The 281092-nt window shown below is 50.5% G+C and overlaps 6 protein-coding genes across 31 annotated transcripts in view; 3 read left to right on the top strand and 3 right to left on the bottom strand.

Moving 5' to 3' along the window:
- CLN6 (CLN6 transmembrane ER protein) overlaps window positions 1-1792 on the bottom strand; it is a 21513-nt gene extending 19721 nt beyond the window's left edge. Inside the window, exon 1 of the mRNA XM_072871096.1 lies at window positions 1789-1792. The gene's annotated coding sequence lies outside the window, so the exon portion shown is untranslated. The remainder of the gene's footprint in view (window positions 1-1788) is intronic.
- Window positions 1-50761, bottom strand: part of ITGA11 (integrin subunit alpha 11) — a 52024-nt gene extending 1263 nt beyond the window's left edge. The window contains exons 1-30 of one of the 3 annotated variants that reach the window (XM_072871091.1): window positions 50584-50761; window positions 42955-43066; window positions 29400-29509; window positions 26954-27045; window positions 26459-26573; window positions 24786-24913; window positions 23936-24084; window positions 23067-23211; window positions 22424-22589; window positions 21282-21352; window positions 20379-20523; window positions 19050-19198; window positions 18616-18756; window positions 17380-17586; window positions 16776-16906; window positions 15916-16082; window positions 14443-14585; window positions 13125-13235; window positions 12807-12892; window positions 11247-11454; window positions 9429-9527; window positions 7934-8010; window positions 7143-7232; window positions 5759-5849; window positions 5505-5618; window positions 4622-4708; window positions 4279-4389; window positions 3767-3862; window positions 3265-3378; window positions 2657-2991 (exon numbers count right to left, since the gene is read on the bottom strand). In XM_072871091.1, coding sequence (XP_072727192.1) covers window positions 2920-2991; window positions 3265-3378; window positions 3767-3862; window positions 4279-4389; window positions 4622-4708; window positions 5505-5618; window positions 5759-5849; window positions 7143-7232; window positions 7934-8010; window positions 9429-9527; window positions 11247-11454; window positions 12807-12892; window positions 13125-13235; window positions 14443-14585; window positions 15916-16082; window positions 16776-16906; window positions 17380-17586; window positions 18616-18756; window positions 19050-19198; window positions 20379-20523; window positions 21282-21352; window positions 22424-22589; window positions 23067-23211; window positions 23936-24084; window positions 24786-24913; window positions 26459-26573; window positions 26954-27045; window positions 29400-29509; window positions 42955-43066; window positions 50584-50635 — 3579 coding nt within the window. In that variant the 5' untranslated portion in view covers window positions 50636-50761 and the 3' untranslated portion in view covers window positions 2657-2919. Of the gene's footprint in view, window positions 1-2656; window positions 2992-3264; window positions 3379-3766; window positions 3863-4278; window positions 4390-4621; window positions 4709-5504; window positions 5619-5758; window positions 5850-7142; window positions 7233-7933; window positions 8011-9428; window positions 9528-11246; window positions 11455-12806; window positions 12893-13124; window positions 13236-14442; window positions 14586-15915; window positions 16083-16775; window positions 16907-17379; window positions 17587-18615; window positions 18757-19049; window positions 19199-20378; window positions 20524-21281; window positions 21353-22423; window positions 22590-23066; window positions 23212-23935; window positions 24085-24785; window positions 24914-26458; window positions 26574-26953; window positions 27046-29399; window positions 29510-42954; window positions 43067-50583 lie in introns of those variants that run through there. The other 2 variants (XM_072871092.1, XM_072871093.1) reach the window with 2 other exon arrangements.
- A 34781-nt stretch (window positions 50762-85542) lies between these two features.
- On the top strand, window positions 85543-125556 carry CORO2B (coronin 2B). Of its 3 annotated transcripts, XM_072869698.1 has the most exons (14): window positions 85548-85753; window positions 87033-87122; window positions 93136-93202; window positions 102358-102558; window positions 115792-115908; window positions 120084-120233; window positions 120629-120793; window positions 121411-121527; window positions 121603-121707; window positions 122056-122152; window positions 122699-122811; window positions 123479-123569; window positions 123682-123821; window positions 124311-125555. In XM_072869698.1, exons 1-14 carry the CDS (start codon window positions 85740-85742, stop codon window positions 124440-124442), a joined length of 1599 nt encoding a protein of 532 aa, XP_072725799.1. In that variant the 5' UTR covers window positions 85548-85739; the 3' UTR covers window positions 124443-125555. The 3 variants fall into 3 exon arrangements, with proteins under 3 accessions (XP_072725801.1, XP_072725800.1, XP_072725799.1); XM_072869699.1 differs by lacking the exon at window positions 115792-115908 and having other exon boundaries at window positions 85544-85753; window positions 124311-125556; XM_072869700.1 differs by lacking the exons at window positions 123479-123569; window positions 123682-123821; window positions 124311-125555 and adding an exon at window positions 122994-123435 and having other exon boundaries at window positions 85543-85753.
- A 7329-nt stretch (window positions 125557-132885) lies between these two features.
- ANP32A (acidic nuclear phosphoprotein 32 family member A) lies at window positions 132886-155887 on the bottom strand. Its single transcript, XM_072869112.1, has 8 exons — window positions 155755-155887; window positions 139541-139690; window positions 139269-139391; window positions 137513-137711; window positions 137212-137310; window positions 135555-135652; window positions 134481-134541; window positions 132886-134268 (listed from the first exon to the last, which is right to left on the bottom strand). The coding sequence occupies exons 1-8, from the start codon at window positions 155806-155808 to the stop codon at window positions 134207-134209; spliced, it is 846 nt and encodes a 281-aa protein (XP_072725213.1). The 5' UTR covers window positions 155809-155887; the 3' UTR covers window positions 132886-134206.
- Window positions 155888-156200: 313 nt separating this feature from the next.
- Window positions 156201-208607, top strand: NOX5 (NADPH oxidase 5). Its single transcript, XM_072869113.1, has 18 exons — window positions 156201-156341; window positions 157537-157666; window positions 157946-158921; window positions 198532-198662; window positions 199196-199346; window positions 200231-200441; window positions 200975-201209; window positions 201619-201772; window positions 202838-203013; window positions 203369-203551; window positions 204289-204421; window positions 204938-205080; window positions 206510-206554; window positions 206858-206982; window positions 207399-207483; window positions 207662-207761; window positions 207918-208084; window positions 208383-208607. The coding sequence occupies exons 4-18, from the start codon at window positions 198543-198545 to the stop codon at window positions 208512-208514; spliced, it is 2160 nt and encodes a 719-aa protein (XP_072725214.1). The 5' UTR covers window positions 156201-156341; window positions 157537-157666; window positions 157946-158921; window positions 198532-198542; the 3' UTR covers window positions 208515-208607.
- Window positions 208608-217001: 8394 nt separating this feature from the next.
- On the top strand, window positions 217002-272652 carry GLCE (glucuronic acid epimerase). Of its 22 annotated transcripts, none has more exons than XM_072870657.1 (6): window positions 217002-217137; window positions 234404-234503; window positions 237868-238080; window positions 261514-262073; window positions 265866-266111; window positions 268761-272652. In XM_072870657.1, exons 3-6 carry the CDS (start codon window positions 237980-237982, stop codon window positions 269783-269785), a joined length of 1932 nt encoding a protein of 643 aa, XP_072726758.1. In that variant the 5' UTR covers window positions 217002-217137; window positions 234404-234503; window positions 237868-237979; the 3' UTR covers window positions 269786-272652. The 22 variants fall into 22 exon arrangements, 12 of the variants coding, with proteins under 12 accessions (XP_072726758.1, XP_072726767.1, XP_072726764.1 ...); XM_072870666.1 differs by lacking the exon at window positions 237868-238080 and adding an exon at window positions 234655-234873; XM_072870658.1 differs by lacking the exon at window positions 217002-217137 and adding an exon at window positions 232895-233120.
- The last annotated feature ends 8440 nt before the right edge of the window (window positions 272653-281092 follow it).

Here is a 281092-nt window from a genome sequence, read left to right as displayed (position 1 = left end):
GCGGGGGAGCGGTGGCCCCGCCGATGCGGCTCTGTGGGGACCCCCCGCCTCGAGCCTCGTCCCCCCATGTCAGTGGTGCCCGTTTGCTCCAGCCCCCCCGCCTGAGCGTGGGTTTGTGAACCAAAGTGCCTGTGCAGAGCGGCTCGACCGCTTTGCCTGCGCTGTTTTGAGTTAAATTGATAAAAGCTGTCGGTGTAAGTAGCATGAACCAAGCTCTCGGTAGCCACAAACCCTCTTGACATTTTAACCCACGAAGTGCTGATGCTTTGATGGTTCAGGTAAGGAGAAGCCCGCAGCTGGGCTCGCGTCCCACGGGGTGGGCGTCCTCCCCGGGCACCCCGAGCCCCTGCGCTGCAGAGGGAAATGGGAATTGTGTTCCTGGAGGGTTTTGTCTGAAAGGGAATGCAAGTGCGGCTTCCCTTGCCGCGAGGGTGCGGGGCGGCTGTCGCACCCCAGCCGTCCGTCCGCGGCGGAGGTACGGCCCCACGGCTTGGTGGGGGACAGGCACCGGGTACTGGGGGGCGACGGCCGCTGCTCTGGGCCCTGGGACATGCTGGGTGGGAGATACGTGTGCATGGACAGTATAGAAATATATATGTATACACACGCACACACATATATATGCCTATATGTATATACAGACATACTTTTTAAAATATACATATATACACACGTGTATATAAAAAAGTGTGCATATGTATACATATATATGTATGTATGTATATACATATATATACACATATACACATATATATATATATATATATATATACGCGCACACACACACACACACACATATCCTAGCTGATGCACAGCGTCCCCTGTAAGCACGGCTTCCCGAAGCTGGAGGCTGGAGATGCTTTTTGCTCTCAAATACACACACACTTATAGATACGTATACGCAGATACACACTCACACACAAACGCGTATATGGAAACACCCCACGCTGGTGCACCATCTTGCCTGTGAGCATGGTTTCCCAAAGCTGGAGGATATATATACACAGAGAGAGAGAGAAAACATTAAAAATATATACACACACGTGCACACATTAAAAATGTATATACACACACGTGTGTATGCCCTTATATGTGGCTCTGGAGCCGGACGGCAGCGGGAGGGCACCCACCACCACCCACGTCCCTGGGGTCACCCCGCTGAAGGATCCTGCCCAGCCCTTGCTGGCCGTCAGCTATTTTCCTTGCAGCCGGTGCTGCAGGTATCTAAAGCCTGGGGAGGGAAGGAGCGACTGGGCAGGGGGAGACAAGCGGCTGCTATTTTCATAGCACCAAGGGCTGAGATGCTTTTGGGCAAAGCCTTGAAAAGCAGTTATCTTTTGTTTTTCCTAGCAATAAAAGGTAGGAAAGACGCCGTCGGTAGTCCGCGTGCATCCTGCCTATGTGCTTTCAACAGCAGTAGGGAAAATGGGTTGAGCATGAAGAGGGAGAAAAAATAAATCTGCAAAATTGGGTCTCTTTGGGGCCGTGGGAGCGCTGGCAGTGCCGGCATTGCCCTGGACTCATGGAGCCCCAGGCACCCACCCTGGTACCTGCACCGGGATTTCGGCTCTCCAGGGTAGCCCTGCACCCCAGCCGGCCCCCCAGGGCAGCCGAGACGCCAACCAGCCAGAAACTCTGACATTAACAACTCCCATTCAAGGTGAGGATGCTAGCAATGAAAAATCAGATTTTCTTTTTGTTTTTTTTCTCCCCCATTTTACAGAATGCGTGGGGCTGATTCTGCAGCACCTCTTCCGCCAGGCTCAGAAAGGCGCTGGGGCTGCACCCCCGGCTGCTCGTCCCCCTGACAGCGTCCCTTTAAAATCAGGCTGCACAAATTTGCATCCCACCATAAATAAGGGGAGGAAAAAGTCTGAGCCCCATCCTCCTCCGCTGCGTCCCAGAGGGGTGCGAGCAGCTCCCGCTCGTGCCCAGCCGAGCCATGGAAGTGGGCTAGCACAGAAGGGGAGTAGAGGCTATTCATTTTTAAAATACTGTATTTTTAATCCTTAAAAAATACTAGGACAGTATTTAACAAACTTCATTACACATCCGGCAGACATATGCTTTCTTTTCATCCATAAAATTAATATTAGCATAAATAATTCTGTTATGCAAAAAGAAAGATTTTTGTCAAACAGCACCGACCATCCGGTTTCGCGTGACACCAAGTATGTACAATTATAATACACGTGGGGACCCTTGCTGGACACAAGCTCTTCGAAACTGCTCAGTTTGTAGAAAACACTTCAAACTGGTTTTTGATTTTTTTTTTTTAATTTTTTGATTTTTTTTTCTCCTTTGCTTAAACAGGTAAGTATTTTTAAAATAAGTATGTACAGCTGGACACTGGAGATTTGCATTAAGGTGCTTTAATTTGCTATCATTTGTATTCAGTGCATTAAGAAGAAGGCAAATTAAAATCTCCACCCAATTGCTCTGGTTAACGAATGCAACGCAGTTTGAGAGCCCTGGCCAGCAAAGCCCGGGGGTTTGCTACAGCTCAGCCACGGGAATGAGCAATCCTCTTTTTTTTTTTTTAAGGATATTATTTTTTTAAAGCTTTTTGCAGCTCCGTAGTTTGCGTCAAGTTACGGGGCACGTTGCTTCGGTGGCCCCTCCGTCCCCGCGCCGCTGCCACCTCATTGCAAACCCAGTTTGAAGCTCCTCTCGCTGTGGCGCGGGGCCATGAGTAGGGGTTGGGGATTTTGGTATGTGTAGGGTTCGGTTTGGTTTTTTTTGTTTGTTTTTTTTTGCTTTTGGACCTGTTTAGGTGATTTCACACAAAGGGGTGTACTCTCGTCTCGATGAAAACCCGAGTTCAGCACCCAAATCCCTCGGCATCGAGGTGAACCTCTGCTCCGGAGCTGGCAAGGGGCTGGGAGGGGTGCGGGGGGAGAGCCGGCGGCCCTGGCAGCGTCACTCCAGCCCCTGGGTGCTCCGCTCCCGCTCCGCCGCTCGCCTGCGGCTCCCGCTTTTAAAAAATCCAAGCTGTAGGGATTAAAGAGAAACAAAAGAAAACCCCACCATTACTTCAGCTGATTGCTGGGGAGAGTCTTTCTTTTAACGGCATATTGCCAGGAGGTTTAGACCCTGAATATAAATAATACGGAAGCGGAAAGAGGTTAGAGGAGCTTTTTGCGATTCCCAGCGGTGCCGAGGGGCTCGTGGGGCTGTGGACACGGATCTGGGGGGTCAGGGGGTCCCTCCATGCGTGGGGGTCTCCACCGAGCGCCCAGCAGGCGTGGATTAAAGGCTGCTCACCTTCCAGAGCGCGAGGACGAGCAGGGCCAGGAGCAGGAGACCTCCTAACGTGCTCCCCAGGATGATCCAGATGGGGATCTGCGACTCCTCCGGCTTGGAGATTTCAAACGTTATCTGCAAGGAAAGAGCATCAAGATACGCTGCTGCTGCTGGGTGCAAGAGCCAGGCGGGCAGGGGATGGGGGGGACGGCACGACGGTGGGGATACTGAGCATCCCCTCCCTTTGGGAGGATGCCGGAGCTGCTGGGGAGGATGCCCACCCACGCACCAGTGATTCGGCTCAGGTTTTCCCTGCTCAAGCCCGTGGTGCCTGGACCAGAGCCGCCCGGCTCCAACCACAGCTGCACCGAGCGGCCCCGGGCTCTGCGGAGCCAGGTGCCCAGCGTGGGTTGCTCCAGCCCTTCTGCCGGCCGCAGGGTTTTTCCCGCTGGGGTCAGAGCAGGGTGTTGCAGCATCCCCAAGGCTGCCGGGTCCGTGCGTGACGTCCTGCCTGGGGGCTCACCTGGCGGCTGGGGTCCTCCTCGCGGAAGATGAAGGGGCTCCCGAAGCGTCGCTGGAGAGCGGCGTTCATGGTGAGCTTCAGTGACTTGAACTTCAGCTGCGCAAAGAGATGCTGGGCATGAGCACCGGCCATGGGAGAGGACCCAGCGCCCCGACCGGGTGCCCCCCGTGGCTTTGCTCCCCAATACGGCTTTGCATCCGTGCCAGGGATGCTGTGTGCTACATCCGTGGGGGAGGGCAATGCAGGTCAAGTAGTGAGTGTGGCTACATTGCAGCAAAAAGGACTGCTCGAGATTAAATTCCCCATGATGAGGTGCTGTGCAGGATGTTGGATGCACACACTGATAGAATAAGTAGGATTTGAAAACAAAAATCACCCCACACATGCCCAGCCTCCCTGGGAGGGAAAGCAATCGCAGGAGAGGAAAAAAACCAAAACAGGTTTTCATGGTGCAAGGGCTGCTTTGGGGGATTTCTCCTCAAAAGCCACGTGCCTGCTTTGGGAGGACTTACTGCTTTCAGAGACTTCATCCACAGATTGCCACGCAAGTGCAAGTTCATCTCCTCGTTGGGGGCTAATTTCACATTGCAGTCGATGGAAACGACGTCGGAGTTGCTGTGGTTCTGCAAGGGGAGAAGTTTGTGGCGTGGGAGCATCGCTGCTGAGACGGGGATAAAAACCGCCTGGGCTTCTCCCCCGGCACACATGGAGGGCAGCAAGATCCAAACCCATGCACCTGTCCTTCCCCGTGGCCACGGGGCATCCCCATCCTGGGGGCTTTCTCTCTGGTTTGGTGGCTGCCTGGGGCGGCAGGGCTCAGCGCGGGGCCAGGATCAGGCCCATGAAGGCACGTACCAGGTGAGGGATGCGGGAGAGGTCCTCCTCGGCGGGCGTCCTCCGGTAGTCGGTGGTGTTTCCCCAGATGTTGCAGGTTGTGTTCTCCTGTGGGAGAAGCCGGTGGGCTCTGAGAATGGGGACGGGGACCACGGCAGCCACCTCCCCGCGTCCTGCCCCGTGCTCAGCACCCATCCTGGTGGAAGCGGGGGGACCCTGGCACCCCCCCGGGCTTTGCCGGTGCTGGCGGCTGAGCTGGAGTCCCTGTGCGATGCAGCTGCCACCGCTGCACCGTGGGGCTGGAGGAGGTCCTGGCCCAAAAGGAGTCCAGCATCCAACTTTAATTAATTCCTGTGTTTTGTACCTCGCTCCCAGCAAAAATCAGCCTAGCAGAGAGCCCATCCAGGATGCCAGCCACGTGCACCGGGGCGTCACAGGTGACATGGGGACTTTGCCAGAGCTGGCAATACAAAACACCCCCATCGAGGCCAAATCTGCCTGTAAATATGCCGTCTCCTCTGCCAGGCTCTTCCCATCACCAGCACGTGAGTCCCGGGATGCTCCGGGGTCTGCTCCCAGCCCTCTCACCACTTTTATGGTTGCTCAAGGCTGCAGACCACCCCAGGCACGGCTAAGGCTTGCAAGACCCTCAAGAATTCAGTGCATACCAGAAGGAGGTCTAGCTCAGAGAAATATTTGGACTAAACCCCTTGGCTGCTACCATTTTCCATGTTTCCAGCCAAGCGAATGCAAAAGGGAGAAGCCCGGGCACAAGCCAAGACCGACCGTGCAGGCGTGAGCACAGGGGGGTTTGCAAAAGGCTGGGGTGACCCGCTGTGGGGTGTCTCCATCCCCACCCCTGGTGCAGAAAGGACCCATACGTGGGGATGAAACCCCCTCCTACCTGGTCCACCACAAATTCGGTCAGGAGCAGGAGGCGGTTGCCTGCCCGGGTGGCCACGGGGACGGTGAGCTTGATGGTCACCCCCTCCACGGGGAAGAAGCCCAGGTTCTGCAGCTGCGAGGGCAGAGGACAGAGATGTGCCTGGGGTGCCGGCGTTCCACGGGATGGGGACGAGCAGGGTGACCGTGGCACATCCCACCTCCGGGACGGTGCTTGGGGGGGGTCCCTCAGCCGGTTTAAAACCCCCTCCTTACCTTGAAGGTGCAATGAAAGGGGGGACCGATGCTGTCGTATCTCTCCAGGGAGCTGTTCGACCTGATTTCGTAGTAATCCAGGCTTGACGTCCTGTCGTGACGAAGGAGGACAAGTCGCGAGGAGAGCTCGGAGCAAACAGAGCACGAAGCAGCCCCATGCCCAGCTGCCCCCAGCACCAGGCTGGGCTGCCCCAGCCCCTCCGCAGGCAGATTCCCCGAGGAGAGGACTTTTGGTCTGTCTGCCCCCATTTTGGATGGAAACCATCGCCTGGCTCCGCCTCGTGCAAAAAAAAAAGATGGGGGATTTTCACACTATTCTGCTTCTGCAGTATTTTCCCTGTCTTTGTAGAATTTTTCTCGCCTTTTTATTACAACAGAGACATCCAAGGCCCTGGTCAGCAGTTTGAATGTCATGTGTAAATCAGGGGAGGGAAATCACATCTCTGTTTCGCAGCTGGAGCGGAGGGGAAGGAGCCAGGAGCATCCAACGGACCCTCGTGGGAGCCTGGCCGGGAGCGCCTGCGATGGGACGCGCACTTGCAGGTATCACGACACGGGGTACGTGGCCCAAAACCCCCCAAACCTCTTTGAAACGATTTCCCCTTTTTTCCCCCAAGGTGCCCAAATTTGAAATTTTTTTTTTGTGCTGTTACTTTTCCGCCAAGTTCTGCCTTCTCCCATAAGGGCGATTCTGATATTTTTTAAATTGAGAATCCCCCCACTCCCCATAAATTGTAAGTGTCAAAGTGGCTTTATTTTCAGTGCCCCACTGCCCCAGTGTAAAAAAATAGGATGACTGAAGGTCTCAAAAATCTGCTAAGAATTACAGCAAGCGGTGCCAGGGAATGTGCTTCTGGGGTCCACGTTTTTTCTTATAATCGGGATAATAAATTATCATCCGTGCCGTAGCTCCCTGCTCTCCTTGGACCGAGGACACTCTCTGCTTTAGTGACTGTTGATGCCCAAATCCTTCCATGCACATCCCTCAGCTGAGCTTCTGGTGAGGCGATTTTAATGGGATGGCTACCAGCCCAGACACTGGCTAGTAACACATGTTATGAACATTATTACCTACAATAAGTACTTTTTCCCCTTAAAAAAAAATTGCCCTCACGCCTATTTAATAACACTTGTGCATTAAACATTATGAAAGCACAGCACCTCGTTGCTCCTTGCTGTTGATTTTTATAAGGGCTCACTGAGCGGGATGCCCCTGATTTTATGGTTCCTTCCGCCCCTTTTCTAAACAAATTCCCCAAATTAAAGCTCAGTTTGCACTGGACTCTGTTTGAACGCAGCTCCCATGGGGCCGGCACTGGTTTTCCCAAGGGCACCCTGCAAGCCGAGTCCCCCCAAAAGCTGTGTCCCCTTCCAAAACACTCACCTGGTGAAGAGCAGGTCGGCTTCGTACTTCAGGTGAAAATTCAGGTGGGCGAAGTTGTCCTCCTTGGTGCTCTCCTCCTCCTCGCTGTCGCTGAAACAGTAGCGGGGCAAGCGGGGGGTGAGGTGGGAGCCGGCTCCGCTCTGATTTTTTTGGGGGACGTCATAAGGAAGCAGGTGGGGAAGGGTTGAACTTTTGCTTTTTGGCCAAAGCGTAAAGAGAAGCAATTTTATTCTGTAACTTTTATTAGCACAAGGCCATAAAAGTAGAGCATTTGGAGAGAGATTTCCCACCCCGCAGCCCTAAAGCAGTGCAGCAGTCCCGGCAGAGCGAATCCTCGGCTGCTCTCTGCCACCACAATTGATGAAAAGGAAGAAAAAAATTTCAGTTGGCTGTCAGAAAACTTTACCTGTGCAGGGCAAGCGAGTAAGGAGAATTTTGCAAAGCTGTTAGGTGATATTTTTCCTGGGAGTATTTGCAGTTGTGAAGGGGGGTAAGAAAGCAGCAGGGGCTGAGACCCTTTCTGCTCAGAGCAGAGCCTGGCAGCAGCTCCGCAGCCTCCACGCATACAGAAAAATGATGGATATCAATATCTAGATAAATAAAAATAGCCTAGTTTGTGAATACAGGGCTGCGCACTCTGTAATAACCCACGGCAATCAGGTTTCCTTGTGGTTGTTCTCCGAGTAAAGCCTCCAGCTTCACCTACGGCTATGGAAGAAGGGAACCTAACGCATGCAGGCAACATCCCACCGACCTCGCAACCACGTTCAAGGGAGAAAGCAACCATTAACCTGTTGGCGATCAAGTAGATCTCCATGCTTTGAAGGAAAATCGACTTGCTGAATTCAAAATCCAGGCGAAAAGCTACCTGCGGAGGTTGGAAACAGATAGGAGAAAACATTAGGGGAAAATAAACCCCAAGTGCTGGCCAGGAGCAGCGCGGGGGCTCTGCGGGTGAGAGCATCCCCCTGATCCCACCAGGAGATGCTGCTGGGCTCGGGCAGAGCCTCGGCTTTCCAGGGAGAGAAGAGGCCACGCCGGGGATTTGCAGGATTTGCTCTCAGCCCTGCACACTGCATTATTTTTTTGCTCTGAGATTGGAGAAGCAAGCAGCCCCCCTTTGGAAAAGAAACCCTCCAGGGGACCTGCAGCGAGAGGCTGCTCACTCCCATCTGCGGCATGGGGTCGGCTGGCGGGGGAAGGCAGCCGGAGAGAGGCCAACAACAATAAAATGTGATAAATGTCACATCTGCAAGAGCTGTGGCAATGACCTCAAACTGTCTGGGACTGCACAGCTGAGTATAATATTAAAGCTCCTGCTGCTCTTGGGCCAAATTTCCATTTCCAGCTTGTCTTTGTTTTGGCAGGACCTGGACTACCTGATGCCACGCAGATGCATTCTCAGCCCCCGTAGGTCATGGGGAGCTGAGGCTGCTGCACTCTCGTGTACAGCCACAGGCATCTAAGAGGGCTTTTTTGGGAGCTTTAAAGCCTAGCGAGGTGCCTGGAGCTCATCCGTCATTATAAAGCTTCTGACAAGGGAAGGCTTCAGACGGATATGGTGGTTGGAAAGATTTTTCTCTTCAGATCCCACTTGTCTCGGCCCGTTTTTCCCACGGGGGTGCAGGACGGGCAGGTGGAATTTCACAAGGTGACTGCGGAGAGCGGCACCGGCAAGTGAGGTCCTGCTCTGCCCGTGGCATCTCCTTGCTTTTCCTTCCCTACCTTAATGCTGCACGTAACGTTTGCGAAGGGTTTTACGGCATATAAAAAAATTATGCTGACTGGACCTGGGCTTACCCCAAGTGCTGGGAACCGCTGTGAGCTGGGTTCAGAGGATGCCACCAGCCCAAGGGGGCTTGGGCAGGCTCGGAGGAGGGTCTGGAGGGACCCTGGGTGTTCAGAGCAAGGAAAACCTCTCAGGCAGGGAAGGGTGCCTCATCCTGGGAGGAAGGAGCTCGGGGAAGTTACCATCAGTGATTTGAAGCCAACATTAAATTGCTCCAAAGGACTGGAGTCCAATTCTTTGACTTGGAGGAGCTGGGCTTGATTTTGGTGCTCTCCTAGCATCAAGGCAGAGTCCTAACCATCCCGGCTCCCCTAATGCGCCTTTCAAACACCAGCAATGGACAGAGAAAAGGAAGAAACCAAATGTTTATCTTTAAAAACCCTGTTCAAAGCCACCCAGCCCGAAGATGGATGGATGTGGCCCCGTGGCCGTGCCAGGGGCAGAGGGCTCCTGCCCCATGGGCGAAGCCTCACATAGGCGGGAGGGAATAGCTTTACCTTGGCCTTGGCTCGGAAAAACGGGTAGCTCACGTTGCACGCTTTCTTGTTGGGGTGCTTGTCTTCAGTCATGCAGTCGATGTTGATGTCCGTGTCATCCTAAAATGGGACGCAAAGTGTCCATGACACCGGGCGCAAGCCCCATGACCTGGCTCTTTATGGAAGCAGCAAACACACCCGCAGGGCTCAAAACAGGCTTTAACTTTTGGTGAAAACAACCAACCAACCAACCCAACCGACCAACCCACCAACCCACCCCGCTTGCTGCAGGCTGGGAATCCTTCCCACGCAGCTGAATTTCTAGGGCTGTTCCTGGAGAGGGGCATTTCTAGCAAGCAGCTTCCAGCTTTCTGATTTAAATCCTCGTTAGAAATTTAACTACAGCGGTGAATGAATGAACCCGGTTATTCTTGGCACTATAATTGGGAGGAAGAATATTTTTTCTGTGATGAGGAGTCACAGGGAAGCATCAAGAGATAACATGAGCTATTATTCTGCATGGCCACCAGCTAAGCAGTAATATTTGATTTCCTCATCTCAACAATTACATTCCTGCTGCTTGGACACCTTCCAGCTTCACCAGCCAGGCTGGGGAAGCTCCTGGCCATCGCAAAGCCCAAGCACAGGCTGGGGTGGGGTGGGACATGGACCCTGCTCTGCCTCCTCTGCTGCCAAGCAGTAGCAACCCTACAAGAGGTTGTAGCCTGGGTATATGCAGGTGTCCATCCCCACCACGAGACGATGAGCTATTCCAGTTTTTGGCCCTGTGTTAGACCTCGCAATGGTCTCAGTTCGAGCTGCTGCCACTGGACAAGTCCTACCCAGGAGCTGAAACATCCCAGCACCAGTCGCAAGGAAAATGCCTTGACAGCTGTCAGCAACGGCCCGGAGCTTCCTCCCACTCCTCTGCTGAGATTATGGTCCTTCTGGGGCCACAGCTACTTTTTATTTGGGTCTCTGTACAGCCTCTGACACAAACATCCATCCCCTCCGGTTGGCAATTTGCTTATTTGTAAGGAGCGGCAGCCAAGAACCCGTTAGCAGTGATGCTTCTATAACCAGCTACAAATATTTCCTGCAACCACTGCTGCATGGTGCTTTCTGTTACCGAGCATCGTAGGGTTTTTTTCCCCCTCACTTCATTTGGAGTAATCTCTCAGAAAATACACTTTTCTTATTTTGCGGGCAACGTGCCCCACAATTTTCCCTTGGCACGGCTTGTAGAAAAACCAACGCAGGCCATGGGATCTGCGGGCGGGTATGAAGTCATTGGGGAGATGAGCGAGGGCTCAGCAGCATCAGCATATTTTCTAAACCTCGCTGGGAAAAGGGAAGAGTTGCACTGAGAGGAGCAAGTGGTGGGGGTGAAGACTGGGGAGGGCACCGGCGGCACAGGGACGGGCTCATCCAGGGGACAGCTGTAGAGAAGTGGCATCGCCCAGCTCAATGCTGAGCTGTGGCCACGTTCCCCTTATCAGCCCATACTTCCAGGAGTTATATCTCAGCTGAAAAAATTCATCCCTGATGGGAACTTGGCCATGTGCAGCAAGTATTTTTAAACTATTGGAGCAGAAAAATAAAGACGGTAATAATTTCGTCTGCAATTGACCTTCTTTCAGGCTCTTAAAATTCAAATATTTTTGTATTTCCAAAATAAAGAGCTGAAAGGGCTGTAAGTGCTTAGAAACTAAGGCCATAAACATGTCTGATTTATGAGGATGGAGACGTTTTTGGGCTCTGGTTTAGGACACAGCTTTCTCATCCGGCTGGGATTAGGAGGACCTCTGGAAAGCCCTGGATCTCCCCTGGCAGCCTCACCTTGGGGATCAAGCTGGCAAACTGAAGGTTTCTGGAGAAGGAAATGTTGAGGACCGTGCTGTAGGCGTTTTCCCCTCGGTTCTCCAGCGTCGCCTCCACGGCCACCCTCCTCCTGCTGCTCTCGATGACGAAGACGGAGGTGTCGAAGGAGAGGGTGAAGGCCGAGCAGTCCGGCGGTGCCCTCCGCAGAGCCCGCCGGCAGAACTCCCTGCGAGAGGAGGGCAGCGGTGAAGGCAAGCGCTGCCCGCAGCACCGCGCCAAGACCTAGCCCCAGGATTTTTATGTGCACGGTGCATAGGGTAGTGCAAGGAAATCCCTGCTCTCCCTCTGTCGGAAAGAGGAATCACAAATTCCTCCCGTGGACCATCATTTTGCTTGTGATTTTTGGCTAACGGTGCCTTGCTTTCTCAAACCCAGTTAGGAGCTCTTAATACAGCTGGGATGTAAGGAAAAAATAGAACCCATACCATTAGCGAAGGGTAAAGCTGGCATTTAGTTTCAGCCTGGCTGAGATCTACCTCCCGGTAAGTTTACCGGCACAAACTCTGCAATGGCAGCGTCTGCTTTTACAGACTTGATGGGTGTTTGGGCATTTATTTTCTTTACGCAAAATAAAAAAGGAAAGGAAAATGTGGGATGGTGCCACCTTCAGAGCCACCTTCTGCCTCTAACGGCGGGGCAGGCAGGGCGCCGGTTGGAAGGAATAGCTCTGTTCCAACAAGTCACCTCAAAAGTGGTTTTCTCAGCAGAAATCACCTCCACATCAGCTGCTCTTGCAGGGCACGAGCTGATGCCCACGGGCACCCTCGGGAAAGCTCCACAGGCTTCAGGAGGAACTGGACTAGAGGTCTGGCACCCTGGTAGACCATGGTGTCTGCCCATGATTATTTGTAGGACTCCAGCCACTAAGATCCATAAATAATCCCCTACGTACAGCTCACTTCAACCTCCCACAGCACAGCCCAGCCAGAACCAGTCCTGCCCTGGATCGCAGCCTCAGGACCAAGAGCTTTACAGGAGACACAGAACAATAAATGCTGAATTATGGGATACAAGTAATCCCCAGGTAGCAGCCCTGGCCATGAGCTTGGTCCAGAGCCCACTGCTGTCAACGGGAGGTGGAGGTTCAGGCTCCTGTGCTCCTAGATAACCTTTAAAAGCTCTTTAAGTGATCAGATATAGCATATAATTATTTCTGCTGCGTGAGTCAAGCCTGTAATTGCCAAGTGGGTAATGCCAGCCTTGCATTTATTCCCCCCTGTTATTTACTGATTTGTCTCCCTGGGGCTCATCACCATGACATCAAACATTAGTTGTTTTATGGATTCCCTTAAAAACCACGGGTTCGTTCCAGGCAGGGAGAAAGCAGATGCTCAGAGACCCGCTGCGAGCGGAGGTGCCGAGAAGCACCTCGGGGTGATGTTGGATGAACCTCGTGGTGGTGCTGGGTGAAGGACCAGCTGCGATGCCCGTATCTATGGAGCATGGCTTGGGGCTGGGTTTTGGAGCCCGTCCGGTTTGTGATACTGGTTGGGAGGATGCTCCGAGCGAGCTACTCACATGGCACTGGGCACATCGCTTCTGGCATCCAGGACCAGATCAGGGACGCAGTGCTCATCCTCATTGCACCCGTTCCAGAAAGGGACCTGAGGGGGACAACAAGAGCAGCTCGGTGATGCTTTGCACCCCAAGTTAAACTCCGAGGAGAAGGGACACGGGCGGTGATCCTAGGCTGCAGTGAATGCGAACACATTGCTATCATGGAAGGGACCAGGGATTACAGCCTCAAGGTAAAGAAGCAAATGTTACATTCAGAGATAAATCTGCTGACCAAGTGTTTGATAAAAGGCACCCTCGGAGGTCGGTGCTGCTACCTACCGAGACCTTGAGCGAGGTGGGCCAGCCGTCGTCCAGCATGGGGCCGTTCTCGGGGTGCTCCAGCTCGTAGTCGATGGAGAACGTCACCGGCTTCACATAGTCAGCTGTGTCCTGCAGCGGGCAGAAAGCATCGTTGAGAAGGACCGGGCTCCTCCTTGCAGAGGGCAGCATCAGAGAGTAGTAAGGCAGACCTACAGGCGTGTGATTATTTTATGAAATAAAAGCTTTGCAATCTGGTAATCTTGCAATAGTAAATGTAATCTTGTAAATGTAAAAATGTAAAATTGTAAATGTAAATCTTGCAAATGTGATCTAGATCTTGCAGCCTACTTGGTGTGTAATCATCCTGTCTCACCAGCTAACCCTTACCTGGGGACAGGGACAACCCGAGCTCAGCTACTCAACATCTGCCTGATGGTGGAGGAAATGCTTCAGCCTGGAGACGCTGGCACCAAAAGATGGGTGCTCTGGGGGGACTGGCCCTGAGCCAGGCTCCCAGGGGGGACAGAGCTGTCCTGCAACCCTTACCTGGGGCTCGTCTGGCCGGTAGCGAGGCTGCACCTTTCCTGCAGCTCTACACGCTCTTCCCATGCGTTGCCCCCGCCGCACTGGGTGCAGTTAGATGCTCTGAAGCGAGATGCTTCTTGGGATAAATCACAAGCTCCATCTCGAGCTCCAGACTCGAATTTCCAGAAGTTCATGGCAGTTCAGGCCGGGGCTTGGGGCCAGGCCAGTCTGGCAGCTCGGCCCTTGCTGGCCTCTGCGATATTCTCATCATTCACTGGGAATGTTTGATTTTGGCCAGGTTTGTGCATCAGCTGTTCCCCGTGAGCAATGCAGAGGGTTTCGCTGGCTCTTGCACCCGGGGAAGGGGACCCTGATGGTCAGGGAGGTGCAGAGGGTGAGAGCACTGGGGATTGGCATGGAGGCATTTGGTTCCCGATGGAAAAAATGAGTTTTCACCAATTTTGGAGCGGGAGGACCAGCTTGACCCAGGCATCAGAAGTGCACACCCTCCCCGAGGGCACGGCTAGCGGCTCATGGAAAGGAGAACAGTGCAATGAAGTCAGCGCTTGGGGACCCAGCAGCTGCCGCGCGCCGGCAGCTCCATCCCTGACCACATCAAACGCAGCGTGAAGAAATCGGGGCTGAGAGACGAAGCTCATTTCCAGCCCCATGAAGCCATCGAGGCTCCTCCGACCACGTCCTGGCGTATCACTGTTTTGCACAAGGTGGAGAGCATCTTTGCTCGGGCAGCTGGCTCTCCCCCAGGGCTGGCAGAGGAGGAGACCCCAGCCTTGTCCTCCTTCGCACTCACCAAGACGTGGAACTGGAGCCTGTCGCAGTGCTCCTGCCCGGCGAGCAGCACCAGCTCCTTCTGCGTGTGCCGCTCTCCGCTCTCGTCCAGGTGAGCCCGTGGAGTGTACCTGCGCTCGTCGATGGTGGCATTGTACCGCAGTGCTGGAAGGAGAGCAGTGCCGTCAGGGCTTCTCCCCGTGGTTACGCTTGTTATATAGCAACACCGGGACAAAAAAATGGGCTTTTGTGCACTCAAACCCCTGTTCCCTGGCTGGGAGGAGCATGGCAGGGAGCACGCTAAGGGAAAATTGGGAAAATCAGGTCTTAGTTATTGTTACTTGTTTCTAAAAGACATTTCTTTTGGGCAAAGCTTCCACTCTCCAGGTCAAATGAGGAACTTTAAAAATGCATTACTACAAGGCACCGAGTAAAACCTGTGCAGGATATATAACCATCTGCCTCGTATATTCACATGCTGGCCTGTACCAGTTCTGGAGCACTCTTCTCTCCTAGACGCTTTACTGGGGATCATTCGCTTCCTGCGGTGCTGCCAAAAAGAAACCGAAGTTCCCCAACCCAGTGCCGAGCAGGGGGGGGGTTTGCACCCACTACACCGATGCGATGCAAAACGTGCAAGAAAGCAAAGAGCAACCGTCAGCCCCCAGCACGCACCATCCGTGGTGGGGATCTTCTGGGTAGCAGTAAGTGTAAAAGTAAATAAATAAAGAAAACTCCACTCAGGTTTTTGTCCTGCAAGCTCCGCAATTATAGCAGGGAGGAGGAAAACACTGGATTGGATAGTACAAACCAAAATTCTTGCTCTAGGGGATGGGAGTTTTTCTTTTGGCTTCACTCGGGACCTGATTTTCCTTTGACAGTGTTTGCTGCCGGGTTGCAAGGAGCCGGGCTGCTATCGCTTCCTCCCGTTCCAGCTGAGTCACGGGCATCCGCCGGGTAGATGCAGGGTCACAGCAACATGCAAGGGTTTAATAGCAGAGCTGGCCAATAACTTCACAGAGATTCCGCGGGATATTAGGGAAACATGCACATATGGTCGGCAGATGTGTCCTGCCGCTGCAGTGGGGAGGATGGATGAGCTCTGCGGGACATGGTCCGGGCACGTCCTCTCCTGTCCCGCTGGCTGGTGGGGTGGTGGTGACATCCCCATCCCCTGTACCACAGCAAGACGAGCTGCAGGAGAGCTTGGCCCCAGGGCGTAGGTGAGAGAAGAGGTTAAACGCGGGTAAGGTTGTATCCCTGGGGTGTTTCTTGGCACTGCTTAATGGCAGAGCCACCGTCCCTGCTACATCAGCCAGGATAGGGACAAATTTGTGGGTAAAAAGGGATGTGGCAGATGGCAACGTGCACTGCTCCAGACATGCCAGGCTCCTGGATGGTTTCCCTTGGCAGAAGCCGGGTGGTTCCTCGGGGCTGGAGACCTAAACAACGCATGAATTGGGGTTTTTGTCGTGCGAGCAGCCGTGCCGCTTACCCACGCTGGCTGTCTGGAAGTGAGCCGAGAGGAAGGTGGCGGTGAAGCAGACGAAGGCCGACATGCACGTGGCATCCTTCCCATTCCGCTTGCAGTCCTTGGTGAAGATGTTGATTTTGGAGGGCTCGAAGCGGATGCTGGCATTGATCTGGACCACGCTGCGGGACCTGCGGGTCGAGCACGGGTCGGGAGACGTGCTGGGGCACAGGATGCTCGCAGACGTCTGCAGCAGCCTCCAAAACTCTCCCACACCTCCCGATTCACCCTTTTCACACCTTTTCACCCATTCTCTCAACATCCAGAAGGTGCTGAGGAAGACCAAAGGCCAGCACGGCATGCTGATCTACTCTCAGCTCATCTGTGTACTATCTGAAGAATAAAATCTCGTGCACGTATTTGCCTCCTGCTTATGCCAGTGAAGTAGCTCAGCACTGAGAGCAGGATTTGGCCCCTTGCGTGCACATAGCACTTTTCAAGGCAGACCCCAGGGTGGCCCATCTCTGCCGGGCACAGCTACCCTCCGTCCTAACAGCTGCAAGGGACTTTCCAAACATGAATCAATAATTGCAAATATTAAATTGTTCTTATTAAATAAGACCAGAGGGAGCCTGGGCAAATCACCACAAATCAATTAGCTGGTTTGAAACTCCTGGGGAACTAATGATGAAACTCAATGCAAAACCAACTCTGACGTCCTTCTAGGGCCCAGTGGCATTGAAATCCCACGGCCCCGCCAGACAGGGGGTCGTTATTGTGGAAAGATGGCTCAGATTGTTGGGAGATCAGTTTTCCCCTGAAAAATGTTAGCATATTGCAATGAGCTTCGGGCAGAGGAGAGTGCCAAATGAGATACAGCTAACCACAGCAGCACGGCGTTCCCCAGAGAGCCGACAGCCAAGTCTACGAGCCCGTCTTCGTTCAGGTCCAGCTGTCCGTGGATGCTGCATCCAAAATACATCAGGCCCGGCGCGAGGTCTGCAGCTGCTATCCGCTGAAAAGCAAAGGGGAGAATCCTGTCTGGTTTCCAGCAGGAGCATCCCTGTCTGCAAAGGAGGGGTCTGCCACGCCGACCTCCACCACGCTACTGAAGATGCCCCTTTCCAAGTGATTGCACCAAAGGTAATTTTTCCAGGGAATGAGAGCAGCTTCTCTTCAGAGACACCATGCAGAAATTTCTGCTGAAATGACTCGGTATATTTACTATTTCTCACAAGTGTGAGAAATATTTTATCTATAGCAATCTGTTGCACCGAGTGCTAAGCGTTGCCCCTAATTTCAAGCATGTTTTCCATACCCTATGCTTGCTTTGTCTTGGACCCCTCACAAAATAAAATATCCAGCAATAATAATTAACAATGCAATACTGCATGTGAATTTATTGTGCTCTATCAGTCCTTAAAATGGGCACAAATGACATTTATTCTGATGAAGGACGAGGACAACCGAAGCATGCGGGAGCCGTACCTGCTTGTACTTCTTCAGGAGGGTCTCTTCGAAGCCAAGGAAGATGTATATCGCTCCTTGGTGCTCGTCCTCCAAAGGTGCCCCGACGACAAGGTCGTTGTAGGAGTCCTGGTTGAGGTCGGGCACGGCAGCGATGCAGGAACCGAAGCGGGAGTTCTGGTAGCTCTGCAGATCGACGAGGGCACCGCTGGAAATGAAGCGGTTCTGCTGGGCCAGCCAAAGAGAAAAGGCAAAAAATGCCCCCCCAAAACGTCAGCAGCAAGCGTGGCAAGAGGAGAAAACCCTCAAAGGCAAGCAAATAAGATGCAGGGATGTGTGAGCAATTTCTCTGAGAAAGGAGGTGAGAACCCTCCTGGGGCTGTGGGACTTTCTGCTCAGCATCTCTTTGGGGATGGATGAGCCCCGTGCCAGCCCCACTCCTGCTTTGCCTTCCTTTTATAACAACCTATGTAAATAATTGCATAAAAAGTTGTGCTTTAGGTATGGGGACTCCCGCTGCTCCGGGCGGGCTCTGCAGCCCTGGATATAGAACACGACCTGCTCACTGCCCTGCACGTCCCCGGAGCCTGATGGATTTGGGTCAGAAACTGCATTTTGAGCCAGATTTGAGGGTGGCAGGAAAGCTGGTCCTGCCCCAGAGTACTGCTGGGCACCAGGGCAAGGGACAGGGGTGGCACATGGGCAAGGGACGGGGGTGGCACATGTCCCGTCTGTGCCCTAAAGTGATGGTGGAGGGACCGATGTTGCTGCTCCCCACAAGCCCATGCCTGGCCCAGCCTCCAGGTGCCCTTGGAAGGAACGGTTTTGAGGGCGGCAAAGTGGATGGAGACTCTTTCTCCAGAGAGACACCCATCTTGCAAAGACCCCACCTCGCCCCCCGTGCATCGCCTCCTCGGGGTGGGAAGCTCGCCTGGCTGGGAGCAGCGAAGCCTCGAGACGAGGCGGCTCTGCTCCAGCCCAGGCTGGACTCCCTTTGCTGGCAGTGAGCAAACCCCCTGAGCTCGTTTATAAACACGGAAAACAGACAAATCCTCCTCGAGTCTCGCAGCAGCCGCAACAGCGAGGCGCTGCCAAGCTCTGTTGCCTTTGGAACGGGCTGTCGTGCCCTGCGATGTTTGATGGAAGCTGGCGGGTGCGTGCAACCCGGAGCCACCCCGGGGAGGTGACACGAGGGGACACGGTTCCCGTGCTAGCGCCCAAACGCCCCTGCCCTCGCCCTGCGGCGCTGCCACGTACCTCCCGCAGGGTGTAGACGTAGACCTTCCCCCTCTCCCTGCCCTCACTGAAGTACATGGGGGCTCCCACCAGCAAAACGTCGGTGACGCCATCGCCGTTGACATCGAGGGAGTTGATCTCGCTGCCGTAGTAGGAGCCGATCTGGAGGAGACAGAGGAGGGGATGGGAGCAACACTGCCGGCGTGCAGGGGCACTGCCACCCTCCCCGTCGGGGACCGCGGGGACATTCCGAGCCCCATCCCCGCTACAGCTGTGTGGTTCAGAGCTGTGGGTGCAGCGACAGCCAGGGGATCCCCAGCTGCCCATGGATGCATTACGCTGCTGAGCCCTTTAAACAAAAAAATCTGTGCAGCATCCTTGGCGGAAAAATCTGTGCAGCATCCTTGGCGGAAAAATCTGTGCAGCATCCTTGGCAGCACGTGCCCTGGCATTACCTGCTCTCCCTTCAGTGCCTGGTGGATGGTGAGGTTTCGGTTGTTGTGCATGCTGAAAATGATGACTTTCCCGGTGTGGTTGAACCTGGGCGCTCCAGCAACGTAAATCCGCTCGTGCTTGGTGGATATGACGGAGGAGACGGTGTAACCTGGAAGCGGGCGGGCGTGGGGTGAGCACGGCTGATCCGCTCCCTGCCTGCTCCCAGCCGCTGCCTGGTGCTCTGCTTCCCATTAGCCCCCAGCCGCTGACACAACTCTGGCCGCCTCACAGATCGGGAAGCTAGAAACCCAGATTTCTTCAACGATAAAGTCACTCAAATAAACCCCAGCGCCTTGACCGTGGGCTTTGAGCCGCCTGCTCAGGTCCTACCTACACCCTGAGCTGCGCAGCTGTGCCAAGAGTTTTGGCACCGTCTAACGCAGCTGGCAAACCCTCTGCAAAATCTTTGTTTCATGGAAGGTCAATCCAATTCCCGGCCTGGTAAGTGTTTTATTTCACGGCTCACATAAAGTTAAACAAACTCTAGCAAGGTGTGCTGGGCGAGCTGGGCTGCTCTGCAGCAGGATGCACCGGCGTTTCCTTAATATTTCTGGTTTTCTTACTGCAGGCAATGGGAAAGACAGAGCCCAGCTGAGCTCCCGCATACTGTCATGCACAGCTGCAGCCGTCCCCACTTCAGGCACTTGCAGCCGAGCCCAGGGACACTCTGCTGTCACCCCAAGAGATGACCCACGTGTCCAGGGGCTGTTCATGTCCCCAGTGGAGGGAAGAGCCCCGACATGCCAGTGAACGACCCCGCAGCATCCCACCCCGCTCCCTGCCGCGGGGCAGCTCAGCCTGGCACGCACATCTCCGGACAGCACATCTCCGCACGCACATCTCCGGACAGAGGCTTCATTTTGCAAACCAGGCTGATATTTTTACTCCGCGGCTTCAATGGCTGCACATGGAATGGATTAACCCAGCAGGTATTTCCTCTCTAGGCATGAAATTTCATCACTGCTTTTTAAACCATTCCAGTAAGCGCCGTAGATGACCCGGGCTGGCCGGTGTCTGAGCTACTTCTGCATTTAAATCACTTTTGTGCTGCACATTGCGGTCGACACTGGACTCTTCCCAGGTGAGGATGCTCACGTACGCTGCATCCCCGAGCAAGGGGCAACACAGGTCTCGTGTTGACGGGAACTCACAAACAGCCGGGCACGATACCGCCTACGCTGGGAGCGCTGACTGCTATTAGTCATTTGAGAAATATGTTGTGCTTCCTATTATTAAGCGTAAAATCATGAATTCAGCCCCGGCAGCGGAGCCTCATTCGGCTTTCTTACCTAAATATGCTCCGTGATTTTTCAGCTCCTCCGGGAACTCCTGGAGATAAGATTCCCGCAGGGGGATGACCTTCCCGCTGCTGGTTTCCTTCAGGACGGCTCCGTTCCAGTCGTAGGCACCCACCGCCCCCAGCAAGATCCCGTCCTGCGGGGGAGCAGGAGTAGTTTGAGGGTATTTCTTGCCAAGTGGAGACAATTCTTCCCCACGCTGCCCATACGGGCAAAGCCGAGTCATGGCGAGATGGACGAGGGGACCCAATGGGCTGGTTTTGTGTGAGAACACATATGGGGGTCCCTCAAAGCCCAGATCCTAGACTATATATTTGTCGGAGTGCAGAAGAGAAAAACAGAAAATGGTCCCTCCCAGAAATCGCACATTTTACAGAAAAGGGGAGAAATCTCACAAATGGAACAGAAAAAAAAAAAAAAAAAAATCAAGCAAACCATTCGCCAAAGCACAGCTGGAAAGATGGAGATTTTTAAACATGCTGGCCTGACATTTCCACCCCATCCGTATCTTTTCAGCGTGCTTCTCCTCCCCAGGAAAAGCCTGAGCAGGAATCCGTGGGTGGAAGGGACTGACCACCCTCTGCATCCCACCACCGCCAAGCGCCTTTCCCCACGGCACATCCCAGCACCTTGAGGTCCTGGCATCGGGAGGAGCTGCTGCAGGCTGGTCCTAAGGAAGGCACTGGTCTCCCAGCAGCTCCCTTCCCCATGGGATAAACCAGCACCAACAGCATTTTCTTCCTTATGTTCACGTTAGCAATTTAACTTCATGATTAATAACTTGCCCAAAATACCCGTCTCCCCACCTGCAGCTGCCGGTGATGGTAAAAACCACCTTTAAAGGGCGCCTGCTTGCACAGGCAGGAGGAAAAAAACCCACATTTACTCTCTTACTTCCACAACATGTGATGAAAATCCAGTCTGGGACATTTCCAGGCCAAAGGAGATTTCATTCTTGTTGGTTCCTTAGAAAAAAAAAAGGAATTTGTATTTAACGAAGAGCTTTGCTTTCCTAGAGGGGCTGAGCGGTGCCTCGGTGGGTCGAGGTGGGATGAGCGTCCACCTCCACCCCACCTGGAGCAGAAGGACCTCAGTTGCCATAAATGTGCTTGTTTCTCCCTAAATCACCACAATTACACAACCTCGTGCTGCTAATAGATACTGCGAGCTCTGCCACAGTGCAGTTGTCTCATTTCCTAGCTGCGAGATCACACAAAAATGTGGATTTAGAGGATTTTGCTTCGTAATTGCAACTGGGTGAAGCTTCTCACCCAGGGAAGCTTTCTTCCACAGGGAAGTGTTGGGCTGGCTGGACCAAGGTAACTGGCAAACTGGTGGGGAGTTTGTGAGCTGGTTTGACCAAAATTTCCCTAAACCCCAAGATGTTTAAATTGCAGTGAAAGCCATCCATCTTCTGTTTCAATTGTCCGCCCCAGGATGTGCTTTTCCTCTGAAATTTAGATAAATTTAGTTTTGGAGACCGACAAACTTGTCACAAGGCGGACAGAAGCGCTGTCATTTAGACCAAAAATATTTCCTGATATTTAATTTCAGCCAATAAACCATAAAACCCCACGTTATTCCCATAACCCCGCAATGCCTGCCACCCCAGGGAGTCCCTGGCAGTCGGCGTGTGGTTTTTTGCTTGCTTATAACCCGTCTGGGTTTGAATGGATTTTGATGGGTGAGAAAGACGCTGACACCCAGATGACCCGCACGCTGAATTTCAAAGGTCTGCTATAAATGACGGAGCCATCACAGCTCTGCAAAGGATGGTTGCAAGAATGAGGGCTCACCTTTTGAGGAGAGGGCATCTGTGCTCCTGACGCTTGAGGGATGCAAACCACTCAAAATAAAGACATTTCTTTATAGATGAAGAGATTCAAAGTGCGATTTTAGGTTCTGTATCTATCAGATATTAGGGAAGCTCCCAGTCTGACCCGTTCAAATTCAGCAAACCGAGGACTGACGGCACATCTGAAGCAACCTGCGGCAGCCTGGCCGGCTGGGATGTGTCGGGGAGGAGCATCACTCACCTTCCAAGCTAAATATCCTTTCCCCCAGCGCATCCACAATGTCTTTGAGTGCTGCTTCGTCTGTGACGTTAAAGAAATGCTTGTCATCTGGGTCGCTCGCTATAAATTTTATCTCGTTCAAAAAGGCTTCGGGATTGATTCCTCTTCTGTTATAATAACCCAATACCTAGGTTTGAAATAGAAATGCAAGACTCAGGGGTTTTCATGCGATGGATAGAGCCAACCCAAAGCACCTGAGGGAGGGGTGTCCGTATAGAAGGAGCCTGAAAGATGCTGAGGCATCTTTGATGTCTTGACAAGAGCCTTGGCATCTGACACCCCATTGCGGGAGCAAACCAGGGAGCGAGGATTTGCTGTAATTCCTCCAGGCAGCCCAGGCTGGGCACCCCTCCTGCAATTTGGGTGCCCAGCACAACGCAGCGTCCTGCTTGTCCCCAGCCACAGCAACTGCTCTGGCAGAGCCGAGCATCCCACCGCCTCCTGCAAAAGCAGGACCAACAACAAGGACCCCTGCAAAGGCACCGGGAGCGGCGAAGGTGGGCTACGCTGCCAGCCCCATTGCAATGGGGTGCACGGGGCACCGCCGAGCTCTGCATGGCTTTTGCAGCCATTCGCTGCCGAAAGGGCCCCCCCCGCCACTCACCGCCACCGCGTATCTGGTGACGTTGTCCTTCTCGCTGTCCTCAATCACCTTCTCCAGGTCTGGGCTGTCGTGCGACTCTCCATCTGTGATTACAATCATTACTCTCTTTGCCCCTTTCCGGCCACCTTTCTGAAACGCTTCCGAGCTGCAATTGAAGAGATGCCCTGGGCTGCTCAGCCTCGCCAGGCGGGTCGTGGCTCCCACCGCCGCGCGCTTGCCGAAACCGCCGCGGCTGCCGAGACGGGTGCCCCATCGCCCGCATCGTAAAGCACCGAGCGGTGTTCGGTGGGCTGCTAGCCTTTGGGGAGGTGCAGTCGGGTGCAGGACTCTCGGGAAATATTTTAGGACTTTAAAAGGGGATTTTTCTACCGATCGAGCTGGCTCCTTGCAGGAGAGGAGCCTTTAATTCAGCAAAATGCCCTAAATCCACAGCAGGAATACTGGTCAGGCTGTGGCACAAATACGCGGGAGCAGGCACTTGTCCCAGCTAAGGGAGGAGATGGAGCTGTGGGTCGGGGCCGTACTGAGCTCCCGGGTCCCTGATGGGTGCCTGCAGAAGAGCTACAGCGCGTGGGGCAGATGTGGGGTTGCGTTTGGGGGCTGAGGGCTCAGCTCTGGGTGCTTTCAGAAAGAGGATACGTTTTCAGAGTCTGCCTCTGCGCCCTCCTTCTGGGCCAGCTGCAGTTTTGCAAAGCATCGTTTGTAAAGCACCAATTAAGGACCAAGCAGTTTTGCAAAAGCATTTTTAGCCTGGCTGTATCCCCTGCTCTCTAAGCAGCGAGGAAAAGTGAAGGGGGAGAGAGGGAAGAAAAACAAACGGTCATTTTAAACTTGTTATCAGGAGGAACAGGAAGGTGAGAGATTTTTACCGAGCAAACTCTATCCCATAGGCAGTCCTGGTTTCTGTACCTCCTCTTTGCTCTATGTGACTGGCAGCCGCTACCACATCTTTTACAGACCTGTAGTCATTTAAATGAAACTCATGGACGACGTCTTCTCCGTACTGAACAACTCCGACCTGGGGATTAAAGGAATATCACAAAGGACGCCAACAACCTGCCGTGTAGCAAGGGCCTGCGACACAACGAGCATGTTTTGCCCATCACACGAAATAACAGTCGCTGTGAGAAATCAATCGCTCTGTCCCGATTTGCTTCAGTTTCCCCTCTATGGGGCCATTGATAATGGTGAGTTTTATTTCTGTTCTCTGCCAGCTCTCACCCACGCGCGGCCACCCCTGCCCTGCTATACAGGTTTGGGGTGATGCAGACATGCTGTGCCCCAGTGCGGACCCACAGCATCTCTAGATGGGACCAAACGGGGGGTTATTTGTGCAAATTCTTGAGGATATCCCTGCACAAATCCCTGCCCAAATCAGCCCGCGATTACTGATAGGAAGAGGGTGGAGAGCTCTTCACAGCGGCAACAAGTACTGCCTCGGCACAGGGCAATACTTCTATATTTCCATATGATTTCATCCTCCCCATGCCCGGTCGGGATGTGGGGTGCTGCTCTCTCCATAGCTCATTTAAGGCCATTAATGTGAGCGTTATTTCCATGGGCTCAGCTTTAAAATCCATACCTCGAAAGTTTATTTTGAAAAAGCACGGTGCCAAATTACAGCACATTGGCAGAAAAGGGACGTTGAAAAGGGCCCTGTGAGCTCGGCCAGGGGACTCTGCACGACGGGGGGGACGCACAAGTTGTGCAGGGGCTTACTTGTATCTGGCCGGGGCCGATATAAAATTTTTTCAAGATGTTTATCAGGAAGTGCTGAACTTCAACCCAGGGATATATGCTGTTTGATCCATCCAGAACTATGATTATGTCCATGTACGTCTGGCATCCTGTGAAAAATACGCAGTGTGTTATTGAAAGACCTTGGCAACGCTTGCAAAGGGGAGATTTATGGCTTCATTCCTCGCAGTCAGGTACTTGCTTTTATGATTTGTTTGAAAAACAAAAATCTTATTTCAATCATTCATAAAGACCTTTGGGCTTCAGCAAGGTAGAGAGAAGCCACAAGCATCCTCTCTGCCGAGAAAAGACTGGATAACTTTCTAAGAATAACACTCAGCGGTATCTTTTCTGATTCAGATTTGGACCTTTATCCGGTCTAATATAGTTGCATACTTCAAAGAGTGGCAAGCTGCAGGCAGGATCCGGCCTCCGTCCCTCCCGCCAAGCAATGCTTTCCCCCTGAGTCACTCCTCAGCCCTGCCTGTACTCGCCATATAACGCACGTCGGGCATTTCCTCCCCTTCCCATTAAATCCTCAGTGACGAGGCAGCCAGAAACCCCGGCGAGGACCCCAGGGCTCAGCCCAGCAGTACAAGCCGTGAAGGATTTAGGCAGTCGACTGGTTTTTAGCAGTGAAAAATTGCTCGGCATCATCTCTCTATCTTGCTTATATTTTATAAGGTTATTTAGAAAAGTTGCAGAAAACCAGAAGATGCTGAATTTTCCAGTGACAGATATTTATCGGTTGCCCTTTTCACCTGCTGTAGGCACTTATGGGTTAGCGCATCCGTGGACGGGAGTCGCACACGGGTCACTCCATCACCGTGGTCCTCGGCTGCGTGCCCCCGTCTCGATCCCCCGCTCACCCCAGGACCCAGGGAGAGGAGCCGACTCCCTGCATCCCACTCGCTAAATGATAACGCTCTGCTCGTTAACCTCCTTCTCTCTAAAAAAACCCAACTACCGTTCGCAGCGAGGGCTGAAAGCATCTCCGGGTCATAAAGAGGGAAGCAACACTTGAGAATTTGGTGGTGGGCTCTGCCTTTACTCTCTCTGCCCCCCAAAGTCCCGTTTTCCCGTGCCCTACTCTATGCCGTGAGAATTAATCGACACCAAACGGGTGATGGAGCTGGGGCATCGCATCCCGTGCCCGACTGGGGCAAGGAGCTTCTGGGAGGCTCGATGGTGCAGGACAGGCTTCTGCAATTTCTTGCCGTCTACAGGAAAGCCAGGAAGCTTGTTTAATCCCTCAAAATAAAATCACGTACCCCAATTTACAAATTGGGGCCAAAATATTTAGCTTTCAGTCAAGGAGCTCTTTGTTTTGTGTGGCCAAGGTCTGAATTCTTTCCCTATTTTGCCTTCCTAGCTGTGCTGATAAAATATTCTGGCTACTTTTATTTGTAGTTTTGGAAGAATAAGGTATTTTTTGTCTTCCCCGGGTGTCAGTTAAAAGGAAAATGTTTACCAGATGTCTGTGTACGTAACCCTCTTTGAATCACTTCCCTGCAACCATTTCCTCTGCTCTCTTGCCTTCGCTTAAACACTGACATCGCTTTGTTTTCTCAATGGGACTGAAGCGATTAGAGAACAGAAATTCCCTCTGACTTCAAAGGCGGGGTTAGAGCTGCAGGGCAGATTGTTTCTCGTACTCTGCAGAGCCGGAGCCACCGTCTTGGAGAACCTGAAGTTGGAGTTGACCCGGGAGCACATGCCCGTGGTGTAGTAGGAGCTCCCGCACTCGTGGGACCAGAGAGGGCTACAGGCCTGGGGGAAAAAAAATCAAGCATCAGGGATGGGTTTAAAATCGCCACTTTTTAGTTGCTGCTTTTCAAGGCTGTCCTTTGCTTTGGCGTCTTTTTCCCCGTGGGAGATGAGGGTGCGTGAGGTTTCTGAGCCCCGCGGTGCACACAGCATATATATAAATACACAGAGAGACGTATTTGCATGCCTTTACACGTATATGTACATGCATCGGGTTTTGCTTACCTTTACACATATGGGTACATGCATCTGGGTTTGCACGCCTTTACACGTATATGCACATGCATCTGGGTTTGCATGCCTCTACACGCGGATGTGCATGCACCTTGCAGCGAGCTGCCTGCGCAGGGAGGCCAGGCTGTGCCGAAGCTCCCGTTCCTCACCAGAAAGCTGTTGTCCTTGGGGTTGGTAGCCAGGCTGAGGCCCAGGCGCATGTTGTCCTTCCGCTCGGAGACATTGGAGAGCGTTACCCGTCCTTCGGAGAGAGGATGCAGTTAAGGACGGCCGCCGGGCAGGGATGCCAACCACCCAGCCCACGTCCCCGTGTTGCTCCTCAGCATCTCTGGAGCAAGAGGGAACCCAGCTGAACGCTGGAGGAGAGCCGTCTCGGCGCGCTTACATTGCAGACTTTGTGCTTTTGCTTTTTTTTGGGAGCAGTTGTCAAGGTAAGAATCGGTTTTTTTCTTAGATGCCACAACCAACAAAGAGAAATGTCTTCTAGGGAAGGAAACCGCGAGTCAGAGCCAGCACCTCTTCCATAGTCAGTCTTCAGGAAGAAACCCCTTGGAGCAGCTCTAGCATCTCATCTTTTATTGTCGGGCCAGCCGAGGCTGATTTATCTTTGTGCATTGCTTTTGTTTCCCATGTCACAGCCCAGAAACCGGGAATGGCCCCCAGGGCAGCCCTGTCTTTTGGTTAACGCTAATATCGTTTAGCTGTGACAACGCTGCCTAACCCAGCCTCTCCTCCACTTCAGGGGGCAATGCAGCTCCCCGCCACCCAGGGCTCCCCCTTTGCTGTTATGCCCAAGAAGCAAACCGAAAAGGAGGAAATGGGGCAATTAATGGTAAAATTTTGGGGTTGGTTTCTTTGCTTGTGGCCTTTAGAAGTTTCTTACTGAGGTTTAAACTGAGGGGAGGCTCAGAAACCGAGATCCACAACCCAGAGCTCGAAGGAGCTCAGCCCGAGGCTGAGCAGCTTCCAACAACCCCTCGCTTCTCCCCGGCGGAGCAGCCGGCTGCAGCCCCGGCTCTCACCCACGCACCCTGAGCTTGCTTCAACCTGCTGCCTGCACGCACGCCGCAGCGACGCCGGAGAAAAAGGGGCTTTAGCCCAGGTTATAAATCCTCCAGGATGCCAGCTGCGGGTGGTGACACCCCGCTGTCCTGCTCTGGTCCCCAGGTATGCTACACCTTGCGACCGCAGCTCTGCGGTGGGGAGCAGGATGCTCCTCGCCCGCTCCGGCACCCGCTGCCCGCTCGGCGTGGGAAGGGCAGGGGCAGAGCCCCGGTCCCACGTCAGCTCGTGCTTCTCTGCGCTATGGTCATCTCTGCTGCGCGCTCGCTGCCAGCCTGGCATCCCCTCAGGGCAGTTCTGCGTCTGGTTTTACTCAAACGGCCTCAGTGGGTTGTGCTAACTAGACAAGTTAATTGGGAAAAAAATAAAATAGGATGTGCTCATGGAACCGACCTTTGAATTCGAAACTCATTTCCAATGGAAAAAAGATTGCTTTTTAGCAAGATTCAAATTTACAAACACAAGAGATTGATTTCCTTGAAGAATCTCGATGTTCTCATAGCAAATAACAAAAAAAAAAAGGAAAAAAGAAAACAATGTTTAAAAAAAATAAAAGATTTGGAGCCCATCAATCAAATATTGCAGATGATCCAAAGTTCCTCCTCTCTTATCAGCTCTGGTAGAAACCCAGGAGAGTTCAGATTCATAACGATGAAAAATAAAGTGAGAACAGCTGCTCCAGCTGCTCCAGCGTTAAAAAATCCCAGACCTTGCCCCCAGACCCCAGCGATGCTCCTCAGGACCATGAGAAAGTCCCCGGCTCGCACGTTCCCTGCTGAGGCAGAGACGTGCCCGTCGGGTGTCCCACTTTGGGCAGCAAAGGGAACTTGTCCCCCCCGTGCCTTGCACTGCCCCGACCCGGGGAGGGCATGTCCCGATGCCGCGATATCGTGCTGCCGGCACAGTCGGTGCTGGACCAGCCCAAGAAACCCTGAGAAAGGGCTTGCTCTCTCCACCCAGGGGATGTCTGCGGGGCTGGAGCATGCTTGGGGTCTCTCCTCCTGCGACGGCAGTGATGGGGCCCGGGGGTGGTGGGGCTGGGTGATAGCTCCCCAAATACCAAAGCCGCAGGGGCAGGCTGGATGCTGGGAGCAAAGCTTGCCTGCGCCCAGGGAACCTGCTGCGGTGGGCACGTCGTCCGAGCATCCCCCAGAGAGGGAATACGGGCACCGCCATGTGCCGTCAGGTATTTGCTTGTGGGACCGTTATCCATTGATAAGTTTATCCTGGCCATTTAATAAACCAGTTTAAGCTATATTAAATAAATAACTTTTTAACTTTATTCCGATTTGCTTGATTTTACCCTAACATTGCTTAAAGCTCAGCACCGGGACTAATCTGAACACCTGAGATAATTCCTTATCTAAAAATCCTCCTAAAACATGAAGTCCTCATGCTTTCGGGGACAATCTGGGCAACACGACAGGGTGCATCTTTACAGAGCACCCTGGGATTTACAGAGCAAAGCAGGGATTAAAAAGCACCATGTTAAAAACGCCCAGCTCCCCTCGCTGCCCCGCGGGTGTGCGGTACCTAGGTTGAGTTTGGTGCAGTTGCTGTGGGTGTCGCTGGTCACCGGGCACTTGTAGACATCTCCCGTCTTCTGCTGGCCGTTGGTTTCATAGGGAGCTCCCACCACCAGCCTGCGGGAAAGAGGGGTCTGTCAGTGCCCAGGGGCTGGGTGGGAGGCATGGGAGCAAACCCACGGCCACCGCCGGAGGGGAACCCCGCCGGGAAAAAGGATTCCCCAGCCCAAGCCCCCGGCTCCTGGCTCAGGAGGTGTCAGGAGAGGGTCCCTTGCTGGGGGGACGTCGGGAGAGGGTCCCTTGGTGGGGGGACGCCGTCGTTCTCCTGACATGACTCGACACAAGGAACAAAAGCATCGTTTTGACTTTCTCTTCCCACGACAGCAGGCAGCAATAAGCGGGGGACGATGACTCATTGTTGCTTGGAAGTAACGGCCATCAGATGCAACAGGGGCGAACGAATGCCCGGCAGCGAGCGAGGTCCGCAAAACCATCTGATGGTGTGGGGAGGAGTGCGGGACCCCCATCACCACCTCAGCTCACGGCTGGCACCGGCACCGAAACCCTCAGCATCCGTCTGAGGTCCCGTGGTGGGCACGGCTGGCCCTGGGGAGTGGGGAACGGAGGCGTCCCTTCTCACCACTGCTTCAGGTAGGGATCTTTTCGTGCCAGGATTGCCTTCAGGGCTCAGATGTGTACCAAGGAGTCCTGCCTAGAGATACCCGAAGGAATAACAGGGAGCTGGCACAGCAGTAACAGCAACTCACACTGGGATCTGCAGGGAATTTTCCCCACTAAAAAGCTGAAAAAGTGAATTTCCAGGAGTTTTGTTCTGACCGGGGGCTGTTCACTTACAAGCAGGTACGTTAGGATCCCTAGCTCAGCGGCGGGTGAGGATGTTGAGCATCTATCTGTTCTTTAAAATAAGAGGAGCTGATAAAAATGCATACATCCACCAAGGGCGCAAGCCACTAGTCAGGATGTATCTGGGACATCGCAAGCATTTTTCTCACTTTTTCTTGTGGACTTGACCAGAATAGCACAAAACAGCAAACCAAAGGAGGAGGAGAGCAAGACCTGAGGAATTTGGCCATTCCTTCCAGGCTAGCTCAAAAATACCCCGAACCACGGGTTATTGGCATCTTCTGCTCCCAGTGTGTTAGCCCCAAAATAAATCTGCTCCATTGCTTTTTTGCTTTCAAAAATCCTATCGGTGGATGCAACCGTCCGAGTCCGGATCGACAGATAAACAGGACCTCTTTTGTTCTGTGCTGCCCTACCCAGCAGCTGGCAAAGCGACCATCCCCAGCACAGATGTTCCCTGTTAGACCAGAAATGGTCATTTTTTTTTTTAAACGCTGCTTCTAAAAAGACACTAAACACTCATTCTTTTTATTCCATCGCTATAAAACGGAATTGCTCACCAAATTAAAAGCACCAAAATCTAAGCAGCGCTTAAGGATTCTCATGGAAATACTTCCTGTCTTACAGCTTCATTGCTAACGAGGAGATTAATTAGGGGAAAATAATAACCATCTGGAACTGTCCTCAATAGCATCCAGAAGCTCAGGGAAATCTGGTACCTTCTCCCTGACCTGTACAAGGAGTTTGCTCATCTCCCTCTGCCTCCGCTGCACTATCGATGCCTGTTTGCTCATGGCCAGAGCGGGAGGGAAGGTGGAAGACGGGAAATATAGTGAAAGAGTGTGGGAGGGAGAGAAAAGGACCTTGAAGATGAAAAGAAATGAAGGCTGAGATGCCTCAGAAGATGATGTTTTCATTTTTTAGTTCTTCATTCCAATAGAGGAGTTTAACATAAACAGGGTTTAACATTAACTCCTCGGAGCAGCTCCACCTCAGTGTGTCCCCCCACCTCGAAGCAGGGAAATCCTAGCTGGGACTTTCCCATTACTTATTATTCCCATATTAATATTCTCACACTACCCATTAATAAATATTCCCGAACACCAGCGGTTATTATGTCGAAGCATCTCTTGCAAACACGAGATGATGACGAGGGCAAACCACCCATTCCCCCAATTCCCCAGCCCTACGTCAGGGCCGCAAGCTCAAAGAAAGCCCAAATATTTACAGGCGCTGCCATGAATGCAAAGGGGTTGTGAAGCTCATGAAAACAGAATTTTTGTCTCCCAAAGACAATGGCATTGTTTTCCCTTTTTGGTTAAATTTAAATGATTAATTAGCTGAAGCTGTCAAATTCTCATGGAAACTTGGCAGCTCGGGCAAAAGGCTTTTCCAGCTGTTTGAAAGGTGCGGGTTGCAGGGATGCTGTAAGTGTTTCCCAAAGTCGGCTGTCAGAGACGCTGCTCTGCTCACCAGCTCACAGCTTGCTTACAAACCTCGTCCTTTACTTTGTGGTTTGTAAACCTGTGCTCTAAGTGGTTTTTTCTTAAAAAAAAAAAAAAAGTCCCATCCCAAGTCACCCAAATCCAACTGGAGCATCCTGCCCCAGCAGGGAGCCATCCCCTGCTCCGTCCCGGCTCTCCCCGTCCCCACGCACCCTTGGGTCACCCCAAATCTCCCCCTTCGTGCTCCCTGGAGGGTTGCAATCCCCCCGCCCCAGCCCTGGCCTGATGCTAAACAAGTAAAGCCCTCTGCAGAGAGCGAAGCTGCAGGCCCTTGCGTCACGGCTTGGCTAATAAATGAAGCTTTAAAAGAAAATAAGAAACAAACAAGCCCGCCCTCGCCTTCCTTTTCATGCGCTCCTTATGGGGAAAACAAAAGCGAAAAAAGGGATTAAATGTGAAAAGCGCAGACTGCTCAGAGCAACATGTCTGAGGACGTATTTTTAACTTTCATCCTGGGGGGGAAAACAAAAAAAAGGAAAAGCAGGCTGTTGCTGGAAATACCGGAGGAGCCTCGGCTCTGCCTGTGCAATGAGGGGAGTGGAAACCCAATTTCTGCTTTGCAAGCAAAGCGCCCGTGCTGGGTGCCGCTTCCCGGTGCCCTGCCCAGCCTGGGGATGGGATGGCTGCGTCCGCGGCTGCTGGGCAAGTCTGACAGCAAACATTAAAATGATCTGCCAAGCTCAATTTGCTTTGTTTTTTGCACTGTTTTAAACGATTTTGTTACACGTGCACGAGCGGCGTGTGCAGCACGACAGGGCAGCGTAAAACCGAAACGCTGCCGTGCTTCAGTGTCTAAAACAATGAGAGTCACAGCTGCTCGGTACTGATTGAATTATTGGGGTATTTTTTTTCCCTTAGTCAAAACATTATCTGGTGAAATTCCCTGTGTCACAGACATTAATTCATGCCAGTTATCTCAGTACTGAACCCAATAAATTACGTTTCGCTGGAGCACATCTCCTGGAAAAACATCCGTCCCTGATTTGAAGGCATCAAGCGACGGAGAAGGCAGCATTTTCCTGGGAAATTTGTCACAGAGTTCAGCGCTTAAAAATTTGTGGCCGTTTGGATGTACCTCCAGGCTCCCGCGCCGAGCCAAAGGGATGTGCCCGTCCCCAGCATCCCCTCCCAGAGGAGCGTGCCACCGCCGTCAAACCTCCTCCGACAGTCCTAGGTCTGGTTCTGCTTCATTTATTTAGTCCCTATTTATCTTCATTTATTATTCTCTATTGCATAAATTTTTAATTTCTGCCTATTGCCCCTAAAGTGCTGTTGGCTTTTACCTGCGTTTTCTCCTGCCAGGGTTGTATTAACCAGCACCTTCGCCTGGACGTAGCTCAGCCCCTCGCCCCCTACGCGTGATGATCCCACACCACAGAGACCCCTCAACCTTTTTGCATCCAGCAAATTCCTGACTTTTTAAGGGAATAACCCCCCCCCCCCGGCACAGCAGACTCCCTGGGTGCATTGCGGAGAGGTTGCAAACCCCATTTTGAACTGTAAGATATTTTGATTAAATGGAAAGAAATCAGGAAAGGAAGGTCTGTCTAGCTGGTGATCTGGGAAAGCAGGGATTAGGGAGGAACGGAGAAGCAACTATGCTTTTCACAGGATTTTTCAATCAATGGGACACTTAATCTCCTGCAAGGCAAATTCACTTGCAGTTAATTTATTCAAGATGGAACTGGATGAAGAAGTGATTAAGGAGGTTCAGGAAAGGGAGAGTTCAGCTGTGGAAAACTTTAAACGGGATCGGGGCTCCTTGGAGGGAGTGTGACAGAGGAATGGACTTTGAAATGTTTTTCTTCACATTGGCAATGGTGGAAAAAAAAACCGAGTGGGAGTCCAGGGAGAGGCAGAAACGGCGGAGGAGTCAAAGAGATGGCGGCACAGGAGGACGTGGGACCTGAAAATGAGTCCTTGGTCTGACAGCAGCTTTCTGCGTGGTCTTTAGAAAATCATTTTATCAATCTGTGGTGGGTTTTTTTTAATATTTAGGTATAAGACAGCTCCACTGAAGAGCGCAGGCAATGAAGGATGGCTCTGCTGATGGAGAGGATCCCATCACCTTGCATGGACAGCAATGGACAGACTGTCTCTCCAGCCAGTTCTGCTCACCAGGAGCAGAGAAAACCCGTGTGTCCGTGACCAAGGGCCACCACAAAAACACGCCTGGGACAAACATCTGCAGCCGAGCGCCGGGCGACCTCCAACACGGTCTCATAGAGGGAGTCTGAGGTGATGGCTATTGTATTATTAAACCCAGATCCATCCCTTAGCACTGCCCAAAGCCCGGGGAGGTGCAGCAGAGATGTCAGAAGAAAATAAGCTGATTTTTTTGGTCTCTCTACGGAGCAGTCCCACGGGGCAGCCAGGGAGGGAGCTTGGGGCATCTGGGAGAGGAGTGCGGGCTGGCAGCGAGAAGAGGCATTGGGTCTGGGAGCACCAACAAGCCGGCCTGACGTGCGCTGGGTTAACAGCGTATTAAATAATATCAACCAGGTACATTCAGCAAGCAGTTTTGAAAAAGTGCGGCGCATAAAGCCAGGAGCGACGCAAACCTTTGCTTTCCCACCCGGCAGCAGCAAGATGTTTCACCCGGCCCAGGAGCCCGAGGCTGGGGCGTGCGGCAGGGGAGGAGGAGGAAGAGGATGGTTACAGCGGGGAAGTATTTGCACCGTCTGTGTCAGGTTTCCATTACCTTTGGCAAGGGACAATGTCCCCCGGCGCTGCCACCCAGGCGAGGATGCTCCTCCCGGCCGTGGCTGTTCCACCCACATCCTTCTCTCCTGCGTGTAACATCATCTCGTCCCGATCCGCTCCTGCTCATCTCCAGCCCTAGCACCGCTTCTGGGCCGGTGTCCTTCCCACAGCTCGCAGGGGCTCTTCTCCAGCACCCAGCCTTGGGCTGACTCATGACCAACGAGCCATTCGGGCTCCTTATGTAGCAGTGGTTGCCAGCCCTTTGCAAGACCGTTTTGCCCATTGAATACCTGGTAAATCACCCCTTGGCAGAAGCATTCCCCGTGGAGGCATTAGAGCCTCTCGCTCACTCCCAGGTCTCCCTGTGCTCCCCATATTACCCCAATTAATAGAGAACCTCCTAACGACAGAGCGGTTGCAGTGCTCCATCCCCGCATTTGGTGACTTTTAGGGGATTTCTCTCCTAAGACGTAGCGCATCCTTGCTTTGAGGTTTGGGTCCCACTGACCCCGCAGTGCCCAGCGCAGGCAACCAGGTCCAGACCTGACCCACGCCGGGACATGAGCTTTGTCCCCTCCTGTCCCCCCCCGCACGGGGAGTGCCTGCGGGAGGCTGCCCATCTGCCACTGACGCGCACAAGCACCCTTGCTTGTTGTTTTTTTAACGGCTGATCGATGTTTTCTCTGCTTCATAACAAACCCTCTCATTGCAAAATGAAACATAAACACGGCTGTGATTTAACCAGCTGTTCTGCGCACCGGGTCGAGCCGGGAATGGATGCTCCTAATTACACAGCCCGTTCCCACAGCGCATCTGCAAACCCCGCAGGACCCGGCGGGCCATCTCCCCCCACGCCGAGTGGCCACGTCACAGGACCAGCCCCGAGGTGACCTGGCACCAGGACACGGAGGCATGCAGGGTCCGAGCCCCGCGCTGCTGCAGCAATTACACAGACATCGCAGTAAGCAAAAATACCGGCGCTCTCCTTAAAATAGCAGATGACGGGCGTGTTGCAAAACATGTCTGAGGAACTCGCAGAATATTGTGGTCAGCAGTAATGATACTTTCTTATTTTTTCTGGTGTAATTTTTTCCCTTTTACTTAGGGATATTGTAATAAAGAGGTGTTTACAGGGGAGGCCCGTCAGTGTTTTTTGGCCCGGCCGAGGGTTTCCACTGCGGCGTTTGAAGTTACTGGTCAATGCTCTCTGCAGGCTGCACGTGTCCACCAGGACTCGTGCGATCTCTGGCTTTCTTCTGGAGGTTTCCAAAGCCAAGCCTGATCTGTGACTCCAGTTCTCACCAGGTGCCTCTTGCTTTCCCCAGTCACCCATTATCACCAGCTAGCGGTGTCTGGGGAGGTTCCCCCACCCATGCATTTCTGTGTTGGAGGCACCGCTGGGTCACCGGCTCCGATATCGCAGCTCCATCCATCTGCCCTTCAGTGCTCTGAGACCAGGGCACCAAGCCCCCAACCCTAAATAACGAAGATGCGATTGCAAAGGCCTTTTTATGGGTGAATAATATGGGATGGGAAGGAACAAGACCCCCTTCCTCATAGAGATCTTTATCAATGAGGCTATAGATATTTTGCAGCACACGTGTAACGTGGTGGCACAGGCAGGACTTGGTGTCCAGCCACTTCCAGCCTCCCCCGGTCTCACCGCGGGAGGGGTGCTGGGGTCTTAGGGCTGCACCTGAATGCTAACGCTATGGTGCAATGAGGATGCTTTAGAAACACCAAGGAGACAATTTTTTCTCTCTGCTTCAAGGGCCTGGCTGCCAAAGCTGGTGCTTGATGGGCTGCTTCTGTTTCTTCCTAAAAATCCTGGTGCACCTCAGAGGGGGAAGCCCACCTGGGTGTCACAGCAAGCAAAGGTAGGTTAGGGAATGCTGCTCTTGCTGCAGCAGTTTGGAAAGCCCTGGGTAAATCCACAGGGTTGGGGCAGGAGAAAATTTCAGGCTCTCGAGGTGAGGAAGGCGAGACGGAGATCCTGGAACGCCCGGGAGCCCAGAAGCTGCGGGGCAGCTGCTCTCCACCCGCCAGATTTGTCGTGTAGCCCAAATCCCCATTTCTGCATGTGCCTCCTGTTGGGTCCCTCGTGGAAAAAAAATACCAAGTGCAGTTTTGCTTTTTTTTCTGGACAGGGTGGCAGACCTTTTCCTTCCTCTTTCAGCCTGCTACCAACCATGAAGAGTGTCAGCTGAGTGCTGCTGGTGCAGACTGGGTTTGTCTGCAAGGGGACGTCCTCCCGTGAGCCCCTCTCTTCTGCAAGTCCTACAGCGAGTAACACGAGACCACATCTATTTTTCCGATTAGACCAAATGCTTTCTAAAAAAAAAAAAAAAAAAAAAAAAAAAGAAAAGGCCTAACTGGCTGATGCAAACCGACCTTTGAATCTGTGACAACCGCACTGCTTTATGCCAAGGAAGACCTTCCCCAGGGATGTCAGATGTCCCGTGTCCTTCAAGGCGCCCTGGGAAGGTGCCAGGCAGGGGCAGACCAACCTGCAGAGCAGCCCCGAAGAGCCCAGCGACGCTAATAACAGAGCCTATGTGATTTTCTGGAAAAAAAGACCCCATGTGTGCCAAAAAGGCGACAATCTCCCTGAACACGGGAGGTGGGGTGGGCTGCTACAGCATCCTGCACCCTGCGGCCAGCCCGTCCCTGCAGCCCCAGCGTGATGGGAGGGAGAGCCGGGAGCAGACATTATCCCCGCGCCGGAGGAATGCTTTGCAGTTATGTACCCTTTCACCAAAATAATCCAAGTGCTCGGGTACCAGCCAAACCACAGGAGAATTACAGCCAAGAAAGCCTCTCGCAGTAGTAGGGAAATAGCAAACCCTTTAACTGTTTTTCCAGATCAGCACAATTATAGCTTTAAATCCACCGAGCAGATTTTTCTCTCTTCTCCCTCCTCCTTTTCCCTTTGGCCGTGCTCAGACTGGAAACGTCATGTCTGTGCCTGGAGCAGCCGCGGGGATGGGGGCTCAGGGCTGCCCCCCCTTGCAAGCACCCCGGGGCTCGAGCTCTTACTGAGGGTGGTGGGGAGCTGTGCCCAGGGGGGGTTCAAGGGGGCCAAACCCTGCACTGAGGCTTCACAGCACCCCTTTGCTGCAAAGCGGGTCGGGACACCACGAGACACGAGCTCGGGAGGCAGGGAGCAGCTAGAGAGCTCTCTAGAGCATCCAGCACTCCAAATCCTAGACCCGCGGCTCTTGAAGCCCATCCGGGACCCACTCCCCAGCCGTGCCACCTTGCCAGCAGCATCAGCGAAGCCCTGGCCTCAGCCAGCTCGGGAATGCTATATTTATTATTTTTACAGCTTCTGAAGGCTAATGGGTGTTTATTCCCAGGGCTTTCCTTCCACAGCCAGTTCTTCTCAAGCTTCATTTTTTGCATAGCTGGAAACTTTCAATCCGCAGACACAAGCTGCCGCGGGGCAGCAGTCCCGGTGCTCGCTGCGTGGAGCATCACGGCTGTTGCCGTCTGCCCCGTGGAGGCACAACCTGCCCCGCGGAGGCACAACCTGCCCCGCGGGCCCCTTTCCCTCTCCTGCTTCTGTACTGGGGTGTCTGGTGGCAATGGAAAGCTGAGGGCAGTGGTTGGCATGACCTCCCATGCACGTGTGGGAGGAGGGAACGGGTCCTTTTGTCCTTCCTTAGGGAGTGACACAGCTCCTGCTCATGGGGCGATGGGCAGGAATCAGGAAAAGCAATTGGGAGAGGGGAGAGGAAAGCCGAAGGGAACTTTTTTCCCATGTTTTACCTGATTTTGGACCTCTAAGAATATTTTCTCCCCAAACTCAAGGAGATTCCAGTTTGTGTTTGCCACAAACATCCATGTGCAGCATGAGGAGAGCACACGTGGGGATGGGAGCTTCCATGTTTGAGGACATACATCCCACGTGCATTTGCGGAAACCCTTTTCAGGTTTGAACACACGCATTTTGCCCAAATAAATCCATCCGCAGCAACAAATGTGCCTGAAGTCATGCAATTCATACCTTAAACACCTCCAAAATGGAATGAACCGAAGTATGACTTGGGACAGAGGAACATCTCCAAGCCAAGTCACCCTTTTGGGTCAACACCACAATCATCTCTGCCCTTACAGTAACTTCCTCTCCTTCTACCAAAGGAGACTGCTGCTGCTGCACAAAGCTACATTGCACGGTAGGATGAGTTTCGGTAGCCTGTTGTCATATTTTCCATTCACATACTCGGAGAAAGCACTTGGGTTGCACCTCCAGCTTAATGAAAAAGGGAGAGAAAGTGTTGAGAGAGAAGTCTGAAAGCCACTCGCTGCTCGGGAAGACAGTGAGCAGAGAAAAGCCGCCCCACAAGTCAATGAGCTTTTCGAGCAGTATGTATCCAAGCTTTTTTTTTTTTCCCCCCTTGGAATTTAATAATCTGCTTTCCTCCCAGATTTTCCACTATCAGGGTTGCAGTTACAGCCCCCATGTGCAAATGATCTGGCTTCTTCCCCAAAAGGTTAGGAAAAGGGAAATAGTCACAACTAAAAATATACCTACAGAATATTATATATAAAGTTTGTGTATACACGTACACCCAAATGTGCCTATACACACACACAGATATATGTATATAAATTTATATATAAATATAAACGCTGCTTTGAAACCCTTCTAAAACCATCCGCGCTAGCCAAAAGCGGCATGAAAAGACTCAGACTGAAGGATAGGTGCCAAAGTCCTCAGATTCCACATTTGGTATTTGGCAGCCGGGTTTCTGCATGTTGTTATAACCATTGCTCCTATAGGAGCCACGCTTCTGAGATAACCGTTTAGTTTCTCTGAGCTCTTCTGCATTTCAGTGGATTTCGTTAAACTCCTCTGGGATGGTATTGAAGGATGCTCGTCTGGCTTCTGCCTTTACCAGCAACTGGGGTTTCATCTTCGCATCTCCATTTCTTCTGCCTCCTGCCAACTCCTGGGGTTGGCCAAGGCTCAGCACAATTATTATCCTGCTCGCTCTGTATGTCCTTGGTTTATACTATAGATGTTTTGTATGTTCAGTCATTTATCCTTTAACCAGAGTGAGTCATGGTGGCTTCATTTTTTAACTGTGTACACATATTTAATAGAAGTTTTATACTACATAATTGCATACTCAAATAGATGCTGTACTTATGTATATACATACACTCATTCTGTGCAGAGAATATCCTTTTTTTTCATGCAAAGGAACCGACAGAAGAGAAAACTACAGCTGTGTCCTGCCTGATGTTGGCAGGAGAGATGCGAGAAGGGCCAAAACGAGCCAGGGCTCGTCTTTGCTCCAGTGCCTTGCTGGGAAAGGAGGCAAAATCCTCCCTTCGCTGGTCCCCAGGGAAGCCACCCCTTGACCACCCCAGCAGTGATGGTGGCAGCTCGAAGGCATGAGAAAAAAGCATAAGAGCCCCCAAACAGCATGGGAATTGCAGTCCTTCTGCCAGGGTGCAGCCAGGATCATGCCTAAAACACCGTCTATAGCTACAACTGTGCTGCAAATATGCAAAAAAAATGGGTGTTTTCCACCAATCTCTGCAGGGCCTCTCCCTCAGAGAGCTCACTTTGGGCAGAAACCTCTGCAGAGCAGCAAAACCAACCCGTGCAAGCACTGAACACCAAATGGCTTAGCTACTGCTGCCATCCCTGCCTGGCAGGGAAATCAAACCCCGAGGGTCGGGCGGAATCGCACAGGATCTCTCATAAATGCCTTGACCAGGACCCCCGCAAGATGGGCCGAGGGGTGGGCCAGGCTCAGCCGCATCCGTACCCTGCATCTCCTGCCCCGGGGTGGGTGAGGAGGGTCCTTCCTCAGGAGCAAGGCTCAGCTGCGCTCCCAGGAGGGTTTCCCACCACCTGCACCCACGGATGTCACTTTGTCATTTGAGGAGCACAGTGGCACACGAGCACCTTGGAGCAAGGCACCTGCGTGCCATTCACATCCAGTTACGCTGCTCTCCTCCAAGGGGAAGCTTCTGACATGTTTAGGATGAAATGAGATATGGAAAAGGGATATTCTCCAGAAGCAGAGAGGAATGCGATGGCAAAGACACTCTGTTCCTGCTCTTTATCTGCTTCAGAGAACCACGATCTCTGAACAGCCTTTCCTAGGCTTAGCCCTGACCTGGCAGACACCTCTGTGGAGCCAGTCTCTTGCAGGGGCCAGTGCAAATACCACCAAATTTTTGGGGTTTTGGATCCCTTACTGATAGAAAATATTTCACAGCAGAGGTCTGTGCAAATGGAGAGCTCGCATGCTCTGAAGCATCAGATCTACCATCCTGGAGAGCCTGGTCTCCATCCTATCATCTAGGAGACATGCCTGGGCTCTGCCCAGGAGCAGGTGAGGGATGGAGACACCAGGCTGGGCTGAGATTCCCTTCGAAATTAAGCGCACGGTGCCACCCAGATGCGCTCCAACATCGCATGGAGGGAGATGAGGATAGAAGACTTCATACCAAGCAGAGCAACATCATCTGGTAACATCAGCCATCCCCACCCAGGTCTCGAGCAAGGGACGTTGCAGGAATTTGCTTTATTTACTGGAACTACTCAACAGCCGTGTTTATGCCGTGCTCCGGTGGCTTTGGCCACGAGCAGTTGTGCTGTCAGGCTGCCCAAAATTCTTTATCCCCCCCAAAAAGCATTTCTTTTGGTAAATATCCCCATTCGCAAGCAAAGAAAGGGTGGAGGGCTGTGTCCCATGCCAGATGTTTCTGGCTCGTTAAGTGTAAGCTGGCCGGTTGGGAAACAGTCCCATAGCACAGGTTCATGGACAACGAGGATGAAAAGGATCCCAAGAGACCACCCGGTCCCTGACACGGCCCCAGGCAGGGCTAGCTCTAGGAGAAAGCTACCCAACTGCTGCCTGCAAACCTGCTCATGGACCACGGGGATGTTCCCCCTGCAAGGATGCTCTGATACCTGGCGTGGTCACGGTTCTGGGGAGACTCAGCCCAGCCGTGAGCAGCCCTGCACTCGGTCTTGAGCTGAAGCAGTGGAAAAGCTCATCACGGCCACGCAGATGTGAGAATCTGAACTTCAGAGGGGATACTGGGTGCCAAAATACCTGCTCGGGACCCCTCTCTGCAATGGGGCAGAGGCAGCTTCATGGGCTGCACCCCAGGCAACCCCCTCCCTTCCCAGCCCATCCCAAAGCGCACGCTTCCAGTGAAAAGCTGAACTTTATCCCACCATTCAAAGCCTTATGAATATTAACTCGGGTCTCTGCTGGACGGTGGAAGGAAACGGTAACCCGGAGAGTGGAAACATCAGCATGGATTTAATTGCAAACGGCCACCCAGGATGCAGCTGGGAGCACCGCAGCCCAGACAGCCCCTGCAGCGCCGATGCAGCACGGGGGCCGCAGCATCAGCATCACGCCATTACCTGGATGCAGGGTACCCTTTGGGAAAAGCACAAAATCCTTGTGGGAAACCAGGGGTCACAGCCAGCGGAAAGGCTCGCTGCAGCATGCCTGGGCAGCTGACCCCAACCTTCCATTAAACAGAAGGGAAACGGCGAGCGGGGAGGTTTCAGGCCACGCCGACGGCAGCTGGGGACACCAAGGTTAAAGCCAAAGCTCCCTGCTCCTCCTTGCAGTGAAATATCAGCTCGGCTTGAGGACACAGGACAGGGTCCAGCCCCACGCCCCCTACCAGCACCAGCAAAGGTCATGCAAAGGCAGCACAGGACTGAATTTTGAATTTCAGGGGTATCCATCTGCATTAATTACATGTTTGCTTGCTGCTGTAAGCCTGGCTGTCATCCACCCATGGGGCAGATCCTTCAGCTCCGCAGTAATTGAGTTGCAGGGAATTTCAGGGCCTTTTGAGCTGCCCTCATCACTGCAGCATCCAGATGTGCTCCTGGAGAGCACCAAGGGTCTCTGCCAACATCTGTGCAGGATTCCCCAGTGGGGATCAGCCCTGGCGAGGAGCAAAACCTGCCATGAAACCCAAAACCCTAGCAAAGCCCATCTGAGTCTCATCTTGCACTCCTGATGGATGCAGGCAGGTCTGAGCACTTCTGCAGACCGCAGCTCTTTGGTGGAAACTATATAAAATGGGATGGCCTTGTCCCAAAACCCAGATGGGTTTCCAGCGAGTGTCGGAGGCCAAGGACCGGGGGGAACCGTGAACTTGCCTGGAGCGAAGCCCCATGCATGGCACCTGCCACCGACAGGCAGCCGGGCAGGAGCCAGAGCATAGCACCCTCCATACACATACACCTATCAAATACAAAATATACTGTTATCCCCCCCAAACTCCTCTTTTTGAAAGGAAGAGGGTTTCTATTCTCTACTTTGCCCAGGTTGGATTGGCACCAGCATCACCAAAAGCAAACCTCAGTTTCCCTCGGAGCCGCAGCACTGCCCACCCCAAACCAGCGGTCGGATGGAGCAGGAGGAGATATTCAGCATTTTGGGTAGGTTGCTTTAGATCCCCTCCTCTTCAGAGCCCAGCGCAAAGCTCACTTACCATTTCTTCCCCCCGATGTCATGCTGCTGCACCGTATAGCCAAAATATGCTTCCTTAGAGCCAGCTATGATTTTAGGCCTCTTGGTGTCAATGTTGAAGGTGTCACTGAACCCTGGGGAGAGAAAAGAAGGATCCCGTCAGCCAAGGTGTTGAGACAGTAGAAGAAAACACTTTTTTGTTGTGGTCAGAGGCTGAACGGGTCACCCCAAGAGGCTGTGCGGTCTCCACGCATGGAGGTATTCAAACTGCAACTGGACACAGCCCTGGACAACCTGCTCCAGGTGACCCTGCTTGAGCAGGGGTTGGACTAGATGACCTCCAGAGATGCCTCCAACCTCAACCATCCTGGGAATGCTGTTCCCCCAAATTGTATAATATGCCCCAGGAGGGTCCTACATGAAACAGGGGTGGTTTTACCCCATCACAGCAGCTCCGTGGCACAGCATTCTCACAGCCAGCCATGACGGAGAGGAGGCTGCAAGCTCCAAAGCACACCAGCCCCACCTCACCTGCAGCTACCCAGCACTCCTCTCTCCAGCACTGAGCCCCCAGGGAGTAGCCAGCCCCAGGGCTACAGCTTTAAGTGGGTTCATTTAGGGTTTAGAGGCCACAGCTGTACAAGCCCTGGGGGGCAGCCCCCTGCCCCAGCCCACCTGCAACGGGGCTTCACCCCAGCAGGCACCAACGTGCTCCTTGGGGCAGCTGAACTGGTGCCCACCACTGCTACCAAAGCAAAAGTGTGTTTCTCCTTTATGATAAATGAAAAAGTATTTTTCCTCTAGGCTGCTGTAAAAGTGAATCAGCTGAAGCCAGGGCTGCCAGGATGGGCATGGGGAGGGGAGAGGAGAGCACCCTCCTCCCCTCCGACGTCTCCTCAAGCCCCCTGTGATGGGTGATGCTGCTCTGCAACACTTTGCTCCTCCAGCTGTGGAGCAGCAGCTGCTCATGGTGGAGATGGCCACCGCCATGTCCCCGCACACCCCAGCAGGGACCACGGGCTGGGGGTACATAGAAAATGTGTGGCCATGCCAGATGTGCCCGGTCTGGAGCCCATCACCCAGCCTGGCTGTCCCGGTGGGCCACCTCCTGCTGTCCCCGAGGGTTTTGCAGCACCAAAGAGCCAAACCTGGGATTCACTTTTCCTGTGCGAGCAAAAGCTGGTGCCACTAGCAGCTTTGCTAGGGAGAGGTGGCTCTGGAAGCGGATGTCCCTGAGGATGGATGCTCAGACCTGGACAGGGTGATTTTTGGGTTTATTCTTCTTCCCAAGGTTGCTCTGGAGGATGCCCCTTCCCGCAGGACAGCGGGAGCAGGATCCCTGGCCACGGCATCCCAGCTCCGAGGAGCCTGGTGCTCACAGCCCACCTGGGTCAACCTTCAAGAGCAATTTACTTGCCAGGGAGCAAATCTTAGGGGATCGGTCTGGCAGCTCGTCCCTCTGCCAGGAGCCGGAGCCAGCGGCAGGGTGTGCAGACAGGGGAGTCAAGTGAGTCTCCCCAGGACTGGGGTGTTTTGGGGCTGCTGGACATGCCCCTTCACCCATCCATGGGTGCAGGACCTGCCCCAAATTGTGCCCACAGCCCCCCTGGGTGCATTTGATGGAGAAATTGGCTGGGGGCAAAGACCACCCCGGGCAGGGCGGACGAGCACTGTCTGTGCCGAGGGGCTCTGGCACTGCGTTGCCTCTATTACTGGTGGCTGCAAAATGCTGCAGCCACTCGTGTCCCGTGTCCCGTGTCCCATGTCCCACAGCCAGCAGGTATCAGCCCACAATATCCTTTTCCAGAGACACGTACACTTTGGCTCAGGCCAGCGTCACGTTCAAACCCTCCACGGGTACAAATGCTGCACGGCTTCTAGAGGGAGGTGTTTTTAATTTACGATATTCTTTTCCCCACAGGTTTGCTTAAGCATAGAGGGGCATGGCCCAGGTCCCAGCAAGGAGCGGCTGCATGGGAGACAGTGCTGCAGGGAAGGATACTGCTAGCCAGGATATCCCAGCTCTTCGTTCGCCGTTGGGCAGAAAGTAGCTGCGGTTGCAAATAAAAGATCCTGGTGTTCCTAGTAAGGACGGCTTTAAAAGCAGCAGAAGGATCACTTTTGGTATTTATTGGGGTATAAAGGGGTTGTCAACAGGAGAGGTTGGGGATGCCGCTTCCCAGGCAGAAAAATTCAGGTTGGAAAGTGTTTTTATAGGTAGGAATGTTAGGGATAAACCTGATTTTTTGCAGTCATAGGAACAAAGCTGCAACCTTGGCTCTGTAAGCAGAGAAGCTCAGCGTCTCGCCAAGGAGAGCTGAGGTAAGGAGCTTTAAAATCCTACAAAAAGAAATTCTAAAAAGCAGGGGGGGGAAAGGAAATGGGGGAGGGGGAATGAGAGCCAGCATATTTTGTGGTAGATTGACCTTATTTAACATTACAAAACAAATTAAAACCTTCTCTGAGTTAACCATTACCCAGTGGAGAAACGGAGGCCAGGACTGGCCTTTGAGAGGAGTGATGGGCAAGGGGAGGGGGGAGGTTTTGGGGAGCTGGGAGCACCCTGGGGTGTCACATTGCTGCCACCAGCAAGCAGGGGTGACACCCTGGACCTGGCTGGAAGAGGAGGGTCTTTTGGGGAGGGGTTTTTGTATTTCAAGCAAGGTTCAATTCCAGATAATGCAGAGACATCTTCATCACTCGGGTGCAGAGCAAATGTCAGAAAGGATGTGATGGGTTTTCTTCTGATTTTTTGCATTCAGCAGAGTTTCTCTGCTTTTGCACTGCAGAGCCCCAGGCAGAGGTTTTGGGGGAGCAGGAACACTGGGACAGGTTGGGGACCCCCATCCCATGGCTCCTTGCTTTAGGACCCCATCGTGCAGCTGTAGCCTCCTGCAAAAGGCAGCCAGGCCGGTCATGAAAAGCAACATAGAACCCCAAATAAATAGCGGGAACGCTTCATTAACGGCAAAGGTCTCTGAATTGGGGGGAGCAGGGAGAAGTGCTGCAAGGGGCTCCGTGCCGCTCACCGTGCCGGAGCCTCCCACTCGCGGCAGGTAGCGGGGACCGGGGAGGCGACGGGGCTGGAAAAGCAAAATGATCTGGAAGAAAGTTTCCAGGCGATGGATGGCAGAGGGGAGGAATTTCAGAAAGCCAACAGATGTGGGTGCATTCGAGGCAGAAAGAAAAAAAAAAAAAAAAAAAAGGATCGGAGAATATTTAAACTGGCTTAAACTAACGGGAGCTTTTTGAGAGGTTGTCAAGGAGATTTAGCAACCCAAAGAACCGAGTCTCATTTTCTTGTCAGGAGTGACATCACTGTCATAAATAAGTGACCAAAAGCCACATGTTTTGCTTGCGATGCAGCCAAGGCAGGAAGCCTCAAATACCTCCTTTCCGAACTGGAGCTTCTGTCGAGTCCAAACTTTTGATTCTTGTCACATCAAATATTGAAAAGAAAAAAAACCCAAAACACATTTGGGAAACAATACTGGGAATAAAAGCCACCTTTTCTGCCAAAAAGAATAAAAAGAAGTCCTCCCTGTAAGGGAAACCTTCAGGAGGGAGATGCTCTCGGGGCCCCAGCACTGTCCTCCTGCCCATACCTCTGCCCGTGCCTCCTGCCTGCATCCTTCGGGCAGGCAACGGGATGCACCGCTGGCAAAGGGACTCTGGCAAGGTGCCGTAACGCAGCCCAGCGGCGCTTGCTGTGATGCCCCAAGGCTGCCTCTGCTGCTGTGAGAGGTTTGGGGCTTTAGCTCGCTGCCTTTGCTCCAAACCTTTACGATTTAAGGAGGTGTGGAGCCGCCGGAAGATTTTCCTTATTTTTATTTTGACTGCGAGGAAAACGCAGTCAGTTTTTTGGACTGCATCGTGCAAACCCAGCCTGTTTCGCTGGCCTCCAGCACTTTCACAGCTCGGGACAGAGTTTCTGGAGAGAGGCCGAGCCAACATGGGGCAGCAACACGGTGGGGAGAAGCATCTCAAAGGCTGCGGCTGAATCCAGCCCATGGGAACCTATGTCCGGACCCGCGTGGGCTCTTCTGCCGAATTCCCCAGGTCGAAGGCAGCTTGCCTGCTGCCGGGCTGCTGCAGGTGCGCAGGAGCAGCATGGGAGGAGATAGGGGATCTGGGGGCACTACAGGTGACCTAGGAAAAGGGTATGAATGGGACACGAGAAGAGCACGTGCCACGCCAGGCTTTCTTGCAGGGACGAGCGAGCTGCTCGCTGGAGGAGCCTGGGAGCACGTGGCGGGGGGAAAGCTCACATCTGCCAAAAACCTGGAGCGTGCCGGGGTCAAGCAGCTTGATCTGGCACTTTGAAACCCGCCTTGCTATTCCCGCTCCTGCTTCCTCTCTCATCGCTCAAGCCCGTACCGGAGAGGTGGCCTCTGCGATGGGGCAGCGGGTCCGTGGACCTCAGCGTCACCGCTGCGACCCCTGCATCCTCAGCATCCCTGGGGATGCCGCTGGCCACCCAGCGCTGGGCTTTCTCCTTTGATCCCATCCCCACCACCACATGGGCTTTGGTGGCATCGGATGCTCCTCTGCAACCCATCTGCCAAACACATTACATTTTCTTTTCTTAGGATTGAAATATTGGGCTTAACTAGAAAATGTTTAAGGTTAATGTAGGGTATTTGGGTAAAAACTAGCAGGCCCGAGAAGGAGCAGGGTGGGCCACCTCTCCCTGTGCTTCCTTTTAGCTTTAATTCCTATCGAGCGCTCTTTGCCGAGTGAGATGCTGAAAGCACGAAATTCCTCTCCAGGTCGCTATCTCAAAGCCAGCGTTTGTCATCAGCTATTAGGAAACAATCCAGGGTTTGGTGGCTGCTGCAGCGGTGGATGGAGAGCCAGGGAATACTGAGGATGAACAGAGGATCAGTCATCGCCAGCTCGTGTGTTGTAACATTCCTGGTTACCCACAAAATCTCTGACAAACAGCCCCAGGGCGTTAGCTACACAAGTACCTTGTGCTTCCATAATTCCAGCTGTCTGGCCCCCCAAAAAGTCAGGGAGGAGCTGTTTGATGGCCATGTTTTGCAGCCCTAAGGAACGTGTCGATTAATCATTTGCGGCACATTCATTAGCGATAACGCAAACGGCATCAGGAATAAACAGCAGCAGGTCTCTGACCGCCCCTTTCCCAGGGAGACGCCAGGGAAGCGATGGGTTGTGGGGGCCACGGCGGGGTTGGCTTCTCAGAGCCCCCTGTACCTCAGGGGGCTTGTTTAACGGACCTTCCCTGGCCAAACCTTGGCCGGTGGATGGACAACTGGTACACAGGGAGGTGGGGTCCCACTCAGCCCCATCGTTGGGGCTGTGCAGCCACCCAAAATTAAGTACCCACCATCAAAGCCCGGACTGGAGCATCCCTTGGGAACCCACCTGGACAATCCCAAACATGCCCCCTGGAGCAAGCACGACGGTTTTACCATTTGGTGACCCCTTAGGGAGGGAAGGAGCTGACTGCCTTCTTTGGAAAACCAAACCAGCGAAGGAAAATGGATGGTCTGACACAAGGGAAGTTATCGCATCTCGGCACATCCTCCCTGGCTCCTTCTGGAAGTCGCGGCTTCCCTGTCAGCGCACAGTATCGGCGAGCAGCCGGGCGATCCGCAGCCACCGAAGGCGTTTATTTCAACAAGCTGTGGCTCAGCACCCCTTGGCCGGGCTCTCCCGCTTTCGGCCCAGACCTGTGCCCTGCTTCCACCCAACCCTCGAGGAAGAGGAGCTGGCCTGATCCGAAGTTTAGGGACACCTTGGGTTGTCCCCAGGACGGGCTGTGCACAGAGGCACGGCACTGTGGGGGGGTCCCTGGCCCTGCAAAGTGCCAGCTGGAAGGGGACAGGCTGCCAGGCACCGGCATCGCCTGCCTCCTCCCTCGGCTCCATTGCTGGTGACAAGTAATAACCAAGCAAGCGCTGGAGATGCCACGGTGCCTCCGGGGACTCCCAGCCCGTGGGACGATGCAAGAGCGGGGACAGAGTTTCCCTGGGGTTTCCCCGGGGCTGCTGGAGAGAGCAGGGAGAGGGGTTCCCCTCGGGCAAAGCATCGCCAGAGCCCAGTTTGCACGAGAGGGCAAGCTCCGGGACAGGCACCGCTGCCTGCTCAGCAATGGGGCCATTCCCAAGGATGCACGTCCAAGCCCAACACCCTCAGCTCAGCCCAGGGCCCTCGGGGGTCCTGCACATCGCACAAACTTGCTTTTAGTCCAGATGGCAAAACGCCAGCGTTAGTCCTCAGCAAAATATATCGACCAGTAGCCACAACGCATCCCATCCTGGTCCGGAGACCACCACAGAGCACCGGAAGAATTAACCCTTCCCACCGGCACAGGGCTCACGTTCGCTGCAGCAGCGCTGCCATCGCCGGCCGCTCCAGGCACAGGCAGAAACCCCCGTGGGCAGAAACCCCCGTGGGCAGGAACACCCCTGTGGAGGATTTCTGTTCAGCCCAAGGCAAAGACACCGACTTGCCACATCCCCTGACTACACTCTGCAATAACCGTCATATGTCTACGAGCAGCATCTCTTTAAGGGGAGTTCACCCCACAGGCTCGGTTGCCCACGTAAGCACGGCCGGGGATGTGCCGTCGTCTCCGTGCCGGCGCAATCAGCCCTGGCAGCTCCACGCAGGCAGCCCCGCGCCCCGCCACGCTCGCTGCCGCCATGCAAGGCACAGACACATGTTCCCTATTAAGCAAAGAAAGGCAGCTCCGCTGCGGCTTGCTTTAAAGGATCAAGCCACAGTGCAATTAGAAAGGGGGAAAAAAAAATAAATAAAAGAAGTAAAAAAACCACCCTGGCGTGTTTTTCCATCAGGATGTTTAGAAATGTTTGCAGTGGCAGAAGCGCTGCAGGCTGGCGGGGAGGCGTGAGCCGGTGGCAGGGTAGCGGGGTAAAGCTCTTTTTCCCCTTTGCAGCACCGAGCGGTCGCAGCCTGGCTGCTCTGAGCCTGGGCTGCGTGCGGGAGGATGCCAGATGTAATTGCAGCAAAAATGACCGCTGCCGGGGAGCCTCCTTCTGCAAGAAGCGAGCCCGAGCACGCCGGCGAGGGGCCAGCAAGAAGCAGAACCCCCCTTCGCACCCCAGCTCCTGGCAGGGCTCGTCCCGCACGCACTGAGCCGTATGGGGGAAGCTGTAGGCTCACCTCCTGAAACAAAACACTTGCCTAAAATCTCTCTTAACTTATTTAACCCCAAGCAATTTTCCTTTGCGCAGCCCCTTCACGTGCAACGGGACAAACCACCTGTGGATCACAAAAGTTAACTCTAGGTAAAAGGGTCTGGCTTTATTTTGGGGCGACTTTTCTTTCCCCCCGCTATCCGATGCTTCAGAACAACACTAACTAATCCTGCTCCAACTGCAGCCCAGCCGAGGAGGGGGGCCGGGAGGACGCTGTGCTGCCCGCCCGCCCTGCTTATTCCTGGGAGCCCATCAAAGCCCTCCATCCCTTTCAACTCCCCTTCGCCCGCCTTGAAGGCGCCCGCCTCGCTCCCTCCCTCCTGCTCCCGGGAAGACTTTTCCAACAGCCTTATTAACCTTGGGCTTCCTCCAGCACCTTTCCTAAATAACCAAAAGTTATTCCCGGTTGCTGTCCCCTTGCCTGGGGAATTGGGGTGGGTGCAGGAGGGGGAGCAAGCGCTTACCGGGCAGGAGGCAGAGGGAGCAGGCGAGGAGCATCCCGCTGGGGAGGTCCATGGGAGCGCCGGCTGCCCTGCTCCCCGGCCCCGAGCATCCGCGGGAGGCAGCCAGCCAGACTGGTAGCCTCGCTCGCAGAACCCTTTCCTTATCCCCAGCCTTTCCCGGCTCCCTGACAGAAGGCGAGCATTGGGAGGGAGTGGGAGGGACGAGCGAAACTTGTAGGAGGTACAGCAGGAGAGGACGGGAGAGGGGACAGCCTTCACGCGGCCGTGGCACCCTTTAGGGATCAGCTTCCCAGCAGGGCCGTGCTGGCTGGGAACTTCAACCCCATGGCAGCACCCTGGTCTTCTCCCCACGGCACCCTGCCGGGGTCCCCCGGGGTCTCCTTGCCCCGATGGGTGCTTGGAGACAGAAGGTCTGCACGGGGTCACTGATGGCTGTGGGGTGCCACCTCTGCTGGGTGCCACCTCTGCTGGGTGCCACCTCCAGCTGGGTGCCACCTCTGCTCAGGAGCTACCACCGCTCAGCCACCAGCTCTGCTCAGGTGCCACCTCTGCCTGGGGACCACCTCCGCTCAGATGCCACCTAGTCTTGGGTGCCACCTCCAGCTGGGTGCCACCTCTGCTTAGATGCCATCCCCAGGATGGAGGAGAGCAGAGCCGGTGCCCACAGCACCGAGGAGGCTGCTGCGATGCCGCCGGGCACCAGGCGGTGCTGGGGCACCCGGTCGCACCATTTCGTTTCCCCAGCACCTACCCAGGCACGAGCACGTCTCCGCTGGCGCGGGCACCCAGGAGAGTCCGGCTGGGAAGCAAACAGCAAAGGAGCAGGAGAAAAACTGCTGACGAGCGTTTTCTTCCCCTCTGCCAGGGCTGTCCTCGGGCACAATGGGGTGCTCTTGCTGCACACAGCTCTTGGACCAGTATCCCCAGTGTCCCCCCACCGCTGTCATTTAGGGCCCCGTCACCTCTGGGCTATACTAAGCAGCCCGAAACACCCAAAGCACAGCAGCGTCCCCGGGGTGGGATTTTCTCCCTCCATCCTCTTCGTCCCCGGGCTGGGGACACCCTTTGGAGGAGGCACCCAGGAGGCAGCTCCAGCAGCGAGGCTTTGGGGCTGGGACGCAGCCCCGAGCACCCACGAACCAGACCGTGCAGCCCAGCTGGGGCGGCTCCGCTGGGGAGGTAGAACCAGCCACTGCCTCGCTTCCACTTTTTCCAAGCGGAAAAGATAAATCCAGTCTTTGGTTTGTTTTCAGACAGTAGATGTGATCCTGAAGGTCCTTCCCTACCTGCCCTCCAGCCCAAGCCCTGTTTGCCAACAGGAGCATCTTCACGTGCGGTTGCTACCTGCAGCGGTCAAGCTCGGTGGGACTGACCTCGCAGCCAGGAGAAAAGCAGAGCCAGAGCAGTCTGCCTGCTGCAGCCACCGCTGCACTGCCAGCTCTCCTCCCCTTGAAGCAGAAGGGCAAGCAAAGGTCCTTGATGGGGTTTTTGTCCCTCTTCCCACCCAGCCGAGAGCAAAGATCTTTTGAGATGGGTCCAAACGCCAACGTCTCTGTCTACCGAGCGTCTGTCAGACAGTTTGGGGTCTGCTGGAAGGAGATAAGCTCTGCTCGAGACACTCTTGGATGAAACAGAGTGTCTGGGAGATCCAGTTTCTTTTCATTCTCCCCTCTTCCCTCCTGAAAATATACGTTTGGGGTCTGCAGGAGGGAGAGGACACATGTCTGGAACGGAGATCAAAGCAGCAGTAGGATCCAAAACAGCGCAGAGATGCGGATGCTCTTTAGCTTGTTTGCACAGTGCTCCTTCCACCAGCAAAACGCTGCTTGACAGATATTTTCAGTTCTTAACTACGTCTCCCAGCTGGTTTTCCCCTATATAACTCTGGAGGAAAAAGCAGAATTTCAGGGGACAGCAACAGATGAAGGGAATAAAATGCATTTCTGGCTTGGTGAAATTTAAAAAGGAGTTTTTAGGGAATAAAAGGAAATATTAAAAAGCTTGGGCAGGAAGCACAGATGAGATTTAAAACACAGAGTAAGCAGAGCACAGAGGGAGGGATCCCTGAGAAGTGGATGCTCTGAGCAGAAGTCGCAGCCTCGCTGCTCCCGCTCCCAGCCTGGGGCCGCAGACGAGGCATGTGAGGGGAAATCCCTCTCTGGGAACTAAACTGTCCCATGCAGTTGGAAGCCAAGCCAATTTTTCATGGAGAAAAAAAAAAAAAATTACAGAAGGCCTATATAATCACAGAATCGTTTAGGTTGGAAAAGACCTTTAAGATCATCGAGTCCAACCGTAAACCTAACACTGCCAAGCCCACCACTACACCGTGTCCCTGAGCACCTCATCCAAACGGCTTTTAAATACTTCCAGGGATGGCGGAATCTTGACATTTGCATCTTGACATTTGCATCTTGGTTCGGTTTTCAGAGAGGTTGTTTGGAAGCAGATCGCTGGTACCAGCCGGCTTGAAGGGTTATGGAGGAAAGATGGGAAAAATAACAGCAGAGGAAGGATCCTGGGCCTCGTCTTATCTCTCCCTCCCCAAACAGAGCAAGTGGGGTCTCAAGCACAGCATTTCAGAAGTTAAAGAACTCCATGGAAAACTGAGCGGCAGCAGCTGCCTCCTGCCTCGAAATCCCCAGCCTGGAAACCAGCAGAAAGTTGGATTTACAGGGATCCGCTTTTCCACTCCTGCTAAAGGACTGGCCACGAGAGGTTTCTCTGCACCGACCGCAGTTCTTGTGCAGCAAAGCAAAAGGAGAAATCCCAGGAGCTGCTTTGGTTTCATGAGCGATGTCCGTCAGAGCCCTTCTGCTTCGTCTCTCTTTGTTGGTTGTCTGCAAGCAGCTTGCAAATCCCTGGGGGTTTCTCATTAGTCTAAATTGGACCCGATTGGGATAGCAGGGGGACGGGGTCTTACTTGACTGATCTTCTGCAAAACTGGGGTAAACTATACGGTCACTCGCGTGGCTGCATCTCTCTGCAGACCCCTCCTCTGCCAAGTGACCAGCGCTCGCCCTCATCTATAATGCGACCGAGCCTCTTTGCACGAGTGAGAAATGCCAAGAGTTCAAAGAAGAAGAATTATGCTGTGTTAATATTGATGTAATACTTCCAAAATGTAAACAGCTGTGGGTGGAAGTGATGGATGGGAAAACAAAACCCAAGGAAATAATAGTATTTCAGCCCCTTGCAAAAAGTTGTTATGGGGACATCCCATGACATCCAGCAGAAAACTCAGCAGCAGGGCTCCTTAACGTCTAAAAACCCTACTTAAGATAATTTTCCTGTATTCATCATATGATATTAATCCTGTAAAAAGAAAAAAAACTAGGTGCATATGAAGAGCTGCCTTCCCACTTCGTTTTTGGATCCTGCTCCAATTTCAGTGCTGTTTCATCCAGCCCAGGCAGTGCTTTCCAAAAGAGCTCTGCCTGCAGCAGCGCGGAGCCAGGGGCAGCCGAGGAGATCCCCGCACGCTGCCACGGGGCGAAACACAAACTCAGGCAGCTGAAGGAGGGTTATATTTTTATTTTTCACTTTTTTTCCCCATCTCCCAGCTTCTGACTGCGATGAACGCCGCAGCAAGGGGAGCGGTTTCATGCGTGAGCGTCGTGGGGGACGAGGACGGGCTGGCGGCACGGCTTCCTCGTGGGGCTGACATCTCCAATAGAGACCGGTGCTGCTGCAAACAAACAGCCAGTCCCCATGCAGGCGCTTGGAAGGGTGGTAGGAAAAGATTTGCTGCGAGCTCTGCCTGGCTCTCAGCGAGCCGTGGGATGGTTTTCTTTATGTTGGGTTTTGCTGGCGGATGGAGAGGTAAGGGGGTGCTCAGAGCCAGGATGCTGGGCTTTGCAGGTGCTTGCAGGATCCATCCCGCTGCTTAATTGTGCATCCCACTGTGCTGCAAAACCGTCCTGATGAGAGCAGCATCGAGCCCGCAGGGCCCTCCGGCAGCCAGGAATAAATTAGTGGAGAAAGTGAGAAATAAAACAGTTTTCTCCTGAAAACAGAGCAAAGCGAGAGCTTTTGGTGGGGAAGGGCAGCCCTCAAGCTTCCGACCCTGAAAATGTCTGGTTCTGGAAAAAAGTTTCTACTTGTGGCTCAGATGTCAGAAGTTTGTGACCAAAAAAACCTCATATTTTCTCTGCAAGCCTGACGGTTTCCAAGAAAAGTGTCAAGGTGCAAACTAAGGCTTGTGCACACTGGAGATCATCCATGCTCTGCAGCCAAACACCACTGGGCTTAAACCACCCCGTCCCTTCAGCAGAAGCAAAACCTGGGAGCTGAACTCTGCACCTGAGCCCCGGGCAAGATTTTTACCTTCCCAACCATCAGCATTTTCTGCAAATGCCAGCGTGAGCCGGTGAAAAGCAAGGAGAGAGCAGGCAGGGACGGTTTCAACCCAAGCAGCAAGTTCATCTGGCTGCAGATCTGGTCAGGGAATTACACAAGCCATTCCTGAGCCATTCCCAAAGGGAAGATCTCGTGTCTTCTCCAAATGAACATCCTTGGATGGGCTTCTTATAAAATCTAGATAAGGAGAATACTGCACTGACCGTGCCCTTGCAGCTTGCGTGAGGATGACCCCGAGCTGCATGGCTGAACCAGGCAAGCCTTCATGCACTGCTTAAATAGAGAAGCCTACAAGTAACTAACTTTAACTTCCATCCGTGCACCCGAGTCCCAGCTGAAGCTCTCACCCCGACGCCTCCAAACCCTACATGAACCCTACATACACTGCCTGACCTTCCTCCCCTACATTTTGAAGTCATCCCAGCAGTTCACCGTAGGTTTTCCCACGTGTGGTCATTTTTTCCAAACTTCATCCTTTCCCTGCGGCAGATGCCTCCTTGTGCCTGACCTTTTGGAGGGTGTCATGTATTGGATGCTATTGCTTCTGCAGTTTCGGAGGAATTAAGCTAGGATACAAGGAATGTAAACAGAGGCCAGGAATGAAAACAAAATCCCTAATTCGCTAATATAAACGGAGGAAGGGCTGACGGTGTCATGCAGGGATTTAATCGCGAGCTGCTCCGGGGTGATGGTGCTGCAGAGGGTCCAGGATGCGGCCAGTGCTCCCAGGGGTGCTTCTCCCACAGTTTCAGGGGAAGGATGGGTGCAGGTCGGATGCTCAGGTTACACATATCCCCCAGCTCAGGAGCACCAAACGCTGCTCAGGACCTGGGTCTGGGGGTCAGGATTACACCCGCAAGCAGCTCTGGCATGGCAGGAAGGGAAAAGGCAGCACGAAGCCGGACCACCGGCAGCTCCCTGGGGGTCTCGCCATGCTCAGACCCCTGGGTGGGTGCAGCGTGAGCAGATTTGTCACCCCTGGGTGATGGGGAGCAGCTCAAAGCCGTCTGCCGAGGGTGAGCGCGGGCCAGCAGAGCACGTGGTGCAGTCATGCCTGGCCGACACGCAGCCCGCTGAGCTCAGAGCTCTGGAGAGTTGGTTGTCCAAAACAAAAACTGATGTAAACAGAAAGCCAGCCTCTCCCGGAGATTATCGGCTTCATGCAAAGCCAGGAGATGTTTCGTCTCTACAGAGCACAAGACTAGGAAGGGGAGAGCCTCCCCTGCCCTGCCAGCACAGCACCCGGGGGGACTGACCCGGTGGTTTCCCACTTTGGGAAGCTCCAGGGCTATTTCTGTGCCCCAGGGTCTCCCTGTCGCTCACCCTACCCCGAGGGCAAGGGTGATGTCCCAGCTGGGATCACCCCGAGTACAGCCAGGTCCAGGGGAGGGGAGGGAGACCGGAGCCTCGGAAAGGAGGGAAAGATGCTGAGCCAGGAGGGTGTTGCCCATGGGAGCAGGAATATCCCGAGTTAGGCTACAAGACGGATGTTCAACGTCTGCCTCCTTGCCGGAGCAGCCTGGGGTTCCTGCCCTCAGCATCCTGCCCGGGTGCAGGGTCCCTCTGCCTGCGCTCGCCATCCCAGGCAGGCCCAGACTACGGCAGCACTGAGACCCGGAGACCCCCATCCACCCCCTTCTCCAGGGAAACTAAGGAGGAGGCAGCCACGAGCGGCACCCAACTCCAGAAGCAACGTCGGGGAATAAAATATACGGTAACCCAAGAGAAACTCCTCCAGTGGCGTGGTGCCACAGAGACCCATTGGCTTTTTATTTATTTTATTATTTTTTTTAATAAAAGAGGAAAGTAATTTAACCTCCGGAAAGCAGAGACTTGGCACCCCTGCTGTGTTTGGAAGAACTTTGGCCCTTAGCTCCCAGCGCTCAATTAGCATAAGCCGTATTCATTAGCCCTCGCCAAAACGCTGCTCTCCTCTTCTTCCATGCCACCAAGCTCGTGCTGGGGCCAAACGCTTTCGTAGCTGGACCGGGGCTCACAGGGGCTCGGGGGTGCTGGGCTGAGGTAGGCGGCAAAGCCCTGGCCGACGATATTTTTGCAAAAATATATACAAAATTCATTAGCTGAGATGATCCTTACTGGGTGTTTCTTGCCGTCTTGGCAATCGGCGCCCAGCTATAAACATCCCCCTCCGAACAGATGACTTCACACTCTGAAAGCCGCTTTCTGAAGCATGCTAAAACCCCTCTGAAAGGGCTGTCGGAGCCCCAGGACCCGACAGCAAGGGCAGGGAGCTGGGAGAGCCGCAGCCTCGCCGGGGGGGACCGCGGGGCTGCAAGGAAGCTGCTGCTGGGATGGGGTCCCCCCTGTATTTAAGGTCACTCCTCTCCCAGCCCGACCCTGGACCCGAGGCTCCCCAGGTGTCTGGCACTGCCGCGGTGACTTCACGAGTCAAGCAGCTTTCCCAATGCCGTATTTACAGACCACTAACCGTAAGAGAAGCGTTTGCTACCGCGGAACTTCTTTGTTTACTTAGCTAGCATTATTTTTTTCTATTTATTTAGTCTCTCCCTGTTTATTTCTTACTTTGAATGAACAAACATCCACCCCGCCTGGATAATGAGTTATTAGGATGAATCCCCTGGGGCAGAGCTTGAGCTGAGTAACTGCGGTCCGAATTCCCCGCCTGACCCGTGGCACACGCTGTCTAGACGAGTTCCCAGGTACCACAGCTCGGATCCTGCTCACATCTCTTCCACACATACAGCGCACACAAAAAATCTTATGGTTGGGGTTTTTTTCGCCCTCTAAGGAAGGCTCAAGTGCCCAGGGTCGGCCGGATCCCTGTGCATCCCCAGTGCATCATCCCAGAGAGGCCCTGGGAAAGCCCTTGCATCCCAAGCACTTAACCCCCTCCCAAACCAAAAAAAGAAATTAATTACTTCACCAATCAAAACAGATTCTTTCCCCTGGGAAATTTTCCATTGCAGGAAAAAAAAACCCCTCTTACCTAACTATTCTGAACTACCTATTATGAATATTATTTTACCTCCTGCCCCACAGCAGGGCTATTCACAGCTGCAGGGTTCTGCTACCTCCGTTTGCCCGCATGCAGCAATTCTTCCCTCTCTGGAGGCAATCGCTGTGCAATATGAATTCTGGTTGGGTTCGATTTTTTTTTTTTCCAGTTTAATTCTACCAAAGTGACACATGCAGCTAAGCCCTAAATACAAATGGTAAAGCCATTTAAACCTCGGTTTGTTAGAGAAGATGCCAAACTGGCTGTGTGCAGTTGGCAGTCCATAAAAATCGCAACATCAGAGGAGATCTTGATTAATACGCTGCTGAAGCTCCAGGAGGGGAAAATATGCACCAGTAAAAGTAACTCTGGGCACAAAATCTTTTGCGAAGGAGGAAGAAAAAAAGGCTTTGCAAACCTGCTTTCCTACCCGTTGTGTGAAAAGGGGAGGCACATCCAGGAGAAGGGTGCTGCATCCATCGCCCGTGCACCATCCTCTCAAGCCCCCCGCGTTCCCCTGGGGATTAAACAAGGGGTATCGCTTGCACCCACGCAGCTTTGTGCTTCACAGGCCCTGCCAAGGGGGAAATTGTGTTAATGCAGGCAGGGTGGGAGGGAAAAAAAAAAGTAGCTGATGGACTGTGCCCATCTGGGATTGCGTGTCCAGAGAAGGGCAACGGAGCTGGGGAAGGGTCTGGAGCACAAGGGTGATGGGGAGCAGCTGAGGAACTGGGGGTGTTCAGCCTGGAGAAGAGGAGGCTGAGGGGAGACCTTATCCCTCTCTACAACTGCCTGAAAGGAGGGTGTAGGGAGGTGGGGTTGGGCTCTTCTCCCAGGTAACAAGCGATAGAATGAGAGGAAATGGCCTCAAGTTGCACCAGGGGAGGTTTAGACTGGATATTAGGAAAGTTTACTTCACCAAAAGGGTTGTCCAGCACTGGACCAGGCTGCCCAGGGAAGCGGTGGAGTCCCCATCCCTGGAGGTATTTAAAAGCCGTTTGGATGAGGTGCTCAGGGACACGGTGTAGTGGTGGGCTTGGCAGTGTTAGGTTTACGGTTGGACTCGATGATCTTAAAGGTCTTTTCCAACCTAAACGATTCTGTGACTCCAGGTGGGGAGGGTGCCCTGGCAGCATCACCCAGCCAGCTCCTGCAGGGCTTGGTGGTTTTGCTGAACGTGCTTCAGGGTAGGTTAAGGAAAGGGATGTGAATTTTTACACCGAGACCAGAATGTGGGTTTTTTTTTTTCTTAAAGGAAAGCAATGTAACAGCCTCTCTTAGCGTAAGCTTTGAGGGGATTCAAAAATTTCAGGGAAGGGAAATACAAATTTGACCTGAAATCTGGTTAAGGCTCAAAATCATCACAGCACGAGTCCCACCAGCTCCTCCCCGCTGCTTGCCTCCACGCCAGCTTCAAACCCAGAGTGTACTGTTCAAACCAGAATGTACTAAACTTCAAAGTTTAGTACATTCAATTTCCTAAAAACAAACAAAAATGCCCCAATTCCCACCCCCAAATACACTATTTGAAAATTAGCACTGATTGAAATCCCTCAGCTAGCGGCGAGTTTCTTTTGACCCTCCAGACCAGCGGCGTCAAAAGGGTGACCCCAGCCCTCGCATCACTTTTATTGATAATTCTTGCAGGTTAGGAGTTGAATATTTTTGGTCATTTCTCCAGAACAGTCCACTGCAGAAAATAAGCACATTACCCACTCCAAGACGCAATTGGGTTACTATAACAAGCCTCATACTTTCCCAGAACGCTTCCTCCAAGCAGCTCAAATGCCTTTCCAAACCAGAAACACCATCAGGCAGCAAAATCAGATCTCCAGCTCCCCATTCACCTGACTCCAAGGGCACTCGGTGCTGGCATTTTCTAGACAGCCCTCTCTAAAAAAAGGAAGGATGAGCCATTTTTAGGCTTTGGAGACAGAATTAACGCATTCCAGGTGTCTGGAGAGTGCTCCGCTTTGCTGTCTGTGCTCTGCTAAGGCCATTACTGGCCAAGTGCTCCTGCAGAGGATGAGCACCGCGGTCCCCTGCTGTGCCAACACCGATGCCCAGCAGCCGGGAGCATCCCCGTGCCGAGGCTGCAGCCCAGGATATTGCCTCTCCCATAGCATTTGCAGACCAGTGGTCGATCCCGCTGCCCTGCGATTCATCACCTGCATTAACTTCAGCATCCCCTGACGGAGGGTTCACTGCCGGCAGCGCCTGCCCTGCAACGGAGCAAGCAGAGAGAGCTTTGCCTCTTGCGAGAGCATCCCGGTGTGCTTCACCTCCCCGGCGTGCTTCACCTCCCCGGCGTGCGTGCTCCCAAAAGGCAAATTGCTCTACTCTTCCCTCCCCGCCACTAGTGTCACAGAGCAAATACCTTCACACGTGGTCCTTTAGGGCTTTTAAAGTGTCCCCTCTTTGCTTTCCATTTGTGAATCGTGGCTTCGTAGCCCTTCGGTTTGTCAGAAGGACAAAAGCTTTTCTACCACCCTGAGTTTCAAGCATGGAGGGGTGAGTTCAGCTGCATTTAGTGGCCCTTTGGCCATCGTCTCTGAAGCCAATGGACTTTACTGGGATTGGCGTTGAGCCTCCAATTTCCGAAACGCTCTCTTGCACAATGCAAACTCTGCCCATGTATCGAGAATGCGGCTGTTTAACAGCAGTTAGCTTAAATAAAAAGAGACAAGGCTCCCTGGCTGCAGCTCCTGCGAGAGCAGAGGGGACGCATGCTGACCCGGGGCACAACAGCCCGGCCACGGCCACGCTGTGCGGAGCTGCACCCGTTGGGTGTCGGGGACAGCGGAGCAAGGCAGAGAAAAAGAATCGTCCTCAAGGCATCGCCTCTCAATCTGCAGGGCTTTAGATTTGATACTAGAGTTAGTGCAAAGTTTCCTGCTCCTGCCAAAGAATTTGAAAGTTGGATTTTGAAGTAAAGATCAGCCAAAAGAAGGTGCTTTCTTTGTTAATGAAATCTGAGGTTTTGCTCCGAAGCTGAATGCCAGCACATTCTCAGATTTTTTTTTTTTCTGGAAAGAAAAAAAAAAGGTTGAAGACATTATAAAGAAAGCCAGTTCTTCATGGAGAACGCTGACCCTACTTCTCACCGTCCCCTGGCTGCCTGCGCTGGCCCGAGCACTGGCGGCTCTGCCATGCCGCATTGTCTGCGGAGCAGGAAACGCCATCTGAAGGCATCCAACTAAAGGAACCAAGAAAAATGGAAAAAAGGAAAATGTGAAAGCGTTTAAAGCTGCCGCCGTCAGACTGGCTCTCACCAAAACACAGTCTCAACGTCTAAACAAATGCCTCGCGGATTCTGGAGATCCACACGAGAAATATTTCAGGCTAAGGAACTCATTACCTCAATGAGCAGGTGGTTTCTTTTCCTCCCTCCAGTCCATAAAACCAGCCCAGAGATGTCCCAGGGACAAGATTGTTTTGAAACCACATTAGCATCAGAGCTGCTTGCTCTTGCTTCTGCCTGGAAATTCGCTGACGGTTTAACTCCACCGCTTGCTTAAAATCATATAACAGCATTGCTAAGTTTTTTCCTTGCCCTTTGCTTGGATTCTGGCTCCCTCCATGGCTTTTTGGGATGGGGAAGAGTCACCCCTTTGCTCTAGCAGCTGCAGGGAAGAAACCCCCCCGCCACGGGGGTCTGTACTCACGCTCCCTTTTTTCTTGCCTAGTTCAAGCTCCCAAACGACAGTTTTCTCTGGCTTTTCCCACATGTTATTTTATTATTATTATTCTTTTCCAAGTTGTGGCACGTGCAGAAGGCCTGCCTGCAATGGCTAGTGGGGCTTGCAAAGCCCCCGCTGCCTGGTGGACCCTGGAGAGGGGGTCTCTCCACTTGCCCGTTTTGGGGATCACAGCCCTGGGACTGTCCCCAGCCGGTGCTCCCGGGGCTGGGCAGGAGCAGGGCCAGGCAGGAGGGATTAAGTGAGTGTATTCCAGCAAGCGGGGATGAGTCAGTGTCAGAGAAATGCCAGCTCACGGGGAAGGATGCAGCATCAGCAAGAAACCTGCCCTGGCTTGTAACAGGAAAAAGATGTTTCGCTGCCCAAACCAGCCAGAGGCCTGGGACAGATTAGGAACAGAGAAAACTCCCTGCCAGCACGCACCAGGGACGTGCCAGCGGCTGCAGCGGGCTGGCACCCACTCGGGAGGACAGAGCTTAGTTAATCCCCAGGGCTGCCCACCTTCCCGGCAATTTGCCTGTTTTAAACCAAACTCCAGCATCTCCTCTGGCAGCCGGTGCTGGATCTCACCCTCCGCCTGCATCGCTCCACCTCTCCCTGCAGCCAAGACCTCCCGAAGCGGCCGGGTCCTGCTGCTGCGGGTCCTGTGCAAGCCTGTCCCAAAGCAGGGGACACCCCCGACCTGGCCCGGGGTGCAGCAGGGGAGCCTGGCCTCAGAGCAGCCCGGACACCTGGAACGCTGTTTGCCACTGATAAAATCCTATCCTAAAGAGGTGCATGCATCAGGACAAAATAAAAGTAAAGAAAACAGGCCGTCTACTTTGTGTTTTCCGAGTTATGACAAATGAAAAATGATTCCATTCGCAAAAGATATTTATGCCGAATGCAGCGCTTTAATAAACGAGCACCTTCATAAACTAAATAAATCTGTCAGGAAGCAGGTTTTCAGATCTTTCTTTTGGTGGACATATAGATTTTTCTATGCCATCTGCAGGCCATATTTGTGATGGAGTCAAGTATTATGTGTAAAGGCACCTCTTCTGATGTCTGTTGGGATGGAATTAAACCCGGTGTGAAGCACAGCTGAGTGCCACACACCGCTCATCCCATGGGCGTTGACATTGGGGTCTAATATGAAAAATGACTTGGATTTCAGATCAAAAAAAAAAAAAGGATGTTATCTAATTTAACTGCAACTTCAGCAGATCTCCTTTTCCGGAGCCCTCAAAATCCGAAGAATCGGTGCCCACATCCACTTCAGTCCATGCTCCCTGTGCAAAGCAGCACCGACTGCTTACGGCATGTCCCAACTTTCTCTCCCTTCGATTTCAGCTCCTCCTTAGTAAAACACTGCCTTTTTTTTTTTAAGTTCTCAACATCTTTTGGTAGTTAAATTTAAAAAGCTTGAAATCATCTTAGAAACCTGGAGTTTTAATTATTTCCACATCCTTTGCTTTTAAAACCAGCCTGGGCTGATGCATGCCAGGGAAGGCTCTGCGGGAGGGACCCTCGGCTCAGCCACCGAGCTCGGCTGAACGTGAAAATTCACAAGTATCCCCTTTGCTTCCTTTTTAATTAAGCATGTAATAAGGAACGACAACTTTCATCGCCTGCAAGTGCTACCCATATTAAAGCAGACTTTCTCCTTTCTCCTGCTCCTCCATGGCTGCTGCCAGCATTGCAGCACATCTACTCTGCTCCCTCCTACCCTCGAGCTGGCAGAAGCGGTCCCGCTCCTGACTCGAGGAGGCTATATTTAGCACTTTAGAGAAAAAAAAATAAATACAGTTTTGCAAACTGTAACTAGAAGAATATGTCATTTTGTAGATGTTTTTTCCTCCAGGCCAGACTGCTGGGAAAACATGTGTTTCATTAGATGCAGTAAGTCGTGCAGGTGGTCAGGGCGAGGGGAGCCAGCCCCATGGCAAACATACTTGTTTATTGTTTGGGGAAGGGGCGGGCGGGGGGGGGAAGCCTCAAATGATATCATGAAACCTCCGGACACTGCACTCCCCCTGCTTTAGAAGTGAGGGGGGACTTGCAAACCCTTTAAAGGTGCTTTTCCTGCCAGCATCATCAGAATTGTGTCAGGAGCATTACACAGATATTGGCTGGGAGTCAGGGAGCCCGGGTGCAAGCTTAGCCTGACCTCATAAAGGGACACCCGCAGCCCCGAGGGAGCAGGTCCTCGTAGGTCAGCTCTGGATTATAAACACAACAAGAGCTGGTTCCTGCGCCAAAGGCTGAGCAGCCTTCACCCCAATCCCACCCCCATCACGGAGGGAGCCGAGGCAGCGTCCAGCCCTCGGCGTGATCCGGCAAGCCGGGGAGGGCTACAGCCAGGGACCCTTCCTCCGGCAGCCGCCTTTCACTGGGACCAGTCAGGTCCTTGCTGGAGACCGCATTCCCACCAGCTCCAAGCTCAGCAAGACCTCGGGGACGGAGGGTGCCCAGGCAGGGGCTGCGGTGACATTTCACCCTGCTCCAGAGTGATCCCAGCGCAGGACACCCCGACAGCGCCCGGACTGCACGCAAACGGCATGACCTGCGTCCCTCAGATGCTGCTCACACCCAGCAGCCCCGATCCAGACCCAGTCTGGATCTCTCCAGTCCAGAAACCCTGCTATAACCATCACTACGCAACCTCTCGGCTGCAAAATTAACTACTTCGACTTTCTTTCCATACTCCTATCATGTAAAAAAAAAAATCTTGGTTTATGTAGCCAAGTCTCTATTACTCTTAAGTATGATGTATTGTTAATACATTTATGGAAGCAAAGCCATTCCTTTCATTTAGTGTTATAGCCCGTGTTATGCTACCTACTCACACCTGAAAACCATTTAGGGGAGCTCTGAATTATTGTTCTGCTGCTGTGCTCACCTAGGTCTGTTAGAAAAATCAAACCAGAGCGGGTGGATTGGCTTCTCCTCTGCAGCACTTGGCAGCCTGTCCCAGGCCCCCATTTCAGCTGTGGGGATTTATAGAAGAGGAATCTTTTACAGTATTTTTCACTTCACACACATGCACACAGCCCCTTTTCATCACCTTTCAAAACATTAAGTGGGCCCAGACCAAATGTGAATGCCTTTGATCCAGCCCCACAGTTACCCAGGCTGTTTTGCAGCCAGACCCGCCCCCCCCCCCCCCCCCAATCCACCACTGGGCTGGGCAGGAGAAATATAAAGCAAAGCTGGAACACACTAAAAAGAAATTTTGCAGATATTGCTGGCATGTGGGGGTCTGCTCTGGACTCCCCAGCACCAGAAGTGAACCTGCCATAGCCTGGCAGCAGGGTTTTCTTGCGCTCGAGGTGTTTTCCTTCCCCGTGCAGAGCTTTCCTAGCTCAGGGCCGGGGGAACGATATGCGAAGGCGGCAGCGGTCAACGCTTTGGAGAGCCAGCCTTTTCCTAGCCTCCTTGCAAAGGATGGCACAGGATTGAAATTAAAAGCCCGTTTTTCATTCCCGAGAGCTCACTGTGCAGGGCAGGCAGGCTGTGCCCTGCACCTCCTTCCAATTTATTGCACCTCTGGGGAGGATGAAGCTGTTTAAGATTCAGGATTCACATCCCCATGCCAGAACCCTCTAACGAGCTCAGCAGGACACACAGCCTCCTCAACAGCCACAAGGACAACAACCCAGTTATCAGCACAACTGGCCCCGAAGCACTTGGGGAGGCCCCAGATCCCCAAATTCCCATGTTTTGTCATTTCAACTCCCTCCACTCTCTTCCTCTTACATATGTGCACATTCACAGATGGATACGAACAATATCGCTATTAAAATGCCCAAGTTTATTCACAGAAGAGCATGCAATATGTAAAAAATGAGCGTGCTGGCTCCCCTGCTGCCTGCAGGCAGCTCTCCCCTGCCTGCTCGTCTGCACGGGGACGGTGCTGGCTCGCTCTTGCTCACAGGAAGGGAAATCATGGGAAGTCACCCTGTACCAGCAGCTGGGCCGAGGCATTCCGTCCTCCCACCCCAAAGCCTTTCGGAGATGATCCCAGCTAAAGGAGGGGGGATGTCCCACCTCCTGGGTGGGCTCGGTGTCCCCAGCCCTGCATAATGCCCCACCGTGGAGCAAGCATCTGGGCATGGCATGGCACGGCACAGCACGCCTGGTCTGGCGTGTAGCCCCTGCCAAGGCTTGCCACGCTCAGCCCTGGGGTCACAGGCACTTCGGGGGGACACACGCCAGCAAGGGTGGCTCTAGGTTTTTTTGTCCTGCAGGTAGTGTTTAAGCCAAGGAGACAGAGGTATATGCTAATTCAGCGTAAGTCAAGAATAGAGATGAAGGCGTTTCGCTCTACACAGAGAGATTTCCTATTTGAGAGATGAAATGGGTATTTCCAGCGAGCAGCTGAGATGTTGACAGCAGAGGAGTTGCATTGGCCTGGCTTCATCGGAGGGGGGGGGTCAAGAGCTCCCTTTCACCCTGCGCAGAGCCAGCAAGGAGCCTGCAGAGCCTGGGGAAACGCTCAGGGCTCATTTCACTAGCCCAGGGATACATTTACATGGCACATAGAGGAGCAGGCCCAGTCACATAACTTTGTGCCCACACAAGCGGCATCCTCCAGAGCTGAGCCCCCAGAGCGAGAGCTAAGAGCTCACTCCAGCTTCTCCAACACCGCCTACAGCAGGAGGACCATGCAGTGCTGCTCAGAGGAGAAGCCACCTCTGCAGAGCCCACAGGCAGACCCATGCAGATAACCAGCACCGGGGCCAGGCTGGACCTCCAGGACCCCAACAGCAAAGCACTTAGAGCCACCTGGCACCCATGGGTGCTGCAGCACCCGGTAGGGTCCAGCAGGCTTTGCTAAACAGCCACAGGACAAATCCCATGGTCAGTGCATGGCACCTCCCATGCTTGAGCAGCCACAGATCCCAGTACTCACCCCAGGCAGAGGCTGCCTGCACAGGCTCGCTGTCACAGCCACTTGGGTCACCTCTTCCACGTGCACGTGGCAGCAGGTGCCACCAACAGGACAAGGAACACACGGCGGTCCACCATACACCATCCCCAGCCAGGCAAAGGGATGCTGCCTCACAGCATCCTCCATGCAGAGGCACAGATTCAGCCTGGGAAGACACTTGCTCTGGGTGCAAAGCTGGGCAGAAAGACATCGGTGTCTCTCCAGGACAGACACCCATACCAGGAGAGCTGTAGGACACCACAACTCCTTGCAGCACCAACAAAATACTGCCCTTGGTCCAGCTCCAACCATTTTAAGCAAAGGCTGCTAATTAGCACTTGCAGCCTAACGAGCTCATTTATCTTTGAACTCACAGCTGACAGCGTACTCCTCCTACAGCCCCAAAACAGAGCACCAAGGGGCTGGGGTGCTCCCTCAGCAACCCTGGGGACAGGGACGTGGGGGACAGAGGGAGGGGAAGCAGCTCAGGGTGCCTGAGCCGGAGGGGAGGACCCTGCCTGGTGCATCCCCTGGGAGAGGGCAGGATTTGGGGCCCGCTGTGGCTCTGGCAGCTGCGGTGCTGGATCGGACCCAGGTGGCTCCAGCCCAGCCCGGGCTGAGCACGTGGACGGCCAGAGCTCGTGACATGCGCCCATGCTTCAGCAAAGCCGACCAAAACCTCCCTGTCTGAGCTCTCCCACCGGCTCCCTCCTACCAGCGACCACAGCAGAAGGTGATGAAAATAAGCAGGGAAGAAAACTGGTATGAAGCGGCAGCGAGAGACCTTTTCTCAGCAGTATTTGGCCGAGAGGTGCGCTGCGCACGGCTGTGCTTCCAGCGTGAGTCACCCTGCGGAAGCGGGCTCTCCGTCGCCAGCCCCAAACCCACGTTTCCAACAGGACCCTGCTGACATTTGCCAGAAAATTAACCCGAAGCTGCACAAAACGTGTGCAGCATGTGTGGGTGGGCCGGGAGCGCTTCTGGCACCGGCGAAGGGTCAAACAGCCTCTTAAAAACTGCCAGGAGAGGCGAGAGCTGATGCGCTTTCTCCACGTGTTATGCACAAAGGGTTGCCTGCCCTCGCTCCCCGGCTCGGCTGTGGGGCTGCAGGCTGTAGGGCCAAAACTCGCCCCTCCTGGGCAGAAGAAGCCTGCATTTAAATAAGCATTTAGAAAATAAACATAGCTGCTAGCAGCGATGCTCAGAAATTGTTCTTTTTTGGGGGTGTGAAGTATTGCCCAGCCACCGTGCCCAGAGCACTGCAGAAAGCCCACACCTGCCCAGAGCCGGTGCTTGGAAGGCAGAGGCTTCCACGCTTTGTCTGGGTAAACTGAGGCACGGGAGGGTGCAGACGGCCGAGCACCCCAGCAGCCTCCATCCCCGTGAGTCTCGAGGTCAGCGATTACCATGTGTAAAATAAGCTGAGCTCTGGCAGAGCTGGAAATGCACCCCACCGCCCCCGCTCCGTGGTCATGCTTTGTGGCTTTCCCGGGTGGCTCTTTGTTTGCTTTTATTTATTCTGCTCAAAAATATTTGTAAAAAGCTCTAAGAACGTAAATGGCTTTATGGCCACCGCGCCAAGCGCACGGCTCCGGTTGGCGTCGCGGTGCATCGCTGCTGGGGCTCTGCCTGGCGCGTCCTGTGCATCGTGTGCTGTCCTGTCCCATCCGATGCTGTCACAGCCCTGTGTCCCCGCCGGCACGCTGCCGGGGTGCCCGTCCCCTGCGAGGGCTGAGCACCCCATCTGATTAATACACGAGCAGGTAGCCTTGATGCTGCCAGCCCTGGTCTCCCGCGGCTAAAATCAGGGGTGATGGGGGAAAACGCTATGCATTTTGATAAAAATACGTAATTATTTCACGGCTTTGGTGGAAACTGTGGTGGCCTTGTGCACCTTATCCCCCCCCGGTCCTGCACAGCGTCACGCTATTGGGTTTGCACCGCAGCTGGCTCAGCCCCAGCCCAGCACCCTGCTGCGGCACGGCTGCCCGCCACGGCGGCACCGGCACAGGCTTCGGCTGATGTGGGGTGCCTGAGCCGGGTGGGATTCGGGCTGCTCTGGGTCAGCTGCTCCAGGGCTGGCCGGGGTGGGGGGGGCAATGCGGGGAGACCCCCGGGGAGGAAGGGGCGGCACCCCAGCAAGTCATAGAATCATAGAATGGTTGGGTTGGAAGGGACCTTTAGAGGTCATCAAGTCCAACCCCCCTGCAAGAGCAGGGACATCTTCAACCAGATCAGGTCGCTCACAGCCCCGTCCAACCCGACCTGGAATGTTTCCAGGGATGGAGCATCCACAGCTTCTCTGGGCAACCTGTTCCAGTGCCTCCCCACCCTCGTTGTAAAAAATTTCTTTCTTAAATCCAGTCTAAATCTGCCCTCCCTTAGTTTAAAACCATTGCTCCTTGTCCTGTCACAACAGGCCTTCCTAAAAAGTCTGTCCCCGTCTTTCCTATAGCCCCCTTTAAGCACTGGCAGGCTGCTATAAGGTCTCCCTGGAGCCTTCTCTTCTCCAGGCTGAACAACCCCAACTCTCTCAGCCTGTCCTCGTAGCAGAGGTGCTCCAGCCCTCGGATCGTCTTCGTGGCCTCCTCTGGACCCGCTCCCACAGCTCCATGTCCTTCTTGCGCTGAGGACCCCAGCGCTGGGCGCAGCACTGCAGGGGGGGTCTCACCGGAGCACAGTTGAGGGGCAGAATCCCTTCCCTCGCCCTGCTGCCCACGCTGCTCTGCATGCACCCAGGATACGGTTGGCTTCTGGGCTGCGAGCGCGCGTTGCCGGCTCATGTCCAGTTTTTCGTCCATCGGTACCCCCGAGTCCTTTTCCGCAGGGCTGCTCTCCACCACGCTGTCAGTCCCGCTGTGGGGCCGAGCTGGGCGGGCTCGCTTTTGCACAGCCCCCGGGGCAGGGGGGAGCCCGGGCTCCCCGTGCCCGCAGGCTCCGGCCGCCCCGTGGGGCCGGTGCAGGATGCGGCCGCCGTGCGGGGACGCGGCGGGTGCAAAAGGGGAACCGCGGCCGCCGAGGCTGCGGGGTGGTGGGGAACGCTGCGGTGCACCTGGGTTCAGCCCCCCAAAATGCTGCGGTGCTCTCTGGGATCAGGCCCCCACCCCAAATGCTGCAGTGCACCCTAGGCTCAGCCCCCCAAAATGCTGCAGTGCACCCCGGCTCAACCCCCAAAATGCTGTGCTGCATCCTGAGTTCAGCCCCCCAAAATGCTGCGGTGCTCTCTGGGTTCAGCCCCCCAAAATGCTGTGGTGCATCCTGGGCTCAGGCCCCCGAAAATTCTGTGCTGTACCCTGGGTCCAGCCCCCCAAAATGCTGTGGTGCATCCTGGGCTCAGTCCCCCCAAATGCTGTGGTGAGCTCTGGGCTCAGGCCCCCAAAAGTGCCGTGCTGCACCCTAGGCTCAGCCCCCCCCAAAATGCTGTGGTGCACGCTGCCTCAGCCCCCCAAAATGCTGCAGTGTACCCTGGGCTCAGCCCCCCGAAAATGCTGTGCTGCACCCTGGGTTCAGCTTCCCAAAATGCTGCGGTGTGCTCTGGGTTCAGCCCCCCAAAATGCTGTGCTGCACCCTAGGTTCAGCCCCCCAAATGCCGCAGTGCACCTTGGCTCAGCCCCCCCAAAATGCTGCGGTGCATCCTGGGCTCAGGCCCCCAAAAATGCTGTGCTGCACCCTGGGTTCAGCCCCCCCAAAATGCTGCGGTGTGCCCCAGACTCAACCCTTGAAAGACATTGCAGTGCATCTTGGGCTCAGCCCCCCAAAACGCCGCAGTGCCCCTGGCTCAGCCCCCCAAAAGCCTGTGGTGCCCCAGCTTCAGCCCCCAAAATGCTGCAGTGCACCCTGGGGTCAGTCCCTGAGAAGTGCTGCAGTGCCCCAGGCTGGGACCCCAGAAATGCTACGGTGTGCCTTGGATTCACCCCCAAAACGCTGCAACGTGCTTCAGGCTCAGCCCCCTAAAAATACTGCAGTGCCACAGGCTCGGACCCCAAAAATGCGGCAGCGTGCCCAGGCTCAGCACCCAAAATGAAGGGCCGTAGGAAGGCGACGCACAGAAGCCGCTCGGTGAAGTGCTCGGCTCAGGGCGCGTTTCTCAGCACTTCTCCAACTCATCCTGGCAAACCGGGTGGGAATTGCAGGTGGGGGTGGGAGGGGGTGCAGAGGTCGGGGGAGCTGGGGGGAGCGAGGGGCTTCGGTGGGCTCCCGTCAGCTCCCGTCACCGGCCCCTTTCCCACGTATTGCATGGGGTCTTCCAGCTGGGGAGCAGATCCCGTTTCGGGTGACGTGATCATCGTGGGGATCCTTGGCAGGTTGCCCGCGGGGCTTGGCGGGAGCGATTGAGGGGACCCGGTCACTCTGCCCACCCCGATGGTGTCAACCCCACTCCCGCTGCCCCAGGGAGACTTGGGGGTGCTCGTGCTGCGAGGGGAAAAAGAGCAAGTGGGCCAGGCGTTTCAGGTTTCCCTTTAAAATGCATGTTGGAGGCAACTGCCAAACACATTCACCAAACAACAGACGCGAGCTATGGAAAACCCTTCTTAAATTACCCGGGCTGGCTTCCCACAGCCCAGGACTCTTGCCAGGATGCTCTGCCTAAAATGGAGCCCCGTTTCCATGCCCTCCGCGCTGCAAGAGAGCTCCCAAGTCCAGCCACTTTCCGATCTGCCACCATATCCTCCAGGTTTCCAAATTCAACGTATGCTTTTCCCCAGCGGGAGATGCGGCTTAGCGCAGCCTTAAATCTGGACTCCATTTAAATAGAAATCCGTATCAGGCATTTGCCTGTCTGAGCAGTGGAGGTTCAGCCAGGAAAACCCAGACTGATGAGGGTTAGAAAATGAGCTCCCCCTACGCTCCCAGGGGCTCAACTCGGGTCCCCACTTTGCACTTTGACTTTGCACTGCATCCCCCGTCATTTCTGCTGCTCTTCCCCATGTCCACCCAGCACCTCTCTCTACAGGGGACAATATTGAGACTCTCTTGAGATGCACCCACAGCCCGTGGGGCCCGTGGTACCCAGACGCTGCTGGGTTGGGAACATCCCGGGTAGGAGTTAGCTGAGAGACCTCGGTGCGTGGCTTTAACCTGATATTGTCCTTCTGGTCTCTTGTGCTTTAGCTGTCGGCGCTAGAAGCAAGAGAGGAGCTTTGCAAGAGACATGCGGGGGGTTACCATAACACAGCCCACCGCGGGAGCCACAGCTCTGCCTCGGAGCTGGAGGATGCGGGGAGCATGTCAGGAGCGTGTTGGCTTTGGGGGACGGTGACGGAGCAGAGCCACCCATGCAAGGAGGGCTTCTCACCTTGGTCAGACCGGGGGAAAAGCTGGTTTCGGCAGGATTTTTGTAATCGCCTTGAGTTTTCCCACTCATCACTCATTTAAATCTCTCCTGCTTAGGTTTAAGGTTAGAGCTGCCTCTGGGACCCTGCAGGTTCATCTTCCTCCAGCAGAGAGCAATGAAAAAGCCCCAGGAGACCCTGGCTTCTCTTCTGCACCTTCTGATGCTCATCCCTCTGGTTTTCCACCAAGAAACCCTATATGGGCAGAAAGTAAGGAAGCTGGGAAGTCTTTTTGGAAAGAAGGGCTAGGTCCTGGTTTGCATGAGGCACACGGCAGGCCTTTTATTAAAAATGTAGCCAGGGAGTGGAGCTGACAGCAAACCGAGATGCCGAAAGCTCGGCTCACAGCGCTGCTTCTGATCCGTGCCAGTCCTTCAGCGCCTGCCAGGGCAACTCCAGGTGCTCCCGGGCAGCCCAGCCGTGCCGGCTGGAGACCAGGAGCACCAGGAGCACCTCTGTAAATAGGAGAAGAGGAGGAAGGACATTGCTGTGTCTCACGAAGAGGACGGAGGCTTCACACCTCCTTTGGGCAGCAGCTTTTCACCCAAGCTGAGGAGCCAGCAGCCGTTCACAGGTACCTGAATGAGCCGTCTGATTTCAGAGCTCCTCATGGCACGCGTTAGGTTAGGGAGGCTGAGTTAGAAAAGCGGCTTTTACCAAAAGCCCCCTCCTTTCAAAAGGTCAGAAAACTTCCCCAGCACAGGGCCCGGGTGGGCAGCTCCAGGGGAAGCCGACGTCTCCACGGCCAGAGCTGTCAACACAGAGAGCGACGCTGCACGGGAAGAGCTGCAAATCTGTCCTTGAGCTGCGTGTCCGAGAGGTCACTGGAAATATCCTTGCTGGGACACGAGCCACCAAACCCGTGTCATGCCCAGCCCATCAAAAGATGGCGAACACTTTCAAAGGGCTTCTTTTTAAAAATAATTTTTAAGTCCTTTGCACCCCCAGCCCAAACTCCCGGTTTAGCAGCGAGGTCCCGGCCACCTCCTGAAAAGCCCTAGAAGAACTCGCTGACCTCAGGGTGTTTTCCACCCCGGTTAGCCCAGAGCCCCCAGATAACAGCCGTTACTGGTGTGCTGAGATGCAGGGGAAGGAATGCCTGAAACCACATGCACGTGGAGCGTGGGGCACAGTGACGAGCCACCGCAGGAGCCACCAGCTTGGTGACAGCTGCTGCTGCAAGCCGGTGGCTCTGCGGAGCGGGGGAAATGCAGGTGGGGATGGGCAGCCCCCTTGCAAGGCCAGGGAGAGGTGAAACAGGTTCAGAGGTGGAGATCAGCTCTGCGTTTCCAGCGAAAGCTGTCTCCCCGAGGTGTTGGTGCGACGTCCCTGCCGAGGGACAGGTTTTCTGTGCTAGCTGGCACCGGGTGAAGCTGAGTTCAGAGGGCTTCGCGGGCTGCAAAAGCCATCTCAACACCTGAATAACCACAGTTTTCTTTGGGTAGAGAGAAAAAATAAAAGAGCAGCGACTCTTCTACAGGTAACTCACACCTTGATTACTCTGCAATGAACTCAGGCTGTTCCAGACCCACCTCCAGACAGTGACCCCGAGGGAGGACACACAGACACGGGGTTAACTCCAAGCACATCCCTACTTGTGCTGCCATCAGGAGCTCAGCCACGCGTTGAGTTGCTCTCCTGTGGCTGGGGGACTTGAGGTCTTCGCTTGCGGTACGTGACCGTCCTTTCCGTGCTGTGCTGCCCGGCTGCAGGCAGCTTGCCCCTCGCTGCAGCAAGTCCTGGTGCGGGAGACGGCATCACCGCACGGGTGCTTTGCATCACGCTCCCAACGCTCGAGTGCTGCAGCAGCCACCGACCTACACGTATGGAAGGAGCACACCAGGCAGGGTCAAGCTCTGAGCACCCCAAGGGGGATATATATATATATATATATATAAAAAATACGTTACATTTTTCTCTTTATCTCCCCAAAACACAGCAACCCAAAATCTAAACAGTTCTTCACCCCGGCTCTCGTGCTTTGCTCCAGCCTCTGCCGCCGACGGCTGTTTTTCTCTCTGTCATCTTCTGCGAAGCGTTTCCGATCCGTCACATGCTATCAAATTAGCAGCTATGGCAAGAGCCGGCTACAAACAGGCGCTATGTAAACAACAAGCCACAAGAAGGGGCTGGATTTAACTTGCTGGTGTTGAGAGGCTCCCTCGTGCTTGGCTTTTCGTGGGAATAGCTTTTCCCCCTCGTGAGAGGAGGGGTCTCCTCCCAGCCAGCTGGTAGAGGCTGCTGGCACCCTTGCTGGGGAGGTGAGCGAGGAAGGCTGTCCCTCCTCCTTGCTGGAGAAAACAGCAATTTCCCGCTGGGGTGAGAAGATGATGGGTGCCAGGAGAGCAGCCTGGGACCTTCCGCTCCCAGCCGGCGCAGAGGAGCACCAGACCCCGGTGCTGGCCCGGCCGAACCAAGCTGGGCTTCTCCCCCAAACCCACACTTCAACCACAGCTTCCCCCCTGCCAGAGGTCATTGCTACTGGTCCTGGTGGTTGCTCGGGGACTGGGGACCGGTGGCACCGCTTTGAGGTGGGAAACTCAGCTCCCACCCTCCATCTCCTGCGCTGTTAGAAGTGATTTTCCACCAGGAGGAGCTGCCATGTCTCTTTGATTCCCTTCACATCTTGGAGCTCATTGCCTTTTCATTTGTGCACCACATTCAATTCATACTTGAAACGAGTAGAAATAGCTCCAAGTTCCCCTCCTAGTTCCCTGAGCAAAACGGGACCTTATCCAGGACTAATCTGAACCAGATGACTGCAGCTGAGGGGAAGAGCAAGGAGAGTCAGTAATAGAGAGATGTTTGTTCTTGCTAACAGTGTTTTTAAATGGAAACATCTTGCTTTCAAGTAGAAGGGCTTGGGTTTTCAGTGCGGTCCAAGTGCCAGGTTCTACCAAGTATTGTTATTCCAGATGAACTTTCATCAAAGCAGATGAAAGCCCGTCCCTGGACTTCTCTATAAATTAGCTGCTATGAAATCCAAACATTAACCTCTGTATAATTCACAGCTGCAGTAACTCTGGGGATAATCCAGGACAATTTGCCATGCACAGACTGTATGTAGTACCTATGCTATATTTATTTCAATGTAATTTTAGCCAGCACAAACAATGCGTTCAGCCTTGGCCGCCTACTACACCAGTCCAGCGACGGGAGCGTCTCTGAGAACTGTAACTCATTTTTGATGAGGCAAAGAGCCAGCTCAGTGGATCTTTCCTTAAGAATCAAGTATTTGCTAAGGGAGGACCACACGTCCTTCATTTCAGAGGGAATGGCGTTGCTGAGGAAGAGCATGGACCTGGAAGACACGAAGACTTGTTCCACCCGCCTCTGGGGCGGCTCGTGCTCATGGCAGCATCGGGACCACCACCTCCGATGGCACCATTGGGACCACCACGTCCAACGGCAGCATCGGTCACGGTCAGTCCCTCCAGCGCTCCGGTGGTGACAGAGCCCAGCCAGCCCCAAGCACCGAGCCGTCCCGTCTCCCAGCCGGCCGGGCAGACACCCCGTGCAGATTTGGGACCTGACCTGCATCCCCAGAGCAAAGCCAGCATGGGCTTGCAGCAAGCCACTTGGCCAGCTCCATTCATGAATCATCTCATAACCAGGGCTCTCTGGTGACACGATAATTATGTGTTACGGCGTGGCTTCGTTATTATTCTCATATGTCCGCAAGCACAGCCTGGTGCAATAGAGATGGGTCTTTCCAAGAGTTTCATCAAATGAAGGGCTAAACTCATCCGTGGCGTAACCAGGTCAGCCTCGGAGCTTGCCCCAGAGCCGAGCCTGGCTCAGGCAAGCCAAGTAGCGAGGAACGGGTTGTTGAAGTCTCTCCAGACTTACGATTCGGGATGGGTTCGGCAATATTTCTCTCAGGAGCTTTTCTTGAGCAAGGTGATGTATTGCACTGAAGACAGACATGCGTCTGCAGCGTTTACATGTCCCGAATCTCCTGGACGCAGGCACTGTGAGCCACGCTCTTCCCGCAGCCCCTGCCCCACTGCACAGCCAGCCAGGCAGGCTCCAATTATCCTGACGACTTCCTTTAATTGCTCGCATCCACCAAGGCAGCATCTCCTTCCTCCCGCTCAGCAGCGCCAGTAAATTAAACACGCAGATAAATAGAGGGGTGGGATGAGCCGCATGGCAGGAAGGATGGAAACGCAGCCGTGCTTTGCGCGTGGGCTCCAGATGCCGCGAGGCGGGAAGTGGGGGGGCACAGGACCCCCCCCCCCCCAGTCTGGTTTTGGGAGGGCTTTTGTTAATTAGCCCCGCTCAGGCCCTTGAGCATCTCTCTGCCTGGGTTTGCTCTGCTGCAGCAATGGCTATGGACTTTTGCTTGCCCCAAGGGATGTGCACTGCCACATGCTCCCCCCCCGCCGTGTCCCTGGGGTCCCCTGGCGTCCTCCATCCTGTCCCCACGCCATCCATTGCAGCTGGCGTGTGCTCACAGGCTCGCGAGCTTCCCATCCCCATGATATATGCACCAATTTTATCTCGCAGAGCCGAGAGAGGGAGCCCAAGCCACCCCCAGCGGCGCTCCTCGCCCCAGCCCCTGGCACCCACCAAGCTCCTCGCCCGCCATGGCTGCTTGGCGAGGCAGCATGGCACCGCACCGCTCTCGGCATCACCCACGGACACGCCGTGGGTGGGAAATTCCGGCTCCCTCCAGCAAGGGCCCTGCTCGGCAGCTCTTTTGCAGCAGATGTGTCTGCAGGGGGTTGGGGCTGTGCGGCCTGATCCAGCCCTGCAGGAGTAATCCCGTTGGCCATCCTGTAGGCATCGGGGTGGCACATTCCCACGGGCCGTGTGTGCAGCACGGGGAGCGAGCGATGCTCCCATGTGGCCCTGATGCTGATTTCCTCTGCAGACAACTCCAGCTGGAGGAGCCCAGGACAGATCCTGTGCTGTGCCAGCAGGAGATTTTAACCCTTTGCAGGGGCTGAGCATCTCGCTTTCCCTGGGGGCTGCAGCAGGAGAGCGGGTGCTGTCAGTGCAGGTCTGCACAGCCCCGGCACACCCCCCTCCTCGGCCCCCCACTCCAGTCTGGGGCTTGAATGGGGTCCTAACAAACCTTCAAAGCAAAACCCAATTAACAAAGCCCCTGCGATCTATCACTGGCTTAATTTTCATCCAAAACATAATAAAATCCTTTCCAGTCTGCCAAAAGCCGGATGATTTGGGGTTGGAGTTGCTGTGCTATACTGGTGAAACAAGGAGCCCATGCTATTTTCCCAGCCATGGGGCAAAGCTACGGGCCCGTTCGCCCCCGCCAGCTCTCAGCGGTGCCCCGTGCACCTATTAATGCCATTTTCTGCTGGGACTCGTGCAGAGATGCTGCAATGGCGTTGCTGGCGGGCAGCCGCAGCGCAGGCGCTCGGGGCAGGGAATTGCCCCGTGCTCGGCAGAGCCAGCGCTGCTGCGGCTTCCCCATCACTGCCCGATCCCGCCTTCCCACCCCAGCAAGGGCTGAGCCACCCCAGCGTCCCTCCTGCTCCGTGGCAAGGGCTCGGCTGGCAGGGCTGCATTCCCCGGCCCTCCCTGTCCTCCCCACTCCACCCCGAAGAGGGTCCCAGCCCTTTCCCCAACAGGAGCGTTTCTGGGCTCCCCCCCAGCACACCATTTGGGGTTTGGGGGATGCTGGGGTTTACCACCATATGGAGAGGCCGCGTGGCTGCAGCCTCCCTCCATCATCAGGATCAGGCCCCCAGGAGCCACCCAGCAACGCATGCCTTCCCAGCAGCCTTCCCCTTCTCTCCCTACCTTCACCGGCTGTCCCAGTTCGCCGCTCCAAGCAAGTTGTTTCAATCAGCTAATTGGTGCTAATTAATCCCAGTGGCTCCAGACGAGCACAGGAGGTGCAGCGGGCCCCGGGCGCTGCCGCTTCCACGGCACGAGCGACGGCGGCTGGGGCACGGCAGCTCCTCTAAGGCTTCGCAAGAGCCTGGTTTCTCCCCATTCAGCTTATCTGGGCCTCCATGTCCCCTGTCTCGGTCACCTCCCAAGCTCTGTTTAGTTTTAAGCTTCATCTCTGTCTGCATCGAGCCTCCCGCTTCGGTCACCAGCTCCTGGGAAAATGGGGTTTTTTTGGGAAGAGGTCATCGCTGGGTGGTTCGGGAATTAGAGGTGGCTTCTTCTGCTGGCTAATGTCATTAGCTCTACATTAATTGCATTAACCTTTCTCGCAGTTTCCAGTCCAGCCCACAGCACATGGTTTATCTTTAAAAACAGAGCTGGTTTTTAAAGATGAAGAATTTTTAAAGAATATCAGAGGACAGACATCTTTTACAACTCTCGGTATTCACTTGTTATCAGATCTGCTGATATTTTATGGGAAGGCTCGGCACTAGAATAAAACTCAGTAATCTTTCATCAGACTCTTGAATAATCTCCTTACAAAAAGGAAATCCTTTGTTTACTGGCAGAGTGCTTTTCTTTAAGGAGAACTGGAAATGCATTTGGTATTGGCCTCAGGTAGTTTTAATTCAGCAACAAGAAAATAAGTTGGTGCAACATCGAATCTAATGGCTGGATAATTCTGCGCCTGGGCTGTATCCTGCTGGTTTCATTCCCATGTAACCAGGAAACAACGAGCTAAAATGCTATGTTTTCTAAGTGTTGCTTCTCTCATCTCCAGTGACGGGGAACTATAAAAATGTGAGAAAATGCTTGTGTTTTGTGGCGGGTGCAAGGGTGCAAGGCCAGGTGATGCTGGCCACGGCTAGCAGGGATGTTTCACGGCCTCCTGGTACACTGCACCCCTGAATTTATTTTGAGTCGGTGCCGTCAGGAGGTCGGTTTGCTCGGTGGTGAGAAGAGGAAGCGCGATAAAATGACACAGATTTTATTCCTGTGCCAGTGACCTCATAGCAGCTGTTTGGGCCCCGGGCTGTGGAGGTACCCGGGCACCCAGCCGCACGGTGGGACACCGGAGCCCTGAGTAACCCTCTGCATCTGAGTGTCACCTCCAGTCTGGGCCACCCTTCATTCGCCTAGAAAATGGGAATGACAGCGCTGGGACAAAGCAGTGGTCTGTGGTGTTGTCACTTGTCACTGTTTATAATAGGGGGGGAAAAAAAAATCGCCTTGTATGCAAAGGGAAACGAGCACATGGATGGATGCTTATGGATGCTATAGGACCCTACTACGATGCCCAGGCAGGAAGGTGCGAACCCTGCAGCACATCCCCAGCTCCTGCTGCAGAAAACCGATGATAAAATACGTGACTCGGTTGCAATCGCCCTGCGGAAGCTGGCGACGCAGCCCGTCGCCTGGTCAGCGCCCAGAAACCCGCCTTTATTCTTCTTGCTTTGGAGAAAGGAGACCTATCGCACTCCCAGTGTATACACACTGGTCTTACTGGTCACCACTGGACCTCGCTGACCTCCCGGGCGGCCGCCATCCCCTTGCGCATCACCGCGGGGGGGGGGGTTGCAGGTGCCTGCCCGGCTCCCGCCCCCGGGAAGGGGAACCCGGGGTGGCAAAGAGTTAAAAAATGGTTTTTTCTTCCCCCCCCGCCTTGGCTGGCCGCCCTGCCTGCCCTGCCTGCCCTGCCTGCCCCGGCCCCCTCCCGCGCGGGAGGCGGCTGCTCCGTCACGGCGGCGCGGGCTGACATCACCGCCGCCGCCGCGCCAGCACCGCCGCTTCGGCTGCTCGCCCGGCCGGGCTGCGGGCTGCGGGCTGCGGGCTGCGGGCTGCGGGCTCCCCGCTCTGCTGCAGCCGCTGGAGCCGGCTCCTCTGCAGGGAAAACGCAGCGCAGCCTCCCCCCTTCCCTCCTCCCCCCCCGCCCCGGCGGCCTTTTTCCCTCTATTTTTTTCTCCCTCACCCCCCCGCTTTTTTTCTCCCTCCGCTCCGCGCATCTCCCGCTCCCCCCCGCCGCCCGCGGAGCTCTCTCCCCCCTCCGCCACTTCCCGCATGACTGTCACCGAGGTAAGGACCTGCCGCGCCGGCCCCGCGACCTGCCACCCCCGCCCGCTGCCCGCAAGGTGCCGCGCTGGGGGGCGGAGCGGTGTCCCCGGGTTGCTGTTTTTATTTATTTTATTCTATTTTATTTTTTCCCCTCGCGTCTCCCGGTTGCTCGGCCCCTCCAGCTCGCAGCCGTGCTGCATTTTTAACCCTTGGAGCAGCCGGCCGGGAGGGCCGGGGGGGGGCTGATGGGGGGCCGACCCCTCCATAAGCCGCTTTCCGCGGCCGCTCGGCAGATGCTGCCCAGAGCTCTACAGGTGGCTGCCGGCTTGTCGCGGGGGGGGGCGGGAGACCTCGGGAATGGGGCTGGGGGGGATTAAGGGACGGACGGGGGGGCTGCGGGGTGGAAGGGGCTCGGCAGCGGCTGAGCAAACCCACCCCGAGCAGAGCTGCTGGGTGTGGGAGGTGATGCGGAGCCGCTCCGGTCCCCCAAATCTGCCCTCTAACCGGCTGCTGGCTCAGCCTGAGAGCTCTGCTCTCCCGAATTGCTGCCGGTGCTGCAGAGGGGAAGGTTTTGCTCTCTGGGGACCGTTTCCCCATTTCTCCCCGTCCCCACGATCCCTCGTAACAGGGAGCCCAGGTCGTCACCTCCAGCTCGCCCCATCCCGCAGCGGGTCGGGGTTGTGCCAGGGTGAATCTGCCACCGGGGTGGTCCAGAGCACGCAGCGTCCTGCTGAATTAGTGCATGATATGGCAGCGTCCGGAGGAAAGGGGCCACCTCCGGACTGCGGGAGCCGTGGGACTTTGGGAGGGGAGCGGTCCAAGGTGGACCCGCTTGGCCCAAGCCCTCCCGCTTGCTCTGCGGCCCCGACACAAGGATGTGGTTGTGCCGATGAATCTAATGGTTCATAGACTCGAGGGGAAACAGCAGCCCCCCTGCCTCGGGAAGCCCCCCGAGCGAAGGGCTGCCTGGCCCCACGGTGGGCAGGGTCTGGCCATAGCTGGAAGGGTCTCAGCAGGCTGCGATCGCCATCCTGGGGACGGGACTGATGGGGTCCCTGCGGGTGTTTGGTGCCACACCGCTGATCCGGGCTGTGGCACGGCTCACAGGGCCATAGAGCAGACTTGCTGGGGCATGGCGCTGAATTAAGTAGCTTGGTGCGTGCAGAGTGGAAGCAAACGGGACCGAAGCTGTCGTGGTCCTTCTCCGAGCCCTGAGGTGGGACGTGTCCGGGGAGGGAAGCGGTAGCTGTGCTCTGTTTGCTGCCTTTCACCCCAAATATTGCTGGCCTCCCCGGCGGCAGGGGACACGCGGCAGGGGCACACGTGTTGGCATGAGCGTGCTGGGGACGTCCAACGAGCCTGAAGATGCTCCAGGGCCGACACTGGTGTGTGCCCAGGCTCCTCAGTGAAGAGGCTGCTGGGGAGGAATCGCTCTCTCCCGTCTTTGTCCTTAGCAAATAACTTGCATTTTGCCTGCTTGGCTTTTGCTGGGTGGTCACCAGCGTTTGCAGTTGTTGTTGGGTATTTCCGAGCGCCTTGTGCTGCGTCGTGCCTTCCCGCAGCCCCTGCCAGCTCGACAAACCCACCAGCATCTGTGTTGACGAAAAAGTGTGTTTCCAGCTCTTCTGGGTGCTGAGAGAGGGCTTGATGGACGGACCTGAAAGTTCAATCGGGTTGAAAGAACTACAAACTTACTGACAGCAAGTGTCACAGTTTTAAGCCAGGCTGACTAATTTGTGGTGCTCGTTAACAGGTTTTTTTTCCGAGTGCAAATTGATTTATTCAGAGCTATGTTGAGAAAAGGCCGCAGGGCTGTAAGGAAAGCACCTTCAGTAGGACGGGAAAGGACTCTGCTGTTAATTTTTGGGGAATGGAGGTGTAAACTGGGAAGATCTATACCCTGTGCACAGGGTAGGCTTTTGCTCAAGCAGTGTAAAGCTCTAAGACACCCTATAGATATTATTTCCTGCAATATGGACTATCCTGATGCAAGCTCAAGCAAGCCCAAGAGCAGGCTCCTGACCTGCCACGGCATCAGCGCCGGGGTCTTTCCAGGCGAGTTGGGACACGGACCCCAGCACCGAGGTGGAGAACGTGTCCTTCACTCACCGGTCCATCCCCTTGGTGCAAGGCTGGCACGCACGGCCCAGGCTGATGTGGCAGGGGAAAAAGAAAGCGGCACGAGGACCCGTGGGAGAGGAGATGCTTGTTCTGTGTGGTTTTGGCTGCCAGGAGTCAGCGCGAGGTGGTGACTCGGGGAAGGGTCCAGCGCCCCGAGGCAGGAGGGAAGGGGGGGGTTTGGGGACGGGGAATCGTGCGTGTGTTCCCATGGTGGGGCAGGCGAAGGGGGGAGCCCTGGGCGACTTCTGGGGTCTTTGCATCCTGCCCAGCAGCAAAACCAGTAAACTGTCTAACTAAAACCAGTAAAGCCCACAGCTCCCAGTGCTGCCAGGGGCAGGCATTTACAGCGTTCCTCCAACAACTCCTCCCATGCTGGGGCCGCTTCCCAGGCGGAGCTGGATTTTACAAACTTTGCAAATATTCCCGAGCAACTCATGCTTAGAGGAAAATTGATTTGAAAATCAGGTCAGGGTGCCTAACACCAGGCAGAGCTGTCCTAGCACCAGCCTGAGGCATGGAGGCACAAAAAGCTTTTCTTGGGGTGTGGGGGGGGCTGAGGGAAGGCAAGGAGGGGGCAGAAATATCTGCTGTCAGTATGTGAAACAAGCTGGTTTCATCCGTGTCTCAAGCCACCCCCTTCCCTCCCACGGGAAGCGATGCAAGCAGCCGCAGCGCATCCCCAGACCTCACTCTTTTGGGGGAGTTTGCTACCCAGGAGAGTTTAAGCAGGTTATAAATAGGATGCAGAAGGACCGATTGAAATGCAAAAAGAGCCCACGCCTCACGCTCGGGGATCTGCCCAAACTCTGTGACACCTCCCTGGCATCGCTGCATGGCATGGCGTTGCATGGCATTGCATGGCGTTGCATTGCTTTGCATGACACAGCATGGCACGGCATGCAATGTGATGTGATGTGATGTGATGCCATGCCGTGCCGTGCCATGCCATGCCATGCCATGCCACACCAGCTCTGCCTGGCCAGGGCTTTCTCCAGGCTCTGCAATAAGAGCCACCGAGGTGGTGGCCTTCAGCTGAGATGATGCTGTAGGAATCAGGGGCAACTTCATCCCTGCTGTAGATCAGCTGGTCCTGCAAGGGTCTGGGCCTTGGGTTTGGTCTCTGTTGCTTGCAAACAGAAAACCAGCCCAAGTGTGTTATGTATAAAGAAAAGGGTCCGTGTTACGAACCTAAACAGGCGGACTCGCTTGCAAAAGCAATAGGCAAACAGTGCTGACAGGCCTGGGTCTCATGGCAAACGGGGAATTGCTCGATGGCTGTGGTTTACTGGTGAGTAATTCCTCACCCGGGTGACTTTCTGTGTATACCAGGGAGCAGGAAGAGCACGAAGCCGGGCTGATGGCGGGCGGGCGGCACGGGGCTCGGGGGAGAAGGGATGTGAGTCACAGGATGGAGAACAGAAGTGGGAGGAAAGAGCCCACGGCTGGGCTCTCCGGATTTATTTGCCATCGAAAGGGTAACGGCATCTTTGGAGATACCCAAGTGGGAATCCTGCGGTCAGGGAGGGGCTAGACAAAGTTAACCTCCGAGCAGGGCTGGTGCTGGGTGTATTTTGGCAGACCTCTGAAGGCACGGCAGAAGTCCCTTGGTATGGCAATGGTGCTTCCAGCTCCCACCCATCGCCGGAGGCTGTTTCCAAAGCCCTAAATATAATTAGCCATGAACACAAGTTAATGGGGGCTGGGTGCGTGTTAATTTGGGGAATATAGTTTTAAAATGACTGGAGGGTTTTCTAAAAGACGTCGTTTAAAAGAGCATGCCACCTGGGAGGTCCCGTGGCGTGCATTAGCCTGAATTATCCTACGGTCTCCTCTGGCTTTATTATGTATTAATTGGCATTAGTCATCGAGCCACGCTGCCTAAATAACGGCTCATCCTCATAGTTCAGGAAGCAGATGAAGCCAAAACCAAAACCCAGAGAGGAAATTGCAACTATGGCCTGGCGTGATCAAACGCAGTGCATAAATGATGCCCTAACGCGGGTAAATAGTAATTACCGCAGAGGGCCTTGACTGGGAGGTTACGGTTACAACGCCGTGACCGTGGCAGCCGAAATGGCGTTCCCGATGGCGAGTCGCGGTGTCCTCTGCCTTGGCGGTAAGGGCAGATTTAGAGTGTCTGGGGCAAATGCTGATCCCGTGGAAAAGCTGATGATACTGGTTCGATCAATAGAAAGCTTGCTTGAAGGCACCGGGCCATGTTATCAGGGAAAATGGCTTTGCAGATATTAGGCTTTGGACAGCACAGCTTGACTTTATTTCTGGAGAAATAACGGGTGAAGCCTTCTCTGGGTGGTTTGCTAAAAATGAATTCGATGAAGCACTGTGTGTGCTCTGATGCTTGAGAAACGGCTCCAAATAATATTAATAAAACTCACGTTAATGAATTAGGTGCAAGCTAACCAACGTACCTAGCAAATAGATGAACGGGATTTATCATTGCATGGGGCTTTGCTCATGGTGTTCAGATCAATAGGGCTCCTTTAACCCTCAACCCAGCCAGGGCTGTGCACGGGGGAGCGGGGCCAGGTCCCCGCGCAGGACCAAATGTCACAGCGAGCCGCTGGCACAGTGCTGTGACAAAGGGCAGATGCTCCTCCCGGCCGGAGAGGGGCACGCAGGCAGCGGTGAAGGCAGAAACAGCCCGTGGAGGGTGTGGGAGGAGCGGGGCTTTTTCTGCCTCTTGCTGCCTTAAAATCCGTATCTTTTTAGTTGGGGTTCAGCGATGTGGCAGTTGGAAAAACCTCGTTCATTTGGGCTGCCCAGGCAGACATTGCTCATAAGTAAGTAATCGGGCAAAATTGGGCAAAATTGGGCAAAATTGTGCAATAAATAAGCAACTGAGCAAATGGATCCCCGAGGTGGGTTTGAGGCAGGGATGGAGGGATGGTGGCTCTTCTGGAGGAGCTGCTTTGCAGCACCTGATGGATGGAGATCATGCAATGGTGTGTGGTGCCACAACTGGAAGGGAATAATGAGGTCGCATTGCTTACCAGCTGGTCTGGGGTGGAACAAGGCAGTCAGTACTGAATTGTTAATAAAGCCCAAAACAAGCCCCCTTGTCTCCAACAGTGTGGATGTTCACTAATCTTTAGCTTTGGTGGGATTTCTGGGGGTTGGGAACAAGCATCACAGGCCGCTTTGAGTCTAAAAATGGAAGCTCCCCGTTTCAAGAAGTATTACTCTCATCAAAGGCAACTTGTCTGGCCTGCGGCTTTTTAATGAGTTTTAATTGTGATTCAATGCAGCATTAATCTGGCGCTTTAATATTGCCCGTCTGTGGCCAGCAGGCTCGCTGGGCACTGTAATTCATACCCTGCAAATGCAACGCAGAGTCGTCCCCCCCCTTCTTCTTCTTTTCATGGAAATTTTATCAAATGATGAATAGTTCAATTCATTACCCAGCTAGCAGAGAGCTCGAAGGAGTCGAATCCTGGATTCCTATCTCCCGAGTCAGTGTGTAATTACCCAAATCTGGCAGCAGGCAAAATCTACGTGACGGAGCCAGCTGCTAGAGTCCCCCACAAATCTGTGAATCCCATCGTTCCCGGGCTGGGAGGGGACCAGCGCCAAGCTCAGCTCCCAGAAATCCCGCGCTCCTTTGTTCATCGCAAAGCTGTTGGCAAAGCCCCATCGCTGCGGCTCTCCGGCTGGAGTTGGTCTGCAGAGCCTCCAGCATCGCTGTGAAAAGCTCCAGGAGCAAAACTGCCCAAGGAGAGGCCGTGCCAGGGCAGTGCTGGAGCAGCCGAGATGTTGCTTGAGTTGCAGAGAGCAGAGAAATAGGGCTAAACCCTTCAGAGCCGAGCCCAGACCGGGGTCACGCTATGGCACGCAGCTGGTGAGCATGACGGGGACCCTGCTTGATGGGAAACCCGGGCATCCTCGAGCAGGGCAGGGTGACAGCCGCCTCGCTGCACCAAAAATGAGGCTTTCCAACCTGTTGCTCCATACTCACGTAAAAGCACGGCCGAGGAAGCGCCTGCTCCTGCTCAGCACCAGGAAGGGGGGTGTGCCTGCAAGCTTGCAACGCACTGCCCTCCCCGTCCGGGTCCCGACCGCAGCCCCCGTCCTGCTGACAGGATGCGGACCTGGATTTTCCCCTCTCAGAGCGGTGGTTTCTTCCGCCGACAACCTGCTGCGTGAATCCCTCAAACAAGCTGTCGGGTCTTATGGAAAAACCCTCACCCACCTCCTGTGCCGAAGGGTCGGGACTAGCCGCGCTCCAGCCAAGAAGCCCCGTGGCGCAGCCGGGGAAGCTGCTGGGGCCAGCCCGGGGACGTGCACGTGCCTGTGTTGGGGACTGGGGGATGCCAGCGCTGGGCATCGCTGTCACAAGAGTTAATGCTGTTTGGTTTTGGCAACGGGAAAGACCTAAAAGGCCGGTTCCCGGGGTTGTAGGGGTGCTGGGGCTGTCGCCGAAGCCCGAGCTGTTAGCGATGCAGGGATGAGGGTCCCTTTGCAGCCGTGGCTGTCCCTTCGGACAGCCCAGCCCTGGCTGCCTTCTGCTCTGAGCATCCCTGCTCTCCGCCTGTACAATAGCTGCTATAAATTCCTCAAAGAATAATGGTCTCTCTGTCCACGCACAGGACTCTCTCTGCCTGCCCGCCCCAAGGCACGCCGGCCCCTCGCAGGGGCTGGGGGGGGTCCAGAGTGATGGGGGCCACATCCTGACCCATCCGTGCCAGCAGCACCGGGAGCGTGGCTGTGGTGCTCGGGGGTCCCATGGCTGCAGGTGGGCTGGGACCCCATCCCCACGGTGGCTGCCGGCACCCAGAGCCTCTGCACTGTTTGCTTTGGCACTCGCTGTCCCCACCGGTGAATGAGGGGTTGCTCAGCCCACGCTATGAAATCCCTGCTCGCAGCTGCGATAAGCAGCCGTTTCGCCATGCGGGGCGGGGGGCTGGATGAGAGCGGGGGGCCTGGAGCTAATCCTAATATCATTAGGAATAAGCTGCCTGCGGCTGCGCTGGTGTCGGTGGCCGTGCCCCGGTGCGTGTTGGCACCCGGCATGTCTCGAGCGCGTTTGGTGAAGCCGAGGCTCAGGCTTCGTGCCCGGTGGGGGCTTGGGGCAGATGGCAGCGGTGCTGCTGTAACCAAAGGGTTTCCCTTTCTTCCAGGGTCGAGGAGCGCCCACGGTTCCCTGAGCCCCGCGTCTGTTCCTGGGTGTCAGGGGGCACCCGACGAGCCCGTGGAGCCGAGCAGGGCAGGTGAGGACCCCGCGCTGCGCCCGTGCCCCGATGCACCCCGGGGCGGCCCTGGGGGGGACCGGAGAGGGATGGAAACAGCCCAGGGACATGGCAGCCCCTCTCACCCGCTCCGTGCCATCCCCAATTGCTCCGCAGATAGCTGGGCAGGCGGTTGCATGGCCAGAAAAGCATTTTTTAGATCAAGAGTGCAGCAGCTGCCGCAGATCTCCTCCCCCCAAATTTGACCCTGTACCCCAAAGAAGCTCTGTATGTCAGAAGAGAGCAGATCCACGGAAGACTCAGTCCTTGCAGAAATGCTGAGTCCTTTAAGCAAGTGACCAAAAAGCTGAATGGGCAAAAATATCGCTTGGGTGAACACGAGCGAGGCCGCGGTGTGCAGCGAGCATCCCATGCGAGCTCAGCCCGCGGGACGCCGGCTCCTGCGCCTGCCCAGGGGCTTCACAGCTCCGGGTCGGTTCGCTACAAACCTCTGGCAAAGAGAGTCTCTTTGGCTGCTCTCATAATTATATTAAGTGCAAAGAAACCTGATTCTAGAGCGTTGTGTGCTAAAATACAAGGCAAAATAGGGAAAAGGCGAGATCTGAGGCTGTGGCGAATGCGTGGACATCACGGGGCGGGGGAGGAATATCGCAAATGTTCCTCCTTGAGCTTCCCTCTGCTCTTGTTTGGGCCGGAATAACAAGTCTCTGTTTTGCTTCTGTGGATGGCTTCCCCCTTCCCGGGAGCCGGCGCACAAGGCAGGGCTTGTCCGGGCTCCAGCTCCCCGGCGGGCACCGCACGGGCTGGCAGCGGGGGGGTCGGTGCCCCCCACGTCCCGGCCCCGGCCGTCCTCTGACCTTCATCCACCCAGGCTCTGGCACTTCCTCGCGCTGGCCAGGAAACGGGTTTCTGAAGCCTGAAATATTTAGAAGATAGTGTTTGTTTTTCTTCTTTTTTTTTTTTTACCCCCCCTTTTCTTTCCTTTCCTTCTTCTCTTTTGGAAAACTTTTGCCCCCAACTGGGATAAACTTCCAAAAAACCCTTGTGGTTTTGTAAGCTGTCCAGAAATGAATGGCTCCGTGCGGGAGCGGCTGGGAGGGGAAAGGAGCCGCTGGAGCCCGAGCCACGGGATGCTGCCCCGTGCCCCAAAGAGCACCCCGGCGTGCTCGTTCCCGGGGAACATTTTGGGGCCTTTGGGTGGAAAACAGCAAGTGAGGGAGAGTTGTCCGAGGTGCTCACCCATGCACGGTCTCCCTGCTTTAGAGAAGTCCTCTTTGCCAGGATAAATAAGTTTCGGTGATTCATGTCCCATACAAAGCTGGGGCTTGGTAAGGATTTTTTTCAGGCTATCAGAAAAGGAGAAATCTTAGTGCTGCCAGCAGTCCTTTTTGCCCCAATTTTTTTACCCTCACCCACCGAATAGCATCTTCCCAAGCAGTTTCTTACCCATGGGGTCCGGCAGCCTCCTTCTCCCCACCATCCCCCAGCCCTTTAACACCCGTGCGTGTGGCTTTTCCCCTCTTTACGATTAAAAAAGCAGGTGAGTTTAGGAGGGGCTGGATTTATGGCATCCTCCCACCAGAGCCTTTCTCTTGTTATACAGGCAGCCCCGCTTATTCTGCTTAAAAGTGCTTTATCCTGGCTGGGAAAAAAAACTGATGTGACCAAGTCTCTTGACTCAGTCTTCTTGATGACGTGTGATGCGATGTGAAATAACGCTCATGGACGAGCCCCTGGCTCGGTTACCCGACTATCTCAACACATGAAAAGAGACTTTTTTTTGCCTCTCTGAGTTTCCTAAAAACCTCTCAAGTTGAGAAAAAGCATGCAATATTTTTGCCCTCCAGGAAAGATTATTCCAAGAAGCTGGAGGAGGGTAAAATCCTGTGGTCAGTGACCCAGGGCAGCTCCGGGGGCCAGAAACGCTTTGTGCTTCATCAGGATGTTTCCGCCGGCTTCGCGGGGTGGGAAGGAGTTGGGAAACAGAGTGGGAGGAAGATTGTGCTTGTTTGCATAATTTATTGACAAGCGTGAGATTTGTGTTGCTTCTCAGCACGCGGGCCCAGGAGAGGTTTGGTTTGCCTCCCCCGGAAGGTTTCCTGGGGGGAAAATGGTCCAAGTTGGGGCCCCCGCCGGTCCCGCAAATGCTGGTGCCAGGGATGCTTTTTGCATCGTTCCCGGGCAGCCTGTGACATCTGCGGGACCGTGTGGAGTGCCCGGGGCGGGTGCGAAGCAGCACCGTGGTCAAGGAGGGATGGGGACTTGCGGGGACAGCCCGGCCCTGTGGCCAGGAGACATCTGGCCTTGCTTGGTGCTTTTTTCCCAGCGGCTTGGGAAGAGGAGAGGCTCTTCCCAGGCAGTCAGGGGGCTCTAGAAAGAAGAAATCGTTGAGAAGTTGAACTCCAGGGAAATCCCAGTCACTTCCTTCCAGGCTGGAAAAAACTCAGCTGGCAGATATCGCTTCAGAAACGTTCATCTGTCTTTTGTCCTTTGTTCAGACCATGTTAATGGGATTAATCCTTAATATTTGTAAAATCAACCTACTGCCCTTTACAAGTTGGGTAAACACGGAACTCTCTTTGCCGCTTCTTGTCTGCGCACTAAGGACAAGCGGCTTTCCCACAGCCAACCGAGCCTGCCAAAAATCCCGTCTTGGGCCTTTTCCCCCACTCCGGGGTCACCGTCGTGGAGTGGGGGTGCACCCCACCACCCCAACGGGTGCAGAAGCGGAGATCTGCTCTGGCTCTTGGCAGCTCAGCCCCACTTTGGGGAGGACCAAATCAGAGCAGCGCTGCCGTGGGGACACTCTCAGCCCCTTGGGAGCTCTGCCCTGGGCTGTACGACTGCCTGATGTCCCCGGTCTCTCCTCTGCCTGGACGTTGCCCCAGTGCTAATATCATCACAGCATCGTACATCTAATCATAGCATTGATCTTGGGGGCAGGGTGCTGCTCGTCCTGTTGGTGCTGGCTGCTGCAGAGCACCTGCCGAGGTGCTGGAAGGCAGGCGCGGGGCGAAGCTGGCGCAGGGACACCTGGATTTGCAGCACAACCTTGGAAACCGCCTTTCGGAGCATCCCAACGTGCTGCTGTCCCTGGCCCCCTTCACTGGGGCTGCTCTGGTAGAGCTCTGGGATGCGGGCACGTGGGGCAGAGCGAGCCCAGGGGATGCCCAGGCTCCTGCCTGCCCGCCCGAGTGTCATCTCCTCATGCGGGGACATCACCCCGTGGAGCTTCACGGCAGCCCTGGTGCTGCTCCGTGGGTCAGGGCTGAGCGTGGGGCAGCCCAAACGCACCCCTTAAGCACAGCCACCGCTCCTGCAGCACTCGTGTCTCGCCATCGGCGGGGGCCGTCCCCCTCCCCTGCCGTCCCTGCCGGGGGGAGAGGTTCGGTGTGTGGGTGCATCGGTGGGGGGCACCTTCCCGGGGCACAGCACGAGCAGACGGTGCCAGCCCGCCCGTGAAGGAGGCAGCCAGGCCACATCAGCGCTGGTGCTCCTGCGCTGCAAGGCAATTAAATCCATCATCTCCTCATTCGCTATAGCAAACAGGCAAATGCAACCCCCCCCCGAGTAAGGGCACAGCGAATTCAGCATCAAACCCCAAGTCTGTTTTTTTTAATGCAGCCTTAACCCAATGTGTGGTCTGGGGGCTCGGCCGAGCCCGCGCCGCAGATGTCCCACGTGCCAGCGTACGGTCCTCCGATAGGCTGGCAGCATCTCCCGCCACAGAGCAGCCTGTGAACCGGGCTGCTGCTGCTGGGAGGGAGCTGCCAAAGGGGTGCTCTATGGGGTGAGACCTGAGCTACGCCCCACACCGACCCCCAGCCCCCTCCGCGGGACGGAGGGGATGGGAAGATGACCTCCTGTTTTATAGGAACGTGCTCTTTTACGAGGCCCCGCTCAGTGCTTTTATTCCGGTGTTTATTAGAGCCCAAAGGTGTTTCCTGCGGCTGGGTGCAGAGCCGAAGCCATGCGCTCAGCTTCCCTCTGCCGCTCCAGCTGGTTGTGCCATCAGCCAGATGCATAAATAAGGAGAAAACAAGGAGCTTTGCTGGTTACCGTAGGATTTGGGTCTCCAAAGTCTTGTCAAGAGCAGGCTGAAGGGCTCTCCCCCCGAGAGAAGAGGGGGCCGATGGCACTTCATCCTGCCGTGGGTGCGCGTCGCGGCGAGGGACGAGGACCGGCTGGCAGGGGTGAGGACCGGTGTGCCCATGGCTCTGCACGCTGCTGAGCTCTGCCCGGCACGGTGCCCCGGGGCTCCACGTTGTGTCAATAAAGCAAAAATTATGCAATTGCTTATCAGCTTTTCATGGGGATCAAACCCATATCAGGACCAGGAAAAAAGGAGGAGACTCTTTTCTTTGTTCTTGAACATTTATAACTAATTTGGGATAAGTATAATGATTTTCTTGCTGAGGAATCGAAACATGCATGGAAAAACTTGATCTGAAAGAAAAAGCAGCTTCAAGATGCTGATGGCGTTTGGGACTGGGTCCCTGATGCTGGCAATGGAGCATTTCTAGGCGGCATTTCTGCCCGCTGGCAGCCGTGGAGGGGCTTGCACTGGTCTCCGTGAGACCCCGGGGCAGGGGCTCGGCCAGCCGAGTGCTGGGGTGAAGCAGAGCTGTGACCGTCCCCAGCAGACCTGTGACCGTCCCCAGCCCCGGCCCGGGAGCCACCGCGCTCTCACGGCAGCAGGAGATGGATGAGGTCCTGCAGATAACTGATGTTATCTTGGAATCAAAACTACCAAGCCATCCAAACCGTAATAGCTGCATGGAGGCTTAATGGGGAGCTTTATTCCTCATTATCGACGTAGTTATTCTGTAATGGGATGTGCAGTTTTGCCTGTCTCATAAATACCCGTAATCCGCTTTTTAGTGGTCAATATATAATCCTGAACCATATAACTATCAAACCCCTTCTTCCCCTCCAGCCCCTGTAACTTTCTCAGGATGGCAGGACTCGGTTTTGGGGCTCTGATCATCATTGCTGCTGTGCTGGCGTGTTGTCAGCCCGGTGCGGGTGTGTGGGGCTCTGCTCACTGTCCCCGACGCCTGGGGCTGTTCCTTGGGGGGACATGGGCTGGGAACCCGTCGACAAGCTGCATCCGTCAGCCTGTGCTGGATTTCATGCAAACCACCTTTTTTCAAATGTCAAGCAAGTGCTTCTTGCAGAGAAGCACAAATTACAAAATTGAAGCCTTTGAAATGGCACCGTTTTAAACGTTTGCTCGGTGGCAGCGTGCAAAATGGCTTTTCCCCATAGCTGAGTGCAAGCCCCCATTTCTGCTGCTTGCAAAAGCCGGTCGCACTGAAAATATCCAGCAAAAAAAAAACACTCCCCATTTTGTGCTTCCCCAAGGAAGGGGCTGCCCTGGGGAGGTCGCGTGGACCAGCCCCTCGCCTGTCGCGTGTGCTGCAGCCCCACTGCCATGTCAAGCTGTCCCCGTGCCGGGTTTGGGGCCGGATCCTGCCCTGGCTGCGGAGGCGAGGGGCGGTCAGGCCCACGCCGGTGCTTCGGGGGCTCGGAGCGGAGCAGCTGACTCGCCAGCAAACTTTATCTGGGCATATGAATAGGTGTTGCTTTACATCCCGCTGCTGATCCCAGGGCTGCTGGGCAGGTTAATGAGCACGGTGCCAGGCTGTGTATGAGTCAGGTAATGTGCCGTGTACGTAAATGCCTCCATTTGCTAACGGTCGCAGGAGCGAAAACTATTTGTGTTGGAACGACTTTCTTCTCTAGAAGAAAGTAGGCAGCAATGCGTAATTATCCTAAACGGGGCTGGCAGTCAGCGGGGAGGAGGACACGGGGGTCAGCGTGATGGCTGCTGCCAGTGGGGCTCAGCCTCGTGCCCTGCCGCCGGCGATGCTCCGGCTCCTGCAAAAACTGCCCGGGAGCGTCCCCGTGGGGGTCGGATCCTCGCCATGCATTGCCCAACGCCGCGGCGCGGAGAAGCAGGAAGGGTTTGTGTGTTTTATCTCAGCCTCCCGGGATGGTGAATTGAATGTTTTTGCTTTCCCTCTCTGCACAGAGCTCTTGTCGAGTCAATGAGAGACCTCCACAAGTCTAGCGTGCTGGGAAGCAAGCACAGCAGCCTGGTGAGTGTCCCGCGCAGGGCATTTTAATAAGGCTGGGACAGAGAGATGCATAGAAACAGCAGCTGAGCCTAAGCAAGCCGAGAGCCCAACTGGCTGGCTCTGCTCTGACGGTCCCTTGGCACAAAAGAGAAACCTCTTAATTTACACCGGACACTCGGCATTTCTTAGCCCGTCTGCTTTTAAGTCAAGCTCGGGCTGCAAACGCGCGTGGGTGCCCGGCCGAAGCATCAATCCTGCAGCTATGCTGAATCTGGACTTTCAGACATGTTTGGTGGCTGAATTACGCCTGTACACTGTGAACATGTGTTGCTCTCTGTGGCGGAATTGTTATTAAAATGAAGAACGGGATGTGCCTAAATGTTAAGTCTTCCCGAGCCTCGTTAGCATGAAAGCCATTAAATGTGAACAAAACCGGTTTTCAAGGTTGAATTGAGAAGCATCAGAGCATTAGAGTACTGGAGAGATTAAAATCAGCATTTGCTTGGCTCTAATCTAATGTGCATGGAACAATAAGCATTTGATGACTAATTTTGGCAATGCTGGGTATCTTATCAAAATATAGCTGTTTAATTTCAAGCTTTTCTTTAGGGAGTGGATTCCAGCAGCATAAATCCTACATACATGCTTTGCTAACGCCCCGGGCATGCACTGAGCGGATCCCACCCTCCGTGTCCGGAGGAGCCTGGGCAGGACACGTCTGGGGGTGGCACCGTCCTGCCGCAGCCCGCGAGCGGCTCTGCCGCCCTCCTGCTCGTGCATTTTCCCCTCCGAATGGACGAAGTAGCGGCTTTGCTCAAGGAAAGCGAGCGAGGACGGGGTCGGGACGGGGAGGTGGCTTTGCGGGGGCTCCCCCACCACGGAGTGATCGCAGGGACGGTGTTCTGCTGCTTGCCAGCCTTGATTTAGGCTACGAGCACAGCCACGCTCATCCCAGCGCTCCGCAGGCACAGGTCCCCTTGCCTCTGGCCGTTGCGGGTCCTGGGCTCGCCCTCAAGCCCATGGCCGATATGCACCACGTCCTTTGGGAAGGTTTAATCCCACCTTGGCCACGAGGCTCCCAAATCCCCCAGTGCTGGTGCTCACCGGGTGTGGAGGAGCATCGGGACCAGAGCAGGGTCATGCTCGCCTTGCAGGGACTTGGGGGACGATGGCTCTGTCCTGCAAGGCACATAGCAGCGTGCTCAGGAGGGTGGCATGGCACTGGGTCCGGTATTGGCTTTTTCCTCTAAAATAAGCCCTGGTGAGCTACTTCGATGTTTTCTTCCCTGCTTTCCACACGCGGGAGCTGTGAGGAGTGTCCCCGGGCAAGGGGAAGGGGGGATCGGGCAGCCCTGTGCTTCCTACAAATGAAGCCGTCTCCTTGGTTAAGACTTGCTGAAAAGGAGCTTTTATTTTTGCCTAGTAACACTTCATTGCCTTAATGGCTGATCGATATTCGAAATGTCAAACCTGAGCACCGCTGACCTTTTTGATGGAAAATAACTTCTGCCCAGCGGCTCCCAGGGATGTGCAGGCAACAGACTGGCTCCGGAGAGGAGAGATGGAAAATAACCCCACGCAAGGGGGGCAACGGGGGCATCGGGGGGTGGCTTTCAGTTGGATTTGGGTTTCTTTCTATGCAACTGTGCCTTCTTTGTACAAAACTGGAAAGCCCCAGATGGGGAATGCTCGCCAGGACCTCCGTCTGCACCAGGAGGAGGAATAAAAAAGGGAATAATGTGATTTCGGAAAGGCACTGTCTCCTGGAGTGCCACGAAACCCCTCCTAAAAGCCCCAGATTTTCTAGGCAAAAAATGAGGGTTGGATTTCCTTTTCCCAACACGCTTTTTTCATGCAAATATCTTTTTCTTGCTAGTCAACCATAACCCTGATACTTAACCATGGACGGAACAGTAAGTCAGACAGTCACCATGAAAGAGCACTGGTTTCCCATTAAAAACCTCTCTAAGGCCATGGGAGATGCTATGTGCCACCCAAAGATCTGCTCTAGGTGCCACAGCCCCCTTGTCACCCCCCAGCGCGCTGCTGGGGGGGCACAGTGTGAAGGAGAAAGGGCTCCCGCTGCGCCGGGGCTGGGGGGGGATCGCCAACCCCCCAGAATCACTGCTTCGTACAGGTGAAAGCAGAAATTCATTCCTCTGAAAGCTGTCGAGCTTGAGGCAGATTAAGCGGCGCTATATATAGGAAATACAGGTTGGTTTTTTTAGGGATTACAGTCCGCTGTGCTGTGTAAGCGCCTGCTGCAGCGTTAGGGGCTCTTTGCGCAAGCTCTCCCTCCTGGCTGCTGTTGCCAAGACTCCCGATGCTTGAAAAGATGCATTTAAAAATAAACACATTGAGACAAGAGCTGTGTCCTGCTGCTGCTGGTAGGCAAAGGCTGGAGCTGCCAGAGGATCAGAAAAGCCTCCAAAGAGGGACTGGGTTCTTTTTGCTTCTTGTTTCCTTTTTTTTTTTTTTTGGCAGTGCCGTTCCCAGGGGGACGTGGGCAGAGCTGGTCCCCGTGGGTTTTGTGCGTGCTGCTGGGACACGCGGGTCAGATCCGTCTGCCCCATGGCATCTGCTCTGCCCGGCTGATGGGGGCTGCGGGGCGGGTAGAGTCCTCCATCCTAGAGAAAACCCTGCGGAGTAAAAAGTTGTTTGGTTGGGGTTTTTTTTATGCAATTGCTCCTGAAGCTGCTCCCTGCTGTAAAACTGAATGGCAGCCTGAGACACCCACTTAAAAGCTTATTTCCCCACCCTGCAAGAAGCAGGAGCTCGCAGGGTGCCCGGGACGGGGCAGCTCTCACCCCTCCACAGCCGCAGGGCTGCTTTGCTCCTCGTCCTGGGGATCTCCCCGCGCCGCTCGGGCGGATGCCCCCAGTTCTTGCTCGTGTGTGAGCCCCCTGATCCCTGTTGTAATATTGCAGCTCCCGGGATAGATGGGGAAAAAGAGGGAATTCAGCTCTCTACAACCTCCACGCACGGACCAGCCTGCGCTCTTGGAGAGGACAACTTGCCCGTCCCTTCCCTGGTACGGGCTGCAGCCGCTCCTCAGCATCGTCGCCTTGATCCAGCCCTATTGTACATGGAAAATCTCTTGCTACCTGGCCTACATTGCATGCTCCTGTCCATCTTCTCCCCATAGCTGCTTTTGCAGTGGGGCAGGGTCGGAGTAAGATATTCATGCAACTCTGCAAAGGTGCCAGGGAGCGCGGCAGGCTTCACCCGGAGCTGCAAACGCCGGGCTCCTTGCCTATAATATTGTCCCTGGGGTCTTTCCCCACCTCCAGGTCTGGGTGTTTTCCTCTGGTTTTGAGGAACAGCACTGAAACCGCCGCAATGCCACACAGAACCAGTCCGGCGCTCCTCTGCATTTCTCCTTCAATGAAATATTTTTGCTAAAGGAGGGATGCTCACCCCCGCCTGGGTGCCCAGCTCGGCGCGGCTGCCTGGTGGTGGCAGATATCGTTGCTCCGATTATGAAACCTCAATGAGCTGCTTTATTCTTTTGTTTGGAGAGGAGGAGCCGGATGGCAGCACTGCCTGGGCCTCCCCTCCCCGGGGCTGCCTTCTGCCCCTCCCCGGGGCTGCTGGGGGAGCAGGGGTAGGGGAGGAAGGGGAAAGAGATGCTCCGCACTGCCCTGGATCGCTGCTCGGGCCTTCCCAGCTCACCCATTTTCTGCTCCAACTGTTGTCACAGAGGAGATTTCCACCTTCCAGCTTGGGATTTTGGGACACCCTCTTCCCCTCAAGCACTTAAATAAGTAAAACATTGCAATGAGCCTAAAAACACCGGAGCGGAGCGGAGAATTTCTCTGCTGCTGCTTGTTTCATGAAGTTAATGTTGATGCTGAATGTCGTGATTGGGGATGTGATTTATTTTATTGCCTCACCTCAAAGTGCTTTATAGTATTCCCGTTTTTCATGTAAGTTCTGCTCAACCCAAACAAGGGAGGAGTTTTGTAATGAAAGGAAAAAACAGAGTCGAAGAATAATGCAGAACTAGAATGGACCTTGGAAATGGTGGCACATTAGTCCCGTTCTGGAGATGGATGGAAATGACTCCAATAAATCAATAATTTTTTTTTTAATGCCTCTGAGCCATTGAGAGTGAAGTGATGGAAAAATAAAAATGCCCATTAGCGTCAGCAGAATGTAGAGAATTACTCAAAAAGCAAGTTTCATAAAAGTTATATATTGTAGGATTGCAAATGCTCTGGATAATAACTTCCAGAATTGCTGGATGTGGCACATTGCAGGGTGACAGGAGCGGGTCCCTCGCTGCTGGGAGTTCGATCTGAGCTGGGGCCGACCGGGGGTCCAGGGACATCTGTGGCTTCGTATAAGTGCACCAGGGCAAGCGGCACGCAGGAGCTAAGACTACCAGGATTTTTTTGTCTTCCAGCATCCTCTGCCTTCCCGGAGAGCAGCCGGCAGCAGCGTGCCCGTCGGCTGCGGGGTGATGGCTGGGGGGCTCACAAGAATCCCTGAATTCACCCCGAGTTTCTTTTTTTCATTTTTCTGTTCTAGAGCAGAGGGAAGGGCATTCGTACTGGGAAAATAATTTGCAATGAAAACGATAGGTTCTGAACAGACACAATGTTGCAAAATTTAAGTCAAAACCCCCGCAAATAGCTTGTAAGTGAGGAGAAAAAGGAAAAGAAATTTGGAACAAAAACCCCAAGAGGTTGAAATGCTGTTCATTTCCACGGTTGCCGAAATGCAGATGGAGCAAGGGTTTAAATCCAAGGGGAAGACAGCAAATGCAACGTTTCTCTTTAAGTTTTGGGGAAGGTCCCTGTCCCCTGGCACACAGAGGGCTTGCCACAACGATGCCACCACGACCAGGTCACGGCCACCTCTCCCCACACCCCGTGGGACGTAAGACACCTCGGTCTCCGCAAGCAAACACCCGTGCAAAGCCCCCGGCCGCCGTCGCCATCCCCCCGGGAGGAAGCGGAGGGCAGAGGGGCCAGCGAGGGACTGCGGCTGGGTCGCTTTTTCCAGCCTTTCCTCTCCCGCTTTGTCTCGCCCGAGTCGAGCTCCTTTGGGGAAGAGGCTCTTTTCCTCCCCAGCTGGGAAATGTCAGCCCCACCTGCAAAATACTCGGCGGTGGCAGGGACCGCCGAGCTGCGTCCTGCCGGTGTCGGGAGCATCCCCGCATCCCCCCTCCTCTCTGTCCCCTCCTCGTCTTCAAAAGCCTTCGCTGGCTCAGCCAGGAAATAGGATGTTTGTTGAACTCCAACGTGCCCCCTCCGAGCCCAGAAACCCCAGGGAGCGACGGACTCTGCAAAGCAGCACGCGGAGGGAAAAGAAATAAGTAAATAACAAAACTATTTTCCATTTGAAACTATACCCCTACCCTGGATTGCAGAGGCTGGGGGATAAGAGATTTTCATCCTCCTAGCTAGAAAATTTGACTTGTTTTCAACAGTTTTCCATTATAAAGTGGTGTTTCTTGTCAAACCATGTATTTTGCTGGGAAGACTTCCCACGTGCAACCCATCAGCAGCCATGTTTGCAGCGTAAGGGCGGTGCATCGCCCGTCGCACGTTGGTTTTTCATTGACTTTCTTCTTCCTGGCATCCCTGAGGTCACTTGGTGGCCTCGCACTCTTGTCTGCATCCTTCAGGAGCAGCCGGGCGCTGGGGAAATCTTTCGGGATCGGAGCTGTGGTGTCCCCGGCGGCGCTGCCACGGTCTCGGTGCCACAGCCACCATGCGCTGCCAGCAGAAACCAAAGGGCTCCTGCTCCTTCCCCCATCCCCTGGATGCTTGGAAGCCCCATGAGATGACACTAGCTTCAAAGAGAAGGTTTAAGTGTATATAGTGGGGAAAAATAAATGGAGGAATACCGAATACAATTAAATGGAAAAATAAAGGTGGCATCCTCTTGGAAACACAAAGTTTTCATCAATCTGGAACTGAGAAGTCACTCACGAAAGCACCCCAAATGGGATAATGCAATGGGAAAGCCGTGGTTTTTTTCTTGGTCAGAAAGTATTTCTAGGTTTTTATTTGTAGGCAATGCCTCCTGCAGCCCCGTGGGCTCCACGGGGAAAGGGCTTCAGGCAGAGCGTGGCAGCCCAGGGTGGGCAGATCCCGCCGGCGCGGGCAGCACCTCCACGTGCCAAACCCGGAGGTGTAAACCACCGCAGAGCAAGACGCCGCTTTCCCCGGGACGCTTTCCAGCCAGAGAACACAACCTCTGCCAAAGCCATCTGCTGAAGGACCAGACGTGACGGCGTTTTGGAAGTGGACTTTTCCTGCCCTCCCACCTCTTGAGCGCCTTGCTCCAGCGACGGGACAAAACGCCGGCAGGAGCAGCCTGCTTCGGAGCCAGGCGAAGGGGCAAAGGATGCTGAGCTTTTTATTTTTTCAAACCAGAATCAACGTTGAGACATAAGTGTCCCATCGGCTGCTTTTCCCCCCTCCTCCTGCACCGCGTCCCTCCTCCATCCGAAGGCTGATGCTCCCCGCAGCTGGTGGGGCTGGGACCCCCGTGAGACCCCCAGGTCCCCGGCTCTCCCATGGGGCACGGGAGCTCTTTCTGGTGTGGGAAAGCCTCCGCCAGCTGCCAGTCCCAGAAATCTGCAGGAAAGGGCTCAGCCGGGAGCCGCCCGCCACACAATGCCAACTCTGGGCAGCCCCAAGCCCCTTGCCAGGGATTTTGCCGGCTTTTCCGGGCTGTCTGCATCCCCGGGGCGATGTGACGCTGTTTACAGGAAATACTGACTGAGGTTAAAGGAAAGAAACTCTGGATTTCTCCAGCGAAACAGGCACTTGAGCTTATTGCTTCCTCCCGGCGTGGCGGGAGCTGAATGGAGACTTGCCCAGTTTTTGGTGAAAGAATAAAACAGGGAGGGCTGCAAAAAAGAGAGATGCGAAAGTGCTGAGGTCCTGGAAGCAGCATCGCTCTCGTGTCTGGGGACCACGGCGAGTAGGGAGCATCCACAGCACACACGCGAGGACCCACGTTAAGGGTAAAAACACGTCTCGGGCTGCTTGGAGCTCGTTTGTGCTGGCGCTTCGTTTGGCAGCGACTTGTTAAATTGAATTTCTGGATGCACAAAATATTGGGAGCCCCTTTTCTGCTACCCCCGTGCGGCAGGAGGGCTTTCCGCAGGGGGGTCCCTGGCTTTTCTCCTGCGTGGGGATGCGCTACGAGGCATCTGAAAAGTTTAGTGGGGGAAGGATGGAGCAAACGGCCCTTTTGGTAGAATTTGGGGCTTTTTTACAATAGGTCCGGAGCAGAGGTGCAGGGATGGCAGAAATGAAAGCAAAGTCCTGGAATCACGGAGCAAATCAAGAGCTTAAAAAATACCAAAATACATTTTTGTGCCTTTTTAACATTATAAAAAATTTAATTTCAGTATGAAAACTCATCTGCTCAGACAAAGAAAATGTAAGATTTAGTGAAACTCTTGAAAGCCACTCCTCAAGCTGCGGTCGGGGTGTTTTTCCTTGCCCTGCCTGGCTCCGACCGCTTGGGTAGGTTTGGCAAAGATTCACAGCGCTTTGTTGGACGTGAGTCTGCATTTTTTCAGAGCAGAAACCTTTCCAGCCAAAAATGCCTCTCTGCTCTCGTTTCGGGTTAAATTCTCAAGGATCTGTGTCCTTTTTCCTTGCAGCCTGGGGATTGCCGGCAGCATCGCCTCCACGGCAAACATGCAGCCCTGGTGCTGCCGTGCGTCCTCAGAAGGATGCTCCCGGCTTGTGCGCTGCTGGTGGGATGGAAAATACAGCTGGGATTTTGGGTGTGGTGGGTCGATACGGGGTCAAGGCAGCGCAGGGGGATCTGGGGGGGGTCTGCAGGCAGCCCCGCAGCCTCCCCCGCAGAGGTTTCCTGCAGGCAGGGTGTCGGATGCCGCGAGGGGCATCGGCATGGCGGGGCTCTGCTCGCACGAGGTCACTGCACCACGTCCCTTGCCATCAGCCCTATCGTGCTCGGTGCAAGCCATTGCCCTCTGCTGCTCCCCGCTCTGCCTTCGGCCCCATAGCCATGAGTTAATCCTGCTGTTGGGCTTGCTCATAAGAGTTAGAGATGGAAACACTCCTAGCATTCCCCTTTCAAATTCAGGAGATGCTGCTCAGGCACACTCTGCTCCCAACCGTGTGCCCGTGGTGTTGAGTTTGGGGCGACGCAGGGACTCCGTCGGAGTTGTTCGGGGTGAGAGCAGCCACCAGAGCGTTTCGCTGGTGTTGCCCCACGCTGAGAGAAGCTCTCAGCAGATGACGCAGTGTTTAAGTACACACTAACACGCTTTTGTCAATAGACGCTGGTTATGAAGACATGAGCGGCCACGAGTCCTCAGGCATGCAATTACTGTGTTTGGATAGAGCCCCGTACTTATGTTGCTCTAAGGTGGCTTAAACGCTTATGCTCTTCTGCGCGCTCAAAGTGCCTTAAATCTTTATAGATTTGATCATGAACACTTGCGCTGCCGTAAGAATTGTTCAAAAGAAGACTGAAATGAAAAAAGCGGTCTTTTTTTTTACTTAGAAAAAGCAAAGTAGTGAGGACAAGCGAAAGCGCACTCGTTTCCGTGCGTGCATCCGCAGCGCTTGGACTTGCTGTGGGGAAGCAGGATGAGCTAGTGGGTCCTTGGGATCCCTGGTCTGCCGGGATCAGCTGGTGGGATCCCTGGGAGCATCTCGCTGTTGGGAGCAATGGCAAGTGCTCCGGCAACGCTATGGGTTAGCCCACGTGGGGACACCCGTGCAAAATAAGCTGAGACAGCTGAATGCAACGTGTACTAGCTCTCCGATGCTCACTCCCTGCCTAAGTGCTCTTATTCTGCCCTGATGCTTTCATGTGGTCCAGACCAATCCATTTCCAAGTCATCACATTAAAAGCCTTAATTCATTTGTCATATGCACATGAAGTAGTAGCGCTGTGTGTTCTAGATAAGCAGTTCATGCTGAAAAGGAGATCAGCTTAAATTTTGCAACAGCAGAGAGCCTTTTAATGCCTTTTGTGAGTTGTACCTTGCACCGGGGAGACATCTTACATTTTTTCAAGGGTGTTATATTTGCACATCTGGGCTGCCCCGATACTGCTGCGCCTCATCAGGCAAAATCCCTATTGCAGCACGGGTTGGAAACTGGAAAGCAACTGGGAAACAGCCCGGGTGGGGTATTTTCGGAAGGCTAAGCCCTTCTGCATTTGCCCCGCAGATGTCATGGCGCCCGCAGTACCGCAGCTCCAAGTTTCGGAACGTCTACGGGAAGGTGGCGAGCCGGGAGCACTGCTTCGACGGCATCCCCATCACCAAGAACGTCCACGACAACCACTTCTGCGCCGTCAACGCCCGCTTCCTCGCCATCGTGACGGAGAGCGCCGGCGGGGGCTCCTTCCTCGTCATCCCCCTCGAGCAGGTAAGAGCTTTGGCCCCGGCGGAGGTGACTCCCATCCTGAGCCAGTCCCTACGCGCGGGCGTGCGGATGCGTGCTCCGTCCTGGGAATCCCCTCCTGCAGCAGGATGCCTCGAAGCCTCTGCTGGAAACCCTTTACCGGGGTTTTCTTGTGCGGGGAAGGGAGGATATACAGCTGCCTTAGTGAACTGAGTTTTTTTCTTTAGGAAGAAAATGAAACGTTTGTTAAAAGTGATTTTGGCATCTCTCAGTGAGCACGTGCCGGCAGGGCGGGTGCTGGGCACATCTTCGCAGTGGCAGAGGCTACGCAGGTTTATGACCCCAGTATTTCCCCAACACAGCTCCCAGAAAGCAGGGGAGTCCCCATGGAGCCCCTTGTCCTGCCAAGCAGTCCTTGCCCTTTATTTGAGCTTGCCCATATAATCTCAGCCCTCAAATTTCACGCCCTGGACAGCCTGAGAGGGAGAGCATGGCTGCCCACCCAGTTTTCCTATTGCAAAACCCCAGGGCCTTTTGCTTTGTGCACTGCAGCAGATGCCACCTCACACAAGATTTATTTTTAAGACTCCATCACCAAGCCGTAGCCCCTTACGAGCGGCCGATGCCCAGGAGCCGTGTGCTGTGCAGAGGGCTCTGGGCTTCGGTTTGCAGCTGTACCCGACCAAAGCTCTTTGCGCGGGAGAAGCGGCGCACGCACCTCTGCGCTATTCATCCTGTTTGCAGCACATGTCCTTTCTCCCCACCGCTCTGTGCTTTTCCTTCCCCAGCTAAGACTTTCCCCAGCTCTCTGCCTGAGTACCCACGTGAATCCGTAGATCTCTTGCTCATGCAATTTTAAACTCCCGTAAATTCAGCTGATGCTTCAAGAAGCCGCCCCGTGGGACTGCACTTGTTGTGCAGCGGTGGCTCCTGGCCGAGCACTCGTCCCCACGGCAGACGCAGAGCTGCGTCTCTTGGAGGAAAAGCCGGGAGGCAGCGACCTTGAACATGAAATAAATATTAGCTTTGCTTTGCTTTGCTTTGCTCCTGAAACTTGAGCGCAGGGCACTGCCGTGGGGTATCGTGGTTGCACTGATGCTCTCCCGCCGGTGCTCCAGCGTGTGGACCGGCAGCTCCGAGCTGGTACCCGCATCCCATCCCCAGGCATCCTGCCCTCGCCCCACAGCTCCTGGGCTGCAGGAGGGGACACGGGGCTCCGAGTCACTCCTTCTTGGGAGCGTTTTTGACATCGGAGGAGCTGCACTCACTCCCATTGAGGATGCACCTACCCCACGTAACTTGAAGACACAGCGCGTATGAAGACATACCACATGCATGGGGAGAAGGTGGTTGTCTCTCAGGCTCCCAGACAGCAAAGTCACAGTGCCAAACCTGCCGGGATTTCCAGCCGGGAGGGGAAGCTGGCAGAGCCGGCCGCGCTGGGATGCCGGAGCACTCCCCTCCGAGCCCCTCCGCACCCCGTCTCCCCACGCCCTGGCATTCCTCTTAGACGCTTTCCCCATGTAATGTTCACATCTCGTCTGAATTTCTCTTTAATTTCTGGAGTAGAATCAGCTACAGATGGAAGAAATTATAATCAGCGTTTTAATTGCAGCGCACAGCTTGACTCTTATTAATATTCGAAAAAGCAGGAGCTTTGTCTGAGCACTCGGAGCGCTCCAGCCCCGGCTCTGCCTCCCTCCCCACGCCACCGAGCCCAGGCTGGGAGGATGCCCATCCACACGCCGCTTGCTCACGGTCCTAAATCCTGAGCTAATAACCCAGTATTGCCAGCAAATTACCCTTTTTTTCTGGCAAACGGAGCCTGGTCCCAGTGGGATAAGAGCAGAGGGAGTGTGATACCGTTTGCAACCTGTTCCGAAGGGATTGTCAGCTCCGTGTGGAAATCCTGGCAATATTGCACCCAATAAATCCCAGCCGGAGCAGACCTCAGCACTCCTCGGCACACGCCTTTGTACAGTCTAATAATTTCATTTTTTTTTTTTTTAAATAGGGACTGATTAGCTCATTAAGACTAAACTAATTTTCTTTGGAAATCAGCAGCCCTCTAATTAATTGGCATCCATATTTAGCTGAACATAATTAAGGTAACCTAGATACTGCAGATCTACTCAGGATTTGATTTGCTGCCATCTTTTTTTTTTTTTTTTTTTTTACATTTCTGCCCTCTGTTCCGCTCAGAAATGTTCACCAGAAACCCCTCTGCTTTATGCTTTGAGTGACAATGCATTTGCATACGCTGGGCCATATGTTCCTCTGCCTGCACATCAGAAATGCTGGTTCCTCGTGTATTTACGTAGCGCTCAAGTGGATGTGTAACCGCTTCTGCAAGGCTGCGTAGGCTGGAAAGACGGAGCACGGCTGCGTTTTGTTCCCCCGGCCTCCCTGAGCCTCGCGCTGCAGCAGAGCCGGGGCAGGATCCCAAATTCTGGAGCCTCGGCCGCTGGGAACCAGCCTCCCCCCAGCACCGCAAAGGTTTTGTGCTCTAAATATCCCCGGAGAGTGGGCGAGGGAGAGCTTGTGCGCTGATGCTTGGGCTGAGGCTCAAGAAGACAATGGTTTGCTCCCCAAACCGTGGAGACAGAAGGATTCGGTCCAGAATTCAGCTGAAGGGGAGAAGAGACGATGTCGAAAATGTCCGTGTATTTTGAGTCAGCAATAATGGGTTGAGCTCCATCATCACGAGCAAAATCCAGTCTTGCTCGGACGGTGCAATTCTGCAGGAAAGCAGCTCAGTGAAATTACGTCCCCGTTTGTGGTCCGGCATGGACCACGCTTCTGCTCCCTCCCCTCAGGACACGCTGCTGGCACCAGCCGTCGCCCCGTGAGCCACCCCTCGTACCCCCTGCCTTGTGAAGGGATGCGTGGACAGAGAGGGGCTGAGCGAGAAGGACCCGTGAAATTATAGGAAAGCCAGGATTTGGGCTCCGTTTTTAAAAAATCTCTGCAAAAATCCCAGAAACATCAGGAATGGTGTGGCTACATTTTTTTAGCAGAGAATGTGCTTAATTGGGAGCATCGGACATTTTGCAGCCCGAACAGCAGCGTTTTCCCCAGTGCTGCACATCCCTTAACGTCACCACTGAAATCCAGCATTGCCATCAACAGCACAAAGTCACCCATGGAGGAGCCTTCACCTCTTCTGGGCTTTCAAACACTCCAGGCTGCATTTCGTGGCATTTCCAGGCTTTTATCGGTAGCGACGAAGCATTTCTCTTCCTCGGAAAGGAAAACCATGGCTCTCACATCCATGTGTGACCCCAGAGCCAGGACGGGGCCGTGCAGCCCCAGGAGCACCCGCTCTCCCCCTCCCAGGAAGTTTCCATCCCTAAACTGTTGTCTTCAGCTTCGGGGTGTTTAGTCTCCAAAATGCTTTCACCTTATCCAAAGGCGTGGGGAGCCTTGGAACACACTGCCCAGGGAAGGGACAAAAATACATGGTGCTTTTTGAGGATACTACACTTGCAGCCTCGAAGCCTGGGAGCCGCTCTCCTCCCAGTGCCAAGGCCAGCACAGCTTTTGGCAGCAGTTATTCAATTAAAAAATAAACTGGTGTGTTTGTGCTGCAGCTCACCTGCAAGAAGCAGCACCAGGGAAGCTCAGAGAGCCGCTTCGGGCTTTGCTGGCCATGGGCTGGCCGAAACAGCTGGGGAAAATCATAGAATCATTAGGGTTGGAAAAGACCTCTAAGATCGTCTAGTCCAACCCTCAAAAACAAAACCAAGCTCCAGCCCTATGTGGATCTATCTCAGCTGTGCCTGATTTAATGAGCTTCATCTAAACCAGCCTGGGTGCGAGGAGGGGTGTGGGGAGCAGGTATAAGGGGAGGGGGTTGTAATGCAGCTTGCTGGGGTGGCAGTGGGCTCTGTAGGGGTCCCTTAGGGCAGCCTGTGCAGGAGGAGGGGGGCTGGCATCGCTTGCACTGCAACAGGAGGATTTTTGTTTCTCCAGGGGATGAAGATAGCTTGTTTTCCCCAGCCAGACAATGTTATCTGCCTGCGTGCCTGAAGGAAGCAGTGAGCAGGAAGGGGGAGTCTCTGTTTACACGTAGGAAGCTGAAGGCCAAAGCTGTTGCTCCTGCCAGCGCTCTACAACCACCCCGTGCAAGGCTCCAACCTGGAGCGTGTCCAGAGAAGGGCAACGGAGCTGGGGCAGGGTCTGGAGCACAAGGGTGATGGGGAGCGGCTGAGGGACCTGGGCTTGTTCAGCCTGGAGAAAAGGAGGCTGAGGGGAGACCTTATCCCTCTCTACAACTGCCTGAAAGGAGGGTGTAGGGAGGTGGGGTCGGTCTCTTCTCCCAGGTAGCAAGCGATAGAATGAGAGGAAATGGCCTCAAGTGGGAGGTTTAGACTGGATATTAGGAAAGTTTACTTCACCAAAAGGGTTATCAAGCACTGGCACAGGCTGCCCAGGGAAGCGGTGGAGTCCCCATCCCTGGAGGTATTTAAAAGCCGTTTGGATGAGGTGCTCAGGGACACGGTGTAGTGGTGGGCTTGGCAGTGTTAGGTTTACGGTTGGACTTGATGATCTTAAAGGTCTTTTCCAACCTAAATGATTCTGTGATGCTGTGTGAGCTGCTTGAGGTGCCCGTGGCGTGGGGCAGGTCCTCACCCCACCGTGGGCAGGGCTGCCTTGCTGCCGGCGATGGGTGGGTGGCGCGTGCCCCAGTGTGCAGAGCTGTGAGCAGGGGACCGAGCCCTGCTGTGTCCCTGTGGGACACTGATGTCCGTCGCTGCTGCTGTGGGGACCTCTGCAAGCCTGCCCAGAGCTGGGGCAGCCCTTGGAGGTGACAGACCCATTGCTAATCCCCACGGAGGTCCCAAACCTCCATGGCATCCCTGGGGAGATGGGGACAGGGACAGTGGTTGGGCAAAGCCCGAGTCGTGTTGCAGGGAACTGCGTGCATGCACTGCCTGTCCCTTTGTTACCCGGCACAAAAGGATGCAACGGAAGAGGATGTAACTGTGTCGTGAGGAGCAGTGTCCCCATCCCTCGTCTGTGCCGGATTAGTGACAGTAACCTGCGTGGGTGCCCTGCTGCCAGCTGGGTGGCAGCTGGCGAGCGGGAGGAATGGGCTGCGTGCCCCAGGCAGCCCGCCCTGGCTCTGGGGTGGCTTGTCTTGGCTCAAGGTCCTGGTGGCATCTGCTCTGCCTGTGTGCTCATGGCATCGCCCAAGGGACGCCTGTACGTGCCCCCCTCTATGGGGACACCTACTTGCCAAGGCTGGGCAGAGAATGGGCAAGCTCATCACACAGCTGCTTTCCTTGCTTCTTGGAGCTGCTGCGCTTCAAAGTACCGGGAGGTTTTCTGAAGGGAAAAAAATACAGAATTTTCTCTGTTTCTCTGGACTATGAACCAATTTTCATGTCCTTGGAGCTTTTCTACCTTTAAACTCAGGACGCAGGAGACTGCCTTGGTCTGTACTATGGGGTTTTTTTTGTTTTCTGTGAATCTTTCTCTATCTGCTTTTAGTCTGTGGGAAATATCTCCTTTAACCTAGAGTTGGCCAGAATTAAAAAAAGACCTGAGGCTTACAAAAAAGCTGTCACTTCAGCATTACTGTTCCACACTGGAGCACAATCTGATGTCCCTGCATTTGCTGAGCAGATACCAGGAGAGCAGCTGTGGGAAGCCCAGACCTGGGATCTGGCTGGTTTTAAGCACCTGGATCAGTGAAGAAGCGTCAGCGTAAAATTTTACCGCTGCCCTGAGAGCTGGTGGGGGATCAGAGGAGGAAACGAGGCTTGCAGACGTGGGTCCTTGGGGCAGCAGGAGCTTGGGAGGGGAAATACAGATTTTTGCCCCCATTAACGCAGCAAAGCCCGGGGTCGAGCCTGGGGAAGTGAGAGCTCGGCTTTGCCTGGACACTCGCAGTGCAGCTCTGCCTGCAATTGCCTGCCCCCTCTGCCGGTTAAAATAGAGAGAAACCCTGTCCTCACTGGGGAAAAGTGGCTTTTTGTTACCGATAAACCTGGATTTATTTTTAGTGTCCATAATCCAATTTAACCGGGATGTTATACGGGCTTTTGTCTTTTTAATTAACAAGCTTGAGCCTGGCTACTGCTTTTATGGTGCAGATAAATACTTCTGCAGCAAGGCTTCGGGGTTTTAATCTGTGCAAATTGTTTGTCAAAAGCTGCTGCGTGCATCGCTTTGCGGATTTGAGGGCTATAGGGGCTATGGGGTCCAGCATGGCTGGAGAAGCTCTGCCTATGGTTACCCCGCACGCAGGCAGCGGGGATGCTGCTGTATGGCTGGGCAGAAGATGGGATGCTGACAGCCCACAACAGTATTTATATTTAATTTAACAGTATTTGTAGCCACACAAGGGCTCTAACTGATATTTAAACCTTCATCCTGGCAAAAAATGCCATTAAACAATGCTGACTTCTTTTCCTGCTTTGACTTGCATGTTTTAGTTGTATGAAAAAAAGAGCAACGAAGTCATCTATAAAGGGCTGTAATTTTTTATGGTGAGTAACCTGGTAAATCTGGGACTGTCTGTTTATCCCAAAGCACCCCTGAACATGGAGTTTGCCAGAGAGGAGCCTTTGAGACAGCGACAGCATCGTCACTTCTGGGGAAACTGAGGCACGGAGACTTGTGCTGTTTGCTCAAGGAGCGTGGCGTGGAGGCCGAGGCAGAGACGCCGTCCGGCTGCCGCGCTGGTGGGGCTGCGTGGGGGCAGCTTCTGCCGGGGGAGAGGACGGTTGCTAAAACCTGCTTGGATGGCAGCCTTTCCTCCTTGCCCTTCTCCCCCGCCGGGGCGAGGCTGGCTGGGGAAGGTGCCCGCGGACCCAAGGGGCTGGGAAATGCACAGGTAATAAAATCCATAGGGCTAAGCAGAAATCCTGCCCGGTTCTGCACACCCCTGCGTATTTCCACACGTGTTTAAAGAACGCATACGCTGTTTTTGCAGGTGCTGGAGGATGCACAGAGCACATCTCCATCTCCCTCCCCTCCCTCTTCGAATTTCCCAGGTGTTACAGGCTGGCAAAAGGGGCGGCAGTTCTCGCTCGTGGCGTTATTTTCCTGGAGGTGCACATCTAGCTAAATAGCTTCTTCACTCAAAGGTGCCAGAACACGAGCTGAGCTTTTATAATTTGTTTACTAGAAAGCTGGCTCTTGGCTTAGCGTTTTACTGACTGCTCTCATTCACAAGAGCAGTCAGAAAGCTTGGCAGTGTGTCCACAATAACCAGGGTACTCTCTGCAGGACCCAGAAGCATGTTCGGACATTTCCAGCACCTGGAATTGATGTTTCGATGAACAAGATTGTTGTTTGCACGCATGGATTTCTTTGCTGGTTTTTTTTTCCGTGGATTTATATTACTGAGAATCCCGGGACCAGCTTCCAGCCAGGTCACTCCTGTGTCCCATCCCTCCCAGGGGATGATCTTGCTGGGAACACGTGTGGTTGCCCAGTCTCCTCAGCCTTGGCTGGCTCTGGCCAAACTGGGGCTGTGCAATCGCTCCCGTCTGGTGATTTGCAGCTGCTGGAGGCTGGATGTGTGTCCTGGCAGAAGGGATGCTGCTGGGGAGAAGAGAAAAGGTGGAGGAAGGCTTGAGGCATCTGTCTTTATTCAGTTGTTGGAGAGAAACAGCTCCCATAGCAGCATCCTTCCACCTGCCCGTGGGAATTTCCTTGAGGAATTATTTGTGCAGCTGCGCAAGGGACTGGGGCACTCTTGGTGCAACACCTCCGCTGCCCAGTAACCCATCCCCTCGCATCCAAGCTGTTTGCTTAAATAGCTCGTGTTGCAGATGTGATGCCCAGCTGCGCCTGCAGCCCTCCTCTTGCCTCCCCCTTCCCGTGGGCTCTCAGCTGGGGCTGGGCCCTGCTACCGTGGGGGAAAATGTGCAGCCGGCAGCGTGTCGTGGCAATGGGTTTTCTGGGTCCCTGCCAAGGGTTTGTCCAATTTCTCTCTCGCTTGTGCTGGTTCCGTTTGACTTGATACCTAATGAAGATCAGTTAACCTGCAGCGACCTTCCCTTGTACCAAAATCAGCCGGGGATCTGCCCCGGGTCAGGGAAATCTGTGTAATTTCCTCCTCTTTGGTTCTCGAGGAGGAGAGACCTGCTTTAAAAGACAGCCGTAAATGTATTTACTCTTAATCTCAGCCACTGGAGACTTGTGTGTACTCAAGGATTTCCTGGGAAACCCTGTAAATCCCCTACGGCTCAGGCAGCGCTTCCCTGATCCCCCTCTACAAGCTGATAAGGGATCGGGGAGCGCCTGGGGGAAGCTGCTGGGTGGGGAAGGCTGGCCTGGCCGCTCCCCGGGGCTGGCGGTGCGTCCTCGGGGAGGTTCCTCACCCAGGGACAGGTGCTGAAGGTGCTGGTGTGGATGCTGGATGGATGCTGCTATGGTTTCTGTAAAGTTTTCCAGGCATGATTGGTTTGAGGGTAGAGTTGAAGAAAGGTTTTTGCCACTCTTGTAGAGCTTCGTAGGGAACGTGAGGATTTGGAAACATCCTGGGCTTGTATTTCCCGGGAAGCTGGTGAAAAGCAGGTTTTATGAAATACCTAATTTAAAATGATTTATCCAAGCTTCCTGCCGGTTTGTTGCAAAGCAAATGTGGAGTCCTGCCGTCGCGAGATTGATGCTTGCGCTGCTTAGAGGGTGTGAAGTGGTAACGCTCCCCGTCGCTTGAGTCTGGTGATGGCCAAGAGGCTCACTGAGATGGACTCTGATATCAGAATTGCTCGTGAGTTCACTTCGCTCACAGCAACGCTTTCATGACTTGGCGTGCTTAAAAGTGATGCTTCTAAAAATACAGAGGCTTTGCTCCTAGTGATGGTGTTGCCCTTCCTGGGGCAGTCGGACCTCCTGGGGCCGTGCATCCATCCCTCCCGGGCTCTGCCCTTGCTGCTGGTCGCTCTGCCCTTGCTGCTGTTCCACCCATTCCCAGGGAAAGGCTTCCTTCTCAGTCACCAAGCAGCAAAATAACTGAATTCAACCAGCTTAAAAAATTCTTTGTCCTTTCTTCCCTTTCTCCCCCAGATATAATACAAATAACTTTCTCCTTCTCAAGTGCTCCGAATTGCTCCAGCGAAGGGAGGGCTTTGAGGGGCTGTAGTCGCTGGAAGATTTGCTCCTTCCAGTGCATTCCATGGAAAACATCGGATTGCTGGAGCCTGGAGAGCCACGGCATGCTCTCGCTCAAGAGATGGTATCTGGGTCACTGAGCTTCCCCTAGCCGGGGATCGGGGATCCGGCGATTAGCATTCACTGCGGCTTAATGCACGGCTGCCGGCGAGGTCCCTCTGCGAATGACTAAATGGGAAGCTATGGCTTGAATCCCCGATTTTTTAATAGATATTTTTTCTTTTTATTTCTTTTATTTGGCTCCTTCGCCTCTTTCAGGTGCCTTGGGCACGGGCACAACCTGCCACTGCTCTCGCACAAGGGCCGTCCCTTGCCGCAGGCACCGTGGCAGCTCCTGCACACTGGCTGCCTTCAACTTATTTTAATCCAAACTCTTGATTTCTTGGGCAGAAGCTATCCCTAGTAACCAAACTCTGTTTTGTCCTCTTGAAAGCCTAACGAATTTTGACAAAAACCATCAAATCTACTTTGCAAAGGAAATCACATGGCTGGTTGCTCAAAATTGAAGCGATTGCATATTGACTTGTGCCATTAAAAGGTCTGTCCGCCTGGAATTTAACAGCTGCTGCACGAATTTCTACTCTAGACAGTGTGTTAATAATGTCATGCTAATGCAAATATGAAAATAGGGGGAAAGCTAGATAATCTGACCTGTTTGAGTAAGCAATGTCTGCTAGCGTACTTAATATAATAACGGATAAAGCTGTGCTTTGCATCCCATTAATTCGCAGGAGGGTCGCTGGGTGGTACGGGGAGGCAGAGCTTCGTGCGCTAACGAAGCACGGATGTTGCTGCATTTCCCTCTGCCTTCTGTCTCTCACCTTGGGGTTTTTTCCTTCCCGCACCTTGGCTGCTTGTCCCAGGGGCTGCATCCCTGCAGCTCACACTTTGCTCCGTACGATGCTCGTGTGCAGGATGAGACCCAAAGCACTTCATCCTCTCTCCAGGGCGGTGGGGTACAGGGCTGAGCTCTCATGCCAGCTCCTCCCCACCTGTGAAAGGAGGGCAGAGTTGGGGTGTTTTTTCCCATGAGAAAACTTAAGGAATGTAAAAAATCAGATTTTTCTTCATAACTCTTCATGGCATGATTTTTGCGGTGGAGGCTGGGGGAAGGCAGCAGCTGACCCGGGGGCTCTGCGGTCTCCCCGGCCATGGGCAGCTCTCGCCCCGTTTCCCGAGCGTCCGTCAGGGCATCCAGCCCCTCCTGGGTGCCCAGCCCAGCAAGGGCACCCGATGTACCGGGGCCCCAAGGAAACGGCTGCTGAATGTGAATGCTGGTTTTAGGTATCAGGAGGTTTTTTTAGTAAAAAGAAACATTTTCCTAAACCTTCCCTTCCACCCCTTTGGAAAATTCAATTTAGTGGAAAACTAACTTTTTGATCAAAGCTGTTTTCTAGGCTCTGCGTCAGAAAAACTTTAGTTTTTATTTGAACAAAGGGCTTGCCCTCACTAACGATTTCCCTTGTGTTATGGCCCACGTACTCTCGGCGCTTGGTCAGTCGATGCTCCTCCTTGGGCTTCGCTTTTCCTGGGGACCGTTGGCTCCCGGCGTGGAGATCTTAGGGTGCAAGAGGGATCCCCGAGATGCTGGGGGTCATTGCCCCCCACTGTGCAGGTTTGGTGTGACAGGGACTTCCCAAGGGGCTGTATTTGCCACTGAGTAAAAGGAAAATCTAAAATCCGTGGGTGATGCGTACTTCAATGTATTGCCCTTCCTATGGGATGCTCCATAGGTGTTTGCAGTGGTGCTCGATGTAATCTAGGGAAAGAAAAGTATCCTGGGGGGCAGGAGGGGGGATAAGGGGCTGGGGGGATTTGGGGGACCAGGATGGGGGGTTCAGGGGACCGTCCCTCTGGCTGTGGCATCATCCAGAGCCACCGGCTGCCGGAGGTTTGGGTCACCCTGGCAAAACTGTCAGAAAGTCACTTTGCTTGTTTTTTATCCCTAAAAACCTGAGCTGATTTATAATAGCACTAATAAAACCCGAGTCTGGGGCATTAACCGGGAAAACGCCCTTTCGGCTGTTTGATAATGTCAGAAATGTTGTGTACGTTGATCGCTGCTGCTTATCTGGGGCAAAGCTGCCGGGTAAATGCAGGGAAGAGAATGCCTTAGTGGATGGCAGGAGGCAGTTAACGGTCCAGGGCTGACGTGGCAGCTCAGATCTGAGCCAGGTTGTTGCCGATGGGCAGAATTATCAAAATTGAGGCCCTCTGAGCGAGCCAAAGTGATGCTGTTGGCAGCTGAAGGAGGAGGCGGGCGCAGCCACCCTGTCCCGGCTCTTCCATCCATCCATCCATCCCTGCCCTGACACCCCTGAAATTGGCCCTAATGGAGGTTAAAATCACAGCAGCAGGTTATCAATCACCGAAGGGAAAACGAACCCTGTGCCATATGGGTAGGGAATTCGCGTAACGTGCCCTAATTAGGAAGAGGCTCGTGAGTTAGAATTCAGTCTTGCGTTAAGCGCTCATCACAGACCGGCTAACGGGGATGTGATCCCGTGCCTGTCACACGCCGGGGGATTAATGAGTGTTTGTAAGAGACTTCATCGAAGGGCAGAGGGGACCGACTGCCTGTGACCCTGTCACCCAGCCAGCGATGGAGCCGAAGGTGCCCGTTTGTTCACGTACTGAAGGCAGCGAGAGCAGGCACCTACTTTTGTTCCTTTACCTCGATAACTGAAATGACCCATATAACCAAGTCCCCGGTGTCTTAAGGCCAGCCTAGTTCTCATCTTATATACGGGCTGCGTCCAAGGGATGACTTAGAGCTGTTGTAGCAATTGGAGCAAGAACTGGCTTTTCACTCTAATAATAATGCCAATGAAAAGTATTTTAAAATGGATAAAGCGGGCTCGGGGAGGGTTGTGTTCGCCTGTGTTTCTCAGTGCCTCGTGCGATGGTTTTCTGCATCTCCATCCCTGCCTGATTGAATCCAGGCAGGCAGAGCCGCTCTGCCCGTGCATCCCGCCCTGGTCCCGGCTGGCGTTCACCGGAGCTGCGACCGACCCTGCAGGGCTGCAGCGGGCACCGTGGCTGCCTGGCAATTAGCAGCCGAGTCTCCCTGGGAGCAAATTAATTCAAATAAACCTTCCCAGCAGTGACGGCGCAGGGGTGAGCCCCTGGGCCTGATCCGGCTGCCCAGAGCACTCCTGGCCGTTGCCCTTGGCTGCGGTTAGTAAAAATGCAGCGTGTTATCCTCGGTGCATTTCTTTGTTCACGTTAAACGGAGCCAGGAGCTTGATACGTTAAAAGGTCAGTGCTGGAAGGGCTATGAAATATTTAGTGGCCGTGTCGTGCTGACCTAGTTAGTTTTCACGCTCCAAGCTCCACCACCTCTGGGCTGTGGCGAGGAGCCAGCACAGGAGAAGGAAGGGCGGTGGGGTGGCCGGCCACAGAGGCACCCCGCAAGGTCCCTGCAGGGAGCAGGGGTTCCTACGACCCATCTGCGATGGGAAGCTTAGCAGGAGGCTGTGCACCATCCTCTGCTGCGGAGCTCTGCAGGTCCTCGCTCTGCTGGGATGGCAAGACTGGACCGTCCCTAAAAGTCTTGCAAGGATTTCCATCCATGTGGAAGGATCCCATCAAGTGGTGTCACAGTTAGGTTATTAGCATCGTTAAGTGAGAGTGTTGACGATCCCAAAATCGCTGGGGAGTTGTCCTGAGGAGCACCCGTGCATACCTTGCTCAACGTCGCTTCCAAAGTTTGGGAGGAAAGGACCGAACATTTCATGCGTGACCCAATGGCTGGGCTGCCTCCAGACCGGAGGGTTGGCTTGGAGCCTCTCAAGTCCCTTCCGGCCCTTTTGCCCGTGGTTTCAGATGGTCATGCAAAGATTTCCTACCGAGCTCCCCAGCTGGTGGTGTCCCCTCCGGGGGGGCAGCCCCATGGGGTTGTGGTTGCAGAACCCCCTTCTCGTGCAGGGATCAGCTGCAGCCGCCCCTGGCAATATTGATGGGGTAAAACCAATCCCCGACTCAGCCAGGCATCTCCTCCGGCCGAGAGCCCCATCCCAGCGTGAGCTACAGAGCTCTCTCCCCTAACAAGGCTCTAGCCTTAAAAAGACCAACTTTATCACTAAATTTCTTTTCCTCTTTTGTTTTTTGGTTTATTTTAAATTACAGACAGGCCGGATCGAACCAAACTACCCCAAAGTGTGCGGTCACCAGGGCAACGTGCTGGACATCAAGTGGAATCCCTTCATTGAGAACATCATCGCGTCGTGCTCCGAAGACACCTCGGTGAGCTGGGATGCTCCGGGCTGGCACCCCCCTGGGATGCTCCGGGGGGACGAGCGGCCGCAGTCGTGCAGCTCCGTGCACCCGTCTGCCTTTAATTTATACAGCTGGAGGTGCGGGAAGGGGGCTGCCGGAGGCACTGCGGGTGGGTGAGGGCTCAGCAGTCTCAGGAACAGAAAGGGGGTAAGAGATCGATGCAAATTGTGCCAATCCCCGGCTCCTGTGTCGGCGGTGCAGGGGCTGTGGCCGGTGCCCAGCTCCTCTGCTGTCCCTGGTGTCACTTATTGTCACAGCCCTGCTCTTTCTGCGTCCCCCGCTGCAGATAAGCCATTCAGCTGTGCACAACGAGGTCTTTTTTTTTTTTTTTTTTTCCCTAAGCTCCACAGCAATGCTATTATTAATCCTTCTTGCTATCAGGCACCGCAGGGGCTGCAACTGCTCTCATGGCCTGATCCATCAAGTGATAAGAGCGAAAGGCAGTTTTGCAGGCTGGGGGATAATGAATCAGGTCATCTTTACGTGGCTGTTATTTTCATCCTCCTCCTTTTTATTTTCTGGACACAAACAAGTCCATCCCAAAGGCTGTATCATAAAGGGAAAAAAAAAAGCCTTTGTACAAGGGAGAAGATCAGAAACCGTAGCCCATTCTGCACGGCAGAAGCTGGAGTTTGGGGTGATCCAGTTTTTAACCAGTTACAAATCTGCCTCGCCTGATCCTTAGCGTTTCCATGTATTATCACCTAATGTCTCATCCTCTCCTTCAGCTCAGTATATTGGCATTTGTTATTAGCTGAAAGCTTGCCAAGGAAGATATTGAGTGGGGAAAAAAAATTGAGATCATGGCCATGAATCACGGTGAGCTGTCTCCCACTTTAAATTATAACCTTTTCTATACAGTCGCCAGGGAATAGGAGGTGCTGGGAGGGAGGGAGGATACTGGGAAGACTTCATGAGCCATCGTTAAACCTGGGAAATTAAGTTCATCGCCCCTCAGGCTGTCCGGAGTGGAGGGTTTCCCCGCGATGGGGATGAGTTGGAGGGGAGCAGCCCTGCAGCCGGGTGGGCTCGTGGCTCCCGGTGCCACCCCGTGCCCGGGATGCTCCTTACGGGCAGGTCCTGCACCTTTGGGCTCTCTCCACTCGCTCCCAGGAGGTTTAACGAGGTTCAGGCCAACAGTCTTGATCAAAGAGAGAGGATGCTCAGGTCCTCGTGGAGTCTGGGCTGCAGAAAACAGAGTATTTGCATATTTGTCACCCGGAGGCACCGTCGGTCCTAGGCTGGGGACACCACCGGGGCGGGAGACACGGAGGACCTGCCACGTCTACCGCTAGCCCGGGGGGAGCAACGGTGACGCAGCCGGCCCGTCCTGCTCCAGGCTCACGTCTTTCCTCCGTCGTGCCCTACGCGGAGGGGACAAGGTGCGCAGCCTTGTCCCCGGGGCGTCGCTACGGCTTAATCCTCTCCAAGGGATGAGGATTTTACGGCTCGGCAGGACCCGATGTTAACGGCCGCGCTCAGACCCTGCCTCGCTGGAGAGGGATCACTCTCGCAGCCCACCTGGGTTATCGCTCTGCTTGAAACCCCTCCTGTAATTACTCCCTCGCTATCAAGCCTGGATCCATCCGTACCTGTCTGTCTGTCTTGGATAACGGTGTCTGTCCTCGCCTGATGCTCTCCCATGGGGTGATAATTCATTATTTGTCCTCACGGGACAATTAGCAGCAGGGCTGATCCGCGAGGTCCTGGGCCCCGCTGCGGTGCTGCGAGCTGCTGAAATGCCGCGAAGGCTTTTTGGGCAGGAGCTTGTAAAGGGCAGGACAAAACAAGGGGGAAGACCAAAAGGGGAATTACCCAGTCTCCATAGGTGTTTCGGGCTCCGCATTTTCCTTGTGCCGGGTCTCTCCGTGCACTCGGGCGCAGTGAGCTGATGTGGCACGCAGAGCTGGGGGGGGGATTTTGCAGCATGGTGTCTTGTTTGCAGGATATGTCTCTTTGTGGAAAGGGGCGTTTCAGGGAAAATTTTATCAAGAAGGTTTCTTCGGATGGGTTGGGAGAAGAAGCCTCCGGTTTCATGGGCTGCGTCCCACTCCGGCTGCTCTCCCTGGTGTCGTGGGAGGAGGCGGAGGGAGGTGCCTCTAGGGTGATTCCTCTGGGTCTTTTTTTAATGAGAAGTTTCCAAAAGCATCATTTCCATCCCAGGATGGGACGAGGTTGTGAAACGCAGTGCTTGATTTTTGGGTTAGCTCCAGCTATGCCTGTACTGGCAACAGAACGGCATTAGTACTGCAACCAGTTCCGACACGTCTATTTTCCGGTCATAGTGACTGTGGTGGTAGTGGGGAAACCTGCCTAAAATAGCCTGTCCCTGGCACTCACCCCCCCCCCCTTTTTTTTTTTTCTTGCAAGACACGAGGAATGATGCAATTCCCTTAGGAGCAGACCGCAGAGGTGACGCTGCTCTGCAGAGCCCCAGCGATGCTTCCCAGCTGCGCACGGACGCGGGACACGTTTAATAACCATCCTTTAGGCTCCCTGCACAGCGAAAGGCAAGGCAGGGAGCAGGCGCTGCAGGGAGCCCGGGCATCGCAGCTGAGCGCAGGGAGGTTTCCCCCTGTCCCCCCGGGTTTGACGGCGCACGCCCCGAGCAGCCAGCGTGCCGCAGGCACCGCTCCGGCGTGCAGAGCTCGCTCGGAGCCCTCGTGGATGCAGATCGCCGGAGCGAGGCGCAGCCAGAGGTTTGGTAACAGCCATTTCGTAACCCGCCGCTTTCATAACCGGTTCCTTCGACACCCGGCGAGCAGGGTTGCGTTGCTTGTTCCTCGTGTCGTGCCTTGTTTGAAAACCGCTGATGCTCTCAGAATCGTCTCTCCGAGCCAAACCGGCCTCTTAACCGTGTGTCTCTTGTAATGCCATTTTCTCTGCAAGCCATGCAACCCAAAGAGCAGTGTCTTCCACCTCTAAATGTGCAAAATCACCGCTCCACCTGTACGTCTTTATGCAGATTTTTCACTGCAGTATTGCAAATTAACTTCTGTCCCCCCCAGGTTGTGGCTCAGCCCCTGGCTGGACGGGGCAAGCCTTGGGGTGCTGGTGGAGAGAGGGAGGAGTGATGGAAGGGGCAGCAGGCTCAGTCCTCCCCAGGCAGCAGCCTCCCAGATATTCTCTTTTCTGGAAAAGCTTTATTTCAGCTCGGCGATGCTCACTGGGGCAGCACGGCCCCGGCCACTGTGTCTGCCCAAAGGCAAGCTCGTCTTCTGAGCTGCCGGCGGAGGAGGCGCAAGGGAACCTGCACGGGCTGTGTGCTGCGTTCGATATGGTTTGGCTTTTTTAATGAGCGTTACTTCAGGGTGTTGTGATGTGTCTGCAACTGATTTTAGAGCTGGGATGAGAGGAAGGCTCTGGGAAGGACGAGCGTGCTGGCCGAGGCAGCCTGCCGCGGGGAGGAGATGAGAGAGCAAAGCTCGGTGGTTTCATCTCTTCATCTGAACCACGGGGATGGGTACGCACCTCCAAACGCTGCCAGGTTTCAGGTGGCTCCGGGAAGCCGCAGGGCTGGCAGGACCCCGGGTCTCGCTGCTCGGACGGGTCCAGGGTGCTCAGCCCCTGGATAAATGCGACGTGTCACTCTGGCTTCACACCGGTGACCTGCCGTGGAGATGGAAGCATCTATAGCCGCTCTTTGATAGCGTTATCTGGAGCTGTTTAATTGAAGAGAAGACGCTATAGAAGCCTTATTCTGTCCCAGTGCGTCGCCTCCTTTTGTTCAGCAAGTACCTTCTCTGCAAAGGCTTTTCTGGCTTGTTTTTAACCCAGGTTCTCCCGGCGAGGCTGACGGCAGTGGGGGGGTATCCCCTGGCCCCGCACCCCGGGAAGCGCTGCATCGGCTTCATCGGGTCCTTTTCCTCAGCACGTGCAGCCCAGGGGTGAAACCGCTGCCTTTTTTTGGGTACCCTGTCTCCCGGTGCTCGTCGGTCTGATGGGACGGGCTCTCCACGCTCCCCCCGTGCCCTCGCAGGGGACTGGATCGACCCCTGGGCCATGCATTAGGGTGCAGGATGAGGCGGCTGGCATCAGGGTGCTGCAGGGGTTCAGCAGCCCAGAGCCCCCCCCACCCCCGGGCGGGTGTCAGGGTCCTCCCAGGCACCCAAACCCATCCCGATGCCTGCCCTGTCCCGCAGGTGCGGATCTGGGAGATCCCCGAGGGCGGCCTGAAGAAGAACATGACAGAGGCCGTCCTGGAGCTGTACGGGCACAGCCGGCGCGTCGGCCTCGTCGAGTGGCACCCCACCACCAACAACATCCTCTTCAGCGCCGGCTACGACTATAAGGTGAGCCCTGCCCGGTGCCGCTCCTTGCCCTCGGCCGCTGCCCGGGGCTGCCCTTGCGAAGGCTTTCCCCGCTCGCGGCACGGGTGGGAGTCACCTGCGTGCAGGCAGGGCAGGATCCTGCTGGCTGGAAGAAAATGACCCACCGTGTCGGGCAGCAGCCAGTTCCTTCCCTCCTGCAAGGGTCTTGCACCCACGTGTAAGGACTATTTTAATTTTGCACAAGCAGCAGCTGCAGGGCGGCCCTGGGAGGAGGGAAGGGGATCTGTAGGTGGTGAGGGGGTGATTTCAGCCAAAATAGGAGATATTAAGATGCCGAAAGCAGATGCGGAGGTTGCAGGAGGGGTGGGGGGTCACCAGGAGTGGAGACGCCAGGGCAGCCTCCCTGCTTCCCGCAGGTCCTCATCTGGAACCTGGACATCGGGGAGCCGGTGAAGATGATCGATTGCCACACGGACGTCATCCTCTGCATGTCCTTCAACACCGACGGCAGCCTCCTGGCCACCACCTGCAAGGACAAGAAGCTGCGGGTCGTGGAGCCGCGCTCCGGCAGGGTCCTGCAGGTGCGGTGCTGGTGCGGGGGTGCTGCGTGCTGCATGGGATGGGGGGCTTAGAAATAAAGGTCTTGGGGAGGAATCCTACTGAAACGTGTAAAAACATTTGCAAGGTACCGTACGTACTTGTGATGTGATGTTTTGCATGTGTCAGGGTCTGCAGGTAATTCTCTGCTGCGGGGAGGGGCCGGTGGTTTTAATTAGGTGGAGGTGATGGGGACGGCTCGGCCTCATCCCAAGCACAGGAGTTGGACTTTATTAATAAAGTTTATTAATTAAGGATTTGTGGAAAATAGTAGGAATTAGGGGGTGGGTGCAGGAAGTTCCAGAAAGAGCCACAGTTATAAATTTTATGTCTTAAAATAGTCCTTATGACACAGGAAGACGGTGGTTTCTCAGCAAAGGTGATACCTAATATTAAGGGAGATGAGCGTTTTCGTTTTACACAGGGGACAGGCGCTGAGTCGCGGTACCTCCATGCTGGCTGCCACCCCACCAGCACGGAGCCGGCGTTTGACCGGGACGAGGCGGGAGAGGCGGTGGGGGGGCGGCAGGTCGGGGTGGCTGCCAAGGAAGGGGCTTCCCTGGGGCGGGGGGCTGCCGGCGAGCACGCTCCTGTCTTGCAGGAGGCCAGCTGCAAGAACCACCGCGTCAACCGGGTGGTCTTCCTGGGCAGCACGAAGCGGCTGCTGACGACGGGGGTGTCGCGCTGGAACACGCGGCAGATCGCTCTCTGGGACCAGGTGGGTGCCGGGACCCCCTCTCGGCGCGAGCACGGGGACATCTTGCTTAATAAAGCGCTTTTTCCTCTTGCGCAGGAAGACCTGTCCATGCCCCTGATAGAGGAGGAGATCGACGGGCTCTCGGGTCTCCTCTTCCCTTTCTATGACGCTGACACTCACATGCTGTACTTGGCTGGCAAGGTACGGGCTGCGATTCGCATCCTGCAGCATCTCCCGGGGAGGCGAAGGGGCCTCTCTCCAGCAAATGGCACGGGGAGGAAGAGCCGTCCTGGGCACAGGGCTGCGCTGAGCCCCGAGCAAAGCGTTACGCAGCTCTTCGGCCACGAAACCCTGGTTTGGAGAGGTGCCCGCCGCTGTTTCACGAGCGGGCGGCATCCCGCAGGGTGATGCGCGATGCTGCAGTGGCCCCAGCCTGTCTTTCCCCCAGCATTTCCCAAGGATGAGGTCCTGGGGGTTGTTATCGTGGTCTTTATTCAGCCTCGTATTTGCAAAAGCAGTAACCCGTCCCTCTTCCCTCGCTCGCTCCAGGGTGACGGCAACATTCGGTACTACGAGATCGGCTCGGAAAAGCCCTACTTGAGTTATCTCATGGAGTTTCGCTCCCCGGCCCCGCAAAAAGGACTGGGTAAGGATGGCTGGGCTGCTGACCCTTCGCTCTGAACATGCAAAAGTTGGATGATGGAAGGTGTTTAATTAAATGCCGCTTGTAAATGGGTTTGGCACGGGTTTGGCGGGCGTTGTGCCGGCTCTGGAGCATCAACGCAGGGCTGCAGCGATTGCAGGGCAGCGTTCGCGTTGCTGCGCTGTCCTTCCTGCGGTGATGCAGCCAGGCTGGGGCTGCGTCCCGGCCAGGCACGTGCCCGGTGACACCCTTCCTGCTGTCACACGTGCCATGGCTTTACCAGGGGACATCAGTCAGTGATTCCTGTGATTTGTCCCGAATAAAAGCTGCTCATCCCTTTCCCAGTGTCCCTGCAAACGCCCCTGGTGTGGCCCAGGTCTGTGCCCCGGGTCCCCAGGGTGATGGCAGGGATTAATTCAGTAAGGACCTGGGTCTCCTGATGGAGAGCAAGGACCTCTTGGGGTCCTCCATGCCGGGGAGACGGATGGGTCCCAGCCGGCCGCCCCGGGTTTGCAGCACCCAGGGTTATTGTCTGTGCCTCCTCCGCAGGGGTGATGCCAAAGCACGGGCTGGACGTGTCGGCCTGCGAGGTCTTTCGTTTCTACAAGCTCGTCACCCTCAAGGGGCTGATCGAACCCATCTCGATGATCGTGCCGAGGAGGGTGAGTCCCTCGCTGCACCCCGGGGCGCGGGGACAGGCTGGCGGGGGCGAGCGGTGGCCGGGGGTGTCCGAAGCGGGTCCGGTGCGATGGGGATGCCCCAGCTTGCGCCGCTTTGCTGACGAGTCCAGCGGCTGGGTCTCTTTGTACCAGTCTTAGACTTCCCAGTCGTTAACGCTTCCCAGGCATGGCATTCCCAGGGAGTTTTTACCCAACGCTCAATGGGAACGTTTTTAGGAAATGCATCTCTGCGTTGCTTCCCGCCTTGATGCAATTGTTTTGTGCAAAATCAGCTTGGTCCATTGCGACAGGTAACGAGGGGTTTGTCTCGCCTGAGGTTTGGGGGCTGTTTGCAGTAAAATAGATCTCGGAGCTGGAGCAGGGTTTGGCATTTGCCTTCCCAGCGCTGTCTGCGGCTGGAAGCGAACTCTGCTGCCAGCGGCCAGCCAGCACTTCCCAGATTCGCTGTGTGCCCTGAGCCGGCGGCGCTGGCATTTCTCATCTAACTTAACGGTGCAAACCCCAATTTATACATCCCCGGATGCCCGGGGTGGCTGCATTGCTGCATGCCAAAGGAGTGAGCGTAACCTTTTGCAGCAGGTTGCAGCGTGTAGTTAAAATTGTGAGCAGATGCACGGAGGCGGTTGCTTTTCTTTCCCTATGTTTTTAGTCGGAAACGTACCAAGAGGACATTTACCCGATGACTCCGGGTACGGAGCCAGCTCTCACGCCGGATGAATGGCTGAGTGGCATGAACAGAGGTAAAGCCACTGGTGCTGTGTTGGGTGGGTGGCACGGAGCCCCAGAAACAGCCAGGCAGTGGGTCGGGGCCGCAGCCCCCCCTGACCCCCTCCCGCGCTCTGCCCTGCTCAGATCCCATCCTGATGTCGCTGAAGGAGGGCTACAAGAAGACATCCAAAATCGTCTTTAAGGCACCGGTGAGGGAGAAGAAGAGCGTCGTCGTTAACGGCATAGACCTGCTGGAGAACGTGCCGCCCCGGACGGAGAACGAGGTAGGGCAGGGCGGCCCCGGCACGGGGATGGGAGGGGACGGTCACTGGCGGGGGGGGACACGGTTTCTGGGTGCAGCTTGGGAAGCCACCGCTCTGCAGGTCTCTGCTTGTACTCCCAAACTGAGGAACCTGGGCACCAGGTTTCCCTGTGGCTTGAAGCATCCCGCTCCGCATTAACCACAGAGCGCCCGAAAGGAGCGGCGTTGAGCTCCTAATTTTATTTTATTTTTTTTTAATTAAAATTCTCCTCCGGGAACAACATATGGAGGCGCTGGGGAAACATCAGCACTTCATCCCGGAAGGAATTTGTTTTGCTGGAGCTGAGTTTGCAGATTGCATGCGTAGGGTATCCCTGAGCTGGAGGGTGAAATATTAAATCCGAGAGAGCGGGCGGCACGGCAGATGAAGTCGTGTTGCAAAAGCAGCCGAGTTATGAAATGGCCCCAGCGTGGCCGGTGCGGTCCCTCCAGCTCCCTCCTTCCCTTCCAGCTCCTTCGGATGTTCTTCCGACAGCAGGACGAGATCCGGCGGCTGAAAGACGAGCTCTCGCAGAAAGATATACGGATCCGACAGCTCCAGCTGGAGTTAAAAAACTTACGTAACAGCCCGAAGAATAATTAACTTCCAGGGACGTTTTATAAATAAACTTTCTTTGTTTATACTTGCTCTTTAATTTTATTGTATCCACTTACACAGAATATGAGCCAGAAGTCAAGTGACCTGCCAAGAGCCCACTCGCTAACTGGAAATACGTCCTCCTAGTCTTGTCTAGCACTAAAACCGCTATAACTGAAAGCTACTGCATGAGAGGCGGCTGGGGCGTCCGCATGCCCCAGCGCTGGTCTTGGAGTAAGTAGACGAGCAGTGTCCCCTCCGTCGGGATTAACCGGCACGGGGGAGCCGCGGCAGCGGCGACGCCCCGGGGAAAGCGCGATGCTTCGTTGCTATTAATTTTTTTCCTATGCAAAAAATGTGACAGGGGGTGCAGAACTGGAACGGGGTGCGGGAAGGGCTTAGTTCACAAAAGCTCGCTGCCGTGGCGGCAGCCCAGGACCCTTCCGACGGCGGCGGTGCTGCCCCGGTGGTGGCCGTGGCACGGCCACGCGGGCTCCGGCACGGCCGGGCTTTGGCAGGAGCAGCCTGTGAGTGTCCCCAGGCTATAGCCTGGGGAAGGGAGTTGCTCTGCGGGCATGCGTGCGTGCATCCGTGCACACACACACCTATATCCTTCTTTAAAAAAAAAAAAACAAAACAGAGGCTGGGTTTCCTCTCCGGAGAGGGATTTTTGCTCCCTCTGCCTCTGCAGAGGGACTTGCCCTCCTCCTTTCCGCTGGGACACATGCCAGTGCCACGGGGAGGGGGCAAGGATGTCACCCGGCTCGCCCTGAGGGTCCCTGGGCTGCTGGCCCGAGGGACGGACCCGGCGGCTGCGGGAGCTGCGCGGGCGCTCGATGGGTTCAGCCCGTGGGTACAGTCACAGGGCTTTTTGTGGATTAGGCCTGTAGCACAGGGAACGACACCAAATACTGCTAGTTTACCTATATATATATATATATATATTTTCACTGAATCGAGTTGCTGAACTGCCCAGCACTACCAGTGCAACCGTTTCTCCTCTCCGTTATTTTACATTGTGCCCCGCGCCCACTGCTTCCCCCTCTTTACGTTACATGTGCTGTCATTGCCTATTATTTATGCTACCACGGGATAGTGATGAAATAAAATGTTTTCAAGATACCAAAACCTTGCCCGCTCCTTTCTTTCTTTGCCGAGGGGCCGTACGTGAGCGCTGGCCCTCGCCTGAGAAAGGGTGGTGGGACCCAAAGGGGCATTTTTGGGTGCGCACAAAGGTGTCCTCTGTTTGCGCCGCAGGGTCGGGAGGTCCCTGCAGGGTTGAGCGACGCTGGCCGGAGGCCCGGCTCGATGCTGTGGGATGGCTGCACGGGGCACGGGGAGCAGAAGCCCTGACTGTGCGGGGAAGGAGGTGCTGGTTGCTGCCCTGGGCTGGGTTGGCTGGTTTGGGCTGCGCTGCAAGGCGAGCGGCACGGAGGGAGATGCTCGGTGGAGGCACTTTGCTGGGTGGGGGAAGCAGCCAAAGGTGAATCATAGAATGGTTTGGGTTGGAAGGGACCTTTACAGGTCATCGAGTCCAACCCCCCTGCAAGAGCAGGGACATCTTCAACCAGATCAGGTCGCTCACAGCCCCGTCCAACCCGACCTGGAATGTTTCCAGGGATGGAGCATCCACAGCTTCTCTGGGCAACCTGTTCCAGTGCCTCCCCACCCTCAGCATAAAAAATTTCTTCCTTGTATCTAGTCTCAATCTACCCCCTCTTAGTTTAAAACCATTACCCTTGTCTTGTTGCTACAGGCCCTGCTAAAAAGTCTTGTCCCCATCTTTCTTAGAAGCCCCCTATGCTGAGACCGACCCCAAATTTGCAGGTAAAATGCGACGGTTCTGTGGCTGCCCCGGCTCCCCGTGGTGCCGCAGCCAGGTGTACGCAAGCAAGAGGGCAGCGTGAGGGATGCTGAGATGGAAATAGAGCTTTAAGCTTTATTTCCTTCATTTTCTGGTGTTGAGGGATGTGTTGTTATCATTTGGTGTCAGGACTGGAGCTGCCTGGTTTTATCGTGTCTCATTGGGAAGGAAAAGCCACTGTTAAAGCACTTGTCGGCTGCTTCGTGCAAAGCAGCGATGGCTTGGTCCTGTTTGAGGTTATTTATGTCTTACGGCCTTATTCAAAGGGTCTGTGTTGGGACTTACTGCACTAAATTATCCCTTGTAAGGGAAGAGCCAAGGTTTCTCCAAAGCCCATTGAATCGATGCGAAATGAGCCCAATTACAGCTGCAGGGGGTGATGATTAATGAGCCAATTAGCATATCTGCAAACACCAGCAGGAATCTCGCGGCGGCTGCCGCCTCTGTTGCAGGTGAGGGGGATGTCGGGGTGCGGAGGCGACTGATGCAGGATGCGGCCCCGCGGGAGGGCTCTGGGTGGGCTTCGGTGTGCGGCACGCATACCTTCGCAAAAACGTGCTCACGGGGTTCCCGAAATGTTTGGGATTCGCCAGCCCGGGCCGTGGTTGTGCAGTTCCCAGGGCAAACCCTTCACCAGGGTCTCGCTGCTCCTCTTCTTGCACCTTTCCTCCCAAACTCCCCTCCCGCAGTAACAGCTTGAGCTTTTCCTGACGTTTCCTCCTGCACCATCTGGGCTCTATTTAAAGCAGAAAGGCCCATTTTGGGGGCACTTGAGACGTCCAATTTTAGCACTGAATTCCCCGAACTGCTGCAACCTTTCGACTCGACCACGCAGCAGGGCCCTGCGCAGCTGGGTGCAATCCTGCATCCCTGCAGGGACCGGCTGCATCCCCCCGCATCCCCGGGGTTTTGTGCCACTCACTCGGGAACCGGGAGACCGGCTCCTGCACCGACCCGCATCCCTGCCCTTCGCTCGTGATGAGCCCGTGGTGCTGGTGTGGGTTTTTAAGATGCTGCTGGGTAGTTTGCAGTATTTTCCAGGGTCTAAATGAGCCCAATGAGTCCAGAACCTCCCAGCTTTTTTTTCTCCCACCCTTCTTGCAGACATTACAGTTTCTTTAAAGCCTCCCAGCTGCTCCCTGGTCCTGCAGTGTTAGCAGAGCTGATCCCTTGCTCTCCAGGACCAGCTCCTCCAGGACCCCTCCAGGAACTTTATCCAGACTCAGTAATTCACAAACATCGAATTATCTGCAGCATTTCCCAAGCTGCTCCCATCCAACCCCAGGCTGAGGTCTCACCCTTCCTGTACTGCTGCTAATTGCAATTACCTCTCCATCGCGGCTGACATCTTCAGGGATAACAGGTTTTAAGGAAAAAGGCTTAAAGATCTCAGCTGTCCATGGCAGACAGCCCCTTCCTTCTTCAAACACCGCCATGGGGTGATTTCTTTCCTACTTTGCTTTTCCCCTCCGTATTAATGCTGTCCCTCTGTGCTCATCCTTATCAACCTGACCTACTTTCTGCTTCCTGAAGGTTTCGCTTTGTTTGAGGTTTGGCCTCCTCATATGCTTCCTAGCTGCAGGATTACTGTTAATTCTCTGTTTTCCAAGACACTTGAAAAGATTCCTGGTGATTAAACCCCCCCCCCCAAATTTACAGACGAAAATACAAGATTTGTTTTTTGAAATCCAAAATTAAGCAAATGCAGAGAAGGCACTATGGGTTTTATTTTAATTAAATGGGAGTCTCCCATCACTTTGCTGAGGATGATGCTGGTTCCTCCTTTTCCTGACAGCCTTAAAATCAAGGGGTGCTTTGCGCTCGCAGAACTTGGCCCCGCTTGGTTCAGCAGCATCAGCTACGCACCCTCCGTTGGGACCCTCCGTTGGGAGCTCAACCCCTCCTCCAGCAAAAAATGATTAGAAATTTTTACACATTTAGTGCATTTTTAGAAGTTATGCACTGCTGCCTTTTGACCTAAAGTGAGATTCCTGGAACAGGACTTTCCCATCCCCTCTCGGAGGCTTTCAAACACCAAAAGGGGAATTTGGTGCTGAAACGAAGCTGAAACAGCACCAGGATTTGTGCAGCGGACGGCCGCTTCTCTGGGTGTCCTGGCCAGCGCCAGGCACGTGCCACGTGCCACATCAACCTGCCCGCTAGGACCGACGGCTGTACTTGGATGTACCCGCTTCCGCCAGATGTGGCCACTCCAGATGTTCCGCAGCAGCCGTAAGGGCTCGGCAGGGAAACATCCCGTCGCCTGCCCTACTGCCCAACAGGAGCTAGCTTCTGAACAGCGCTGGAAAATCACATTAAAATTAGCAATTACAGCAAAGGTGATCTACGGGGATGTTTGGAGCAAGGCCCGGTGGTGTTTTCTCCCGGGAGGGCGTGCAGGGTGAAATGCTCGCCTGGTGCTACCTCTGCCGCTGCCTCCCTTCTCCGCGGACCTTTGGCAAGTGCCAAGTGTCCAAGCGTAATGGAAAAATAAAACCTCCAAACAGAAAGCGTTCAAGTCTCGCCAAAAAGTTCTTCACCGGGTTTTTATTGGCTCTGGGCAGAAGGAGCAAAACCAGCAGTGACAACAAGCAGTCGACGGCGGAAAAGTCACACGGTGACATTAGCTGGACCAAGCGAGAAGAGCCAAGCTAAACAGAACAGCAGTCAAAATATGTTCGGAGAAGCACCAGCAAGAGTTAATGGGAGATGCTCGGACAGAAAAAGTGGTCAGGTTTTCCAGTTAAAAGGGGAGCGATAACTGCAGCTCCTGAACCACACATGTACGTCCTTGGACTCCAGCCCGTGTCCCACCCTGTGCTTACCCCCCGGCAGCATTAATCCCCCCCCCACCATCCCCTTGCCCAATGCACGAAGCAAAAAAGCAGCCGAATATTTAAATCCTCCCTCGGTGCCTCGTGCAGCCGTGAATCGGGGCGCTGCTGCCGCCAGAGCCTCGCCTGGAAGAAGGGCGAGTGCTGTTGCAAGCGAAGCCGTGGGTTGCGCAGGGCGATTGCTTCACCCGCCATGAAGCGTTCATCAGCGCGCAGCAACGCGGGAGAGAGGAGGTGAGCTCTCCCAGCTCCGTTTTGGGAGGTGGGAGCAATTATTTGCAAGAGCAGAAGAGAGCGGTGAGCTGGGATGCCAAGGGAAAGCGTGCTGCCCTGGCCTCTTTGGGCACGGGGAAAGCATCGTGGCCCTTCTCTCAGACCTACCTGCCATCAGCCTTCAGCGAGTGCGGCACCTTCGTCCCATTCCCAGGCTGCCCACTTCTTTCTGCTAGAGCCGAGTCATCGGTCGTGGTCCGGAGGGGCTGGAGGACGCGGGCAGCAGCCGTGCGGCTGCGGGGATGCTCCCGTCACTGCAAACCCAGCGCTGGGGCGTCCTCCCCGGCCGCAGAGATGGCCGCTGCCAGCCCAAAGCTCTGCCCAGCCTGCACGTTGGCTGCTGGTGTAGGTGTATCGGCACGTCAACATCGATAGCTAAAGCCGCCATGCCCTCTAGAAAGCTGAGAAACAGTTATTTTCACATCGGGATGAGCTCCATGCAGCTGGATCCTTAATGAAGTCTCATTTTTTAAGTACTCTGCAGTACATTTTTTCCCTTAACAATGGGGACGGAAAATCCTCAGCCATCTCACTCCTAGGGCTGAAGTCTGCAGTCATCAGAGATTTCTAAATTTCAGCATGGGATGATTTATTCTTACCGAAACATAAGACATCTTTAAAGACAATTGTAAGAGTCTTGGTCGAAGCAGGGATTGTCCTGCAGAGAACTGGGGCAGTGATTTAACAGCAACCAAAGCATCGCAGGGCAGGATGAGACCCCAGACTATCACTGTTTCAGGAACCCACTTTTGGCAAGGATGGTCAGTTGTTCTATCTGGCTGCAGACCAGCGGATTTGCCCCTCTGTATATCCAAATCTCAATTCAAAGTGATCTGGAATATATATGTGGTCAAGCAAGTCACTGGCCCCACCTCGGGCAATAGGATGAAGGAATAGCTTTCCTTCCCCACCACAAATTCCCAAGTTTTAAGGAAATACCATTTAAACTAGTGGTGGGGGATCTGCAGCAGAGTCCACACAGAGCTGGCAGTCATCTCCTCCTGTATAATTGGATAATGTTGACAATTATTTGGGCTTAGAAAGCCTTCCTGACCTCCACCAGAGTCTCCACAAAGAGTTCAGGCACAAGAAAGCATTATCAAATCAACCAAGGAGAAGCCATCCTCGAGGGTGCCAGAAATGCAAATACCTAGGCCATTACGTTATTAAGACTACATGGATTTGCAGTCCTCATACGTTCGGCTTGGCAGGTAACAGTTTTGACCAAGAGCATCTTGTTCCCGGCTTGCGTACGCTCATCGACAGGCACTGCACAACCCCGAGCAACCCCCGAGTGAGGTTGTGTTTGTGGAGAGGGGTGGAAAGCCCCAGCAGGACATTTTAGGCGGGTTGAGCTTTAAAACAGGCTCAGGACAGCAAGGCAAAGCAAAGCGCCCCAGGAACAAACTCTTGGGATTTCTCTGAAATAGGAGCCAAGGGAGGGCTCTGCTTTTCCATGAAGCAGAGGTTTCCCCCAGCACCTGACAAGTTCCAGGTAAAGCATGTTTCATGCTACACGAAAGAATGGTTTGAGCATCTGGCAAATACCAGGCTCCATCCCCATCGTCCCTGCCCAGGCAGATCTATCAGCCCTAGACTGCTGCACGACCAGGGCTCGTCAAATTACAGTGTGCGGAACGAGCCAAGTGACACAAAAACTTGGCATTTCAATGAGCTGAACTCTCCCATTATTCATTTCCAACAGTATTTCTACCTGGGTTTTCCAGCTGAACTGTTATAAAATACTGGGGTTTGGGTTTTTTCCAAGAGTTGATAAGTTGCTAAGTATCTTTAGCCAGCACTTACGTACACACAGAGCGCTTGGGGAAACAAGCCCTTGGTTCTCAGCATGACAAGACTCTACTTCTACACTGTGAAATATGGAATTATCCACATCAGGCAAACCCCGTTTTTGTTTTCAGTGGCAGTCAGAAGTCACTTAGCTTCCCCCCCCCGGCACACACAGTCAAAACCTCGCTGTCCATCAGATACCTGCCTCCCCTCTTCCCTCTCTCTCACCCTCCAGCAGGATTAGTGCTTCAGCAGAGCTGAACAGCGAACAGGGCTCTGCTTCACTGGGAAAGCAGTAAATACTAGGCATGGGTAGCAAAGGTCTTACTGCTGCAGTTTTCTTTGAGAAACCTAATTAATTCCAAAGTAAGCTTTGAAATCATTAACAGTACCAAAGAGAAGAGTCACTTAACTGACACCTGGGCCACTCACTGCTCACACAGGGTGAAGAGCTGAAGGGTTTCTGGGTGCTTCCAGGGGAAGAGGAAAAACTGCTTTGCAAGCCAGAGGTGGCTCAGTAAAGCCCACGGGTGACAAAGGTTAAACCAAATGTCACTTCAGCAGCACCGCCTGAGCCTGGTATTGCTACATCTTCTGCATGCAAAGGGGACGTTCATCTGGGCGGGCTCGTTCGCTACGTCTCTGGGACCTAGAGAGGCTCATCGTGCAGGAAAGGTCAGGTCCAGTCGCTGCCGATTCCTTCGAACAGCTCGAGTAGAAAGCTGCGCCTTTGGAAAACTGAGTTTCCCAGTATAAAGCCCACCTGAAGTCTTGGACTAAGCTGGTTTAGAGTGACACGAGAGCTCTGTTTGGGTCGTAGCTCTAGAGCCGCTGGCCCTGCCCGTGTTACTCAAGGCTGGTGGCTGCTATTTGCTTTGTAGGAGCCTGACCCTACCCTGCCAGTTCGTGGTTTCGGTTTCACAGCAGCAGATCCTGGCTGGGGAGGGAGCAGTTTGCCCGGTTGTATTTCCTCTTAAAAAAAATACAAACAAAAAACCCCCCCACCCTACACAAACACTTCTGGATAGTGTAGTTTCCCACCTCCAAAAAAGGCATGGTTTTTTCCAAAGAGATCCAGTTAAGAAGGAGCAATACGTGATCTTCCACAGCTTCTCGTGCTCTTGCACGGCACAGAAATTTAATTTTAAGTACACGGTATACGCTGCTTGCTATGCCGTTCACCTTTAATGCACAACTCGTTCACAAGAGAGGAAAACGCGGAGACTTAGCTCTGGTCTGGCAGTAAGTCACAGCGGACAGCCCTCGTCTCGGATGACCACAGCTCCTAGAGATACTAACCCAGAACTCACACACCGAACCACAGCACCTCACTCAGACGAAGGAAATCAAGAGTTCTTTCTTCTGGGCCTGGATAAATAGGGATAGGATTAAACAGTAGAAATGAACACGCTTAACTGCAATAATCATGCTGGTAACACAGAAGAAACCCTCTTTTTGAAAGAAAAATGGCATAGCATTATTTGCATTAAAGCCAAAACCTCTCCCTTGGTTTCACCCAGCCATGGCTAAGAGTAGTTTTTATGGAGCAAAACATATCATCAAGCTACTAAAAATATCAGGGATTTACCAGAATAGCTTAGTAAATGCCTTTTTAAAAAGGTATGCAATTCCTTCCCAGTGGCCCATTTTACTCAAATAAGCCACAGAAAAATTGTATAAAAAGATTTATTGAAATTCATCAATGACAAACAGACATAAAACTCAAAAGTTTGGCTCTTCTGGGAAAAAAAACTGTTGCAAATGTATTTATACAGATGAAATATTGACTAGGAAATACAAGTCACTTCTAAAGCTATTTTAAAGAGGGATATGAAAGTAAAACTGTACATTCACTAGGTATTTTCAGTCATTTTACTGACTTCCACTAGGTAAGAAAATACAATTTTGTATTAGTATCTCGTGCTTGAGTGTATGAAAAGAAACCTCCTACCCTACATGCTGAACTGCCTCCTGTATTTAGGTTTGTAAAAATTTTCAAAGTATATAGCACAAGTGGAAGTAGTTTCTCATCACTTAAAATTGACTAGGTGTTATATATTACAGACCAAAATAGTACACACCTTATTTAAAAGGGTTGAAACATTTTTTTATTACAATTGTCAAATTCATTTCACTAGTAACTCAGGAATTAGGAACACTTTTTATATATATTTATATATATATTTAAATGCCTGCCATTTTCAGTGTATTGGCTATACCCTAGCCAAAAAAAAAAAACAACCCAAAAACAAACAGAAAGGAAAACACACAACACACAGTGCGGGGAAGGGGGGGAGATTGCAAATTCACCCCACAAAACCAGATCCAAAGGAACACCCCAAAAAAACCCAACAAAAACATTTGGTCACTATTTACAAACAGCAAAAGAAAAGGTACCTACAAAAGCAGGGAAAGCATTGGCTGAAAATGGCAGTCATTCACGGACAGGCAACAAATAAATCACTTTATCAATATGCCATTCTCACACCTGTTGCTGTGGAGGGATGCTTCGCCTAGATTTGCAGCATCCCCCAAAAAATGCTTACAATGTATTTAGTGACTGGCAGCGGTGGAAAAATCCCAACAACCAACGCTATTCGGCTGTCTCGGAACAGAGTATGTGTATTTGGGGTATCATCCACTGATCTTAAACTTTTTTGTCTTTTTTTTTTTTTTTTTTTTAAAGATGTCAAACTATCCACTCCGATAATAAGAAACAAATTACCACTTGGTTTATACTTACTATTGCAGTTACAGGGACTAAGAGAGGGACAAAAAGAAAAAAAATTAAAATGAATAGGAGGAGGAGTGGCAGTAAAAATAGTATTTTATTCCCTTGCCCACCCAGTCTGCTTCTCCCTCTCGTTCCCACAGCAACATTACAATCAGGAAAAAAAAAAAAAAAAAAAAAAAGAAAAAAGAAAAAAAAAGGTTGGGTGTGGGGAGGGGAAATACAGGGTAAAAACAGTCAAATCACAATAGGAAATTTTCAAAATAGGTTATTCAGTTTAGTCATCTTCATCCCCTTCGTCTTCAGGTTCTCGTTTTCTCTTCTGTCCCCGCTCTTCATCTAGAAAATAAAACACAACTTGAATTACATGAGTGCTCCCTCATGCTGCTGAGAAGTTGAACAAGTTCAACAAGCTTCTACTTCGGCAACTGGCTTGCTATCAAAGGAGCAGGAATACAAACACGAGCCCGCTTTTTAGAAAATGTTATTTTACTTTTTTAAAAAAATGTTATTATTATTAATCTCTAGCAAAAACTGGATTACTGCCATACCGGGCTCTTCTTCATCTTCATCATCATCTACCTCACCATCATTGTAGCCTTCTTCATCCTCCTGGATTAAAAAAAAAAAAAAAAGGGAAGGATTAAAAAAGTCGGTTTCAGTGCAGGACCTTTCACAATTTGGCAATACCCAACAGCATTTTACAACAGAGAAAAAGTCCTTGAAGCATCTTAAACAAAAACCAAACAAAAAGGCAGATACTTCCCACGCACTTATACCGTAGCAAAAAACTGCACTTATATAACTGGACTCTGGCCCAAGTTTCATTGCAGAAAATCACAAGCAATCATAGCAGCCACTTCTAGCTTCAGTGAGAAAATGGTTTTATACTTCACGCTGATATGTAGCTGCAGATTGTTATGACGTCCTGAGTTTAGTAAAACTTGACGACTGGTCAGTATGAGAAGGTGCATGTTCTAGGGGCAGAGAGAGTTAAAACGCAAACAGACATCCCCTGAGCCTGAGGAGCTGCTGTTGTTTTTGAGAAGAGGCTGACCAACCATTCAGGAGTGGCGGTTAAGTATCTAAGATTGTTTGGCCGGAGGATAGATAATACGACCTCCTCCAGTCAAATTTTAGCCCATTCCCAGTGCTTGCGCTAACAGCAAAGTCTCAGCAGACTGACTGGCTCAGCACGCCCTACACACAGGAGCTGGACCGCCCTAAGAATTTAAGCATCCTGAAGAATCACAAGGTACGTGCCCAAGGAGGAAGCTCGCTCTGAGAGCACAAGGTCAGTAAGTCACGTACCACGCTCTCGTCTGTATGGAGGCTGTAACCCCAGCCCTTCAAAGGCACCACAAACTAGGTCTGCAGATGTTCCTGATAGTATTTTTTGACAGCCCAATAAACAGAACGATTTCATGTCAATGGTCACTAGATGGCAGCTGGCTCATAGACAGGCATGCCTCAAAGCCGCCCCCCCCCCCCATGCTTCCCAAGTAAAAAAGAAAGCACACGCTTCAAGTACTAAAAGTCTCCAGTATTTGGTCCCTTTCTTGTCGAACTATTCCCAGTTAGAGCATGTTCACTCCACACCCGTTATAAACTGCATAAATCCTTACCTCCTCTTCTCCGCTCACATCCTCCTCTTCTCCTTCCTCCTCTTCCTCCTCATCTTCTTCGTCTTCTACTACCTGAGCATCATCATCATACTCCTCTTCTATACAGTCAAACAAGATTAACCACTCAGACATTTAAAGTTTACTTTTTTCCAACACTGCCACCTGAGGTATGACTTCCTATCGACACAAGGAGCAAACTGAAAGCATTGCTGAAGGGCAGTACAGAATTAAAGGCAGCTCTCCAGCTGCTAGACGGGGCTAGATGTAGTCCTGTGCCTCTTCAGCCTAGTGACAGGGTAGTGTGGCAGCTGCACCCATGGTCCGAGCTGCTCTAGGGCTGCAGGGGCCTTGACAGTAAGTCACGGCAGCCTCGGGATTGCTTTAGCTTCAGCTGCTCCAGCTCCCACTACTAATGCGCATTTTTGAGCCCGTGGGATACTTGCAGCTCTTCATCTCCAAGTGTCCATCTGCTCCCACCAGGGATAGAGCAGAACTTTACAAGCCAGCCATGCACTGGGAACCCTCCCCAAGGGAGGCCTCCTGCCTTTATGCTGCCAGAGCAATCCAAGAGGCTCACACACAATCCATCTTAGGGGTTTACAATCTCTTTTCAAGAGGAAAGAGATTAAATGCAACTAGCCCAAGCAACAAACCAGAAATTGTTTTTCCATGCTGCAGGAATGGTGTTTTGGAGCTTTTGCATGGATTTGAATGCAGGCCCAGACTTGTGCTCTGATGAGGAGAACCTGTCCCTGATGAACCTGGCCGAATGCACCACTCTGCCAGGCACTGCTGCAGCACTCGCCCCTCTCACCAGAGCTCGCATTCAGCATTCAAGGGAAAAGTGCAAGTCCAGCTATTTGCTTTTGCTGTGCAGCTGGGTTTGAAGAGTCTAGCAAATTCCCCCAACTCAGCCAGATACTCATCCGACTGGTACACTGACGCCTCCGAGTGCAGTCTGCCGGGGAGGCAGAATGGCACCTACAGCTCAGTGGGACCCACTGTGCATTTTCCTAACATTAAAAAGTTCCCTGCTGCTTCGTTAGTGCCTTTCACAGAGCCTGCCCAGGCAGACTTCAAAGACACTCTCCTGTCTTCTGCCCGATCCCAACTAGTTCGTTTTGCCCTCACAGAGCAGCTACAAACTCCTATTAGTGTCTTGCCTCCTTTACTTAATTCCTTGACTCAGCTACTTTTTTCTATGCCCAAGCTGGTTCCCCACCCTACCCTTCTCCATCAGGGTCTACACAACTGCTCATACCTCCCCAGCTGTACTGTTCCTGGAAAACTGCAGCATGTGCATGCCATCCTTTCTTACCCATTTCTCCCTTACGTCCTCATCCCCAGGAGTTTACCGTTCCCTGAACACTTTCAGTGTCTTACTGCTTGTCTTACTCCTCCTGGCCCCTTCCTTCTACCACCCTTTCGCTCCCCACCTTTCACTAGAGATAAGACTGAGAAAGTAGCTCTTTCAGGCCCTGCCCATTTCCTCTCCCCTTGTTCCTTCAGAGGACACTGAGGTACTTCTGCTTTACATCAGTCAGGAGCTGCTGGGGACACCCCTCTCCAGCCAACGAGTCAGAGCTGCAAGCAAAACATACCACGCAGCATAACAAACTTACAACTTACGTACACCAAGCAGCACAAATTCACATACCATCTTCATCTTCCTCCTCGTCGTCTAAGCCCTCCACGTAGCCCTCTGCATCAGAGTCCGGTGCTTCTTTGTCATCCCGATCTTTCACTAGAGATAAGACTGAGAAAGTAGCTCTTTCAGGCCCTGCCCATCTCCTTTCCCCTCGTTCCTTCAGAGGACACTGAGGTACTTCTCCTTTACATCAGTCAGGAGCTGCTGAGAACACCCTTCTCTTGCCAACAAGTCAGAGCTGGAAGCAAAATGTACTAGGCAGCATATCGATCTTTTAACTTACGTACACTAAGTAGCACAATTCACATACCATCTTCATCTTCCTCCTCGTCGTCTAAGCCCTCCACGTAGCCCTCTGCATCAGAGTCCGGTGCTTCTTTGTCATCCCGATCGTAGCCATCGAGGTATGTGAGTTGCGGGAGGAGCTTGAATACGTTTTCTCTATAATCGTTCAAGTTGGTTACCTCGCAATTGAAAAGATCTAGACTCTTCAGGTTTTCTAACTTTTTCTGCAAAGAAAGAAAAGTCTCTGAAGTTCAGTGTTACAATAATTCTCTACAGAGCAGAGAAGGCAACAGCAGCCAGAGTTAATGTGCTCGAGAGTTTCCCATGACAAAAGGGTCATTTTGCTCTCTGCCTACTAAATTGGTGTGGAACAGAAATCTGCAACGCCTGGCCATTGCTGCTTTGGTATCCGAGAGCGGAAAATGCTCTCTCTCCAGTTCAGCATCTCGCAAGTAGAAGACTGAAGTTTGGAAAGAAGCAATGGTGCAAAATCACACATTCTGCGAGGGGCCAAGCTAACAATAAATATTAGTCCAGTCAGTTATCACAAAAGCACAAGGCAAGGTAATGGAGCCAGCAGTCAGGTATATTTAAACTACCACTTTCAATGGAAGAAGAAACAAGACTATCCTTTGGACACAAGAATTTTGCTAAGAGAGATTTTAAAAATGTTAATGATTGTATCTTAGCCTTTGGCAAAATGAAAAAAGGCTTAGCAATTGAACAGGAAGTCAAATCCTGTTTTGTGGTGGTTTTGGTTTTTTTTTGAGGAGGAGGTGGTCTGCATTGCCCACACCACTTCAAAGTACTAACAATACAAGCACAAGCAGTTGAGGATTTGTATCAAGTCTTATGAAATATCTCCCTTCAGGAGTTTAGCATGTACAGCAACAGTGACATCAAGAAAACAATAAGTCTGAAACTGGGAGCAGTTACAATCCTCTCTCTCACCCATTTGCTACATGAGTTTAACTGCTCTGCTCTCCCCTTCTGCTGGGGGAAAGGAGATCCAAGAGGAACTCATCTGAGAACTGCTCCTTGAGACATTTTAAGAGCAAGTATTTGGAAATAAGGATGAGCTGGAACACTTCATTTCTGGAGAGCAAAGGGCACACAAACCAAAAACCAAATAGCACTAGTAGAATTGACACTTGGATGCTTTTTGGAACCACAACCTGACAAACTTCATCTCAGCACTTGAAATAAGAAGCATAATGACCGTGAGCAGGAGAGGTGATAGAAACCAGCAGGAACGAGTTGGAAGCTCAGCGACCTCTGCCCCGCTGCAGCAAGCAAACCCATTACGGAGGCACACGGTGCTGCAGCTGGTTCCCACCACCACCAGCCCATGCCGCACCCCTGGGCAGAAGCAGTGGCTGGTGGTTTTAGACCCAACACTTTGGGGAAAACAGACCGAGCTCAAGCAGAGCGTCTGGGAGACAGACCCGCAGCCCACGCCACCCCGGAAAGCGGCAGGGCTTCCCGCAGCGCCTGCGGGGGGGAGCCCAGCCCCGGCGGCAGCGGAGCAGCAGCCGCTAGAGGGAAGCAGCCGCTCACGCTGCCGGCACAGCCCCGGGGCAAGGCGGAGAGCCCCAGGGCCAGGCTGTGCCCCGGGGCAGGGCTACGAGCCCCAGGGCCAGGCTGAGCCCTGCAGCAACCTGCCCGGAGAGATAAGCACCGAAGACATTCCACTGCAAGTTGCTTCGGACCATTCCAAGCCCAAAACGCCTCCACTCATCACAAAATGGGGTGCGATTTCAGCTTGTGCTGCATCAACTTACCAGCGGTTCTATTGTACCGAGATCTTTTATTTTGTTGCCGCTTAGATTTAGATGCGTGAGGTTTGGACACTTTTCTGCCAACACTTCCAGTCCTCCTGAGATTCTGTTGTCGCTTAGCTCGAGCTAAAAGGCACATGAACATCTTGAGTTTTTAATGCAAACATGTATCACAAAGCAGTTTGGTCAGCTAAATTACGTTTTTATACAAACAACTATTTTACATTCGGTGTAGTGCACAGAGGGAGGGATATGGCATAGGACATTTTATTTACCTTCTTAAGTTTGTTTAACTTTGGTAAGTTTGCAACTGAGGTTAAGCCTACGTTGATTGTACTTAAGAATTCCAGCTCTTCAAACTCATCTGTAAGGCCTTCGATTTTGCCTTCGTATGACCTACAGTTGTCAAGAACGAGTTCTTTAACCTGGAAAAAGAACAATGCAAAATGTGCATCAGGCATTCTGCGTGGAGGATAAAGGTTTCATTCACGAGCAAAGGATGACACAGATCAGGCAAAAATGAAAGGTATTCCCATAAATTGGCAAGTATGCCAAAGGTTATTTTCCGTGCCTGACCTCTACCTTTTGCTGGCATGCCAGGTTACCAATGTTTCAAAAACACAGATATTTGGCTTTGCTTCACCTGCCCACCTTTGTGTTGTTCTATAAATGGTGTAAACAGTTCAAAAACATGAATCCTGGCCTAACCGATTTGGTGGTTAGAAACAACATCGTCTTTGCTATATGCAAGCAATAAGCATTGTAAAAAATATGAAACCAATCTATTTTCAAACTAACCTACAACTTTGACACTCCAGACAACTCGCATGCTATTACAACATATCACCGGTTGTTAAAATAGCTTCTCTCTGCATGCAAAAATTATTCGAGCTTTTCAAGCGTGGAGAGACCACTGTCTGCTCAGACACGCCTGAAACCCAATGGCAGGCACTGGTGATCCTAAAGCAGGTCTCACTGGAGCCTACCCTCACCCCTCCTCATTACAGTAACTTGATGGTATTTTAGGGGAAGATCTTCTCCACGGAGGCAACTCCGTTCTTGGGGAATTACAAGGGATGTGTCAGATGGTGCTGGCAGGGGAGGTTCAGTGAACGCAGCTGCTGCTGCAGCAGTGTACCCCTTATCTCCCCCACCATGTTGCAGTAGGGAGGGTCGAAGGGAGAAGTGAAGATAATGTCACCATGGGCCTGAGCAGCACAGGACCTGCCTGTCAGCCAAAGCTGGGCAGCCCCACCGATGTATACAGCAAGTTACAGGCTGCAGGGTTTTGCTGGGGTGGTTTGGTTTTTGTTTTGTTTTGTTTTTAAATAGAGCACCACTCTTTTTGCAGGTGCTGTCTCCAACAGACACAAAACAACAGCATCAATGCAAAAGGGCCCCTAAATATGCCCCACCCTGAATAAAACTGCTCCTTTTCACCCTAAAGCTAGGTCAGCCTTACGGCATTCAAGTCCCTTAGTAGCCAACATGAGTTTTCCTGGGCTCTGGGGAAGCTCTGCCAGTGAGGACTGTGACTCCACAGGAAGGGCCCACCCATTCGGGGAACATCCAGACATTTTCACACCGACAGCGAATTTCTGGAGGTTATTTCTCCCCTATAAAACACCCAGGAAAATCCACCCTTCTGCATGCCCTGCAGACCCCGTCCCGTGCCTGAGGCTTGGTTACAGGTTTGGAAAGGGAAGGTGTGCTGCTTTACGCTGAGGATAGGATAAAACAAGTCTGCAAGAGCAGTGTATGCAAACATGAAGCAACTCTTCAGTTCACACCAAGGACAGTTAATATGCAAATATTTAATTTTCTTAATTTTTTTTATTACTGTAATCCCGCTGCACAAAGAAGAATCCTATGTAGTTTTATAGCTCCAAATAACATCCCTAGATTTCTAATTAAATCCCAGGCACTGAAGTCAATAGGGAAGTCAGCCCAAAGCAACATGAGAGTACAAGTGATTCATTGAGAGTAGGAGGATCAGCGTTAGACAGGAAATACATTTTCCAAGACTCTACAATTTTCCTAGAAGAATTATGATCGGGAATGACTACACAAAAGTCTTCCAGAAGAATTTTAGGCTGATTAGAAGAAACCAAGGATCAAGTCAAATGTTCCTGATCCCACATACATGTATCCCACTGGGGGGAAAAAACAAAAAAACAACCAAAACCAAACTATAAAACCCCCTCTTTGCTTTGAAATTCAGACAGCAGGAAAGCCATGTTAAAGGCAAGCATGCGTATCTTCTTACTGTAACAGTATTTAAGTATCAGGATCCTCCAGTGAGATCAATGGGGGGACAAATATCGAGTTTTCTCAGTCATCTGCTTCACGCACGCACAGAGCTCCCGCCAAAATAAAAAAAAGAAGGGGGGAAAAAAAAAAAAGAGGAAAATAAAAGTAGCTCCACCCCAAACCCAAGCCGTGCAGCAGCTACATTTCCCCCTATCTGTGTCCTTGCTCACCAGCACACGAGGCCCCTGCCTGCCCCGTTATCTCCCTGGGCCAGCGAGGTGGCTCATCCGAGGCAGCACCCACCTATGGACACGTTTCAGAGCAAGGAGGGCGAAGGAGAGTGCTGCGGTGCCGACCGCACCGCGTTGGCGTACGGCTGGAGAGCCCGGAGGTCTTTTTTTGCCTTATCCTCTTTGCGAAGGAAGTTTGCAAGAGAACATACAGGAAGATGAAGCAAGGCAGGAGGGAGTTCAGGGAGGGAAAATGCTCGCAGCTGCAGCAGCCAGCAGAGTTCAGGGTCAGCTCTGGCTTTGAGCTATGCAGCAGACCAAAGGCACAGAGTGAAGCAGCACCTAAACCTCACCCTGAGAAAGAGCCGGCATCTGTCCTCACCCCAGGAGGTGGGATAGCTCTTCATCCTCCCCAAGAGCAGGATGGAGAAGAGGCAAACAGGGAATTGGACAAAGCGTCACAAAGCTTCCTCGGGGGTAGAGAAGTGATTTCAGGGGGAGTTGGAAATAGCCACAGATGCAGAAGAAAAACCCTTTAATATGGTGGCAGAAGAGCCAACCAGCTTCTACTTTTAGTTTGCTCTTTTTAGTGCAAGACTGCTGTTTCCTCTCTACCTTTCAGAAAACTTTGTTTGCTACAGACCTGCAATGCTCTCTTCTTTGCTGTGCCCAGTACCAAGACACTGGGCAAAGGTACAGTCAAAACAACTCCAGAGGTAAGCTATCACAGAATAAAACCGGCCAGGTTTGCAAGTGGTAGAAAGCTTGGTTGAATGGAAGAGCTCGTTTAGGAAACAGCAGAGCACAGGCTCCTAACGCTCCAGAAGCACAACCGCAGCAATGTAATTTTGGTGCTTACGTGGTCAGAGGTGTAGTAACACACCGAATCGCTTCTGAAAGAACATGACTCCACAAAATAAAACTCAAGTCAAAATTAAGATGGCTTTATGTTCTAAGAGATTTAAGAATCCCATACAAAATACACGCGTGCAAAAGGAGGATGAACTGGGCTCGTGGGGCTTCTCCCAACTTCACTGCCATGTGCCCGCTCACTGCTGCATCGTACCCAATTCTCTTGCATGCAGCACAAGCAGTAAAAACTACCACCAGCTTATACAGTTTTTATAAGTATTAAAATTACCCGCAGCTATTTGCCCACAGCCTCCCAGCCCGCAGTCTTTCGCATCCCACTCTCCTCCCCTTCCACTCTGACTTGCCATCTCCTCCTTAAGAACTTGCTGTTTTGCAGTTAACCGGAGAGGCAGAACCGTCCCCCCCGGGAGAGGGCATTGCTTTCCAAGGCCCCTCCAGGTTATTAACGGGGCACTTTTCCAAGGCGCTGGCTGCTGCACAGAGGTCTCCTCTCAAACCTTACGCCCCTTGTGAGGATGTTGGGCCCCTTCAAGGCACACTACAGCCTTGACAGTGAGCACTTAACTGTGTCAGCACACCGAGAGGGAGAAGTGGAAAGGTGACCTTAGTAAAGCTACATTCCATCTAAAACAGCTCACTACCACAAAACTGTGACAGAAGGACTAAAAACCTATTCCTCGTTTGTTTTTCAGAAGTCTCTGTAATTCTAAGGAAAATCCCAGCTCCTCAATCACTCTCCAGACATCTACTGAACCTCCCTGAAAATGCACAGCGAGACTACAATTCTTACATTTCTTTCCTCATATTCTGTCACCAAAATGCAGAATAAACCTTTGCCTGATGTAAGTAGCCTGGATGAGCACCCTTTCTGAGCCTCATTATATACCTGAACGAGATGGGTGAGCCTCAGCTGGCCTGAACCAATTCAGTTGTATCACACTGCAGTCTGTGTAATGTTAGAGAGATGCAGATGAGCAGTCAGAATTAGGGAGCACAATCTGAACTTGTTTGGAGAGATCAGCTAAGGGAGTAAGTGTCCTCAGCTAATTCGTGCTTAACTGCATCAAAGACGGGAAGATTCAACTTGCAGAAGTTGTACAGGGTCAACCTTATCACTGTCTACGCCGCAACGCCTAAGCAAATCAAAGCACTAATTGGAGTAAGTACTAACACAAGTAAGTACTAGTACAAGACAGACCACATGAGCTGTACTTATCTTTCCTCCCTCTCCCAAAAACCTGCTACATAAACAGTGGAAGAGCAACATGCCACAGGTAACCAACCACCACAGATAACACCGCAATACTTACCTAAACAGCTAAGAAAGCACCCGCAGGTGAGTGTCTAGCAGAAAACCTAACAAGCAGGTGGCTAGGTTGGTTCCCGTCGTACATGACCATGTCTTCGATAGCTTTTACGATAAGGCACCATCAGGTGGCTTGGGGAGGGCTATTACACATTGTACAGCTTCAACTGCCAAGCGTTTCTCGCCCAGCCTGCCGTTCTGCCTCGTCCTCTGCATTCCCAGGGTGGCTGAGGGTTCTGCTGCCCCTCTCCCCCATTCAGCAGGTGCCATCTGCTCGAGCAGGTGCTTCCTGGCTGTCCGCATACTTCTGCTCGAGCGTTGCTCTGTGGTTTGCTGGTATCAGTCCTTAGTTTTCAGCAGTCACACGTAAGCAAGTAGCTTGCTGCTTCTCCAACAAACTCTTCAGACCACACGCCTTGGACCTGTTCTGCTGTGGTCATCCCAGTTTCTATTTCTGATGGTCCCAGACGCTTTCGGCACATGACATCACATCTCTGTTAATGCACGCCGTGCTGTCAACTGTGGATTACGGCATCCCCTATATCTCTTCATGACATCACACTCTACACTACTGCTTGCCTGATAACCAGGAACTCTTATCTGTTTCCTAATATGGTTACTGTATTAAGCTGTGTTCCCAAATGTGTATATGGTATCCTTAATATAGCCATAGGGTGTACTGTGAGACTCCAACCAATTCCTAGGGTACGTACAGGCAACCATGTGTAAGCAGCCATTGGATTTCATGGGACTCATCACAAGTGACATTTGGGACTCACTCGCTGCGCATGGCCTTCCCCTGCCTCCCTTTCCCAGTGCAAGCTGCCTCTCTGGAAGGGACCATACTCTCGAGTTATCAACACATACACAATCAACAGACACACGTGTCTAATTACACGTCTATACACACATGTCTATACACATGTGTATAATTACACACAGACAACTATTAAGCCGCACATGTTATCACCTTAAGCTTTAATCTACATTTCCACTGTAACAGGTAAAAAGGCAAAGTCTCTACTTCAGAAAGCCTACAACCCCTGGGCAGAGAGATCCATGAACTTGGGACTAAGTTCCCGAATCCCAGTCTGTAATTGAAGGCTTAACGAGGTAACAGGAGGACACAGTTGTGAATGTAATTTTTAAAAAGGCAAATTTACAAGTACAAATACCATTCTGCTGGCTTTACAAGCAGGAACAGCAAAGGCTGTAACATCTCATCTTCAGCCCCATGGACCACATGCTTTTGAAGTGTACGTTGTATATGGTACCCCTACATCAGGAATATCCCACTGTGTGGCATTTTTATCAAAAAAAGCAGGTAAAGATGAGGGTGTTAACTCTGTCTTGCACTGTCCCCAGCTAAATGGTCCAGGGGGGAATTGAGAGAAGTCCTTCATACCTCTTAACCCAATGGAATTTTCATTTGGAGGAGGGCAGAGCTGTGGAAAGAAGGGAGAGGAGAGCAAGGGAAGCCTGCTGTGGTAAGTGGAAGCGAAGTCCAAATTACTTTTGAAAGCAGAGACAGTTTTATCCTCTCCCAGATGTGCCAACATTTCTTCAAGACACCTGGGTTTCTGTCTTTGGGGTTTTTTTGGTCTCAAATGCCTGTGTAGTCCATGCAAAGCCCTACCATCGCTCCACAGCAAAGCATGACCGTTGCTGCCTACTGCAACCAGACTGCCAAGGACTGTGTCCTTCTAGTTCTTGTACTGTATTCTAGATCTGTACTCATGCAGATTTTGGGGATCCTTGAGCGGAAATGGATCTCCTTTGGTTTATATTCCACGTGACTTGTGCAGTGAAGTTTAAGAGAAGCCAGCCCTCCACAGTCACGATGTTCTCATTCGTTGGGGAAGGCATGGGTTTGACAAGACTCAAGATAATGCCCAAGTCTTCCAAGCAGCCCATCATTCATGCTTAGCTCCACAGCAATGGCAAGGATATGACGTTCTCCATGCTCAATTTTACAAGCTTCCCCCACGGTACTACTGGAATGAGTGAGAAGTTGCATAATTTCCATTTCAGATACTATCTGGAACATGACTAGGCCAAAAAATGCGTGAACAAACAGCCTACTTAATACCTTGGGCTAACGAAGCTGCTCTGAAGGCTCGAAGACACGATGCAACTTCTGCTCTGAGATGGTCATCAAAATGTAACCGACCTGAAGAACTGAATTTTTTTTTAAAAAATGAAGATAGCACCATATGCCATTTGCCACCTGCATTCGAGACAGATCTTCAGCCTCGTTAGGGCCCCCCTGCGATATAAACCCACAGCAGAGCCAGACTACGCAAAGTTCAGCTCCTGGTGGAAAACAGCAAGAGACAGAGGAGCGCAGAATAATCTCTAGCCCAAATTAGAGCAGCTCCCGGGCTGCTGTACGTCAATTAAGAGACACCTCAAGAGCTGTTCAGCCTTTCCAGAGCACTGCCCATTTGGGCTTGCCCCTTCCCACCTCTGGCGTGCTGCCGGCAAGGGAGGGGAGGGAGGCAGGTGCCGTGGCACTGACTGTGCTGGCTTGGTGCCACGGGGGATTCCCCTTCAGCGGGGCAATCCTCAGCTGCTCCTTCTGGGCAGCTCAGCATTGCCCGGTGGAGATGCTCGGGGATGAGGATCTAGCCACAAACAGAATTAAATTTAACAGGGAAGGGAAAATTCCAATAGTGCTGACATCCTCTTCCTCCCCCAAGATACACAAGTAAAAAGCGAACCAGAATAAAGCTCACAGACACCAACCACAGGTGACAGCAGTAAAGTTTTTTTTCTTACCAAACCAACATGTGATTTTGGATTTTGATACATCCCTTCAAGGCTTTATTATGAGTATCTGAGATGAGATACATAGATTTGACTCACTTGCAGCACACATCTTAAACTAGTTAGTCAGCGACCATTTACCTTGCACAGGCTGCGGTCATCGTGTCGGGCAGAGAATCTGCAAATCCAGGGGCAGAGAAATGCTGCGCAAAAAAAAGGCGACGTAACACGAACCACTTCCCTTGGGATACGGGGAAGAAATCTAGCAGCCAGAGTACTTGAGAATCGTATTAGCAGAGGCAGTGACTGATGGCTGGGAAGGGATGGGATTAATGCATATACCTTGTAATTTTGAGCAGTGCTCCATTACCACCATTATGGACACCAGGTACAATGCAGAGCCTCACTGTGGCTGAATGCCAGGCGCCTGTCAGGACTTCAGAGCAGTTCAGGCTGAAGTTTACAGGATTTCCCCCAGGCGCACTCCCCACACCTGAACAAAGGCATCCCTTCCACCAGCACTCTGCAACTGGCCCCTTTGATACCAAGCAAATCACAACTGCTGAATAAAACAGCTTCCAGTGCAGCCTGGTTCAACGGCAACCTGCTCCACTTCTAGCTGTTATACCCATTCAACCGAGCTCTAACACCAAATTCTTGCAACAAGGTCAAGTGAAACTACTACTGGACCTCAAAATTCATCTAGGGTTTCTCCATATGACACGACCCCATCAAACTTTCATATTGGAATTCCCCTCCTGCATCTCTTTCTCGGAAACTCCCACCAATACTTCTGAACACTTCAGAAGCCCAAAATTGAACTTCCAGCATCATGCCAATACAGTTTTTGTGCCCCTTATATTTTTCACTACGAGGACCAACACGCAGGGACGTGCACGGATCCCGATACTGCTGTCTTTGAACTATAATGCCATGGTTCTCATACAGTTTCACTCTGCGTTTGTAAGCCATACCCTAGCAAGCACTTTGTATTTAATTTAGTTGATCTAACAATCACATGATGAAGAAACTTGGACTATTTTCTGGATTGCAGCTCCACATGGCTCTCAAACCTTAATGATCCAGCATGCTTGAGAAGAGTGCCCGGGGAGAGGAGGGACTGTGCACCAGCTCCTAAAGCTGGAAGCAGCAAAGTGCCATCAACATGGTACCGAGCCACCAACAAACGACCGGGAGAGGAGAGGGGGAAACCAGGATTCACTCCTGACAAGGGTGCAAGCAAGGAATTGCATGAGAACATTTGCCTAGGAACCAAGAACAATCCAGTGATGACAGGGACATCTCAGTGGACATCTGTCACAGTCTTCACTCAAGCATCTTCTTAAATTGCTGTCCCCACGTTCAAAGTGATGCAGTAAAACAGCAGTTTAAAGCCACCTTTTAAACTCCCCTCAAGCTGGGCTCTGTTTATGTTAACTCCCCCAAGGATGAGCACAGTTAGTGTCCTCCTTTTGCTGGCCACTCTGCATGCAATGGGGGACCCTGCATCACCCCTACGCCAGCAAAAGAAAAGGAGCACGGGAGGAAAGACAGGAATTTTTTGTTGTTTTGGTTTGTTTGGTTGTTGTGTGTGTTTGGTTTTTTTTTTTTTTTAAATCAAAGCTGCTCTGTGTTCAGAGACAGCTTAAGGCTGCTTGCATAGCTCAGAGAAAAAATCTGGCTCAGTATCAATACATTTACTTTTTTTACCCTCTAATATTTTACATCGCATAGCTATAAACCCTGAGAGCAATACATATGGCTCCAACTAATTTTATGTCCCTTCGCTCTGTTCTGTGAGAAACTAAAGGTCCAAGTGAAACACGTAAGTGGCAGAAGGTTGAAGAGTCTTGGCAATTCTGACTACGTCTTACACTCACATCTAATTACGAGGCATCTCCAGTACTAAAAAACCTCCAGAAAGAATAATCTACCGTTGTCTTTCTCGAAAAACACCCCCCAACCAAGAAACCCCATGAGTCACATAAATATACTTTCACACATTTACAAGGGTCAGTATAGCCATATGCATAAGCAACACACTAATTAATAAATCGAGAACACACTTTAGGGACACGGAAAGCTGTTTCATTCAAAAGCATATAGCTAGTTTTTGGTTTTGTTTCTACTGTTAGCAGCATAACTCTGTGAAAACTCCAAATATTTCTTTAGACAGACTGTTTCAAATACATAAGTGATTAAATTGCTTGATCTTTGCATTAAATGCTTTTAAATCTTCACATTAATGTTGCTTGCTTCTCCCTTTCCTACAGATGGTATCACATACCGGCAGAGCACTTTGCTCTGCTCCCGGCTGGGGTGGGTGACTTCGCATGGGTCACTCCAGCTCCCCATCTCGGCTCCTCTCTGAGAAACAGAGTGCCTGATACCACTTCCAAAGGGTTTTTCATTCACTGGCAGCTATTATTAAATAAAACAGAAGCAAAACACGAGATTGCATTGCACCTTTAATATGAAACTTCTTCAGCTGGAAATTTTAAGCATCTAGCTGAACTGCTGAGTTTGTTCAGTTGCACGTACTCCGAATTGCCCTCAGCAACAAAGGACTGATGCGGAGACATACATAAAAAAGAAACACTGCATTTAAATTAAGACTAATTTCAAGAGCTGCATATTTAATATGGAAAGCAGCCTCTGAAGATGTCAGCTGCTATAGAATGCATTGGCAAATCCTACTTACAGAAGATAAGCTTTTCCTAGCTTTTTTTATGGCTTTGAAGGGAACGTGTTCCCTAGACCAAGTCGTGGACAAATGAGTGCTCCAATAGAGAGCACAACTTTTACACAGTGGCGTAAAGGCAAACCACTAAGGCTTTTTTTGGGGGGGAAATATTTCAAAGGTCATGCTTACATACGCAAGGGCTTCAGGACTGATTTTAGCAAACTAGTCAAAAAATACAGACTATGTATTTACTAGCTATTTTGTCTGAAGGACAGCAGAGCAAGAGAGGAAACAGGAAAAAATTACATGCAGAACAAGTCCAGTAGTGTCACATAAATAGCAGAGAAGTGTCCATCACTCCAAAGCACAACAAAAACATCACTGCTCTCTATTCCCACTTGAGACTTGCACCTCACTGCAGACACACAGAGTTTGGTTCACTGAGCTGAGCTGTTTGTCAGTCAAGACTGCTGAAAGCCATCACGCACTCTGCAAATGGCAAGCCCGCCTCGGCGGGTGGCAAGGAGAGGACCTCCCTCCCTCCCTTCCCAGAAGCCCGGCAAGTCCTGCTCCCTCCCAGGCATGGCGCTGGGATCCTCGTAGGTGCCTGGGATTCTGGTGTGCAAACCAGAACTGCTCCCATAACCTTCCCTGACTTTTAATTCATTCAAAAAAATGTTCAAGACATCACACCCACTCATGTTTCACAGGTCCAGTTCTTAATTTTCAGCTTCTCCAACTTACTGATACCTGTACCATTCTGGCAGGAGGATGGGGGAGTAATCCACAGAATGAACGAAATGCGAAGAATAGGTCAGCATCAGCCTTACGGCATGTAAATATTTAAGAAAACAGCCACTGATACTTGTGCCACCATTCAATGTACACTTAAAGATGCATTACTGATGTAGATAATATGGTCTTTTAAATACAGCAAAAGATAAAATATTTTAAAAGTCCTAAATCCTTGCATGTGATTAATGGTACCTTGAACCACCCAGGAGTTTTTGGTGTCCATAACAGCAGAAAGGTATATTCAATTTATTGCTATATAACACACAAATCCTGCTGCAAGGATGGATTATAATAGCTAGGCTTAACCTTAAAAGGTTTGTACTAAGAAGCTTTTTATTTTTTCTCCTTGTTTCAACAACTTGTTTCACTTGGTGGGCAGGATAAGAACACTTGTTTCTTCAGGAGATGCGTTTCCTGATGGACTACAACACAATTACATCAACTAAACCCCAGCTATTTCTCTTAATGCATTTTTATCAAGCCAGTATTTGGACACACACTGGAATCGTTCAGAAAATTTTGTAACTGTGACTGCACTTTACATATTGCTGGTCAAAAGGGAATTCTCAGGAGTTGAGGGTTAAAAAAAAAAATCTAGCGTTGCTACTTTCTAACAGCACCACAGAGAAATGGGAAAATTTGGCAACCAGTTTTAGATCCATATACTGGTGTTTTTCAATTCTATGTTCATAGGTCCTTTCATGTGCTTAGAACTTGGTCCAGGTTAAGAGAAGGTCCAGCCAAATACTTCCCTGGTCAGCCCAGTAGTCAGCTATGAAACTAGTCTAAATTTCAGTGAGGCCAGCTCACACATCACACCCGTTCTCCAGCCTGATTTTTGCGGGCTGCAGTCCCTCCAAGATGAGCATCCATCCAATAGGATACTCATTTTACAGGTTTGCACCTGGAAATTCAGAGCCATGAAAATCAGCTGTTACGCAAAGTTGGGAAGTTTGCAAAAAAGACAGCTACTTCTTTGTACATTTACACCCTGCTGTCAGCTACGTAAGTGGTTAAGTGATACAAGTCTGCAAAAATCCATGATAATCTACACACGCCGCACAGAGTTTGTACGTGCTGATCTCCTGCCACCCCAGACGCAACCATATCCCGCTTTGTTTCAAACCTAGAATACATCCCTTTCCCATTTTGAGGTTGTTCAGCCTACGGAAAGTAAAAGAAGTATGTATTTGCACCCATACGCAAGACCAAAATATTTTTTTAAATGCAAGTCTTTAAAGTGATGTGTATCACTTTAAACTCTTTACTGTTACTGCAAGTATCACAACAAGGAACTAGCTTGGGGAAAAGAGCCTTTTTATTTATACTCTTCATTTGAAAGAACACTTTGTATAGATGCTTGCACCGTATTTCCCTTCAGTGTTAAAATCTCCAGGAAGCCAGAGAGAAATCAGACTGTCAAGTAAGTTTTAAAGCGCAACAGAGAGTAAGAAGAACTGTAAGAAATACTCAATGTCACAGTCGGTATTTTATCACTGTCACAATCTTGAGCTGATAAGGCACTAAATCCTCAGCCTAAATGAACTGGCATCATAGCGCTAAACCAGAGAAGATGAGTTTTGTGCATAATTTCAAAAAACCCTACCTCTGTGTCACATGTCTGAGAAGAGCCTTAGTACTGAGCTTGTTTCCCAGTCTTTGCATTTTCCTAATGAGTTTACAATGGGAATCGAACAAGAATGCCCACAAACCTGCCCAGGTGAGCAACCCCTCTGCGAGGTCAGTAGTTACACCACTACTGGCTGATGGCTCTGGAGGAAACCCACATAAAATAATTGTACCTGGCCAATTTCTAGCAGGTAGTTAATTATAATAGAAAACCATGTTGATAAGATAAGCAAAGCGACAAAGGCTATAGCAAGTGCGCTACCATAAGTGACCATTAAATGTCATGGGATAAAAAGCTGAAATATCTGGGCAGAAAGTAGATGTGCAAGCTCAACTTTGGCTGTACAACACACAGAAAAAAAACAAATTTCAAGCACCAAAACCCCAGACCTCTCACCAGCACTGAATTCATATAGAAATGGAGGGAGAATTAAAAAAAATTAAACAACAAAAAAGAGGCTGAGGAAGAAAAGGAAGAAATAGCTCCTACACAATCCACTTCAGGACATTTATATTATGTTTTATTAGTCAACATGTAACCTTACAGGATTATATGACTTAACAGCTCGAAGTAGCTAGCTCAGCGGCACAGTAGCACACAGTACTCTACACAAGAACCGTATTAGCCAGATCAAACTATAAAGTATTAATACAGGCTCAGAAAGAACCACAACACCTTACCAACATCCTCTTATCTAACTTTGATTTGCAAAAAGTTTTGATCCTGCACATTCTGATAACAGGATCTATTAAATATAAGATGCACCACAAAACTTAAGCACATGTCGGGCAGAAGCTCCAGAACAAGTATATTCACGGTTATTTTCACCAAAATTTATTAACATCACCCTTAAAAGTTTGAAAAGAACGATCCCCCACAGAAGAAGGAGAAATACTGCCTATGTATCAAAGCAGAGACTAACGAAAACAATTCACAGAACCATCCTGTTCATGCCCAAACACTTACTAAAATCCATAAATAAATGACATGGGCATTAGAATCGCTCCTAAACCCCAGTTGCAAGCATTTTACCCAAAGCACTAGCTGGATTTAGCTGAATTTTATTTTAATAGGTATTTTAGAGAAACAGACTTCAAACCGTACACTTATTTATATCCACTTATATCCATTTATATCCATTATTATATCCACAACACAAAAGCACGTGCACACATCTGTAATCAATGGCTTTACAAAGCGGACTCTAAACAGAACAGCGTTCCCAAATGGCATCTCTATCCCCCTTCGTATGAAACCAGAAAGATTTGGCTTTATAACGGAGGTGATCACCTTCGCTACCTTGGGAGGACTGATACACATAACTCATTGACAGAGTGAAAGGCTAGCAGGTAAAAAGAAAAAGCGACAGGGTAAATAAGCTGTATTTTACAACTAAGTGCTGTAGACTTCTGAGTTACTGAGGAACAGTGAACCCCCACCAGATCAGAGCTCTCTCAACTTTCTTTGGCATAAGCCAGAACAGAGCAAAAACTGAACAAAATCCAAGCGTGGAGTTGGAAAAAGAAAAAAAAAAAAAAGTCCAGTTTATACCCAACACACTTTGGATCAAGTCTTTAAACCGTAGGTCTGTGTTAAAATGGTGAATAAGCCTCCAGCAGTAGGAGCGATGGACAAATCGACCAAAACTAGGGAAAAAAAGGCCAAAAAATAATAATAAAAAAAAATTAAAAGGAGCCCCAAAAGCAAGACACCTACCTTCCCGCAGGGCCCTGCCCGGGAAGAAGGCGTATTCCCAGCGCCGCGCTCCCTGCCCGGGGGCCTGCAGGGGCACCTCACCCCGCCGCACGGCACCCCCGGCCCCGGCCCCGGCCCCGGCCCCGCTCCCGCCCGGGCGGGCGCTGCCGGGGCGGGGCGGGCAGGTGCGGCGGCGCCGCCGGCCCGCTGGGGCCCGGTCCCCGCGGCAGGCCAGGGACGGGGAAGGCGGCCTCCCCCTGCCCCACAGCGGCACCCGCGGGATTAAATAAAAAGAATAACAATTAAAAATAATAATAAAGGGGGGGACGACGACGGCGCCTTTTTACCCTCCTGGCTCGTCCCGCTGCGGTCGTCGCGAGCCTCCTCCCGCCCCGCGCTCGGCGGCGACGGCGGCGACAAAATGGCAGCCCCGGCGGCTGGCAGTCATGTCGGAGAGGGCGCCCGGGCGCCCCGCCGCCGCCCGGCCCCGCCGCCGCAGTGCCGGCGGGAAGGCCCCCTCCGCCAACGCCTCATGTCGCACTTCCACACACCGCCGCTACCCCCGGCCTGCCGGAGCGGGAGCCGGCGGCGGGCGGGCCGGGGCGGCGGGGCTCCCCTCACGGCCCGGCGCTGAGGGCCCGGCGGGGCGGGCAGGGCCGCCGCCCGCGCCCGGCCGTTCCCTCCGCCGCAGCTGAGGAGGAGGAGGAGGAGGAAGGGGGGGGGGGGGGGAAGAGGAAGAAAAAAAACATGGCGCCGCGTCCTACTTGCGGTGTGGCGCTGGCAGCGCGGGGCTGGGAGCGGCTCGGCGGGGCGGGGGGGCTCTCAGCGGCCCGCCCCGCTCCCCTCCTTGTGCCCCCCGCGCCCGAACAATGAGCCCCCGCGGGCCGCGCAGGGCCGCGCCTCACCGCCCGCCGAGGACGGCGGCGTGTGCCGCGGCGGTGGCGGGAGCCCTCCTCCCCCCCCGTCCTCCTCCTCCTCCTCCTCCTCGCCCAGGAGTTTTTAAACTTTAAAGAGCAGGTTACATCGACCTGCCCGCCTTTGTCCCTCGGACACCGCGCTTGGCCACCGAAAAGCCGCTGGGCCGCGTCCCGCCGCCTTGCCTCCGCCCTCCCCCCAGCGCCCCCCGGAGAGGTACGTTCCCCCCTTCTTCCCCTTCCCGTTCCCCTTCCGCGGCGGCGGCGGGGCCGGGGCACACCTCACCCTGCCCGGCCATTATGCAAGGGCCCGGCGGCGGCGGCGGGCCCCGCCGGGGCATGGCGGGGCGGGGAGGGGAGGGGGCTTCCCCGCCGCTGCCCTCAGCCTCCCCGCGCCCCGAGTTCGCGCCCCGCCGGAGCGGGCTCGGGGCCCCGCCTGCCTCCGGGCACCCCCGCCGCTGACTCGTTTGGGGTGGGTTTTTTTTGGAGGGGGTATTTTTTTTGTTTTGGTTCCCCCCCCCCCCCCGACAAAGTTTTTCTCTCTCTCTCGTTTATTCCGCCAGACGCGGAACAACAACCTGAAGTCCGGCCCCGGGGGAAGGGGGAAAGGGGGGGGGGGGGGGAGAAAAACACGCACACGCACACATCCAGCCTTTTTGTGCGTGTGTGGGGATGGAGGGGGTGGAGAGTGCGTTTATTTCTTGCAATATTTTTTTTATTCAACGCTCGCGCTACCGGCGGCGATACCCGATCGCCAAAAACGCTAAGCAATGGTTTAAAATTCTTTTCTTTTATCTTCTCAGCATCTGGAGAGAGGGAGAGAGAGAGAAAGGGCGCGTTCATGAGGACTACAAAGTTACAAATATGGCTCCCCAGTCTCTCTTGCCTGATCACTGCAAAGAAATGAAGACGCACTTTAAACTAAACCATTTGCAACTCACTCGCAGTCCCTGTCTGCCTCTCCCTGCCCAGCACCCAGTACAAATATTTGCGAACTAAACACGCCAAGAGAGGAGCACCAACTTATTTTTATTTAATGCACGGCGAGCCCCCTCCAAGGCATCGCACACCGGCAGAGTCAGGAGCAGCCTCTAGTTTCCCCCTAGACCATAACGCGTGCGCCTTCGGGCACCCCCAAATTGGGGTGCACAGCCACACACACACACAGGTAGGCACCTCAAGGGCAGCACCGGCCCCGCCGCCCCCCCGCCGCCGCCGCCGCCGCCGCTCCCCCCCCCCCCCAAGCCCGAGCCCCGCGGGGTTGGGATGCACCCCCCCCAAAAAAAAAAAATGTGGGATGGATTTTTATTATTATTATTAATTTTTTTTTTTTTTTGCATTGCTTACATCTGAGGGTGTCCTGTTCCGCAGCTCTAAGTGGATCCTTTTCTTCATGTCCATGTCCGTGGCTGGCGGGAGTCGCTCGCTGTCCCCGGCTCCGCTCGTGCAGTGACACCGATGGAGACCCCCCCAAAGCCAGCGCGGTGAGGGACTTTGAGGGCTCAACCAGCTCCGCTCGGAATCCCGAGCCCCAGCACCGCGGCGAACACTAACCTGATAACTGCGGAGGCGGGCGCTCCCGGGGGCTCCGGCCTGATTGACGCCCGTCCCCGCCAACCGCGGCGCCGCAACGCGAGGCCGGAGCCAATGGGGCGGGCAAGGGGCGGTGGAAGCCAATGGGGGAGCGGCGAAGCCGGCCAGGGGGACAGCCCGGCTGGGAGCGGAGGATCATTCCGTGCTGGTGGCTGATGGGGAAGGAGCGGCGGCGGCTCCGCCGTGGGGATGGGGTGCGCGCTGCCTTCTCGCCGTCCCTCCCGCCCCGCTCCGCTCCCCCGCCTGCCGGATCCTGGGGGAGGCGCCGAGGCGCGGGGCGGGGAGCGGCGCTAGAGCCGGAGCCGCCCGGGCAGGGGCGCGCAGCCAGGAGGGAGGGAAAGGTGCGGAGCGGGGCGGCTGAGGGGCGGCGGAGCGGGAGGAATGGCGCGCGGGCCGCCGGCGGCGGGGGGCGGGGAGAGCGGGAGGCGGGGGGCGGGCGGGCGGGGGGCGGGCGGGCGGGCGGACCGGCGCGCGGGGAGGGGCGCCGATCTCCTCAGCGGCGGCGCCGGTGGTGAGGGGAGGCGAAGCCGCCCTGCTCTGCCGGGGATCTCCGCCGGGCCCTGCCCGCCCTGAGCGGGGTCCCCGCGGCAAGCCCCGGTGGGGGAGCGCTGCTTGTGCCGGGGGCGGGGGGGAGGCGTTTGGTCAGCGCGGGGTGTTACCGCTCGGGGTCCCCCGCCTTTGGGTGAAGGGGCTGCTGAGGGCTGTGGGAGAGGGAGGGAGGACTGAGAGGGGCTGCTGAGGGCTGTGGGAGAGGCAGGGCTGTGGGAGAGGGGCTGCTGAGGGCTGTGGGAGAGGGGCTGCTGAGGGCTGTGGGAGAGGCAGGGCTGTGGGAGAGGGAGGGAGGACTGAGAGGGGCTGCTGAGGGCTGTGGGAGAGGGAGGGAGGACTGAGAGGGGCTGCTGAGGGCTGTGGGCAGAGAGAGGGAGTTGCTTGTGCAAAGAAGTCCCGGGTCCGTCGAGTCCCTCTCTGGAAAGCTTCCTTGGAGATGCTTGTAGCTGCTCTGAATGCGAGTGTCACCAGAAGCCTCACAGCCTCTCGGCAGCCTGCTCTTGCTGTTACTCACGTCCAGTTGTTGGATGAAGTGGTGGGGCAGGGCCTGTGGTGCCAAGAGGAGGTTTATTCTCCTGTATCTTTTTGCAGGCAGACTTCTGAAATGGGGTGCCAGATATGTACTGGCAGGGCTCGGTATCTGTGTCAGGTGTTGGATCCACTAGTGTTCTGACAGTGGCGAAACCCCACACTTGCTTGTCTCCGTGTGCTTGTGACTGGTTTTATCAAACATAGGGGACTGTTTTCATTGGGTGTAGCAGGTGATAGGTAAAATGTGCTTCATTCGCTTAGGGAGATTCCGGCTTGTCCCTTCGTGCAGAGTCACTGGAGTTTCGGTGGACTTGTTAACCTTGCCTTCACCTCAGGTGGTTGAAAAAGACAGAGCTGTAAAAATTCCTGAGAGTTGTTTGAAACGTTTGATATTCAGTATCAACAAAAAAATGAGAATTGCTGGAAAACTGTCTGTCTTGTCAAAATATTTTGCAGTGCAGGATGGAGATACTTCTTTTACCTGTGTCATCTGCGGATAAACTGTAATGAATGCCGTTGACAACTAAGCACAAGTTCTGTTGAGAGTGTGCGAGCTGGGAGAAAGGTCAAGCTGGTCCAGCTTAAGGTAAAAAGTGTCGCTTACAGTACGGCACCACTAGTATTCTGCAACAGGTTAATGCTTTTGTGATAGTTTAGGGCCTCGTTATGATTTAGCTGTTAGAGCCATTGGATTTCAGTTTTGTCTGTGGCACGGACGAGTCATCTTATTTATTGTTCTGTGGCACTGGTTTCAATGTAATAGAAGTTACTGCAGTAGTTTTAGAATATAAACTTTACAAAGCGTTTAGGACTTCAGGATCAGGGTGAATTTTATTTTAGCTCTGTTTTAAATTCTCCTTTACAGGTGTGAACAAAGGTGGCCCCTGGGCTGAGGCTTCACAGAGGAAGGTTTGGTCTGGAATTTGTTTTCATGGCACAGGTGAAGACCTTTGGAAAAGAACTTTTATCGTGGAAACAAAGTGTCTATAAATACTAACTAAACCAACATAATATTTAAAAAAAAAAAAGTTTATGAGAATACAGAGATTCTTTTTCTTTTTTCCTTTGTTTTCTCAGCAGAAATAATGTGTTCTGTGTTCTAATTACATAAAGTTGTATAAAATGCCCCCCTCTGAACTATTGGGGGAAACTTATTCAAAGTTCAAAACCAAAATTAAATGTTTAAACGTGTTGGTTTCCGCCCTGCCCCATTCATGTGCACGCTGTTTGTATTGCAAGGGTTTGAGAAGTCTTGAGAAGTGTCTGGAGAACTAAAAATGAATGGAAATGTTCCAGAGGCCAAATATCTTAAGCGTCCTATCACAACAGTAAATAAATTTTAAATAACGTCTCTGCAGAGTACAGCTTTTCTTAAACAAACAGCAACAACAACAAAAAAATCTGATCCCTGGACTGACTAATACTCTTAGGATACGAAAAAAAGTAAATCAGCTTTAAAAAGGGATATGACTATGCCATTTAAACTAAGGATTCGGTTTTGTTCTCTTTGTAATAGAGGAAGAAACTGTTAACATTTTCATGAAGCAATACTAAGTCTTAGTTGGGGAATTTTTATTATGCGTTTCTATGAATAAAGCTGTCAACTATCTGTTATAGATGTCACTGATTAGAAATACTGCGTACTGACACAATGTACGGAATCCTGTCTTGTCGGAGTCCTTAACAGAGCAGAGCAGCAAAAGTGGTCTGAGCTCTGCTTAACGATGGTGGGAAGCTGCTCTGTAGATCCCTGGTCAGTCTCCCGTTGGAAGATCAAAATAGTCTCCGTTCTTATCTGTGTGTTCTGGTTTTTAAAGCTCAAGTACAAAGAAGTTAATATTGTGAGTAATCGCTGTAATCGCTACAGTTAATGTTTGATTTTTTTTTTTGTACATGGTTCACGTATTTGTCCAATTTCTGCATTGCTCAAGGTAACCTGTTGTTAACTGTGAAGAGGAAATTCTAAATACGGGTTTGCATGTTGAAGCTGATCATATGTCAGAATCCTGGGCCAAAATCTAAAATACTAAAAACACTCGCTATATAAACTTTTCAGTTATGGCTGAGCCTGAGTTAGGTTTTCATGCACTTCTATATGATTATCTTTCAGGTATTTTCTGATCTAGCCTTAAAAACTATTTAATGTAACTGCAGTTTGGCCAATTCGGTGATTTCATCCGCAGTTCATTTCTGTTACGGATGGTTCTCCATGTTTCTTTTTTTTTTTTTAATATGAATACTGCAGCCTTACATTAACACAAGTTTCATATGAAGGACTCCTATACATTAAGCATATGCATCATGTGTGAAATCCTACTATGTTCTATGTCTGTAAAACTGCTGGGTAGCTGAGCATTTGCTGAAATGAGCTGCTGATTGTTTTTTGTGGCTTATAATGCTCCTTTGTAGATCCGCTGGTATTTTGTTTGTCCCTGCTGCATCCAGACAATGCATTCCTTCATGTTTTGTGTAACATCTTCAGTCATTTCTGTGTATGTAGATATGGTAACTGGAAAGAAAATTCTGTTCTTAAATTGCCCCTCTTCCCGCCCCTAACTTCTCCACCCCCCAGCATAGCTGGAGTATTGGTCATTAAGGGGAATTTAGAACGGTATTGATTGCTGATATCCAGGAATTCTGGGGAAAAGGGACAAAAATGAGCATTGGGAAACTAAATACATTTTCTGACAACACAAATTTACACTTCGAGACCCTTAAAATCAATAGGGGTGTGCTATAGACAGAATAAAAAAAAGAAAGAAGAGCTCAAGATGTTGGATGAATAAGCTCTGGAGCTTACTACCGTTTTAAGAGGCTTGGATGTTGGTGCTGTGCCTTCTGTCTGCTGTTCAGTTGTTTAAATCTCTCCCAGTAGTGCTTAGCAAGGTGTAAACTGAGTGGTCAAGTCTAAACCCAGAAGGGTTCTTGTCTGCTGTTATTTGCTCATTTTGTAAATGTAATCAGCCCTTTGAGGGAGTTGGGCAAGTTCAAAACAATATGTTTTTCAGTGCTTGCTTCTGGGACCGGTGTATAATTGCTCTGGCACATGAGTGATTCCCATTGGTTTCTGCATTAATTGCTTGCAAATACTCCACATTTGTGTCACAATATTCTGTTTTCTAGCAGTGTTTCAAGTAAGAGATTGATACTCAGCTGGGAAGCTCAGACAAGAAATGAAGAAAGGTTATTTAAAGCAATGTATAGAATGGGAAGCAGCTGTTTTAAGTTAGCAAATTAGGAGAAGAAGAGGTGAATACTTCTAGCATGTCTCAAAACTGGCTTTTTTTCCCCGGAGTCGAGTGTAGGATGTTATTTCCCTTTTTATTTGCACAATATCAGGCGTACCAATGGAGCCTAGAAATTCACAATTAACAAAAGGGAAGAAATTGTTTCACACATTTTTGCTGGTCCATGGGAATAGACTGATCAATATATACACCCATAAACCTTCCATAACTTGTACACCAGTTTTTAAAATAGTTTAAATAGTTTTCTGCAAGTCTTTTGCAGTACACCATCCCCCCCAGTTTCCATTTGTCAAATACGGTTTTTTATTTCCTACCAAAACTGGTTGTCGTAGTTGGCACGCTTTTAGGACAGGGTTTAGATGAGTTTTGGAGGGTTTTTTTGTTTTTTTTTTTTTTTTTCTTTTTAACCAGGAGATGCACTGTATATCATTTCTCTTTGTGAAAAGGATGCTTAAGAATATTCATTGTTTATTCTTTGGTGTTCTTTAGATCACCAGGCAATTCCTCAGGTAAACTGGCAAATTTTTTCGTATTTCTTTTCTGACGCATTAATCATTTTATTATGAAGGTAGGATGACATCGTTACAAATAAGTGTTTTTTTATGGCTTTGATACTTCATTTGACTCTACAGAACTTAACAAATGAAAAATAATTGTTCAGTTAGTTCCAGTGGCTTATGATACATATTACTTATTTTGTAACTGAATATTCGGCCAGTCTTACTGCTGTTGTTCTTGCTTTTACAAACTGTCTTGTCCACGATCAACTTCAGAACTTTTGTAAAATCTCATGAATTAGACATTGTAAGCCAAAAATATTATGGATTAGCTTAATTGCTAGATAAACCTTCAGGATAATTTGGGGGGAAAACAGTGTATAACGTGAAACTGAAAAAATCCTAAATTGAAGAAACAGCATAACTTTGAAGTCAAATGAGCAGGCCATGCAGCTTTCCTGAGTAGTTTGTAGAGAATCAAAATACAATAACTTGTTAGCCATGTGACAAGGTGGGAAATCAGCTTTTTTTTTTAGCCTGTCAGACACCTGTGAGTGGGTTGACACAGAAGTAGGAAAATAACTTTAGAGATTCTTGCAAAACTCCTGATAAAATTTCTTTAAAAAAGCTGATAAATGCAGCTGTGGTATGGCAGAATAAAACACAGGATCAGAGGTAGGAAAGAAAAATGACAATTTTTAGTACAAAAAGTTTTTAAGAAGGTTACGTACCAGAATTCAAAGCTAAAAATATGTGTTAATGTATTTAGTAACTAAGGTTGAAAATACAGTGAATGATGATGTTAAAATGAAACTGTAGTAAATGAAGTTTATTGAAAAGAGTTTGCTGGACTGATTTAGCTGTTCCTGAAGATGACAGACATTTGGAGGACTCAAAATAGAAAATTCAGAGATTCTTGTCAAATCTCTGTGTGTTGGGATAGATAGAAAGGTGTGGGTTTGTTTGGTTTTTTTTAATAACAGTTTGTCTGAGTTCCTTAAAGCAACAAGAGCATGACATCAGGTTTTTACAAGGCCTGCACACCAGCAGTGTGAATGTAGTTGAAAGTACAGCAGCCTTACTGTTCCGCTTGGTCTTTAAGAAAACTTTTGGGAGTATTTGGCTGGTTCTGCTCCTTTTTTTTTTTTTTTTTTTTTTTGGGGGGGGGGGAATGTACTTGTAGTTTTTATACTTTACAGAATTATTAGGATTTGATTTAGCACAAGTACTTCAAAAGAGCAGAGTGCGTTTCTTTCTTACACTCAAAATGAGAAGTACCTGCCACAGAGAGAGCATATTGTACGAAACTTGCTGCAGTGGATGTGGGAGCTTTCAAGTCTGACAGTTTAAGTAGTGGAGATGAAAGTGAGGACAGTTCTTGGGCAGGGGACTTCAAGGGGAATGTGATTCATGGGACATAGTTACTAGCGTAATTACCAGTGCAGCTGCTGTAGTAACTTCTGCCAGCACTAAAAAAATCTGTCATGTCGGATGCTCTATTGGTCTTAGTGTAAGTGATAAAGATGGGAGCAGCAGACGTGTCATACCTTGTTCCACTTGCCAACGCGGATGGAGCTATTTCTGCTAGGTTTCAAACTGACACCAAAGCTTCACAGGATTTCCTAAAGTGTTTAGGCTGGGCTAAAATTTTGGAATTGGAGGTGTTAAGATTTTGTTTTCTGTAAATAATAGTGAAAGGGCAGGGATTCAGAGCGACTGAATTACTCTGATAATAACTAAAACCTGTTGAATTCAGGCAAGAAAAAACCCCAGCCCTTAAAGGTAAATGCCTTCTATTTTTGCATTTCATTACACGAGGTTTTATTTCAGTAATAAATTCTTTTGTTTCAGTATTGTAGTAAATAGGACTTTTCTACTTCTCTCTGTGATAATACTTTCTATTTGCCACTCCTTAAACTGTAGGTCAGACTTTTCATTTATTAATATTTGTTTCCTATTATGTTGAATGGAACATTTCAGATTTGATGCAAAATGGAATTTGGAGCTCTTGAAAAATTTGGGGGGACGAGGGATAAGGAGTGTTCTGCTAGACCTGGCCTTCCTTTTAATATATATACACTAGTGCAAATGAGAAAAATCTTTTACTGGGAAGTGGGGGACTTCTGAAATACTAAGCCCAAAACATTATGTTCTCTCACTAACGTGTCATCAAAACTCACTTTTCTAGCACTCAGTAGGTGCAACTTCCACTTAAAATTGTTAAAGCGAATTGCCAAAGGTCATGCATCAGTCTAATGTCAAAGATTGGTCTGGAATTCAGGAAGTCTGATTTTTATCATCAGAGCAGCCTATTTAACTGCCTAGCCCCAACATTTGCATTAGCAGATCATAAAATTTCATCCGTGCGGTAGAAGAGGTTACTCTGTCCTATTTAAGAGAATACTTAGCTTCCATCCTAGCTGTTCTGAGTATTAGCGACACATACGTACACACACACAACCTTCCTAATTCCATCCAGTCTTCCTTATCCTCTTCAAAGAATTGCCAGGTTTGCTCCTCTCAACCCCTCAGCTGCCTGTTGCTTCACTTTTGTCATTTCCACCTCCTGTTTCTTAAGAACTTGCCTCCTACAGCTTGTTTGGCATTCTTGAGCAAAGGCTTTTGTGGCTTGATTCAAGAAAGAGGTAAAGAGGGAATCGGAAGTTCCAGTATACAAAGTTCTCACAAGATTGTTGGTTATTCATGAAAATGTTCTGTAAGCATCCCTGACTGTTGCCCCTGTTGACTGCTGTGGTGCAATTCCTACAGACTTCAATTCAGGCACAACGCAAGTCCTACAGTAGTCCTACTGTAGGGTTGAACTCTACTATAGAGCTCTATTATAGGGTTGAGTTCTACTGTAGAGCGAGACTCTACTATTAGAACTGTACTCCTCCCAAGCACCTCCTGACTGCAAACGGAGCAATAGTAAGTGGTGTAGTTCTGTAGCTTCCATGTCTGGCATGTGTATGTATGCACTGGGGCTCAGCCCTGATGAAGTGACCTTTTTTGTGGCAGTTACATTGCATATTTTCTTCGTCATAGATGGCTATCAGTTTATGGAATGAGAGTCATGGCATTTTTGAAAATGCCATTAAAAATTAAGATTCTCTACAAAATTCATTTTTGCCTGAAGGTTGTGGGGTTTTGTTTGGTTTTTTGTTTGGTTGGTTGGGGTTTTCTTTTGTTTTTTTAACAATGAAAACCCCAAGCCTGAAAATTGTAGTTTAATCCTTTTTCTGTGCCATCTTCAAACCTCTTTCCAGTATGGAAAGCAGGGTGAAAACTGATTGTTTAAAAAAAAAATTAAATAATCTCCATTTGAAGCCAATGAAACAAAAATAGTTCTAGCTCTAAAATGAAAACTACAGTTTCAGCTGGTGTAAAAGATCAGCTCATCCCAGAGTGGTTTTCCTCAACAATTAGGTCTTCGCAGTCTCCAAAGTAGGTTAACAAGTGGAGTTTAATAATCCTTTAGCTTCTCTGCTTTTCTTTGTGACTTGTTAATTTTTCTGCCTAATGTAAAGGCATAGTGCATTGTACAGCCATCACTTTTTTTGCCTGATTACAGAAATAATTCCATTGCTAAACTCGGAGGTCAGTCACAGGTAGATTGACATAGGATATGAAACTCCTGGTTTAGCCAGCGCTCTGAAAGAGGATTTTGCAATTCTTGTAACAGTTCAAAAACTCATTGAGCCAGAGACAAAGCCAGCCAATGGATTGATAGCTATGAAGAATCATAGAATCATTCATAACTAGGAATAATAGCCATGAGATGTACAAACTGGGAGGAAGACTTGCGTCCATTTTATAGATGGGTAAATTGAGCTGAGGTAGGTGATGTGCATGTGGTGTGGGACACGGAGACAGATCAGACCTTACAAATCTTGGCAGTAGAGTGACCCTTCCTGTCCACCTGAAAGTACTTGGTGCTTCTTAGGCATGCAGGCTAGTCTTTAAGTGTGTGGTGTGTCTTCTACCATTTTTTTATGCTCAGTTATAAAAATAAATGCAGCTGCTTTTAATACACAGAGGAAGAAAAGGAAAAGTTAATTTAACAAATTGAAGACCTGGCTTGTGCTAGAATACGTGGATACTTTCTTTATTCAGAGACAGAAGAAAGGGGGAAGGAAGCGAATTTTGTAGCGTAGAAGTTACTATCAACACCAAGTTATCTTTAAAGATAGAGTAGATGGGCCTTTTTAGACAGTTACAAAGCAGGGTTCTTGCATGCCTGCGCCGTTGATGCCTCTAAAGTGGAAGTGATGTACTGGAGTAAGTGTAATGAATTGGTGCTGAACGGGAGGTTGAGCGCACGCTGGATGTGGTGGCCTGGCTCGTGGAGTTAATGGAATTGTTGCTATTGGCTTCATGAGTGCTTTGGTTTTGGCTCGTAAGCCGCTTACAGTTCCACTTCTGCCCTGAGAATAAAGAACAATCAGCAAGTTTGTACAGAAGCTGCTGGTAGACAGCAGCCATGAGATCTAGCCTGGCATTTAATTAAAATTTAATTGAAATGTTTTTTTTCTGGAAATAATTGAGAATCCTAATCCTCTTGTGGCCACACTGTGTTGTTTTCCCTCCTAGGTGGGTATGGAGTTTCTAGGCAGCAAAAGCAGGAGTTTTACAAGTAGTCTGTGCACTCTGTCCTGTAAAGCTGTAATTCAAGTACGTTTCGTGTCTGCTAACAGAACAGTAACTACGGGGGCAAAGGAGGACTTGGACAAGTAACATTCAGTTTTACTTCAGTAGTCTGCAGAGTGAGGGTCCCTGCCTCCTTCCTCGTGGAAAGAGGACCCTAAAACACAGGAAGTGCTTCGTGCACCTCCCTAGTAAATGGAGGCCTCTACTGCAAGATAAAACTCGGCATGCTGCTCCAGTGAAACACATCACACATTTGTTATTTTCTGGGTAACAGCCAAATCATTTGTTGTCCCTCCCCACACACACTTCCATTTAGAAAGGAAGTCTTTGGTCTTTTGAATGTCATACGAAACTGTTCAAAACCAGACGTGAGCAATTGAAATTCAATTAGTTCAATCAGAGCAATTCAATTGACACAGCTGACTTCTGTGATCTGAACAAAAGATTCTGCTTTAATTGTGTAGGAATATATAAATGATGATGTGATTGTCTTGTTCCCAGCCCTCCAGATAGATGCAATGCATTTTCAAGTTTACTGGTATACACCCCATTTTACTACTTGAGGTTTATGTGGTGCCTCAGCCTTTCATAAAATTGCGGGTGAAAACAGTCCCCTGGAAAACAAGAAGGTGTCGGTGTTTTCTGTGGGCAAGCCTGGTGAACGTTGGGGGTTAACACGTAACATTACAACTAAATTCAGTAAATGGCCCAGTTATCCATTCTGTCTTGAGACATATGGTCTTGTAACATCCATTCGCAGGTGATAAATCATTTGAGGTTGTGATTCATGGCTCAACTGCAGTGATGTTCAAGTCAAAAACTGAACTTTACCTCAGAGCAGGAGAGGTTGTGATGTCTGATTTTCTTAAATCTATTTACACCGGTCAGTCTACAACATACAGCGGGGCACAAAGCCAATGTAAACATGTTTATTCCCTAATAAGAGGACCAAGATTCTCCACTAGCTAGAAGCAGACATTTCCTTCGTCATCTTGTTTCTGCCCCTAGCAGTCATGCTCTTGGACTTCTGTTTTCCCATGGCATCTGTGGCTGGTTACCACCAGCTCTTTTCTCACCTTCCTAGATGCTTCCTTACCATGTAATGTTTGTCCCTCTTGGTTTTCTGTATGTAATCAAAGACCACAGTCATCATCTTGCTTCCTCTGTCCCTCACTTTGCATAAGCATGAAACTAGTGGTCATAGCAGGAGTGTTACCTAGTCTTGTTTTCTGTTACAATTTAAAGTTTCATTGTGTCTGTCAGAAAGCGTCTGTGTACATGAGGCATCAGCTTACGCATCACGCACTTAAACTGGAGATTTTCTTCCTCTGCCAGTCTTCCTTCACTGTCTTAGTCGCAGCAGATGAAACAGCCTTATTTGCTTATCATGCAAATTCAAATCGGGCATCATCTTTGAAATAAGATTTTATCTAATTTTGAGTAGGGTTGTCTAAACTTCTGTATTTCTCTCTACATGAAATCTTAAATGATGAGGTCCTTGTCCATCTGCACCTGTAAAACTTGCGCAACATCTCACCATCTAATTTGTGATTCCTTCCAATATCGTTTTCTCTAGCTTGACAGATTTAATCACGTGTTACATCCATACAGAGCAATGCTGTGGAGGGCGTTGCACAGGATAGTGGTTTGATATTTCATCCTGCTCTTGTGCTCTGCTCTCTCGCTTTCAAGAGGAAGTCTTTTTCCTTATCTCGGATCCCACACTGCCTTATTTCTCATCACCTCACCTTAGTCAGCCACTAATTTTGCTTGATGCAGTGGGCCAGCCTCTGTTGTCTGCCTGTTGCATTTAAAACCATTATTTTCGTATAAAGAGGAGTATCCCATAAACAACCCTTAATTTTCCTTTACTATGATGACTGCAAAAGTCTTCAGAGTTATTTGTTGATGTGCTATTGGGACTATCAATGCTGGGACTATCAATGCTGTCTTGCTGTTTCTTTGAGCCTCCCTCCCTGTCTGTTCTACTGCTGCCTCTTACATTTCTTTTTTGTGCCCATTGTGGAATTTCTGTCACATGTTTATCCTGTCCCAGGATTTGGCATGAGTCAGTGGCTAGACTTTATAGATGTTGTAGTAAAACAAATAATGATAGAATATGAAATAATCCAACATTGACTCATAAGTATGGAAGGCCATCTAGTCCATACTTCCTTTCAGGGCAGGGTCAGCTACACATAACTTTCTTCCTAACAGATGTTTATGTGGGCTGCTCTCGGAGGTAAGTAATATTGAAATTTCTGCTCCCCAATAATTTGCTCCAGTACCTTGCCATCCTTGCCAGTCCTAACATCTAACCTGAGTCTTCCTTGCTGCAGCGTAAGCCTGTTTCTTCTCATACAGGTCGTGAACAGAATAAAAGGTACTCCCCTCTCCCCCCTTTTTTTTTGTTAACACTTTCAATAAAATACTTACAGACTTTGTGGTCTTTTTGTCAGGCCAGCCTCCTCTGTTTCTTCAGCTCTTCCTTGTAGGTTGTTTGCTGAACATCTGATCATTCTTACTGGCTTTCTGTCTATAGTCTGTGTTAGGTACACCTCTTTCTTAAGGCACAACATTCCAAAGCTGGGTGCTGTACTCTGGCTGAGACCTGGGTTATATTTGTCTTTGATCCCCATAAAGTGCAGTGCTGCTGTCAAAATAAACAAACACTGTTGACTTGTGTTCACCTTGTAATTTTTCTGCAACCATCAGATTATTTTCTGTAGAGTTATTTAGCTCGTTCTTTCCATCCAGTATTGATGGATGGAAAGATTGAAGTGGCAGTAATAATAAGTAGCTGCAGTTTTTTCCCTGCAGTGAGGGTCTGGGTCTGGATGGGTGATATGTCAATGAAAAACTGTTCCTAGAAGGAAGTGTGATCAGCACGAGGAAGTTATATGCCCTTGAACCGAAAACAGAACTGGAAAAGATGCTGAGGCTGCTTAAAAGCTTCTGGTGGATATAAGCCGCCTAATTTTTTCATGGTGGTTTGGCTGTATGCTTGTGGTCACAATATCTGTTAGATCAAATAGCATTGCTTCTCTGATATTTATCCCTTAGGTATGTAGAGGGAGGACTCTTACACCTTTTCAGCCTTTGTTTTTGTGAAATGCCTATATACTTGATGAGACCTGTTACAAAGATAGTCTTAGCTGTTCTTCTCTGGACTTGTTCTTTGCTAACAAGAACAATTACATTTTTACTAACTTTTCTGATGTATTTCATCCTGGGTGTCACAATGCAAGGGACCCAGGTTTCGTTGCTGAATCTCGAACCTTAGAGGCAACATGAAGAAGCATAAGTGTATCAGGTGGTACTTGGAAGAGTTGAGTCAGTGGGCCAAGTGGCTGAAATCCATCCCTCCCGTCCACCCAATCCCAGAGTGCTGCAATGGGTGAGGAGCAAACTCTGCCAATACTGGACCCAGCAAAATCTTACAAGGATTTTCAGACTGAAAAAAAAAAAATGCTGGAGGGGACAGAAGAGATCTGGGTAGAAAAAGAGAGGAAGGATTTCTTGTTATTAATCACCATCCGTATTGAGTGCAGTACTACTATTCTAGGCCTTGCAAAACGACATGTTATTTTCTTTTAAATATAACAAAAGCAAAACCTAGGACTAAGTGGTGGATATTAAATATTGAATATACCAAAAAGGATTTGTCATCTGCTAAGCATAAAAAGACTTCACTTCAAAAAGAAACAGGCTGGCTAGGCCCTATATGTTTGTTTTTCTTCGTATGGGTCATGTATTCCCATTTCTGTTAAAACGACATTTACATTTGGGTAACTGGAAGTGCTTTCCCTTTACAGAAATGCTATTACAAAAATAGTAAGTGATTTAATCAGATGAGCTTCACAGAATATTCACAGTTCACCCTCTTGCGTTCTAGAGTTCAGCAATGTACAAACAGGATCAGAAATTCTTTGCTTACCTAGCAGCAAATTGGCTGCTTAGTCAGATACGCAAAACACCCTGTTGAGCGTACAATGCTGAAATAAAGTTTTGATAATTTAGCTTTCTTCTATAGGGTCACTTGTTGTGGGGTCAGACTTTTCAGATAATAGCTGTACAAAGTGCCTCAGCATTCTGTGTGTCTTCTGAATGAAGCTCAAAGCACAGATCTTTACGCTGGAATGTGCACTTGGAGATGAGCTAGGGAAATATTCAGAGGCTCTGAATGTTGTTACTGCTTATGTGCTGCGTTATTCTTTTTGAAAATTCCCAGAGCTTGCGATATGCTGTGTATATTTAAAAGCCCCATGAGGGGAGGAATAAAATACATTCTTCTTCTTTCCTCCATACTTCATGAATAGCTTCTTTCTTGAAAATACAAAATGATACAACCTTGTTTATTTTCTTATGTCTACTTTGACTGTTTTTACAGTAATCTTAAAAATGTACTCTTTCTGTCATTGTTCCTTAAATATTTGCTTTCCTATCTCAGCCTCGTGAGTGGAAAGCCATAAGAAATGAATGTTTGTGGTTTATTAACGTTTTAAGTTCTTCTGGTTGTTGAGAGTTGTAGAAATCACTGCAGTATGGGCAAAGCAAGTAGAGTTGCATTTGCAGATCTTGTTTCTGTATGTGAAAATTCTGTGGCCACCCTCTGTTTTTTTTCTGAAGCAGTTCCACAGGTCAGTCAGGTATTTGAAACTTGAATTCATTTGGGTGAAAACAGATTAAAAAAGAAAAAAAACAGTTGGCAGTTATGGGGTGTCTTACTACAGGCATCAGAAAACACCAGAATGCCAGCTAACATAAATGAGAGTGTGCGCTTATACAGAAGGGTGGGTGTTCACCTGAGGAAATAGGTAGACTTACAGGATCAGACTCTGAAAAGACAGAAAGGCTGAAGGAGCATGTGCGGGTATGTGGAGCTGCACGCCGAATGTGTCTGCTCGTTTGCAATGGCCATCCATGCAAATTGAGCTTTTGCGGCTGCAGATGAGCTATACTTGTTTTACTGGGCATAGATCTAATTCACGCACAAGTTCGTGACAAGTGATTATACAAATGAGAAATCAAATGACTTGAGTGTTTTGTATTAATTAGTACCTTTTTGAACTTTTAAAACCCTCTGATATACATGGGCATAGGTATATTTGAAGATACATCTCTGCATACAGGTTACTAAAGGTGAGTTCTAGTACCAGGAAAAGTATTAGTACAAGGACAGTACAATGATATAAACGAGTCACCTTTGGTTTTTTGTTCTGTGAGGTAAAATGGAGAGATTCTGATGTATTATTTACTAGCTAGGTGGCTTTTTGTTCCTCTAAAATGAAGACAGTGGCTCACCAGCTTCTGGTTTTCACAGACACCAGAAAAATATCTTCCCCTTGATTTAATCTTCAGCTTGTTCCAGCTTTCCACCTTCCTTCTCTAAATACTCATGATATGTCTTTGCTCAGCATCTCTGAATGCAAGGGAAACATGAGTGGAACTTAAAGCTAGGGGTAGGAAATGAATTTAAGTGAAGGGAGATACTACTAGAATATTTTTTTTTTCCTACAAAGGGCTTCTATCACAAATTCACTTTATAATCGTAGAGCAATGTTGTACTCTCCACAAATATCTAAACTCCACCCAAAAAAAAGTCCACAATGAAGGAGGGACAGGAGTGTAGAACTGCCTATAGAGAGCATGTTTTGCCTTTTGGGGTTTTTTTTTGTTTGTTTTTTTTAAAGGGGTATCCTTTAGATTCCTGCCAAAAGGTCCTATAGTAATAGGACAGTAGAATCCTGTACATTAAGCTCATTAAATGTTTTAATTAAAAAGTGTAGGCACTCCCCTTGAGTCTTGATTAGATGCACGCATGTGTTGTTCCCTCTGTTGAGAACCATCCCTTTCACTCAGTTCTGGCCACCTCTTCTCGTGGCCTAATCCTGCTTTGGCAGAATCCGCCTGCAGCTGGCTTGAGGCGTGACTGAGGGTGGGAACCCACAGGTTTACAGCACAGTTGATCACATATACAGAAAGCCGTTGTTTTTAATTGACGGTTCAAGTGTTGAAATTGGGGAAGAAATGCTCCTGAGATCCTTGGTGTTGCTGTCCTCTTTGATCTCCTTGGCAATCCCTCTGTTTAGGCAAGTCAGATCCTTAATGTTTTATTGAGGTTTTGATCCAAGCAAGTCCACCTCGCTGCAGGGATTAAGTGGATCTGTCCTGCCCTTTTATACTTCTACAATTTCTTTGGTGATTCTTTGATCACCTCCAGTCTCAGATCCCTGCAAGATGCCATCGTTTTCCAGGGTGTGCTTCCTCTTGACAAATCAGTTCTCAGTGAGTTGTAGTTTACTGTTCAGCAGGGTCATCCTAAAGTCAAATAGTCCCCTGTTGCTAGCCCATACCAGTACCTTTTAGGGATTTCCATCCTACATGGAGAGTAGAAGACAACAGGATGAGGAAAAGCCCAAGTTTGCATTTTGATGGGTACCATCGTTTCAGCAGGAGACCAGTAACTGTGTGAGCATTTCCAGATCGTTTAAAGAGGAGGACTGGGCTGAGCTGTGCCGAGGGAAAGTGGAGCAGAAGGAGCAGGGTCCATATCCTTGGTATCGCCATCACCAAAACTGGACCATGTCATCTTCAGATGCGGTAGGCTCCTGAGCAAGTGAAGGTCAGTGAGCGCAATAATGTATTGAGGAGTCTTTGGAATCGGGCTTTGAATTAACCAGGCCACCCCATTCAGACCCTCAAACAACAATAAAAAGATGACTGCTGATTAGGCAGACCAAGTAAAACAGCCTGAATGTAATTGCAATTGGAATCACCTTGCTTGCAAGGGGCTACAAGTGGCCTCCAGCCTGCTGCCCTTCTCCTCGCCTGCTCTCCCCAAGGTAGAGTTCACAAGAACCAAACCTTCAGGTAAAGACAATGTGCTGCTGTTGGGAGATTAGCACTGGGAAAGTGTTCAGAGGAGGAAGGCAGATCCCGCTGCCTGCTGGGTATTGAGGTCCAGTAGTCTTTTTATTTCATAACTGAAATTGTAGGGAATATCCTGTAATAGCAAGGAGCAGAGTAGAAGCCAGTTGCTTATCTGGTGAATCTGATAGAAAGGACTGGTTTTGGGTTGACCTACCACAAGCTTGCATTATGAAGCTTTTTTTGATGTAATAATCATACCTGCTTCTTATTTGTTCATTAATAGCAGTGAATACATTTTAGCTATTCTTTCAAGGTAGAAGAATGAACATTAAATGTGTATCTAGACAACAGCCTACCTTTCAAACAACAGCCATGAAGTGCCACAATGTTTTTAACCTTCCCATTTATTCTTGCTTCAAGGTAAGTAGATGTGACTTGGCTGTCAGTGTGGCCGTAACTTAGCACTGAAATGAAATCATTGCCTAATAGACGTAGTCAGATATTCCAAAACCAACAACAAAATAGTCTTGTCTTTGTGTGGATGACTGTGACTGTCTGGTGAATGTCATCTGTGTTAAAGTGCTTTTAACTTGTTGCCCAACAAAAAATGTGTTATAGCACTGCTTTGTTAGCATTAACATTTTTCTGGCCAGATCCACTGCAGTTTCCAGGGTCTTATCTTATGTTTTTGGCTCTGGAATTCTGCATCTCTGGATTTCTAGAAACAGAGTTTGTAATCTTGCATGCATTTAGTAAACATATATCCCAAAGCAGACTTTTGCGTAGGGGTTATGTGCATAGAGCACAGCATACGTTTTGCTAGCTATACTTGATTTTAAGAAGTGGAAGTAATTAATAAGGTAAAATCCTTAGTGTACACAAGTTTGGACCAGGAGGGATTCATATGCTATGAAACTTGCATAAAAGAAAGGCATTTCTGGCTGTCTTTAAATTTAACATTATTTTACATAAGTATGTTCCTAAGGTTTTTGTATTGACATTTCTTTTTACCAGTGCTCCATGATTTGCAGATGTGTTGTTCCTCAGCAGAAATAAGTGGCTTGCCTATTTTGTAGTGTTATTGTTAGAAAATGCAATAGTCGTATTATTTAGAATTGCCTTCTACAGAGTTTACTGTTCCACTGATACTGATCTTTGGCAGATACTAGATGCAAAAGATTGGAGAATGACAGGAGTGACTAGCCATAGCACTCAAATAGGAGCAAAAAGAAGGAACAGAGTGATTGAGCAATCTATCTGGAACATTAAGATTTCTCCAGATGTGACTTTGCATCCTCGTGTCCCCAGAAGGGGTGACCAGTATAGATCAGGCATATGTAATACCTAAGGAAGCATTAATCAGCTCCTAGACTCCTCAGCGGGCTGTGAAACGCTCTCAGGAACAGTCTGCCAAAGAATGCCGATGATCAAGTGATTCTTAACTTGCATTTCATTGGGGAAATGTGTTGTCAGTCAATATCTTGCCAAGCAAGTTTAATGGAGTGGAGATTCTGGGAAAACTGGTGGGACTGGAAGTAAGTAGTACTCTTCTAATATTAAAATTGAGTTAGGCTTCTGAATAAAAAGTGATTATTTGCCTAATTTCCCTTCAGATGTTCTAATATACACATGGGTCCAAAGCTAATTCTCTGACTGTTTAATAGCTTTTAGCCGGTTAAGATGCAGACCTTAGAACTGGGGGGGGGGTGGTTAGGGAATGACGACAACTTGTGGCTGGGAAATCAGGTAAGTAGAAAACTTTTGAATTTTATTTGTTCCTTCTAAAATCTTTTTCTTCATGGTTTCTGTTATTTCCAGTTCTCTTGTTCCCTATTATTTCTATGGATGTTTCTCAAAGCTGCTGTTCCTGCTGTAGCATGTAGCAGAACGGGCAGAAGTGGTTTGTAATGTCATTTTTTAAAAAAAATATTTTCCATGATGCCTAAAAAACAGGATGGAAAAGAAATCCTGTTTTCAGAAATATGGCTTACTTTTTTTTTTTCTGTTGGGAGACTGTGGATAACCCAGAGATGGGGGGCTGTCAGCTTTGAAGTCTCAGCCAACATTACTTCTCCCCAGGTATTTGAGTTAATGAACATAAATAGAAACCAGATAATTTTAAGCCACCTGTAGTAAAGCAATTTCCTTTGCAGAGCAAATTTTGCTACCATCTCTCTCAGATTCTGACTACGCATATCCCATGGGAGAGAGAACCTCAGCATCCAATGTAAGACCTCAGCAGGCAGGGACTTTTTTTTTTTCCTTTTAAACAAAATGTGACTAGTTACACTTCACCTTTAGTTTCTAAGGTATGTAAAGAATATTCACAACCTGAAAAAAACAAACAAAAAACTTTTTTAATCTTTCCCCTCAATGAATCAATTTGGAATATTTTATTTGAGAAGACTGACTTTCCCTTTAGGTGTATGTGCGTGTTCTGTGGGCTGTTTGTGTTGTCCAGAGACTTCCAGGTATTTAAGATCCTCATTCCTGAAGGTACCATGTGTTTAAAAAAAAAAAAAAAAAACAAAACAACCTCTATTTGGGAGTTCCTAGAGTACATCCACAAGTGAAACCCATCTCGGGATCTCAGTATTTGCATTAAGCATTTTGCATTTCAGCCACTGTTGAGAGAGCAGGGTGCCTGTAGTGTATAGGTACATTATGATTAAGCTATTTTAAGTAATGGTATAGCCAAACAGCCTGGTGACGTTTTGAAACAGGTAGTCATCGTTCTGGGAAGCCATCTCATGGTTGACTGTGGTGGAGGTGTGCCTCGTGTCTGGCAATTAGTGTGTTGGGTGTTGTACGAGTTGTGTCAGGGGTAATTGAAATTTGGGACTTAATCTCAAACTGAGCAATCCCTGTGATGCTTCTTGTTTTATACCGTACGTTTCCTTGCTATTACCCCCTCTACCGCAAAGTGGAGACAGGCCCTGGCAAAGAGGGAGAGAGATGTGCATCTGTGCTGCATTCCTCACACTGGTGAGTTCAAGCCGGCTGCTGCAGGTTTGTGTAAAGATAGGCAATAGATCTAGACCCAGTGACACTGAGAAAGGGTCTGATGTAGAAGAACATGCTTCTTTTCGATTTTTTTATTTTTTATTTTTTTTTTAATTGAGAAAGTTTGTGCAACAAATGCTAGTTTGGGGATCAGCCAGCTGACCCTGACTGGGAAGTGCTGTAGGTCTGCAATAAGAGAAGTTGAGGATGTCTAGAATGACTTTTCTCTGTTGCAGATCTTGTTTTGTGGCTCCACAACGTTTATATGTATTCATACTGCCTCTTCTCCAGCTGCGAGTCCGTAGCTAGCCAATTTGGTATTGACAGATAAATCACTAGGGCTTCTCTAATGGAGCCAGCACTGCTGACTGGAAGGTGTTTGTCCCCCCTTCGGTTATTTTTGTCCGAGTAATGCACAGGATCTTGATAATGGTTTGAGATTTTTTCTTTTTTTTTTTTATTTTTTTCTCAGTGGAGTTTCTGAATTGCACGAAACTCACCGATGGGACTCACGTCACAGAATCGTTTAAGTTGCAAGGGACCTCTTGAGATCAACTAGTCGAACCCCCCTTGCTGAAGCAGGGTCAACTACAGCAGGTTGTCCTGAACCGTATCAAGTCAGGTTTGGAGACTATACCTCCTCTCTGAGTAACCTGCTCCAGTGTCTGACCACCCTCACAGTAAAAAAAAAAAAAAAAAAAGTGTTTTGTTGAGGTGACACTTCCATTTATTTTTTTTTTTTTAATTTGTGCCCATTGCCTCTTGTCACTGAGCACTAGTGAGAACAGTCTGGCTCCCTTGTCTTCATTCCCTCCCATCAGGTATTTATAGTGGTAAGATCCCCCTGAGCCTTCTCTCCTCCAGGCTTAAGAGTCCCGGCTCTCTCAGCCTCTCCTTGTATGAAAGATGCTCCAGTAATCATCTTTGTGGCCCTGCACTTGACTTGCTCTAGGACAAGTCCGTGTCTGTCTTGTACTGGGGAGCCCAGACCAGCACACACTGGTAATGAGCAGAGGACCTCACAGGCTTTTTGCTTTCTGCAGTTGGTCTCAAAGCTCACTTTCAAGAGAGGGTGTTTTGTCCAATGTTTTTCCCAGCTTCTGTGACCACCACGAGGTGGCTGGGGGGTTCTGAACTCCAGGAATGTATTAAGTCAGGGGTTTTTTGAGAAGAAAAGGGCCACAAGATACACGCAGGCTACAGCACACCTTGTGAGTGTAGAACCAACATGTCATTCAGGAAAACCTTGGCTTTGTCAGCCCTGCCAGGTACTGGCCGTTTCTCTGTCCTCTCCTCTGTCACACGTTACGGAACCTTTACTCCTTTCTTCTACTTTTCATCTCTGTTTTGCCCAAAGCAGGCTCTCCAAGAGTGTATTTTGTACCATTGTTCCTTTGGGGTAGATTGGAGAGGAATTCAGAGACGTTAGCAGCTTTGTTGGTAGCAGTCACCAGCATACTCGAGTAGCAGGGGGAGAAAAGAGACAATTAATTGTAACGGTGAGGTAGAACATAGCGGTGGAGAGTCTGGCAGGCGTGCAACAGCTGCTGGGGTGACCGGCTGCCTGAGAACTCCCTCTGCGTCCCAGTAAGCCTGGTTCCTAAGAGCTTCTAAATACCAGTTGTTTCCTCACAAATTCTTCTGTTTATCAACACAGAATACTTTGTCGCACCAAATAGCAAGCAGTGCTGCAAGAAATTTCGAGTATAGGCAAATTGTGAGGCTTGAGGCCTGAACGTATTTTCTGGAACTTAATGCCATGTCTGTGTTCCTGTTATCTCAGATTCCTGATTTAGATTTGAGATCTCTAAGGGGTTCATTTGAACATACTCTTTACTAGCACTTTAAAAATGTCAGGCATATGTTTGTCAAATTTAGAGCTGGTTTAAGCACAATTATGTGTGCATTTAAGCATAGTAGTTAAGTGATTTCCTGAACTGTATCAATACGTTTATACTAATATAATTGCACTGATACTAGAAAGTTTTATGAATTAACTGTATTTGTTTCCAAACAAATGCAGTTAGTTGTATTGGTACAAAACCTGTGCACAGACAAACCCTTACTTTTGCTAATAATACAGTAGTACAAAGGTGGGATGTCTTTTGTAAGATGCATCACAATATTCTTTCCCTTAAACAAGAGGAAACTGAGGTGTTGGAACAAGATGCTTTAATAAAAAGTGGGTGTAGATTTTGTTTGGTTTGGGGGGGGTATTTTTTTTTGGTTGGGTTTTTGTTTGGTTGGTTTGGGGTTTTTTGTTTGGGGGAACAGGGGGCTATAGGTTTCGCGGAAGAAGCATACTTGGCAGCAATCCAGAGATTGTTTCAAGTGTACCATAGTCAAAAAAGTAAAAAGTCAGACTGAGGTGTAGAATCAGTATCGTCGGGGCTGTCTCGACCGGTGGTGACCGGGGAAGGGCACCTTTGGTGGGGGAGCGCGGGGGCTCTGCGCACGGCTGCTCCGAGGGGAGCTCCCTGTGGCCTGCACCGTGCTGGCAGCAAAGATGTGTCCTGAGCTGTCGCAGAGAAGAACCTGGCGGCTCCTTTGCCTGGCTCATCGCTTCTGGTAGCTGAGCGTTCACCAGGTAGAGGTGGAGAAGCCATGGCAAGAGACACCTGGATTGTGGCTGGGAAGTCATTTCTGAATCAGATTCCACTCCTGCAAACCATGCAGTAGAAGAAACCTCCCCTTCTGGAGCTGGGGGATTTGAGGGGCGCAGGGGAAACGGCTGCGTGGCATTAGGGGGCTCTCTGGATGCCTGCGGGGAGGAAGAACGGACTGGGAGTCCCACTGCAGTAGTCCAGTCCCTAAGCTTACTTCTCTCTGCATGCAGAAGTAATGTGACAACCTGCAGCCCCCGGTGTGGCGTTGCCAGCTTTAAATATCAAAGTTAGCCTCTTCCTTCTGTTTCCCAATTCTACAAACCCTGTGTAAGTTCTGCCATCTCCAGCCCTTGGGAGTACCGCTGTATTCCGTCTGCTGCTGCCACCTGGCAGCGGTGTCAAGCCTGATTCATCTCTGAGTGAGACTTGTTTTAAAGGGATGAGCCTACATTTCTAAATTAGCTGTATTTTAACTAACTGAGAGGTAGGCCAGAGCCTCGGCTGCCAACTCTCTCGGCAAAAGGAAATTTTATTTTGAGAGGAATGCAGTAAAAAGTCCGAAGTCTTTTGTCTGGAGTGGCTACCATGTTCTGTCCAACTGCTTTGCTGGTAGAGGAATCTCTCAAGGTCAAGTTCTCACTGATTGGGTTTAGGGACTAAACTGGAATGGGCAGAAATGTTTGGATAGAAGTTTCCTGTCAAAGCATCCGGTTTTTAAAATGCATGTGTTGGTGTTTCAGTAATGTTTGGGGAAAAAATGTCACATCTTCAAAAACTGAAATCATGTTTTGGTTTGCCTTTCCCACCTCGTGTTATATTTGATAGCGTAAAGGGTCTTGTCTGCCTTCCAGACTTCAGGTGTTATTACTTTCGATATTTTGAGGTGGTTCTTATTTCAGCAGTTCCAGCCAGGTGCCGCATTTGGAACAGCTCTGCTGCCCACGGGGAACTGCTCTTTGGTCACAGCTACTCTGAAGCGTTCCCTTCCCTGTGGGTGCGGCGCTGGCTTGCAGGGGTGTTTGCCCGGGTGTTTGCAGGGGTACGTGCCGGCTGCCAGTGCCAGCCGTTCCCCCCGGTCCCAGCACAGGGCCACCCTTGCAGCTGCGGTGCCTCGGATGCTGCAGACTGGTAGCTGGGCCAGTCTGTTTTCTCCTTGTTTTGAAATGCAGACATCAAAGTGAAAGAATTGTGCTAGTAAATTTGTTTTGAAGCTCTAAAAGAAAACTTTCCTTTTCCCACGTGTTTTCCATTTTGTTAGTTTTGCAATATCAACTTTTCATCCTGATTCAGATTTTTTTTTTCCAAAAACAAAACAAAAAAAATCTAGCATTTTCCTGGCACGGAAATCCCATTTTCACACATGCATTTCCATTGATTTTTGTGGGACTACTCACATACATAAACAGTTACAGGGTGTTACTGAAATCACAACCATAAATTTTGTAATAGGTTAAAAGTGTCCTGTCAAACGGTGGATAATAAATTATGGATATAATGAAATTGTTCATAACTTTTGGGGAAAAAAAGGAGACTGCGTTTCCCCCAGTGATTTACAATGCCTGTCATTTTTAGAAGGCCTAAAATAACTTTCCAATTTAAAATTATTTAAAATACTTTCCTGAACAAAGAGTGATGCTATGTTGGCCGTACTGCTATCTAATTAAATATTTACTATACTTCTGTATCTGGTGGCTGAACCAGGAGCTTGGAAGTGCTGATGCGCACAGCTCTGAAACGGCGTACCTTCCAGCTCTGCCGGCCGACGGCCCTGACCTTGGCGGGCTGACCTCCGCCTCCTGCACCCTCGCTTTGCTCTGGCCACTCTCACCCTGGCACTGCCACTGTGCAAGCCTTTCATCCCTAAAGCTCTTCTGGCTTGCGTGGATTTTATTTCCAAAACTCTCTTTGACAGATGAAAATGTCTTTCTTTGAAGTTCCCTGGGGAGGCAGATTCCCCTTGGGTCTGCAGTTTGCTGCACCAGCGCCCGCCTCTCTGCGTGTAAATGTTTCTGTTTGCTCTGTGTGCCTTTTGCCTCCACTGTGCTCTAAATATTCCTCATTTAATGAAGCGAAGTTCTTTAATTACTATTTTTCTTTGTGGAATGGCTCAGGGTCCCTTGGTCTTTTGATACTATCAGACTGAAAGGGAAAAAATCCTTTAAACAATTTTCTGACTCCCTCTAGAGGATTTCTTTCCAAGCCCAGAAATAGCTCCGCAGTGGGAGAAGCCGAGCGTTCAGTCACTGCGCCTGCACAGCCAGGTTTCAGTGCAGATTACATCTTTTCCAGTACCCACAGACTGCCTTTCTTCTGTCAGTTGCTGCTAACGTCTCCCAGATTTTATTCCCACTGTTCTTTAAATATAAATGCTCGCAGTCCATTTTTCCTTAGGCAACGCAAGCCCGGCATTCTCTGCCGAAGGACCCCACTGCAGTTATCACTGCTCAAGGAACGGCCATTCCTGTGATGCGCTAACTCCTCTGGACTAAACTTTCTGAGACTATCAAGTAGAAAGCTTAATTTTAACACCTTTTGGATGCCTTCTTTCCCATTGCAATAGTGAAAACGAATGTCTGTCATGAATAGCAACTCATTTTCATGATGTCGTGTTTTTTTTCCCCTTCATATCAAGGGATACACATAATTTTGCTGGTATTGCTGTCCATTGCGCCATGGCACAGGCGATGAAAAATGCCGTTGAAGTTCGACAGGGTGGTGTGGCTTCTTTACAAAGCTCATGGGAAGAGTGGAGACCTTTTTACTAGAGCATGCTAATGCAGCCCCTCTCTGAAAGGTGGTAACTTGGTGTCGGTGGTCTGTAAAGAAAGATGCTCCAGGGCATTCTGTGTGAAGCTTGTTTCTCTGACACGTTTAAATGATAAGGAATTTATTCCTCATATTTCAGATGCATTATCTTATGTGACCATTCGGTACCATTATCTTATTTAACCATTCCAGATGTGTTAGCTTATTTAACCGGAGGAATATTGCTAGCGATAGTCGGAACAAGCAATCCCGGACTCTTCTTACTGACACTTGTTAGTTCAAAATCCTTTCAGGATCTTCCTTAGCAAGCGGCTGTGGATAAGGGCTAATAGCTGGGTTATTGCTGCACTAAATCATTCTCAATTTGATATACGTTGCAGCCACCTCTAATTCACCCTCTTATTTCCTAAAGGAAATGTTAACCAGAACAATCACTTTAAAAGCAGTAGCTAATGATGGGCAGTATCATTTGATTCTTTTAACATACTTACAATCGAGAGAGAAGTAAATCACGGTGTACCCAAGTAACGCTACCATCAATCCCTTGGACGGGGGGGGTCAGGTGTGGGTGCGTGCATGGACCTCTCTGCCTCTTCGCTCCCTCGGCAGTCCTGTACTCCGCGGTTCAGCCGGTTTCTTTGGAGAGGCGGGACCCGGATGGTTTCATCCGTGGCAGAGGCTGCAGCACAAAGCTGATGTCGGGTCCTGCTTCTCGCCCGTCGCACCCCTAGCACGTACCGCTGGGACATGGCTCCCCTTGCACGCCCTAAATGCAGCACATCCCTGCTGTGAGGCGCTGGGCCTGCTGGAAAGACTCTTCTCGTGTAAAACTTTAAAGCAGCTAACAGTGCTTTATTAAAATGCACTGCTTGCCTATGGCTAGCAGGGTTATTTCGACCCCTTGACCAAATTCCCTGCAAAAGTACAACGAAAAGTACCCCGGGGACCGGAAGGTCCCTGGGTGGTTTGCCTGGGGTGTTTCTGAAGGGCACGGCGGCAGCAGGCACCGCTGCTGCGGTGGAAGCGGTTCTTTATTGCTGGTAATGCATCCTGCCTACAGCCATCTATTTCTCCGCCCTCATAGCAGCAAATTGTGGTTGCAGTAACTTCATATTTGGATCTTGCATCCTAAAAACAGTTTGGTTTTACACATATGATAGTAGAAAACCCCCAGAGCACCAACATTTAAATGGACTTTATTCATTTTTTCAGCCTGTGGCTAAGGCACGCCTGCATCCCCTGGCCCGGTGGCGAGGCTGGCCATGCCCCGTGCCCTGCATGGGGCCAGCCGCCCGTAGAGGCAATTTGTTCCCCAGGTCCCTGCCTGGGACGGGCGGGCTGGGATGGGGAGGCCCGATGGGACCAGGACCAGGGCCGCCCGGCGGTGAGTCACTGGTGTGTTTCCCAGCACAGAGCTCCCTGGGGTGGGGTTGCTGGGGGTTTTATTTTCCTCTTTTTTTTTTTATCCGCAATCCCGCCGGTCTGAGGTTTTCCCGAGGGCAATGCAGGGCCTGAACAATCAGTCACTGATTTATTGTGTAGCTGGTCCTGGGCTCACATGCCTGTTTGCTTCCCAGGAACCGTCATGGTTTGTGCTGTGCTTTATTCATGGTGCCGAGCATGTAAAAACAGATAGGAAGCGTTAGAATTACTCCTAAAGGGGATGCTGACCTGCTCAGCTACATACACGATTCCTCCCCAAACTAAAACGCTGAATACCCCAAAAAATTTTAAAGGAACTATCATTATACTACTATACTACTAGTGGCATTAGCTGTATTCTTTCCAGTGTGTCCTCATACTTCTTTTTAAAAGGTGGTTGTAAGTGCCTAGAAGCCACGTAGTTTCTGTGTGCTTATAAAAATAGATTTATGTCCTGTCAGTGAGAGGTTAAGGGTTGTTACTCCATCACATCATGAGGGGCCTAGAGGAACATCATGTTCACATATTTAGGGAAGTGGCAAGCTGAAATAGCTCTTCTGCAGTGCTTAAAGTAGCAATCTGGTGTGAATGCTTGAGCTTTCCTGCCACCAAGCGAGGCAGAGCACGAAGTGATGAGTGACTGGCCCATCTTCTCCCCACAGTCGTCGTCTCCCATGACTAATGTTGCTTTAAAATTTCATTTTCTTCGTTGCATTTTCTACCTGTTTCTTCAAATCATTCTCTCATTTCACAGCTTGTCATTTGTTGCACTGGAAGCATTTGATTATGACCCAAACCACGGGCGTTTGCTTAGTAATAGTGCATTAGTCTATTGGTGATGGAAATGGTAACTTACATCAAGACTCCTCTTCTTGCTTAAATCAAGACTTTATCAAGAATGATGTTGTCAGATGCGTTACTTGGAGTTTCAGTCTCTGAAAGCGTGCGAGCAGGACTGAGAGCCCAGGAGCGTGAGCCTGCCCCGCAGCCGGCTGCGTGGCCGTACGCTGCTGGTGCGGGCTAGCAAGAGCAGCCGAGGAGGGGGGGAACGCGTCTACGACCTCTGTTACCAGCCTGAGGAAAGCTCATGAATTTATTCCAGTCTGAGCTCACGTTCTTCCGTAGCGTATCACTCTTTAACCTTCGAAAGGAGCAGGCACAGAAGAGGTTTGATATTTCTGTCTGTACAGAGGACTCTGCCTGTGGTGAATGGTACGCGTGCCTGCGGGAAGCCGTTGCTCCTGTTAGTCACGCTGCGTAAAGCACCTTTTTCCCTTTGATTGTTTGCTGAGCGATGGCTTCTTAGAGAAGACCAAAAAACTTTACGTTCTTGCTCAGAGATTGAATGAACTAGAGTAAATCTATGGCTTTTTCACACAGTCTTCTGTGTACCTTCTTACGGAATATGTATTTTAAATATTTAGCCATTATAGAAAATTTTACAGAAATATAAATTATACTAGGCTTTGCCTCCTGTGTAGTAATAAAACTTTCACATTCTCTCCACAAACTTCCACCTGAATAGACTGCTAAAACACTATTTGTACCTCAAGGCAATGCAAGATAAACCTGTTAAAGGGCATCTATTACATCTATTACCTGAAACCTTTCCTCATTTACATGTACCGTCCCCAGCGTGGCAGAAGTTGTAGGGCTCTTGCTAACTGAGGCATAAGGAACATTTGGAAAGAGCGGAAGGCACTTGCAGATGCCACCAAAGTTCATAATATTTCCGTGCTGTTGGCAGTTTACTTGATGGTAGCATTTATAAATGTTTTCTGTGGATGTAGAGGAGGGGACATATCGTTTTTTCTTTACACATTGAAGAAATCACTCCATACGATAGCTATGCCTTTGAGTTCCCAGCTGACAGCGTTTAGTCCGTCAGCATCTTTTGTGGGACGGTAAGTGCCATTTCAGTGGATGAAAGGCGTTTCTGGTGAGCCTACGGGCACGAGGATGCAATGTCAAGTCACAGCTGATGGGCCTTCTGCTCCTGCACAAATTGCTATTCTGGGGAGGTTTGGAGGAAATGGTAAAGAAGACAGCTGAGTACAAATCAATATTTTTCTTGACAGCCCTGGCTCTCTTCCTCTCTTTCCAATTTACATCTGTCCTCCAGAGATGACAAATCGCAGTGTAGTAACCAGAGAGGCTTTCCATCTCCTGGATTACAATGTGGGTTTGGGGATGGGGTTTTTTTGTAATTCCACAGACAGAATGGATTAATTGGTATCCTTTCTCCACTGTAAACCCTTTGAGATCCCTTAGATTTTCAAATCCTCCCATTGCTCCAATAGGAGTGTAGCTGTAAATTTTTTTTGCCTGTTCTCAGGTTAATTTTTAGTCATTAAGATTGTTCATCTAAATTATGAAATTAGAAAACTTTATGCTATTGAGAGCGCTATATGGAAGTCTCTGTAAAGCCTCACTTGTTAGAGAACTGCTCATGTGAGGAAGGCTCTTTGTCATCAAAGGTCAAATTTATTTTCTTTTGTGGTTTCAGCCTTGCTCCAAACATGATTTCTTGTGTGGATGATGTTCTGTAAATAAAGTTTTAGCTGAAAAAGTTATAGGATCTTATTTATTTCATACATGTCAAGGTATTGTGAAGCCTCAAGAAAGACAGGAGAAAGCCAGAAGTTTATTTGCATTGTTTTAGCAAAAATCACACACCCTTTTTAGCAAATACTGTTTGTGTAACATTTTAATTTGATTTTACAGTGGTTAGTTTTGTTTGCAGCTCTGTTTCCTAGCTTCTGGTTCCTGATTAACCATGAAGGCTTTAACTGTGAAATTCTTACTATTTTACATTGTCTGTCTCGCAGAAAAACATAGAATTAGGAAATAATTTGAAGTATTTTAGGTTGAGCAGTTACTGCAACACAGCCTTACTATTAAGCTCCAAGGTTCAATATTGTCTTTGACGTTTTTCCCTTTGTGTGTCTTTTAAATTTCGGAGACTTACTGAAGTGCAATTTTTAAATGATCGAGACAGTGACACAGCCATTGTAATGCTCACACCATAGAAGTGGTTGTACAAACGCGTGCTGGTATTTCAGTAGTCCTATTCTGCTGCGCAAGTTATTTAATAGCTGAGGTGGAAACTTGTATAGCTCCTTTATCTAGCGGTAGAAGATCAGATCTCATTTTTCTATTACCTTTCATGTATTTTTTTCCAAAGCTGCTCTTTTGTACTGCTCAGGAGGGACCAGTAAGATTTTCTGTACTCATGCAGTGCCATACAGGCAAATTGCGACTAGCTTTATTTCTAACTCGCTCTGAAATTGTTAGGATGAACTGATTATGTAAGGGGGAAGTCAGTCCCCCCCCAAATAAACCTCTGAACTTTTGTGAACACTTGAACTCTTTCAAACATGTAGCTGGGGAATCATGAGGGCAGCGTGGCACGGGGAAAGGAGATGTGTCATGTTCTCTAGAAGGTCAATAGTAAGGCTTTGCAGCATTTCATTGGGGGTGCTTAGACTGTATTGAGTCGCTAGCTAGGATGCTTCAATATCATATCTTTATTAAGATGCTGCATGGGAAAATGATTCTGTCATTTTCTCTTTGGTTTCAGAGGTTCTGGTCCTCCAAAGCAAATGCCAGCTTTGGAAGGGAATCTGTGTTTCAGAAAAAATCCGTACAAGTTTCAGAGGACTGACTGCAAAAAAAGAAACCTAGCTGTAAAAAAGAGACCACTCTCTTCTGTTCTTTCACAATAGAGCTGTGCAGCTTTCCTTTACCAGAACTGCTTCTGACATGGCAACTTCTATTCAAAGCAGAAGATTATAAAGTACAGAGAACAGCAGATTCAAGCTTATGTATCAAATTGAGATCACGTTGTTTGTGTTTGTGCTGAGTGACTGATTACGTTTCTAAAAATTTTTCTTTGTTTTAGCATTGCAGCATAATTTCAGGAATGCAAAACGTGTAGAGGTAACTTTAATGAGGGGATTTTGGAACACAGATGTATTTCTCATTAATTACTCGCTGTTTTGGTACTACTGTCGATATAATAAGTCAAATTCTGCTCTTGAAACTACTAGGAAGCTTTCCCGTTGATTTTTATGGGAGCAATGTCAAGGGAGGCAAAAGGGAATCCTAATAGGCTCCCAGTATGGAAAGACTTGCATGAATTTAATTTTAAAATTTGCAAGTGGAACCTTTCATAAAGACACTTACTTATTCCTAGTGAAGAGGATTAATTTCACCAAGTGGCAGTTCTTATAATATGTCACTGTTTAGTTTTGATAGTCACACTATTCCAGTGCTAGGATTGTAATGATGTCGTAGGAGCAATAGTCATACGTTGTTTTCTGATATTATGTTTTTCAAACATAATAATGTGCCACGTTTTTCAAAAAGTTGTGATATGCTGTGAATTTTATGACATTTTATTGTAGTTGTTAGTGATGACCAACTTGGTGCAGTATTTTAGAATAGCTCTGGGTAGAGAAACTTTGCTGCTTCTGAGATGCAAGTAATTTTAACGAATGCACGGTACTTTTTCATAGTTGTACTGTACTCTTCGAGAGTTGTACTTTCTTAGTTGTGCTGTACTGTTCAAAAATACTAAGTCTAATGATAAAAGAACATACTATATACATGTAGGGCCACTGGCCTTATGTAGGGCCACTGGCCACAGGCTTTGAGGCCTGAGTGTACATTAATTCATACCCAAAGTTTTGCACATGTGGAAGTTTGTATGTATATTTCTTGCATTTCAACATGCAGACCGGGTGGCTATTCAGAGTCTACCTGCTGTAATTTTTTTCCAAGAAAAAAGGTAGGAAAGCAAAGTGTAAATTAAAACGTTCAGTTGAAAGTGTTCATTTGCAAGTTGGATTTTGACATTTTTAAACTTGAAAAAGCCTATCTTCTCCCCCACATAGTGCATCTAGAAGAGAAGGAAATTTATGAGTTGTGAGTATTGTAAAGAATATATTTACGAATATACTGGGCTTTTTTTCTTGGCCTGGTTTGATTGCTTCTTTACTAAAAATAGTAGCCTTAACTTTGAGTTTCCAGGCCTCTCTAGGCATAATGTTTTGATGAAAGGTGTCTCCCTCCACCCCAGTGTTTTTACAGTAGTTTGTCTCAATTTGAACTTAAAAAATTCAGTGCGGTAATCTGGCCATGAATATTATCACTTCAAGGAGCTGGAAGTCCTGACGTGATTAAAGTTAGTTTTTGTGTTTGTCAGATGATGGTGCATCATCCGTCCTCATCTACGGAGATGTCAGCTGTAGACACAGTCGGTGCTATAGTCCATGGTAAGAACTTTTCCCCTGCACAGCAACCATCCACAGTTCAGCTGCATGCTAAGCAAGAGGGCCTTTTTCAAACCACTAAATTCTTAAGGAAAGCAGCCCATGCACATTTCCCATGCTCATTAGGGCATAAAAGCTGCGGCTCTCATGGAAAAAATGCCATTTCACTGCAGAGACAGAGTGAACTGGGGAATTCACTGCATTATTCATCCATTCAGGAAAGCAGGGCTACCATCTAGTATGGCAAAACAAATGGATTCTCTGTAAATGTGAAGATTGTGATTATTCTAGCAAAAGTGCATTTGTACTGAAGTTTATGTTAGTTGTGATGTTGACGCAAGGGTGAGCATGGCAAATGTACATCTGGCATTTGCATGAGCACACGACTTAAAAGCTGTGTAATAATCTTTTGCGGCATCTCAAACAACTCTGTCTGGGACAGAAGCAGCTAAAGAAAAGGAAACCCTGAAGAGCCTCGTGGACGTTCTGCAGCAAGTAATGCGAAATGTGCCCACGCAGGGCACACCAGCTCAGCATTCAGGCGTTACGCCCACTCTTAATGATACCATTGATGCTCTTTGGTTAAAAGTATACAGGAAACATGCTAAAAGGCAAAAAAACCTAGAAAACGTCGCAATGACAAGAAAACCTACTCCATCTACAACACCAGCAGTTTTGACACTCCAAACTGACCCAGATATTTCTGTTTTAATGTGTTTATGAGTCTACTCAGCTGACAACAGCACTGAAAGAGCTAGCCTTAATATTTCAAACTACAAAAAAGAAAAATGAGGCTCTTGATCAGTTAATAAATGGATTTAGCGAAATCTTTGAAGAATGTTTTAAAAAAAGAAATGTTAAATATCACAATTCTCTTTGAAAACCCAGAACCTACCAGCAAAATGATGAAAAGGGTTGCATGAGTCTGAGAAGGTGGAACATCAAGCTGTAGGCAAAGTCATCTTGGGAATGACTGAAACGTTACAGATAGCAGTAGAGAGTGCATCTGAGAGCGCTGAACAAACCGCATCTCAATGGGCACATTGAATTGGCTGGAATCTAGACAGCAAAAGCTCAAGCACTAGAAAAGAAGTAGAGAATTTGTAAGAACAACTGTATAATTTTTCTGACGCTTCCTCTGCTCCTCTGTCTCTCTGTCCACTAGGTCTACGAGAGAGCTCAACTGAAACCAGGAAAAGAAGATCTTTGATTAACCTGCTTTATGATTTTAGTCATCAGTTAAATACATAGATTGATAATTATGTTGAGAAAAATATTCCAGCTTTTCAGAATGGTGAAAACACTCTAAAAAATAGTTAAATACTAATATCTGGAATATTGTCAGTGTCTTTCCTTGAGGTTTAAAAGATCAATTTTCAGTTTTGTCAGTCACCCAAACCAGATATTACTGTATTTATCCCAGTAACTAAAAGTTACCATTTCAAAATATTTTTACTCACATCTGTTACGTGACAATGATAAATTGGACCGTAGTGAAATAGAGAGTAATGCGCAGGGGGCTTTTCCAAATTTTACTGCGTTTCATATGTGCATATAAGAGATGACAACCCAAATCACTCATATTTTTAGAATACACTCGATGTTCTACACTAATGGCATAATAATAAATTGGCTCCAACAATTTCTCCAATTTTTTTTTTTTGTGGACATATTCCAATTTAAATTTCATCATTGGAAAATATGTTCTTACTTAAAAATAGTACCATGCAATATTTACATTTTCTGCTGCTAGTTGCCAGATTTTTGGAGCTCTAGACTCTTTCTATTTTCTTACTGTTTATTTGGATTTTCTTTTGGTTCTAGTTAAATTCTTAGAAGGCAAAATTCTTCTTAAATTCTTCTAAGAAGTCAAATATCGTTTGTTCTGGAAACGTAGTCTTCTGCACGGCTTAAACACTGAAAATGGGAGTTTTCGGGTTTTTGACATAAAGATGTTTTTAAACTAAATCTGTTCACTTATATATGCCTTTTAGCTCAGTATCCATGACATACTGCTTTGTTGCTTTTTCCATTAAAAATGGGTTCGTACCATGATGATACAAGGCTTATATTCAGAGAAGTCCAACGTGCACATTCTTGGTATTTTAATACCAAATGAAGAAAATAATTACATTTTATATTTAATTTTAAAATCTATTTCTAACTTCCCAGTATAGTCATTATTTCATAACTTTGGCATATTAGTTAAAATGTTTTCTTAAAACATTTTTTTCTTCTGCTTGACGAAAATTAGAAGCAATAGGGTGTTGGCTTTAAACTAGTGACCTTTAACGTATGCAAAAAGTAAGTGGCGCAAAGAAAGAAAAATGCACCGTGGAGGCAGCAGACAGCCTCACAGAACGCAGCAGAGTTTAGATCCTGACCGTTGGATGACAGGGTTCCATAAACCTGGACAATCTTAGGAATGAAGACAAAAACTAAAGCCAGTGGGGTCGGAACTGAACTGTCGTGGGAAACTTTGGGAATAGACTGGATAAAGAATCCGGAATCTCATTTATCTTCTCTTGTAGGAGCGATTGCAATGAATTTTTCTGCTTTTCCACATAGAACTCTACATAAACAAATGGACTTTTTGATTGTGTGGAGTAGTGGCGTAAGTTTTTACTTAGAAACAAGTGAATTTTCAGGATGCAGTTTATTTATAAATTGTTGACAGCTTTGATTTTTCATTTATTACTATTGATGTTGCTTGTTTTGAAGTTAATAATTCATGTTCCTTCAGTGGGTCACTGGAACTGTGAGGCAGGAAAATAATGAATAGTGAATACAGCGCTCTGAACCACGGGGGTTTGTGCAAGTAATCAGTTCTGACTGCGTTTAAACTCTCTGGCTTTGAAAATACTCTCCCCAGCTCTAGGTAGCTGTCTCAGTAGGTATCGCTGGCAGTGTAACGGTAAGGTCACGGAAAGTGGATCTTTCTGCTTCATGTGAATGATGACTTTTTTAATTATCAAGGCAGTATTGAGAAAGATTAAGACTCTTAGAGAGTCTGCAATCTTCAGTGCAGGATTTTGGAGAGTCTAATGCTTTCAGAACAGATGCCGCCTTTTCACATGCTTGTATCAATATAGGCTAATATATGTGTGTTTTGGTAAAGAGAGATATTTTTAAAAAACCCACACCACCCTTAGTATATCGGAGTACAACTTACTTATGGCAGAAGTTTGTGGACATAACGCACTGGGACTCGTGCCCGTTGGCAGTAATAAATTGTTTGTAAGACTTTCTGCAAGACCTGAGGAAAGAATCACTTCTGAGTTGCAGAGTTTGGATGCAAAATGGAAACAACCTCCACCACGTTAGCAAATGTCACTGACGTGCACGAGATGAGTGGTGGTGTGTTATGTTCTCTACGGGAGTTTGAAATGCGTACGAAACATGAGATTATTGTCCGGTTTGCTAAGTCTGTGAATGGCATTGTCACATCCAGCGCGTGAGCCAGCGGTATCCCTGTGGCTGCAGCAGGATCCTCGTGGAACTGCCTCATGATGTCTTGAGCTGTGGGTGCTGAGTGCCCTTCCTCCCCGGTCTGTAGATCATGGTTTTTTTCTGGTTTCAAAACCCTTCGTCTATTTTTCAGTAGCTTGATGCTTCAAAATACCCCAGTTCACCAAAACCTGCCGGTGCTTTCGAGCGTGCTGGATGGAGGTTTGGGAGCTTGGTGTCTCCCGTGGTCCAGCCCTCAACTCCAAGGATTGCTTGCACTCGGGTGGTCGGTGGGGTGCTCGTAGTCAGAGCCCCTTGAAGCATGTCTGACTGTGGGGTTAAAAATTATGAGATACAAATTGACTTACACCTCCTTCGTACTTATAAAATACAGTACTATTGTGAACATGAATGAACTGTGGTCTACTGCATGCCCGGCTGTATTCAGAGTGTCTCGTAGGAGAGCTCGTGCGTAGAGGTTTCTCCATCACCACTCGGACGCAGAGCTCGCGGCTCAGCCGAGCAGTTCCCCTTTGCTCAGCTGATGTCCCGTGATCGTTTCTGTGGATAACCTGATTACGGGCATTTGAGGAGCCACATGCTCTCTTCTGTTTTTCAGAGTACTTAGGCAGGGACCCATAAGCCGCTTTCAAAGTCGTTCTGAAATAACTAGGTAATTATGGAAATGTCACAACCAGATGCTCCTTAATGGTTCAGTTGAAATCCTTTTTTTATTGGACATGAAAAGCTTTATACCAGGGCCAACTTAGCTTAAACCTTTAAAAGGGCACGCATCTGTGTGGTACAGTCATTTAAGGTAAAATCATTTCGATTGGAATCCACAGCTAACCGAAGAGCCCTGGATCTTTGAATAAACAAGAATGAAAGCTCTATCAAATCTCTGATTTAAGGTGAGTTTAAGTATTGAGAATGTTATAGTAGACTATTCTTCAAAGAACGAGGGTTTTGCCACTTTTAATATAATTTAAACATCTTTAAGTTTTCTGCTTTGTAGAAACATTTGTGTAAAATCTGAGCAGTCTTAAGTATTTGTAGATGTAAGGTGCATAATTTGTTAATACATCACTTCTTGCCTTAATGCAAATACTCTGATAGCTGGTAAATACAAAATTAACTTGTTTTTTTTTTTTTTAAAAAGGAAATAAGATATTTTGAGGAGGGTTCTTTAGAGTGATACATATTAGCCAGTTATAATTTTATATTAATTGTGCTTAGTTTGAGTATTTAAAGTATTGTAGATTACAGTTTGTGGAATTATGAAGTGATAAAGTATGTTTAACTTAGTTCTAAGAAAAGAAATGGAGCACAGCACTTAAATCGTGATGCTTTTGTGCTTATTTTTAACGTGAGAGAAACACTAAATTGTACTGGTGAACAATTATTTAGATTTTATTTCCTCAGAAATTTTTGGATAGTATTTAAAAAAAAAAATCTAAAAATTACTCTCCATTTAAAGGATATTAATTTCTCAAATCTAATTCTTTAATTTGTAAACATTTTCTTTCTCCTGTGTCGGTACCTATTTCTTTTTTAACGGTCTTTACCTGAAATTCAGCACCGAGTGAATACACTGATCTATTGTCTTATCTCCGTTCTCCTTTCAAAAGTTGCCGCCAAACTGAGGTTTGGTTAACACTAATCAAGGTGTGCCCGTCGTATTAGGCTCGCGGTACTTCAGGGTGTTTTCAGAAGATGATGTTTTTCACTAGTCCTCAACACCGCAGCTCCTCCGCGTGGGTTCCCTCCCTCTCCGCCTGTTCGGGAACACTTCCAGCAAGATGCCGTCAAAGCACAACAGGGGAATTCGCCCAGAATTACCGACATCAAACACCCTGAAATCACAAGCCAGATCCTGTAAAAACTGGGCTAGCTTAGAAATCGAGATTCCTGACAAATAACAGAAGTCGGCCCCTTTTTAGCTAGCTGCTGGTTTGGGGCCTTAAAACTTCATATTGTGAAGACAGGGAACCCAGTTGCTCTCGATCAAAAGAGATCGTAAGTCATGAGTTGCAGATGTCATGACATGACTCCAGGTGTTGAAGGTTTCAGAAAAATATCAAATATCGCTGACGTTAGGGTGACACTGCAAGAAATGCCCGCTCTGCTCTCACTGTCCGCTACTGTGCTTAATCCATCAGGTCATGAAAACTTCACCAGGGTTGGAGGAAGAGAGCTATAAAAATCAAAATGTATCAAAACTTAAGTTGCTAATAAATGCAAGAAGCGATGAAAAATAACTTAAAATCATGGCTCATGGCTTGACTGTCTTCAGGATACACAAAGATCGAGGCAGGGTGACTTTCTTCCTAGAGGAAGAAACACCTTCCAACACCCCCAGGTCCTTTTCTGCCAGGCAGCTTTCCAGCCCCTCTTCCCCAAGCCTGTAGCGTTGCATGGGGTTGCTGTGGCCCAAGTGCAGGACCTTGCACTTGGCCTTGTTGAACCCCATACAATTGACCTCAGCCCATCGATCCAGCCTGTCCAGGTGCCTCTGCAGAGCCTTCCTCCCCTCAAGCAGACCAACACTTCCGCACAACTTGGTGTGGTCTGCAAACTGACTGAGGGTGCACTCAATCCCTTTGTCCAGATCATTGATAAAGATATTAAACAGGAGTGGCCCCAACACAGAGCCCTGGGGAACACCGCTTGTGACCGGCCACCAACTGGAGTAAACTCCATTCACCACCACTCTTTGGGCCCGGCCATCCAGCCAGTTCTTTACCCAGCCAAGAGTACACCCGTCCAAGCCATGAGCAGCCAGTCTCTCCAGGAGAATGCTGTGGGAAACCGTGTCAAAGGCTTTACTGAAGTCTAGATAGACAACATCCACAGCCTTCCCCTCATCCACTAGGCGGGTCACCTTGTCGTAGAAGGAGATCAGGTTGGTCAAGCAGGACCTGCCTTTCCTGAACCCATGCTGGCTGGGCTTGATCCCTTGGTTATCCTCTACATGCCATGTGATGGCACTCAGCATGATCTGCTCCATCAGCTTCCCTGGCACCGAGGTCAGGCTGACAGGCCTGTAGTTCCCCAGGTCCTCCTTCCGGCCCTTCTTGAAGATGGGCGTCACGTTTGCTAGTCTCCAGCCAACTGGGACCTCCCTGATTAGCCAGGACTGCTGGTAAATGATGGAAAGCGGCTCGGTGAGCACTGCCGCCAGCTCCCTCACTACCCTTGGGTGGATCCCGTCCGGCCCCGTAGACTTGTGTGGGTCTAAGTGGTGTAGCAGGTCACTGACCATTTCCCCTTGGATTACGGGGGCTTCATTCTGCTCCCCATCCCTGTCTTCCCTCCTCCCCACAATGGGATGCTGTCTTTACAACCTTCCACCAAACACGGGGTTTATCGTCCGACGTCTACGGACGTCTCCATTTTCAAGCTCCATTAGTAGGGATATTGCCTTTGAAGAAGTGACTCAGGAAGGCAGGTACACATTTCAAAGTCGCTTCTTGCCTCAATTATTGCTCAGCAGTATTACAGGGATGTACCTCTTCTGTATTAATTACAGCCTCTTCGTTTAAGCAGGCATGAGCCTCGCTCTTTGCTGCTGGGTTATTATCTACTTCTCATCCTTGCGTGTTTTGCTGATTCTAAGGACATCGAAGGTGTTTGTACATTTGATTTTGGTCTTGGAGCGACAGGCAGTTGAGGCACCATCTTGTAAAGTTTTACAGATGTATATTTTGACTCTAGAAAGTAGTTTTAATTAGTGATTTAAATGGAAACAGCCTGCATTGGGCTCCGCTCTAGGTTTTCGTAGAACTGGGTCCTTGTCTTCAGTCCTTGCGTGGCTTGGGTTACCTTCATACATTCCAGCGTGGTGCAAAAATTCTGGGTTTGTGGTCATCTTTGAAAGCCTGAGAGGGGAATCTCTGCAGGCAGAGAAAACAGAAGTGCTTTTCTTGAGAGATTGACTCGTCAGGCTTATTTTCATAAACTTATTTCAGTTCTTGTCTTAAATTCCTCATATAAAACAGACTTGCACTGGTACATCTGCCAGCTCCAAGGGGAGTAAATAATCCGGTATCCCACTCCGTGCAATGTCAGATGTCTGAATAGAATATATTACGTTCTTTTTGTAGCAGCCTGACCACAATTTATTAAGTCATATTAGCAAATTTAAGGTCTCTTTTATTTTAGATATCTACAGTATGTTTGTATAGTGGAAATACTCTGAGTATAAAGGGGGGCTTGTGTCTGTAGGATCCGGCACATACTTGAAGATGATTTATATTTTACTCTCCCCTTTCCCTAGTAAATGGTTTCACGACCTTGGATTGCCACAGTTTTAAAGGGAATTTATCTGGATTGTGAATTGGCAGTTTCAGCTCAGGTCAGAATTTGTGCTTGGTTTCTGCTGGATCCCAGTGGGGAAAGCTGTAACTTCATGTGAAATACACACAGTGGGGAAGAAATACTGCTGCGCTGGGAAATAGGGAGAATAACCCCCTTGAAATGGTTTTACTTTGCAGTGAAGCTCGGTAGCACGCAGTGTCTCCAGCACCTATTTCTGGGTTAAAATAGTTATATCTATTTTTGTGTACTTTCTTAAAATCTGCTTACTGTAATACTGTTTCAGCATCATTCCCAGTTCAAGCCTTCTCGTGGTTAGGGAAATAAGCCCTTATGTGAGGAACGACTCAGTCGTGACCCAAGGAGGTGCTTTTTGTGTGATGTATTTTGTGTTTCCTGATACTTTCCATCGTGACACCGACTCTGGAGGGAAAGGTGCTGACTGCAGGGCAGTGCATAGGGCTGTCCTATACATTTGGTCGGACTCTGCTGGCTTCTCCACGTTTCTCCCTGTTCTTTGCAGTCCGATACGTGGGGCATCCATCACTGGGACACCTGGACGGTGAGGTAGGAGAGGTGAGGCTGTGGATGCTCCTGACATCAGGTCTGTGTGCAGCACAAGCCGTGGTCCCTGGGCAACGTCTCCATCGGAGACCTGAGCCGTGTCTGCCGTTCCCGTGGAGCCGGAGGGGGATTTTTGTACAAAGCTCAGCAAACTTTCCAATAAACAAGTAAGTAGGTGGACCGAGGGAGTTTTCCAGCTGGGATCGGCCACCTCGGCTCCGGCGATGAAGTGAAACTCTGCCGCTTAGCGTACGAAACGTCTCCCTGCTTCCCCTGCTTGTTTACTGCCTGGAGCAGCCGTGACATCAGCCGGAGTAGTAAAGCAGAAATGGTTTACTACCTGGTTTCTGGTTCTGACATTCCCATGGCAACCTCCTGCCCAATTTAGTCACAGTTTAGTGCCGTACAAGTAGGATTTGTTCAAAAAGGAATAAAGGTTGCAGTATGAAAAAGACACTTCCCCATGTGTTCCTGATGGCCAGTAAATAAGGATTGAAGCACAGGGTGAATACGAGCTCTTTATTGGATTTGGCAGGGCACGCTCTTCCCAAGGTTAGACTGCTTAATGGCGCAAGAAATATAAAATAAAGGAAATTAAAAGAATAACATGCAACAGCTGTGATCAGCTACATTTTAAATATCATGCGGCAACAGAAGAACCGGGCTGCAGCTACAGTCCTGGTGACAAAACTGAGTGTGATTGTAAGAGAGGAGAGACGATAAATTAAAACCGGTGTGAAGCAGGAGAGGGCTCGGGAGTGACCTCCCTGTATGGGAGCAGAAGTTTGTGCCTTGTTTTCAGCTGTATTGCCCCAACTTGCTCTGTCACTGCCTATTCTCCCGTGTCCTTCTGCTGAGACCCCCGGTTTATGTCCCACAGGAGCCATTTGAGAAGGGTGAACAGAACGGGGTTGGGGCAATGCGGCACAGGCTGGTTCAGAGTTGTAAAAAGGCTCGTTGAATGCAGCAGCTCTGTGTTGATTTTCTCTTGGTTTCCCAAGATAACGAGAGCCTGCAGTAATTTTGGACTCTGTTGGCAAGCTGCTGACAGATCTGACAGAAGCATGGGGGATTTGAAAATGCGGAGGTCTGGAGAAGGAGATGTGGAAGGGGACAGGGAGGCGAGAAGGCAGGGACCGAAGGGGACGGGGCCGAGGAGCAGCCAGGAGAGGAGAGGGAAGGGGAGAGAGGGCTGAGTGCCTGCAGGGAGCAAAGTTTCCCATCTCCCTGCTCTGGTTTTGTTTGCAAAGAGAAACCCCAGAGCATCTTGCTGCTGCCACCCTCCTTTCGTCCCAGCGCGCCAGAGGAGCAGCACCTCCCTGTCGCTGGGAGCTGAAAGGGTCTGGGAAGGGTTCAGTCTGTAAAACTGAGCTCTCAAAAGGTAGGAAACTCCTAGGACTGAGGTGTGGGTGCAACAAGTTCAGCCTCGCTGAGTACCCGCTGTGAAACACGTCGGGCTGCGCGACGCTGCTCACGCTCGGGTGATTAGAGGGACCCGGGCAGCCCGGGGACCTGCACCCGACCTACCTGGTTAACCTGATGGACGAGCTACAGAGGCTTCAGAGCAGGGGATGAAAGAGCAGGAGACTGCGCAGGACTGCCAGGGAGCGAAGCAGGAAACCTTCTTCCTCCGCAGCCCCTTTGGGGCTGAGCTGTGGGCTCCGTCTCCGGGAGGGGAGTGGGTGCACGAAGCCCGGCCATGGACTCACCCCCCCAAGATGCTCTGCTCCCACAGTGGCTTGCACGTCGTGGTGGCCATGGGGCTCATGCAGCACAGGCAGCTGCAGATTTTTTTGGCGGGGTGGTTATTTCTACCTTTTGGCCATCATCTGCATAGCCCCTGCGGGGACGTCTGCTCCCATGAGGGCAAAGCAAGACCAGGGAGGTGCCAGATGCTTCGCAGGGGCAGCCCGACTCCTCTCTCTGCAAGTGCCTTAGCTCTTATCATCTTCTGTGTTGGTGCTTGGTAATTCAGGTCCCTAAAAGCAACCGAGAGTCTCACACGGGGCGTGCGGGCAACGGGGTGGCTCAAACAGTTGCATCTTTTGCCTTGCCTTGGGAGGAAAGCTCCAGAAGAAAAGACTTACCCCTGATTAGTACTAATATCACCTCCAGCACCTTCGCGGTGGTGATCAGGAGCGTGGCAGGTACAAATAGCAAGGCCTGTTGTGACAGGACAAGGAGCAATGGTTTTAAACTAAGGGAGGGCAGATTTAGACTGGATTTAAGAAAGAAATTTTTTACAACGAGGGTGGGGAGGCACTGGAACAGGTTGCCCAGAGAAGCTGTGGATGCTCCATCCCTGGAAACATTCCAGGTCGGGTTGGACGGGGCTGTGAGCAACCTGATCTGGTTGAAGATGTCCCTGCTCTTGCAGGGGGGTTGGACTTGATGACCTCTAAAGGTCCCTTCCAACCCAACCATTCTATGATTCTATGAGATAGGACTCAGCAGCTGGTTTCTTCCGTACATGGAAATTTGGGGTTGCATGTGATGCAGCACCCACACGCTCCTCAGACATGCATCATCGCCACAGCCATCGTGGCTGCCCGAGTCCCGGCTCATCCCAGGGCGGCTGCTGCGGGACCCAGTTCAGGGCCAGTGGTCAGGGATGCCCCATCCCGCCCCGGCGAGCCGGGCAGAGAGCAGCTGCCCCTTTGCTCTGCAGCACGAGGCTGCAGGGAGTCTGTGGGTGGTGAAAGCAAGGCAGGAACAGGAAAAAAGCAGATTTTTGAAGGCTACAGGGGGTTACTAGGGGCTGCTGCCTTTCTTTCTCTGCACCCTCCCGCAGGGTTCTGCACCATGAGCGCAGCCGAGGATGCCGAGTGGCTGCGGTGGGTGACGAAGCAGTTCGGGAGCATCGCCGGGGAGGACAAAGAAATCAACTTGGAAGAGTTCAAAACGGCTCTCCAAGTGAAGGAGGTGAGCGGTCCCATGAAGGGACGGGCTGGGGGGCCCCTTCCTCTGGGCAGCACTGGCAGCCCGACACCGAGCTGTGGTCTCTTATTGTACGTAGAGAAAATTAAGCTTAAAAATAGAATTGTATGATGTCGCATGAGAAGGAGAGAGAAACCTAGCGGTACTCTGCAGCAAGCAGGAGTGGAAAACACGGATTAACTATCTGCAATGCAAAATTGATTGGATATCAACAGTGTGTCTTTGAACATGCTTGGCTATTCCCAGCAAATATTCTCTCCCAGCTACCTACCACCCCGTCCCGTGTCCCCAGGGCTCCCTCCCTCCCCCGGGCAGCCCCCTCCGGCTGTGGTGCCAATACACCCCTGCAAAAAAGCAGCCTTCGTTCCTCCCTCCTATTTTTGGGCCATCCCCATGACTTTCAGCTTTTGCCGGGCAGCTCCCACCGCTGGCAGTGACAACTTTGTTGGTAGCATCAGGATTTGGCTGGTGGAGAGCATCCCACCACCGTGTGAGAGCGTTTGTCCCCCTCCCCGCAGTCTTTCTTCGCTGAGAGGTTCTTCGCGCTGTTCGACTCGGACGGGAGTGGGACCATTAGTTTGGAGGAGCTGCTGAAAGCCCTGAGCCTGCTCGTACACGGGAATGAGACGGACAAGCTGAGATTCCTCTTCCAAGTTTACGACGTGGATGGTAAGATGATAAAAAATAGATTAATTTGGCTTTTTTTTTTTTTTTTTGAACAAAGTTGTGATTTGCAAGGCAGCATGGCTCTCCTCTGAGCATCCGAGTGTGGGCATCGCCGCTGGGCGCCAGTGCTGGCGTCACGTCCCCTCTTAGGTTAAGCACGGCTGGGTGACAGGGTAGGTGGGTCTTCACTGCTGGATCTTCATTAAAGGTAAGAGTCTATCTGGCATAACGCCACTGCCTTCGTCCCGTGATGAAAGCATCAAAAATCCATCTGAAAGCCCGCAAATAAACCGGCCACACGTCAGGATTTCCCACGAAGCGCTTTCACCCTCGGCCGCGGAGAGGAGCAGTCTCCGCTCCGCTCAAATATCAACTCTCGATCCCATTGATATTTGTGAATCCCAGCCCGCTCTCTTCTTCCTCCGTTGGCTGGGAAAGCTGGAAATAACAAAAGCAAAGCTCTTCTTCAGCTGCTTTTCCTGCTCTGACCTGCTTGGGCATAAAATGCTGGCCGCAGAACTGAGAGCTGAGCCTCTTGCCTATCTGGTTTGCTCTCATGCCTGGCTGCCAGGTCTGCATGGCTTTGCTAGCGCTGAGCTCTGCCAGCCAAACAACAACACGGCTGCTGCAGGTAAACTGCGGATTAGGTCACCTTTTTTTTTTTTAAATCCACGAGTTTGCTGATTTATGAGCATGGTCCTGCTCTGGCTGGGCATGGTTTCCTCCCAAAGAGCCTGCGTGTGAGGAAGGGAGGCGATGTCTGCATTGAAGGGAGGCAGTCTGCATTAAAGGTGCAAGGTGAAGGTAAAACCATGGGGTTGTCAGGGCACTACGACGTATCGGGGTCCTTGCTCTGACCCGCCGCGGTGCCCGCTCGCCCCGCGCAGGCAGCGGCTCCATCGACCCAGACGAGCTGCGCGTGGTGCTGCGGTGGTGCCTACGGGAGAGCGCGATAGCCCTGCCCGAGGAGCGGCTGGGAGACCTCACCCTGGCACTCTTCGAGGCTGCCGACAAGGACCGCAGCGGCTCCATCACCTTCGAGGAGCTCAGGGAGGAGCTGGAGGGTTTCCCAGAGGTCATGGAGAACCTGACCATCAGGTAGCTGCGTCAGTGGGTCCTTCCGGCAGTCCCGCGGGGCTGGGGGTTCCCTTGTGAGCATGTTTTTCCTCCTGCATGGAGGAACAAGCATGGGATTTATGCCCTCATTAAGGCTCTCATGGGGTGCCCAGACCATGAGGTGCTTGGGCCAGCACTGGGAGCAACTCAAGCGCCTTATGGTGCCAAGCTGGGTGCAGGGCTCGGATGCAGGGCTGGGTGCAGGGATGGTGCCAAGCTGGGTGCTCGTCTTGGATGCAGGGATAGGTGCTAGGATGGGAGCAAGGATGGTGTTGGGATGGGTGCAGGGCTCAGGTGCAGGGATGATGCCACACTGGGTACGGGGCTCGCATCCAGGGCTGGGTGCAGGGATGATGCCACGCTGGGTGCAGGGCTCGCATCCAGGGATGGATGCAGGGATGATGCCACGCTGGGTGCAGGGCTCGGATGCAGGGCTGGGTGCCAGCCTGTGTGCAGGACTGCCCCAGCTCCCCTCTTTCTCTGGGTGAGGAGCAATCCGATGCCTTTGCTCCCAGTGCAGCGAGCTGGCTGAAGCCCCCACTGCCCACGGAGAGAAGCCGCCGGCCACGCTACCTGACCCGGGCATACTGGCACAACCACCGCAGCAAGCTCGCCTTCCTGGGGGGCTACGCCGGCCTCAACCTCCTGCTCTTCGCCCTGGCTGCCCTGCGGCATGCCGGCCTCGGCGGGTGGGTGGTGGTGGCCCGGGGCTGCGGGCAGTGCCTGAACTTCAACTGTGCCTTCCTCGCAGTGAGTGCCGGGTCCCAGGAGGGGTGCTGAGCTCACGGGGTGCGCGGGGTGATGGTTACCTGGGCTATTTACAGTCACATTTACCCTGGGACTCTTTGGAGGGCAGTAACTGGAGCCTGTGGACTTTTGCAGTTGTGGGACCAGGCTGTCTCCTCTAAATAACTATATATAAATAACGGGTTAGCGAGGTTGTGAGCTGTTTGGAACAAAGGCTCTCACGGCACCCTGCAGATGGGTCCTTGATTTCTGCCGCTGGGTGCTCTCCAGGCTGACACCCTGTATTAGCGGGGAGCTGGCTCTGGAGCCCCAGGGGTCCAGCCCCTGGCTGAGCCCCCCAACATCCCCAGTTGCCCCCTGGCATCTCCGATTGCCCCCAGCATCTCCAACTGCCCCTCTCCCTCTCCCGGAGGTGCTGATGCTGCGGAGGTGCCTGACCTGGCTGCGAGTTACCCCCATCGCCAAGGTTTTGCCGCTGGACCAGCATGTTGTTTTCCACCAGCTCGTGGGGTACGTGGTGCTGGCGCTGGCAGCCGTTCACACGGGCGCCCACGTCGCCAACTTCAGTAAGTAGCAGCTCCCGGGCAGGGGAGGCCCTTCGGCTGCAATGGGTTTATCGCCCCGTCAACCCTGCGGTGGGTTCCCCCCTTCCAGTCCCTCTGCTAAAGTGGAAAATGCCCCTCGGGGCAGGGGGCATCGCCCACACTGCACCGATGAAAAGCTGCAGGGGCCTGGACCGAGCCCCGAGGGGGGATGCTCATGTCCCGGGGGGTGCAGATGTCCCAGGGAGGGGATGCACATGTCCTGGAGGGATGCACATATCCCGGGGCAGGAGGCACATGTCCCGGGGGGATGGACGTGTCCTGGGGTGGGATGCAGATGTCCCAGAGGGATACAGATGTCCCAGGGAGGGGATGCAGATGTCCCAGGAGGGATGCACATGCCCTGGAAGGTTGCAGATGTCCCAGGGAGTGGATGCACGTGTCCGGGGGGGGGATGCACGTGTCCCGGGGGGATGCAGATGTCCCGGGGAGGATGCAGATGCTCCATGGAGGGGATACACATGTCCTGGGGGGTGGACATGTCCCAGGGAGGGGGGTACAAGACCTGGGGAGGGGGTGCACATGCTCAGGGGGGCTGCGAGGCCGCAGGCAGGGTGCAGGCAGCCGGGGGTGCGTGCGGTGCCGCACGGTCTGTGCGCTGTCTCTTATCCCCCTCTAGTGGCTTCCCAGCCGGGCAGCGAAGGGCTCCTGCTCTCCCCCACGCAGCTCCCGAGTGGAGCCTGCACCCCGCAGCCCTGCACCCCACAGCCCTGCACCCCATGGCCCCCCTCACCCCACGGTGGGGTGCCAGGGCTGCGCCCTGGGGCATGAGCAGCACAGCGGGGGAGCGCGTCTGCTCGCACTACCCACCCTCGTGCGAAACGTCCCCCTTGCAACCACGCTGAGCCCAAGAAGGGGAAAGGAGAAATGTTGCATTTCTCAACATAGCCGAGCAAAGCACTCGGGTGCTTCTTCACTAAAAAAAAAACCCAATTGGCAACGGTTCGGTGGGTGCAGCAGAAACCTGGGTGCGCAGAGGGTGGGTGCTGCGGGTGCCCCACGCCCCGTCCCAGCCGTGCGTGTGCCCAGGCAGGCTGGCACGGCAGGACGGGCGCCATGCCCTCGCTGAGTACCTCTTGTCGGCACGGCCCGGCGTGGGGGGCCTGGGCGGCACGGCCTCGCAGACGGGGCTGGCGCTCCAGGGGCTGCTGGCCGCCATGCTCGCCTTCTCCAGCCCCTGCGTCCGACGGAGCGGCCACTTCGAGGTGGGTCCCGCCACGGCCCCGTGCCACCTGGAAAACCCCAGCGGTGCCCAAAGCTGCTCCGTCTCGGGAAGCGGGGCGAGGGTCCGGGGGGTGGGTGCCCATCCAGGTGCTGCCCCATGGGTGGGGGAGAGCTCCTGAGCCGGTGCGGTGCCCCCTGATACCTCCCTTGGACACCCGTGCCCTCCTCAGATTTGCAGTTTTGGGGTTTGCACGCTTTTCTTCATCGTTTGGGCTGCTTTTGCCTGCTGGGGTGTGCTGGGATGCCCCGGCACTGCCTCGCCACGGAGCACCGTTTGGCTCTACCGCTTTGGGTTCATGCTCAGCTTCCCCTGTGCCCCCCGCTCCCTGCCCACAGGTCTTCTACTGGACCCACCTCTCCTACATCTCCGTCTGGACCCTCCTCATCCTCCACGGCCCCAACTTCTGGAAGTGGTTTGCGGTTCCCGGTTGCCTCTTCGCGCTGGAGAAGGTGCTTGGCTTGGCTTGGCGGCGTGCCGGGGGGCTGCGCATCGTGGAGGTCAACCTGCTCCCCTCCAAGGTCTGCGCCCACGGGGGTCTCCGTGCCCCTTCCCATCTCCCTCCTGATGCTCTCCTCTTCTGAGAGCCAGAATAAAGGTGCTACGGTGCACAGAAATACCTTCAATATCTGCAAAGGGTTTTGCAGTTTGGGGAAAAGGACTTTGCAAGTGACCGCGCTGGTTATTTGACGCAGGAGAAGAGGAGGGACAGTGGGACGTGGACGGGGTGACGGCCCCGATGTGTTTGCACAGCGAGCGGGAAGGGGGATGCTCCCCTGGCCACGTGCGGGAGGGACGGGGCACAATGAATAGTTTATATGGAAAAGATGCGGGTTTGGGTTGCTTCGGGCTGCGTTGGTGAATGTTTGCAGCAAAAGGTGAAAGCTTTTTTTTGTTTTGTTTTCAAGCAATTTTTTTTAAATTTAGAATTTTGCCTATTTTTCAAGTAAAAAACCCTAAACTCATAGAACAACAAAAGACAAAATGAAAACTGCTTTAAGTCTTAGTTCCTTCAAACAAAATTGTTGTTTGAGGCCAGCCCTAAGATTTTGGTTTGATGGCGAAGCTGGGCAGTGAATAGGAGAACAAACCCCTTTCTGAGGCTGAAGCTGTAAGTCCGTCTCATGCTGCTGCTTTTTAAAACGGGAGGCACAAACCCGGGTGCTCGTGGGCTGCGGGAGACCACCCCGGCAGAGACCAACCGGCGTGACGTGCCCGCTGGATGCTCCCGGCTTCTCTCATCCTCCCTTTCCTCCAGGTGACTCACCTTGTGATCGAGAGACCACAATTTTTCCACTACAAGCCCGGAGACTACATCTACCTGAACATCCCGGCCATCGCCACCTACGAGTGGCACCCCTTCACCATCAGCAGTGCTCCCGAGCAGCAAGGTGATCGCCGATCCTTCGCCCATTTGGCATCACCCGGATGTTTGGCATCACCGGGATGTCGTTTTGCATCAGCGGGATGATGTTTTACATCACACAAGCCCCGTCAGGGCGGCTGGATCCCCTCTGAGGGTCATGCAAGAAGGTGTCCGTGCCCACGGAGCAGGGCAGCCTGTGTTCGTGCGTGCCTCAACTCCCCTGCCTCCATCGCTGCCTGCACAGAAGTGCCATGTAAAAACACGTGCTCGGGTTCTTTCAGGCAAGGCGTGGGGGACTGACGGCACCCGAATGCCCTGCCCGGCTCCACGGGTGCCCAAGGTTTGGGATTTGGGCTTCACCCAGCTCTTAGAGCAAACCCAGTCCCCTGCTGCAAGCCCGGGGACTGAAATGAAGGACGTTGGTGGGGATTGCTGCCGGGTGCCTGGGGCCGGAGCTGTGCGGTACTCAGCCCACGGTGCTGGGGCTGCAGGGCAGTTCCTTGTGCAGGATGCCCACCCACTGCTCCGCTTCATCCCACAGAGACCCTCTGGCTGCACATCAGGTCGCTGGGCCAGTGGACCAACAGGCTGTACGAATACTTCCAGCAGCCCGAATCGCCCAGCCCGCAGCCGAAACCGCTCAGCAGGAGCCTGAGGGGGAAGAGATGCCGGTGCTGGGCTCAGGTTGGTGCCGACGGAGCTCGGCTTCCAGCAAACGCAGAGGTTAGACCTTAAAATGCTGCTGGTTGGCAGCTGTTTGCAAGGAGGGGGTGAGGACTCCCCATTGCACCCCCCGAGCAGGAAGGGCGATGGCTTCGCCAAGCTGAGGACCCCCCCCAGAGTCCCCATGGGTTTCTCAAGCCGACGTCCTCGTCCGGCACGTGCGGAGGGCTCTGCTGGACGCTCTGTCCCTGGCCAGCTCCAAAAAGGCAAAGAAGCGAGGACGGGTCCGGGCTGGATGCTCTCCGCTGAGCGGCTCCCCCCAGGCTCCCCCCGCTTTTCAGCCGCCCCTGCAGCACCGGGCTGGGTGCTGGGGGTATCGCTCGTGGTGCGCGTCCCCTGCAAGGTGCTTGTGCAGCCTTGGAGGATTTCGTGTCCCACCCCTCTGCCGGGACCGAGTGACCCCGATGGATGGGGCGTCGGATGCCCGCGAGCATCGCAGCCAGTGAAGCCTTGGCCTTTGCCTTCCAGGAGGGTCTCTGCAGCAGGGCTGGCTCGGAGCGGGGGTCCGTGGCCACCGGCGGGGACGGAGCCGTTCGGCTGACGTTGTACAAAGCCACCAGCGCTGCTGCCCCGGGAGAGGAGGACCCGCCGGCGGGGGGGGTGAGCCCCATCTCCCACCCTCGCCCAGCGCCGCCGAGACCCCCACGCTCCCCGGGGGGCAGGGGCAGAGCCCCTGGTGCCTGCGGGGCGGGAGGGGGGGCTCTACTCTCCCCAACACAGCAGCGGCTGGAGGACCAGGCTGGAGAAAGGAGGGGAAGCATCGCTTCCACGTGGGCCAAAGCTCATTAAAAACCTCTTTTTAAGAGAAATTTCTTGGATGTAAATTGTGGTGATGCCAGGATGCTGAGAGCCACCGTTAGCGGCTTTTATCCCCCGACAGGAAAAGCTCTCAGGATATTGATTCTGTCTGGGCTGGAGGAGCAGTCCTTGCAGATAACGAATTTACATGCATCATTTTTAATGAGTTTCTCTCCCTCTCCCTCTTTTGCTCTTATCTGTCCCCTGGTGAGCAGAGGTTCCCCATGCCTGCTCCCACCGCCCGGGCCATCGTGGTCCTTGGAAACCTCTTATTCACCCCCCCAACTTGTGTGGGGATTTGGATAATTGCCTTTTTAATCAATACTCAAACTGATTACGATCTGGATAACATCATCAGGTGCCAGGTTCCTGGCGCTGGGTGTCGGTGGGATGTCCCGCCAGAAGCGCGGGCGCTGCGCTGAGCTTGGCTCAAGGGACGTGGCTGGAAGCGCGTGTGCAGCCCGGATAAACCCAGCTGGGAAAAAACCCACCCAAAAAGCAAACCCAGGGAAGAAGCGGGTTTAGTGTCAGCCATCACGGAGGGGTTAGGGGTGGGGAGGAGGAGATGGTCGCTGCTCTCTTTACCTTGCAGGTCTCCACCGGGCTGGGAGAGACCCATCGGCTCTGCAGCATCAAGGTGAGGGATACCTCGGTCCTTCCCCGGCTCCGGTGAGCAGGGCTGTGCTCAGCATCCTCAGGGGGACCCACACGTGTGCCCGGCCACCCCACACGTGTCCCTGTGCAGGGGTGGTCCCGCCTGGGGCTTTGTGCTCCTGCCTGGCCCCGTCCTCTGCCTCTGCTCCCATAAAAGACCCCACATTCTGCCTGGGCTCCATAAGCCTGCAATGCTTGCGCACTAACCCTCCTCCTGTCCGCAGCCTAAGAGCTGTTTTAGCACCCACGGGCTGCTGGATCTCTCCCCGTTTCTCGTCTCTCCTAGTGCTACATCGACGGCCCCTACGGGACCCCGACACGGAGGATCTTCACCTCGGAGCACGCCGTGCTCATCGGCGCGGGCATCGGCATCACCCCCTTCGCCTCCATTTTGCAGAGCATCATGTACAGGTTGGTGCCGTAGCAGCAGCTCAGGCTGCGGTCACGCCAGCAGACCCCCAAAACGAGCTCTGACGTGGTTTTGGGAGGCACAAGACGTGATGTATGCCATGGTAGATCCATCCTCTGGCACTTCTTCCTGCGGGATGAGCACCACGGGGCAGCACCCGTTGTGGTTCCTCCTCAATTCTAACCTTGGGACTCATGACACACGGCCACGAGACCCGCAGCTGGGTCCTCCCTCAGTGTCAGGCTTCCCCCTGGGGATTTCTGCTGCAGGAAACCCGCTGGCAGGAGGTTGCCCGTGGGCATGCACCAGAGCTGCGAGGAACGGGTGCTCGGGGTTTCCCTGCAAAGGTCTGCTGGGGTCGGAGGGCTGTGGGCGGTGGGACAGGCAGGGGCAGGCAGGGCTGCGTCTGCCCGTGCAGGTACCGCCGGCGAAAGCAGAGCTGCCCCAGCTGCCGCTACTCGTGGTGCGAGGACCTGCGGGACGAGGAGATGACGCTCAGGAAGGTAGGAGCAGGCGGAGGGGGACGCGGGACCAAGGTTTACCCTGGGGATGGGGGCAGGACGGGGGTGGAGAGCCCATAAGCATCCCTTCCCGGTCCAGGAGGTCTGGGGAGGTGGGTGGCTGGATTTGGTCCCCGTGCTGCCTGCCAGCTCCGAAGCAGAGGCTGCTGTGTCCTTCCAGGTTGACTTCATCTGGATCAACCGGGACCAGAAGCACTTCGAGTGGTTCATCAGCCTGCTAACGAAGCTGGAAATGGAGCAGGCTGAGCAGGAGCCGGGAGGTGAGCGGGAGGCAGGGGCCGGCCAGTGCTGCCCGCTGACCCGGGGGTGCCCAGCCCCGTGCTCGGCATCACCCCCGGGACAGCCCAACCCGACCGAGGGAGCACGGTGTGGGGCTGGACCCCCCGTCCGCAGCCGGGCTCCCCTTGCACGCCCAGGGCGGTTTTTGGAGATGCACATGTACATGACATCGGCCCTCAGCAAGAACGACATGAAGGCCATCGGGCTGCAGATGGCCCTGGACCTGCTGGCCGCCAAGGAGCAGAGGGACTCGATCACGGGGCTGCGGACCAGGACCCAGCCCGGCCGCCCCGACTGGAACAAGGTGAGGGCTGGCCCTGCCCCGCTGCCAAAATCATGCTCATGGGAGGGGAGCCGTGTCCCCCGAACTCGCTCTTTGCGGGGGACACCACGGCAGAGCCCCGTTTCGGAGCGGGAGGATGCACCGGGATATCCAGACCTGGGGAAGCCTCTCCCTCCCGTGGGAAAGCGAGTGCCGCGGGGGCTCGGGGAGGCTGAGTTGTGCCGGGCAGCAGCTGCCAAAGCAGGCAGGGATCCGGCCATCCCTGGGGCGGGAGTGGGCTGTGCCACCACCTCCTCTTCTCCTTTTGCCGGTGCCCTAGGTGTTTGGGAAGGTGGCGGAGGAGAAGAGAGGGAAAGTCCAGGTCTTCTTCTGTGGCTCGCCAGCGCTTGCCAAAGTCATCAGGGCGCACTGCGAACACTTCGGCTTCCGCTTCTTCAAAGAAAACTTCTAACCGCCAGCCCTTGCCTCCCTGCCTGCCCCTGCCAGCCCTAATGCAGGGTGATGGGCTCCCGTGGCCAGATCCTGCTGCAGCACCTGTGTTGGCTTCTGGCTGCTGCTCGGTCAGAGCTGGGGAGGGTGGCACGCATGGCGAGCACGGGACAGGGAGAGGAAGGGGCTGAGCTGGGCCATGGGGCTTTGGGGTGGAGGGGACGGGGTCTTGGAGCCATTTGGGGTGTCCTGGAGCATCCGTGCAGTGGTTTTGAGGGGGAAAGGACCAGCGTCCCAGAGCACTTTGGGATGGGGGGGGACAGGGTCCTGAAGGACCACCTTGCAGGGCTTGGGGATGGAGGGGATGGGGCCCTGCATCCCCTCGCAGGGCTTGGGGATGGAGCCCTTTGGGGATGGAGAGGATGAGTGTCCTCCATCGCCTCGCAGGGCTTTGGGAGGGAGCGGACAGGGTCCTGGAGCCCTTTGGGAGGGAGGAGATGGGTGTCCCGCAGCACCTCGCAGGGCTCCGGGGTGCCGGGTCGGGGTCCCGCAGGTCCCGGAGCGGAGCGGTGCCCACAGGAGGGCACTGCAGCCCCGGCTGCTCCTTTCCGGAGCGCACCGAACATTCTTCTGCAAAGACAAATAATTTGGCAGCCCCCCCACATCCATCCCTTCCCAGCCCTGGTTTGCAGTGCAGAAAGGGTTTTGCTGCTTTTTGCATCAGGAAAACAGCTATTTCGGCCGTGCCGAGGGGGCCCGGCACAGCCCACCCGCCTGGGGATGGCTGGTGGGACGGGGCCACTTCCAAAATGCTGGACCCCAGGGTGCGGGGATGCCCCCGTGCGTGGCCGGCAGCAGCGGTGGCCCGTGGGGACCCATCGCTGTTCAAAATAAATGGTGGTGTGAAGCTGCCTTCCCCGGCTGGTTTATACGGCCTTTTATGGCCCGCCTGTGCAATACGCTGCGTAAAAAAAAAAAAAAAAAAAAAGAAAAGGAAAGAGTAACGTAGATGAGACACTCATCTGATGGCAAAGGCGCCCATGGGGAAAGCAAAGTTTAACCCAGAGCCGGACGTGGTGTGCTCCCGGCCATCCCGCAGAGCCCGTGCATCCCGGGCACGGCAACGCGGGTACCGAGGGACCTGCGCCCTGGGAAGGCTCTGAGCACCCACCCGTGCCGTGGGGCAGGATCGCGCCCCTCGGTGTGGTGGGAGCCCACGGCGGAGGGAAGCGTGCGGCACCCTGCGCCTTGCGGTCCCTGGGCCACCGTGCTGTGCAGGATGGGTGCCGTGGCGTGGGTGCTGGAGGGGCACGAGAGCCCAGCCCGGCCTGCAAGCGCAGCCGGGGCGGCCGCCAGCGCGCCCTGGGCTGCAGAGCCGGTGCGGTCCCTTGCCCTGCCCCTCGGCACTCGCCCCATCCACAACTTCGCTGCCCTTCCTGCTCCTTGCTGGGGCCATTTTGGCCGGGATTTGATGCCTGAGCCCCGCTGCCTTCCAGAGCATCCGCCCCCACCCTGGGTCACTGCATCCGACGCTCCTTGTTTTGCCCATGCGTTTGCCCGGGAGCACTTGGTGTGTCCCCCCAGAGAAGCCTTGCCCTAGCCACGGCAGCCGCAGGAAGGCGTCAATCCAGCGGGAAGCCCAGGACAGAGCCCCGGGCGGCGGCGGGGGCTGAAGTCCCTTGTCCCCAGTGCCAGCAACAGCGCTGGGAGCCGCCCCACTGCCGCCTTTTGCAGGCACGGCCTGAGCGAGGGGACGCACACCTTCCCGCTCTTGTTTTTCTTGCAACGGCAGCGAGACCCTGCCGTAGCCCTCCTGCATGAGGTAACGGGGGTGGCAGGTTCGCTGGGGTGACAGCCAGGACCCCCTGTGCCATCCCCTCAGTCCGCTCCACCGGCCTCATCCCGGGTGTGCTGGGTTGCCAGCACAGGGACCACCGAACTTATCACCTAGCCTAAATCAGTAGCTGACGTGGGAGGCAGCGAGGAGCTGGGCTGCGCCATCGGCTCCAGCGATACGGTGAAATCTGGAGCCAGAGAGGAGAAATCATTTGACGTGGGGCCATGACACAAACTCTGTGGCTGAATCTGCTCCAGACAGCATGATGGATGGGTTGGGTAATGGTCCCCTCTGGGTGACACCCAGGGCTGACGCGTGATGGATGGAGAGGCAGCAGAGAGCTCTCAGCGCCCCGTGAGCATGCAGCACGAGGTGAAGATCTCAAAGTCAAGTGTCAATTTTTCGTAACCCCGGCTAATGCGGGCTCCTTGCCTCCTCAATTAGCGGCAGGATGGAAGTGTAAGGCAGCTCACTGAACCGAGCTCCTCCGGCGGTGGCAGCGTGGGAGAGGGGCTCCCCTTTCCTCTTCATCCCACCCCATCCCTCTGACAACGTCTTCTCCAGCTTCGCCTCCGGTCTCCTCAGCTCTGCGCTCCCCGTCGCAGCTCCGTGTCCCTTCCAAGCTTCGGCCAAGGAAACCAAACCTGCTCAGGGTCTTTGCAAGCGAAACGGAGCCTGGATGTGACCCCGAACCCACGGGCTGATCCTCTGGGGCATGGACCGGGGCGCCCGTTTAGCGGCATCGCCGCAATGACAGCTCCCCGTGCCGTAATTAAGGGGGCTGTTTCAATCAGGGGGCGAGGTAAGATCCTGCTCGCCACGTCCAAGGGAAAATCAGGACAGCTGCAGCCTCCTGGGGCGTGCAGGGAAATAAACACCCCCCTGCACACGGAGTTACGGTATTTTAGGGATATCTTTCAGCTACGCTCCCAGATTGACTCCGTTCATGTGCCTACATCTATGCTTTCACATTGCCAAAGATGCCAGAAAAAAAAAAATCGTGGCTGTATATGGCAGCGTCACGTGGCCGAGGAAAACACACTCATCTCAATCATAAAGAAGAGTTAATTACATCTCCCCACTCTCCCTACGTTTCGAAGCAATTATAAACAAAATGAATCATTATGCGTCTGCTGATAATCATATTCATTCCGCATCCCCACTGAATCGCAGGGTGCCGAAGCGCTCCGAGGCCTGCAGCATCTCCAAAGAAAATAAAGCAAATTTATCTCTTTTTGAGCATCGTGGCACCAGGGTGCCCAAAACAGAAGGATTTTGGGGGAGAAATCCTGCAAAACACCCGAGAAATGGGGATGCCACCCCGATGGGAAGTATGCAGCCGTGCTTTCGAAGGGCGCGAAGGTCTTGCAAGCCGGGTGGGCCTTGATTTTTATTTTCCCTTTAGAGGAACGCGTCGGTGTTTGGGGACACCGAGACGTATAGCGTGTCCGCTCTGCTGCTGGCAGGCTGCCCGCCAGCACGCGCGCCGCCGGCCTTTTGCAGTCGTGCATATGGTTCATCGGGAGGAATTTGGTTGCTCCTCCTGTTTCGGGGCTTGCAACGTGCAGGCACGCCGCACCCCCCCTCCGCCCCTGGCACGTTGCAGGAGGGAGTTTTGCTGCCCTGGAGCATGCAAGTATCTTGCAGGCTTTCAGCTGCCTGCTCCTGCCTGCTCCTGCCTGCAGTGGTACCGGCCTGCCCACGCTCGCTCCCACCCCAGGGTTGTTTTCCATCGCTGGTGGGCAGGAGGGCAGGCTGATGCTCAGCAGATGGTGGGGAAACGCTCTCCAAGGGGGGATGGAGGCAGCATCAAGGTCACCGCTGACATGATGAATAACGAGCTGCTCACGTCCCAGCCATGGCAATGAAAAATTAATGAATTTCTTCCCCTTCCATCCGCAGAAGCTCCGTCAGCTGCCATTTTCCCCCCACATCTCCGGTTCGTCGGATGTTTCCTTTGGATCCGAGAAATAAATGCTTAAAAGATGGGAAAGTTGGGGAGGGGGATTGCTGCTGCTCACGGGGGTTCAGCCCTGGAGCAGGCACGGAGCCGGAGCAGTGGGGTACAGGCAACTTCGGCTCCTTGGCCAAACCAAGCCACGTCTGGGATGGGAAACGGTGCCCAGAGAGGGGCTGCTCTCCCTCCAAACCCGGGGCCCGCTTTGTTTTGGGGTTGTTTTTCATGTTAAAGCAACAGGAGGCTCCGAATCAGGAGCTGGGGAGGCAGGGGGTGAGGTTGGCTAATGATACACCTCCTGATTAATGCCTTCCCTTGGCTGGCCTCATTATTGTGATTACACTCCGGCTGTAGCATAGCAACAGCTAATTGTTGGTTGGATGCAAAGTGCATAATTCCCTGTATTAAAATTTTATTAAGATATAATTGCATTCATCTTGCAGCAGCGGATGCTTCAAAGATGCCGAGAAGAGGCAGCAGGGCTTGCCGGGGCTCTGCTGTGTTTACCCCGAGCCGCCGCTCCAGTTGATGGGGTTTTTTGAGCGATGGTTGAGCCTCGGGACATCAGGTCTGGGTGTCGGGATGTCGGGGGTCTGCCGTGCCGAACCGGGGCTCGGCGCTGGGTTTCGGGTTGGAGGGGGCTGGCTGAGGGCACCTGGGCTGCGGCGCCTCTCGCACAGAATATTGCAGGCAGAATATCCCCTGACAAACCCTCGATTTATAAATTTTCATCCATTGGCAAGTGAAAACGAGGATTGGCGAGGCGATGAAGCGCTGCCACGTATCGCTGCTGCTGGAGGGCTGCGAGGGGCAGCTGCCGTCAGCACAGGGAGGGTTTTGCAACCTGTTGTTAACAAGAAGCTAAAATAGAAACTTAGGGCTGCCGAAAGCCCTTCGCTCCCCCGGCACCGCGTCCCTGCTCCTCCGAAATCCAGACAGAGAGGGAAACCTTAAAGAAACTGTCTTTATTAACAGTATGATCACACTTGGCATATTCTATTACTAAGTGGTCCTGGTACGTAGATATTATTCACTTAAGTAATCAATCACTGCCAACAAATTACAGGATACAGGGAATGAAATTAGCAAAATGAACTATGGATGTAAAATTCATTTGAAATTCAATTTAGGAGCAACATTAGCTTTCAATTAGTCTGCCCAACTGTTTGAGCATCATTTTGTCTATCAGATTTTTAAATAAATGTAATTAACCTTTGCTGTTAAATTGTTGTTGATTTCATTGATATAATTATTATGCGACTCCTAATATTTTGCTTGGATGATATCTCATTAGCTGGTGGCTTCTAATTAGGGAAACGAAGGACCAGTGGTGATTTCTGGGTCTTCTCGTTCCCTCTGCCTGGTGGGGCAGGGGAGGGAGATGCTCCAGAGCCAGGAGTTTGGGTGTGAGATTTTGTTCAGGGAGGGGACACGACCTGCTCCTATCGTCCCCAGCACAACCGGTCCCAAACTGGTCGAGCTGGGGACTGAGGAGCAGGGGGTGCCAGGGCCGCTGCAATGCCCCGTGTGTGGCCGCAGTGGTAAATTCAGGATTAAATGAAGTTCTTATTTTTGGGCAGTAAAAACTGTTTTGAAAGCGGGCGATTCCCTGCAGAACAGAGGGTTGGGGAACGTCCCGCGGCAGCGGGGAGCGAGAGGCTCTGCCGCAGCCATCGCCGGCCGCGCTTCCCCCTGCTGCCCTCCTTTCGAGAGGGGAGATGGATGAGATGGAGGAGTTAATTAAAGAGCAGTAACTCGTTACAGCCTCATTGGAAGAGCCGGGGGGGCTCCGCAGCTGCGTGGGGCTGGGATGCTCCCCGGGGCACGGGCAGCCCCCATTCACAACCAACAGCCCCAATAGTTGTTTTCCCCCCCCCAAAAAGCGAAATATCTTTGACAGTCACTTAACTCCCACAAGTTATTTTTAACAGATACAGCTTTCCCCCTTCAGCTACATGGAGTTTTGCAAGGTTATAAATCAAGCTAATATCTGATATATAGGACTAATTCTGCCCCTGTTGAAGCCGATGGAAATGTTTCCATTGACGTCAGCAGGAGCAGGATTGATTTCCGTGCGTGGACTATTTGTTCCTGAGGTTTTAAGAATTCATTTCCTCCTTCCATTGCCAGAGACAGATAGCAGCAGTGGAGGCAGAGGAGTCATCTAATAACCACATATTAATACATGAATCATCAGCTTAGAGCCCAGTGCGGGAGGAGGCTGAAAAGAGAATAACTGAGCTTGATATCGGGCTGGCGGAAAGAAAGGATTTCACAGCCGGGGCACAGCAGCTAATCTGGAACAAGATAATAATTGCAATGTAAATTTTTTTACGCTAGCACGCGAACCGCACCTTTTAAGCTCTATTTAAATGCGTTACAGTAGACGGGGCCACTGCTGAAATCCTTTATCCCGTGCTGGAACAAGAGCACCTGCGCTATTTCTTTACAATACACTTTGAGGACACTATTTGCTTTTGGATAGACTCCTAACAGCACTTAAACAAGCCAGGATAGTGGACGTGCCGTCACGCCGGCGTGGGGTGGGCAGAAAGGGGCCTTGAAGTTTTACCCGGACACCTTATTTTTACTATTGCATTTTAATGAAGGAAAGGGTCAATTTTTTTTTCCTTTAATGACACCTCCTGTACAGCACTTCATGAACTTCTTACATGAAAGCAGAAAGATGTATTCTGCTCGACCTATTACATCCGCCAAAGTATGTAAAAGCATCGATGGGATTTTGAACTCATTTGCAATGGAAATTTCCCGGCGCGGCTGGCTCCGGTCGCACGCTCCCTCTGCGCACAAAGAGGAACAGCGGAAGGCAATAACCTTTCATTATCTTAAAATCTCTTTGCATTTTACCCTATGATTTTGTTTTCACGGTGTGTGACAAATAAGACTAACGAACAACTTAGACAAAGGAGCGGGGTGTGTATGTGTGTTTATTGCCATGGAAACAACCTTTGGGCCAAGCTAAAAGAAGAATTAAGACTACTCCTGCTTTGCAAAGCCACCAGAATCCCAACGTTTGAGAGGTGCCTGTAGCACACGGCCTTCATCAGCTCATGCAACGTAACCAAAGGTCAGCATCCAGTTCTGCGCTTTTTATTTTATAGCACATTCTTACTTACATAAGTGCACCCCGGTAATGCACCAAGCGACGCACGCACCCCCCTTCCACCGCTGCTTGTTTCCCAGACCTCGCACACCGTCTGCCAGCACTCTCTGGTATTTGTGCTGGAGAAGATAAGACCCAAGGACCGTGCTTTGCATCCGCAGGGCGAAGCGGTGAAGGTGGCGTGGCAATGCTGAGTCCTCGCCTCTAGTAAATACCTTCCCAGGTCTGCTAATGAGTAATGAAGATAATGCTGTAATTAAGACACTCACTGAGTGTCTTCTTACTTGGTTAATTTAAAATCAGTGGAAGGTCAATCCACCATTTCCAGCTCCTGGAAATCCATTTCCAGCTCCCTAAACCTGGATTTTAGCACAGGGAGCCTGTAGTGGTATAAAAGACCTGGAGGCAGGTGGGCTTGGACGGTGCGGGGGGGCGAATCCCCGTGCCCGGCACCTCCACACGACCCCTGCACAAACCAGGCTGGGAGGGCCGACCCAGCCGGTGCAGCCGGGACGCGCGAAGGGCCCGGTGCCGAGACCTGGCCCACCTCGTCACAGCACCAGCACGGGGCAGAGGCTTTTTGGAGCTGGTGGTTGAGCTTTGGGGAAAACCAGCCCCCGGGGCTGCGTGGGTGCAGGGGAAGGGAGCGGTGAACTGCCGGCGGAGCGGAGAGGGCAAGGCTGCGAAACGCAAAGGAGGGTGTTGCAAGAAGCAGAGTGCAAGGTTGTGCAAACCCATCCGGGCAGGATCCGGCCTTTGGGCGGCCAAGCGCTGCTTGCACTAAGCCAAACAGCTTTGCAGAAGCTGCTGGCGAAAGTTAAAAGCGGCTCAAGAGAAATTCGGTCCCTGGGTCACCGTCCCCTGCGCAAGGATGAGGAGTTTTATTTTTGGAGGGAGAGTTTGGGTATCTCTGGCGTGGATGCCCCTGAGAAGACAAAGGACAGCGCCACACAAGTTAACACATCACCTAATGTTACAGCAAAGGGTTAGGGAGGAGATTTCCGCACACCGAATAGAAACAGGTAAAAATTCGTTCACGTCATTACCTTCCCTTCAAGGGAGAACTAGACAAAAAAAGCACAGTTAAGATTTGTAACAGGTGAAGCTTGCCATCGCTCGGGAAGCCACGGTGCAGCTGCAAACCTACCAGGCCTCACGGAGGGAACGCACACCCTAACGGGGGCCTGGGAAGGCGGGAGCCGCCCGCCGCGCCACAGCGAAGCGCCGGTCAGAGGGGTCCGCTCCTCCGCAGGAAAACGCGCGCCCTCCCGCAGAAAGACACTTTGCTACGGGGTTGCTAAAACCCCGACAGGTTCTTTTAATTAAAAAACCCCTCAGAGAGGATTTTAATTAAAAAATTCCAGTCAAAGCCGAGCACTGCCCTGCAGGCCCCGCCGCCCGCGCCCCGCCCGCAGCGACAGCGGCTCCGCCTCATCGCTCCGCCCCGCGCCACGTGCACGCTGCCAAGGGGCGGGGCGCCGCGCAGCCAATAGGCAGCGCCTCCCGCCCGGCAGGCCCGCCCCCCGCCCCCGCGCACCCCATTGGCCGGCGGCAGGCCCCGCCTCCGCCCGCCGTTCTCGCGGGAAGTGGGGGCGGGGCCGGGCCGCCCGCTCCCCCTCGCGCCCCCGCCCCCGGCGCTGGGGTTCCGCCGCGGCCGCTGAGCCCTGCCGCTCCCCGGGAGGCCCCGCCCCGCCCCGCCCGCCACCCATGTCGGCGGCACCGCGCAGGTAGGGGCGCGCCGGTGGCTGGAGCGGGGTGGGGGGAGGCCGTGGCTGAGGGGGAACGGAGTGGGGGCGGCACAGGGGCTGCCCGCCGGGCGGGTGGGAGGGGCCAGAGCGGCCTCGCCGCCGGGCCGATGTCCCCGGTGCCGCGGCCCCTCCCGCTCGCCGCTCCCCGCCCCGCCGGCGCCGCTGTCACGGCGCGCCGCGCGCCCCGCGCCGCGCGCTCCCATTGGCCAGGGCCCTCGGCGCGCCCCGCCCGCCGCGCTCCCATTGGCGGCGCGGCGGGAAGGCGGGGCGCGGCGCGGCCCCTCCGTGCGCCCCCGCCTCCCCGGCGCTGGGGTTCCGCCGCCAGCGAGGCCCGCGCCCCCTCAGGTAGGAACCGGTCCGGCCTCCCGCCGCTCGGCGCCCCCGGCCGCGCCTCCTCCGCCCCGCGGGGGCCCGGCACCCCGCCGCCTCCCCCCGGGAGGCCTCTCTCATCCCCTCCGGAGGAGCCGCGGCCCCGCGCCCCCTCCTCAGCAGCAGGCGGGCCCCCCGCGGCCCCCTCTTCCCTCAGCGGGTCGCCGGTAACGGCAGCCTCGGGGCTCTCTGAACGGCGGGTTGTGTCATCCAGCGGCCGGGGGCTGCTCGGGTGGGCTGGGGAGGGAGCCGGGGCCAGCCGGCCTCACCCCGCGCCGTCGGTGCCCGGGCGTGCTCAGCCCCAGTTGGGAGGTTTGGGATTTCCCTCAGAGCCTGGCAGGGAGAACGCGGGAACGGGGGCTGTGGTTTGCAGGCGTCCGCAGGAGAGCCCTCTGTTTTCCACCCGGTGGGGTTCCAGCGCTGTGAGTCCTGCCTGGAAAACCTCCAATGGAAGGTGAACCAAACTCTAGAAGGAGTAATTGCGCTAATTGAGGCCTCCCCATCCTGGTAAAACCCGGTGTGTTTCTTTGAGAGGAGGCAAAGCCGCCTCCTTCGCCTCAGCAGCGTAACGGGGGTGTTACCTGGTGAGGTGCGACATGGTTTGTGCACGATATCTGGGATGGGCTCGGAGAATAATAAGGAATCGTGTTTAATCACATCGTGCAACCTGGCCTCTGCCAGGCGAGAGGAGGTCGGCTCCCGGTACAGAATGGTGGGCGCTGCTCAGGCAGCTTGTCTGAATATACACCTGGGGAAAATGCTGAAGTGGCCCGGTTGGGTGCTGGGTGGTCCCTGCTCAGGCGTGGGTGCTCTTCTGCCCCGTCAAGGCGTTTCGCATGCGTTTGCGTCTGTACCTGAGACGTGGAGGTATAACAAAAACAACAGGAAGGCACTCACGGTAAGGCTGAGATGCGTAGTCCGGTGTCCGTAAAGCTAAACTCAACTCGGAATACTTTCTTACTCTTTAGTTTTTCCCTGGGAGCTTAAGGTGTATCAGACTTGTCAAACCAAGCTCTGAAACTGCTTCTGTACCAGCAAACAGCAGGTTTCCCCGTGCTTCTGGAATCAGCGAAGTAACAGCCACCTGTAAACCTATTTACGTGAAGGATCACTATGTGCTTTAAGCGAGCGCTGTAGCAGGTGTAACAAGATGAAATTATCTTTGTTAGGAAGGCTGTAGCTAAGTGGTTTTTGTGCTGGAGATATGTTAGTATGGGAACAGTCACCCTCCTTAATGGGACTTAATTCAAAGAGATGTGGCCTATATGTTCTCTTCATTTTGCCTTCTGGAATTCACACCCACTTGAACAGTGTGAAGAGGAGAAAAACCTCATCAACACGCTCTCTGCGAAGGGGAAAATTAAAATAACATCCATGGTTTTTGTAAGAGCTGGAATGAGTGCAGGTGAGTACTCAGATAATGAGGACAGTATGTTCCAGGATCATACGTACTGTGTCGTCTTTCAAAATACAGCATGCAGATCAGCTGCTACAAACCTTGCACATGAGATTGTGGAAGGTCTCTTGTAATGAAAGAGATTTTGGGCGCTTTATTGTAAGGCAAAGTCATGAGAACACAAATAAGATGTGCTTATGCTGTAGCTGCAGATAGGTCCGTGGGCTGTTCTGCTTCTGCCCGTTTCGAGAATCATAAGAAGGATGCATGATAGTAGTATTACGATGCAAAGTTTCAGCTAATATATTATGCCTTAAAGCGAAATTTTAATGTTGCAAAGGCAAATACCTCGCAGCTTCCCAGGTAGTGGAAGAGGATCAGTGTACATACAGGAGCGTGACCTTCCAGTTCTTCCACATGATGCTTGTTGGCTTCAGGGGAATGCAGCACCTCAGATGCAAAAAGTGTGGGGTTTTGGGGTTGTGGGGTTTTGTTTGGGTTGGTTGGTGGTTTGTTTTTTTTTTTTACTATTAGGAACTTGAGCCTTTTGGCTTGTTCCATTAGACACAGGAGTTGCCAGTAGTTAATAGTTCTCCTGGTTAGAGCTGGCCAAGCAAGAAAGGTTTTTAAGGGCGTTATATGCTTCTAAACTTGGCCACTTGTAACAAGCCTTAACAATATTTGATATGTCTGTAGAGGCGTCTTGCCCCACTAAGATGTTCTTTGGCATAGTTGTGAAATCTGGGTGAAATACTGCACTCTGTTTATTTAAAGGCATTGTTTTCACTTCAGTGAACCGCTAACTCTTCTGATACAGTTGGTGATCAATAAATATAATTGAGGTCAAAGGCATCTCGATTATCCAGGTGCTCTTTGTACCTTTTTAAAAAAGCAAATCCCATCTTACCGAGATAAGGCGTAACTTCCATGATTATTTTGTCTGCCCAGCTTGCGAAATGGCTTTTGACATTGTGCTCTAAAAAGGTAGGAAGATTTACTTTAATAAGGAGATAACTGGCACGTGTCCCTTCAGGAGGTGCCTCGGGAAGTCCTTTAACTTTTCAGCAGGTAATAATGTCACTGTCTACATTTGGGATAGTAGCAGTTTCTTCTTTTTTAATAATCTATAAAAGTATCTTAAAGCACCGCCTGGTCAAAGCTGCCCCTTTTGTATCACGCAGTGTGTTACACAGCTAAAAATTAGTAGGGACCTGAAATGATTAGTATCTGGCTGGTGGCCCAGAAAGAGGGAAAGCTGGGTCTGGCAGCATTTGACAGTAATTTTCTGTAAGACAAGTGTCCTTAGCTCTTTCATTGTCCAATTGATTCTTTAACAATAGTGCTCCTGTTTGTAATGCTGAGTCTATAGTGCTACCCCAGCAGGAAAAACAAGAGGTGAGCTAGTCGATGGCTAGTGCACACGCTGCAGTAAACAAGAGGTCTTGGATGACTGCTTCAGAGAAATAGGTGAAATGTGTAAATAACAAAACCAAAAAAAACCCACCAAAAAGCCCCCCAAAATAATATTCGGCAGGAGTGGCAATGCTCGCTTCCAGCACCGTTGTAACATGAGCAGGCGATAATCAAACCTGCTGGTTTATGGTCTTTCTGCCTAATGGTCTTTGGTGGTTTTCTTCTTTCTTTCTGTTCAGGATCTCTACTCCTTTGGTAAGAAAAGGGAAATAATAAGTTGGATTTCACTGAGGTTACATTTAAAGGAGCTGTCTTTCTCTGAACATTTAATTGAGCCATAAGATTAAAAGGCATCTACTTGCGGTGTTTCTTAAGCTGGTTACTTTAGTACTTGGGTATGTTTTTAATGAACTAGCTTTCATGTCTGAGCCGCAGTCAAAACTTTAAGATCTAATTTCTGCTGGTTTTCAAAGCAAGTTGACTCATCAGTTTAGCCTTGTGCTGCAGACCTAAAATGTCAGAAGATGTTCCCCTTTTTACAATATTGCCATTTTGTGATACTCCTTTTTTTTCCCCAATGCTAAAATTCTGATGCTCCTAAATAAAGTTTGGGGAATGAACGCTCGTATTTGGGGACTGTTTGCTCATGCAAGTAAGCCTAGTGCAACTCCAGCTTTTCTGTAGTTACGCTGGATTTTCACTTAGCGTTTCTAGAACGAAATGTAAATTTGCTTTCCTATCAGCACTCGCTATTTTCTTGACTCTCCCTGCGCTCCACAGTTGCAGCTTTTCCTTCTGTTTTTTCACCTCATCCCTCTTAGCATCCTTATTGCTTCCTGCTCCTTCACAGTGTCTTGACGGCGCTGGAACGTGGCACGTCCTCTGTGCGTGATGAGCGGGCTGCTGGCTTTTTAATCCCTCCTCGCCGCCCAACTTCGTGCCGTACGTGCCGACAGAGCCGCAGGTGAGCCTCGGCGCTTGCTTTTAATCTGGGTGAAGCAGTGCGCAAACCTGCGGCAGGACAGAAAGACTTTGTAATGATCTAGCTAATATTTAACAAAGTTTACCTGAAAACCACACATAGCTTCTGAGCTGTGTTTTAAATGTTAATATTGAATTTGAAATATTGGAGGTGACAGATAAAAAGCATGGTAATGAGATCCTTCTAAAGAAAGCTCACTGCTAATTCCAAAGGAAACGAGCTTTTAATTAGTGTCTTATCTCAAGTATGCCACCTTTTCTTTTTTCCTCATTTATATTGCTTGTATTATTAGAGTTGAAGATCAGCTGGTGTCCCCTGATATGGGCACCAGTTGGCTGGTGTCACTTTATAAAGTCTGATTTACAGACTCTTGATGACATGTAGCTTGTTGATCGCAAAATAAATTGGTTTGGCCATGTTTTCAGGAGTTAGAATTTATTGTTGTCTGAAGTAGCACTTCTGGAAATTAAGATGTTCAGGGAATACCCATGTTGCTGCCTGTGCAATATCTACCCTATAGATAGAGACTTTGGAGCATTGCATCTTGGCTCTTTTGGGAATGATATATTCCCTGTTCAATTATAATAAAAACCTTAACACAGAATTTTCTGAAGCAACTGTAAATGCTAAGCAGCAAGGTTAGCCACTCTGTGGCTAAAAAAAACCCCCAAAAACCCTTTTAGCTTGAGCTTTAAAATCTATCTCCTGCTGACCTTGGTAAGGTTGAGAACAATAAGGTTTCTATTTGATTAAGGTTCTTTTCAAATGGGCTTTCCACAGCAATATAAGTTTAAGAATATGTAAAACAACAGGTAAGATTTTTAAAGTTCAGCAAGTGTGCATGTAGTTTGGATCCAGATTGAGAGACATGCATAGATGATTTGGATTAAGGAGCAAGGTCTGCCTAACGAAGCTCACGTGAGCAAAGTGTTTCTGTGTCCAGCGTTTCTGCCCTGGATGTTCCCTGGAGCAGGCACCGGGGAGGTACCGCGGTTCACCACGTGCTCTGCAAACAGGAGTGGTGGTGGTGACCCGCGTTTGCTGGGTTTTGGGGCTAATGCAGAGACCCATGAAAAAGCGAGGTAAGAACAGAGCTGAAGTGAGCTTGACTTGGCGGTAGAGCGCTTGATCTCCTCGTACGTGGTGTGAACAAGGAAGGTTAACACCTGGTTTAGCTTCTAAAGTGGCTTCATTCAAGCTCAGTGTTTTCTGTCCTGCTTGTTGCCATGAAAAATGAAATCTATTCCAGAGCATGTGAGCTTTTTCTCTGTGTCTTGCAGGGCACCTGTGAGTTTAGTTTAAGCTGTGTGTTGCAGCGAGAAACCTTCTGAACAGGCAAGTTTGATAGGAGTGTCTCCGAGCCGGTCTAGCACGGGAAATGGGGCTGTTGGTGCGTTTCTTTTCCTCTTTTTAATTGCATTAAAGTATGCAGGAAATTCCAGAAAGTTTTGAAACAAAAGGGGTTTATTGGGAGGTCCTAGAGCCGGTGAGGCCTTCCCTCAGAGGTGAAAATTCAGAGTCTTTATTTGCACTTCTCGGTCTTGGAGATACCAAAAGTTAGCCTCGCCTTCAGTAAGCGTGTCTGGTGCGTGAAAAGGCAGCCTTGTTCCTCTTAAACTTTGGTTTCCATGCTGAAAGTGAAGTGATTTCCCCGTTTCTTCCTGGGTGTGGTTTTCCTGAAGAAGTGTTTTTGCTGTTTGCCTTCTCTTATAGAAAAAAGGAAATCTAAGTATGACCAGAATGAGCTTATTTTACCAGTTGTTGTATTTAATGAATATTTGAATTTCCCATAGAAATCTCAACAATACCAAAAGGTACCAATTAAGTCCTGCAAACAATGCTTGAAGAAATAAAAAATTGTTTCTATCCGTCAGTTGAAATGGGCAAACGTTAGCCACGCTTCCTACCCCGCTTCATGAATAGCACATCAGCTTGGCCGCAGGCGTTCAGTGCCATCCAGGCGGCAAAGGTAACTGTGGCAAGAAAATCATCTTTAAAAATCGTGCCCTACAAGTGCACTTCTTGTTGCTTATGGTGGGATACATGCCCACAAAGCACCTGAAGCTTTCAGATCTGCAGTCTTCCTAACCCGGGTGGTTGGTATCTCCATTTAATTTTGGAATGCTTGTGGTATTTGCCACGTTTTTAGATAGAGTAGAGTTGTTTAAATGGACCTGAAGGTTATCCAGTCAGGTAACCTTCACACGGTATTTCATTTTACTTTTTTGCTTGCATTCCTATTTTCCCTGAAAAGCTGTTGGATTGCCTTGTGTAGTTTGATGTTATAGGAGATGGCTAGATACCGTTTTGACTGAATAAGAAATAATGGATGGCTGCTGGCTTAATTTTCTTTCTAATAAATTGTTTTAAGCAGCATTTGAACAGATATAAGGATTAATTGTTAAATTGCTTATTGAGCTGACTATTTAAGAGCATGGTTTGTGTTTGCAACCAGTTGTCATAAGCGAGCAAAGCGTAGTGAGTGAGCTGACCTGGATGTGTTTGATTGCTGAGTGTCTCAAGACTTTAGAGAGAAGATGTCATACGTCTGCAGAAGCCTCTGTCAAATCAACGTACTCATCTGAAAATAGGATTCTGGCTTGTGGTTTGAAGTGGAGGGGCCTTTGAAAATACCTCCTTCTTTTTTTGTCTGTGCTAGTTTGATTTATGCTGCTGCTTTTTTTTCTTTAGCATACATTGTTAAAAATGTCGACTTTGATTTTTGGGAAGTTGAGCTATGACTTCAAGACGTATTTATTCATCAAGCTCTCCTGTTAAGAAGGTATCTGAATATGAAGTTGAATACAGAAGGCTGCTGGTTATGTTGTCTTAGCTGATTTTGTTAAGTTCTTTAAAAAAAAAAATAAATTGTGTTAACTGTACTGTGTATCTCAAGCTGAAGGACTAATCGGCTCTTGCCATCCCTGCTGTTTAATGTAGGCTTTCTTAAAAACCCTAAGAAGCTTTCCTCTCCTCGTAGGGCTTTCAGATGTCTCTCTTCCTAATGATAAATGTCAACAAATGAGATCAGAGCATCTTCTGCTGCAGTAAGGGAGAAGTAATTTTCTCAATGTGGTTTGGTTTGGTTTTTCTTTATGGACTGTTTCTCCATGTAGCTGAGAAACCAAAATAGGTCACGTACGTCATCCCGCAAAGAGGGCGAGCGTTTTGGTGACTCGTGGTTGCCAGTGGGATCCGCTGGCTGCTCTGGGACCGGCTGGTAGTACTCGAAGGGAAAACACATGTGCAGGCAGGGCTGCCTGCGCATGGCTGGGGTCTGCCGGCTCCGCAGGTGCGTGGCCGGGGTTTGCTTTGGTGCTGCTGGCTGTGAGCAGCTATTCTAACCAGGGAAACACAGCCGCAGAAACTGCTGGAAACAACTTTGCCTAGGCTTGTGAGGTTTTTGACTAGTTGATATTAAAAATGAAATGAACAATATGAACAGCACTATGGTTGCTCTGCAGATAGAGAAAATGAAGGATGAGACATCTGTGGAAGAACAGGGAAGATGCTGAGTATAATTGGAGCTGCTGTGATTTTTTAAATCTATACTTAGAGTTGTGCACCTCTATTTCACATTATAACTAGTTTTGAGTAGTTTTTTGCCTTGCCCATATGACGAATTTGCACTGGAGCTGCCATACAGAAGGTGAATTTAGATAAAAATCTCAATTACATTGCCAGCTCCAGAAGCGAGGTGCCGGAGATCTGCATGCTTTGTACAATGCCAGCCACCGTCCTCCAGATCTTAGTGGGTTTTGCTATATTTTTTGTGCACTGAGTATTCTTCCAGAAAAACCTGAATTTCCCAGGAAGTTAAACTGTCACAAAAGCTATTCACTTGTGGGTAGGTGGAACAGCTTCATCCTGCTCAGCCATATGTTACTGGTAACTTAAAGCCAGCGGGGTTTTAGGATTAGAAAAGGGTAAGAATTCGGTCACCTCCACAGCCTGGACAGACCAAGACCCCCAGCATTTGGTGCACGGTGTTACAGATGTACCACTGCCCTTCAGCTTGCAAAAATGCTTCTTAATGCCTGTGCCCTTGCAAGCACCAGGCTCTTTCTCACCCCGTTGCCTTTGCCCCTCGGGCGAGGGTGCTCCCTGCGACCTGCTCTTGGGCTTGTCTTCCAGCCGCTCTGCTTGGAAGCCCGTCCCTAGCTTCACGGGTGCGTTGCAACCAACTTGTCTTCTTTTAAGCTCTTTTCAGTGCTTCCCTCAGCAGACAACGAGCTTTCTGCAAATCCCTGCTCTGTAGGCGAAGCTTCAAGTACCTCTGGTGCGTAAGAGCGTGCCACCGATGCCAGGGTCAGCCAGACTGTAGCACTTCTGTTTGAGGAAACCTGCTGGAGGTAACTGGACCTTCACGCCGGGAGGCTCGGCAGGCCCCCGCAGCAGCGTTTTGAAGGCAGCTAAGCATGCACGCAGCGCAGGTTGTGCAGCAACTTGCCATGAAATCTCAGCTTGATGTGCAGTACCTTCACACTTCTGTTGGCACGGTGGTAATTCGTAGCTTGGATGCTTGCGCGCAGTGAATCCTAGGTGGCCAAGCAAAGTAGGTCAGTTATTTTTAAGTGTTATGATTAATTTATAAATGCCATTATTTTGTAGAGGTAAGTAGATCTAAATGCTCAGTCTTATGCAATGGGTGGCTGTTTGCGACAGAAAACTGGTGCTTCACAGTAAACAAACGCTTTTGCAAGGGAGAGCTAGAAGTAAGTGGAAAGGATTATTTTTAAGCTTTAAGCTTTGCATGTCTGGAGATTTTTCTTTAACATGAAATGGTTTTAGAACAGAAAATCTTTCGTGGTATGTAATGCTTCCAAAACCCTTGGCAGATGGGTAACTTTGTTTCCAAACATCAAATGTTTTAGCTGTTTAATGCCTGTTTTTAAGCATGAACAGCACTCTCGGAGAATGTTCATATTAAGCCTGGTGGGAATTAGACTTTTAAAGCACTGTTTCTATTATGTTATCACAAAAAGTGAAGAATTACGGAAAACTTGACGCAACACTTGGACTCCTTTGCATATTATACAAAATAACATCACACTGGAAGAAAAGGGGGGAGGTTTAACCCTCTGTGGTTAGTGAAAGGTGTATATTTGCTTAGCTCTGGTAGGGAAATTGCCTTATATCAAAATAAGCTGTGCATGCACATTTTTGACATGCAATATCAAAACCTTTGAACGCTCACTGGTAGGAGCAGGATCAGTGCCTTGCTGAGAGGTGAGAAAGGAGAGATATGAGAAAAGGTGTGCTTTTGGATTTAATGTCTGCCAGATGCTTTCCTCAATAGTCACGGGTCTTATTTCCACTCGATGTTTCAATACAGGGCTTTTTTATCACTGAATGTGTAGTTTATTACTCCTCTGGACAGGAGGTTATGTATCCCTATTGGTATAACATGGAGAAAGTCGGTCACAATCCACATCTAGTCCTTAAACTCATATTTGATCTTTGAACTACATCTAGAAGTAAATATTTGGTGCCTTATGTCTTACAGAAGTATTACATATCTAGAAGGTGAATTTGTTCTTAAACTTTAAGCTGAGTGGGTCACAGAGCTGAGAATTACAGTAAACACCAGCAGTGAATGTTATGCTTTAGACAAGGATTTTGCACAGTTCTGAGTTTTCTTCAAAAGGCAACTCTTGGCATTGGCATTCAGTAACAGTAAAGTATTCTTGGTATTTGTGGACTGTAAAATTTATAGAGTAATAGATATGCAAATGGGCTGCCACAACACTGCAGGCTGTATAGTAATGCATAATTGTGACATGTTTTTTAGCTATTTGCAAAAATTGGCTTTCTTGCAGGAGTGAGATTTATCAGGTTCTCACCTCTTTAAAGATATAATTCTCAAGTCTCTTACCTAAATACTTTTTTGTTGTTGTTGTTACATTTTATGGTATTGGTGGCTTGGGAAAATGAAAACTTACAGATCATTTGCAGAACTGCTGTATTTTTATGGCCATTTTTCACGTTCAGAAAACCTAAGGTGATGCTGCGTTTCTCTGAGACTTAATAAATTGCTTCATCTCCTGACACGTGTGTTTGTAAAAAGGGCACAGTATCAGGAGGTCAAAAGTTGATGTATTCAGTGCCTGGAAAACCTAGGGGTTCAGGCCCTGGAACAGCCAGGTTTACTCTCTCGGTGTTTGCTAGGGGTGTAGTGCTTGCAAGGTGCATGTTCTTGTGAGGGTGGAGCAGCACACAGGATTTTGGTTTTGCAGACTCTTGTCAATCACGCATTCTGATTTTTGCCTTAAATCCACCTCTGTGATCCTAAAAACCTGTCTTACATATAAGTTTTTAGACCTACGTAAATGAAAAAAATATGACTATCAATCTTCCCCCTTTTTATAGTGCATGTAAACGTGTGCATTTTCCCTGACGTGCGTTATATAGCGTGCCGTTCTCATCCCACGTATTTTATACTGTGCACAATCCAAGGTGCAGAGCTCACTGCATCTGCTTGGTGGTGTATGCTGTAGCTGTAGGCTTAATCCTTGCTGTGACAACTACTTTAAAATCACCATCTGTAACACTCTGTGGTGAAACGCTTCTTGTTCCAGAAGGACCATTGACCAGTAAAACTTTTTTTCCTCCCCCACATAACTACAATTGAAACTGATCCTACCGGTTTTGGTCCTAATGTTCAGTTTCCATTTGAGCAAATGGAGGTTATCTTGTTGAGATATGACTTGTGATGCACTGCATTTTAATACTCACAGGACTGTTAACAAGTTCCCTGCCTGCCTGACAGTGAATTTCAAATTTTGCTGCTATAAAGTTGGCCACTTCTCCAAGAAGATTTAAGCTTTCTTTGCAAAATGTTGCAGCGTAAAAAATACCTAACAAGACACTTGGCTTGACTTGTGACATTGCTTTCTCCTTATTTTAACAGCTCGTGTGACTGACAGTAGTGCACATCTCCCCTTAAACAGTTTCCCAAAGTAGAAGGACTCCTCGGGGACTGAAGTGGGGTTTCTTATTCTCTGGTCTTTGCTGTCAAAGCAAACCCACCCGCGTTCAGTGCGCAGGATTGCAGAGACCCTTCGAAACAGGAGTTGGCAGCAGAGGCATTTTGCTGTGGCTGGAAGAGAGCCCAAAATTAGACCTCAGATCGAACGCGTTGCATTTGTGACTGCTTGAGGACTAAAGGCAAAACTCGTCTCTCCCAGGCCACGGAGGTGTTGGCTGAGCCATCCCACGCCCTGCGCACGGTGGGTTTGTTCTCTCTTGGCTTCCGAGTGCCCTCTGCCGGCACTCACTCCTCTCCTTCCAGGGATGGAAGTATCAACCTTCCAGGATGAAGAATCAACCTCTATTGATTGCAGCAGGTCTGCGTGATGTTTGATATCACTTCCGTGCATCGCAAACACACTCCCCCCCCCCTCCCCCCCCGCCTTGGTACCCAGGTACAATTCAGTCTCCTGCTATTCGCAATCATTTCTCTTGGGACGTGCTTTAAAAAAATTCTTATTCCACCGTTCTGCATTGCAAGCTTAATGTTTGTCTAGATGGGGAGCAGCAGTCTGCACAGAGCCCCTGGCACCCTGCTCCTGCTGGCTGGGGCTGCGTGCGGGAGGCTCACGGGTCTGATGAGGATGGAAAACGAGATGCCGATAAAACCAGCGCAGCTGCGAGAGCGAAGCTTACAATGCTGTGGCTGTGCGGTGGAGGTTTGCCCTGCTCGGGGAGCTGCGGGAGCTCCCGCTCGACTTCGGTGACCGGAGGCAGGTCCTTCGCATTTAGCTCAGGACCGTCTCCAAAATAATTTAGTCTGAGCTTATTTTTTGTAACCTGACAGGGCCCCCACCTTGTAGGACAAGGAAATCAATCTTAAATGGGTGCCTTTATTTTTTAACTCTAAATAACCATTTTGCACTATGTTGCAGTCAGAAAAACCAGCCGTGTTGGGATTGAACACTGGAATGGCAGCATTTAGGAGGGATGGTTTTACTGCCTCGGTGGCTCAAATTGAGGGACTTTCTGCAACAGCCAGTGCCTGGGTTAGTCGAGTTTAACCCCGTGGGCTTGAGTCAGGCTGGTTCTTCTTTCTATGGGACCAAAAATTCCCCTCTCACCAGGAATACAGTTGGGTAAAGCTGAACACTGGTGTTTAAATGGGCAAAAATCAGAATGGAACCCAAATCAGCTACTGAAGTGAATATTGATTTTTAAAAAAAAATTTTTTTGGGGGGGATGGTACATTATTAGTGCAGCTTTGTTGCATGTGTGTTCAGACAATTAAGAATCCCACGTCTGCTTTAAATGTTTCATGAATACTAATGCTGTCTTCCTACTGAGCAGTTAATTGGGTGCTATCACTTTAACCACCTTATTTAAATTGAAAAGCGCTCTTAATAAATGACAAATGTCAGTGTGTGAAACTCGGTGTGTTCAGTGCACTGAAAGCAGGCTGCTGTGTCTGCGCCTCTTCTCCTCTGCCCTCTTCTAGCAGGCTGATACATGACCTTAAACCTGTGAGTCTTTGCTGGCCTTCGGCATCTTAGCTGAGACATCAGGTTGCAGCTTCCACGCTGCTCTCCTGACTGTCCGTACCACCGTCCTGTACAGCTGGGAGGTCACAGAAACGCTGGGTTATGGAAAAGACGTCCGTCTGTCTCGATGGATGGGCACGACACATTTAGAGGAGCCACGTTGATAACGGGCATTGTATGAGAGCAGGAATTCTGGTCTTGGGGTTTATGGCCATCTCGGATGCCTGGTCTGAACTGTGTAACTTGAACCTGTCAGATTCTTGACTCGGATGGGAAAATGTTAAAACGCAGCTCAGAGGAGGAGTTGTGCGTCCTGCCTGTGCCTGTAGATGTGGCTCAGTGTCAGAAATGTGCAACAGCTGGAAGCAGAGTAGAGATTTTTTTCTCTTCATAATCTTGGGCTTTAGAAACAACAAAGTCTGTTTTATAGATCACCAAAGTAAAATATGAGGTCTTACTGGTCTGTTTAATAGAAATGAGATAAAATCCTCCTATCTGTGTATGAAGAGAAAATGTTATTTTTGTGGATTCATGAGAGTAATATGAACAAAATTAGTTAAAGTGGTTTTGGACCATCTCTTTCAGGATGTATCCTGACAGCTTTAGGATGAGATCCTCTTGCTTCTCCTATTGCAAGTCCTTCCTGGTGGGGCTGAGTACTTGTCTCTTCTATAGCTTTTGTTAGCCTGTCCCCTCTCCGGTTAGCTTTGCCTACAGTCAAAACTTTCATTATCAAAAAATGGAAAAGTCTTGTTCTTTTATGTGAGGCTCCCTCCAGGGAGTATCTTAAAACTTTGTACAAAAGCTGGAGTTACGCTGTTGTCCGACCTTACCCTGCTACTGGGAACGCTGTACCTCCTAATGTGGGCAGTTACAAGTAGTCCTTTGTTCTTTTTTTTTTAAATTAAAAAAAAAAAAATAAAAAAAAAATTTCATTACCAAAAAAAAAAGCATAGCAAATCCTTGCTGCTGTAATTGCGTTTTAGGGTATTGCATTCCCACAGTGTTTTATAAAGCGTTAGCCTATATCTAGAAACAGGATTTCATCTTCAGTCGGGAGTTTGGAATTGATTGTGTAAAATCTGCGTGCTTGGCTATTTGTTTTGTCGTTTTGAAACCAGCACGTGCCCATCACTGTAACGCTGTATTTAGACACAGCAGGTTATTAACACATTATCTGATAACGCTGCTGTGGTTGTGCTGAAATTGCAGGTTGCAAGCAAAGGCTTCTAATCACCCGGTACCTGTATTAATGACTTACCAAACCCTGCTGGAATCACTATAATTTCAGAAATAGAACAAAAGGAATCCAAAGCTTCTTTTCAGCGCTGAAGCTGAGTTCGGAGAAGTGAAGCTGAATGGGGCAAAGCTTAAAACAAAGCAGATGGTGCAGACCAGAGAGCAAAAACTTGTCTGTACTGATGGTTAGAAATCTTTCATTTTATGCATGTATTCATAAAAGCTCTTGATAAATGTGTGTGTGTGAATTTTGCCTTCAGCCTGCAAGTCAACTGATTTTCTGCTGAGGTGCCTCCTGAGGAAGCCGGCACCTTGGGCTGCTGCTTCCAACGTGGCTTTGGGCTCCTCTGAACAGAAAATAGCCACTCTCCATCCCTCGGGGCCACGTTAAGTGTCACTTGTGCCTTCTCCTGCTCGGTTTCTGTCCTCTCACCCTCTAGCTCCCGCAGTCCTTGTGGAGCTGGCTGAATGTCTGACTGCGTCAAGATCTCGATCCCTCTTCTGAAGGTACCCGCGGGGATTTCTTTGCTGTTGGAGCGATGCCCTCGTCTAGCCCCCGATGCAAGCTGTTTGCCAGGCTCGCCGTGCGAGAGACACGGGGGTAACGCACCTGCTCGGCTGCTTCGTGCTCAGCCTTCAGGCAATCTCCTGGGTTTATTTCCAGGCTCCGCAGCTGTTCTTTCTGCAAGCCAGGAGCAGACAGCAACATAACTTGGCCAGATTGACTCTCCTGACTGTGTCCAAGCTGTTGTGGGAATGCTCCTTGTTTATTCTCTGCTGACCTGTTGTAACGAACCAGCCCGGTCCTGCCCATCCAGGGACAGCGGAGAGCAAGGGGACCTCTGCCCAGCACTGACCTGCATCAGCGTTGAACAGGACTATGATCATTTCTGGAATTTTACCAGTAATTTAGAGAGGAATTCTCCTCGATGAAGAGATGCAGGGATATTTCTGCTGCCTGTGCTGAAAAACAGAAGGAATGTGCAAATCTGAAGCGTCAATGCGTCTTGTGCCTTCTAAGTCCAACATCTCAAACGCGTTGGTTACTTTTAAAACTTGGTAGTGAGACACAAGGTAAAAGATTTGTATGGGCAGAATCCTTTAAAGGGTACGAGTTGGGCAGGAACTGAATTTCTGTAGTGCTGGCCTTTTTTTCCTCAAGTTAGGGCTGCAGGGCTGGTTGAAAATTGTGCTAAGGCACAGCCCCATTGAAGGAAATTTTGGGTGCTGTTTGCAGTTTGAGAGAAGGAAGCTGCAGTGTCTGAAAAAGAGCCGATGCACTCCCAGATAGAAATACTGACAAAAAATAAGGGAGGTATTAAAAATCCAGAGTGCCCTTAGGAAGTAACTGCAGAGAATCCTCAGCTGTCATCTTCTTGGCGTGGGACACGTAGCACGTGTGTCCCATCCTTTGTGTATGGAGGACTGTCTCGGACAAAAATATCACTGTTTTCTCCTGTTAAAAACTTGTATTTCTTCTCTGGGAGTTGTTCCCATATGACCAGAGTGCAAAATGGGGGAGTTCTCGCCTTGCCACTTGAAGGCAGTAGGGTGAACTCTTAAATAATAAAAATAAATCTCTTGGGGAAGCCAAGTGAAGGGCTTTCTGGTAGATGTAACGTGAACGTACTGCGCAGTCTTTAAAAATACATGTTGTGTGTAGAGGGGTTCTCGCCTTCTGCAACCTGGCTGTAAGGGAAATACATGCGGTGCTTTGCTGGTCGGGTTTTGGCTTTGTGTGCTTCAGTTTATAAATAAGTGCCAAGAAAATGAGTATTTTGTTGTAAAGATGTTTTCAAGGCCACGTATTTTTTTTTTTTTTTAAAGAGAATCGTGGAAGACAAGCTGACAATTTAATGGTGCATGATGCACTAATAAAAATGTCTGTGTGGTTGCGTTTAATCCTTTAAAGGAGGGAAAAGAAACACAGTAGTTATCAGCATTCAAAAGGCAAGACGCAGGCTTAAACGTATGCAAAGCCTTGGAGAGAGACTGAAGAAATGTACTGACTATGTTGCAGAAAGCTTCTGACAGGCACATCACATCTTTGAAAGTAAGATTTGAATTATTAGAGCTGCCTTTGTTTATTAAATTGAGCCTCCAGCAAGAGGATTATAGGAAGAAATAGCGTGCAGACTCAAGTTGCGTTGGCATAAATTTTAATAGGTGATAAAATTTACTTTATTGAGCTAATTCAGTAAGAAAATTCAAATAGATTTTTAAAAGATCCAGGTGTGTATTAGATACCTAAAGAAATAGACTTCAAGCACACGAATAAGCCTCCTTTTATGGAATCCAGTGTGCTTTTAGCGACGGGTAATCCTTTTAAAACAAGACTTCTTCAAGGCAAACTCCAACAGAAGAGTTTTTGTTTAATTTTAAATTGGGAATGTGAGGGAAGGATGCAGAGAGCTAATAAGAGAGTAATTATACACGCTATTGCCAAGTTGAGGAAGGGCAGAGACCATTAAAATGCCATTTTAGGAGTTAATTACAGGGTGTTTCAAGTCGATGCTGGTGTCCTGATTTCTGTTTAATCCACATATAGCATGTATTTAGGATGTTGTGTTCATGACATCTAATTTCTATTTTAAGGAACTTTAGGCCACTGCGTTATGAAATACCGTCACCAAAAAAAAGAAAAGAAAAAAATCTTCCAGCCTCCATAGGGTTTGTGCCTGTTGGATTTGATTAGGAAATATGCAAAAGCAATAACGGAGCTGGAAAAACCTTAGCGAATATTTTTGGGACCGGCACACATACCATGAATAAAGCATTGCAGTGGAATTTGGTTAGTTAAATCTCTTCTGAAGCTCATTTAATAATTCCAGAGCCTCTGCTACTGCTCAGATGTAGCCAGCCGTAATTTGTTTCAAGGTTAGTCTTTGACTTCTGTTTTATTAGCTTTTCCGTCTATATTCTTCCACTTGTGCAGTTTCTCAAGTGAAACTACATAATGGTTTAGCTAAAACTGGGATCCTTTAGATAGGGGCTTTAAATTGGAATTCTTCAGAAACGTTTAATGAAAGCTCTGCATGAGGCAGATGTCAGGATTTTCTCTTCAATTGGGTGGGATTGTGGTGGGGAGAGCAGATTAGGCTCCTTTGCAGTTGATGTGCTGCCTAGAGGAAGTGACATTTATGCTCTTGATCCTTCAGTGATTCTGCATGTCAAGAGCTGAGCCTTGAAATTCGTCAGCAGTGCTGTCTTAAGAGCAGACAGGACTGAATAAGAGGATTTTTACAGATAGAGGGGAAAAAATTCAACGCCGATGGCTGTTGCAGATCCTTAAGTACTTCAATTTTTCCTTTTTTTTTCTTCACATGTCCCCTGTAGGAAATCGGAGAGGAAAATCACTTTAAATCACCAACTGATCTATTTTTGAAGTTGAAAAATCTGAGATGCATTAGAATTCAGAGACCTCCCTTTGCTTAAGGTAAGAGAGGAGCAGATTCTCCCTGTTCCCTGCTTAATCAATGTCTGTATTCGATTAACTCTCGGGCTGGAGTTTCTGTAATGTGTTTAAAATGTTTGGCCTGCTGTCGATGCCGAAACGGTTAACGTTCATCCGATTTAATAACTTGCAGCTGCGGAAGGCATATGGCTGGGTGTTTACAGGAGGTGTCGTGGCAATAACCAGGTTCAGCCTGCCCAGAGGAAGGGAAGCAGGCTGCTTCGCGCGGGGACTCCACCAGCTCGGTCGCGGTGCTGGGGCAGAGATGAGCTGGTGGGTTTTGTTGTACGGCTAAAGGGCTGTCATGCCTAAAACCTAATTTTCAGAGGTTTTTATTTTCCCCCTTTGGACGGTAAGTAAGCTCGGTAACTTCTGAAGGATGCTGGGGGAGGGAAATAGGGTGGAGGTGGTGAAAAATCTCCCTTCGGAGAGGTAGTAGTTGCCTGAATTTCATGAAAGGTGAGACTTGGTGAGCTGTAGTTACGTTACCATGGTATCCATAAATTACTCCAGTGTGAGAGCTTGCAAGTATTGGTGGTGAATTAGTCCGGGTAAGGTGGTGGGTGAGAACAGGTCTGCATGCTATTAGCCTATTTGTTTTTCTGTGAGAAGTATGTTAATGTCCTTCTTTTGTATATTGTATATAATTATCCATGCTGTAAGCATGAGCTCGGTAGCACAAAAGAGGCAGGATTTTTAACCTGTTGTCCTTGCATGGAGGCTTTGGGAAGCTAGATAAAATACACGTCTTAAACTGAAGCTTGGCTTTCTGTGAGACTGATTTTCAAGTAGAAGTTTCTCCTCGTGTTAAATTTAGTGATTATTTTTTGTGCTTAAACAGTTTCTTTACTGGTTGTGGTATATCTTGCTGTGTGCAACTTCAGGAAACCTAATTCAAAAGGAGAGATGCCAAAACTGGAAGGTAGGAAATCTTGTCTGGGGTTTCCAGTGTGCCTCTTGAGTTACAGCTGAAAGATAAAAGCTCTTTCAGAGCTGCTATCCCAGACATGTGATTTCAAAGCATTTCCAAATGATTAAAGGAAACTTTAAACTTCTGCCCAATAATTAATACATGCTGTTCTTGTGTGTTTAATCTGAAATTGGTAAGTTTTATTTTTCAGGCTTTTGCTGCTGAATTTGTTCAGCTTGGGGTGAGTACTCCTGTGAATCTGCCGAGGTTTATTTCAGAACTTGATGTACAAACGTCAAGCCTGCACGGGTGTATGTGAGCTGTCATTTCCAATTAGTTTGTGCAGCAGGACTGTCTTGGGCACAGAATGTCTTAAATTCTCTTGTTACTTTTGAATGAGCAGAAAAGAGCATCTGTGTTAGCAATTAAAATCTTCTGTCGGAAGTAGGAAATTAATTTTTAACTGTCCAGACAAACTTGTTTGGAAATTAAGGTGGTGTTTTGCAAAAAAGCATCCATTTTGTGTTACTGCACTGTGCCTTTCTATCCTTTGTGCAGCTGGAGTAAAAAACAAACACACTGAATCCCTTGTGGTGGTTTTTTTATCAGTTGCTTCAAATGTTCACTCTTCTATCGCTTGCTATATTCTCCAAGTCTACTCCCGAATTGTTTGACTTGTCAAACTCATCATCCTTCCCAGACTTTTTCAAGCTTAACTGATCATAGAATATGCTTTTTATTAACATTGAGGCAATAGAATCTGGGAGAATACCTCCTGTTTAGCAGGGGAATAAAGTTTTGCTGCCAGGTTTTAAATATATTTCCTCTTAAACATGCTTAGCAATCTGCTTATGTGAGCATCATGAGTTTTTATATTTAAAGTGGAGTGATTTTTTTTTTCTTTAGGATAAAAGTAGTTGAAGATGTGAATTGTGAGGGACAGATGAAATTAAGCTGCAGAAGCACTGATGGCAATCTACAAAGCTTTAATGTGCTAATGTAGTCTAGGCATTATACATATTTAGAAGCAGTCTAGATTGAATCCTGGAGAAAAAGCAGAGTTATTCATAGACTCCTGTCTTGATCGTGCTTTCCTGTAAGTGATGGATGGTATGAAACAGTGGTTTGAAGGAGATGCTAAAAATTATTTTGCTGCTGTTAGAACTGTATCGGATATTAATTGCCCCCAAGTTCAGTATTGGTTTAAAAAAAATAAAGGGGAGGGTGGTAGATGAAAGAATCATGTTTGCAAAATTTCCTAGCTTTTTGTAGACCTTTTTTTTGCCTTCATGAATTATTCAAATGTTCAAGTTTGGTATATTGCTGTATTTAATATGTTTTAAATGACATTGCATCAGTTAATATGGTGAAGAAGAAGATCTGGGTGGACTGATAATTAATCTGCCAGGGGCAACAGCAGCAGAGAAGCTATTGACATAGATTGAACAGTTTATTTTATACAAAGAGGGAGCATTTTAGCATCCACTAAAAGAGTATTTTGATAGAGCGGGACTGAGAAGCTTTCTGGAGCCAGTGTGTCTATTCTAGCACGTTGCCTTGACCCTGGCTGGAGCCTCTGGATGCCCTGCAATATAAAGTAATAATTTATAGACTGTCAGTGGGGTTGAAAGAGAATAAAGAGTGAATGCATTGAATTTCTAGATGAAAAGGGGAGCCTGTAGCAGCCAGAAGGAAATAGGTTAGTATTAATTTTATTATTATGCTTGAATATTGAACAGCTGTTGGACAGAAACTTCAGGAGAATACTCTGTTCCTGGCAATGGGGGGTGTGGGGGTGTGCGGGTACAACTTCTTCTTGAAGAAACTTTTACAGTATTGGTGACAACAGAACGTTTTGCCTGCGTGTTCACTCATCTCACTCACTACTAGAGGCGCCAGGTTACTACAACCCGCTGGCTGCACCCTCCTAGTAAATGTGCCCGTGGATACCAGGTCGTGTCGTCGACTTCTGCATCAGTCTGTCTTTCGTGTCACATCTCCAGGTCAATATTGTCTTTCCAAAGCAGCAAGGGCATTCTAGATTAATTTTGGAGGCTGATGCCCTTCTGTGAAGTCTTCTCATCCTTGTTGACGGCCTCAATTCATGTTTCCAGAGCTGGTTGTTAAATTAGCTTTTTCTGTAATAATTCTGTGATGGCTTCTTATTCTACTTGTGCTTCAGCGGTAACTGTTCAGCTGTAATAATTAGGATGAAGTCTTTCTAGGTTGCTTGATCTATCCTATATTTAAATAACTGAGTCTGTGCGTCTAGGGCACCTGCTGAAGTTTAACATCCCCTTTATCTCCCCTGGTAAAACGCAGGTGGCCTTTAGACTGCAGAGGAGCTTTAACCTTTTTGTTTTCTATTTCTGCTTTGTGTTAATTAAGATTTTGGCTAACCTTTAACTAGCAACATCTGAAAAACTGTCATTTCAGAAGGTTGTTCTGAACTCCACTCAAACAAGGGGATGTTTCAGTCCTGTGACCGTCCCGGCACTGGTGCTTCCGTGCAGCCACCTCCCAGCTCATCGGGCACTTCTGGGATCTGATGCACCATAGCTGGGTGGAAGGAGATCATTGCAGCGAGCCTGTTAATTGCTTCTCGAGTGACCTAGTTCCCTTGCTGGAAACAGATGTGGAAACAGATGCGTAAGCTTTCCCTTCCTTCTCTGTATTTTATGATCATGGTAGAGTCTAGATTGGCACATCCAGAGCCGCTTCCCCAGCAGGGTGCTTTGTTTTGTTTTGTTTTTTTTTCCAAAGGACCAGCTTCTGTTTGGAAATTTCCACAAGCTCGGTGTATTTTGTGTCGTTTCCCCGCGGAGGTGAGACGGGCTGTGCCCAAGCGCGCTTTTCTGTAGGTACTGTGGAAATGTCACATCACCATATTTTATTACCCTAATGTGGGAATTAGTTTCTCCAAGCAGATGGCAAAAAGGTGGTTTGGTTAATTTGTACCTACTTGAAATAAGTCACTAAATGGGCGTTAAACCACTCATTTATTAGGCCAGAGCATATTAGTGGTGGATAAGCGGTGATATTAGATTACAAGCTCAAAAACAGTGAGGAACTGGGCAGGTATCTGCAACTAAAACAAAACCAGACAAAATGTTAAACTGACTTACAGCTGTTGGAGCCTGCAAATAATCAGCCTTTACAAAGGAGAGTGATGGCTGTCGGAGAAGTTTGCCTCACCAAGAATTTTTCTGGTAAATTCAGCATTTCTCCCATAAAAATCTCTCTTGTGCTGTTTGCTAGCAGACTTGGCTTGTAGGGTAACATCCATCTGACGGCCACTGAGATGATACCAGGTGCATGCTGGCCTTTATTTGCCCAGTTGGGCACGGTTACGTGCTGCACCCAGCCTAGTATTAGTCGTGTGTCGTCGGAAAAAGATCTGCCATTGCAGTCAAAAACTGGTCTTTCAACCATGTCCTTCCCCAAAGGTGAAACTATTTTTTTCTGTTCTTGGAGAAATACACCTTGCAGAAGGGGTAAAATCACTTAATAGTTAACTAACACTAATTACTAATTCTGTGAAGCCTGCAACAAAATAGGGTTTGTTTTCTGCCCAACATTTTGGGCTTTGTGAAGTGTGGTCTTTCATAAACATGTGGTTCTTCTTGTGCTTTAGTAGGTACCAGGTGCAGCAGAGATGCTTGTTAAATTCTGCCACTGTGTTCTCATTGCCCGAGGAGTTAATAATGCTCTGGGCGTCCTGACGGGAGGAGCTCCCGCACTTGCTGCAGCTGCAAATCTTCCTTTATCTTCCTGCTGTTCCTGCTTTGGCAGAGTGTCTCTTAGCATCGCCAAGCGGTATAAATCGAAGTGAAACTGGCCCAGTAGCCAGCTGAAGGCTGGGAAATGTTGCCATGCCTTCTCCGAGAGTATTTTGGAGTTGTGTAAGCAGTTTCTCAATGGCAAGGGTTATATCTAATGGAACAAAAGGAAGCTGAGCTAACAAGAATAGCAAAAGGGGAAAAAAAAATATTTCTCGGTCGTGTGTATTAACGAGGCTATCAAAGCTGATAACCTGATGTGGCCAAATCAAGTTGTTGAGAGTAGCTCTTGTTGCAGCCTCTAGCAGCAGGTCCGGGGCAGCTCGATGGTGAGCCCAAACAGCTTTCTCTGGGCTGGGGCGTGCCCAGGCTGCAACTCGGCATGGGGGACCTTCCATCAACTGGGCACCTTCCTTTGGAGTTACTGAGGTCCTCACTCCTAGACGTTGATAATGGGGAGGGAGAGGATATCCATCCGTCTTCTCTTTGGCAAAGTGCTCCTTAAATTCGACAAGAGAAGTAGCACGACTTCCTGGTACTGCGAGGAAATATTCTCGACGCAGAGTATTTTAGTACACTTGTTGCATTATGAGGTTTCCATTAGTGCCAACTAATTACGTGGACCATGTTGCATTTGAGTTGCAGTTACATTGACCGATGTACAATAATTAGCTTTAATACATACTTCCGTGTGTAGGGGAGATTTAATTGCTTGCTGTTTTTTTGACAAAGATATTGCTATTTTCCATAATTAGGTTTCCCCTGTCTTCTGGAAGTGACTCTCAAGAACTAGCACCCACTCAAATAGGAAGATACAGCCACCGACAATTTCTTTGAGATGAATATGGCATTAGCATTCTCTCTGGCAGCTTTGCTAATGGCATTTTGTACATCTTGCTCACAAGCAAATACTTTGTCTTCGCGTCCATCTAACAACATTAAGCCTTACAAGCGCGTTTTCTGTAATGCAGTGCTATTTCCAGCTAAAATGGAAATGCTTTTGGATCAAACTCGTTGGTCTGCAGTAACGTACGTTAATGGAGGTAGCCTGCTTACGCATCTTGATGCTTGTGGCTAACAAATTTTATATCAATCCACATGTTTTCTGTGGAGAGGGACGGCACGGCAGCCCACAGCCCTGTCTGCCTCTGGCTGTACGATGTGGTGGGAAGACTGAATTGATGTCTTCTCCTCTGAAGTATCGGGAACCTACCTGCTTTGCGTCATGCCCGGCAGCCAGTGGTGTCAGCAATGCAACGGGCAGACGTAACCAGTAGTTTTAGCTTTTTGTGCCTTTCCTCGGTATCTTCCAGGCACCATCTTTTCTGAAAATTATCAGCGACGCTAGGAAAGAAGTAAAAAACGCTCTATTTGCATTATTAGTCAATGCTTAGAATGCTTAGAATAGGAACGCTTATAATGCGTAAAATAAAAATGCTTATATATGCATAGAATACTAAATGCTTACGTTTCCGCTTAAAATGTTTACTTTGAAAATTCTTTTTGTTTAAATTTTCAGTAAAGCTGCTCGCACAGAAATGCTATGAATCACTTTATCCTGTCTGTATATGCAGTCTCTTGCTGCAATGCATATTGCTGAATGTGTTCAGCATAAACAGTATAATCAGCGAAACTATTGTTAATGTTTAATTGCTAACTGGATCTTTGCATGTTCGCAGAATTTTTTGGCAATGCCATTGCCAGTTGCTCAAAAGAAAAACTCCCCACAAAGAACCCACTTGCGAGTAAATTATGCTTGCAGTGCTACATTTGTCAGTGGCAGACCTATCATTAATAGTACAAACTTTTTAAAATAACTAAGATGCAACAATAAAGCCACAACAAATATTAAATACATATGAAATAACTTGTTATAAAATTTCCAATAATGCTTTGAAGTGTATTGCTAATAAACCATTTTTACAGTGGCGTGATGAGTTCCATCTGTAGAGTGATTTAAGTGTCTTCATCTTAATAGCTCTTTTGCCTGTAGCGGTGTTATAAGGTCAAGATTAATGATGAGGTATAATATCATTGTCAGGCTCAACACATTTTTCTTGATAGATTTTCATTAGATTAACGACCTCATTGTAGGATAGACACAACTTGTCCATAAAGCAATCGTTATGTTTGTGTAGAGATAGATTGATAAAGCTCTCCTCCCTTCGTGGTTGTTCTCCTCCTTCTTTCACCTCTGCATTTCTCGTGTTCATCATCTTGCAAGTTGGCGAGCAGGGAACCAGGATGAGCTGGTGCTGTGCGCGCTGACTTTCACCGTGGTCGGTCTTCTCAAGGATCGAAGTTTTCCTCTCCGCGTTCAGTGGAGAGTAAGGTTTTGAGGCTGGCTTGTGCCGTTTCCGAATACCCTCGTCTGAATTTCCTATTTGTGGAACTGAGCTGAGTGTCTGAACTATAAGGACGTTCATAAAGTCTCTAAAAGGGAACCTGTTGAGTGAATTTTCATCAAGTGGAGATCTCCTTAAGCTTGTTGAGTGCTGGAGGCTTCATTCTGAATCTGTTTAGCTGAGGTTAAACAGTTTATATTTTCTTGTATTTCTGGTAAAGATATTTTCATTTTGGTAAAAGCTCTTCCTCCAAAGAGGCAAATCTATTCAAATCTTAAAACACCAAAAATTCAGCCTCTCTAACTATTTGCAGAATGTCTAGAGTATACTCTAGAGTATCTTCTAGTGACCTGAGCATCTATAATTTTTGCTGTTCTGGGATGTGGTGAATAGTGCTAGTTGTTTGCTGTGAATCAGCAGGAGTTAACATAAAACACTATCGTCAGAGGGTTGAACCAAGATATTAAAATATCCTACTGCCAGTTTAAAACTGGAAATACTATTTTTTTCTGAAATCTGTGCAGCAAAACCAGATATTTATAATAACGATGTAAAAACACGTAAAAGTAGTGCAGTTTGTATTTAGATGAGCACTTTAGGAACTGCTGCTGCAAAATGTGCTCGCTCTTGCTTTAACAATAAAAGGTCTTCTAGGAAATCTAAATAAAAGTATTTCGGATCAGGAGGTAATATTTGATGATTGACTCATCTCCTCTTCTTCCCTGCTTCTTCTGTCCATGAGTTGTGTGTTTTGGGGTTTAGAATAGATGGTGTGGAGAGGAGAGAGGTCAGTGCTTGTCGGGTAACTGGATTGCCTGGGAACATTCCTGTGTCAGTGTTTCCTGTTCAGTTCAAGTATTTGTAACTTGTGTCTTTGCTGTGGAGAATATGCTCTGAGTGGGTTTTAAGTTTCTGCCCCAGTGTCTTAAGACAACACTTTTTGCCATTGGAAAATGTGTGGTTTTGGAGGGAAAAAAAAAAAAGCATCAGTTTAGTCATAGACACCTCACTGGCTACAAGTCACGCTTGGAAAGTCAAGGGTGCTGACCTGGAGTTAAGAATAGGAGCATCCCTGGAATTGGGTTCATCTTCAGAATGATTGTGAAAGGGTTTGGGGTTGACTTGGGTTTTTTTGCTTGCAAACAGAATTTTTGCATATGCTGCTCGTTTCGGAGATACTTTGTAATGAAGGAATTCTGAACTATATTGGACTTACTTCAATTTTAGGCTGTTCTTAAAGCTTCTTGAAGTTTGCTTTGCTTCTCCCCAAAATAGCTAACTTGATTGCATCCTTCCTGTTTGTTCCTTCTTACTTTGAAATCTTCCTTGCTATTAAGCTTGTGGTAGCGGTGCTGCCTACCTTTGCGGGGGAGAGGAGGCCCTGGGCTTGTTGATGTTTCACAGCAGTTTATTTAAAATAGAAAAATCGACTCCTACTTCTGCAGAGCAGAACTTGCCTTGGAAAAAAAACAGGTAAACCACGAAACTGAGTTTCTTTTAGCAACAGGAATGGATGCATAAAGTGGTGATGATTTAACCTGTTTTGGAAAAGAGGATAATATTTTCCTGCCAGTTCTGACTTGCTGTCCCAATGCATTATATGCGTGTGTTTGTATGAATACATATTCATACATTATTTATTGACATGGGAGAGTTTGGTAGTTTATGGTCCATTAGATTCAGTCTCAGAGTAGTGATCAAAGACCACACATCTATCACAAATCATTCCCTTTTACCTGAACTGCCGGGGGAGACGGAGGGAATTGTAGCCTCTTTTTGCAGGAGAACAATTGAATAAGAGAACTGCCTTTATCCTGCTTGTTTCATGTTAATAGCTGTTTTTTCATAACTGGAATTCTCTAAGTAGTAGTAGGTAAATCTTGGGATTCTGAGGATTTACATTGTGCAGCTTCTGTGAAAATGCCCCCGTCTTCCAAGGATATTGAATGCGTCTCTGCTGATTTAAACGGGGCTACTCAAAGTATTTGGTGTAAGTATCAAGGTCTAATTTAACCCTTCTGCCTTGCTGACAGGGAGCTAGGAGGACTTTGTCTGCAGCAGCTCTGGGCCGGTGCCTGCCTGGGTTTCAGCAGGAATACCGGTTATGTGGCTACAGCCGCCGACACCTCGATTCCCCGCTGGGACCGGGGAATTGCTTGCAGGCTTCAGGCAGCGACTGTCGTACAGGCACGTGGTAAAAAATTTGCAATCCAGAAGTGAAATTGTGTTCTTCCTGAAGCCTGTAGCAAAACTCCTGTAGGTTAATTTGTGTAAAATAAGATGCAAGAAGAGAGTAGAAGAAAAAAATTGGGGCTTGGGGAGGTGGTGCAGAGAAAAGTCAGGAAGCAAAGATGCTTAGCTGAACGCCGTCGTCGCTGTAGGGGCACCACAGCATCCTTGAGCACGAGAGTCTTTACTCGATGGCTGCATGATGTTTAGTCTGTCCTCCTAGCACTGAGGGTATTAAACCCCGCAATCCCAGCCAAACAGCAGCCTCAAAAGCCCCATCCCACATTTTTTTAATGTGGAAATCCAATTGGGAGTATTGCTGGGGGGCCTGCAGTTAATCCAATCAAACTAAGAGCCCGTAGAGGAAACAGAAACCATCGTGTAGCCGCAGACCGAAATCAGTCTGTGCTTGTTAGGATCGAGGTTATTGCACCGCCAGTTATTTCCCTTGAAACACATGAAGTATCTGTTGTTCGTGTCTTTTGTTTAATGATATTGCTAGACACTGCGGTTGACACTAGGGTTTTTTGCATGAGACTGATCCCAAGAAGAAAAGCAGTAAGATTATGTTGTCAAGAGCAGTAAGTTCGGGTTGCAGCTTTCTATTCTGTGGGTTGCTCAGTATTTAGAGGTTGAAGAAATTTGAGTGCCACTTCTTAAAGAATAGCGAGTATCCTGTTATAAGATTATAATTCCGTGTATTGCAACAGGAAGAACAGCTAAAATCTATCTTGAGAAGTGGAGCCAAAGAACATGATTAGAGACTCCCTCTGGATTAACATTGACTGTAAATCCGCATTTGGAGCTGAGCATGGTCTCTTCGTAAATTCTTTTGTTTCCTGAACATAAGAAACTGCAGTCAAGACATCTTCAGTCCTGTAATTATTGAGGTGGAAGCGGGGAGGAGTCTTAGTTACAGAGGCTAATGGAGAACAGAGTTTCATAAGGAAGAACTGTTGTGTAGAGTCGGGATATTTGTGTAAGTTTATGATTTCTGGGCTTTAAGAACTAGTTTTATTGCTATGACTTAACTGATCCAGCACTTACTACAGTTAGTGCATAGAGGGCAAGGTGTGATGGGAGGGACTGTGCGAACTTCATTGAGACGATACTCATCTTTTATAGCAAGCCAAGGACTTTGTATGCAGGCAAAGAGCTGCCTCCTGCACGGGAACGTTATCAAAAGCCTTTTCTATCCAAATGGAAATTACGCAAGCCTCCTCTTCTGAATCTATTGTGAATCTAAGGAGTTTGGAGTGATTTCATCTATTTTTCTAGCCTGTGAGAAGCAATTCAGTGCAGCTGTCCCTCCGGCTCCCTCCGAGGGATCGAGGTCCGGTGCGTGGGAGGGTGCGTGGCTGCCTGCCCTGGGAACCCCTGCAGGAGGGCTGTCGGTGCGCTGCCGGGTGGCGTTGCGCCCTGCACGGAGGAGAAACCATCAGTCCCCTCCTTGCAGGGGTCTCCAGGACCCCCTGAGGGCAGCCACTGGGGAGAGCAAAATCCAAACCCGCCTCATCCCAGCAGAAACGGAGTGGTCCCTCTCCTAATTGCGAGAAGGTGGCAGGAGGCAGCAAAATCAGGCTCTGTATCGTGCTCCCACAGAAGTGAGAAATAGGTACGTGGCATATATGCCCTAGCAGGGCAAGTCAGAAGAGGCTTGATGTCCAGACAGACCAGTAGAAAATATTTGATGCTTTGGGAGCTGCTTGCTCACTTCCATCTCTTATATTCCAGGGTATCCAGATGAAGCCAAAACTTTTTTTTTTTTTGAAAGGCTAAAGCTCTTTCCTTTTTCAGAATTGAATTACTGTGTCTGGAGGTTGAGCTAGAGAAGGCAAACTTGCTTCAGAAGAGCGTTTGAGAGTTTAATAGACCGTTAGGACTTTTTTTATTGGTGCGAGTTAACCTAATTCTAAAACACAAACTGGAAGGATGTAGCCACCAGAATGTACGCAGACTTTTTTTGCCACAGTACAAAAAGATACTTTACAAGCTTCCACTTCAAGCTGTTAGACAAACTGAATAGGGCCATTATTGTAACATCTATCCTCCATTAACTGCTTCTAAATGTGGTAAAGCACAGTGAAATATTTTTTTTTCTTATTTCAATACAATTATTACCACTTTACTAGTGAATGACATGAAAAAGGAGTTTCTGTAGGGGATGCGTGGATACACTTCTGTAAGGCTACCTCTCCTAAGGACAAACCACTTAAACTTGCTGAAGTCCCATTAGACTGGGATGAAATTAAACTGAAACTCAGCTGCTCCAGGAAATGACATAGATATTCCATTAAAAAAACCTAACCAAAAAACCAACTTTGATTGTAACCACTGGTTTCGATATCAAAGCACTGGAGCAGAGTGTGTGTGTGTGTGTAGAGATGTGGAATGGATGAGACCTGGCCTTGAAGAGGGCGGTGGGGACCGTGCCTTCACAAAATGGTGCTGTGGATCTGTCCCTGCTGCTGCTCTCTCAATCGTCTGTGTCCTCCTGGAGCGGGACCCGAAACGGGTCAGTGTTCTGGCTGCATCTGCAAAAACGCTGAGCAAAGCAGAAGGGTTACTTCATGTCTTGCAACTTGTCAACCATTTCCACGTGTATACCCGTCCCGTTGTGATTTTTATTTTGATGACAGCCTGCTGGAGTTTCATTTGCAATGCAGTATAACCTCTAGGTACTTTAAAAAGCAAAACCAAAACAAAAAAACCCTAAAGCCATCCTGTTTAGTGGGATAACTCCTGTCTTCTCATTGTGCAGTTGGTTAGTCCTGTCTGAATAACTTGCATTTGTTGAATTTTTCTTTTCCAGACCATTTTCTTAGTTTATGAAGCATCCTGTTTTCCACCGTCCTTGCAATGCTGCCCTAGCTTTGCACATTTACTGGATGATAGAGACAACGATCACTGTTAATAGAAAATATTGAACAGAAACAGGGAAGTCCCACAGACCGTGCTCTGTGCCCTTCCACTTGATGCTTTAGCTGGTGATCTCCAGGAGCTGTCGCTTCCCTGGGCCCTTCTGCAGCCACCGGCTGGAGCAGCCGCTTGTGCGCGGCGTCCGTCCTTGCCTTGCCTGTGCAAATGCTGCGTGTTCATCTCGTTTGATGCAACTCGGTGTTGCTGCTCTCGGTCAAATAACACACACCACTGGGACTTGTTCCTGGCGGGGTGGAGTTGTTTCTTAGGCTTGTTTGTGTTTGGTTTAAAAAGTGTAGGTTTAGATCATGGATGAAATACACCTGTCTACAAATATTAGAAGAACTGAGATCCCGGTGCTTAAAATATTGGGGTAGAATGCTTGCAAAATGTGAATTTATTTTTCAAGCAGGCATAGGCGTAAAAAAGTCACAAAAATGAAGAATTTGGCACTATGGTAGAGTTTGAAGGTCTGGTATTTCCTGCTGTCTTCAAGAGTGAAGTCTGTTGTTTGCTCCAACGGGCAAAACTATTTAAACTTAGACGTGGCCTTCCCGAATAGAGCTGGAGAATAGATAGGCACATGGTATCCCCCAGCCAGGTCCCTGCGTTCGATCTCCGATCCTGCATTGTGGCTCTGGTCCCCCTGAATAAGGAGTCTGAAGATTTTGCAATTCTGTTTCTTACAAAGAAAAGCTGTCTTGACTGATCTACTTCAAATTATATTTTGTTTGCTAGAATTTTAAAGCTCCAAATCCTGCCAAGCCTGCATTAGGTTCTGTGTTGGACATACGAGTCTATAATAATTGTAGGTATGCATCCCAGTTTTGTTGGAAGCGAAGAAGGAATCTCAGAAATGAGCAAAACACAGGAGCCACGGACAAAAATATTCCATCTCTCCCCATGCAACAGTTCTTTTTACTTTACTGACCTGCATCTCTTCCTGGAGAGAGAAGTCTTCTCTGAAAACCTTTCATCTCTTCTCCGCAGTCATTCTGACCTTTCTTTTCACTGGGAAATTTTTTTTTTGTCTATTGGATGTTTAATGGTAATCACCTCCTGTACTTCAAAATAAATAATTCACTGTCATAGCTATATAGAATAATTCACGGCCAAAGCAGATTGCTATCAAGTAGCTTTCAGCATGTTTTTAGATCGCTTCAAATTTTATTCTGCCCTCCTTTTTCATCAACTCTTCTAAGGAGCTGAAAAGTAGGATGAAAAAAGGTGAAATAAAAGGATATCTCTATCTTATGCCTTATTACATGCCTATAGGCATTCATGGGCTGTATTCTAAAAAACAGAATTGAAGTTACTGTTGTGCCTTATGTAAAAGCTAGCTCAGCCTTTGTGGTGAGCTTCAATAAAAACAGGATTTGTACGTTATCTTGGTCTCCCCAGTACCCAGCGCTGCTGCCTCCGAGTAATCTCTGGCGTGCTGAATACGAAAAAATCTAGAAACAGAAGGTTTCCAAACACGTTTGCCAGGGTTAATGCCAGAGTCTAAACACAAACTCTGCTGGGACAGACTGTTATTTGGAGAATGAAGTGCCAGACAGAGCTTGATTTGAAGGATTAGGAGAAGGAAACTCAGCACCTCTCCCCAGAAATAGACGTTTCGTGGATCGGAGACCCCGCTGCTGGGTGTTTGCTCTTCTGCCTCGACCCCCCTCCCCGTTATCTACAGCTCGGACACCGTTAACCTGGTGCGTATATTTTCATGTACAGATCCTTAGAAAGCGATCGTTTAGAAGTGGGGCCGTGCACAGGCACTGCTTTATTTCAGCATCAGACGTTCCTGGTGCCCGTCCGCGTTGGTTTATGCAGCCGGGCTGTGTCTAAGCCGGGCTGTGTCTAAACCGGGCTGTAAAACCCAGAGGTGGCCATTCCCGAGGTCTCTGCCCTCTCTATTTGTTGTTCAAGCCAGCATGTATGGAAAACTTTATGCTTTATGTTGCTGCTGAGCTTGTGTTTACCAATATTGAGGTTCAGCCACTACTAATATATTACAGGATGTACTTTGAGGAAAAGTATTTTCAGTGGGTTTTTTCAAAGTGAACACTATGAGAAAACACCCGTGAAAGCAATTATAATCAAAGCTTCAAAACTTCCTGGCAAAATCCCTTTAATAAAGTTGTGAAGTGACATTGCTTATTGTTGCCCAGGTCATTCTCTTTAGAAATATTTAGTTGAAGCAGCAAAACTTCGCCAAAAGCTTTAATTCTGCAATTGAGTAACTACCATCAGTAACCCCTTCCCGGAGAACCATCTGTACAGAGCGCCAGGGTTTGCTAAGCTCGAAAAATGAGGCATTTTTCGCTCTAACTTAAAACAGATTTTATTTATTTCTCTGCTATAAGCAGTGTTACTTCCTTAACCTCTGCTTGTTGTGAGTACAGTTGTGAATAATTTATGCCAATAATAAACTGTAAACATCAGTGAACCAAAACTGTGGGGTTTGGGGCTTCCCGGAGGTTTGAGCTTTCGGGGGAGCACTTAGAAGCAGTGCAGGAGGGAGCCGCTAATGCGTGTACCGCTGTGACGCTGGCTCCTGCAGCGCTGTCGTCTGTCCATCGCTTACTGGAAGGCAAGGCATGATTAACTGCAGAAATTACCTGAAGCTCGCTAGCGACTGCCAAACAAAAACATGCTCTCGTGAAGATGTTGGACCGTGTCTTCAAAGTTCATCTGCTAGATAGGAACTGCGTGTAATTTTTAGGGCGAGGTGTGCGTGCTCTCCAAAGCCTCGTGCCCGCGCCTTTTAAATGGTGGCAGTGTTCAGACTAGAAGGGTTCTTCTATTTTTATTTGAAGGCCGCACGCGAGCAGGCACGCCAAATACTTGCCAGCTGTCCGAGTTTTAATTTGGAGCATGCTTTGTATTGAATTCTTGTCGGCGTTGTAATGAGTTGGCAGCAGAAGCGCCTGCATCTCTGTCCGCTCTGTTACTGTCTGCGAAACCCTGTCGGGAAAGAGAACACCGCTCCGCCTTTCCCACTAAAGTGCACGTTGCATATCAGGCTGCTTAATAGCAGGAAGAAAAAGATGATGTTCTAAATAATGGGGATTTTTTAGTGGAAACTCCTAGAGGGAACCTGGTAGGGAAGAAATGAAAAGCACAAAGCAAACTTGGGGCTTTCTGGGCAGCAAGAAGAGTCAACAGGTCTAACCCGGTCAGGGTCACTGCGCTATGCTGCCTGTTGGCACCGGGGTAAAAGATTTTCCTTTTCTGTTCATGTAAAAGGTCTCCCAGAGCATATGCTGAGAGCAAAACAGATAAACACATTTTTTCCAGAATGAAGGAAGCTCGTGCTACTTTGGCTGCTCGATACTTACAGCCGTTATTTCCCAATTCATTAGGAAAGGAAAGGAGACGGAGAGCTCAACTGCGAGCTGGCTCGCTGTCATGCCTGGGTGACAGTGTCGTGTCACTTGGTGAAGGAATTTAGTTGCAGGCTGTAGTTGCTAATGTGTACATAACTGCATGAGACAACTTTCAAGCATTTCTGATAAGCCAGTAAAATGTAAAGTGATAGTGAAAAAATCTCCTTTTGATCCTAGGTTATGTGTTCACTTTCCATTAATTTCCAGGGAAAACACATCCGCTTGTGAAACCGGCAGGAGCGATGCCCTGCGCCAGCAGCCAGGCAGCTCCTCGGGTCTGGCGGAGAGGGGGTTTTCTGATGTTGCCCTCTCTTTTCAAAAAGGAGGGAGACCCAGCGTCAGGCTTTGCATTTTAGTTCATCCAGTGTATGTTTTCAGCAGAGACAGGTGAGCAGTAAGAAAGAGACCCAGATGACTTCCCGCAACTGGATCGGGGTAGCCGTGTGTGACGTGCAAAACTTGTCCTGCAGCGGGCAGTAACATTGGGCTGGGTAAACGAAGACATGGCTTTTTTGTTTTGTTAAAGCTGCTTTGTTAAGCACAGAGTCGATGCTGCTATTTAAGTTCTGTTGCTGTAAGCTATAGACATGCTAAGATACATAAACCTCATGGTGCATGGCTAGGTGCTTTGTCCTGCATTGTTGTGGTCTGTGCACCTTAAACGCTGGGGGTTTTTTTGTATTATTCATAAATCCAGCCTAGAATTAGGTTGGAAATCCTGGATCTGTGGCTTGAAAAGCAGGTTGGTTGGTTGGGGTTTTTTTTTTTCTCTAAACCTTCCTCTAGGTGGGTAGGTTTGATAGCTGTTCACCATGCCATGAAGAGGGAAGCAGGAGGGGAAAACTCTGCTTTTTTTGTCTTACCAACCTTAAAGATGTACGTGCATAACGTTGAGCTGCAGAAGGGGATTTCCAAAGTAGATATGTTCTGACTTTTTAGGGCTAAATAGACCATGAGTTACGTGGCTTATCTTCTCTCCAGTGGCATGATCAAAATTTAAATTACTGCCGCTGTACTGAATCAGTCCTTGCATTAAAGGAATTTGGCTTTACATGCTGGCCTCCAGCAGAAAGCTCAGATCCGAGTAATGAGTTTCCAGAGAGCTGTGTGGCTGGGGTGGCAGAGACTTCACCCGGGCGCTCCTGTCCCCTCTCCTGTCCCCTCTGTCCCCCATGGCACGTGTGCTGGGACGCCTGCGCCTTCAGTTCAGCGCCGGGCTGAACGTTATCCATCTACTTAGGAAGCGTGTGCTATGTTACTGTTTAAATGTGTTAGCTTTCTTTTCCTTATAATTTGACTATTCCTTGACTGTGGCTTAAACGTAAAATACCTTCCCACCTTTAAGATAAAGGTTATAATGGTTTAACCAGCTGGCAGGTACTGCGGGCTTTCTGTCAGCGAAGTTGTCTTAGGATATAAATCGGCATATGGGTCCATTAGAGATAGTGCTGCCAAAAACACGTGTGTTCTTTACATGTTAGCACATTTGCACAATTATTCTCCGCAACAGAGCTGGTACGTGGGTGTTTGGGGATATGGTGTGTTGTGAGGATCACAGCTGTAATTGTAGCTGTTAAATGTTCTGTATCACACTCATTCCAATAAGCAGTTAAAGTAACTTTTGGACAAAAATCACTTCTGAGCTCAAATGCTTATATTTTGGGAAAGGCAGCGAGTTGCAGTGAAAACCATAGTGCTGTTCAGCAAGAGCAGGTACCCGCGCTTCCCTAACACACGTGGGCGAGAGAACCGCTGCCAGGGCAGAGCAGGGATGGGGATTTATATTCATTTAAAATTTTGCCCTTTTTGGACTGGGGGGCTGAAGCATCACCCCTGGGTGCCCAGCTGCCGGGGACACACCAGCTACTGCGGGGTGGGGAGCCAGGAACTCGGGGAGAGTGAGGAGTGAGGAAGGACGTGTGCTTGCTCTTACTTTCTTGATGTGAAGTCTGCTTTTTCTTCTTCAGGGCTGTGATCAGATGCCTCGTTATGAGGGAGTTACTAATGATCCAGAGGAACAAAACAATCCAATTGCTTGTTCTTGCCAGCCAGGCTGCGCGGTGGGATGGAGTAGATGATATGTCTGTGTCCACAAAGTAGCAAATGCTGCCTGCGGTCGCCTTATTTAGATGGTTTTTGCTTGCTCTGAATGATTAACCCACAGTGAGACCTTTTCTGACAGTCCACTCATCGCATCTCACCAAACAGCACTGTAAAGAAAAAGGTGTAAGGAAGGGGCTTCCCCTGTTTGCTTTGTTGTTGTGTTTTTATTTTATGAAGACAAATAGTTGAAGTGACACATTTTACATTGTTCTAGGAAGGCAATAACATGTTGCCGAGCAGACAAACTAGCAGCTCTCACGCCTGTGCCCGGCCGTGCAAGCAGAGCACATACCTGTGCTAGCTCCTGTAAGTTCAACAGAGTTGGCAGTTGCAGTTATTTTTCCCCATAGGTCCCAGGATCGCTGTAAAGCAGAACCAACAGTTCAGTTACTGCTTAAAGCTGCTAAACCTCACCCGGGTCGCTGGGGTTGTTCGGTGGGAGCTCCTCGGCCCCTGACCCGATCCCCGCAGAAGCCTGAGCCGATGGCTGCCTATGCTGCCCTGCTTCCCCTCCCAGCTGGCGTTTCCTCGGCAGTCGGATACGCTGTCAGAAAGGTAAAGCTAATTGAAAAGCAATTTGAGCTGAACCTGGTAGCAGCGGCATCCAGGAGAGGCCGGTCACGGCCATAGCTAGTGCTGTCCAGAGTACGGCTGCGGAAAGGGACTGGGGTGCTGTAAAACCAGCGATGCGGTGCGTTCTCCGTTCCTGCCTGAAGACAGAGCCCAGCACCATGAAATAACATTGCGAGGCTCCTCCTGAGAGTCTTGTTACAGCCCTTAATGCTGCTGTCTTGAGACTTGCTCAGGCATTGCTTTCTGAGCCTAAATGTAAGGGAGACAGATGAAATGGTTTCATCTTTTGCTTCATTAACCTGTGTAGTAACAATATAATACTTGATAGCTTGGAAAGAGGCAGTGTAATGCCTCTGTAAGCAGCAGCTAGATTTTGGAGTTATTGTTTGTGCCATTAGTGAGGGGTTTAATAGCTTAATCCATCTGGAAAGCAAGTAGATTTATTAGACTGTACAATAAATGGGCTCATAATTACAGCAGCAGTCCCTACTAACTGGTTTTCCTGATTATGGCATAAAAGTATGATATACAAGTAACTTCATCTTCAAAGTTTTGTAGTGGTATTCTGCACTAGGTTTACGAGAAAAACAAAGGCACCTTGGTATCTCTTTGGTGCCTGAGAGCCTTTGCAGTGGCTGGGACTGGCCAGCTGGTCCGAATGCCATATGGGCTGAGCAGCTGTGCAAAGAAATACGGATAAACCCATCGTTTGCAGTGCAGGCCAAGGGAACACCCTCCTAGCACCTTAGAAGGCATATTTTTGTCTATCTATTTTAGAATACAGTTATTCTTTGAGCTATACTAGATCTTTTAAAATTAATGCAGGCTGATGAATGCTTTTCAAAGTGTGCAGCGTACGCAGGAGTCGAGAAAGAAGACCCGTGCTTGCTTTGTAGGACCAACGTAAACAGATCGTGTGTTTTCTCTTGACTATATCAACGCGCCGCCTTAGAGTTGTGCGTCTCACTGTGGATTCATAGGAAAGTCAAGGCTGCAGGGGACGTCTGGAGATCATCTAGCCCCACCTCCTGTTGAAAGCAGGGCTTCAACTAGGTTATCCAGGGCCTTGTCGGGTCTTGAAGCAACTTGTCTACTTCATTGCAACGAAGCATGCGAGTTTTTTCCAATTTTACAATATTTTTTTTTTTTCCAGTTTTAGATCATAAAACATTCCTGATTGCATAACAGTCAGAGGGCTGTGTGACACTATTTCCCCACACAAGAGCAGGATTTTAGTTCGCTCAAATTCGTGTTAACTGTCTTGGGTGCAGAGAAACATACGTCTGTCCGGAGGGCAGGAGAAGACGGTTGTCCCGCAGGGGAGCGGGGCCAGGGTTGGGTGCAGTCACTCCCTACGCGTCTCAAAGCAGCAGCTAAACCTGTTTGAAAACCTTGCATGGATACCAGCACTGAATGCGCCCGATGCTGAAATTAAATGCAAATCTCAGTTTCTAATAAGACATTATAACATTGGCATCCATAGAAAAATACTTTGACGTTTTGAATTAACTATTATATAGCCACAAACTTTGCTGATGCTTAATAATAGATGTGTTGATACAAATAAAACTGTATTAGACTCTAATTGAACTGGAAAACTGTGGGATAAGCTGCTGGATACGGCTTTTTCACTTCACATTTCGGATCCTCTCTGTCTGATGATCCACAGATGAAGCAGTGAGGATTAGATAGTAAATCTGTGCTAAAGAGCCAGTGCGGAGGCTGGTAGTCTAGGTTCAGTTATGGTAGATACATGCGTTTCTGTTTGTACAGTCTTGTAATTTCCTAGCACTTAAGGAAAAAAAAAAAGCAATCTTGACAACGCGCTATGTATTAAAACACTAACTGAGTACAGGCTCTGTGCAAATCAAGTATAAATAAAATATTAGAAGCTAGGCTTGTCTGTTGCAACCAGCTTGCCCAGGTTAGCATTCTGATAAATTGTACGTATCGCGAGAATATTTTTAATGGCTTTCCTCAATGCATAACACCTCCAGGTCCAGTGTTTTGCAGAACAGTCCTAGTTTGTATGCGTAGTGGGGAAGCAACTGCATAATGAAGCAGATGATAGGAAGTAAGTCCAAGGAGCCAACACAAGCAGATTGAGGACGCAGGTAAAACATGTTTGGGAAATGCAGAGCTGTCAGGAAGTTAGATGATTCATAAATATCACATTTTAAGACATAAGTAAGCTTTGGCAAAGGATCTGAAATTTTGATGTCATTACAATTATCGAAAAGAATTTTCCACTGTTACTGAAAACAATTCCCGAGTTCTTTGTTTTTTCTATTATAGAACATTGTAATGACTAGCCTAAAGAGTATTTTGCTGTGTGTAATAAACAGGAAATGGGGAAAAATTCTGTCTGAGGTTTGTGTGTAACTGAGTATAACTTTTAGGTCTGGGTATATATTGAAGTTCTAGTCTTGTTGCTTTATTTTGTTAAATTGTGCAGCGTATCTTTTCTTTAAATATTGAATTTAACGTATCTCAGATTGGCAGTCACTGTTCAGGGTTTTTTTTTTTTCCTCTGTACTAAATAGCTTAGTCTGGCATAGAGGCTTCAAAGTAAATAGGTAGCTTATCACTATTCAGCAGAAATCCCTGGTCTTAAGTAAAAATACTGTCTTTCTTCCTACCGAGCAAACACGGAGCTGGTGTGTTAGGCTATTTGGAGACCTCCGAGACTCAGCGGGCAATTTACTTTTGATTATTGTTTAAATGCAGAGAATTTAAATGCGAATGCTTTAACTTGCTGCCAACAGTGTTCTTGGGGAATGTACTTTGTGATGTGGTTTCTTGAGTCCTTAGTTATTTGTTCAGGAAGACGTCTAGTATTTTTAACCAGCTCAAAACACTTCGTGCTCTTTGCTCGTGTGAGTAGGGTGGTCGCAGAACCGTGGAAGTCGGGCTCTTGCTGCACGTGATGCATCCTCTGGGTCTTTTAATTCGAGTTAAATGCAAGTCATCTCTCTTGGTTGGAGAATCATTGATCTGGTTTATTAAAAGCTGATCCACGCAACGTGAGCAAAAAAAATGACGGCACTGAAGTAGCCACCGGCAGCCCGTATCGCATGCTGATCTGAAAGCGCAGTTTGTATCTGTGTCACCCAGGTGAAATGGGCATAATGGTTAAAAATGAATACAAGCAGGTGGGCTTTTATTCCTTATTCCTGTCCGCATTCATCCTGCTGTCCGCTGTCACCGCAGTGTCACCAGTAACCTGCACAGACAGGACCGTGGGGAGCTGTGAGAAAGCTTTGACTAATTCTTGCCTCTAGCCTGGGTAAAATGCATCAGCCCTTATGCAAAGTGTCATGTCCAGTGTCAGCACGTGACGCTGTTTTAATAGTCTTTCTTTTTTTAACTCTGAGTGCCAGTGAGACTTGAAAAACACCTGAAGATGTGGTTTTTTGGAAGGGCTCTGGGGAGGATCGTTCTGCTGCTTCAGGGTCCTCCTGGCAGCAGTCTTCCCGTTCCACTTGAAATACATTCAGGTTGTGGAAGCCCAGACCCTTGGTGCAAGCGCTGGAGATCAAATGCTCTCGTGGGCGGATGGGCAGCAGCAGCACTACTGAAATCTCGCTCCTCTGCAAAAACTAAATCTCACTTTCTGAAACAAGATGGGGATGGTAAGTCTGAGGATTGCTGCCGGTTACTTGCTTCCAGACCATGTGGTTTAAAACAAATTCACCACATCGCATTGATTAAGACTAGGAAAGCAGAAGTACTTTTTAGAGTGCATCCTCCCTTTCCCCCCTCCTGGGAGGCACAGACGGTGCTTCCCAGCCTGGGGAGCTGCATCTTCCCACCTAGAAAATACCCCAAGGTCTTGCTGCGCTGGAGAGTATCGCTTACAAACACAACCGTGTGCAAAACGACTGCGGTATTGCCTGCTGGGTTTACAAATGGCCTAAATCGATGGTTATATCCAGGAGAGAAGCCTCCTTTGAAGCTGAGCAATGACAAGTGAAGCACTGGGGATGGTTCCTGTGCCGAGCATTTCTGCCTGGGACTTGGTGCCCGTCCTCTTCTCCACCTGCCCGTCACACCCTGCTCTCCCACAAAGCATGTCCAGTGTTTCTGTTGCTGGTTTTATGAGCTTTCAGCAGGAAAAGAAATTGCATTTTGCTATTGGGTAAGGGCCATGAAAAGGCAAACTACATAACAGGAATTGTAAGTTAATTATCTTATCTCTGTTTTGAAAATGCAAGATGAAAATGAATTTGTCTTAAATGCATCCATCTCTGCTGCACTTGTGAAGGAGTGCGGGGGATCAAACCTATTCCTGCTCACACTAAAGTAAGCTACAAATGATGGGGATCCAACAGCAGCACTAGTTTTGGGGGCTGGGAGGACAACATGCTAGCAGAGATCTGTTAAAACAGCTTAAATCGGGAATGGCTGATCTTTCAGGAAAAAGCCCTTCAATAAAAACCCCACAAGTTACCCAGAAGCAGCAGGGATCTTGCTTTTCCGAGGAACCACGGCTTCTTTGCTTCACCTTTTCGAAGGGTTTACTAAAGAAGTTACTATTCTCCTATTTCTAGATTTTATTCTTTTTGCTTTTCCTTTTTCCTTCCAGAGTTGTTCAGACTAATACAAGGGCTGTCCTGGTTCCTGGATGTTTGGTGTTTTATGTAGAGCACCGGGACGGTGGAGGAGAGGCATCTTCGTTCCTGTGCTTTAAATTTTGCTCTGTCGTCTCAGGATTTTCAAAAAGAAAGAGTCCTCTTACTGGTTTTTGACAGTAAATACAATCGTTGTTACACGATATAAAATGCAGTATTTCATAATGCCAAAGGATAATTTAATGGTGGCAATATAAACTTTTTAAAAAATAACACTGAAGGACAGAAGTTAATGAAATGTCAGTGGTGAGATGAGTTCAAGAAAAGGCTCTGACGTTCAGTTAAAATTAGGTTCGGCTTAAGTTCTTTGGTAGACTCGGGTAGCGTGAGTATAAATAGCGCTATGGACAAGTCAGAAGGATTCAGTGGACAGGTCTGTGCCTGGAAGTGTTGCATCCATCTCCTCATTTGCTGCGATGGAAAATTGATCTCTAACAGAGGAGGATGTGATACAGCATCTGCTGGAATTTAACATTTTCAGATTAACACTCCTGTGTAATTCCCACTGAGGTATCTTCAAGAAGCTAGAATGCTTTATTGAAATAGTTGTATTTTAATGGTTCTAGGAAAACCAAAGAAATGCTAAATATCGTGGTAGTTCTGCAATTAATTCCCACACCTGGAAGGGAGTGAAGTGATGAACCGGAGAATTACTGCTTGGGCTGATGCTGGCGTTGATCAAAAGGAAATGGTCAAGTCTTTGCTCACTGAAAAAGAGAGTGTGTGTGTGTGTGTGTGTGTGTGTGTGTGTGTGTGTACACACACACACACACACACACACATATATATATATATATATATATATATATATATATACACATATAATTTTCCCCTCGAGTACACAGAAACTTGGCAATAGTCTGGACTTCAGAGAAATTCTGACTTTTAATATGTTCAACACAGTTTCACAGATCAAAAAACCTGTCTTATAAGGGACTTCCTAAGAAGAGAGAGACTCTCACATATTTTTAGAATGTGAATAACCTGGTTTTATGTAAGAACTGAGTACCAGAACTGAATCTGTCATTGTCAGATACACAGCTGGGACTGTGGATTCCTAATTCACAGCATGGAATACCAAGATTTGTCCTTTTTCCAGGCATCATTAATAAAGCAGTGGTAGCAAGATTTTATTTTTATTTAACCCAGTTGTTCTTTATATTAAAAACAGTGTTTCAGAAGCCTTGACACCTCACTTTGAATTGGCAAAATGAGTTTCTCTAATTGCACCCCTGTTTTGGGATCCATTTGAGACTAGTCGTTCACTCTGTAAGAAATGCTATTTTGCTGCATTTTAATTAGAATGTATATAATGATTTGTAGGGCAACTACGTAAGCATGTACAGTGTAAGACTCAACAAGTATTAATTTATAGATTATTTGGGTTGTTGCCGTAGGCTAGTGCGGACGTCGGTCCCAGCTGTACATAACAGCAGCGCATCGCTCTGCTGCAGCCGTTTCTGTAGCTCGCAGTAGTAATTCAGCACAGGAGTTAAAGGAATTTTAGCCAGACTTCTGAGAAGTATTTGCCCTTTAAAACCTGTAGCTCCAGCATTATTTGAGGGATAGGGATCGGCTTTTATGATAAACAGCCTGCGCCTTCAGATGTAGGTGGGAGATGTTTCGGTGCACGGCCTCAGAGAGGCTAGGTATGGCATCCTGCAAAACGAGGAGAAAACAAACGTGGGTCTCGGGGATATATTCCTTCGTACCTGAAAACTACTTTCCCGTGTTGTACTCCTTAAATCTTTTAAGAATGGTATGATGAAATCCTTTTCAGAAGAGCAGCAAGGGAGCAAACCAATTTAACACAGTCCCTTTGTGGGTTTAAATTACCTCTTTCTGCTGTTGAAATTCTGAATTCTTTTTTTTTCTGCAGTTGAATAAAAATCCATCTATCCATTTAACATGTAATAAGCCTCTCTCCTGCACTGATATTGCTAGATTTTTTTTCAGTGACTGGTGACACTTAATGTGATGGTTCTCTGAAAACACTCCACTTTTCTTTCAGAGTCCTCTTCCATTCATTTATAGTTCATAAAAACTAAATATTTCAGCAGAGTTGCCAGGAAGCCACGGATGCGGCTGGACCCGACCTGCAGCATCTCCTGCTCTTCCCTGGAGCTGCAGGGTGAGCATAGGAAACGCTTTGCACCAAATTCCCTACTGTTCAAGGCAGCAGAACCCAAATAAAATAAAAGCTGTGTATAACGGCATAGCCAGGACCTTTTTGCAGCTATGGAGTCTGTTTAAAACCGTAGAGTAACAGGCATGGGGTGATAGGGGTGTAAAAAGTGTGGTGATGGTGCTTCCCCTTCCCTCTCTCCCCGTCCCCTGGTAATCCAGATGGCTTAATTAATTTTGAGTTTTATAGGTAGGGGTGAAGTGTGTCAGAAGTGTCGTTCCCTATTTAAAAGTGAATTATCCCTTTGTGTAAAAAGAGCAGAGCGTATTTGTTGAGGTCATCCTGAAAGCATCATCACTAAAAATGATCTGCTGATGCAGAAAATTGGATTTATTCTTATGCTAGCATTTCCATAAAAATACAATTACATATAAATTTATGTTCTCTAAAAGCTTGTAGTAAACTGGGCTTTCAGAAAATAAGACACTTATCTTTTAAAGTCCAGTTTTAAATGACCAGATGGTGCTTACAGTATGGGAGCATAAAACTGGTGAGAGATAATTGATTATTTCCATTTAAAAAGGGGGCGGGGGGGTGGAACTCGAGGCGAAACACCTTTTAATTGCTGTATGGTTAACTCCTGCCTATCAGCAGAACATCGGCAATGTCTGCAGCCGTTTCTGGAGCACCCTGTGGAAATCACCGCTGGCCCGGTCCAGAGCTGCGGGACCACCCTGGCACGCCTGGGGCTGCACGAGCCCCCCGGGGCTGTCAGATGGGGCTGCAATTAAGCATAAGGGTTTAAAACTTTAACTCAGCGCTTCTGAGACTCTGGCTTACTAGGGAGGCGAAATTAAACTTGTGTTTAATAAGGATTTTATGAAGTGTATCTTGCATATTCCTGCGTATTTTTCAAATGCGTGTCATTTGAAGGACTTCATTCCTCAGCAGAAGTAGGGTCTTCTGAGCAAACGGGCTGAAATCACTTCAACTTCTGGATTTATTTCCGTGCTGCTCAGCCTTGCTCCTTTCCAGGGCTCTAACAGTGGTGTTGGAGCACGCTTCATGCAGCAGGAGGTTTATCTTGAAGAAAAAAAAAAAAAAAAAAAAAATCCCCAGAGAGGGTTTACATAGTTTCTGCCTTCTCCTGGGGGGCCAGGACACGTGAGCCCCCGAGCGCGTCCGTGGAGGTCCTGTCCCTGGGGACAGTCCCGTACTTTCCCAGTCCCTCCTTCGCTTCTGCAGGAGGCTCCTGGCCCAGGGCCGCTGGCACTGTCCCCGCCTCGGCTCTGGCTGTGAAGTCCTCCATTACCCACCCGCTTGCTCCTCCTCATACACGTTATTGTTTTAAAAGTGCATTTGAGGTGCGGTAACGTCAAGAATCGATCCAGCCTTGAATGTTGAGTTTTCATCTCAGAAAATATTTATAGTTTGTGCTTTAAAGAAAAGAAAGAAAAAAATAGCCATCTGTTTTTATGTGGATATCTCTGTGATTTCAGCTCTGTGAACTACAAATATTTCTAGGCTTCAGGTTTTGATTGTAGGGCTGTTTTGTTGGAGATGCCTCTCTCATGGTGCTGGGTAGGTGGAGTTATATTCTGCTGAGGATTTCTCTTCCTCCTGTGCACCGAGGCCGGTGAGAGTTTGTTTGCTGATTCCCGGTGGTTGCTGAGCATCTCGTTAACGTCGAGCTTTTAATTTCGAAGCAGTTGCCCTGTGACTGCCGCTGTTTCTTCGCGTCCTTTGCGTTTGGTGAAACAATCTGTTGTCGCAGCCGGGAGGTGGATCATGACTTGGTACGTTTGATCGCGTTGTGAAAAACCCGAATTCTCTTCTAGGTGTCCTCACCTGTCCCCTTCCCACCGAATACCATCGTGGTGCACACATGGCGATGCTCCCGCCGGACAGGCTCTACCAGGGCTCCGAATTAGCAGAACCGACAGCTCCGGCTTTAAGCACCGCCACTTGAAAAGCTCTCCCCTCTCTATTTTGCAGGTATGGTGTGAATATGCGTTGCTTGGCAGCTCGGGTCAACTACAAGACTCTGATCATCATCTGCGCCCTCTTCACCCTGGTGACAGTGCTGCTCTGGAACCGATGCTCCTCCGACAGAGCCGGCCCGTTCCCCCGCAGCCTCGCCGGCCCCGAACGCCGAGCCGCCGCTGCCTCCGAGAGCGACCCGGCCCGGCAGCAGAGCGAGGAGGCATCACCCCAGGAGCAGCAGAAGGCTCCTCCCGTCGCGGGAGGCTTCAACGGCAACAAAGCCCCGGGGCTGAAGTACGAGGAGATTGACTGTCTGATCAATGACGAGCACACCGTTAAAGGGAGGAGGGAAGGCAACGAGGTCTTCCTGCCGTTCAGCTGGGTAGAGAAATACTTTGAGGTTTATGGGAAAATTGCTCAGTACGATGGTTATGACAGGTTTGAATTCTCTCATAGCTACTCCAAAGTATACACACAGCGAGCACCTTACCACCCCGACGGGGTCTTCATGTCCTTCGAGGGCTACAACGTAGAGGTTCGAGACAGAGTGAAATGCATAAGTGGTGTTGAAGGTTTGTGTTGAGTTTTTTTTTTTAAATAGTTTAAATGCTTCTTAAAATTTGCTGCCATCATTTGAGATGCAAAGTGATCTTAATTTTGTCATGATAGTCTTGATCAAAAAAACTTTGAGAAATCGTGCGCGGTCTCCACTTTGTGCCAGGTTTTCCCAGCTCCCGTCCTGCATCCTGGGGGTTGGACTAGGTGACATGTAAAGGTCCCTTCCAACCCAAACTATTCTATGATCTCCGGTTTTACTGGTTGCAGCACACTCCAGAGGTGCCGGGACGCTTCTCTTACGGTGCTGCTGTCAGGTTTTGGCATTGTTGTTGACACTTACCGTATCTGTCAGGGAGCCCCAATTATTTTCAAATCTAAAATTAAATAACAGAGCCTGGCCCTGCTGTCTGAGGAGGCTCCTGCTTCCCTGCGGGCACAGATATAGCCCCACGCTCCGAGCCAAGCGGCACTGCCAGCACCTGTAGAACAGCCTGGCCGCTCAGAGCTTAATATTCGAGGTTTTGTCTTCAGGTTTAACAATATCCCGTCTCCTTGCGTTGCTGGGGCAGTGCTGGAGATGCAGCCGTCGAACCTTCACTGCTGGGCTGCTCCAGAGCAAGCGGGGAGGGTTTTGCTCAGCAGCGTGGGATTAGCTCTTGCCAAAGCTCGTCCTGTGCACAGTCCGGGTACAATCGGCATCACCGCGCTGCCGTGCCCGGGGCAGGCAGGGCATCGCCTCGCCTCGTCCTGCGAAAGGTGCTGCTGGCCGCAGCAAGGCGAGGAGGTTTTGGAGAACTGCTGAAGGGTCAAAAAGCTCTCCAGACATCGAAGCATCCCTGGATAAAATTAATATACAGCAAGACCTTTCCAATTTGGACTTTTGCTAAACCGTGCAATCGGTAATTAGGACACAAGGTCTTCCCGTGTCTTGGCAAAGATTTGATTGCAGAAATTTCTTGTCGGGTTTCATATTAAAAAATTAATGACTTTATAAAACTGTTATGGAATGTGACACTGTGACCCCTCATAAATTAAAGCCCAGCTTTTACTTAATAAAATACATTAATTTTCATGCATCTTGGTGATCAGTGATGCTCTGCTGTGTTGATATGAGCTCTTCCCATGATACGGTCACCACAGAAAGCTGGCGTGTCATGCGATTAATTTGTCTGTAAGGGATTCACATAAACAAATGCATAGGGTATGTCAGGTTGGGATTTTTTAAGGTTACTCTCACATTTTAATTATTTTTTTTAAACTCTCATTCTTGTTACATCTGCCAAAGAAGGGAAACAGGGCTCTGAAACTCGGGGCTCTCCCGAAGGTGCAAATGCGTCCTGGCAACTATACATCCAGTACGTGTGAGCATTGCTCTGCTCAGGGCTTACATCTGCCGTGAGAGGCTGAGGGGATGGCTTTCCTTTCTAATTGCTACAGTCATTGCTGATTAAATACAGCTTGTGAATATGAAGAACAGCCACGGGTGCTGCTTTTGTTGTTGCGGGGTGAGCTTGGACCTAGGTCTTGGAGCCCCACCAGTTTTTGTATGAAATGTGGAAGATGCGCGAGATGCCCCTTGCAGCTGGACTCTGCAAGTTCTTGTCATGTTTTTCAGCAAAAAGCTGAAGTTCAGTAAGAACTAATTGAGATCCAGGACAGATTCGGCAGCCTCTTGCCTTGCCAGATGTGCAGGCAAGGTGCTGTGCGTAGCTGCTCTCTACTTAAACCTCGAGAGGCCAGCGAGTTTAATGCTCAACAACGTGGTTATTTCTCTATAAACCTTGCTTTTTTACAGTATGTGATTTAAGACCTATCATTATGAAACATGGTGCCAGAGCCTGGGTTTTGTAAAGGCAATAGAGTTATTGGCATCCAGCAAACAGGTCGGAGAAGAGAAATAGTTGTAGTTTGCAAGGAAGGGTGTTTAATATTAAAATACATTCTCAGACAGTTTTAGGTTCTTGCCTTCCATCCTTCCAGCCCTAGAGATTCTCATATTGGTGCATGATGGAAAAAACCCTTCCTGTTATATCTTCACCTTCTCTCTTTCTGCAAAGTTAATGTGTTGTTATGTCCTATGACCTGGAGAATTTAATCTTGTCATCTCGTATAAATTTCAAGTAAGGCTCTTATAGCAGATTTCTTTTTTTGCATCTCTCAGTCTCAATGAATGCACCCTTCACTGAAAATGTTTAGCATTAATAAGCGAGCTGGCTTCCAGGAGTTGAGATAATACATGGTATTTAAATATTTCCTGTGATGGTTTTCTCTTTAGGCAGCAGTAAGCCATCGCATCTCCATCAGTAATATTTATTGGTAACACAAAGCACCAAAATATGTATGAAAATGTATCCTTTTACATTTAGTTTAAGTAATCTTTTCATTGTACCAGATTTCAGAAGAATTTGGTTTCTGAGCTTGACATTGCCAAGGGGGAAAATGGTGCAAATGCCAACTTGTTTATTTTCATCTTCTTTTTTTCTTTTCTTACGCGCATGCAAAGGTTTACAGTACTAAATATCCTTGGTTTCCTGCAAGAGGATCATAAAGATATATTCCCACTTTGGAGTTGTATTTAGAGGTTGGGAATTTGTTCCAAATAAAATTCAGGACTTGAGGAGAATCCTGTTTTTATCCGTATCTTAAGTATCGTGTGTTTGCTGGCTTATGGACGTAGGTGTATAAATAAGTCTCCTCCACACAGTTTGTTTCCATTTCCCACGCAGCCGGTGATGCAATAGGCAGTTTATGGCACGAGGGTTTTTCCACCCAAAACTCGAGGTTGCAGCTCCTGGGAGCTGGTGAAGGGCAGGCAGAGGAGAGCCTGGAGCTCGGCAGGGTTTTCTGCAGGTGCATCTCTGCTACCGATCATAACGGAGGGTGGAAGTTTTATATTGAGCACGGCTACGTGACGTTGTCTGAGCTCCTACAACGGATTTTGCATGTGAAATCCAATCCGTCAGCCTACAGAAGATGTTCTCTGTGATCTTCCTGCTCTGAATCCTCTAAAGAGGTGGTGCTCCAGGGTGTTCTTCTGGTCGGTGCAGACTTTTAAATGTAAAATCACCCTAACCCTAAATGAAGCGTGCTCTCCTGCGAGGCTGCCAGCTTTTGGGACAGGGAGTCGTGTGTGGCGGGTTAATCCCAGGGACAGCTGGGCTGGAGCAGTAGCTCTGCAGACGAGGGACAGCTTTGGGTGGAAGAGCTGGGGCATATTCTGCTGGGATTGCATGGAGAGCTTGGCTGGTCTCTGCAGGCGTCACTTCAGACTGCGCTTGTAATACTCTTAGGGGAGCCAAGGTAATGGGAGCAGATTTGTAGATGCTGGGTAAATGCTCTTTTAGCATCAAATAACTCTTAGCAAAATCTAGTAATAACATGTACGCTACATTTGCAAAGATTTATGTGGCGTTAAAGGGATTGTGTTAGCTGTAACATCATTTGGAGATTTAGTGGTCTCTGGGGGGGGAGGGGGGAATCTGTTAGGGCATTTTAAATGTATTTTAAAGTAAGTATGATGCTTCAGTAAACAATTAAATGAGAATGTATGGAAGACCGTGATAAGGACTTCTCTGCCACTCAAATCTGCTTAGTTTTGGCTGGTCACAGATCTCAGTGTAAATGGGAGCAATTCACTCCTTGAACAGGACTTTCCTCAAGTCAAGTCTAACTAATGGTGAAACCTAGAAACAGCATTTGCTAGAAGTAAAGGAGTGATGGGGTAAGGAGGAGGAGTGTGCAGGGCTGCAAACACTGCTTTTTTGAAAATGTGCTGATAAAACACTCATTTTCTTCCTCTCTCGTAGGTGTGCCGTTGTCCACGCAGTGGGGACCTCAAGGCTATTTCTACCCCATCCAGATTGCACAGTACGGGTTAAGTCACTACAGTAAAAACCTGACAGAGAAACCGCCTCACATCGAGGTGTACGAAACGGCCGAAGAGAAGGACAAAACCGGCAGGTCCGTGGACTGGACGGTGCCGAAAGGCTGTTCTCTGTCCACAGTGTCTGATAAAGCCAAGTTCACTAGCGTCAAACAGTTCGTCGCTCCAGGTGGGTTATCCTAAATGCATGGCAGCTAAGCCATGTCCATTAATTTGCACAGAAGGTATCAGGGGAGCTTTAACGTGCTGGGATTAATGTGTTTTCACTTATCCCACGTGACTTCCCATCCTTAAGATCTCACCTGAGGATGTCATCTCATTTCTGTACCTCTGGAGTTTGTCTTTTCTTCTGTTTTCTCTCCATCACTGCTTTTTCAACACTATTTTCATGAAAAAATGGGTGGGTGTATGCATGGAGGGCAATGAGAAGCTACAGTCACGTTTCCTGAGCCTTTCGGCTTCTGTCTCAAAATAGAAGCAAAATAAAAATGGAACCAGTTGCGAAGCCTGGGAAATAGTGCTGACGTGTGATAAGCAGATGTTGACAGATGATAGATAAGGTCTATTTTCAGCCTGGAGCAAGCGTAGCACGTGCGGCTCTCCGGTTGGACCCGGCATCTCTCTCTTAATTGGGATGCAACTATTTTTGCAAAATTGGAGATCTTGGTTCTGGCTAACCCAAGTTGCCTTAAACGAGGCAGCAAGCGGGAGCAGCTGCCCTCGTGCTGCGCAGGTATTTGCAGAGGACTGGGGGAGGACGGCGAAGATCTGGGGCTGCGTATGGGCGCTCTCCTTCACCTGCAGACACGCAAGATGCATTTTGTTGCCGTCTCTTCAATTTACTGTGTTCTGTTTTGTACTTAGCAGGGAAATTCATTATTTCATGCAAGAGTTTCCTTTGTGCTAGGACAGGCTCATTAATAAGGACGTAATGTATTTTTCCTCAATCAATACCCATTAGAATTAATGAGTCCATTACTTAAAAAGACAATGAAGTAATTTTCAGTTGGCACCTTAGGCCTGGGTCTCTAGGGAAAACATTGTCGAACACTCTTGTGTCTTTGTAGCAGATAAATACAGGGAGAGGAAAGGCTAAAAGATCTGTTATGTATTCTCTCCTCATCCTTTATTGATGGTAGAGTAATCTGTGGGGCTCGAAGGCCGCGGTATGCATCCACTCGTCTTAGATGGCCTTAAGTAATGGATTTATAGGCGCTTAAGGCAGTGCAAGCAACGGGCAGCCTTTAGTTCTCCTTCGCTTCTTAAAACTCTCTTTTTCCCCTTCTATTAGAATTCACTTCGTTATCACACAAGCATTTATTTACAAGGAATGATCAAACTTACTTGACAGGAATTGCAAGTGGGGTTTTTTAGTTAGATTTTTCATAGGAGCAAAATGTTGTGTAACAAAGCACTCGGTTTCTTCTCCCAAAGCAGATGCTGATCTCCAAAACTCAAAGGAGTGTAGCTTTTACTTTAAAAGATGGGAAAACATGACATTCCATCAAAATAAGAGGTCCCGTACAATAGCACCTTACAGCGCAAGACGTGGAAATGGTCGTGACGCGAAATGCCGTAGATTAGTCTGGGAGATGGGGAAAAGCCTCCACTATGCAGGGAAAGCGGACCATAACTCCTTGGTTGCACGTAGAAATATTTATAGGGCATTTCACACATCCAGAAGTAGCAGAAAGGGAACAATTGCCTCGCGGGGGAGAATTTTATTCTATAGAAAGCCGTTAATGTAAGATGACTGTCTTTAAGTGTTTATCATCCCTCTGTGCCTTCAAAGCTACAGATTTGCACACAGCCTTACAAACTAATTAGCCCTTTGATCTTCTAGTACAGGGTTTTTTGGGGAGGAGCTGATTTTACATTTTAAAATCTAGCCTGCGAGAGAACGCTGGATTTCATTATGTGGCATTGCCTAGGAGCTTTATTTAATAGTTTTGTTAATTAAACTGAGTTTTGCCAAAGGAGAGGTTAATAAATACTTTAACACGTTAGTCTTTCCATATTCTTTTCTTTTTCCCCCCTATTAAACTAATCAGCACGCTGGTTTTTGGAACTGTCAGGACGGGAAAGAAAAAAGTCACAGACTTAAATATTAGTCCCGGGGAGGATCCTAAATACCTGCTTCTCAGCACTCCCGGCTTTTTTTTTTTTGGCTGAAAGCGGAGCTTTATGCAGAAATGCGACTGCTCAAGTGGCGCCACGTTTTTGGTGTCTTTTCTGCCAAGTGAAGTTTTCAGTTTGGAACAGAAGGGTGGTTGTTGGTTTATATTTTGAAATACAGAAGAGGAAAATGGCGCAGCATCTACGTTCTTGCAGCTTGGCTGCTGTGCCCCGTCCTGTAGGAGAAGTCTGGCTCTGCCTGTCATGCATCCTGCCAGCAGGCAGCTGCCGGCAGCAGGAAGACCCCCCTGTTGGTGGCCCATTCCCTTACCCCAGATCCTGCTGGCGTCCGTTGCGCTCCTCCATCGATCAGGTACCAGAAGCGTCTGACAAAGCCATCGATCCAGCCCCTGGCACTTCTGCTCCGCAGCGAAGTGCTGCAGCGTGTTAATGTAAGACGCAAACGAGTTCTGCCCGGTGCGGCGGGAGTCGGCCTTCGCTCACGGATTTACTTTTATCCTTAATTAAATAATATATGATAGGGCGCAGAAAGAATGATTGAATTATTGATGGGCTGCCCTAAAAGCTTTTGGATCCTGCCTGGTAAGAGGGCTTACCTCTGGAAGCCGCACTTCATAGCTTAAACATTTCGGAGAAATGAGTGCTTTACCACTGAACAAGGCTTTTTTTGTTTGTTTTGCAGAAAATACCGAGGGGGTATCTCTGCAGCTTGGGAACACCCGAGATTTTATTATTTCTTTTGATCTCAAATTCGTAACAAACGGGAGCGTTTCTGTGGTTCTCGAGACGACAGAGAAGAACCAGCTCTTCACCGTGCACTACGTCTCCAACACCCAGCTCATCGCTTTTAAGGACCGAGACATCTACTACGGCATCGGTCCCAGGACTAGCTGGAGCACCCTCACCAGAGACCTGGTGACCGACCTGCGGAAAGGCGTCGGCCTCTCGAACACGAAAGCCGTGAAGCAGACCAAAATCATGCCCAAGAGAGTGGTGAGGCTGGTAGCGAAGGGTAGAGGCTTCCTTGATAACATCACCATCTCGGCCACCGCTCACATGGCGGCTTTTTTTGCTGCCAGCAACTGGCTGGTGAGGAACCAGGACGAGAGGGGCGGCTGGCCCATCATGGTGACGAGGAAGCTGGGGGAAGGATTTAAGTCCTTGGACCCGGGCTGGTACTCGGCCATGGCGCAAGGACAGGCCATCTCGACGCTGGTGCGGGCGTACCTGCTGACGAAGGACCACGCGTTCCTCAGCTCAGCTCTGCGGGCGACGGCGCCGTACAAGCTGCCGTCGGAGCAGCGCGGGGTGAAAGCCGTCTTCATGAACCGGCACGACTGGTACGAGGAGTACCCGACCTCGCCCAGCTCCTTCGTGCTCAACGGTTTTATGTACTCCTTAATCGGGCTGTATGACTTAAAAGAAACAGCTGGGGAGAAGCTGGGGAAGGAGGCGCGGGTCCTCTACGAGCGGGGCATGGAGTCCCTGAAGGCCATGCTTCCCCTCTACGACACCGGCTCAGGGACCATCTACGACCTTCGGCACTTCATGCTCGGCACCGCTCCCAACCTGGCCCGATGGGACTATCACACCACCCACATCAACCAGCTCCAGCTCCTCAGCACGATAGACGAGTCCCCCATCTTCAAAGAGTTCGTCAAGAGGTGGAAGAGCTACCTGCGAGGCGGGCGGGCAAAGCACAACTAGAGCTCACAACCAAACCCCTCGGTCCTGCTGCCTCGCAGAGGTACAGTTTCAAAGGTTGCATCCTAAATTTTTTATGGACCGTTTCAAAGAAGTGATCCTTAAAACTGATCTGAAATCATTGCATTCCAGCGTGAAAATATTTGGGTCTGATGGGTAGGATTCGGGAACTTCACCTGTCCTTAGTGCTCCACAGCGAAACCATCCGCACGAAGCAAAACCCCTTTGTGCTCCTGAGTTTGGGGACGTTTTTTTGGTTTGTGTTTTTTTTTCCTTTTTGCAGGAAAATATTTGCAGAAGCCATACAGGTCTCTAAAGTCCAGCACTTGCCTGAAAAATTAGTCCGTGGCCTCTTTTAAAATGGAGTTATATGTGTATGTGTTGGAGCAGCATAACAGATCATGTGGTGTAACGCCGTAAATGTGTATTTACTTGTAGCCTGGGTAGTGGACAGTGTATCTTTTTAAAGGTTTGTTGGGTTTTTTTTAATACGGATTCTTTTCTTGGGGTGAAAAATACACATTTTTTTGAGTTTTTTTTCTCAATTCTCTGTACGGAGATCCTTTAGCTGTATGGTTTCTTTACAGACGTGTGGACGGAAAACATGCAGACAGCGTGCAGGCTTCGAAGTCACGTCACGTAAGCACAACTCGGTGGGGCTCGCGGACCTCACAAAGCCTGCAACTGTGCCACCCCCCTTTTTATAAAGCCAAATTTACCGTCGCCCGTCAGGTTTGCTGGTGTCATCTCCTCCCTGGTAGCTGGGATCTCTTGTCGTGGAGCCCGATGTTTTGTACTGTATTTTTTAATTACATCTGAGAGGTTTCTCTGAGCTTTGGCAACTTCATTCTTTGGGAGACTTGTCTTGAATTCCTGAGTGTGACGTGGAGCTCATTTTGAGTAGCGCGCAGGAAATTCAATTGGAATTAATTAAGGTTTTCCTGTGGTGATTTTCATTTTTAACCTGCCTGAGTAAATCAAGCATTTTAAAAATTAAAATTACCCCAGAGGGCTTTCCAGCTCTACCTGTGCTTTAATACCAAGTTTCACCTCTGCCTACTGTCTTACTCATCGTGTAAGGGGTCGTTACATCTCCAGCACTGGCTTCTTGCCTGTGCTTTGTTGTCGTGGCAATGCCAAGCGAGCAAGGGTACTCGTGCAATAACCGAACACACGCGTCCGAACCCAAACGCTTTCACTGTACTGTTGTAATGCAGAAGAAACCAGGCGGTTTCTTTTTCCTATTTATCAGTCCTTTACACCCACCGTTAGCCTGCCGCCTTGGCGTGTAGCGTCCTGGTTGATCCAGAAGAGTAAAACCAACCGTCTGCATCATTAGATGAGGGGTGTTTAGTTTGGTAGCGTAGCAAATATCGGGTTATCAGCTCTGTTGAGGCGTGCTGGTGTTTGCTGTAAGAGTCCCAGGCTCGAAAGCTCCCGAGGTATGCCAGCATGGGAAGGACATGCACTAGCTTTGGGGTTTTTCCACTGATCCCATTACATGTTGTACGTGTACGTGGGGGTTAAGCTTAAGATGTTCCTACTGAGGACAAAGTTCATTCGAATCACAAAAATGCTGGGCACAAGGACAATATGCATCTTGATTATTTTTTCTTTCTTTTCTCTATTTTTTGATGCTTTTTCTATTTCTCGCAGATATTTGAAACAACTTGATCTTTGCAAACGTATGCTGCGATCATATCAATATGAGAAGTGGATGTCACAGGAGAAATTTCAATACCAAAGGTAGCAGAGGTGAATTTTTTTTTTACATACATGTGTATACACACACACACACGCGTGCACGCGCACACAAAAAACCCAGAAAAATGTGCTTCCTTTACGAACGGCTGGTCCTTACTGCAAACACAGAAACATCTTTCTCCTGCGTGTTTCCTCCATCTTTTGCCCATTTGGGATTTGGAGAATCTAGAGAGACTCTTTGGGTACTGCTCAAGAGATGGTATCGGTGCCTTATGGAGGCCACAATTTCCTCTTTTTTTTTTTTTTTTTTTAATTAATGCCAGTTGAAAAATTGCAGCGTCGCTGATCTTTCAGTGCTTCGTGAGAGTCAGCCCGGCAGCTGTTGGATAGGTGAGCGCAGAAGCGTAGATTGGCCATGCCAACGCCGTCGGTCCTGTCAGACCACCTTATCCTTAACATCTCCATCGTGTTTTTGTTGGCCTTAGCACATGTGTAAATTAAACCAACCACCGTCAGAGGTTGTAGAACCGAAGAGAGTTAGCGTGGGGGTTTTTCCTGGTTTTTTTTTTAATTGAGTTGTGCAGTGGAAGAGGATTATTGGACATTGGCACCCATAACTTCAGCGAATTCACTTAAGTTGGGTTTTGTTTGTTTGTTTTCAGTCTTCAAACTGACAAAGGTCTTAGTCGCTAAGATCTGTTTAATCTTTCCATGAGGCTTCCTGTACATAGACTTCATCGGAAACGTAGTGCGCGTGGGTATATGCAAACCAGTGACACACAAGCACAACTGTACGAGTGTGGCAGTGCTGTTTTTCTCGGCCATTGTGCAAGACATTCACTGAAAGCTGCTATTTTCATTCACCTTGTAATTGTACTTTATTTTTTCTATGTTTTTTTTTTTTCTTTTTTTTACATGTGGGATATACACCATGTGTTAAATATGCAATAAATTGTTTACAGGATGCCCTTGTAAAGGGTAGTCCTTTGTAAAGCTGTACAGACTTTGCAGTTTAAGCACAATGTGCACATGTTAGTTTTCTATACAGCGAGACATGACTTTTTGCAGAGGGAAAGGTTCCACTATGTTTATATACAAAGTAAATGGATCAACGTTTGTGCTTAATGTAAAGCTGCTTTATAAGACTGTAAAATAAATTTTTTTATCTTAAGACAAACGTGGGGCGTTTTCGTTATTTCAGTCGGTACCTCCTGCCCTACGTGTGGTTGCAGATGAGTCCTGACGAGCGATGGTCTTAGTGGTTCTGAGATGTCCTCTTTTAGGGAATTTTAGAAGGTTTTTATTCTAAATAAGATGGAAAATGTTCTTTCTTCAACAGTTAGGAGGTTGCTGATTTGCGATAAGGACCACAGATGTATATTTTCTGTCCGCTCAAGTAAAGTTCATGCAGTATGTTGCCGACGTGAGTTATTTCTGCTCAATACATCTCATTTTTGAGTTTATGTGATTTTTGTTAAATAACAATTTTAACTAACTGGTCGCTAAAACATAGCCTAACAAAGGTGACGGGTAGTCTGCTGAGGTTGCTTGTAATGTGCAAGAAATGCACCAGTCTCTTAACTCCTGTTTTCAGCTAAAAATGTGCAAGTCCTATCAAAATTCCCCCCCAAAATTGGGATTGAGGTCACCTCTGCCTTAGCCACTCCATGCCTGAAGTGACACTTCCCACCTTGATGCAGAAGTGCCGTTAAATCGGAGCTAACTTTTCCTGGTCGACAGAAAGTCGGTGCCTCCTTGGCTGTAAACGTGAGCTGCACCCAGGATGCCACGTTTGACTTGGTCGTGAATAATTTTGCGTGAGTGAAATGCACGGAGCAAATCTTCCTCAGCCGGGCAGAGCTTCGGGACTGTCTCCCAACTGCTTGGGTGAAAATATTGATTTTCATTACTTAGCAGTTTGTTAAAAACATATGAATTGAAAATAGAAGTGGATTTAAATATGTTGTCTTGGTGATGAATTTGAATGTTTGCTGCTCAGTTTGTGGTGAAAGGAGATACATTTACCATCTGCCTGGAGTGACTGATAACTCCCATGTATGCGCTGCGCTTCCTGAATGTTAAATAGCTGCTTCGATACTTTACTAATCTCTTCCAAAAATGGCAGGAGCTATTTAAATGCCAAGCGCTCAGCGTTGCAGCCTATTAAACCAGGTGCAGTTTTGCAATGGTGGAGTGCAAATGTTGAAAGACATCCTGGCACTCACCGGCTTGAATCTTGAGGACAGTCAATATTTTAAGAGCTCATCTTGTTGAATTTGTATCTCTAAGCAACTTGCCGAGTAGCTCTCGTTGGGTTGAACTGAAGATTAACGGGACAGAGCTACCTTGCGCCAGGGTAATAAGCGCTAACGAGCGGGGGGGGGGAGTAGAGGGGTTCTGGTCCTGCTCTCGTGGCTGCTCCTGCGTTTCCCATCTCGGAGGAGAGGAGTACACGTGCCTGCCTTGGTCTGGAAGGGGTCAAACCCCACCGTGCCGCTGGCCTCGAGCGGAGGAGCCATCCCGTGAGTGGCACAACGCTCCGGAGTCGGTGCAGGCGAGGGGAGTCTGTCCGTCCGCACTCCCAGGACAGATGGGTCCTGTGCATCTCCTGCCAGCTGCCACAGAAGGCCCTTCATCCACGGGGTGATGATACTGCTCCTTTCGAGGTGTCACCAAGCCTTTGGACCCGGGAGTTGTGGACCCTCGTGCTGTGAGTACGCCAACGGCACTTTATTTCTCGGGGCACTTGGGTGGCCACAGACAGCCTGCTGCTGGGGGCTCGCCGTTGCTGTCCCTAAGGAGGCAGTGGAAAATATTTGATGGCTAATTACAGCAAGGTCAGGCTTCTGGTGCTAAGTGTGGGGAAGAAACGAGAGTATTGGCCCGGCCTCAAGCACTTGAGGTTCTGCTCTTGCCCTCGGCGTGTGCAGATCCTGGTACCAGGTCGTTTTCTGGGTGGTGGTGAAGGTGAGGCGTGTCTCTGTTGGTTTGTTTTGTTTTTCTAGATTAGTCTAGATTAATAGTATTTGCTAGTGGGGAAAATGCTCTGCGTACAGCCTCCCTTCTGTGGCTCCCTCCCTCCCTCCATCCCTCACCCCCTGTGCCTCCTGGCCCCCCTCTATCAGCAGAAATGCTGCTCTAAAGGGTTTACCCTCTTTAAAAGCCCCGTCTGATTGCCTTTCTGAGCTGAAGCGATGCAATCATCTTCAGGCACTCCCTTCTAAATGGATTCATCACGGTTTAGTGGCTTTTTGTCACCCCAACGAGGAAATACGAGACGCGCTGATGCACGGAGCGGCTTCCCCACGCAGCGGGGCTCCAGCGAAGGAGGCGGCAGCTTCTTTACCTGCGCTGGGAGACACAAGCGGTGCACGGACACGTTTCCCCGGGCCCAGGCGCCTGTTTGCGAGCGAAATCTCGGCCGGACCTTTCTGGATGTGAAAAGAGGCTTTGAAGGATGCTTGAGAAGATGCTCGTTGGGGGTGAGGATGCTGAGGATGCTGCGAGGGCTCGGGGCTGGCTGCGTCCCACGGCGATGCCGTGCGGGATCTGGCTCTGCTCCCCCCAGCACCCGGCTCTGCTCCCCAGCCTGTCCGGAGGGACCCTGCGGGCGCTGGCCCTGGACCGGCGGTTTCCCCCCTTCCCTGCTGTTTTCCAGGTGGGATATCAAACCGCCCTTTGCACGGTGCCCTCTAAGGTACCGAATCAGCCCCCCGGGCACCGAGCGGCACCTTCAGCCGCTTGGCTGCAGGAAGCATCTACAAAGACTTGTTTCTGCAAAGCCCATTACTGGGAGGGGAAAACCAGAAAATCCAAATGGCATCGCTTGGGTGGGGAACACTAACCCATTAATTTGATCATAAAGAAGCCTTTTTATTGAAATCCCGTCTTTATCCCAAGCGCTCGCAGGGCTTGGCTGGATCTTATTAAATGCTCCGATATTTCACTGTAGCTTTTTGTTTTCCCTGGGCCTTGTTTGAACAATCAAATGTCAGCAGAAGCAGCTGGTGGTAAATGCCATTTCCCTCTGCCCAGGGACCGGCTGCTGGGTGCTTAACCGAGAGATGAGCTGCTTTGAGAGAATTAAATATTAATACCGAGTATCGCTCTCTTTAATGCACTGGGCCCGGCTTGTGCGGAGCGGGGCTGTATCCAGCTGTGCCCACGGGTGCCCCGGGCAGGCGGGTGATGATGAGGAGGGTGCTAGGGATGGCGACGAAGGGCCGGGGGTGATTTCCCCCATGGAGTCCCAGCGCTCCAGCGAGGGTTTGGCTTCTCTCCCACGCTGCGGCTCCTCCTCGGCATCCGCTTCCCTCCCCGCTGGTTTTCCGCAGCCGCTCTCCTCCCTCTCCCCTCCGCTCCCTGCAGCATCCCCGCTCCTGGCTGGGGCTGCCGTACCCCCGCATCCTCCAAAAATTTAACAGTAGTGTCAGCACTGGCACGTTCCTCCATCTCGCGTGCCCTGTATGCAGAACGTGTCAGCATATTCATTTTGTAATTAAAAATATTAATTAAGGCAGGCTGGAGCCAGAAATGTGTTGCATGAGCTGGGCTGTGCCAGCAGCCAGGGCTGCGTGTGGGGGCCGAGGGGCAGGGGGTCCCGCTCGCCGCCTGGGATGTGCCAGGGTGGTGATTTTGGCCGGACCCCCCGTTTCCATCCAGGCTCGGCCACCTCGGTGCTCCCCCCCGTCCCCTTCCAGGTGCGGGCGTCTCCGCCGGGGTGCAGGAGGTGGGGAACGGGCGCTGGCGGAGCAGGAGGGGAGGAAACGCCGGGGCGAGGCCGGAGCTGCTCCGCAGGCACCTCCCGGGCTTGGGGGTGACCCGCGGGGGCAAAGCCCACCCCACCCCGCCACGGCGAGCCCCCCGGCTGGGAGACGGAGGGTGCCGAGACGAGGGCGGAGGGTGGTGGTCTCCAAAGGCGTCAAGGGGCTGCAGTGGGGCTTCTCCTCCGCTCATGCAGCAGACACGAACAGTGATGATGGAGCTGCTGCTGGTATTACTTTTTTTTTTTTTTTTGGATGAATTTAAAATTTTCTACAGTTTTGCGTTTTTTTTCTGAGTGCTGGTGCAGCACCGGGAGCGACCCCATCCCGTAGCAAAGCCCCTGATCGCTCTCGCCCGGCTTTCCCTGCCCGTTGCAGAAGCGGGGTAAGGCAGGGATCCTGCTCGGCTTGCGAGTGCCGCCTGCTTTTAGCCATCCTGCCCTGTTATTTGCAATGATTTTAAAAAAAAAAAAAAAAATATTTTTGTGGCCCTGACCGCAGCAGAGGTCTGCCGGTGCCGCTGCCAGCGGGGCTCGTGGTGTGCTCGGGGAGCCGCTCACGTGTGCAGGTCCCGCTGGCGGCACGTGGTGTGAATGCCCACGAAGCGTGGGACGCGTTGCAACCCCTGCGCCAGCCCCCGGGTCACCTACGGACATTTTGCAATTCTGCAAGTCAGGCGTATCAAGAGCTCGGCCCCGCTTTGCTTTAAACTAGCGCGAGGTCTGGAACAACTGATTGTCTTCATTTAGAATAGCTCCAGCTCACACCGACTCATTTTATAGACAACTGCCTCCCTTTTATGGGGAAAAACCAACTCTGGACCAGCAGAATAAACCGTTGCGTTCGTATTCCGCAGTTGTCACCTTGTGAACTGTTCCGTGGTGGTATTTGCACAACCACATTGGTATTTGCGGCCGTGCCCAGCGGCGCTGGCCGGGGCTGCAGCAATGCCCGCTGCAAAGATGCTGCTGCCGAAGCGCAGGCAGCGCAGGCAGCGCAGGCAGAGGTCCCAGCAGACCTCTGAGCCGCTCTCTGCCTGGCACTCGGGCAGAGCAGGATCAGGCCCCGCAGGGCTGCGGGAGCTGGATGTGCCGGGTCGGCCCCCGGTGGGGTTTGCACTGACGAGGCAGCGCTTGCGGTTAGACCATGAATAACGCGGTGAAGAATTAAATGTGCGTAATTAAACATGCGGGCTTAGGGCTAAATTAAATATTAACCAGTTCTGCCTTTGCACCTCCTGTTTGCGGCTCGGCCGCGATGCGGCGGGGTTCGGAGGCTGCCTGGGACCGATGGGGCCACGCTCCAGGCTTCGGGCAGGGGAAGGGCGAGGGATCCCGGAGGGTCACCTCTGCCCGCGCTGGTTCCCGGCTCTGCGGGGAACCGTGTGCTGAGCCCGACCCTCAGCTCCTGACGTCTGCAGGGCCAGGGATGCTCCTCGGTCCTCCCGTGCAATGGCTTTCACGTGCTCGGACGTTTCTGGGGTGGGGGGAACCCTTCCCACGCTTGGTCTTCGCCTCTCAACAGCCTCCCAATTTTGGGAAAGTCGGTACCCAGACTCTCCGGATAATTTAAAGAATAAAAAAAGCAGAAGAAATACTTGCTCGAGCACGTTGCCATCAACCCCACGTGCGTCAGACCCGGGCAGGGCCGGGCGGCAGGAATGCAGCCCATGCACAGCCTTGCAAGGGCCGGGCTCTGCCCACCCCGGCGGCCGCAGGTGCTGCAAGCTGGCCGGAAAGCTGGGCTCAGCCTAAAAGCTGGGCTCAGCCTGAAGTCTGGGCTCAGCCTGCAGCTTCCAGAGCCGGGACTGTGCGGGTGCCTGGCGGCTGGGCAGCCTGCCGTGGCTCTCCCCCAGGCCGGCCGGGCTTTATGGGCAGCTCGGGGTGCGACGTTGGTCCCCGCAGCTCCCACTGAGTCTTTTGAGGGTGGATGTTTGCCCGCAGTGCAGCAAACAGCCGCGGTGCTCTGGGGTATGGCCAGCTGGGAAAAGTCACCTTTATGCTCCTGCCGCCCAGTTATAAGTCAAATAAAAGCCAGAGAGTGATTAAAACCAGAGCGCGCTGTGCTGGTGAGCACGGGGGGGTGCACGGGTGAGCGCTGGCACCCACGGCCACGGCCTCTGCTCTGGTCCCACGTGCAGGGGCCACCAGCACCCGCTGTCCCCAGGCTGTCCCCAGGCTGTGCAGGGGCTGCGTGGGGGTGGTCACACCTATATGGAGGGGGGTGCAGGGGCACATCTGGGGGGTGCAGACCCGGAAGGTGGAGGTGCACATCTGCAGGGGTGGCTGTGCACATCTGGGGTGAGCGTGCAGCACTGGGGTGGGTGAGCACAGCTGGCGTGGGTGTGCAAATGTGGGGTGGGTGCGCACAGCTGGGGTGGCTGTGCACAGCTGGGGTGGGTGCGCACAGCTGGGGTGGCTGTGCACAGCTGGGGTGGGTGCGCACAGCTGGGGTGGCTGTGCACATCTGGGGTGGGTGCGCACAGCTGGGGTGGCTGTGCACAGCTGGGGTGGGTGCGCACAGCTGGCACGGGTGTGCACATCTGCCTGGGGCTGTGTCTGTGCACGGCTGATGTGCAGGGGGGTGCGTGCGCCCAGCACTCCCAGGACGTGTGGTGCTCCAGGGTGGTGGCAAAGCCCTGTCCCCGTCCCCAAGCCACGGGATGTCTCCCCTGGCACTGCTCAGCCCCCAGATCCCAGCAGTTACCTGCTGGGCCAAGCCGGGCCCCCCAAAACCCGCACTGGGAGCCCCGCCTGAGGCTTTTCCGCAGGCACCCCTTGCCCGCAGCACACACCAAGAGCCGCCGTGACCCCCCAGATCAGCAGTGCTCCCTGCGCCCAGCCGCGCTCAGCTCACCCAGCTCTCCGTGAACGACAGAGCAGGGCAACGCTCAAATCCCTGTTTTTCATTTTTCATCCTCTCCGGCTTTTAACACCCTCGGTAAAAGCGCGGGGAACTGGGCTGTGGCAGCAGCTGTGAACCTCGCTGGAGCTGGAGCCGAGCTTGATGCTGCTGGGGTGGATCCCGGCCAGCCCTCGGCAAACGCGTGCCGGTGCCGAGGCTCGGGGAGAGCGGTCGGGATGCTGAGCCCGGTGGCTCCGGCTCCCCCGTTAGAGCTGCCCGGGCATTTGCACCGATGCAGGGCTGGCTGTCCCACTCACACGTACCCCCATGGGATTTTGGGCTCCACAGACCCTCGCCGAAGGTGCGGGTGCTCCGGCAGCGCCCCGTCCCCCACCGGCTTTGCGCCGTGCCGGCAAGGCCTTTACCCAGGGCACAGCGCCCTGGGAGGCAGCTCAGCCGTGCAGCCGGGAGCTTTCCCACTGCAAGTGCCTTTTCCCAGTGCTTTGACCCCAGGAACAAGAGCCAGCAGAAGTTCTTGGCTGGTTTATGCTCGCTGCTGGTTTCCAGACCCCTGGGATGTCCCGCTCGCACGGTTGTATTTCAGCTCAGTTCCTATTTTGCTGCAAAAACCGTAGCTGGGGTTCATCTGTTCCGTGCTGGGAAGTTTCCACTGGTTTGAAACTCGTTGCACCAGTCGCACGGGAGGCACCGCGGGGCTGGCACAGCCTTTGCAGGCGCTGAAAATGCCGGTTCGGAAACAAGGTTTCCCAGTGCTTGTACACGGGCACGGTGCTGGGAAGAAAGTCCTGCCTTGGGCCGGGGATCGTGCCCAAAGCGGGGTCGAAGTACTCGGGTATGATTCTCTCCTGTGCTGCTGAGAGCTGCCAGCACAAATAAATGTGGATGGATTATTTGATGGGTTTGTGTCAATGAGCGTGTAAAAACAACTGGGAGTCATTTTAAAGTATTTCATGGGTTTATTGCAGCGCAGCAGCAGACTTCATCCTTTCCAGCTCATTTGACCGGCCGCGGCTCGTCAACCTGGGCAGGCGAGGGGGTAAGTAGAGTCAATCCACATTTTGGTCTCTGCGGGCAATGGTTTGGAGGAAAAAAAGAGCCCGGGAGATGGTTTAGAACACATGCTCCATGCCAAAAGCTTGGGGCGTGCAGAGGGGCAGCATTTTCCTCCTGCTCGCTGCTCTCCTGGCCCGAAGCCCTGCGGGACGGGGGCCGCGGGGGGACGGAGCCAGTGACAGTCCCCCCGGGAGTGGAGCTGCCCCCTGCCCCGCAGCTGGACGCAGACGTGCGTCTGCCCAGCCCGGCCGCGGCCTCACCCGCCCCGTGCCCGCAAAGCAAATCCTCATTTTGTGCCAATTTACCAGCAAGGGGGGGAGGGGGGGGGAACCCCACCTCAGGAGCTGTGGGTGACCCCGAGGTGCCGGTTATCCACGACACAGCTCCTCCTCCGAGCAGCACTGTGATGAAACCATCTTCCTTCCCCTGCCTGGGGGCGGCTTTACGTTCGACATCCCAATAAAAGGGCTGTTCATAAACCGAGCCCTGCGTGGGCTCACGCCGGAGCGTGAACATCGGCTTCCGCTGGCACGCGTCCGTCCCCGCATCCCTGGCTCATCCCTGCCTGGGCGAGATCACCCCCGAGCTCCCGTTTGCTGCCGGGGATGGGTTTCGTGGTAGCAGAGAGGTCACGGCCACGGGGTTTGGGTTTTGCTGGCGGGATCTGGCCCTCTGCATGGGGGTCGCTTCCCTAAGGAACCCGTTACTGGACCCATTGGTGCAAATCCCCGTGCCCGCCCTGTAGCTGCCCCTTGCCGGTGGGTCAGCCGGCAAGGCTCCGACATAGTTATAGCGATATATATGTTACATATATTAATGTCAACTCTGTTGCATAATCTCAAATCTTTGAGTAGTCAGACAGTGATAAAAAAGGATTAAGAAACCGGACGACCCTTCTGTATTGTGAATGCTATTCATTTCAAAC

Source organism: Ciconia boyciana, chromosome 8 (genome assembly GCF_034638445.1).
Source record: "Ciconia boyciana chromosome 8, ASM3463844v1, whole genome shotgun sequence".
Lineage (NCBI taxonomy): Eukaryota > Metazoa > Chordata > Aves > Ciconiiformes > Ciconiidae > Ciconia > Ciconia boyciana.
This window is presented reverse-complemented; position numbering and strand designations above follow the sequence as displayed.

Excerpts from the sequence above, each read along its gene's own strand:
- CORO2B (XM_072869698.1), top strand. Across the intron at positions 102,559-115,791 it reads TCGTCATCCCCCTCGAGCAG|ACAGGCCGGATCGAACCAAA; the intron begins GTAAGAGCTTTG and ends TTTAAATTACAG. Across the intron at positions 123,822-124,310 it reads CGCCCCGGACGGAGAACGAG|CTCCTTCGGATGTTCTTCCG; the intron begins GTAGGGCAGGGC and ends CTTCCCTTCCAG.
- ANP32A (XM_072869112.1), bottom strand. The coding sequence starts at position 155,808 with ATGGACATGAAGAAAAGGATCCACTTAGAGCTGCGGAACAGGACACCC. Across the intron at positions 139,691-155,754 it reads GGAACAGGACACCCTCAGAT|GTTAAAGAACTCGTTCTTGA; the intron begins GTAAGCAATGCA and ends TTCTTTTTCCAG. Across the intron at positions 139,392-139,540 it reads AGTTAAACAAACTTAAGAAG|CTCGAGCTAAGCGACAACAG; the intron begins GTAAATAAAATG and ends TGTGCCTTTTAG.
- NOX5 (XM_072869113.1), top strand. The coding sequence starts at position 198,543 with ATGAGCGCAGCCGAGGATGCCGAGTGGCTGCGGTGGGTGACGAAGCAG. Across the intron at positions 204,422-204,937 it reads CAGTGCTCCCGAGCAGCAAG|AGACCCTCTGGCTGCACATC; the intron begins GTGATCGCCGAT and ends TTCATCCCACAG. Across the intron at positions 207,484-207,661 it reads AGGAGATGACGCTCAGGAAG|GTTGACTTCATCTGGATCAA; the intron begins GTAGGAGCAGGC and ends GTGTCCTTCCAG.
- GLCE (XM_072870657.1), top strand. The coding sequence starts at position 237,980 with ATGCACCATAGCTGGGTGGAAGGAGATCATTGCAGCGAGCCTGTTAAT. Across the intron at positions 238,081-261,513 it reads ACAGATGTGGAAACAGATGC|GTATGGTGTGAATATGCGTT; the intron begins GTAAGCTTTCCC and ends TCTATTTTGCAG. Across the intron at positions 266,112-268,760 it reads CAAACAGTTCGTCGCTCCAG|AAAATACCGAGGGGGTATCT; the intron begins GTGGGTTATCCT and ends TTTGTTTTGCAG.